The sequence below is a fragment of the Coregonus lavaretus genome, assembly GCF_964263955.1.
Source record: "Coregonus lavaretus genome assembly, chromosome: 19".
NCBI lineage: Eukaryota > Metazoa > Chordata > Actinopteri > Salmoniformes > Salmonidae > Coregonus > Coregonus lavaretus.
The window spans coordinates 8,292,674-8,581,031 of NC_140006.1; the positions used below are offsets into that span (position 1 = coordinate 8,292,674).

Genomic DNA, 288,358 nt, shown 5'->3' on the forward strand with positions numbered 1-288,358 from the left:
TGATCATAGTGATTCAAGTGTAGAACTGAAACAGGTTAATATGCCCAACCAACATTAGACAACTATACAGCAAGCCCTTAAATTGTTTAAGTAAGTTAATCAAATTAATGATGAGAGAATAGTCAAATTAACTAATAACTGACATTTACATTTACATTTAAGTCATTTAGCAGATGCTCTTATCCAGAGCGACTTACAAATTGGTGCATTCAACTTAGGATAGCCAGTGGGACAACCACCACTGGGGGAGGGGGGTGTAGAAGGATTACTGTTAGACTATTCCAGGTATTCCAGGTATTCCTGACTCCGCTGTCCTGGCGTCGTGGGGGAGCTTGTTCCACCATTGGGGTGCTAGCAGGAAGATCTGAATGCCGTGAACCAAGAGGTTGTGAGGTTAAATTCCAGGTGAGGACATGTTGACTAATAATTACTGTATCAATTAACATGCAAAATGTAATCAAGTGTGTCAAATATCTAAGTTGAGAATACTATGTTAAACCTCTAAAAGTCTAAGCCACTGGGTTCTTCTAACCTAAGATATGGATCATTTAGCTATTATATTTGGAATTTTCGGACCCCTTGAGGTATCCCCCAAAAATATACAAAAAATGATTTGATAAAATATTGAATTTGGCCTTTACTACTATAGCCCATAGAAATGCAGTGAATAACACATTCATAAATGGCAAAAAAGACAGTAAAAATGTTTTTTATAAGGAATAATGTTTTGAAGTGTCTGTCCTATATCTAGGAGAAATAAGAAAGCTCATGAAATATTTTTGTTTCTTTGTACACAGTATTTAACCCCTTATTTTTGTTGACACAAAACTACCTCCATACTTCCATTCAATAGACATGTATGGACTAACCCTCAGAAAACTGGACACGAATGTTCTTGCAATGTCCCATAAAACGTGTCTAGAACATGAACTTTATCAAAACATGCAACAACAACAAATATCAGAAGGTTTTTTGCTAACTTGGATAGAATGTCCCATAACTAATGGAAAACTGGACACTCAAACATAAGCTCATGTAACCCAATTTTCGGTAGCTGTTCAATAGACAACTTTCCAAGTCAAATCTGCTCTCATTCAATGCTGTATGGTCCTGCCTGACAAAAAGGCATCCAGTTACACTTTTTTTTATGTTGTGACTATTGTATTAAAATAAAATAAAATAAAAAATGCACCTTTATTTAACCAGGTAAGCCAGTTGAGAACAAGTTCTCATTTACAACTGCGACCTGGCCAAGATGAAGCAAAGCAGTGCGATTAAAAACAAGAACACAGAGTTACATATGGGGTAAACAAAACATAAAGTCAAAAATACAACAGAAAATATATATACAGAATGTAGTAAGTTATGGAGGTAAGGCAATAAATAGGTCATAGTGCAAAATAGTTACAATTTCGTATTAACACTGGAATGATAGATGTGCAAATGATGATGTGCAAATAGAGATACTGGGGTGCAAGCTCTAAGGCAAGTGGGCTCTGACACTGAAAACTGTCAAAGGTTCCTCTGTGGATTTTATATGTTTAGCCCCTACTCTTGCAATTAAGCTAGATCCTGTTTGGGTTGATCTGGCACATTGTTTCTTCCAGACAATCATGTCCACCATCCTGGCAGTTTGCCCTGGAGTTGACTTGGTGACACTAATGGTGTATGGGGAGGATGTAACCACATATGACAAGCGCATAAGGCAGGTGTTCACTACAATGAACCAGAACAGCCTGACACTCATTGACAAGAAATGCCATCAAGCTTAGTGGGCCTTCACATGTCATAGGAATTGCACCTCTCCAATGTCAATGCCATCCTGAATCTCCCAGAGCTGTCCTTGATAAGCCCACTCCACCATCAGTCCTCCCCTCTGGCAGTTATTAGAGACAGACACCATGGAACTGGACTGCCACGTCTGCCATGCCAAGAGGCCATTCAACAGCCAAAACTCAGTCTGGAAATTGCTGGTGTGCATTGCCCTCATATGTATAGCTGGGCAGCCCATGTGACACCTGAACTGGACTCACATGTGAAGAATGAGCTTTCATGCTGGGATGACTCATGCATTGCTCTGGGAAACTGTGCAGTAATCCCAACATCTCTTTAAGGACATATGCCATTTATGGAAAAACAATCCACATAAAACAATATTACAGTTTACTATAGAATACTACAATACTTACTATAGAATTCTGAAGTAAAATGTGGTATACTGTTCTACACACTGTAGTATCCCTTGATCATGTGTAGTACTTAATATAGGATTTTGTAGTATACTGTAGAATACTATAGTAAATACTACAGTATTATCCACACAAAAAACACTGTAGTAAATACTACAGCAATGTCTGCAAAAACATTTTTTTACTATAGTAAATACTACAGTATTTAATTTGCATATACCATGCCCATTCCTCTACCCCATATCCCAAAACACTACAGAAAATACTACAGTATACTACAGTCCTCAAAAACAGTACAGTAATTACTATAGTATATACTACTCTTTCGTTTACTACAGTATTTATACTATAGTAAACCGTAAACACTACAGTAAATTCTAAAGTATTCACTGTAGTTTCCACAAAAACACTACAGTGAATACTGTAGTATTCCTACCATATACACTATAGTATTTTTTCATGTGGGAAGAGCCACCTTAGGATGGAAAAACTTGCTGTATGTGATCGTTTATGGTGGCTGTGGATTGAATGTGAGATAGTGGTCTTTGTGCACCATGCTTGATCAGTTCCACCTCCTCTGCAACCCCTTTACTGTCCATCAAAGCCCAGAGATCATCTTCAAATGCATATCAAATCACATTTTATTGGTCACATACACATATTTAGCAGATGTTATTGCGGGTGTAGTGAAATGCTTGTGTTCTTAGGGCCAACAGTGCAGTAGTATCTAACAATCACAACAATACAAACAAATCAAAAAGTAAAAGAATGGAATTAGGAAATATATAAATATTAGGATGAGCAATGTCTGAGTGGCATTGACTAAAAAACTGTAGAATAGAATACGGTATATACATATGAAATGAGTAAAGCATTATGTAAACATTACTAAAGTGACTAGTGTTCCGTTATTAAAGTGACCAGTGATTCCATGTCTATGTATATAGGGCAGCAGCCTCTAAGGTGCAGGGTTGAGTAACCGGGTGAGCCGGCTAGTGATGGCTATTTAACAGTCTGATGGCCTTGAGATAGAAGCTGTTTTTCAGTCTCTCGGTCCCGGCTTTGATGCACCTGTACTGACCTCGCCTTCTGGATTGTAGCGGGGTGAACAGGTCGTGGCTTGGGTGGTTGATGTCCTTGATTATCTTTTTGGCCTTCCTGTGACATCGGGTGCTGTAGGTGTACTGGAGGGCAGGCAGTGTGCCCCCAGTGATGTGTTGGGCAGACCGCACCACCCTCTGGAGAGACATGCGGTTGCGGGCAGTGCAGTTGCCGTACCAGGCGGTGATACAGCCCAACAGGATGCTCTCAATTGTGCATCTGTAAAAGTTTGTGAGGGTCTTAGGGGCCAAGACAGATTTCTTCAGCCTGAGGTTGAAGAGGCGCTGTTGTGCCTTCTTCACCACACTGTCTGTCTGCAGGTAGGGCTAAACCCTACCTGTTTGCAGGTCTATATACAGTGGGGAAAAAAAGTATTTAGTCAGCCACCAATTGTGCAAGTTCTCCCACTTAAAAAGATGAGAGAGGCCTGTAATTTTCATCATAGGTACACGTCAACTATGACAGACAAATTGAGAAAAAAGAATCCAGAAAATCACATTGTAGGATTTTTTATGAATTTATTTGCAAATTATGGTGGAAAATAAGTATTTGGTCAATAACAAAAGTTTCTCAATACTTTGTTATATACCCTTTGTTGGCAATGACACAGGTCAAACGTTTTCTGTAAGTCTTCACAAGGTTTTCACACACTGTTGCTGGTATTTTGCCCCATTCCTCCATGCAGATCTCCTCTAGAGCAGTGATGTTTTGGGGCTGTCGCTGGGCAACACAGACTTTCAACTCCCTCCAAAGATTTTCTATGGGGTTGAGATCTGGAGACTGGCTAGGCCACTCCAGGACCTTGAAATGCTTCTGACGAAGCCACTCCTTCGTTGCCCGGGCGGTGTGTTTGGGATCATTGTCATGCTGAAAGACCCAGCCACGTTTCATCTTCAATGCCCTTGCTGATGGAAGGAGGTTTTCACTCAAAATCGTACGATACATGGCCCCATTCATTCTTTCCTTTACACGGATCAGTCGTCCTGGTCCCTTTGCAGAAAAACAGCCCCAAAGCATGATGTTTCCATCCCCATGCTTCACAGTAGGTATGGTGTTCTTTGGATGCAACTCAGCATTCTTTGTCCTCCAAACACGACGAGTTGAGTTTTTACCAAAAAGTTATATTTTGGTTTCATCTGACCATATGACATTCTCCCAATCCTCTTCTGGATCATCCAAATGCACTCTAGCAAACTTCAGACGGGCCTGGACATGTACTGGCTTAAGCAGGGGGACACGTCTTGCACTGCAGGATTTGAGTCCCTGGCGGCGTAGTGTGTTACTGATGGTAGGCTTTGTTACTTTGGTCCCAGCTCTCTGCAGGTCATTCACTAGGTCCCCCCGTGTGGTTCTGGGATTTTTGCTCACCGTTCTTGTGATCATTTTGACCCCACGGGGTGAGATCTTGCGTGGAGCCCCAGATCGAGGGAGATTATCAGTGGTCTTGTATGTCTTCCATTTCCTAATAATTGCTCCCACAGTTGATTTCTTCAAACCAAGCTGCTTACCTATTGCAGATTCAGTCTTCCCAGCCTGGTGCAGGTCTACAATTTTGTTTCTGGTGTCCTTTGACAGCTCTTTGGTCTTGGCCATAGTGGAGTTTGGAGTGTGACTGTTTGAGGTTGTGGACAGGTGTCTTTTATACTGATAACAAGTTCAAACAGGTGCCATTAATACAGGTAACGAGTGGAGGACAGAGGAGCCTCTTAAAGAAGAAGTTACAGGTCTGTGAGAGCCAGAAATCTTGCTTGTTTGTAGGTGACCAAATACTTATTTTCCACCATAATTTGCAAATAAATTCATTAAAAATCCTACAATGTGATTTTCGGGATTTTGTTTTCTCAATTTGTCTGTCATAGTTGACGTGTACCTATGATGAAAATTACAGGCCTCTCTCATCTTTTTAAGTGGGAAAACTTGCACAATTGGTGGCTGACTAAATACTTTTTTCCCCCACTGTATCTATTCATTTAACCACTTTTGCAGTAAAATAATTTTACACATTTTATATATGGGAGACCTTAGAGATATGGAAAAACATCCACTTGAACTACCTTCCAACTCGTAATTACTAGTGGGAAACTCGTCTATCATCCCTGAGCTCCAACTTCTCCCACATGCCGACCTCTGACGTCCGATACTAAGGAAATGACCTCGATACAGCATTTTCGGCAGTTAAATGGAACAAAACATTATTTATAAAAAGCTATCTATTAATATGGTTTTTGAACACTATAATTTGTTTACAAGCATGATACTGTACTTTTAGTTTATGATTGACGCAGAATCGGCGATTCTCAATGATTTCAAAGAGCGTGAATGCATCCAACTGGTATTTACAACTTCACAACTGGTAAGTACCACCTTCCCACTTGGTTATGAACGCAGCATTAGGTCGTGTTCCCCTTAGACATTGCTGACACATGCCAGATCTTACAATGCCTGGATTAGTATTTTAAGCATCAACTAACCACATGTTTTAGCATTCTGGTGCATGACTGCACAGTCGATGACGTGGCACGCAGCCATTGGTTTTGCATGTAACGTCTGAGCAGGGGAACACAACCTAAATCTGCAAAATAGTAATATGTCTCCGATCTCCATCCAGTGTTTGTTTACATAGTCATCAATCCACCATCTAAAGAACCCCTAAACTAGACATGTGAACGTGATAAGAGGAAGCTGATTAAACAGCAAGGTGTGTTCAAGATATCCATATGAAGCGAGCTGATGGAGGGTCACACCATAATAAGCAGGTACTGTTTTAACGGCTTTGCTATTCCTGATGGTACCCCCCTCCTACCAATGTTGTCTTTATTTCAAAGGTCATATCTCTAATATGCTGAACTGATTGACTTTGATGTGGTGATATTTTTCTTCTTTCTTATGATGGTTTCCTATTCAGTTTCACGGTAGACTTCTAGAGCCCACTGTTTGCCTGAGTATGTCTCTTTAAAGGCCATTGACTCAGTAGTGGTAATAAAACTAGGGCGGCAGGTAGCTTAGTGGGTAAGAGCGTTGTGCCAGTAACTGAAAGGTCGCTGGTTCTAATCCCCGAGCCGACTAGGTGAAAAATCTGTCGATGTGCCCTTAAGCAAGGCACTTAACCCTAATTGCTCCTGTAAGTCGCTCTGGATAAGAGCGTCTGCTAAATGACTAAAAATGTAAATGTAAACACAGAGATAGTGTGCGTTCCAAATAGCACCCCACCTATGGGATTGCCTACAGGCCTTGGTCAAAAGTAGTGCACTACGTAGGGAATAAGGTGCCATTTGGGTCGAACCCATAGGGCCAGGAAACAGAGAAGGCCCAGGTAGATTGCAACCGTGCCCATATACATAATAGTGAAGGCAACAAAAAATAGCAGTCCTTAAAAGGTTATCCACATGTCTAACAGTGTGTCCCCAGTGGTACCCTATTCCCTATATAGTGCACTACTTTTGACCAGGGACCATAGGGCCCTGGTCAAAGGTAGTGCACTATGTAGGGAATAGGGTGCCATTTCTGACGCACCCAGAGAATGTACTCATTACAGCTGCCAAAAAACAAGATCTTAACACCACCACACTGGAGTCACTTGCAAACAAAGTGAGGAAGAAAAAAAAGGAAAAGAGGGAATGCAGCCAGCGTTTTCTCAAAGACCCCACCACGCCTGAGTGAGAGTAAGTGAATTATTTATGAGAACAAAACAGAGGTGAACTGTACTAACAAATGGCTGTTTTGGAGAGGAGTGGAGTGCCTAAGGGGATTGGCTCGGTCGAGGTGTTGGTTACAGTGCACCCCTCTGACCCTGCTCCTGAGTACGGTTGCAAAATTCTGGTAACTTTCCCAGATTTTCCAGAAATTCTGGTTGGAAGTTTCACAACATTGGGACGGAGTAAGGGATGGATTGAAATGTACATAATGGGTACCTGGACGAAAATGGGGAAGGGTCATGCTTTTTCAATTTCAGTCAAGCGGAGGGTTTAGTATTTTTTAAATGTAGTCCAGGGGAGGGTCATGTAATTTGTAATTGATGAAATACCAATATTTCTCAGTGTTTTAGAATTAGTTGCTTATTTGGCTATATATCGATTTGTGCCTGTTGCCGTCCCTCATTTCTGATTCAAGTGCGCCTATAGGCTATTTAGTGTGGTCTCAATGAAATGATCCATAGCGTATAGACTATAGGCTATGAAGTGCATGCTCACAAGAAGCACAGAGCAATGTTATATTTTTAAAATAGCTGCTGGGATGGTGTGAATAAAACTAGTCTGCATTACACACCGCAAATGGTTATTTCAACCTTGAGCTGTCACGTTCGTTCATAGACGGGTCAGACCAAGGCGCAGCGTGATATGCATACATGTTTATTTGAACTGAATAAACAACGACAAAACAACAAACTGAACGAAACGTGAAGTCCAAGGTACACAAACAACATACCTAATACGGAACAAGATCCCACAACTCAATAGGCTGCCTAAGTATGGTCCCCAATCAGAGACAACGAGCGACAGCTGCCTCTGATTGGGAACCACACCGGCCAACATAGAAATATACATACTAGAATATAAACATAGATATACACCACATAGAAAATCACACCCTGACTCAACAAATAAGAGTCCCCTGAGTCAGGGCGTGACATGAGCCCTGGCCTGCTCCGCACTTGCTGTACAAAACCGTTTTTGTGTGCTGCCTAACCAATTATTTTTGATTAGGCCTAGTCCAAAAACTGCATGCGGACTAGCCTATAGCCCATGTTCGGTTCAGTTTGAGGAGAGCGTGAAGAGGAGGACCGGAGGTCAACTTTGATAACTTGCTACTACTATCATTGATTTGATCAAAAACAATATATTTCTTGCCCATGATGTAGGCCTATTTATAAGAGTTATTGACCTCACAATATGCCAGATTTTAGAAGCTTGGGAAGTAATCTAATTATGTCACTATCAATTGATTAAGCTATTAACTTTCTGTACAATAGAAGATGTTTAAACCCAGACAGCTTTTAGGGAAACACTTGTGACCTTCTCTCATTGGGTTAAGCCACAGAAGAAGAATAGCCAGCAGTTAAAGCTTACCTTTTTCTATGTTGGTAGGCCTACTCTGTCTTGGGTGGAAAGGTAGGGCTAACTTTTGAAAGTGCCACGCTCAGATTCCTAATGACGTCTCAGATTTAATTATTTGCAAACAGAGACAGTTTCGTTACAAACAAGACACAGATTTGGCATTGGAGAAATATGATAAGATGAACACATAGGCCTATCTCTCTGTCTATTCTTAGCCTGTAATTTTGGTAAATTTGTGTGGCATTAAAAAATATACTTATAATATGTCAAATGACGTAGAATTGCATGAAATATTTATAAAAGGCCATTTTTTCTATGACCTGCAAATACAGAGATTTTTCCACCCCTAAGCTTGTAAACGGTGGTCTGCGAACCCACAACCTTCTGGCCCGCAGCCCTGTGTGCTATCTAAATTCCTGCATTGCCATGTAATGCTTACAGGACCAACAAAAGTTTCTAAAACTGCATATCTAAGGCTCTGGTCTGTCCAAGAAGTGAGGGTAAACGGTAGACATGTTCTCTGCTATCCACTTTGTTTTAATTACAGTATTATTTTGGGTACAGGGGAGGGTCACTTGTTTTGTTTCAAGCGTTCAGGGAGGGTTTAGGTAAAAATCAATTTTACTGAAGGGAGGGCCATCCATTTTTCAGAGAGGTCCGGGAAAGTTACAGGAAATTTGGGACCCAGCTCCTGAGGTATGCTATTACCCTTCTGGGTAGACTGTGTTGAGATCCCAATAGGGATTTATTTTTTATTTATTTTTATTTCACCTTTATTTATACAGGTAAGTCAATTAATAACAAATTATTATTTACAATGACGACCTACAAGGGAGAGAGCGCAACACGTATAACACACAAATAGGTTAAACAATATCATACAAACAACAGTCAAAAATACACAATGCACATTCAGTAATAGGCAGCATTTAAGAGGCAGGGGGAAAACATGCAGTTATCAGTTAAAAGGTGTTTTTTAAAGTACCAATGAACACAAAAGAGCTGAGTTTCAGAATGTGTTCTCAATTAACATTCCTGTTTGAAATTAAGGCCAATAAGCACTTGTAATGTGGAATGTGATGTTGCAATCTTTCCATATACTGTAAGCTCACAGAAGAATCCCACTGGGCACAGACGTCAATTCAACGTCTATTCCACGTTGGTTCAACGTAATTTCATTGACATGACGTGGAAACAACGTTGATTCAACCACTGTGTGCCCAGTGGGATGTGTTCAACTTATTTTGGGGAAATTTGCAAGATACTGGTTCTTAATTACATTTTCTTATTAGTAAATTGTGTATTCCTCCCATATTTCTAAACATGTATTTAATGTAGGATACCTGGGGGAGTTGATTGATGAGCATAATGGCTTTCCATAACAAGCTATAATAAAGACATCAATAATCATCAGTCCTGTGACACCTGCCATATGCTCTTCTGTACAGAACCAAACATATCATCAATGTAGCTAGCCAATGCCAACATACTGCTTGTCTGGCTACTTTCTTGTATCTCTAATTGTCCTCTGATACAGTTCCCTTCTGGTTGATCACATGGCGTGCGTCCCAAATAGCACCCTATTCCCTATATACAATAGTATACTACGTTTGATGTTTCTCCTCCCTGTGAAATACACTGCACTACAGATCCTTAACTTCAGAAAGACCACACTGACGATGATTCATGAGAGAAAAAGGCTTGATGAATAGCTTCCCTCCTGCCTCCATGCTGGATGACACTGTAACTATAACGCTGGAGTTATTAACCCACATTTAGACTAGGTCCTTGAGATGTGGGGTCAGGCCTATAGGCTTACTATATAATTATCAGGCCTCTACTCCCTTGGTGGTCTATCAGCCTTATCCCCCTCTGGACGCATAATGATTGCCAGCACTAGTGTAAAATGGTCCCAAAATGACAGTATTTGTCTACGTGACAAGGAGTTATAGGAGTAGATTATTTAAGTGATAATGCCCGAGAAGACGGTTTTCTGAGGATATATTGGCATGGTTGTTGTTAGGCCCAAGACGAAGCAAACCGTGCCAATATATCCTCCAAACACCGGCTTCGAAGGCGTTATCACTTTTATACAACGGGTTACCAACATATTCAAATAATGATATACATATTTTCATTAACTTTATTTTGATGAATTTATTCGGACTATTTAATCCTTCCACAAGATATAGTCCCGACACATCTAGGGTTGCTACCCAAGCCGGCTGGTCGTTCGTTCTATTGGTTCGGTTGCCAGAGACGCGACCCAGTGGTTAAGTATTTTTGATCTGTATCTATGGACGCTACCCAGTCGTTCGTTCTAAATGTTCTATTGCCATACTAGCTGGCAACATTCTTATCCCTTGCTTGCTAGCTAGCCCACTACGGCTAACTTACAGTCATGTCAAACAGTGCAGCCAGAATAACAACAAAGTAGCTGCATTTGCATTAGCTGTTTTCTAGTGACATTTATTTGAATACATCCATAACAATGAGCTAATGATGCGCGATTTCACAATCCCTTCAGACTGAAGCTGGAAAGACTGCAAACTAGCTGCACTTTCATTTGACATGTTTTATATTAACATTTATTTATATAAATCTATAAAAATGATGCTGATTCATGATTTTGACTGGCTGAGAAAAGCTGCCTGCCTGTCTGTCTCATCCCGACTCCCGACCCCTACACGTTCAATTACTATGTGACAGCTGGAGATAGAATGTCAATACTGAAAGAATGTTGCAAATGTCAGAGAGACAGACAGCAAGGTTTATACAAATCTCCGCTATTGAAAACCAATTGCAGGTCTAAAAGAAATGGGAGATAATGCGTAGATGCTTTTTACAGTGGAGATCAAGTTTCTAAATTGTCTGGCTGGGCTGATGAGACAGTGGATTGCGCAGTGAGATTAAACAGAGTGAATAGGCATTTCAACGTAATAGCTTTAGCCGGTGGTAACTTGTGGAATAGACACAGGCTGGAATGCGGTTTAAACCAACCAGAGTCCAGGATTAGACTCACCCGTTGTATAATGTTCCATGACTGCTTCATAACTGTGATGCCCCTTTGCCACGGTGGAAATTAACCCTTCCCTAAAATACTATTTTGCGTAATTTTTCCACCATGATCCTTCATCTACCTTCCTAAGTATGGGTCTCAAACGTGTAAAACACATAATACAACAAATACATAATAATTTGACTAAGTACCGGAATAGTATTTGACCCGCAATCTGACATCTGTAATTTGACCATGACCTTGGTCTATATAATTTAGAAACAAGCTGCTTTCTGCACAGGAATTGTGTGACCATGCTGATCATATAGAGATACTGTATAAGTATGATTTTCCTATGATGCTCAGAGGCCGAGCAACACAGATCTGAAGTAAATTTGACCTGCAATTTGACCCCAGCAATTTGACCTTGACCTTAATCTATATAATTTTTGAACGGTGTGTCCTAGAAACAAGATGCTTCCTGCACAGGAATGGTGCAGCCATGATGATCATATATACACTGTATACAGTGGGGAGAACAAGTATTTGATACACTGCCGATTTTGCTGGTTTTCCTACTTACAGAGCATGTAGAGGTCTGTAATTTTTATCATAGGTACACTTCAACTGTGAGAGACGGAATCTAAAACAAAAATCCAGAAAATCACATTGTATGATTTTAAAGTAATTAATTTGCATTTTATTGCATGACATAAGTATTTGATACATCAGAAAAGCAGAACTTAATATTTGGTACAGAAACCTTTGCTTGCAATTACAGAGATCATACGTTTCCTGTAGGTCTTGACCAGGTTTGCACACACTGCAGCAGGGATTTTGGCCCACTCCTCCATACAGACCTTTTCCAGATCCTTCAGGTTTTGGGGCTGTCGCTGGGCAATACGGACTTTCAGCTCCCTCCAAAGATTTTCTATTGGGTTCAGGTCTGGAGACTGGCTAGGCCACTCCAGGACCTTGAGATGCTTCTTACGGAGTCACTCCTTAGTTGCCCTGGCTGTGTGTTTCGGATCGTTGTCATGCTGAAAGACCCAGCCACGACCCATCTTCAGTGCTCTTACTGAGGGAAGGAGGTTGTTGGCCAAGATCTCGCGATACATGGCCCCATCCATCCTCCCCTCAATACGGTGCAGTCGTCCGGTCCCCTTTGCAGAAAAGCATCCCCAAAGAATGATGTTTCCACCTCCATGCTTCACGGTTGGGATGGTGTTCTTGGGGTTGTACTCATCCTTCTTCTTCCTCCAAACACGGCGAGTGGAGTTTAGACCAAAAAGCTCTATTTATGTCTCATCAGACCACATGACCTTCTCCCATTCCTCCTCTGGATCATCCAGATGGTCATTGGCAAACTTCAGACGGGCTTGGACATGCGCTGGCTTGAGCAGGGGGACCTTGCGTGCACTGCAGGATTTTAATCCATGACGCCGTAGTGTGTTACTCATGGTTGTCTTTGAGACTGTGGTCCCAGCCCTCTTCAGGTCATTGACCAGGTCCTGCCGTGTAGTTCTGGGCTGATCCCTCACCTTCCTCATGATCATTGATGCCCCACGAGGTGAGATCTTGCATGGACAGGTGTCTTTTATACAGGTAACGAGTTCAAACAGGTGCAGTTAATACAGGTAATGAGTGGAGAACAGGAGGGCGTTTTAAAGAAAAACTAACAGGTCTGTGAGAGCCGGAATTCTTACTGGTTGGTAGGTGATCAAATACTTATGTCATGCAATTAAAATGCAAATGAATACTTAAAAATCATACAATGTGATTTTCTGGACTTTTTAGATTCCGTCTCTCACAGTTGAAGTGTACCTATGATAAAAATGACAGACCTCTACATGCTTTGTAAGTACGAAAACCTGCAAAATCGGCAGTGTATCAAATACTTGTTCTCCTCACTGATGTCCCTATGATGCTCAGAGGCTGAGCAACACTGATGTGAAGTACATTTTAAGTAAATTTGACCATGACCTTTGACCTTGACCTTCTGTGCAGTAAATATCTATCCATGACGATCAGTGATAATTCCCTCGAAGCCGGTGTTTGGAGGATATATTGGCACAGGTGTTTTTCAATATATCCTCCAAACACCGGCTTCAAGGGCATCATCACGGGTTACCAACAAATTCAAATAATCATTTGTTTAAGCTGTTTTCTAGTGACATTTATGTGGATACATCCATAACAATGAGCTAATGATATGCGAGTTCACCTAAGTTAGAACATTTGCTGTCTCGCCAGGACACTGTTCAGAGGAGCTAGCCAACTACACATCTAACACAATCACTTCAAACTGAAGCTGGAAAGACAGAAAACTAGCTGCATTTCATTTAGTTTGACCTATTGGCATTTCTTTGTATATATCCATACAAATTATGCTGATTCATGATTTTGACTGGCTGAGAAAAGCTGCCTGCCTGTCTGTCGTTCCGATTCCCCACACATTCATTACGATAGGATAGCTGGAGATCTAATTTCAATATTGAAACAATGTTGCAAATGTCGGAGAGACAGACAGTAAGATTTATACAAATCTCTGCTGTTGATAAAAAAATGTAAGTCCAAAAGAAAAGGGAGTTAATGTCTAGATGCTTTTTATGGAAGTCGAGAGATTTTTTTTTAAACATCGTTATGTCAAGATCATAACTTATTTATCTCATGATCACGACAAGACAAAAGTTTATATTGGACAAATTCAGGTAGATCTATCCCCATTTCGTTCCGTTTGCTTCCATTTAAGAAACATTTTTCAACAGAATAGGTGGAATGAATACACCCCTGACCACCTGCATACAAAGTTCACTTTCATAGCAGCCACATACAAACAGCACCATCACTTTGCTTGTTGTATATTTCCTTCTCGCATCTACGCACTCTCCTCCTCTCACCTTTTTCTCTTGGCTTGTGAACTTCAGTGCACAACACAACAGATGTCTGTAACCAGGCGAAAAAACCTCTCCAAGCCAAACCTTCAAACCATAACCGCTACACACGGCCTACATAGTTGTCACCATATTAGCGAACGTCATAGTCAACATAGTTACTAGAACTAATGCATTAGTAAACCTGCTACAATCACGCAGTAGAGTGTACAGCAAGCAGTTTAGCAGTTACACTGGTGGGCCCCGGTGGCAGTAAATTAATAAAAACGAAAGCTTACCTTGACTTGGAAGAGTTCCAGTGTTGGATAGCCTTAGCCAGCTAGCTAACATAAATAGCATTCCTCTCTGTTTGAGCCGGGTGTTTGAGTAGGCTAAATTAGCTAGATCAGATTCAGTAGCTCCCTGTTTCTAGCTCCTAGACAACTTTGCAGTATTTTTGTTGTTGTGTTATTTCTTACATTTTTTGCTCAGAACGTTTATTTTATAATTACTTTTGGATATTACATTTGACTTCCCTGACCTGGATCATTTGTTTGAACTTCCAGAGGCAGCTCTATTCATCCCGGGGGCTGCACCAAAACGCCGAGACCAGAGAAGAGGAAGAAGAAGTTGGGCCCTAGTCAGACTCAGGCGGCGGGGTTCTCCATCCATTATGCGAACAGAAAGAAAGAACTCGCAGAGAAAATGAAAGGTGGAGGGATTTGTTTCATGGTTAACAACTCACGGTGTGATTGTGGTAATGTACAGGCACTCAAGTCCTTTTGTTCTCCCAATCTGGAATACCTCACCATCAAATCCACTATCAAATCCATCCGTTCTGGAATACCTCACCACTTCCTGACGGACCGACCCCAAGTGGTGAAGGTAGGCAACAACACTTTCGCCACGCTGATCCTCAACACGGGGGGCCCACAGGGGTGCGTGCTCTGCCCCCTCCTGTACTCCCTGTTCACCTACGACTGCGTGGCCAAGCACGTCTCAGTCATCAAGTTTGCTGATGAAACAACAGTGATTACCAACAACAACGAGACAGCCTATAGGGAGGAGGTGAGAGCCCTGGCGGAGTGGTGCTAGGAAAATAACCTCTCCCTCAATATCAACAAAACGAAGGAGCTGATCGTGGACAACAGGAGACATTAGAGAGAGCAGGCCCCCATTGACATCGACGGGACCCCACACACCCCAGCCACGAGCTGTTCTCTATCGTCGGGCAGATGGTATCGGAGCAGGAGTCTCTGAGACAGTTTCTATCTACAGGCCATCAGACTGCTGAACACTTAAACTGGACTGACCACCTGCTCTGATTCTCCGCACCTTAGCACACATGCACACACACACATGTACAGTGTCTTATAAAAGTATTCATCCCCCTTGGCGCTTTTCCTATTTTGTTGTATTACAACCTGTAATTTAAGTGGATTTTTATTTCATGTAATGGATATACACAAAATAGTCTGTTTCAAAAGATTCTACAAAATAAATAACGGAAAAGTGGTGCGTGAACATGTATTCACCCCCTTTGCTATGAAGCCCCTAAATAAGATCTGGTGTAACCAAGTACCTTCAGAATCACATAATTAGTTAAAGAAAGTCCACGTGTGCAATCTCAGTGTCACATGATCTGTCACATGAGCTCAGTATATATACACCTGTTCTGCAACACCGCTAAGCAAGGGGCACCACCAAGCAAGCTACACCATGAAGACCAAGGAGCTCTCCAAACAGGTCAGGGACAAAGTTGTGGAGAAGTACAGATCAGGGTTGGGTTATAAAATATCTGAAACTTTGAACATCCCACGGACCACCATTGAATCCATTATTAAAATATTGAAAGAATATGGCACCACAACAAACCTGCCAAGAGAGGGCCGCCCACCAAAACCCACGGACCAGGCAAGGAGGGCATTAATCAGAGAGGCAACAAAGAGACCAAAGATGAGCCTGAAGGAGCTGCAAAGCTCCACAGCGGAGATTGGAGTATCTCTCCATCATAGGACCACTTTAAGCCGTACACTCCACAGAGCTGGGCTTTACGGAAGAGCGGCCAGAAAAAAGCCATTGCTTAAAGAAAAAAATAAGCACATCACATTTTGATGTTCGCCAAAAGGCATGTGGGAGACTCCCCAAACATATGGAAGAAGGTACTCTGGTCAAATGAGACTAAAATTGAGCTTTTTGGCCATCAAGGAAAACGCTATGTCTGGCGCAAACCAAACACCTCTCATCACCCCGAGAACACCATCACCATAGTGAAGCATGGTGGTGGCAGCATCATGCTGTGGGGATGTTTTTCATTGGCAGGACTCGGAAACTGGTCAAAATTGAAGGAATGATGAGACTGGGATGGAGGTTCACCTTCCAGCAGGACAATGACCCTAAGCATACTGCTAAGGCAACACTTGAGTGGTTTAAGGGGAAACATTTAAATGTCTTGGAATGGCCTAGTCAAAGCCCAGACCTCAATCCAATTGAGAATCTGTGGTATGACTTAAAGATTGCTGTACACCAGCGCAACCCATCCAACTTGAAGGAGCTGGTGCAGTTTTGCCTTGAAGAATGGGCAAAAATCCCAGTGACTAGATGTGCCAAGTTTATAGAGACATACCCCAAGAGACTTGCAGCTGTAATTGCTGCAAAAGGTGGCTCTACAAAGTATTGACTTTGGTGGGGTGAATAGTTATGCACGCTCAAGTTTTCAGTTTATTTCTCTTATTTCTTGTTTCACCCCAAAAAATATTTTGCATCTTCAAAGTGGTAGGCATGTTGTGTAAATCAAATGACACAAACCCCCCAAAATTCCATTTTAATTCCAGGTTGTAAAGCAAAAAAATGCCAAGGGGGGTGAATACCTTCGCAAGCCACTGTACATTCATGCTACACACTCATCACAACTGCTGCTACCAGACTCTTATTATACTGTTCAATACACATTAATATTGGACTATAAATTGTGCCTTCCTGTATTATACTTACTGTATGCTAAAATGTATTATGGTCAAGAAAGCGTAACAGAAATTCAGCTTGACCCCTAAGACCCTCACGAACTTCAACAGATGCACCATTGAGAGCATCCTGTCGGGCTGTATCACCGCCTGGTATGGCAATTGCACCATTCGCAACCATAGGGTTCTCTAGAGGGTGGTGTGGTCAGCCCAATGCATCACCGGGGCCACACTGCCTGCCCTCCAAGACATCTACAGCACCAGGCAGTGATCCCAACTTAGCAATTTTGTTGCTAGATTTAGCAACTTTTCAGACTACCCTGGCAACTTTTTTTTCAAACAGCACCTAGCAACACATTTAGCTACTTTTAAAAATGTATTTGGAACTTTTAGCAACTTTTGAAAAGTGACACAAACGCTAAAATGCAAGCATTTTCCCTCTAAATGACACAAACGTTTTTCTGTGTCACACACTTAGTCACAACACACGTGCCTGGCTGCAAAAGTGCATTGTGAGTGACGTCAGCAGCAGGCGCTCAGCTCGTTCACAGGCAGCAGCAGGCCAGAAGCAATTTCAGCAAATTGCAAATCATTGGTGGCTGACTGCTGCAGCCGTAGTATGCGTTCGACGAGACAAACTCCGTGAATATAGTTGGTCACGAATGTTTGATCTTGAACAGAACTTACAACATCAATCAATATGTCTCAATCAAAATTGTACAGCCAGAAGTACAGAAAAGAGTGGGAGTCTGTACCTGAATTTAAAGGGTGGCTGAAGCCAGTAATTGGGGATGATTGTCGGGTATAATGTGCGTACAGCAAATCAGATATGCTTGCAAAAATGTCTGACATCAAAAAACATTGTGCTACAGCAAAGCATATAATATATAGCTACCTGGATAGCTAACTAAACAATAGCTGGAACGACCTAGCTTTAACATTTGGAGACGCTTACTCTCCATTGGGACAGACGCGAACTGGCTGAATCGATTCAGTGGCTAGCTTTGCACTTAACTGGCTAACAGTAGCTACTAAGGGTAAGTTATAACCTTCATTTATTTTTGTTTTGTTTTTACATACTGGTAACCAGAGTCGTTCAAGGGAATTCGGGACATGGGTGACTAGTTAACGTTAGCTTGGCTCTCTGTGTGTTCGTGCCTTGGGAGGAGGGGTTAGTTCGTTGGCAGAGAGCAATGGCTAGCTAGTATGCTAACTATTCTAGCTAACTAACTGGCTGAATAAGTTGACGACGTACTCACTCAAACTGTCAAAACTAACCCAAAATGTTACACAACGTTGGACACAAATGATCTGCTTGGTGTGTTAACACACTGGTGGTTTGTTGTAACCGAGTATTGGTGCTAAACCTTGTTATTGGAGGCTGGCATGCTAGTTGGCTTTGGCATCATAGGATTCGGTGCGCTGGACGGTTTTCACTGAAGAATACTGTACCAAGTTAGCTAGCTGAATAAACTAAGTTAGAGTCTATTCCTAGAAAACATTGAACCTCTGTAGTTTACAACAATTATAATTTCTAAAGTGGAAGTTGGGAGAGTTATATTTGAGTGTTTCAGTGAAAGGTAAGTGAGGGAGGCCCGCTCTCTCGCTTTCCCAGATGTTTAGTTCATTTTATTCCGATCTCCTTTGCATTATTGTAGCCTTTTTCTGTAGCCTGTCAGCTATGTGTCTGTCTATCCCTGTTCTCTCCTCTCTGCACAGGCTATACAAACGCTTCACACCACGTGGTTGTTGCCACTCTAATATGGTGGTCCCTGCGCGCACGACCCACGTGGAGTTCCAGGTCTCTGGCAGCCTCTGGAACTGTCGTTCTGCGGCCAACAAGGCAGAGTTCATCTCAGCCTATGCTACCCTCCAGTCCCTCGACTTCTTGGCGCTGGCGGAAACATGGATTACCACAGAAAACACTGCTACTCCTACTGCTCTTTCCTTGTCTAACCATGTGTTCTCGCATACCCCGAGAGCATCTGGTCAGCGCGGCGGTGGCACAGGAATCCTCATCTCTTCCAAGTGGACATTCTCTCTTTTTCCCCTGACCCACATGTCTATCTCCTCATTTGAATTCCATGCTGTCACAGTCACTAGCCCATTCAAGCTTAACATCCTTGTCATTTATCGCCCTCCAGGTTCCCTTGGAGAGTTCATCAATGAGCTTGACGCCTTGATAAGTTCCTTTCCTGAGGATGGCTCACCCCTCACAGTTCTGGGTGACTTTAACCTCCCTACGTCTGCCTTTGACTCATTTCTCTCTGCCTCCTTCTTTCCACTCCTTTCCTCTTTTGACCTCACCCTCTCACCGTCCCCCCCTACTCACAAGGCAGGCAATACGCTTGACCTCATCTTTACTAGATGCTGTTCTTCTACTAATCTCACTGCAACTCCCCTCCAAGTCTCCGACCACTACTTTGTATCCTTTTCTCCCTCGGTCTCCTCCAACAATACTCACTCTGCCCCTACTCAGATGGTAATGTGCCGTCGCAACGTTCGCTCTCTCTCTCCCGCTACTCTCTCCTTTTCCATCCTATCATCTCTTCCCTCTGCTAAATCCATCTCCCTCCGATCTCCTGATTCTGCCTCCTCAACCCTCCTCTCCTCCCTTTCTGGATCTTTTCTCTCTATGTCCCCTATCCTCCCGGCCGGCTCGGTCCTCCCCTCCTGCTCCGTGGTTTGACGACTCATTGCGAGCTCACAGAAGAGGGCTCCGGGCAGCCGAGCGGAAATGGAGGAAAACTAGACTCCCTGCGGACCTGTCATCTTTTCACTCCCTCCTCTCTACATTCTCATCCTCTGTTTCCGATGCTAAATCCACTTTCTACCACTCTACATTTCAAGCCTCTGCCTCTAACCCTAGGAAGCCAAGTCAAATGACACCGCTGGTCCTGCTCACACTGCCCTACCCTATGCTTTGACTTCTTTCTCCCCTCTCTCTACAGATGAAATCTTGCAACTTGGGACGGCCGGCCGCCCAACAACCTGCCCGCTTGACCCTATCCCCTCCTCTCTTCTCCTGACCATTTCCGGAGACCTTCTCCCTTACCTCACCTCGCTCATCATCCTTGACCGCTGGCCACGTCCCTTCTGTCTTCAAGAGAGCGAGAGTTGCAACCCTCCTCAAAAAACCTACACTCGATCCCTCCGATGTCAACAACTACAGACCAGTATCCCTTCTTTCTTTTCTCTCCAAAACTCTTGAGCGTGCCGTCTCTAGCCAACTCTCCTGCTATCTCTCTCAGAATTACCTTCTTGATCCAAACCAGTCAGGTTTCAAGACTGGTCAATTCAACTGAGACTGCTCTTCTCTGTGTCGCGGAGGCTCTCCGCACTGCTAAAGCTAACTCTCTCTCCTCTGCTCTTATCCTTCTAGACCTATCTGCTGCCTTTGATACTGTGAGCCATCAGATCCTCCTCTCCATCCTCTCCGAGTTGGGCATCTCCGGCGCTGCTCAGTCTTGGATTGCGTCCTACCTGACAGGTCGCTCCTACCAGGTGGCGTGGCGAGAATCTGTCTCCGCACCACGTGCTCTCACCACTGGTGTCCCCCAGGGCTCAGTTCTAGGCCCTCTCCTATTCTCTCTATACACCAAGTCACTTGGCTCTGTCATATCCTCATGTGGTCTCTCCTATCATAGCTATGCAGACGACACACAATTAATTTTCTCCTTTCCCCCTTCTGATAACCAGGTGGCGAATCGCATCTCTGCATGTCTGGCAGACATATCAGTGTGGATGTCGGATCACCACCTCAAGCTGAACCTCGGCAAGACGGAGCTGCTCTTCCTCCCGGGGAAGGACTGCCCGCTCCATGATCTCGCCATCACGGTTGACAACTCCATTGTGTCCTCCTCCCAGAGTGCAAAAAACCTTGATGTGACCCTGGACAACTCCCTGTCGTTCTCCACTAACATCAAAGCGGTGACCCGATCCTGCAGGTTCATGCTCTACAACATTTGCAGAGTACAACCCTACCTTACACAGAAAGCGGCACAGGTCCTAATCCAGGCACTTGTCATCTCCCGTCTGGATTACTGCAACTCGCTGTTGGCTGGGCTCCCTGCCTGTGCCATTAAACCCCTACAACTTATCCAGAATGCCGCAGCCCGTCTAGTGTTCGACCTTCCCAAGTTCTCTCATGTCACCCCACTCCTCCGCACACTCCACTGGCTTCTAGTTGAGGCTCACATCTACTACAAGACCATGGTGCTTGCCTACGGAGCTGTGAGGGGAACGGCACCTCCTTACCTTCAGGCTCTGATCAGACCCTACACCCAAACGAGGGCACTACGTTCATCCACCTCTGGCCTGCTAGCTCCCCTACCTCTACGGAAGCACAGTTCCCGCTCAGCCCAGTCAAAGCTATTCGCTGCTCTGGCACCCCAATGGTGGAACAAGCTCCCCCAGGACAGCGGAGTTACTGACCACCTTCCGGAGACACTTGAAACCCTACCTCTTTAAGGAATACCTGGAATAGTATAAAGTAATCATTCTACCCCTCCCCCACCCCCCCAATAAAAAAAGTGCTTGTCCCACTGGCTATCATAAGTTGAATGCACTCTGGATAAGAGCGTCTGCTAAATGATGTAAATGTAAATAAATAAATCAAAACCGTACAACCCCTCAACGCAGTCTACATTACCACAGTTGGTTAAGAAAGTGGATAACTGCAAAAGTGCAGAAGCTACTATGGCAATGGCCATTGCAGAGCATTGTTCGCTGCTAGCATGCGACCATTTAGGTATGGCTTGCAAAGCTGCCTTTTCAGATTCTTTGGCAGCAACAAACTTCCAAATGCACCACACCAAGTGCACAGGAATGATTAGGGGAGTACTGGCTCCTTATTTTCTCAAAAGGGTAACATCAGATGTGGGGGATAAGAAGTTCAGTCTCCTTTTGGATTAGTCCACTGATGTCAGTGTCTTGAAATACCTGGGTGTGGTAATTCGGTATTTCAGTGAAAAAAAAAAAAAACTTTGTGTCCACATTTCTCGGGCTGGTTGAATTGGAGGGGGGCGATGCCAGATCAATAGCAAAGGCGGTAGTTGAGTTTCATGAGAAGTGTAACCTTAAAGAGAATCTTCAGGATATTGGCACTGATAATGTGTCCGTGATGACTGGGGTGCACAACGGGGTGCACAAGATTTTAAAGGAAGAATGTGCATTCCCCAATTTGGTACTCATCCGCTGTGTGTGCCATTCTTTACAGTTGGCTGTCAGTGCAGCATCCAAAGAAACCATCCCTAGGAGTGTTGAGTACTTAATCAGGGAAACCTACAATTGGTTTTCGATTTCCCAAAAACGGCACGAGGCATACAAAGCAGTGTATGCCACCATTCATTGTGGCCAGAAACCGCTGCATATCACCAAAGTGTGTGCCACACATTGGCTATCGATTGAGCCTGCGGTATCTCGTATATTGAGCCAGCGGGAAGAACTGAACCTCCACTTTGAGTTGACCAAGGCCAGTGAGCATTGCCACATGGCGGAATTGCTCCATGCCATGTACATGGACAAGACCAACTATGTCTACCTGACATTCTTGAAATCAATCCTGACCGACGTACAAGTTGCAGTGAAGTCATTTGAGGGCGAGCAAACAGATCCTGTCAAGCTTTTGGACAATCTGGTACACCTCTTAACATCAATTTGCAGCAGAGTAGTCAACCCTATGGCAAATATGGATGTCTTAAAGGATGCCATTGATGGGCATCTCAGTCCATCACCATACCTTGGGTACCTTTTCGAGAGCACGGTGTTACCAACTCAGTCTTGCGCTAAGGGACGAAAAGGTCATTCGGAGACAGTGCATCAACTACATTGTTGCTTTAAGCAAGGAGCTGCAAGCAAGGCTCCCAGACAACCTAGAAGCCTTGCGAAACATGGCCTTGTTCAGTGTTAAGGAAACACTAAAGCACAATAAAGGCACCACTGAAATGATTAAAGTAGCTGAGCTACTGTGGTACCAGCCCCAAACAACTGATACAATGTAGGTGGGACTCAAGTGAAAATACAGTCAAGTTTTGAAGTGAAGTGAATAACTACACGGACTCTTCCGGGTCAAATCCATTTGAAGAACTGTGCAAAGCTGCACTCGCTGCTCTCTCCTTGCCACACTCAAATGCGGAGGTTGAACGGCTGTTCAACCAAATTAGTGTGGTCAAGTCAAAGTTAAGAAATAGAATGTCACTGCATACTCTCAACTCCATACTCCTGGTGCGGTATGGACTGAAGCTGGCTGGTGATACCTGACACCAGCATAAACTACCAAGTGAAGTTCTGCAGCAGTTTGGCACCACAGCAGCATACAGCTTTAAGGCTACTCCATCCTCTTCTGCTGGTTCCAGCTCCGTGACAATGCAGTTGGACAGTGAAGATGAAGAGGATTTCCTGGCCAATCTATGATTCATCATATTTACAGTACGTATGCAAGGAGTGGACTTTCTGGAACTGGCGGAGACACAGCTGATGGTGGCAGTGTGCACTGCTGTGTGAGCGAGAACAGTGGCAATATCTGGAGGAAACCATTGAGCAGGTAGCCAGCCAAGCAGCACAACAACCTGGAGAGAGATGCCTAGCATATATACACCGTGTTATTAGCTTGTACCAATAATTGTTGATCAGTTAGGTAGCATGTTAACTAACTACCTATAGACTGCTTAAAACTATAATTGTTCAGAATGTGTAGGTTTACTAGTTAAAAATAAAATAAGTAAAATGTAATTGTTCAATAATGTGTAATTGTTCAATAATTCAATGTGTTGTGTTTATGTTACTTTTACAAATAAAAATATGTGATAATAAACAAACAAATCTAAACGAACAAATGTCAAATCATATTTTTCGCCGAGATAGCATGTCAATTTGAGTAACGTTATTGTGTATTCTACGTAATGATGCAGTTTTACGTTATTACGTAATGACGTCATCACGCAATGACATCACAACGTCATTTAATAACTTTTAGCAACAAATCGACCTACCTCTAGCAACTTCTCCTGGAAATTAGTTGGCAACACTGGCACCAGGTGTCACAGGAAGGCCAAGAAGATCATCAAGGACCTCAGCCACCTGAGACACAGCCTGTTCACCCCGCTACCATCTAGAAGGCGGAGACAATCCAGGTGCATCAAAGCTGGGAGGGACGAGGGACTGATAAACATTGTATATGTACAGTATCTCTGCCTGTGCTTAATTTGAGCCGGATTCTGCCGGAACCGGATCCAGCACAGACCCGTCGCCAGACCTCAGTCTTAAGGGGGGCATATGAAATGCATGGGAGGGCAGGGCACAATTATTATTAGCCTACAGTACGTATATTTAATAATAACATTCCCTCAAGTGGGGGGGCACAAGCATTTTTGGGGGCGGGCCCCCTATGGCCCGCCCATAGTGACGGGTGTGATCCAGCACCTCTCAGTTTTGGACTGTTTCGTTCCGGAACCTATTTGCCCGGATCCGGTACCTCTCATGGAATGAAACATAATGAGATTCACTTTCTATGATCTCTTTCCCTCTCTCTGCTCTGATAGATATGAGGCTGCAACTACCAGCTCTCCAGAGATGTACTTCATCATTTATTTCCTTATAGAATCATAACCATGGGAAGGGTGCTGGTGATGCTGCAGCACCCCTGATACATTGAAATACATTTGCCAGAATTACTGCCGTCTTTTCAGAAATAAATGAAATAATTCAGAATACTACACAAGGAGTAGGCCTATAATTTAGCCAGAGAGGATCAATAGCTTCTGCATAGATGTGGATTGTGGTAGCCTAATCCCAAGGTATTGCCTACAGTCGAGAACGCGTGGCTAATCTGTCAGTGAACAGCATGCAGCCTAAACAGGCCTTTCGCAATATTTCAAATACAATCCTGGGATAGCACAGGTTGGAAAGCAAATGGCTCCTGCTGAAAAAAAAATACTTATCTGTCTGTAGGCTATTTTATAAACTTCCAAGTAGGCTTATTGAACGAACAGCAATGTTTTTACAAACTAAAACGAGAGAGATAGGCTTTTGGCTTGAGCGCATCGACCATCGCCGGTGAGTCATTGAAACTGGAAAGCTGTTTTAGGACTATCATTTCCTCCTCATATTGTACAATGTGTGTCTCTCCTCCACCCACCTAGGCCTCGGCTATTGATGGATTCAATACGAGGTCGTTTTTAATGATCTCCCATTCTCAGTTTGTCAGTGTCAAAGTAGCCTGACATTTCAATCAGTTGTGCCGTATAAAAAAATTGTCATGTAAAATGACATAGAATTGCACGAAATGTATTTATAAAAAGGCCACATTTTTCCCGGAACCTAGGCTACAAACAAAAATCTGCAAGCACCTCTACTCTACTGCTCTAGTCTAGACCACTACTCAAATGCGATGATATGCATGCAATGCTTTATTATAAACAGGGGTGCACATAACTGGTACACAGGTACGCAAGCGCGACAAAAATCAGGAATGCGTAATGCCACTTGTGTTACTACGCGCCTTTGCGTACTTGACCGATCTTCTCATCTAACCTTACACATGACATGTTGCTTGTCAACTACTGTCAGGGATGTCCAAAAAGCAACAGACATTAAGCAACTTCTTTGGCGTTTCGCCACCTACAAAGAAACGCCAACTGGAGCCAGAGCCGAAGAAAATACTTTTTTCGGAAAAGTGGCTCCAAGATGTGCAGTGGCTTGAAGCTAACGATGAGCACACTGAAATGTGGTGCAAGATTTGCCACTCAAATCCACATCTAGCAGACAAAACAGGTGCATTTTATAAAGGCTCAAAGAATTATTTGACAAACATGAAAAGAGCAAGGAGCACACGAATGTAGCGCAAGCCATTGCTAAACAAGCTAGCCGAGAATAAATGTCCAGTCGCCCACTTGCCAGATGGCGAGACAAGCTGAATGAAGAACAGCGGCAAGCTCTTTTTAATATTTTTCTCCTCGCCTTCCATAAAGCTAAACACGCACGTCCCATGTCTTCCTATTCTGAGGATGTTCCTTTACTGAAGCGGCTAGAAGTAAATGTCGGAGGTGCATATCATTCACGTGAAGAGGGCACACGGATCATGCAGAGCATCGCTCACGCCATCAGCGGGGAGTTACGAGCCAAGTTGCAGTCTGGTGAATTTTGGGGGCTGCTTTTTGATGGATCTGAGGACATCACAAAAACTGAGCAGGAAATCGTTTACAGTGTGTCTGTGTCCAGCAACGGAGAGTTTACTTCGGACTTTATTGGACTGATTGAATTGGGTGCTGACCGAACCGCACAGGCCATAACAGACGGACTTGTGAGACTTTTCCAGGACACAGGCTTGGATGACTGGACAACAAAGTTGGTCGCTGTGTGCACAGACTGCTGCTGTCAACGTGGGTATCTACAACGGCGTTGTGCCAAAACTCCGGCAACTTGCTGCGGTTGGAGACTCCCTTGTGCACATTCTGTGCACCGCACACACACTGGAGAATTGCGCGAAATCAGCTGATCGCAACGTTCCTTACTGTGAGACATTTAATCGCTCTGTGGTCAAGCTGCTGCAGTTTTATTTACAAAAAGGTGGAGCAAAAAAAACTGCTGCACTGAATAAGCTATGTGAAGAAAATGGGATCTCCTTTGTGAAACTGGGTAAGTTTCATAATATCAGATGGTCTGCATGGAGGCATGAAACACTGTTAAAAATATCAAGACTATTGCCAGCCATTAAAATGCAACTGGTTACGAGTGATAACAGTGACTTGCAGCATATCTGCACAGAGCGTTTTCAGTGCTTTCTGTCAAACATGCTTGACATTTGCAACATTTTGAACACCACATCCATTAGATTTCAGAAGGAAAAGCTGACCATTGGAGAATGTAAGGATGAACTCATGGTGGCCATTGGACAGTTCACACTTCTGCTTGATGGTGAAAGCCATAGGGCACACACTGTTTCCAATGCTGATGCTGACGCTGACAGAGACAATACTCAGGGGGTTAATTGAAGAGTTTGAAATCAGATATGACTCCCTCAAGTCATGTGATCATTTCTTAGTATTTGATCCTTCAACATGGCCTCAGGAAATGCAAGACCTCCACAGTTTTGGAAACACAACAGTTTGCAGCATTCTCAAGAAATATGAGGCCACCTTGCAACTTGACAAAGATACCACTGTGACAGAATGGATGCGCTTAAAGCAGGCAGGAAAACGCCTGGGAGCCTCTTCTGTGTATGACTTGGTCCAAATAGTAAGTACAAGTAACCCAGATGCTTATTCCAACATCAACAAGGTGGTTAAGCTGTCTCTTACACTGCCTTTAAGCAGTGCAGCTTGTGAGAGGGGATTCTCACATCTCAACATTATAAAAACCAAGTACAGATCTTGTCTGTCACATGCTCGTCTCTCAGCACTGATGCACATTCACCTGTCAAAGCAGACCACAGAGACATTTGACCCAAAGCCTGCTGTTGACCTGTGGATGGAGACAGCGAATCGGAGGCTCAACCAAGGACAGGGAGGTGCATCTGCAGCATCTTCATCATCTACCATGCAGGAAGCTGAAGCAGAGGACAGTGGTGGTGGCACTGAGGAGGACAGTGGTGGTGGCACTGAGGAGGACAGTGGTGGTGGCACTGAGGAGGACAGTGGTGGTGGCACTGAGGAGGACAGTGGTGGCAGCACTGAGGAGGACAGTGATGGCAGCACTGAGGAGGACAGTGGTGGCGGCACTGAGGAGGACAGTGGTGGCAGCACTGAGGAGGACAGTGATGGCAGCACTGAGGTGGACAGTGGTGGCGGCACTGAGGAGGACAGTGAAGAAGACTGCACTTATTAAGACCACGCTACATATATGGTGAGTACCAAACACCATCTGCTGGTACTCACCTGAGTAACTCACTGAAAAAGTTATGTGCACCCCTGATTATAAAGGTGATTTTACGGTACCTCAGAGCTCCCCAGGTCACTTTGACTTTTCCTAGAGCTGGCCGCCCGGCCAAACTGAGCAATCTGGGGAGAAGCGCCTTGGACAGGGAAGTGACCAACAACCCGATGGTCACTCTGACAGAGCTCCATAGTTCCTCTTTGGAGATGGGAGAAACTTCCAGAACTTCCATCTCTGCAGCACTCCAACAATCAGGCCTGTTTGGGAGTGTGGCCAGATGGAAGCCACTCCTCAGTAAAACGCCCGCTTGGAGTTCGCCAAAAGGCACCTAAAGGACTCTCAGACCATGAGAAACAAGATTCTCTGTCCTGAATACTAAGCTTCACGCCTGGAGGAAACCTGGCACCATACCTACGGTGAAGCATGGTGATGGCAGCATCATGCTGTGGGGATGTTTTTCAGCAGCAGGGACTGGGAGACTGGTCAGGATTGAGGGAAAGATGAACAGAGCAAAGTACAGAGAGATCCTTGATGAAAACCTGCTCCAGAGCGCTCAGGACCTCAGACTGGGGTGAAGGTTCCCCTTCCAACAGGATAACGACCCTGAGCACACAGCCAAGACAACGCAGGGATAAGTATCTGAATGTCCTTGAGTGGCCCAGTAAGAGCCCGGATTTAAACCCGATCAAACATCTCTGGAGAGACCTGAAAATAGCTGTGCAGCGACACTCCCCATCCAACCTGACAGAGTTTGAGAGGATCTGCAAATAAGAATGGGAGGAACTCCCCAAATACAGGTGTGCCAAGCTTGTAGCATCATATCCAAGAAGACTCGAGGCTGTAATCGCTGCCAAAGGTGCTTCAACAAAGCACTGAGTAAAGGGTGGTTATATGACGAATCTCAAATACAAAATATATTTTGATTTGTTGAACACTTTTTTGGTTACTACATGATTCCACGTGTGTTATTTCATAGTTTTGATGTCTTCACTATTATTCTACAATGTAGTTTCATAGTTTTGATGTCTTCACTATTATTCTACAATGTAGAAAATAGTCAAAATAAAGAAAAACCCTTGAATGAGTAGGTGTTCTAAAACTATTGACCGGTAGTGTAAGTACTGCTGTACACACCAGCAGTAGTTTTCTATTCTTATACATTATATGTAAATACAGCGCCTACAGAAAGTATTCATACCCCTTGACTTATTCCACATTTTGTTGTGTTACAGCCTGAATAAAACATTTATTCAATAGATTTTGTTTCTCACCCATTTACACACAATACCCCATAATAACAAAGCGAAAACATGTTTTTAGAAAATGTTGCAAATGTATGGACAATGAAATACAGAAATATCTCATTTACATAAGTATTCACACCCCTGAATCAATGGCAGCGATTACAGCTGTGAGTCTTTCTGGGTATGTCTCTAAGAGCATTCTACACCTGGATTGTGCAACATGTGCCCATTATTATTTAAAACAATTATTCAAGCTCTGTCTTTTTGGTTGTCAACCCTTTTCAGTTCTTGCCATAGATTTATGTCAAAACTGTATCTCAGCCCCTCGGGAACATTCACCGTCTTCTTGGTAAGCAACTCCAGTGTAGATTTGGCCTTGTTCTAGGCTATTGTCCTGCTGAAAGTTGAATTAATCTCCCAGTGTCTGGTGGAAAGCAGACTGAACCAGCTTTCCTCTAAGATTCTGTTTATTTTTTATGCTGAAAAACTCCCCAGTCCTTAACGATTACATGCATACCCATAACATGATGCAGCCACCACTACGCTTGAAAATATGGAGAGTGGTATTCAGTAATGTGTTGTATTGGATTTGCCCCAAACATAACAGTTTGTATTCAGGACAAAAAGTTAATTGCTTTGCCACATTTTTTTTACAGTATTACTTTAGTGCCTTGTTGCAAATAGGATGCATGTTTTGGAATATTTTTATCCTTTACAGGCTTCCTTTTCACTCTGTCAATTAGGTTAGTATTTCGGAGTAACTACAATGTTGTCGATTCATCCTCAGCTTTCTCTTATCACAGCCATTAAACTCTGTAACTGTTTAAAAGTCACCACTGGCCTCATGGTGAAATCCCTGAGCGGTTTCCTTTCTTTCTGGCAACTGAGTTAGGAAGAACCCTGTATCTTTGTAGTGACTGGGTGCATTGATACACCATCCAAAGTGTAATTAATAACTTCACCATGCTCAAAGGGATATTGAATGTCTGCTTTTTTAAATTTTTACCCATCTACCAATAGGTGCCATTCTTTGCGAGGCATTGGAAAACATCCCTGGTCTTTGTGGTTGAATCTGTGTTTGAAACGTACTGCTCGACTGAGGGACCTTACAGATTATTGTATGTGTGGGGTACAGAGATGAGGTAGTCATTAAAATTCATTTTAAACACTATTATTGCACACAGAATGAGTCCATGCAACTTATTATGTGACTTGTTAAGCAAATATTTACTTCTGAACTTATTTAAGCTTGCCACAAGAAAGGGGTTGAATACTTATTGACCCAAGACATTTCAGCGTTTCATTTTTAATTTCTTTGTTAAAATAAAATAAAAAACATAATTCCACTTTGACACTATGGGGTATTGTGTGTAGGCCAGTGACAAAAAATCTCAGTTTAATCGATTTTTTTATTCAGGTTGCATTTCGCTGCACAGGCAATAACATCTGTGTACGCCACCAATAAACTTTGATTTGATAAATCAGGATGCTGCCTTCTAGGCTGTTTCATACGTAAGGCTCCTTGCAGACAGCCTACAAGGCAGAATCCTGACCTATTGAATCTGATCAGCCTGCCAGGAATGAAGCGCACCCACTCTTGATCATATACATAATGCACGGACTACTAATCTGCCTGCAAGGAGCTTTACCTATGAAACAGTTTACAAGACAGAATCGTGACTTATCAGCCTCTGAGGCTGATATTGAATCTGATCAGCCTGTTAGAAATGGAGCTCTCCCACTCTGTAAATGTAAATATTACCCATAAAACATGAAGTGTCCCTTACAATTATACACATACTGTATCAGTTATGCAAGCCAACAAACAGCATACGGTAGATAACAAGCTAGCTAACAAGACTACAATACAATTTTTTTTACTTAGCTAACTAGCTTGCTCACTCACAAGACTAGCCAAGTTAGCTGTGGTGTTGCTTGCACGTGATTGGCTGTGGTTTTGGAGGTGGCACACAGCCTGGGAGACAGTGCTGCCTGTCAGGCATCGTTCAGGTATGTGCAGATCCAGCATGGGCTCTGCTGCCTCAGCCATACTGTCAATCTATCATCAATCCGTCCGTTCCTATTTATAGAGTTTATCTCGTGATCTCGACAAAACAACTTTTGTTATGTCGTGATCATGAGATAAATAAGTTGTGATCGACATAACGAGGGAATAATAGCTTTTTATTCATATGTCCTCTCTGGACTTCCGTAGCTTTTTTACAGCGGAGATGAAGTTTATACATTGCCTGGTTGGGCTGATGAGACAATGGATTATGCAGTGAAATGGAACAGTAAATAGGCATTTCAACGTAATAGCCTTAGCCGGTGGTAACTTGTGGAATAGACACTGGCTGGAATGTGGTTTTAACCAATCAGCATCCAGGATTAAACCCACACTTTGTCTAAAAGGATATAGGTATCTTCTTCTTGTTATGTTCAGAGGCAGAGGAATAATGATCTGAAGTTTGGCAGAAATGTAGCAAAACATTTAAATGTGAGAACATTTAATAATTTGATGGATTTATGACTTTGATACAGTAATCAAACATTTGGCTCGAAATGTTTAACAGTTGGTCTATCAACTTAGGGGAAAAAATATAAACTACCGTTCAAAAGTTTGGGGTCACTTAGAAATGTCCTTGTTTTCGAAAGATTATTTTTTTGACCATTAAAATAACATCAAATGGATTATTAGAAAACCCTTTTGCAATTATGTTAGGAGTTGCTTACCAAGACGACATTGAATGTTCTGGAGTGGCTGAGTTACAGCTTTGACGTAAATCGGCTTGAAAGCTATGGCAAGACTTGAAAATGGCTGTCTAGCAATGATCAACAACCAACTTGACAGAGCTGGAAGAATTTAAAAAAGAATACAATTGTACAATCCAGGTGTGCAAAGCTCTTAGAGACTTACCAAATAAAATAACATCAAATTGATTATTAGAAAACCCTGTTGCAATTAAGTTAGCACAGCTGAAAACTGTTGCGCTGATTAAAGAAGCAATAAAAGGGTTAAACCTTTAATGGAAAAGGGGAAAGAGAGACATTGGGAATCCATGTCCTTACCTTGCAGCAACTGGATTTCACTCTGCTTGGTGGTTGTGGCTGGCTGGCATAAGGCCTACCTGGCTAAGTGTGTGTCCAGAATGCCTGATCAGGGTAAAGCGTAGGTATAGTTGGCATAAAGGCATCCAGGTGCCTGCATCAATGATGCCCTTATGGACAGTCTGTAAGTGTGTTCATGTTAGTGAACCTCTTCATGAAGATCCCTTTAAGCGTTTCTTAAAGATCCGAAAACAAGTATTTCTTATTGGACAAGTTCAGGTAGTCCCTTCGGCCCATTTGCTTCAGTTTAGTTTCTAGTGAATATGACCCTGCTGCTGTGCGGTCTGACAGGAACCATAAGCTGCACTGATCGAGGAGGAGAGAAGCCCTCAACCCAGCCTCAGGGGTACCTCACAATATTAGCACAGGGCATGTCGCTCGCTGGCCAAACACTGCACAGAAACATGGGGAAATTGTGCCACACACACAGAGACGCATACACACACACTTGCTCTGTCATCAAACAGCAGTACTGGGAGGGGACCCAGAGTGGACCAGATCAGAGATGGGATAAATGGACTGGTAATTGTACAGTGTCTAGAAGGAGCTTGAGCTGGGAGAGAGAAAAAATGGTGTTTAATTACAGTTCAGCCAGTCACTTACACAGGTCCACAGTGTAATTTCACCGTCAAGCCTGAGACGGAAATGGGGAATGGGGTGTAACACACTCTAAGAGAGCAGTAGCAGAAGAGAGAAAACATATGTGGTAATTACAGACTGTGTCCCAAATAGCACTGTATTTCCCTATAGTGCACTACTTTTGACCAGAGCCCTATGGGCCCTGTTCAAAAGTAGTGCTCTATGTAGGGATTAGGGTGCCATTTGGGACACACACATAGACCAAGATGTGAGTTGGGAAAGGAAAGGATGGCTTGGCTTCCTTCCTCATCCACCCCTTCATCTGCCTGTTCAATGCTTCAGTCTCCCACATACACCCATTTTGCATACTCTAAACTGCACCACTACAGGGGACTAAAAGCATAGTTTTTCGTAGACTCAGAATTCTGAAAATGCTTTATCACTATGTTTGTGTCCCAAATGACACGCTATTCCCCATGTAGTGCACTATATTGGGAATACAATGACGTTTGGAACGCAGATTAGATCTGGTTCAATACATTCTCTTAGCTCGATGTTATCATTTAGGCACACACATATTTAGGTAATGCTACCACACTGTTCCACGCTGTTGTTTCTCTTTGTGCTGTTTATCAGAGCACATTTTTGACATATCTGCTCTCTGTGTCTGTGATAGAAGGATCGTATTCGTTAGGCAGCAAACAGAAGAAAACTGACTGAAGCAAAACAGGGAGGGTCTACCATTTTCATTTTCGTTTTGAGCCCTAATGTCTCTGTCAATTGTTTGCCTGGGAGACACAGAGCTTTTAGGTCTCTATGGAGCACTAGATGACAGACAGGAACACCAGACCCCCCATACTCAACTACACACTAAGTTATCATTACAACATCACAGATAGAGTGGGAGGGAGAGAGAGAGAGATCATTTGAATGGTAAAATCCCCTTTATTGGACTGTACAGTACATGAACATTCAACCCTCAGAAGTCATGCACCAATGCGCTGTGTACCAGCCTGCAAGAAAAAACAGAGAGAGACTGACTTTTTGTCTTACTTTATTGAGACATCCTTATTATACTAACCCCCCCCCCCCCAATTTTTTTTATTTTTATAAACGTACCACCACAACTTCAACAAAATCACATTACACAACCCAGCACAATCCAATACACAATTCAGCACCACACCACAAAAATACATTGTCTGTCCTCTTCTGCCGTACAGACAGCCCCCCTAAACCCCCATACCTCCTGCAACATCTCCACATTATTCACCATTATATGAAACAAAAATTCAACACAAAGGCGCGCAGAGACCATCCCTTTAAATAATAACACAGGGTCAGTTGCCCCCCTACCTCTGATCCGGTTTCTTCTCCAACTTGGCCTGCCCAAACATTATTTTTTTACACAACACACTTGGCCCGTTCACTGTTAAAATACCTCTGGGCCAAAACAAACATCCCCACAGAAAATATCACCCCCATTCTTATACACAGGTGGTCCAACAGAGACAATACCGGCATCACCCTTGTACACACAGAAAAAAAAACATGCTTAACCGTCTCAGTTGATGCACAATACGGACACCCCTCCCAGACCCCCGTGTCAAACCGAGCCAACCAGCTATTTCTGGCCAGGGCCCCACGAACCACCCTCCACTGGAGGTCTCCTGTCCTTTGCAGCACTGGGAGCTTGTAGAGCTCCCAGTACCCCTTGCCTTTGATGCTCCCTCACTGCCTTTAGGTTTTTACGGTTCCTTACCTTGACACTGAGATCATACAGCGCCAGGGTCGGAGTGTTACAGTAAAAGTCAGTAAGTCTATCGGACCGTACTGCCAGTCCCCAGTCTCAGCTGTCAATTGTAGTGGTGGAAACGGTGGTGCCCCCCAAACCCCTCCTCATGGGCTCAGGCAGCGTCTCCTGGACCTCCCCCATGACCCTCAGTTAGCACTATCCGGAATCCTTGGGACATCCCTACCCTAAACCCTTAACCCTAACCTTAACCCTTACCATTACTCTAACCCTAAACATAACCCTTACCTAACCATAGCCCTAACCTTAAGAGATAGAGACAGAAAGGTTAACATTGAGAGAGAGTATGGGTGTTCTTCTTCTAATCACAATGTTGTCTTTGGTTATTGTTCTCTCACAGACAGCAATCCTGATATGTCAACATAATGGCCACTTTGAGACACCAGGACAGGCAGCTTGCTGCTCGTCTCATCTCTCTGCCGGCTGGGTGTCTTCAGCAGTCCTAACGTGTTATTGCAGGAGTGAAGTGGTCAGGTAAATAATGAATGGTCCACACTCACACATACACGCGCACGCATGTGTCATGCCCATACGGGGCACAGGGGCACGTACCCCCTCAGATTTCTCCTGATTAAAGTATTCACACCCCTTGACTTTTCCCACATTTTGTTGTGTTGCAGCCTGAATTTAAAATGGATTACATTTAGATTTTTTGTCACTTGCCTACACACAAAACCCCATAATGTCAAGGTGGAAATATACATTTTTACAAATGAATTCAAAATAAAAAGCTGAAATGTCTTGAGTCAAGTATTCAACCCCTTTGTTATGGCAAGCCTAAATAATTTCAGGAGTAAAAATTAGCTTAACAACTCACCTAATAAGTTGCATGGACTCACTCTGTGTGCAATAATAGTGTAACATGATTTTTGAAAGACTACCTGATCCCATACATACAATAATCTGTAAGGTCCCTCAGTCGAGCAGTGACTTTCAAACAGATTCAACCACAAAGACCAGGGAGGTTTTCCAATGCCTCGCAAAGAAGGCACCTATTGGTAGTTGGTTAAAAATAAAAAAGCAGATATTGAATATCCCTTTGAGCATGGTGAAGTTATTAACCTATTACTGCAATGGGCTAAATCGGGGTCACACAGAATGTTTCTCTGTAGTCTTAAACAAACGTACTTTGAAACTAAATTATACACCTCACACACATGGTTAAAGAAAATAAGACACCTGTACCATGTCAGATATAGAGTTGAAATGTAATACATACGAGTTTGCATCCCAATATCACACTTTATATACACATCACAGAAGACTGAAATATACAGTAACAAAACCGTTTGACAGAGAAACACTGGATTTCTGGCATTTTTTTAAAATATCATGTTTATTAATTATTGAATCATAAAAAATATTAACATTCCACCCATGAGGCCACTAGAGGGCGATTTGATCATTTGACTGCAGGAAAGGGTTTTAATTACACTTTGGATGGTGAATCAATACACTCAGTCACTACAAAGATACAAGCGTCCTTCCTAACGCAGTACCCGGAGAGGAAAGAAACCGCTCAGGGATTTCACCATAATGGCTGTGAAAGGAGAAAACTGAGGATGGATCAACAACATTGTAGTTACTCCACAATACTAACCTAAATGAAAGAGTGAAAAGAAGGACCCTGTACAGAATAAAAATATTCCAAAACATGAATCCTGTTTGCAATAAGGCACTAAAGTAAAACCACAAAAAATGTGGCAAAGAAATTTACTTTATGTCCTGAATACAAAGCGTTATGTTTGGGACAAATCAAACACAACACATCACTGAGTACCACTCTTCATATTTTCAAGCATGGTGGTGGCTGCATCATGTTCTGGGTATGCTTGTCATTGGCAAGGACTAGGGAGTTTTTTGGGATGAAAAGAAATGGAATAGAGCTAAGCAGAAGCAAAACCCTAGAAGAAAACCTGGTTCAGTCTGCTTTCCAACAGACACTGGGAGACAAATTCACCTTTCAGCTGGACAATAACCTAAAACGCAAAGCCAAATATACACTGGAGTTTCTTACCAAGACGACATTTAATGTTCCGGAGTGGCTGAGTTACAGCTTTGACGTAAATCGGCTTGAATGACTATGGCAAGACTTGAAAATGGCTGTCTAGCAATGATCAACAACCAACTTGAAAGAGCTTGAAGAATTAAAAAAAATTAATGAAATTGTACAATCCAGGTGTGCAAACCTCTTAGAGACGTACCAAGAAGGGGTGTGAATATTTATGTAAATGAGATGTTTCTGTATTCCATTTTCAATAAATGTGCAACATTTTCTAAAAACAAGTTTTCACTTTGTCATTATGGGTATTGTATGTAGATGGGTGAGGAAATTCAGGCTTTTGAATTCAGGCTGTATCACAACAAAATGTGGAGTAAGTCAAGGGGTATTAATACTTTCTGAAGGCACTTTTTGTTCAGCATACAGTACCAATCAAAAGTTTGGACACACCTACTCATTCAAGGGTTTTTCTCTATTTGTACTATTTTTTACATTATTGAATAATAGTGAAGACATCAAAACTATGAAATAACACATACAGTTGAAGTTGGAAGTTTACATACACTTAGGTTGGAGTCATTAAAACTCGTTTTTCAACCACTCCATGAGGAAGGAAAATTATGTGGAAGCAACATCTCAAGACATCAGTCAGGAAGTTAAAGCTTGGTCGCAAATAGGCCTTCCAAATGGACAATGACCCCAAGCATACTTCCAAAGTTGTGGCAAAATGGCTTAAGGACAACAAAGTCAAGGTATTGGAGTGGCCATCACAAAGCCCTGACCTCAATCCTATAGAACATTTGTGGGCAGAACTGAAAAAGCATGTGCGAGCAAGGAGGCCTACAAACCAGACTCAGTTACACCAGCTCTGTCAGGAGGAATGGGCCAAAATTCACCCAAGTTATTGTGGGAAGCTTGTGGAAGGCTACCCGAATCGTTTGACCCAAGTTAAACAATTTAAAGGCAATGCTACCAAATACTAATTGAGTGTATGTAAACTTCTGACCCACTGGGAATGTGATGAAATAAATAAAAGCGCAAATAAATCATTCTCTCTACCATTATTCTGACATTTCACTTTCTTAAAATAAAGTGGTGATCCTAACTGACCTAAAACAGGGAATTTTTACTAGGATTAAATGTCAGGAATTGTGAAAAACTGAGTTTAAATGTATTTGGCTAAGGTGTATGTAAACATCTGACTTCAACTGTACATACACACAGTGCATTCAGAAAGTATTCAGACCCCTTCCTTTTTTCCACATTTTGTTACGTTAGAGCCTTATTCTACTATCGATTCAATAATTGTTTTACTCATCAATCTACACACAATACCCCATAATGACAAAGAGAAAACACAAATACCTTATTTACATAAGTATTCAGACCCTTTGCTGTGAGACTCGAAATTGACCTCAGGTGCATCCTGTTTCCATTGATCATCCTTGAGATGTTTCTACAACTTGGTTGGAGTCCACCTGTGGTAAATTCAATTGATTGGACATTATTTGGAAGGGGGTTGTAACACAGTTTATATCCATTGCCAGTGATGTGTGTTTCATTAATAGCAATACAATGGTTTCATCAAGAATGGAAGTTAACGAAAAGCAACAGCAGGTCTACATCCACACAGTCAGAGTGATCACCTTGGCATCTGGCATACCCCCATCCCCTGCCTCACACGCAGAACACACACACACGTGTACTAATCACTGCGTCTCTAGCTAATCAACATCTCCCATTGGCTCCTGGGTTGTTCCATTTCAAAAAGCACAAGAAAGAGGATTTTGACACCCACCATCTCAAATTGTTCTGAAATAGTTTTTGTTAGAAACAGATAAGATTATCATTCCTGCAACATTATTTTGTTGAAATATAATTTGATCTCGGATGAACTGATGCAAATTGGCCAATTTCATTGATAGGATTCATATAATATTCAATAGAAATAGTACCTAACATTCGAGGATTTCAAAAGAAATGGTCAAAAGCCACCCATGAACCCCCCCCACACCTCACGTCAACCACACTTCAACAACGAGTATATAGTATCAGTTGTGACAAGTAGTATGGAGCTATGGCTCAGAGTATTGTTTCTTCGTCCTATGTAATGTATTTCCAGTGAATTTGGTGTTTTTTCCCCCCTGTTTAAAGAATCGTCATTGAAGTTGTTAGGTTTACGTCCCATCCTACAGGTTCTGACAACTAGATTAAAGAACATTTAAAAAATCCCCACCCCCTCAATGTTAAAGGGATAGTTCACTCAAATTAGAAAATGACACATTGGTTACCTTACCCTGTAAGCAGTCTATGGACAAGGTATGACAGCAATCCATGCTTTGGTTTTGTTGTCCACTGTTTCAAATGCTAACTTTTTGTCCAAATCATCCTAGAGTATCTAAAATCTGATTGTGTAACTCAATGATATTACTTGAAGATTATTTGGATATGAAGCGTGAAACTGCTAATATACGTACCATTGACTGTGTTGGATTTGTGCCACAAATGCTAAAAAGTTTGCATTTGCAAAATTGGCCAGGTAAACAAAACCAAAGCATGAGTTGCTGTCATATCGTGTCCACAAACTGCTTACAGGGCAAGGGAACCAATATGTAATTTGGGTGAACTTTCCCTTTATCACCTAATAGCAGGCTGATGCCGAAAAAGAAAGGAAACGATTGCCTACTAAACCAATATAGAATTTTTGTGTGTGTATAATTCCAGTTGTTAATTACACCATTAAATGGCAAAAAAGTAAAGAACTACTGAAAATACTACCTAGATTTGAATTTAGATCAACTACCACCAAGGTACTGCAAAATGTAATTAAATTACTAGTTAAATTACATGTAGTTCACTACTAACCAACACTGGTGTGTGTGTGTGTAGGGGCAGAATGCACCCAAATATTTGAGGGGTCACAATGGACATGAGGATGGCTGAGGAGTGGTCCGGAGGAGGGCTATGCCCCCCATCCTTAAGTTGGAGAGTTTTGCATTTTTCAAACACCTCAAACAGCTTTTTCCTGCAATCGAGAGCCATAATCATTATGCTTAATTCTATATCAAAAACATGTTGTTTATTTTTCTGCATACAGTGGGGGGGGGGGGGAGTATTTAGTCAGCCACCAATTGTGCATGTTCTCCCACTTAAAAAGATGAGAGAGGCCTGTCATTTTCATCATAGGTACACGACAACTATGACAGACAAAATGAGAAAAGAAAATCCAGAAAATCACATTGTAGGATTTTTAATGAATTTATTTGCAAATTATGGTGGAAAATAAGTATTTGGTCAATAACAAAAGTTTCTCAATACTTTGTTATATACCTTTTGTTGGCAATGACACAGGTCAAACGTTTTCTGTAAGTCTTCACAAGGTTTTCACACACTGTTGCTGGTATTTTGGCCCATTCCTCCATGCAGATCTCCTCTAGAGCAGTGATGTTTTGGGGCTGTCGCTGGGCAACACGGTCTTTCAACTCCCTCCAAAGATTTTCTATGGGGTTGAGATCTGGAGACTGGCTAGGCCACTCCAGGACCTTGAAATGCTTCTTACGAAGCCACTCCTTCGTTGCCCGGGCGGTGTGTTTGGGATCATTGTCATGCTGAAAGACCCAGCCACGTTTCATCTTCAATGCCCTTGCTGATGGAAGGAGGTTTTCACTCAAAATCTCACGATACATGGCCCCATTCATTCTTTCCTTTACACGGATCAGTCGTCATGGTCCCTTTGCAGAAAAACAGCCCCAAAGCATGATGTTTCCACCCCCATGCTTCACAGTAGGTATGGTGTTCTTTGGATGCAACTAGGCATTCTTTGTCCTCCAAACACGACAAGTTGAGTTTTTACCAAAAAGTTATATTTTGGTTTCATCTGACATTCTCCCAATCCTCTTCTGGATCATCCAAATGCACTCTAGCAAACTTCAGGGGTCTGGACATGTACTAGCTTAAGCAGGGGGACACGTCTGGCACTGCAGGATTTGAGTCGCTGGTGGCGTAGTGTGTTACTGATGGTAGGCTTTGTTACTTTGGTCCCAGCTCTCTGCAGGTCATTCACTAGGTCCCCCCGTGTGGTTCTGGGATTTTTGCTCACCGTTCTTGTGATCATTTTGACCCCACGGGGTGAGATCTTGCGTGGAGCCCCAGATCGAGGGAGATTATCAGTGGTCTTGTATGTCTTCCATTTCCTAATAATTGCTCCCACAGTTGATTTCTTCAAACCAAGTTGCTTACCTATTGCAGATTCAGTCTTCCCAGCCTGGTGCAGGTCTACAATTTTGTTTCTGGTGCTCTTTGGTCTTGGCCATAGTGGAGTTTGGAGTGTGACTGTTTGAGGTTGTGGACAGGTGTCTTTTATACTGATAACAAGTTCAAACAGGTGCCATTAATACAGGTAACGAGTGAAGGACAGAGGAGCCTCTTAAAGAAGAAGTTACAGGTCTGTGAGAGCCAGAAATCTTGCTTGTTTGTAGGTGACCAAATACATATTTTCCACCATAATTTGCAAATAAATTCATTAAAAACCCTACAATGTGATTTTCAGGATTTTTTTTCTCAATTTGTCTGTCATAGTTGACGTGTACCTATGATGAAAATTACAGGCCTCTCTCATCTTTTTAAGTGGGAGAACTTGCACAATTGGTGGCTGACTAAATACTTTTTTCCCCCACTGTATCTAAGCATATCTCTTGAGCTGTCTGTATCCTCGTGACTGGTGTTAAAAAATATATATATACACTGCTCAAAAAAATTAAGGGATCACTAAAATAACACATCCTAGATCATAATGAATTAAATAATATTTTTAAATACTTTTTTCTTTACATAGTTGAATGTGCTGACAACAAAATCACACAAAAATTATCAATGGAAATCAAATGTATCAACCCATGGAGGTCTGGATTTGGAGTCACCCTCAAAATTAAAGTGGAAAACCACACTACAGGCTGATCCAACTTTGATGTAATGTCCTTAAAACAAGTCAAAATGAGGCTCAGTAGTGTGTGTGGCCTCCATGTGCCTGTTTGACCTCCCTACAACGCCTGGGCATGCTCCTGATGAGGTGGCGGATGGTCTCCTGAGGGATCTCCTCCCAGACCTGGACTAAAGCATCCGCCAACTCCTGGACAGTCTGTGGTGCAACGTGGCGTTGGTGGATGGAGCGAGACATGATGTCCCAGATGTGCTCAATTGGATTCAGGTCTGGGGAACGGGCGGGCCAATCCATAGCATCAATGCCTTCCTCTTGCAGGAACTGCTGACACACTCCAGCCACATGAGGTCTAGCATTGTCTTGCGTTAGGAGGAACCTAGGGCCAACCGCACCAGCATATGGTCTCACAAGGGGTCTGAGGATCTCATCTAGGTACCTAATGGCAGTCAGGCTACCTCTGGCGATCACATGGAGGGCTATGCGGCCCCCAAAAGAAATGCCACCCCACACCATGACTGACCCACCGCCAAAACGGTCATGCTGGAGGATGTTGCAGGCAGCAGAACGTTCTTCACGGCATCTCCAGACTCTGTCACGTCCTCAGTGTGAACCTGCTTTCATAAGTGAAGAGCACAGGGCGCCAGTGGCGAATTTGCCAATCTTGGTGTTCTCTGGCAAATGCCAAACGTCCTGCACGGTGTTGGGCTGTAAGCACAACCCCCACCTGTGGACGTCGGGCCCTCATACCGCCCTCATGGAGTCTGTTTCTGACCGTTTGAGCAGACACATGCACATTTGGGGCCTGCTGGAGGTCATTTTGCAGGGCTCTGGCAGTGCTCCTCCTTGCACAAAGGCGGAGGTAGCAGTCCTGCTGCTGGGTTGTTGCCCTCCTACAGCCTCCTCCACGTCTCCTGGTAGCGCCTCCATGCTCTGGACACTACGCTGACAGACACAGCAAACCTTCTTGCCACAGCTCGCATTGATGTGCCATCCTGGATGAGCTGCACTACCTGAGCCACTTGTGTGGGTTGTAGACTCTGTCTCATGCACCGCCAGCATTCAAAAGTGACCAAAACATCAGCCAGGAAGCATAGGAACTGAGAAGTGGTCGGTGGTCACCACCTGCAAAACCAGTCCTTTATTGGGGGTGTCTTGCTAATTGCCTATAATTTCCACCTGTTGTCTATTCCATTTGCACAACAGCATGTGAAATGTATTGTCAATCAGTGTTGCTTCCTAAGTGGACAGTTTGATTTCACAGAAGTGTGATTGACTTGGAGTTACATTGTGTTGTTCAAGTGTTCCCTTTATTTTTTTGAGCAGTGTATATATATATGCTTCTCTGCTAAAATCTGGGTAAAAGATTGAAAGGAATGTGAGTCTTATTTAGTACATTTAGTAATTGCTTGCTTTTCTAAAGTCTACAAAACCTTGCCAACAAGCATGCCAGCTAAGATAGTTAGACAAGCTAGCTATTCTAACTTGATAGCCTGAAATGGCTTCTTGGCAGTTAGGTTCCCAATCTCCCAACATCATAACTATCTGGGCTAGCTAAAGCCAACTTCATAAAATTGCTTGGTAGCTAGTAGTATTACAGAGAAACAATAACAAAATAAACACACACACACACACACACACGTGTATATATACAGTGCGTTCGGAAATTACTTTAATACATGAAGGTCAGTCAATCCGGAAAATGTCAAGAACTTTGAAAGTTTCTTCAAGTACAGTCGCAAAAACCATCAAGCGCTATGATGAAACTGACTCTCATGAGGACCGCCACAGGACAAGAAGACCCAGAGTTACCTCTGCTGCAGAGGATAAGTTCATTAGAGTTAACTGCACCTCAGTTTGCAGCCCAAATAAATGATTCACGGAGTTCAAGTAACAGACACATTTTAACATCAACTGTTCAGAGGAGACCTTCATTATTTTTTTTTTACCTTTATTTAACTAGGCAAAATCAGTTAAGAACAAATTATTATTTACAATGACGGAAACCCCAGCCAAACATGGACAACGCTGGGCTAATTGTGCGCCGCCCTATGGGACTCCCAATCACGGCCGAATTGTGATACAGCCTGGAATCGAACCAGGGTCTGTAGTGACGCCTCTAGCACTGAGATGCAGTGCCTTAGATCGCTGCGCCACTCGGGATCGAAATGCTGCAAAGAAACCACTACTAAAGGACACCAATAATAATACGAGAATTGCTTGGGCCAAGAAACACGAGCAATGGACATTAGACCAGTGGAAATCTGTCCTTTGGTCTGATGATTCCAAATTTGAGATTTTTGGTTCTAACCGCCGTGTCTTTGTGACATGCAGAGTAGGTGAACGGATGATCTCTGCATGTGTGGTTCCCATCATGAAGCATGGAGGAGGTGGTGTGATGGTGCTTTGCTGGTGACACTGTCTGTGATTTATTAAGAATTCAAGGCACACTTAACCAGCAAGGCTACCACAGTATTCTGCAGCGATACGCCATCCCATCTGGTTTGGGCTTAGTCGGACTATCATTTGTTTTTCAACAGGACAATGACCCAAAACACACCTCCAGGCTGTGTAAGGGCTATTTGACCAAGAAGGAGAGTGATGGAGTGCTGCATCAGATGACCTGGCCTCCACAATCCCCCAACCTCAACCCAATTGAGATGGTTTGGGATGAGTTGGACGGCAGAGTGAAGGAAAAGCAGCCAACAAGTGCTCAGCATATGTGGGAACTCCTTCAAGACTGTTGGAAAAGCATTCCTCATGAAGCTGGTTGAGAGAATGCCGAGAGTGTGCAAAGCAAAGGGTGGCGACATTGAAGAATCTCAAATATAAAATATATTTTGATTTGTTTAACACTTTTTTGGTTACTACATGATTCAATATGTGTTATTTCATAGTTTTGATGTCTTCACTATTATTCCACAATGTAGAAAATAGTAAAAATAAAGAAAAACCCTTGAATGAGTAGGTTTGTCCAAACTTTTGACTGGTACTGATATATATACATACACACACACACACACACATACAGTGCCTTCAGAATGTATTCAGACCCCTTGACTTTTTCCACATTTTAGGTTACAGCCTTAATCTAAATTTGATTATTTTTTTATCCTCATCAATCTACACACAATACCCCATAATGACAAAGCAAAAACTGGTTTTTGTTAATTTATAAAAAACGGAAATATCACATTTACATAAGTATACAGACCCTTTACTCAGTACTTTGTTGAAACACCTTTGGCAGCGATTACAGCCTCGAGTCTTCTTGGGTATGATGCTACAAGCTTGGCACACCTGTATTTGGTGAGTTTCTCCCATTATTTTCTGCAGATCCTCTCAAGCTCTGTCAGGTTGGATGGGGAGAGTTGCTGCACAGCTATTTTCAGGTCTTTGCAGAGATGTTCCATCAGGTTCAAGTCCGGGCTCTGGCTGGGCCACTCAAGGACATTCAGAGACTTGTCCCGTAGCCACTCCTGCGTTTTCTTGGCTGTGTGCTTAGGGTCATTGTCCTGTTGGAAGGTGAACCGTCGCCCCAGTCTGAGGTCCTGTGTCAGGAGGCTGATGTGGATGTGGTGTAGGAATCAAGCGCAGGACACAGAAGCTTCGTCTAACCAGACTTTACTAGACAACAAAATAAACAAAACGGGCCTAAACAAACCCGGAGGCGAACGATTACGCAACAGTGCGTAAAACACCAAAATACTGAATGCGCACGAAAACAGTGCGACGGTCCTTAACAAGCAATAGGCAAAAGGACAGCACCAACAGACAGGCGGAACAATTACACACAACACACGACTAACAAACGAGAAACTTATAGGATACATAATTAACACTAACAGGGAACAGGTGTACAACGAAGACAAAACCAAACAAACATCGATAACATACAACGGTGGTAGCTAGTACTCCGGGGACGACGACCGCCGAAGCCTGCCCGAGCAAGGAGGAGGAGCAGCCTCGGCCGAAACCGTGACATCCTGAGAGCTCTGGAGCAGGTTTTCATCAAGGATCGCACTCTACATTGCTCCGTTCATCTTTCCCTCAATCCTGACTAGTCTCTCAGTCCCTGCCACCACGGTGCTTCACCGTAGGGATGGTGCCAGGTTTCCTCCAGACGTGACGCTTAGCATTCAGGCCAGAAGTAGTGCACTATATAGGGAAAAGGGTGCCATTTGCGACACAGCCTTCATGTCCAGATGTAATCCAGATGGCTGGTCACAGTAGAGCCCTGAACCTAGCCCTCCCTCACCCAGAGGTCAGAGGTCAACCGCAATGATCCCTCAATGATCCCTGGAGCATACTCTATCACCATTACAGCTCAGATGACATCACAGGATGCTAGCAAGGATGGAATCCATACTGTCCTAAATGGCACCCTATCCCCTATATTGAGCGCTGCTTTTGACTAAAACCTAATGGGAATAGGGAATACAGATGTTGAATCTTAATTTGATCACCCTGTTGCAGGATAACTTTCCTGCAACGCACAAAATCTAAAACGTGTAGTGTATTTGACGTTTCAAAAAGGCTTTTAAAGTTTGTAATTTCCACTTCGAAATTTCAGACTTGATTTTCCCTTACGGAAAATGTATCAACCCCTACAAAATATCCATGAATTATAATCCACATTTCCTATTGCTGCAGGATTATTTCCTGCTGTAGGAGACTGGCTCAAATTAAGATCCTACTTCTGTAGGGTACTATTTGGAATGCCCACCTTACTTTCCTAAGGTAGGCCCCTAGCTGCCACACTCCAATACACACAGATGCAGAAAACCTCCACCAGACCTAGAATCCTTCCTCTTCTGTTGGGCTCAACGTTACTTTGTGAATTTCTTTGAAGTTGTGAGGTATATGCAGTAGAACCTCGAACCAAAGTAGATCAACAAGTGTTCGTCTCAAATGGGACTCTAGTAGAGCTCTATGGGCCTTTGTCAAAAGTAGTGCACTATATAGGGAACAGGGTACCATTCAGGACGCAGACCAATGCTGAGAAACCTTCGTCTGTTGGGCTCAATGTTACTTAGTGAATCTCTTTGAAGTCACGTGAGGTGTATCGGAAGAGTATATGCAGAAGACAGTAGGCTGTGGTCTGTGTTCACTGAGCTAATTCAAAGACATAATGAGCTACAGTACATCAATCCATTGTGGAGGCATGTTAGATGTGCTGTCTAGTGTCTGTCTACCATGTGGTAAAATTACTTTAATACAAACCCAATTCAGATGGCTACTTTAATACTTTAACGGATATGTTGTCAGTGCACTCACAACAGCCAGCCAATCCCCATGCTGTGACTTATCACATTTCCTGGTTATTACGGTCTCCTTGACGACATAAGAAAGGAAGTGGAACCTTTGAAGGGATAATTGCTTGACTTTCTGTGACATCTTGAGGGATTAAGAAGTCTTAAGGCTGTGTTTAAAAAGCTGCTGTGTGTTGAATTAAAGCACATTTAGGGATTAGGACAGTTTAAAGCTCATGAATAATGTCGTAGCCAATTGAATACCATTTCACCTTCTCTCAATACCTGACAATAGCCTTGTACTTTGTTATTTCCTGGAAATCATATCAAATCCACTTTAAGCCTTCTTAGAGCATTGTTTGGTTATTTTCTTGAGTGAAATGTATGTTTTGAAGTTCAGCACAATTATCAGCAGTTCACTATTTCCAGTTATTTCAATTCTTCCATTGCCTCTCCACCAACCACTACACAAACTACTGTAGGTCTACAGGGACATGGAGAAAACACTAAGCAGAAGATATTGCTATATTCATCAGGAAGGTTGTCAGAGGAATTTGCGCCAAATGATTTTCTAGGCAACAATTAACACCTTATTAAAACATGATACTGTGCAAAGGTTACATTTCTCTTTACCAGGTAGTAGAACTGGAGAACTTCAAAACGTTAATACAATACAGCAGTTACATTGTGTGAGTGAGAGAAAGAGAGAGACAGAGAGAATCATTGCATTTTATCTACGTTCTCTCGCTTTCATTTCCATTCCTCTTTAGTGGTGGAATGAGCTGATCTCACAGGAGCACCTCCTCTTCACCTCCATTTAACTCATTCTGTCTGAAGCCCTTCGATCGCATTTCCCCATCACTTCCACACACACGCATGTAATGCAAAGACACACACAGGCCTATTCTCTGCCACCTTGGCTTCCAGTTCTCTGAGGCTGCCTGCAAATAGAATAAAGAGAATGATGAATGTGCTTTTGGGATTGCTTTTGGTCCCTCCTTCACAAACTCCTAGATGTCATACTGTATCTTCTGCCTTTAATAATCTGTGTCTATAAAGGTGTGTCATGGTGCATGCTTTCTCAGATAAGGAATGCGGTGAGTGACATGACCTCAATTTCTTACGGAGGATATCAAGTTTGAAAAGGCACAGTGAATGCGTCCCAAATGGCACCCTATTCACTATACAGTGCAGGGTGCCATTTGGGACGCAGGGTGTGTCATCGCTATGTACACTGAGCAAAAATATAAACACAACATGTAAAGTGTTGGTTGGGCTGAAATGAAAGATCCCAGAAATGTTCCTTGAGCACAAAAAGCTTATTTCTCTCAAATGTTGTGCATACATTTTTTCACATCCCTGTTAGTGAGCATTTCTCCTTTGCCAAGATAATCCATCCACCTGACAGGTGTGGAATATCAAGAAGCTGATTAAACAGCATGATCATTACACAGGTGCACCTTTTGATGGGGCAAATGTATCACGTTTCAGGAGAACACCCAGATGCAGACAGTGTCGAAGTAACAAAAGTTTATTACAAAAACGGGACAGGCAAAAGACAGGTCAAGGGCAGGCAGAGGTCAGTAATCCACATCAGAGTCCAAAAGGTACAGAACGGCAGGCAGGCTCAGGGTCAGGGCAAAACAGGAACTTGAGAAAGACAGGAGCAAGGGGAAAAACGCTGGTAGGCTTGACGAAACCAAACGAACTGGCAACAGACAGAGAACACAGGTATAAATACACTGGGGATAAATGGGGAAGATGGGCGACACCTGGAGGGGGGTAGAGACAAAGGGCTGTGAGACATGGGTTTAATAATAATAATAATAATAATAATAATATGCCATTTAGCAGACGCTTTTATCCAAAGCAACTTACAGTCAAGTGCACATACATTTGTACGTATGGGTGGTCCCGGGGATCGAACCCACTCCCCTGGCGTTACAAGCGCCATGCTCTACCAATTGAGCTACATAGGACCACATCCTAGACACATGAAAAGTGGGATGTATGCGGTACGGGGCAACAGAAGACGAACAGCAGAGGGGCTAATGATCTTGGAGATGGGGAAAGGGCCGACAAACCGGGGGGAAAGTTTGCGGAACTCCACCCGGAGGGGCAGATCACGGGTGGACAGCCATACCTTCTGCCCGAGATGATACGGGGGAGTTGGGGTCCGGTGGCAGTCCGCTTGTCGCCAATACCTGGAGGTGGTCTTGAGAAGAGCTGACCGGGCTCTCCTCCAGGTACGACGACAGTGGCGGACAAACATCTGGGCAGAGGGTATGCCGACCTCTTCCTCTTGCTCCGGGACCCGTGGCAGAGCAGGGAAGGGTGTTGCGGCGTATTCAACCCACACATGTTGCTGGCTCCAGGTGGTGGGGTTGGCAGAGACCAGGCAGCGCAGAGTCGTCTCCAGGTCTTGGTTGGCTTGCTCCGACTGGCCGTTGGACTGAGGGTGGAAACCGGAGGAGACCATGTCCACTGGGAGTCCATGGATCCGAAAGATGTGCTGCACCATGAGCTGGGCCGTCTCTTTGGCGGAGGGTAGCTTGGAGAGAGGATGTGGGTGGCTTTGGAAAACCGGTCCACAACTGTCAGGATGGCGGTGTTGCCATCAGATGGGGGAAGACCCGTGAAGTCCAGGGATATGTGAGACCAGGGACAGTGAGGAACAGGCAGAGGTTGGAGGAGACCAGCCGGAGCTTGCGAGGAGTCTTGTTCTGTGCACAGATCGTGCAGGCGGCGACGTCAGGTACCATGGTAGGCCACCAAAAGCGTTGTCGCACAAAGGCCAGGGTCCGATGGGAGCCCGGGTGGCAGGCAAGCCTGGAGGAGTGGGCCCACTCCAGGATTGAGGAGCGGACAGCGTCAGGAACAAACATACGGATATCTGCCCCCCACCCCATCGGCCTCCACCACGAACTGGCGGGACAGGTCAGGATGAACCAAGATGGGAGCAGTGGTGAAATGGTGTTTGAGGTCCCGGAATCCCCGGTCAGCAGCTGGGGACCATGTGAACGGAACCTTGGGAGAGGTGAGTGCAGACAGGGGGGAAGCCAGGTTGCTGTAACCCCGGATCATGCGGCGATAAAAGTTGGCAAATCCCAAGAAACGTTGCAGCTGCACTCTGGACGTAGGCTGGGGCCAATCCACCACCACTCTCACCTTCCCAGGATCCATCTGTACACTCCCTGCAGCAGTGATGTAGCCCAGGAAGGGGATGGTGGAGCGATAGAATTCGCATTTCTCCGCTTTCACAAAAAGCTGGTTCTCCAGCAGGCGTTGGAGGACCTGTCGGAGCACGTGTTCTTGGGCGGAGCGGGAGAAGACGAGGATGTCGTCGAGGTAGACGAAGACGAACCGGTTCAACATGTTGCGGAGAACATCATTAACCAGAGCCTGGAACACAGCTGGAGCATTGGTAAGGCCAAATGACCAGATACTCATGGTGACTGCTGGCCGTGTTGAAGGCATTCTTCCACTCGTCCCCCTTCCGTATCCGCACCAGGTGGTAGGCATTCCGTGGATCCAGTTTGGAAAACACGTTGGCTCGAAGGCCGAGGAGATGAGGCCCCGGTAGTCGATGCACAGGCACAGGGTTCTGTCCTTCTTCTCCACAAAGAAGAACCCTGCGCCGGCGGGGGAGGCAGAAGGACAGATGAACCCGGCAGCTAGGGAGTCCTCAATGTAGGTCTCCGGACCCGACAGCGAGTACAGTCGTCCCCGGTGCCTGGTAGAAGGTCAATTCCGCAGTCGTAGGGTCTTTGCAGCAGAAGCGAAGTGGCCTTACTGAACACCTGGTACTGGTACTCCGCGGGAATGGCGGAAAGGTCAGAGGCAACTTCCGAGCCCTTTGGAAGACGTCCCGGGGCAGGCTGCACTGACTTCAGGCAATGAGCATGGCAGAACGGGCTCCAGCCGATGATGGCACCAGTAGACCAGTCAATAAAGGGGTTGTGTCGCTGGAGCCAAGAGAAACCCAATACCACAGGAAACTGAGGAGAATTAATTAGCAGGAATTGGATAATCTCGCTGTGGTTCCCTGATACTCATATGTTGATGGGGGTGGTATTGTATGTGACCCGGCCAATAGAGCGCCCGTCCAACGCTCTAACGTCCATGGGAATGGAGAGGGGCTGAGTGGGGATGCCCAGCTTGGACGCCAGGGTAGTGTCCATAAAGCTCTCATTGGCCCCAGAGTCGATGAGTATCGGAGAGATTGACTGGTTCCCCCAAAGCAAAATGGCATCAAAGGAGGTGCGCATAAGGGGAGAGGAGCCTGGTCTTTTAGTAGACAGGTGGACACAAAATTAATAGTAGTCCCGCAATACAGGCAACTCTTCGTGTCAAGACAGCCTAGCTCTGCCTAGTTGCATCGGCTCGTGAAGAGGTGAATCGGCAGACTTTCGGAGACTCTCGGGGGAACTTGGGTAGCCTCGGGTTCTCTCGGCAACGGAGCCGTCGGGGACTTCCGGGAATGCCTCGGAGGCGATGTGGAATCCTTGGGCGGGCGAGTGGAATCGGACTTCCTCTCCTTCCTTCATTCCCGTAGTCGCCCATCGATCTGAATGGTCAAGGTGATGAGCGAGTCGATATCCGTCGGTAGTTCCCGGGATGCAAGCTCATCCTTTACTTCCTCCGATACTCGGTGCAGGAACGTGTCGAACAGCGCTTCCGGGTTCCAGGCACACTCAGCTGCCAACATGCGGAAATCCACTGCATAGTCTGCCACACTGCGGGATTCTTGCCGAAGCTGGAGTAACTTCCGGGCAGCCTCTCTCCCGGACAGTGGAGCATCGAAAACCTTCTTTACCTCCTGCATGAACTCCTCCAGACTCAAGCATACGGCCGACTGTTGTTCCCACACTGCCATAGCCCAGGCGAGAGCCCTCCCGGACATCAGCATGATGAGGTACGCTATCTTAGAGCGGTCCGAGGGGTAGGAGGAGGGCTGCAGCTCGATGATGAGCGAACACTGAGCGAGAAATGCCCGACAGGTTCCCGACTCTGCAGCGAAGCGTTCTGGGGGAGGTAAGCGGGGGTTCTCTGGAAACCGGGGAGGCCGCGCTGCTAACAGTCGGGTTACTGAGGGGCTTGGGGGGTTACCGTCGTGGTAGGCTGCCTAACAGACAACCCGCGGAATTGCTCCCGCAATGTGTTAAACGCTCGGTCTTAGCGTTTGGCCAAGGTCTGGAACCCTTCCATGAGACCACGAAGCAACTCCACGTGCCTTCCAATGGTGGCTCCTTGGGAAGAGATGGCGTTGCGGAGCTGGTCCGAGTCTGCTGGGTCAGTCATGGCAAGTTCGTACTATCACTTTTCAGGAGAAGACCCAGATGCAGACAGTGTCGAAGTAACAAAAGTTTATTACAAAAACAGGGGGCAGGCAAACGATAGATCAAGGGCAGGCAGAGGTCAGTAATCCAGATCAGAGTCTGAAAGGTACAGAACAGCAGGAAGGCTCAATGGTCAGGGCAGGCAGAATGGTCAAAACCGGGAAAACTAGAAAACAGGAACTTAAGACAGGAGCAAGGGGAAAAACGCTGGTAGGCTTTACGAAAACAAAACGAACTGGCAACAGACAAACAGAGAACACAGGTATAAATACACTGGGGTTAAATGGGGAAGATGGGCGACACCTGGAGGGGTTGGAGACAATCACAAAGACAGGTGAAAAAGATCAGGGTATGACAAAATGAGGTAAATAGTGGTCACACCAGATACTGACTGGTTTTCTGATCCACGCACCTACCTTCTTTTTAAGGTATCTGTGAACAACAGATGCATATCTGTATTTCCAGTCATGTGAGATCCATAGATTAGGGCCTAATGAATGTATTTCCATTGACTGATTTCCTTATATCAACTGTAACTCAGTAAAATCTTTGATATTGTTGCATGTTGCGTTTATATTTTTGTTCAGTATAAATGACCTTTTCCTCCATACTTTTGAATGTCTTTTGCAGTAATTTGTATGCTGTGTTTGCCGTTAGTCAGTATAGCAGGAGCAGAATTGTTGCATAGAGAAACTATAATCATGGTTGAAATGATGTGTCTGTATGCACACACACACACACACACACACACACACACACACACACAGACGGCTGCTGTCAATAGCTGATGAATCCCCCCAAGGTGCACTGTGTCACCTTTCTAAATTAAATCTGTGGCTCTCTGTTTATCCAACCTAATAAAACAAAGGAGGACTTGACCTTCAGGCAGGTTCACAGCAATACACACACATACTGCACACACAAACACACACTCATGTACGCACGTACACTCCCACAAACTCACACATGCATGCACAGTCCCATATACACTCATCAATCATCATCATCCCCTGCTCTTCATCATTTGTAACTATAAAGACTCAGCCCAGTGTGTGGCCAAGGCTCATTTCTCTTAGTCGTGAGAGGAGGATTGTGGGTCACGGAAACATCTTGTAACTCTCCTTAGGGTGCCGTTGAGCTGGACTGCATCTCAAACGGCACCCTATTCCTTATGTATTGCACTACTTTTGACCAGAGCCCTATGGGATTCCCTATGGGCCATGGTCAAATGTGCACTGTATAGGGAATAGGGTGTCATTTGGGACGCAGCCTGGAGCCAGCCGTCATAACGGAGACGGATGACAACGTCACATGGGGGAATGAGTCAGGGGAGTCAGGCGGTGGCACAAAGGACCCGTGGACAAGGACAGCTAGTCTGTCTGTGTCAACTGTCATGTCTCTGTCTGGATGATTTGTTCTGTTTGCTGACTTCCATGGTTCCTTACCAAGTAGCACCCCATTCCATATTTAGTGCCATTTTGGATGCAGCCCAGGATTGATCTGTTTTCTATCTTGATGATTAGATTATATGGCTGGACAGCACATACAGTGCCTTCAGAAAGTATACCCCTTGACTTATTCCACATTGTTGTTACAGCCTGAATTAAAAATGGATTAAATTTATATTTTTTCTCTCACCATTTACATACAATAACCCATAATGACAAAAGTAGAAACATATTTGTAGAAATTTTAGCAAATGTTTTGAAAATGAAATACAGAAATATCTAATTTACAGAAGTATTCACACCCCTGTGTCAATACTTTGTAGAAGCACCTTTGGCAGTGATTACAACTGTGAGTCTTTCTGGACAAGTCTAAGAGCTTTCCACACCTGGATTGTGCAACATTTGCCCATTATTCATTTTGAGATTCTTCAAGCTTTGTCTAACTGGTTGTTGATCATTGCTAGACAAACATTTTCAGGTCATGCCATAGATTTTCAGGTAAATTTAAGTCAAAACTGTAACTCAGTCACTCTGGAACATTCAGTGTCTTCTTGGTAAGTAACTCTAGTCTAGATTTTGCCTTGTATTTTAGGTAATTTTCCTGCTGAAAGGTGAATTCATCTCCCAGTCTCTGGTGGAAAGCAGACTGAACCAAGTTTTCCTCTAGGATTTTGCCTGTGCTTACAGTAGCTCCATTCTCCAGTCCTTAACGATGACAAGCATACCCATAACATGATGCAGCCACCACTATGCTTGAAAATATGGAGAGTGGTACCCAGTAATGTTTTGTATTTGCCCCAAACGTAACACTTTGTATTCAGGACAAAAAGTGAATTGCTTTGCCACATTTTTAGCAGTATAACTTTAATGCCTGGTTGCAAACAGGATGTATGTTTATTCTGTACATGCTTCCTTCTTTTCACTCTGTCAATTTGGTAAAAAAAATAACCTATCTACCAATGGGTATCCTTCTTTGTGAGGCATTGGAAAACCTCCCTGGTCTTTGTGGTTGAATATGTGTTAGAAATGCACTGCTCGACTGAGGGACCTTACAGATAATTGTATGTGTGCGGTACAGATATTAGGTAGTCATTCAAAAATCATGTTCATCACTATTATTGCACACAGAGTGAATCCATGCAACTTCTTATGTGACTTGTTAAGCAGATTTTAGGCTTGCCATAACAAAGGGGTTGAATACTTATTGACTCAAGACATTTCATCTTTTCATTCTTAGTTAATTTGTAAAAATTTCAAAAACATAATTCCACTTTGATGTTATGGAGTATTATGTGTAGGCCAGTGGAAAAAAATCTAAATGTAATCCGTTTTAAATTCAGACTGTAACACAACAAAATGTGGAAAAAGTCAAGGGTGTGAATACTTGTCTAGATGAGCAGCCCCACTCTAAACACGGCCTTCTGGTGGAGAAACTGGGCTCCCTGGACCATCACATCTGCCCTTAGGAATAAGGTCGCAAAATTCCTGTAATTTTCCCCAAATTCCCAGGTTTTCTGGAAGTCCTGGTTGGTGGATCCCAGGTTTCCTGCTTATTCACCCATGATTCAGGTTACATTCCAACCCGGATTTCTGGAAAACCTGAGAATTTGGGGGAAATTACCAGGATTTTGCAACCCTACATCTGCCTTCAGGAAGCATGCAAGAGAGAGCAGGTAGATACAGTATGTTATGTTGTTCGTGCATGACGTTGTTCTAAGTACTCTGACTCAGATTTTTCTGAAGGTACACAGAAACATAACGTCTCATACTTATTTGTAACGATGGATGGCTCACTCTAATAAAGCTCATCATCCAAACCCTTTTCTGTGCGTTTCACCTCATTACTACATTACTTCTCCACTGCTCACCTCGAAGGCCCACCTGAACTCTACACTCACTGGACTCTAACCACACACTCACACGCCGACGCGCGTGCACACACAAACAAACACACACACACACACACACACACACACACACACACATTCGCATTCCTTCACAAATGCTGCTGCTACTCTCTGTTTATTATCTATGCAGTCACTTTACCCCTACCTACAGTAATAATAATAATAATAATATGCCACTTGGCAGACGCTTTTATCCAAAGCGACTTAGTCATGCGTGCATACACTTTTTGTGTATGGGTGGTCCCGGGGATCGAACCCACTACCCTAGCGTTACAAGTGCCGTGCTCTACCAGCTGAGCTACAGAGGACCAGTACATGTATATATTACCTCAATTACCTCAACTAACCTTTACCCATGCACATTGACTCAGTACCGGTACCCCTTGTATATAGCCTCGTAATTGATTATTATATTGTGTTACTATTATTCCTTGAGTTTATTTAGCAAAGTTCTCTTACTTACTTTTTTAAAAACTCGCCATTGTTGGTTAAGGGCTCGTAAGTAAGCAAATTCACGGTAAGGTCTACACCGGTTGTATTCGGCGCATGTGACAAATACAATTTGATTTGAGAATTAATGAGGACGCTCTGCTCTCCTCCTCAGACAGACTCCTCATGTTAAATTTGTATCCTTCAGTCGGGGACTTTACAGCAGGGCTTTCTCTCTCCCTCTGATAGTCTGATTCATCCTCTACAGCAGACAGCCCCTGGTTGGCGTCTCATCTTCACTCAGAACAGCCAAACCACAACATCCCAGATCTTCTCCATTGAAGCAGAGGACGTTAGATGAAACAGCATGATGACAAAAAAAGTGCTACCTCTGTACCTAACAAGTGCTGTGTCTGTGAGTGCTTCCCAAATTGCACCCTATTCTCTATATAGTGCAATAGTTTTGACCAGAGTCTTACAAGACCTGGTCTAAAGTAGTGCACTAAATAGGGAATAGGTTGCCACTACATAGAGTGCCATTGCCACTACATAGGGAATAAAGTTGCCATTTGGGACACGCCCAGATAAAACAGCATGATGAGACAGAACGTGTTCTCTCTCTGTGCCTAACAAGCTGCTCTGTCTGTCGGTCTGTCTGTCTGTCTACATAATTACTGCGTTGTATTCTGCTGTAACACCTCTGCATGGTAGAGAGACAGAGACAAGGAAAACATCAGTGGATTAGTTAAGGCTTTGTTTTTCCACTAGATTTGAAAGGACAGTCGGGCAGGAGATCAGATCAGCAAAAAGGGAGGGTGTGAATGAAGTGTAGTTTTATGGTAGGATCAGTCAGGGGCAAACTTTTTAAATGCCATTGAGGGTATCTCCTACCCCCGAAAACAGATAGGAACATTGTACAGCTAGCTAGCTGTTTTCCAAATCAACTTTGAGAGGATAGAAGAATGGTATGAAGGGGTGTGGTGGTAAGTTCTCGTGTGGACTGTAACTGCTGATCTAATAATCCACCTGTTCCTGCTGACTGTATATTCATGGCATCTTAAAGTCTTAAGAGTCTCAAGTACCAAAAGAAGACTGGCATTTCTGGAAATAATTCCACAGGCCTAGATGGAAAAAGAAGGTATTGCCTGTCTCCTTTCCCCCTTAATAAAAGCCCATCATGAAATAAAGGTACACGATAATGCATTCATCATGCATATTTCAAGCCTCAGACATCCACTTCATAGTCATCATGCCAAATCACATCAGAGCCTCTCAGGCTATCTTCATCTGATAATGAAAATGAAAAACGACATCCATTCTTAAGGGTTGTATAGGTATTACAGCCTCAGGTAAAATCAAATATTTTTTTCTAATCAGTATAAATACTCTATTAAAAAAATATATAATAATCACACAATGTTCAAGTTTAAAACTGCTTCATGTTGGAATACGTTTACCCCTTTGTTTCTAACAGGTAAACATTTTTAGGTCAACCACACACTACCGGTCAAAAGTTTTAGAACACCTGCTCATTCAAGGGTTTATTTTTTATTTTTACTACTTTCTACATTGTAGAATAATAGTGAAGACATCAAAACTATGAAATAACACACATGGAATCATATAGTAACCAAAAAAGTGTTAAACAAATCAAAATATATTATATATATTTCAAATTCTTCAAATAGCCACTCTTTGCCTTGATGATCAACCAGCTTCATGAGGTAGTCATCTGGAATGCATTTCAATTAACAGGTGTGCCTTCTTAAAAGTTAATTTGTGGAATTTCTTTCCTTCTTAATGCGTTTGAGCCAATAAGTTGTATTGTGATAAGGTAGGGGGGGGGGGGGGGGGGGGGGTATACAGAAGATAGCCCTATTTGGTAAAAGACCAAGTACATATTATGGCAAGAACAGCTCAAATGAGCAAAGAGAAACATCATTACTTTAAAACATGAAGTTCAGTCAATACAAAACATTTCAAGAACTTTGAAGGTTTCTTCAAGTGCAGTCGCAAAAACCATCAAGCGCTATGATGAAACTAGCTCTCATGAGGACCACCACAGGAATGGAAGACCCAGAGTTACCTCTGCTGTAGAGGATAAGTTCATTAGAGTTACCAGCCTCAGAAATTGCAGCCCAGAGTTCAAGTAACAGACACATCTCAACATGAACTGTTCAGAGGAGACTGTGTGAATCAGGCCTTCATGGTCGAATTGCTGCAAAGAAACCACTACTAAAGGACACCAATAATAAGAAGAGACTTGCTTGGGCCAAGAAACACGAGCAATGGACATTAGACCAGTGGAAATGTGTCCTTTGGTCTGGCTTCCAAATTGGAGATTTTTGGTTCCAATCGCTGTGTCTTTGTGAGACGCGGTGTGGGTGAACGGATCTCTGCATGTTTATTTCCCAACGTAAAGCATGGAGGAGGTGGTGTAATGGTGTGGGGGTGCTTTGCTGGTGACACTGTCTGTGATTTATTTAGAATTCAAGGCACACTTAACCAGCATGGCTACCACAGCATTCTGCAGCGATACGCCATCCCATCTGGTTTGGGCTTAGTGGGACTATCATTTGTTTTTCAAGAGGACAATGACCCAACACACCTCCAGGTTGTGTAAGGGCTATTTGACCAAGAAGGAGAATGATGGAGTGCTGCATCAGATGACCTGGCCTCCACAATCCCCCGACCTCAACCCAATTGAGATGGTTTGGGATGAGTCGGACCGCAGAGTGAAGGAAAAGCAGCCAACAAGTGCTCAGCATATGTGGGAACTCCCTCAAGACTATTGGAAAAGCATTCCAGGTGAAACTGGATGAGAGAATGCCAAGAGTGTGCAAAGCTGTCATCAAGGCAAAGGGTGGATATTTGAAGAATCTCAAATATAAAATATATTTTGATTTGTTTAACACTTTTTTAGTTACTACATGATTCCATGTGTATTTTTTCATAGTTTTGATCTCTTCACTATTATTCTACAATGTAGAAAATAGTAAAAATAATGAAAATCCCTTGAATGAGTAGGTGTTCTAAAACTTTTGACTGGTAGAGTATTTTTGGGAATCCTGACCCGGGACGGGAGGGAGAGGGGCGTGAACATAGAGATCCTATTCCATTCTAATTCTATGGGTGTGATAACTATGCCATGTTCCCCATTACAGGTTGTGTGTTCAAGGTCTAAGAGCCGCCACCAGGGCTGGCCTGGACCACATTAAAGACATTATACCACTGTTTTTCTTTCCTCAGCATGGTTGCGTCATGGCGCCCTATTCCTTTATAGTGCACTACTTTTGACCAGGGCCCATAGCGTGCCAACATGGTGCCATTTGGGACCCAGTCCATGTCATACCTGGAGTAGCCCCTCTGCACTCTGGGGTGGTTTGTATTTATGCTTTGTGTTTCTTCAGTCTTTTTCCCCTTCTCTATGGCAGGAAGGGGTTACTTTGCTACATTTCCTGCTCTACTCCCTGTGCTCCTGGCTGTTTCTGGGACAGCCTGTGTGCCGTCATGATGATAAACATTCCCAGGCTCTCCTAACCTCCTGGCCTGCACCGGCCAACAGAGCTCCCAGGTGAGTGTGTGGGTGGATCTCCTGCTTTTCACGGGGGAAATAGTCTCTATTTTTTTTTACACTCTGTCAGTTTCTCTCTGTCTCTCTTTCTTTCCCTCCCTCTCCCTCTCTTTTCGCGCTCTACCTCTACCTCTCTCAGCAACCTTACTGGTCCCCCTCCTCTTCTCCACTATTGAAGACAAGGTAGAGAGCACTCGGTCTTTACGATGTGCCAGTTACGATGCCTTTGGGCACATGGTGTGCATGTTTATCCTTCAGATGGATACCAGAGAATGAGAGCATTCCCAATCCAATGTGTGCAATGCACACATTGGAATGGGATTTCTGTTGATGTGTTTAGTATTTTAACATACAGTATGTATATTGTTGACAATCAGTTCTATTATTCAGCGTCAGTCTGAATATATCCATAATGATATTGTGGAAATAAACCAAGCATCAGCACTTTCCTCCTGTCTTTCCCTTCACCCTCTTCTCGTCCTGCACCCCTTCTCTCCTGTATTTTCCTCCGCCCTCTTCTCTCATTCTGTTTTCCCATAGTCCTCTGCTCCACAGCTGTTCATGGACACATGCTGTATGGGTTTGTTTAGGTTGTGTCTACTCAGTCAAAACTGAGCAGCATCCGCTTTGCTTTAAGTCAAGTCCAAAAGATATGACAACAAGGAACAAACCTTTCCCCACATACCAACCCTGTCTAAAGGTAGACATGTGATGCACTGCCTGCCTGCCTGTCTGTCTGTCTGTTCGTCCTTCCCCCTCCCTACCGCTATGTCCCCTCCAGGGAGCTTATCTTAATCATTTCCAGACCTCTGTGTCCACACAGCTGAATAAGAAAAACAAAAATAGAGCAATCTTCAGTGTTTACAAGGTAGCACTGCCGATCTTGCTGTTACTGGCAGAGGTAGCTGGGATCGTGTGTGTATGGACGTGTTTAACTATACTTGTGGGGACCCACAAGAATAGTAAACAAACACAAATTTGACCAACTGGGGACATTTAGTTAGTCCCCACAAGGTCTAATGCTATTTCTAGTGGGTTTAAGGTTAGAATTAGGTTTAGGTTTAGGAGCTAGGGTTAGTTTTAGGGTTAGGAGCTAGGGTTAGGTTTAGGGTTCAGGTTAGGTTTGGGGGTTAGGGTTAGGTTTAGGGTAAGGGTTAGGGAAAATAAGGTTAGTTGTACAAGACTGTGTGTGTGTGTTTGTGTTGCTCCCATTGGGCTTATGTAAGTAATAAGAAGCTGTGAACAGAACAGAAAGGTTGCTGGAAGGTTGGCTGGGTGCTCCATTCCCAGTCAGTCCCAGCTGGGTGCTCCATTCCCAGTCAGTCCCAGCTGGGTGCTCCATTCCCAGTCAGTCCCAGCTGGGTGCTCCATTCCCAGTCAGTCCCAGCTGGGTGCTCCATTCCCAGTCAGTCCCAGCTGTGGCTCGTAGCCATTAGATTATGGCCATCCTAGTTAAGGTATTCCCTTCGGTCCCAGTGTGGTCTAATGACTGAGGTGTGATTACCATTTACCAGGCTTTACTGCAGAAGCTTTATGCTCTCGGAACCTGGGAAAGGCCTAGACATTTAGACATCTAGCTTAACCCCAGAAACCCAAAGGTGTTAGTGTTACAATGGAGTGATTTTTTGTGTGGATATTTTGTCAATATTTCAGGAACATTTCTGTCATGATATGTAGCTATATGGTTTCTTCGGATTTTGTGAAGTTATTTGTTTTCAAAATATTGGGGGTTGGGGAAAGTGTCATAGAGGATGAGTCATGTGGCAAGTCAGGAGTTCCCAGACTGTATTAAGTCTATCTATAAATATGGAGACTTACAGAACAAAGCTTGTCAAAACTAAAGATAAAATAACTCATTTTGATATCACCTTCAAAGTTACAAATATCTCGAGCAGCAAGTACTGTATATCTGCATGACTTTGAAGTTGGCTTTGCTGTTCTTAGCTCATTTCCTGATTTGAGAGAAGTTTAAAAAGAAAAAGTGACCTATTTTTAAGCACACCTAAATAAAGTGTGTGTGGTTAAAAACCACAGTGTTTGTCCAGCTACCTGCTCACAATCAACAGGACGCCACCCACCGTACTCTCCATGGCTTTTGATGTACTTTATTTAGATTAGTCTATTCGCTGTGCTGCATATACTGTCTGTACTGTTATGTTGCTCTCCCAGGGAGATATGGGCTTTACTTCCTCATTCCCTCCCTCTCTCCAGCCGTGCACTGGCATCCTAGTGTTGCTTGGCTACCCAGACTCCTCGTTTCGGCCAAACGCTACGCCACGCCCACGGATGTTAGTTTCTTCTCTGCAATGATAAAGTTCATGGTCAATGGTCACCAATAGTGGGTTTGGCCTTCGAAAGAACAATGCATATGCCTCATACCAAATAACACGTACCAAAATACCTCATACCATGGTGGATTTTATGTTATGGGGCTGTTTTGCTTCCACTGGTCCTGGGGCCCTTGTTAAGGTCAATGGCATCTTCCAGCAAGACAACCCAAAACACACGTCAAAATCCACAAAGAAATGGTTAAATGACCACAAAATCAACATTTTGCAATGGCCATCTCGGTCTCTGAATTTGAACCCCATTGAAAACCTGGGGTTTGAATTGTGTTCTCCAATCTCATAAAACATTTTGGAAAAAGGCTCAGTGTCGTTATCCTCGCAATGAGAGGGTGCTGGAGTATTGAAAATGGGGCATCCAATCATTTTTTTTATTTTTTATTTTTTATATGCCATTTAGCAGACGCTTTTATTTTGACCCCTATCTGAGATTTTGTTAAATAATCTCTTTCTCTGAGCAATTGTATTAGTATAAAATAATATGTACTTTAAAATAAATGTGAGCATACAATATAGCTCCATATTTGTATTATTTCATACAGTCTTTTTTGCTAATCTTAATCAAGGGATCCAATAATTCCGGACCCCACTGTAGGTACTAGGTTGCTATTTGGGACAAGCCAATACGGTACTCTGGTTAAAGTGTATCTATAGGACTTTGGTCCCGTCTCAAATGACACCTTATTGCCCATATACTGTTTAGTGCACTACTTTTGATCACAGTACTTTTGACCACAGCAACATATGACCAAAGTAGTGTCGTAGGGAATAAAAGGATGTCATTTGACATTTGCTTTTTATTTACTTTTTAATTAAGAGCCCTGTGTTTTGAGATATGAGCATGCCCATCTTGTGAAGTATTCCATCAAGGGTTGACTTGATGGTGATGTCCCCTTATTCAAACGCAAACACAGACTACACACACACACAACACATTCAAAGCATCATACCATTTACAACTAAAACCCTCACAATGTTAATACATATGTGAACAATACTTCACCCAAACCCTGTGAGAGGAACCCAATCCTTGTTAAAACATCTGTTCATTGTCAGTTACGATAATACAACACAAAACTATCTGTTCTAGAAGCCTTTATCCCCATACAAAAAAATTATACATTTAAAATATATTTTTAGATGCATTTTTTAGGATACATGTGAAATATTCAAAATTGGCCAAATAATGTATTTAAAAAATAAGATAATAATAATAATACATTTTCAATACATTCCAACATATAAAAGGAATGTATTTACAATGCATATATACATTTATGTAAAATGTGCAGGTTAGTGTTTTTCATCATGAATCTTGTTCTGGAGGCAGCTCTGCAGAGTGGTCAGTAGCTGGCACAGCCACAAAGTCATAACATCTCATTTTAAACCTAACCTTAATCTTAACCCTAGCCTTAACCACACTGCTAACCCTAATGCCTAACCCTCGCCTTAAGACCAAAAAGCAAATTTTGGTTTTCATGAATGTTTACAATAATACAATAATTTTGACTTTGCAGCTGGCCATATGTGCGTCTTTTTACTTTCAGTTTTGTACACCAGCTTCAAACATAATATTTTTGGATATAAAAAAAATATTTCACAGCAGTTTAGATACAGTTTAGATAGGTACAATGACTCCCTACACTATACTTGCTTGTTTTGTCACAAACTGAAATTAGGCAAACTATTATAATTTTTGCAACCAGGAAATGGCGAAAATATTTCTGCATAGCGCATCTTTAAAATGTATTTGGAAATGTTTTGTGAAATATATTCCAACATGCATTTAAATATATTTATAAGAAATATTTTTAATGTAAAATGTATGGAAAATAAAACACATTAGCCGCATCATATTGTAATGGAATGGTGACCGTCTTAACAATGGAACTTCAGTAGTGTCTTTGGTATCACTTACACTTATAGTATGTCAGTCTAAGACTGAAGAATTTGCAGTGCACAAACTAAATTTTTGATCACAGAACACAACATAACAAAGTAACTGGCATGACAATCTGTCTCATGGGAGGCCAAAAAGCACTAAGACAAAGCCACACATTTTGTCAAAATGCATTTTTATTGTCCTTGAGACATACCAAAATCATACCAAAAGCACTAACATGCATTTACAGTGCCTTTAGAAAGTATTCATACCCCTCGACTTGAATTCAAAATTGATTAAAACAATTTCTCTCACATCTACACAGAATACCCCATAATGACAAAGTGAAAACATGTTTTTCGAAAATGTTGCAAATTTTTTGAAAATGAAATGGAGAAATCTCTAATTTACATACTGTAAGTATTCACACCGCTGAGTCCATACATGTTAGAATCACCTTTGGCAGCAATAACAGCTGTGAGTCTTTCTGGGTAAATCTCTAAGAGCTTTGCACACCTCGATTATACAATATTTGCCCATTTATTATTTTCAAAATTCTTCAAGCTCTGTCAAATTGGTTGTTGATCATTGCTAGACAACCATTTAAGTCTTACCATAGATTTTCAAGCAGATTTAAGTCAATACTGTAACTGCCACTCAGGAACATTTAGTGTCTTCTTGGTAAACCAGTGTAGATTAGGCCTTGCGTTTTAGGTTATTGTCCTGCTGAAAGGTGAATGAATCTCCCAGTGTCTGGTGGAAAGCAGACTGCACCAGGTTTTCCTCTAGGTTTTTGCCTGTGCTTAGCTCCATTCGGTTTCTTTTTTATTCTGAAAAACTCTCCAGTCCTTAACAATTACAAGCATACCCATAACATGATGCAGCCACCACTATGTTTGAAATTCACTGCTCGACAGAGGGACCTTTCAGATAATTGTATGTGTGGGGTACAGAGATGAGGTAGTCATTCAAAAATCATGTTAAACACTTATTGCACACAGAGTGAGTCCATGCAACTTGTCTTGTTAAGCACATGTTTACTACTGAACTTATTTAGGCTTGCCATAACAAAGGGGTTGAATACTTATTGACTCAAGACATTTCAGCTTGTCATTGTTTATAAAAAATAAAATAAAATGTCGCAAAACACAATTCTCCTTTGACAGTATGGGGTATTGTGTGAAGGCCAGTGACAATAAATCTCAATTTAATCTATTTTTAATTCAGGCTGTAACACAACAAAATGTGGAAAAAGTCAAGGGGTGTGAATACTTTCTGAAGGAACTGTAAATGCATTTAAAATTACTACAAAAAGGACTACAAACATGATACATTATCGGTCATGTAGTGACTGCATGTCTTTCATGTGCATATGACAAATAAACAAACTTGACGAGAGCATTACAAACAAAATCCAGAATTTAATGCATACTGGGTCGTTCCACAAAATGAGTGCCTTTGATATGTTAAGTAGAAATCGGGCACCAATATTGAATTTTATAATCCTGCTATATGAAAAAAGTGCCCTTTAATATAGACAACATAGAGATTATTTATTTTATTATGAATAAAGACTTGCTAAAGTGCCAAAATTCTGCATTTTGATATGTCCTTCTGTGCACACTGACTTCTAGGAAGATTTTAACCCACTAACCCCCACATTTTTCCACGTTTTCACCATCATTGTAAAACCCTAGTTATTTTGTTGCTTTGACAAAGTTATTTCTTAGGATTATTACTAATTTCATGTGACTAGTGATTAATTTACATCTGTCACTTTTAATATGGTGAAAGTATTCCTTTAAAGATATATATTTCAAAACAAACATTGAACAGTAGTAGTCTACTAGTCAAATAGTGTAAAAGCAGGTGAGCTGGTTCTACTCTTTTTGGCCATTTACTGCTGTTTTGTGGTGAAAAAGTGAGTGGGTTGAACAATACACAGGCTAGACATTTTTTTAATAATTGTTTTTATCTTGAATTCAATTGCTCCTCCCTATTGCACATAATACACTTCCATTCCCCCTGTCACAAGGGGATTCATGGCTGTTTTACTTTACTTGGCTCTTAAAACCTTGAGCTGACAGTCTTGGAGAAATGTTTGCGTATATTTGCTATGCGCAGATAAAAGAAAATAGAGAGGGCCATGAAGAATAATCTAGTAAAACCTTATATCTACAGAAAGCTGAAGAATTGTTAATTACAGTTGACTGGTCCATATTTGTGTTAGACTTCATTTGTACAGCACAGTCAGTCTTTTGGAGATTGACATACAATGAGCCGATGAAAAGTGAGCATGAGAAGGCTTAGGTCCACCTACACAATCCTGGGTATTAAACCGCTAACCATCCATTGTCGAGCTTATAGAGACAATAATATCATTAATTGGAAGCAGAAGACCTAGACTTGGACATACCGTGGAGCGTTGTATGATGTATAGTTTTGGATTAAAATCGATAAACACGAAACTAACAAACAAATACAGCCTAGTGCCTGATCTCTAGATTTTACTGAGTTACAGTTCATAAGGAAATCAGTCAATTAGGCCCTAATCTATTGATTTCACGACTGGAAATAGATATATGCATCTGTTGGTCACAGATACCTTAAAAAGTAAAGGTAGGGGTGTGGATCAGAAAACCAGTCAGTATCTGGTGTGACCACCATTTGCCTCATGCAGCACGACATCTCCTTTGCATAGACTTGATCAGGCTGTTGATTGTGGCCTGTGGAATGTTGTCCCACTCCTCTTCAATGGCTGTGTGAAGTTGCTGGATATTGGCGGGAAATGGAACGCGCTGTCGTACAAGTCGATCCAGAGCATCCCAAACATGCTCAATGGGTGACATGTCTGGTGAGACGGTTTTTGACAGTTTGAGCAGAAATGTATCGGTTGTGCAAACCCACAGTTTCATCAGCTTCCCGGGTGGCTGGTCTCAGACGATCCCGCAGGTGAAGAAGCTGGATGTGGAGGTCCTGGGCTGGCATGGTTACACTTGGTCTGCGGTTGTGAGGCCGGTTGGACGTACTGCCAAATTCTCTAGAATGACATTGGAGCCGGCTTATGGTAGAGAAATGAACATTAAATTCTCTGTCAATAGCTTTGGTGAACATTCCTGCAGTCAGCATGCCAATTGCACGCTCCCTTAAAACTTGACACATCTGTACTGCCAAATTCTCTGTGTTGTGTGACAAAACTGCACATTTGAGTGGCCTTTTAATGTCCCCAGCACAAGGTGCACCTGTGTAATCATCATGCTGTTTAATCAGCTTCTTGATATTCCACACCTGTCAGGTGGATGGATTATCTTGACAAATGAGAAATGCTCACTAACAGGGATGTTAACAAATTTGTGCACAAAAGGAGAGAAATAAGATTTTGGCTGTATGGAACATTTCTGGGATCTTTTATTTCAGCTCATGAAACCAACACACTTTACATGTTGCGTTTTGTATTTTTGTTCAGTTTATATTGAAATGTATTTTCTCCCGTATGGGTCCTTATTATACCACCCACCCTGCTATCCTCTTTCATTCCTCCCTTCTTTCTTTCCTCTCACATGCGCTGCAGTATCTATCCGTCAATTGCCCATTCCCTTTGTGGTGTGTGTGTGTGTCTCTGCGCTGTCAAAGGCTCTTAGCACTCAGGCTTAGTACTCAGGTTCTCTGAATAACAGATTGATTGTGCATCTCTCTGCTAATTCTAATGAGGAGCCCAATCCCCTCCAGTCGGTTAGCAATGGAGACAGAGCCTGCGTCCCAAATGGCACCCTATACATGTATAGAGCACTAATTGTACCCATATATGGATCTGGTCAAAAGTAGTGCACTATATAGGGAATAGGGTGCCATTTGGATAGCAGCCAGACACCTTTTCTCTCTCTCTCTCCTGTGATGAGTCTGTTCTTGGAGACAATCAATTTGTCATCATAAGGCCTCTGTAAAAAGGGCCAACTCTAGCTAATTGTGACTCACAGACATGCAGCCACACACCTCGGCCCTCCGGTCACTCTGAATTAAGCACACTACCCTAAAGGCTTCATCACATCAAGAGGGGACAGATACGGGACATGAGGACCAGAAATGGCATACTGTAGTCTCTCCTATTCCTAGCACATCTCTGACTGTCATTGATATGGAGAACCACCTTCAATGTAACTCAAAGCTAAGGGTCTAGCGTCATGAGGATTGATTGGGTTGAAGCCTAGCAGAAAAATACTGGTTATGAGCCTGTTTTTTTATTTATTAAAATGAGCATCCATTTACCTGGCTGCCTCATAGAAACTCTAGCAACACCTAGGGAATGTCTTAACATAACAATGAAAGTCGGCTTTTGTATGTGCACGTGTGTCTAGGGCAATTGTGTTTATGTTTGTGTCCCAAATAGCACCAAAAACCTATATATTGCACTACCTTTGACCAGAGCCCTATGTAGTGCACTATGAAGGAAATAGGGTGCCATTTGGGACACAGCCTATATCTGATGATGACATCCTTTTCTTCAACCATACCACAGACGAGTCATCCCCCTCCCCTCACGTACACACACCCATATAGATCAGATTGCCTCACCCCTCTCCATGAATCATTGAGAGTCTCACTGGGATCAATGTAATGTGCTGGCCCCTGGAGAGCTTCAATTTGATCCATTTGCCAGAAATATGGCCCCCAACACAGCACTCTCTCTACTTATACTGATTTATTTGTTCCCTGGAAACCAGACTCACAGACTAAAAGGGGGCTGTAGGTACGTCGCCCCCAAAACATAAAAGCTTAAAAGATACATGCAAGAGATTATAGCTCAGCATTTCCTTTTACAAATGTTTTACAACACTCTCATATCTTGGTATTTTATTTTTCTCTCTGAACACAAACATGAGGTTCTCCATATATAGGGCACTCCTTCCCACTGGGCACACCACGTAATTTCAACGTATTTCAACCTTTATTCACCCACTCAAAAAGACAGCCAACAGTAATTGTTTTATTTTGGTACTATTGAGTTTGAAAACTACACTCAACTAATAATCAACTACATTTAAATATTGGAGTGAGGTTGAGCACACATTGTGATCTGATTGGACAAAAACACCATGAGTTCAACAGGGATGATCACCAATCCATGAAGTGTGTTGATTAGATGTTTAGAAGTAGTTGCCATTTTGTGATGTAGGCTTCCTTACATTAAAGAAGGATAAGAGCCTGAGTTAAGAATAGGAAAACATGCTGTAACAACCAGGACCTTTCTGATGTTGCACAGTCTTGAAAAGCATGTCAGGGCTTTCTCCTATAGATCTCCATTTCTATGGAACAGTCTGCCTACCCATGTGAGAGACGCAGACTCGGTCTCAACCTTTAAGTCTTTACTGAAGACTTATCTCTTCAGTAGGTCATATGATTGAGTGTAGTCTGGCCCAGGAGTGTGAAGGTGAACGGAAAGGCTGGAGCAACGAACAGCCCTTGCTGTCTCTGCCGGGCCGGTTCCCCTCTCCACTGGGGTTCTCTGCCTCTAACCCTGTTGCAGGGGCTGAGTCACTGGCCTGCTGGTGCTCTTTCATGCCGTCCCTGGGAGGGGTGCGTCACTTGAGTGGGTTGAGTTACTGACGTGATCTTCCTGTCTGGGTTGGCGCCCCCCCCCCCTTGGTTTGTGCTGTGGTGGAGACCTCTGTGGGCTATACTCGGCCTTGTCTCAGGATTGTAAGTTGGTGGTTGGGGATATCCCTCTAGTGGTGCGGGGGCTGTGCTTTGGCGGAGTGGGTGGGGTTATATCCTTCCTGTTTGGCCCTGTCCGGGGGTTTCTTCGGATGGGGCCACAGTGTCTCCGGACCGCTCCTGTCTCAGCCTCCAGTATTTATGCTGCAGTAGTTTATGTGTCGGGGGGCTGGGGTTAGTTGGTTATACCTGGAGTACTTCTCCTGTCTTATCCAGTGTCCTGTGTGAATTTAAGTATGCTCTCTCTAATTCTCTCGTTCTCTCTTTCTCTCTGAGAACCTGAGCCCTAGGACCATACGTCAGGACTACCGGGCATGATGACACCCTGCTGCCCCCAGTCCGCCTGGCCTTGCTGCTATTCCAGTTTCAACTGTTCTGCCTGCGGCTACGAAACCCCTACCTGTCCCAGACCTGCTGTTTTCAACTCTAAATGATCGGCTATGAAAAGCCAACTGAGAGACCTGAGCCCTAGGACCATACGTCGGGACTACCGGCCGTGGTGACTCCTTGCTATCCCCAGTCCGCCTGGCCTTGCTGCTATTCCAGTTTAAACTGTTCTGCCTGCGGTTATGGAACCCCTACCTGTCCCAGACCTGCTGTTTTAAACTCTAATGATCGGCTATGAAAAGCCAACTGAGATTTATTCCTGATTATTATTTGACCATGCTTGTCACTTATGAACATTTTTGAACATCTTGGCATGGTTCTGTTATAATCTCCACCCGGCACAGCCAGAAGAGGACTGGCCACCCCTCATAGCCTGGTTCCTCTCTAGGTTTCTTCCTAGGTTTTGCCTTTCTAGGGAGTTTTTCCTAGCCACCGTGCTTCTACACCTGCATTACTAGCTGTTTGGGGTTTTAGGCTGGGTTTCTGTACAGCACTTCGAGATATTAGCTGATGTAAGAAGGGCTATATAAAATAAAATTGATTGATTGATTGATGTCAATATGTATAATACAATTCTACACATGGTGCAAAATCTATCTTCCAGATTTAGGGTCTATACTACTGTTGGCTTATCATTCTGTGTAACACCATTAGAGCAGTAGCTCAGAAGAGCATTGTGTAAGCCTTTGTCCATGTAAAAAAGTGTGTGAAAGAAAATGTTGGTCAAAGTCAAGAACGTTTTAAATGAAAATGTATTGCGGCAAAAAATAGATGTACAAGCCAAATATACAAACAAAAAATGCCCAAAAAAGGCTTTTCTGGGACAGGCTTCTGGAAACACAAATTAGATGTACAATATTTTTAAAAATGTAAAGGCCCTGTTGGAACAGGCTTTGAAGCTTTTAACTTCTTAAGAACTCTCATCCTGTCACGAACGTTGAGAGACGGGTCGGACCAAGGTGCAGCGTGAAAAGCGTACATGTTTATTAACTAAATAAACATCCAACAAAACAAGAAACAACGTAACGTGAAGTCCAAAGGGCTATACACATACCAGCCTAACAGGAACAAGATCCTACAATACACAGCAGGCAATGGGCTACCTAAGTATGTGGCAGCTGCCTCTGATTGGGAATCATACCCGGCCAGACATAGAAATAGAAAAACTAGAACCTAAACATAGAATATCTAACAGATTTCCACACCCTGACTCAACAAACAAGCGTTCTACAGGTCAGGGCGTGACACATCCCCTTACTCATTGGCCCTCCCACTGCCCCCCTTGCGGTCAGGTGCATATTTCAGGCAGGTTGACATAGTCTTTAGTATTTCTGCCTCTGTAGCCTTTGATTAGCCAAGACTCACACCCGCTATAAAGGGGCAAAACACATTTTTGCTAGAGAAGTTATTCAAATGGCATGTAAAATTTCATGATTTGGACTGCAAAGGTTGGAGTCGTCAAAGGCCCTCTTCCCTTTGTTTCCTTTCATATTCATCATCGACATGAGGCCATTTGTCATGGTTCTGACACAATTTAAAAGTGAAACAAATATGGTAATAGTTTACCGGTGCATTGCTCTCTTCACCCTTTGCAGATATTTGAGATACTTGCGATGTTGAAGTCTTTCGAGAAACATGGAAGATTGAAGAAGTTGGCAGTTTGAATATGGTGAATGACATCACAGACAAGGTTTCCATTGTCTCTTATTTCTTTGACAAATGCATATTTGTCCTGGAGGAGGAAGCTGAAAACGTATCACTATAGACACTCTTGCTCATCTCAACAAAGTGCATCAGCAGATGTTTGGCATAATCAAGGTAATGCCGCCTTCTGTCATTATCTGAATCTAGTAAAATTGACATGGCTACACTGAGGGACGTAAAGTGGTGATAGACCTTTTCGGAAACATCCTTCTATACTATGGGACCCGTGTAGAGCAAAAACTGCCTATACTCAGTGGTCTTCCATCGGTCAAGTTTTGCCAGTGACCGAGGATGTTGGGCAAATTCTTTTGGCAATAAGCCTAGAAAGGAGATCAGAGCCTAAGAAAATTTGGTTTTCTGAGAGGAAGACAGTCTGCATGTTCTAGGGCAGGGTTCTTCAATTCCGGTCCTGGAGGGCCGAAACACCTCTGTTTTTCATCCTCTCCTTCTAATCAGGGGCTGATTCAGACCTGGGACACCAGGTGAGTGCAATTAACTACCAGGTAGAAATAAAAAACAAAGTGTTTCAGCCCTCCAGGACCGGAATTGAAGAACCCTGTTTTAGGGCCTCGTTTAAGGAAAATAAACATCCTCTTCATGACACCCAAGCACCCTATATACATATAGGGTGAGGTTGTTTTCATTAGCCCAAGATGCCATCTTCACACATATTCACCATTTGTTGCAGTTTGAGAAGATCCTGCTTCACACACATTCAGACAACCTCTCAATCTCATCACTATCAAACCTTTTAGCACGATCACTTGTTGTAATACTGGCGGTGTCACTCAAGTTACCATCTACACTAGTATCAGTAGAAATGTCAATGTTCCATTATCGCTATACTCTGCCAGAGCTAAAACATCTGCATGGAATTTACACCACCGTTTAGCAATAGCTAAATTACAGTAGTCCAACAAACAAAGTACCATTTGCATATATAGGTGACATGAAGTCAGTTAGAACTCATAGCCACTGAACAGCCAGCCATACTGAATCACAGATAAGATGAGGGCACTGCCTGAGGAAGACTCTAAAAGTCTAAATGAGTTGCAGTTGTGCATCCTGATGTACAAGGCTGGTCCTATGTCTTTTTTTGTAAATATTTTCTGTTAATAGTTCATTGAAATGTACTGGCCCGTCTACTCTTCTTCTTTCTCATATACAGGTGACAAAATGATTGTGTCTTACCGCTTCATCGATTATCTTCTCCACAGGGCTTGATTAGCTTGAAAATGGTTGCGTTCTGTCGTTAATTATCGTTGGCTACCCATACTAATAAGGCAATCAGGTCAATCGGGTGCAGCTGTCAGACGATGAGGCGAACAGGTTTACAAGACACCTTTTTCACTAGTGCGGCAACAATTCATGCAATGTAAATCACAAAACATCATATGGCAACTTAGCCCTATAAATAGAACGTCAAATTCATTATATTAATATAACAAACATTTATATTTGGATATTGTCTTATCCATACACAGTACCAGTCAAAAGTTTGGACACATCTACTCATTCAAGGGTTTTTCTTTATTTTTACTATGTAGAATAATAGTGAAGACATCAAAACTATGAAATAACAAATATGGAATCATGTAGTAACCAAAAAAGTGTTAAACAAATTAAAATATTTTATATTTGAGATTCTTCAAATAGCCATCCTTTGCCTTGATGACAGCTTTGCACACTCTTGGCATTCTCTCAACCAGCTTCATGAGGTAGTCACCAGGAATGCATTTCAATTAACAGGTGTGCCTTCTTAAAAGTTAATTTGTGGAATGTATTTCCTTCTTAATGCGTTTGAGCCAATCAGTTGTGTTGTGACAAGGTAGGGGGGTATACAGAAGATAGCTTTATTTGGTAAAAGACCAAGTCCATATTATGGCAAGAACAGGTCAAATAAGCAAAGAGAAACGACAGTCCATCATTACTTTAAGACATGAAGGTCAATCAATACGGAACATTTCAAGAACTTTGAAAGTTTCTTCAAGTGCAGTCACAAAAACCATCATCCGCTATGATGAAACTGGCTCTCATGAGGACCGCCACAGGAGTGGAAGACCCAGAGTTACCTCTGCTGCAGAGGATAAGTTCATCAGAGTTACCAGCCTCAGAAATTGCAGCCCAAATAAAGTAACAGACAGTTCAAGTAACAGACACATCTCAACATTAACTGTTTAGAGGAGACTGTATGAATCAGGCCTTCATGGTCGAATTTCTGCAAAGGAACCACTACTAAAGGACACCAATAAGAAGAACAGACTTGATTGGGCCAAGAAACATGAGCAATTGACATTAGACTGGTGGAAATGTGTCTTTTGGTCTGGAGTCCAAATTTGAGATTTTTGGTTCCAACCGCCGTGTCTTTGTGAGACGTGGTGTGGGTGAACGGATGATCTCCGCATGTGTATTGGAGGAGGAGTTGTTATGGTGTGGGGGTGCTTTGCTGGTGACACTGTCTGTGATTTATTTAGAATTCAAGGCACACTTAACCAGCATGGCTACCACAGCATTCTGCAGCGATATGCCATCACATCTGGTTTGGGCTTAGTGGGACTATCATTTGCTTTTCAACAGGACAATGACCCAACACACCTCAAGGCTGTGTAAGGGCTATTTGACCAAGAAGGAGAGTGATGGAGTGCTGCATCAGATGACCTGGCCTCCACAATCCCCAGACCTCAACCAAATTGAGATGGTTTGGGATGAGTTGGACCGCAGAGTGAAGGAAAAGCAGCCAACAAGTGCTCAGCATTGTGGGAACTCCTTCAAGACTGTTGGAAAAGCATTCCAGGAGAAGCTGGTTGAGAGAATGCCAAGAGTGTGCAAAGCTGTCATCAAGGCAAAGGGTGGCTATTTGAAGAATCTCAAATATAGATTCTATAGAATATGTTTAACACTTTTTTGGTTACTACATGATTCCATATGTGTTATTTCATAGTTTTGATGTCTTCACTATTATTCTACAATGTAGAAAATAGTAAAAATAAAGAAAAACTCTGGAATGAGTAGGTGTGTCCAAACTTTTGACTGGTACTGTAAATCTTGGTGGGAATAAACTAACCAAAAATGTTGGGGATGCATGCCAGCAAAGCCACTACACAACAGCAGTCTCAACAGCAGTCCCAACACCTTACCATTGCTACACCTGGCTATCAGCTGAGCCTTGTCTGGCAGTGAAACAGTTCATTCAGCCTCACTTACTGCCTTTAAAAAAAACATAGCTGATATGGCTGACTTGCTTAAACAAATGTGGTTTCTACTGACAATTGAGATGTACAAACTATGGCATAAGGGGACGACAAGCGGATAAGAGGCAATCCGTAATTTCGATTAAGACATTAATGAGCGAGCTAGGATGGACGTAGTCAATATAACTTATATAATTTTTGGACTCACCTTGTTGTGCTGTGCTCCCTTAAACAGGAAGGTGCCGCGGCAGTCCTTCGTGGGCAAATTTTGTCATCACATTTTTGTCATCAAAGTCTGGCATTCTCTGGATTTATGGTGCCTTCAAGACAACTGGGAACTCTGAAAAAAACAAGGTTGAATCATGATGACGTCAGTGATCTTCAGGCCGTAGCTCTAGAAAGAGGCCCGAGTTCCCAACTTACTATTCAGAGTTGGATAACCGTTCAAAATGTATTTTCCCAGTCAGAGCTAGTTTTTTCCAGAGTTCTCAGTTGTCTTGAAGTCATTGAAATCAGATTTCCCAGTTCTGAGTTAACAGTTGTTTTGAGCCCGGCAGAAATCCTGCTGGATTGACAGCATGGCCAATGTTGAATGTTTATCATTTTCAGCTTGGAAAAGAGACCCTTAAACATAGAATTGGGACCACATACCCACTCCAATGAATAGCAGGCTAGTGATTGCTTTGCAATGCTTGCAGTTAGCCGCTGTTTCCTTCCAAACCACTCATTGTTGAATTTGCAATTTCCAACATGTTTATGTCCAATGGTCAATTAGCACCGATACGTTTTATCTATAATTTCTCTTCATTATTTCTCTTCATATTTTACATTTAAGTCATTTAGCAGACGCTCTTATCCAGAGCGACTTACAGGAGCAATTAGGGTTAAGTGCCTTGCTCAACGGCACATCGACAGATTTTTCACCTAGTCGGCTCTGGGATTAGAACCAGCGACCTTTCAGTTACTGGCACAACGCTCTTAACCACTAAGCTACCTGCCAGTAGATTGTCGACTTGATTCGTCATGATGACTGCTAGCTAAGATTTTGAAAGTATGATGTTGATATGATCAGTCCAATCAAAGCTACTGTAGATATAACGTGATTTGACGTCATTCTATCTGTGGCCAATGACCTTGAGCCTTCTTGGAATGGCACTTCTAATGTAAATGTATGGCAGCACCCAAGGGGCTTGAATTTCCGAGCTCTACCCTTAGATTTGGCAGTGACGTAGTGTCCCCGTGAGTGACAGAACACTGAGAAAATTACGGCGCAACTACAGAACATTACCAACCCCTACGCTCCGTATTTTCCACTGGCTGCCCCACCACCACAGAAAGCACTGAGCCAGGATAAAACACCTGCATTTTGGAGCTGCCTTACTCAAGAAAGCAAAAAAGAGACCATGTTTGTTGCGACTTTATGAACTCAATGATTTGTTTTACATTGTTTGCAAACTGATATGTGACACTTATTAATACCAAAATAACATGCAAAACAGGCAACCACCCCCCAAAAAAACACAAAAAAAACATGTGGGGCTCAATGTGCCCCACCTGCCCTGAATGACGGGTCGCCACTGCTAAAGATTAATCAATCATGAATGATAGTATACCTAGCTACACATTAAAATGATGGTGTCCTTTTGGCAAATCAGATGTCAATGTACTACATTGAATGTAGCCTACATAAACCCAACCTCACTCCGAATTTACTTTCACATAGCTTGTGTAAAACAGGTTAGAGGAGTTACTTTCAACTATTCAATGTTATTTGCGTAGCATAACTACGCAAATGAGCATGGAAGCGGATCAGTATCCATGTGTTGACATGATGGCTCAGCAGAAACAAAGACAGTTTCTTTCCTCAATTAAGCAGTGTACCTGGAGGTAGGCATCTGGATAGTTGACTCATTCTCACTGAAGTACATTACCCCTCATATACTAGTAGAAGAAGTCACTGTTCAGGCAGAAATTGTTCGATTGTGGCTTCATATTTTATCTCAATATACAGTTGAAGTCGGAAGTTTACATACACTTAGGTTGGAGTCATTAAAACTCGTTTTTCAACCACTCCACAAATGTCTTGTTAACAAACTATAGTTTTGGCAAGTCGGTTAGGACATCTACTTTGTGCAAGAAACAAGTAATTTTTCCAACAATTGTTTACAGACAGGTTATTTCACTTATAATTCACTGTATCACAATTCCAGTGGGGCAGAGGTTTAAGTTGACTGTGCCTTTAAACAGCTTGGAAAATTCCAGAAAATGATGTCATGGCTTTAGAAGCTTCTGATAGGCTAATTTACATCATTTGAGTCAATTGGAGGTGTACCTGTAGATGTATTTCAAGGCCAACCTTCAAACTCAGTGCCTCTTTGCTTGATATCATGGGAAAATCAAAAGAAATCATCCAAGACCTCAGAAAAAAAATGGTAGACCTCCACAAGTCTGGTTCATCCTTGGGAGCAATTTCCAAACGCCTGAAGGTACCACGTTCATCTGTACAAACAATAGTACGCAAATATAAAAACCATGGGACCACGCAGCCGTCATACCGCTCAGGAAGGAGATGCGTTCTGTCTCCTAGAGATGAACCTACTTTGGTGCGAAAAGTGCAAATCAATCCCAGAACAACAGCAAAGGACCTTGTGAAGATGCTGGAGGAAACAGGTACAAAATATGTTGATTAAACAGTAATAATATGCAAATATGATAAAATGTGACATGGATCTGATGTTACATGTTCAATGTATTAACAACACCACATTACATGAATTGTGTTGCAATTTCCACATAGATTCTATGTGAGATTTTTAACCATTCAACGTATACATAGTTTTGATGATTACGTTGGAATTAGATTGATGTAACAACTTGTTAGTCAGGTTAAGTCATTGTATTTAAGTTGAAGTTCCACACTAATTTCAATGTTTGCAGTGCTAGTTGAAATTATAGGAAAACAGTTGATTACTTTTTGCAAATCCAAATGAGTTTCAAGCAAAGATTCAATGTCACAATACGTTGACAAATTATGTTAAAACAACATTGATTCAACCAGTTTGTGCCCTGTGGGTTTTGGCCATGGTCCATCTGTGTCCCAAATGGCCAGTGTTAATTTTGGCATTATTTTTTAGATTTAGTCTAGTCTTAGTCACATTTTTGTCATTTGAATAATGATTTAGTCTAGGTATTGACAAAATTACGAAAACAGTGGGCCATTTTAGTAAACTAAATGCCCTTTCATTTTAGTCATGTCACATTTGTATTGCCTCATGAACCTATAGTAAACATAAATCACTGACTTCCATGTGCACAAACATACATAGCCTTGTCCTACCAACATATTTTTTCTACATAACATCCTATTCTCTTCCCAACAGGAGAAATATGACAAACATATATAACAATTATATATGAGAGAGAGAGAGAATGTTATCAACGTTCCTTTTACGCCGCAGCCACCACATTGTATACTGAACAAAAATATACAGTAATCGCAACATGCGTCAATTGAAATATATTCATTAGGCCCTAATCTATGGAGGGGCGCAGCCATGGGAGGGCATAGGCCCACCCACTTGAGAGCCAGGTCGACCCACTGGGAGCCAGGTCCAGCCAATCATAATGAGTTTTTCCCCACAAAAGGGCTTTATTACAGACAGAAATACTCCTCATGATGTTTAATCAGCTTCTTGATATGCCACACCTGTCAGGTGCCTGGATTATCTTGACAAAGGATGAAATGCTCGCTAACAGGGATGTAAACAACATTTGAGAGAAATACACTTTTTGTGCATATAGAAAATATCTGGGATCTTTAATTTCAGCTCATGAAACATGGGACCAGCACTTTACATGTTGCGTTTATTTTTTGGTTCACTGTAGAACGGGGGCTAATGACTTTGAACGGGAGCTAATGACTGTTTTGCCCAGTGATGTAGTCGAGTCACTAAACCTTGAGTCTGAATCGAGTCCCAAGTCCCCTGTGCTCGAGTCTAAGTCTGAGTCACCTAATGGTCAAGTCACGATGTCACGTCTCCTCCCGTTGCTCCCTTCCGGCGCTCTGATTCGCTGGCCTACTGATCCACCGTCTGAGCGCACTACCTCGGCAACACCGGAATGGAAATCCAACGCACCCTAATCACCTCCAGCGCACCTGCACCCCATCATCTCATCACCACTCCTATAGGCTGTGTTCGAGTATGCCCTGAGCTTTTGCACGGTGGCGCCGTCTTCCGGCTGGAATGAGCGTGCTCTGCGCACGGCCTTCAGGAGAGGCTTACGGAAGGACATCACGACGGAAGTCACATGTTGTGACGAAGAGATGGACCTTGATACCCTCATCACCACATCCATTCGTCTTGACGACATGTTGAGAGACCGACGTCGTTCCCAACACCTCCCGGAGCCTCGAAGCTCACCCCATCTGAGCTATGGAAGCCGCCCTGCCTCCGAGTCCTCACCCATGGAGGTGGGCAGCACCCCCTACACCACCACGGACCACAAATCTCCTGGCGGCTCCCTATCTAGGCGGTATGACTCCCGTCACCGCTCCGTGAGTGTTACGTCATCACCTGTCACCAAACCATTGTTTTTAGTTCCCCTAACGGTGAATGGTTCTTCCTTCTCTTCACTTTCCACGGCAATGATAGATTCCGGATCAGCAGGGAACCTAATAGATAGGTGGTCCTCTGTAGCTCAGCTGGTAGAGCACGGCGCTTGTAACGCCAAGGTAGTGGGTTCGATCCCCGGGACCACCCATACACAAAAAATGTATGCACGCATGACTGTAAGTCGCTTTGGATAAAAGCGTCTGCTAAATGGCATATTATTATTATTATTATATTATAGATAGGGAGCTGGTGTCTGAATGGGGGTTTCCCACCGTGCCACTGACTTCTCCGTTACACATCACCTCGCTGGACAATAAACCACTTGGATCAGGCACCATTACGCACGTCACTCTCCCCATCACCATTCCCACACTACTGGAGCACAACGAGGAGCTGTCCTTCCACATCGTCATGCCGGAGGACCTGCCTGCTGGTGGTTTGTTGTTCCACGTCAGTGGAGAGTCCGGAGTCCGCCCTCCAGTCAACATTCCATGTGAGTACTCAGATCTCTCCGATGTCTTCTCTGCCTCCAAGGCTAAGTGTCTCCCTCCTCACAGGCCCTGGGACTGCACCATTGACCTGCTGGAGGGCCAACACCTCCCGAAGAGTCGCATTTACTCCCTCTCCATAGCGGAGACTGAGGCCATGGAGAAGTATATGGCGGAGACCCTGAAACAGGGGTTCATCAAACACTCTACCTCTCCTGCCTCCGCCAGCTTCTTCTTCATGGCCAAAAAAGACAGAGGACTGAGGCCGTGCATTGACTACTGGGGGCTGAATGCAGTCACCACCAAGTACCGGTACCCCCTCCCTCTGGTTCCGTCGGCCATCGAGCAGCTGCGAGGAGCCCGGTACTTTACCAAGTTGGACCTGAGGAGTAACTACAACCTGATCCAAATCAGTGAAGGAGCTGAGTGGAAGACTGCATTCAGCACTACCTCAGGCCACTATGAATACTGCGTCATGCACTATGGCCTCGCCAACGCACCTTCCGTGTTCCAGTCCTTTGTCAATGACGTGTTCCGAGACATGCTGAGTAGGCAGGTGGTGGTGTACATCGACGATATCCTGATCTACTCAGCTACGTTCGAGGAGCACGTCAGGGACATCAGAGCGGTCCTGTTCCGCTGTTGGTGAAGGGGGAGAAATGCGAATTCCACCAACAGGCCATCTCCTTCCTGGGATACAGCATCAGTCTCAGGGGGTGTTCATAGAAAGAGCGAAGACGGACGCCGTCAGATCATGCCCAGTCCCCACCACCATCAAGGGCCTACAGAGCTTCCTGGGATTTGCACATTTCTACCGGCGTTTCATCAGGTCCTTCAGCTCCATATCCGCCACGCTCACCTCTCTCCTTAAGGGGGGGCCTCAGAAGCTGGCCTGGAACCCTGAGGCTGACGCTGCCTTCAAGAGGCTGAAGGAGAGGTTCACCACAACGCCCCTCCTAAAACACCCAGATCCAGCTCGTCCTTTCATCCTGGAGGTGGACGCATCTGAGGAGGGTGTGGGTGGGGTCCTTGGGTGGGATCCTCGCCCAGCAGCAAGGTAAGCCAGAGAAAATGTATCCATGTGCCTTTTTCTCGAAAAAGCTTACCCCCGCAGAGAGGAACTATGGATTTGGAGACCGGGCGCTGTTGGCGGTGGTCCTCGCTCTGGAGGAATGGAGACACTGGCTGGACGACGCAGTCCATCCATTCTGGATTCTCACTGACCACTGGAATTTGGAGCAGATACGGGCAGCGACACGTATGAACTCTCATCAAGCCAGGTGGGCCCAAATTCTTACTCGCTTTCAGTTTATTACGTCCTACCGCCCAGGATCCCAGAATGTGAAAGCCAACACACTCTCCAGGCTGCACCATACCGGAGAAAGGAAGAATCTGGGGGGTCCTATCCTGCCTCCGTCTCTCATCGTGGCACCTGTCGTTTGGGATGTGGACGAAGACATCCGCCTGGTGGCTCAGGAGGACCCAGCGCCTGCCAACGCCCCTCCGGGGCGTGTGTATGTACCCACAAGGGTCCGTGACCGCCTGCTGATCTGGGCGCACACCACCCTTACTCCGGTATGACGCAAGCCCTACATTCTCTCTCACAAAAATACTGGTGGCCCACCTTGGCTACTGATGTCTCCCGCTATGTCAACTCCTGTTCCATATGTGCCCTCTGTAGCTCAGCTGGTAGAGCACGGCGCTTGTAACGCCAAGGTAGTGGGTTCGATCCCCGGGACCACCCATACACAAAAAAATGTATGCACGCATGACTGTAAGTCGCTTTGGATAAAAGCGTCTGCTAAATGGCTTATTATTATTATTATTATTATTATTATTATTATTATTATTACCTCGGAACGCCCCAGCAGGCAAACTAGTTCCTCTCCCAGTGCCTCAGCGACCTTGGTCACACCTGTCCATAGACTTTGTCACCGACCTCCCACGTTCTGACGGCTTCACCACAGTCCTGGTGGTCATAGATCGGTTCTCCAAATCATGCCGTTTTTTGCCACTAACTGTTCTTCCTTCTGCTCTCCAGGTCGCTGCGGTCCTGTTCCAACAGGTCTTCTGGCATTATGGACTTCCGGAGGACTTCGTCTCGGACTGTAGCCCCCAATTCACCTCCCGAGTGTGGAAGGCTTTCCTGGAGAAGATCGGGGCCACGGCTAGCCTCACTTCCGGGTATAGGCCTCCGTTGAATGGGCAGGTGGAGCACATGAACCAGGAGCTGGGGAGGTTTCTTCATTGCCACTGTCAGGACCGGCAGGGTGAGTGGGTGAGGTTTCTACCCTGGGCAGAATATGCCCAGAACTCCCTTGTTCACTCCTCCATGGGGCTCACTCCCTTCCAGTGCGTCCTGGGGTACCAGCCGGCCCTGGCCCCTTGGACACCCATCCAGACCGATGCGCCCGCTGTCGACGAGTGGTTCCGCAGGGCTGGACAGGTCTGGGACGCCGCCCATGTCCATCTCCAGAGGGCCATTCGTCGGCAGAAGGATCAAGCCAACCGCCACCACAGTGAGGCCCCCGTATTCCAGCCTGGTGATCGTGTCTGGCTGTCCACTAAAAACCTCCCTCTCCGCCTGCCCTGCAAGAAACTGAGCCCCCTGTTTGTGGGGCCATTTAAGGTCCTCCGGCGGATAAATGAAGTATCTTACCAGCTGCTCCTTCCCCCTCGCTACCGTGTCTCACCCACTTTTCATGTGTCTCTCCTCAGGCCGGTGGTTCCTGGTCCTCTGGTGGATGCCGTCGCCCGGGGTACGCCCCCTCTGCCCCTGTACATTGACGGGAGTCCGGCCTATGCGGTGAGGGACTTGCTGGACTCCAGGACGGCTTCGTTACCTGGTGGACTGGGAGGGGTTTGGTCCTGAGGAGAGGAGCTGGGTTCCGGCTGGGGACATTCTGGACCCCAACCAATCTATTTAGTTAGTTATAGTCTCCTCAATTGGCACAAAAAATTGGTGTTTGACAAATATTTTATTCACAATTTTTGTTGATTTAAATTAACACTTCAAATGGCACCCTATTCAGCACTAGTTTTGATCAGAGCCCTGTGGACCAATTGGGATGCAGACATGGCCATGATAGAGGATGTAGTATATATTGTTAAAAGACATTGAAGTTGACTTCCTCCAGCTCAATAACATCTCATTGAGATCTCAGAGCTCCTCAATAATGGAGAAACCAACACATGCAGCACCTCCAGAGAGCTGTGAGCCTCAAACACATTTTAACAAGCCCAGACACTTATGAAAATGGAGCTGAAGTGTGATGCATTATTCAATAAAGTGGATGTGACTCTTATGAGGAGGAGATAAAATATGTCTCTGGTTTTTAAGTCGAAGCTTTTGTGCATTACAGCAGGAAGTGTTGGAGACTTGCAAAACTTCTTACAGTATCTTACAGTTTCCCCATGTGATGGTACTGTAAGTGGTACTCAGACAGACAAGAGACAGATGTCTAATACTATTGATACCACATAATTAAATACAACTATTACAGGAATGATAGCATCTCTATGATTGATACCATCCAGATAGCACATTTGGTTTCTTGGAAGTTGTGGGAACGTATATTCTTGGTTTCACATTGGTTGTGGGAACAAAGCCATACGTTTCCTGACCCGTAAAACTGAATGGTTTTTTTTTATGTTCTGAGAACAGAAGTGAAAATGTTGCCTGTTCTGCGAAAGTACATTTTTAGGTTGCTGGGAGGTTCTGAGAACATTTTACTCTGGTTCCCTGAATGTTTTCATGGAAGATTTTATTAAGTCACACCATGTTTTTGAACATTCCCAGAATGTAGTAAAAATATGACATTAATTAGAACCATGTGTGAAATGTAGAAACTTGTGTGAAATGTTTTGTGTAAGTACTGTAATTCCCACAGAGGAACGTTGTTTCTTAACGTTCTTCGAACAATTTGAGAACATCACTTTAAAAGTCAACTGCACTTCCTGATTTGTCTTCGTTTTTCATCAATATTCATTGCCAATGTTGCCAATTTAGTGACTTTGTCGCTATATTTAGCAGGTTTTCAGACTCCTCCAGCGACCTTTACTGGTAAAAGAGGCTAGCGACAATTGAACTACTTTTCAGGCTGCCTTTGGGGAGTTTTGCCACCGAGAGTTTCTATGGTTTTAATAGCATTTAGACCTTTCCCACACAATTATGCCGCATACGAGAGTGGGAGTCTGTGCAACAGAAGTCACAGCAACGGCGCACACACAGGCAGAGAAGCACAAAGGGAGGGGGTGTGCGGCGGGAGAAGGGGCGAAGTCAAATTGGTGCTATGATGTCGTGGCGGCAATGGCAAAACGTAATCTAGCAAATTCTAGGGACAAATCAAGGAGCCAATAGCGATTCTCACTGAAATGCTTTTGGCAACACTGATGCTCATTTAAGAAATGCTAGCAGCCATGACAGAAGGCAAACAAGAGTTGTCTTGGGGGTGTGGTTTGATGTGGGTGTTTCTTGGGTGTGTCTTTGCCATTCAAGCACAACAAACAAGTGCAGTAGTGAGTACAGCGAGGTAAGCTCAGCTAGCTTTGCTATGGAGAGAACAAAGATTTGAAGTTGAGGACTTCTCCCCTCCTGACTGATTCGCCATCTCAAGATGGTCAGCTAATTCAGTTTTATGTGTAGGCTAAAGCCTGCACTGGCCTTGTGTTTAGCCAAGCTGACAACAGCTAGCTAGCATAGCTTGGTGATAGCTGAAGCTGGCTATCCAATCTAGCTGATATTTCTCTGTCAAATCAGTTATGGCAAGACAGCAAGAGCCAGTATCTGGAATGTGTTTCATAAAAAACTTGTTCTACAATGCCTTGCTACGAAAGTAGCTTGTAACTTAGGTTCAACGATTCATCACATCATGTAAATACATGTTACCATGGTAACTATATCAACTATGAATGCCTGCGGTCTTCAGGCAGCTCAGCTGTCCTACAATACAATACTCTATAACTGGCTAGTTTTGTCTCGTCTCTCCTTACGTCTGCTGTTAGATCTTTCCCGGGAGACAAATCCCAGAACTAATATCCCAACAGGTGTAGGCTACATGTGAACATTGCACAAATATCGGCCAGCTTGAGTGTAGATAGATCTGCTAAAGATCTATGGATGTGTTCGTGTTACAAATAAAAAACGTTTTCTAATGTAAATATCATATTGATGTGCTTATAAAGACAGTATGCCTACACTTTATCTAACAAATCTAAATCAGTTGTGTGTCGAGTACAACTTCAGCTGTCTATCCGGTACTAAAAAGGCATTTCTATGGTCTATTTGCCCAAATCAAAGGATTTGGTTGTCTAACACACTGCCATGCACAGCTCTCTGGGTGAGGTTCTGTCTTCAAGTCTCCAGTGGGTGATTAAGTCCTTTCCATTTATGTAATTTATTACAGGTCAGGTGGCAGGAGGGGTGGAGTGCATGACACTGCATCCTGGATATGACAGAGTTTGCCTCATGGGCCCAGCAGGCAGAGTTAAATAACTCCAGGCAGATGTGCGATGCAGGAGGATGGCTCTCTTCTCGTAGTGAGTAGCCTACAGAGTAATATGAGAAGAATGCAATTGCTGAACTTATGTACAGTGCATTCAGAAAGTTCAGACCCCTTGACCTTTTCCAAATTTACATTACAGCCTTATTCTAAAATGGAAAAATTAATCTACACACAATAACCCATAATGACACAGCAAAAACAGGATTATAATTTTTTGCAATTTAATTTAATGTAAAAAACTTAAATATCACATTTACATAAGTATTCAGACCCTTTACTCAGTACTTTGTTGAAGCACGTTTGGCAATGATTACAGCCTCAAGTCTTTTTAGGTATGACACTACAAGCTTGGCACACCTGTATTTGGGGTTGGATGGGGAGCATCGCTGCACAGCTATTTTCAGGTCTCTCCAGCGATGTTCGATTGGGTTCACTCAAGGACATTCAGAGACTTGCGTTGCGTTGTCTTGGCTATGGGCTTAGCACTCTGGAGTAGGTTTTCATCAAAGATCTCTCTGTACTTTGTTCCGTTCATCTTTCCCTCGATCCTAACTAGTCTCTCAATCCCTGCCGCTGAAAAACATCCCCACAGCATGATGCTGCCACCACCATGCCACCACCATGCTGTAAGTCGCTCTGGATAAGAGCGTCTGCTAAATGAATAAAAAATTTTTTTTTTTAAATTTACAAAAAAATTTACAAAAAAAAAATGCTTCACCGTTGGGATGGTGCCAAGTTTCCTCCAGTTGTGACGCTTCGCATTCAGTCCGAAGAGTTCAATCTTGGTGTCATCAGACCAGAGAATTTTATCCTTTAGGTCCTTTTGGCAAATTCCAAGCGGGCTGTCATGTGCCTTTTACTGAGGAGTGGCTTACGTCTGGCCACTCTACCATAAAGGCCAAATTGGTGGAGTGCTGCGGAGATAGTTGTCCTTCTGGAAGGTTCTCCCATCTCCACAGAGGAACTCTGGAGCTCTGTCAGAGTGACCATCGGGTTGTTGGTAACCTTCCTGACCAAGGCCCTTCTCCCCCGATTGCTCAGTTTGGCCGGGCGGCCAGCTCTAGGAAGAGTCTTGGTGGTTCCAAACTTCTTCCATTTAAGAATGATGGAGAACACTGTGTTCTTGGGGACCTTCAACGCTGCAGAAATGTTTTGGTACCCTTCCCCAGATCTGTGCCTCGACATAATCCTGTCTCTGAGCTCTAAGGACAATTCCTTCGACCTCATGGCTTAGTTTTTGCTCTGACATACACTGTCAACTGTGGGACCTTATATAGACAGGTGTGTGCCTTTCCAAATCATGTCCAATCAATTGAATTTACCACAGGTGGACTACAATCAAGTTGTAGAAACATCTCAAGGATGATCAATGGAAACAGGATGCACCTGAGCTCAATGTCGAGTCTCATAGCAAAGGGTCTGAATACTTACAGTTGAAGTCGGAAGTTTACATACACTGTAGCCAAATACATTAAAACTCAGTTTTTCACAATTCCTGACATTTAATCCTAGTAAAAATTCCCTGTCTTAGGTCAGTTAGGATCACAACTTTATTTTAAGAATGTGAAATGTCAGAATAATAGTAGAGTGATTTATTTCAGCTTTTATTTCTTTCATCACATTCCCAGTGGGTTTCAATTAGTATTTGGTAGCATTGCCTTTGTTTAACTTGGGTCAAACGTTTTGGGTAGTGTTCCACAAGCTTCCCACAATAAGTTTGGTGAATTTTGGCCCAATCTTCCTGACAGAGCTGGTGTAACTGAGTCAGGTTTGTAGGCCTCCTTGCTCGCACACGCTTTTTCAGTTCTGCCCACACATTTTCTATAGGATTGAGGTCAGGGCTTTGTGATGGCCACTCAAATACCTTGACTTTGCTGTCCTTAAGCCATTTTGCCACAACTTTGGAAGTATGCTTGGGATCATTGTCCATTTGGAAGACCCATTTGCGACCAAGCTTTAACTTCCTGACTGATGTCTTGAGATGTTGCTTCAATATATCCACATATGTTTCCTTCCTCATGATGCCATCTATTTTGTGAAGTGCACCAGTCCCTCCTGCAGCAAAGCACCCCCACAGCATTATGCTACCACCCCCGTGCTTCACGGTTGGGATGGTGTTCTTCGGCTTGCAAGCAACCCGCTTTTTCCTCCAAACATAACGATGGTCATTATGGCCAAACAGTTCTATTGTTGTTTCATCAGACCAGAGGACATTTCTCCAAAAAGTACGATCTTTGTCCCAATATGCAGTTGAAAACCGTAGTCTGGCTTTTTCATGGCGGTTTTGGACCAGTGGCTTCTTCCTTGCTGAGCGGCCTTTCAGGTTATGTCGATATAGGACTCGTTTTACTGTGGATATACAGTGAGGGAAAAACTTATTTGATCCCCTGCTGATTTTGTAAGTTTTTCCACTGACAAAGAAATTATCAGTCTAATTTTAATGGTAGGTTTATTTGAACAGTGAGAGACAGAATAACAACAAACAAATCCAGAGAAATGCATGTCAAAAATATTATAAATTGATTTGCATTTTAATGAGGGAAATAAGTATTTGACCCCTCTGCAAAACATGACTTATAATTGTAAAGTGGTTATCCCACTGGCTATAGGGTGAATGCACCAATTTGTAGTCGCTCTGGATAAGAGCGTCTGCTAAATGACGTAAATGTGCCCTTGAGCAAGGCACTTAACCCTAATTGCTCCTGTAAGTCGCTCTGGATAAGAGCGTCTGCTAAATGACTAAAATGTAAATGTAAATGTTAGTACTTGGTGGCAAAACCCTTATTGGCAATCACAGAGGTCAGACATTTCTTGTAGTTGGCCACCAGGTTTGCACACATCTCAGGAGGGATTTTGTCCCAATCTTCTCCAAGTCATTAAGGTTTCGAGGCTGACGTTTGGCAACTCCACAGATTTTCTATGGGATTAAGGTCTAGAGACTGGCTAGGCCACTCCAGGACCTTAATGTGCTTCTTCTTGAGCACTCCTTTGTTGCCTTGGCCGTGTGTTTACGGTCATTGTCATGCTGGAATACCCATCCACGACCCATTTTCAATGCCCTGGCTGAGGGAAGGAGGTTCTCACCCAAGATTTGACGGTACATTGCCCCATCCATCGTCCCTTTGATGCGGTGAAGTTGTCCTGTCCCATTAGCAGAAAAACACCCCCAAAGCATAATGTTTCCACCTCCATGTTTGATGGTGGGGATGGTGTTCTTGGGGTCATAGGCAGCATTCCTCCTCCTCCAAACACGGCGAATTGAGTTATTGCCAAAGAGCTCCATTTTGGTCTCATCTGACCACTACACTTTCACCCAGTTCTCCTCTGAATCATTCAGATGTTCATTGGCAAACTTCAGACGGGCATGTATATGTGCTTTCTTGAGCAGGATGACCTTGCAGGCGCTGCAGGATTTCAGTCCTTCACGGCGTAGTGTGTTACCAATTGTTTTCTTGGTGACTATGGTCCCAGCTGCCTTGAGATCATTGACAAGATCCTCCCGTGTAGTTCTGGGCTGATTCCAAACCGTTCTCATGATCATTGCAACTCCACGAGGTGAGATCTTGCATGGAGCCCCAGGCCGAGGGAGATTGACAGTTATTTTGTGTTTCTTCCATTTATGAATAATCACACCAACTGTTGTCACCTTCTCACCAAGCTGCTTGGTGATGGTCTTGTAGCCCATTCCAGCCTTGTGTAGGTCTACAATCCTGTCCCTGACATCCTTGGAGTGCTCTTTGGAATCTGATTGATTGATTGCTTCTGTGGACAGGTGTATTTTATACAGGTAACAAGCTGAGATTAGGAGCACTCCCTTTAAGAGTGTGCTCCTAATCTCAGCTCGTTACCTGTATAAAAGACACCTGGGAGCCAGAAACCTTTCTGATTGAGAGGGGGTCAAATACTTATTTCCCTCATTAAAATGCAAATCAATTTATAACATTTTTGACATGCGTTTTTCTTGATTTTGTTGTTGTTATTCTGTCTCTCACTGTACAAATAAACCTACCATTTAAAATTATAGACTGATCATTTCTTTGTCAGTGGGCAAACGTACAAAATCAGCAGGGGATCAAATACTTTTTTCTCTCACTGTAGATACTTTTGTACCTGTTTCCTCCAGCATCTTCACAAGGTCCTTTGCTGTTGTTCTGGGATTGATTTGCACTTTTCGCACCAAAGTACGTTCATCTCTAGGAAACAGAACGCGTCTCCTTCCTGAGCGGTATGACGGCTGCGTGGTCCCATGGTGTTTATACTTGCGTACTATTGTTTGTACAGATGAACGTGGTACCTTCAGGCATTTGGAAATTGCTCCCAAGGATGAACCATACTTGTGGATGTCTACACATTTTTTTCTGAGTTCTTGGCTGATTTCTTTTGATTTCCCCATGATGTCAAGCAAAGAGGCACTGAGTTTGAAGGTAGGCCTTGAAATACCTCCACAGGTACACCTCCAATTGACTCAAATGATGTCAATTAGCCTATCAGAAGCTTCTAAAGCCATGACATCATTTTCTGGAATTTTCCAAGCTGTTTAAAGGCACAGTCAATTTAGTGTATGTAAACTTCTGACCCACTGGAATTGTGATACAGTGAATTATTAGTGAAATAATGTGTTTGTAAACAATTGTTGGAAACATTACTTGTATCATGCACAAAGTAGATGTCCTAACCGACTTGCCAAAACTATAGTTTGTTAACAAGAAATGTGTGGAGTGGTTGAAAAACGAGTTTTAATGACTCCAACCTAAGTGTATGTAAACTTCCGACTTAAACTGTATGTAGATAAGGTATTTCTGTTTTTTATTTGTAATACATTTGCAAACATTTTTAAAACCTGTTTTCGCTTTGTCATTATGGGGTATTGTGTGTAGATTGATGAGGATTTCTATTTATTTAATCTATTTTAGAGTAAGGCTGTAAAGTAACAAAATGTGGAAAAAGTCAACGGGTCTGAATACTTTCCGAATGCATTGTAGATATTCTAAACAAAGTGTTTTGATAACTTTCAAGTGTAACAGTTCCATCTATAATAAACCATCCTTCACATAATATTGTAGAAGCAGTGTTCTGCTAATCTTTCATCTTTTATTGTCATTCACAGCTGATACAGATACCGTACCTATCAACATTTTGATGCATCAGCATCAAGCCCATCTGTCAGTCTGGACTCCATCACAACCACACTCTCACCAAGCTCTTAAGAACGTGCTAGCTGGGCATGTATTGCTGGTAACCTATAATATAACCAAGGAATCATCCACTTCTGTGAAAGTTCATTTTAAACTGTATCAATTGATCAACTGATGTCTATAGCCAGTAAATCATGAAGGGCACTCAACTCAACAGTCCCTTCGTAAAGGTCGTGGGTTAAAGCAGCTGGTCCAATCTTCAACAACAAACACAGCCATGTGTTAGTCTGCCCTGTGGAGCTGAGCCAAGGACCAAGACCTAATACAAGAGCCAGGAAGTTTGTGTGTGTGTGCTATCCCAGCACACCTTGGGGGAATCAGCTGCTCCACAGAACCTCCCTAATTTCTTCTGTATGTGTCACATAGGGCACCCTATTCCCTACTGTTTATTGTGCACTACTTTGACCAGGGCCCATAGGACTCTGGTAAAACGTAGTGCGCTTTATAGGGAATAGAATAGAGTGCCATTTGAGACAAAGCCTCTCATTGTTGTTCTACCTGTAGCATGGCCCCTCTTCTAACTAATTCTGTCTCTTCTGCAAAGGAGCCTTTCTGCCTTGTTGAACTCTAATTACAGCATAGCGGTAAGTCCCTGGCAGAAATGTGACGGCTGGCTGGGGAATAGGCTGCCTGCCTCACACACACACACACACACACATACACCGGGGTGTACCATCACCAACTAAATCCACACCAGATGAAGAGCTGTAACCCTGGTAGCCTTCAGCCCATGACTCCGTCCCAAATGGCACCCTATTCCCCATTTAGCCCTAGTCAAAAGTAGTGCACTATGAATAGAGTGCCATTTGGGACTCAACCCATAACATCAGCATGGTGAGCTAATTGCAGGTCTAATACCAGATAGGAGTGGTACAGAGCGCGGTAATTTACCTCCCCCACCTTAAAATAGGGCTGATGGCTCTCTCTCTCTCCATGTAGCTGACTCCAGGGCCCCAACACAGCTGTGTTCCTTAACACACCCCTCCGCTACTCTCCTCTTCTCAACAAACACAGTCCACTTTGTTTTCTATCATGATTCAGGATGAGACCCAGATGCAGACATGTGAGGCAGATGGTTAAAGTCTCAGAGATGTATTGAATATAAAGGGGCAGGCAAAAGGCAGGTCGAGGACAGGCAGGCTCAGGGTCAGGACAGGCAAAACAGGTCGTAACCGGGGAGACTAGAACAAAAACCAGAAAGAGGAAAAAACACGGAGAAAGACGCTGGCACGACTTGACAGGAAAAGACGAACTGGCAACAAACAAACGGAAAACGCAGGTATAAATACACATGGGATAATGGGGGAAGAAACAGAAGACAAAGGACAGTGAGACACAGGTTTTATCTTGGACACATGAAACGTAGGATGGATAAGGAGGGTGCGGGGCAACAGAAGATGAACAGCAGAGGGGCCAAGGACTTTAGAGATAGGGAAAGGGAAGATGAAATGGAGGGAAAGTTTGCGGGACTCCACTAGGAGGGGCAGATCCCGAGTAGACAGCCATACCCTCTGCCGAGACGATAGCTGGGAACCGGGGTTCGGTGGCGGTCCGCTTGTCAACGATACCTGGAGGTGTTCTTAAGAAGAGCGGACCGGGGTCTCTTCCAGGTACGCCGACAGCGGCGGACGAACATCTGGGTATGTTGACCTCTTCCTCTTGCTCAGGGAAGAGCGGGGGCTGATCACCCACAGAGCACTCGAAGGGCGAGAGACCAGTGGCCGAGCAGGGAAGGGTGTTCTGGCGTACTCCACCCACAGAAGTTGCTGTCTCCAGGTGGTGGGGTTGGCCGAGACGAGGCACCGAAGTGTCATCTCCAGGTCCTGATTGGCACGCTCCGACTGGCCGTTAGATTGAGGATGAAACCCGGAGGACAGGCTAGCTGACGACCCAATGAGGGTGCAGAACGCCTTCCAGAATCGGAATGAGAATCACGATCGGAGACTATGTCGACCGGAAGTCCATGGATTCGGAAGACGTGCTGTACCATAAGTTGGGCCAATCACTTGGGAAGTGTGATGAAATGGGTGGCTTTGGAAAACCTATCCACCACCGTAAGGATGGTGGTTTTGCCATCAGACGGAGGGAGACCAGTGACAAAGTCCAGGGATATATGGGACCAGGGGCGATGAGGAACAGAGAGTGGTTGAAGGAGGCCGGCCGGAGCTTGCCGTGGAGTCTTATTCTGAGCACACACCGTGCATGCGGCGACGAATGCGGAGATGTCAGACTAGGTTCTCGATATCCCAGACGAGTGTCGCTGCTAGACAGGAGGTAGGGAGGATCGTCTCTGGGTCAGACGGTGTAGCTGCGGAGCTATGCAAGCGAGAGAGGGCGTCAGGCTTCACATTCTTGGACCCAGGGTGGTAGGAGATGGTGAAATTGAAATGAGTGAACAACAGAGCCCAATGAGCCTGACTTGAGTTGAGGCGCTTGGTGGTGCGGAGATATTCCAGATTCTTATGGTCGGCCCACACTAGGAATGGATGTTCTGCCCCTTCTAGCCAGTGTCTCCATTCCTCCAGTGCCATCTTGACCACAAGAAGTTCCCGGTTACCAACATCATAGATCCTCTCCGCGAGATTAAGACGAAGGGAAAGGAAACGCAGGTATGCAGCTTTTGGTCCTGGGCAGAATGCTGGGACAGGACGGCCCCCACTCCAACGTCCGAGACGTCGACCTCCACCACGAACTGACGGGATGACCCGGGTGGATTAAGATGGGGGCTGTAGTGAACCGATGCTTGAGATCCGAAAACGACCGGTCAACAGCTGTGGACCACGTGAACAGAACCTTTGGTGAGGTGAGTGCAGAGAGGGGGGAGCCAGGGAGCTGTAGCCCCGGATGAAGCGGCGGTAGAAATGAACAAATCCCAGGAAATGTTGCAGCTGCACTCTGGATGTGGGTTGGGGCCGCTCTCACCTTGTCCGGATCCATCTAAATGTTCCCGGCAGCGATGACGTATCCCAGAAAGGAGATAGTGGAGCGATGAAATTCACACTTCTCAGCCTTGATAAACAACTGGTTCTCCAGGAAGCACTGGAGGACTTGTTAGACGTGGAGAACATGCTCCTGAACCGAACGGGAAAAGACAAGGATGTCGTCAAGGTAGACAAACACGAACCGGTTCAACATGTCACGGAGCACATCATTGACCAGAGCCTGGAACATTGCGGGAGCATTGGTCAGTCTGAATGGCATAACTAGATACTCGTAGTGCCCGCTAGTTGTGTTAAAGGTTGTCTTCCAGTCGTCTCCTTCCCGTATCCGAACCAGATAGTAGGCTTTCCGAAGGTCCAACTTCGAGAATACAAGTGGACAGGGGGATATGTGTAATGTCCTGAAGTTCCACAATACAGACGGCTTTTAGAGCTCAGTCTGCGTAAATTTTCCTCAGGGGACAATTTAGCCCTGCCCAGTTGCATGGGCGTCGCAGGAGGCGAGTCGACAGTCCTCGATGATTTCTGAGGGAACTCGGGTGACAACGGATTCTCTCGGGAATGCAGGCGTCGGGGATTTACCGGGTTCTTTGGAGGCGAGGGGAAAACCGTGGACGGGCGCATGTGCCCGGGAACAGACCTCCTCTCCCTACTGCGTTCCCGTAGTCGCCCATCGATCCTTATGGTCACGGCTAAGAGAGAGTCGAGGTCCAAGGGCAGCTCCAGGGCTGCAAGCTCATCTTTAATTCACTCCGATAATCCATGAAGGAACGTGTCGAACATGGATTCCGGATTCCAGGCACTCTCGGCGGCTAAAGTGTGAAAATCTACCGCATAGTCTGCCACACTACGGGAGTCTTGACACAGTTGAAGTACCTTCCAAGCCACCTCTCTCCCAGACAACGGAGAATCAAACACCTTCCTTACTTCTGCCACAAAATCCTCCAGACTGAGGCAAATGGTGGATTGTTGCTCCCACACCACCGTAGCCCAGGCGGGTGCCCTCCCGGACATCAGCGTTATAAGATACACTATCTTTGAACGCTCCGACGGAAACTAAGAGGGCTGCAGCTCGAAAATGAGGGAGCACTGGGAGAGAAACCCCCGGCAGGTTCCTGGATCCCCAGCGTAGGGCTCCGGAGGAGGTAAGCAGGGTTCTCGGGAAGCCGGGGTAGGCTGGGGAGAAGCACCGCTGGTAGCGGAGTTACTGAGAGTCTGGGAGGTTTCCGTTGTGGCTTGCTGCCTAATAGATAATCTGCGGAATTGTTCCAACAATGCACTAATGGCATGGTCATGGTGTTCTGCCAAGGTGTGGACTCCTTCCATAAGGTTATGTAGTAACTCCTTGTGTCTTCCAATGAGACCCAGATGCAGACACGTGAGGCAGATGGTTCAAGTCTCAGAGATTTATTGAATATACAGGGGCAGGCAAAAGGCAGGTCGAGGACAGGCAGGGGTTCGTAATCCTGGTAATAGTTGGCATACGTAGACAGCAGGCAGGGTCAGGACAGGCAAAACAGGTCGTAACCGGGGAGACTAGAACAAAAACCAGAAAGAGGAAAAAACACGGAGAAAGATGCTGTCACGACTTGACGGGACAAGTCGAACTGGCAACAGACAAACAGAAAACGCAGGTATAAATACACAGAGGATAACGGGGGGGAAATGGGAGACATCTGGTGGGGGTTAGAGACAAGCACAAGACAGGTGAAACAGATCAGGGTGTGACAGTTTTCTAATCCTTGCCTGTTTGGCTGGCTGCAGTCAGGCGCTCTGTGAGGTCATAGAGACTACGTTCCAAATGGCACCCTATTCCTTTTGTAGTGCACAACCTTTGACCCAGAGCCCTATGGGCCCTGGTAAATAGTAGTGAGCTACATAGGGAATAGAATGCCATTTGAGACATAGACTGAGAGTGGGTGGACGGGTCACGTTTCACCTGTGAGGTTGAAGTCAGTGAGGTAATTGGGAATGTTGGATGTCGTACAAAAATATGAGTGAAAGGGATTTTTTTTTTTTACGTTATAAAACTCAGCCAATGAAAGAGTACAAGTCACTGCCTTGACATGTGACCCCTGTAAAGTCCTGAAAAGAGGACAAGATTTTAAAATAGATCCACATTTCCGGATTAGATGGCTCTGCTCTCCTGAGGCTGACCTTCAGTAAAATGGCTTTCTCATCTTCTTTTCGTCTTCTCAGTTTAGAGGACTATCACAGAGAGACATCAAAGACTCATGACAGTAAGTCCCAATATGGTTAGTCTGTGATTTTATTTCACTTTCTCTAAGCAGCCTGTATCCTGATCTCCTCCTCTCGTTTCTCATAACAAATATTCCATTTATATGATCTGGCATCCATCCACACTGACTGACTGCCTTGAGACAGATCTAAAACCACCATAAGGCAATGATGATGATGATGAGCAGCCTGTCAGAGGGAGACTGACTTTTGTTCTTAATTAAAAGGCTATACAGCCAAGTCTTGTAATGTACAAAAAGGTATATTGTACATCTGAAGTCTAAAGCACGATAACATTTCTGTGCTAGTATACAGTGATGCTGGTGCCCTGCTGTGCACCAGTAGTACAGTCAGTGCATTATATTAAATCAGTAGGTCTGCTCAGGCTGTTTGAAGAGGAAGGCTGAAGCCACAAGTGCATCATCTTTACAGCTAAGTGTTTACAGCTAAATAAGAAGCTTCTGTCTGTGTCTGTCTGTCTGTCTGTCTGTCTGTCTTACACTACAGAATGACTCCTCCCATCTAATAACTCTCCGTCTTCATCATCATCATTAATGACCTCACAGTGTTTGGTTGGCAGTTCGCAGCGTGTGAGAGAGCCAGGCTATGTCCCAAATGGCACCCTATTCCATATATAGTGCACTACTTTGACCATAGCCCATAGGATGTCATTTGGGATGCAACCTGCTAGGCCCTGCTCATTACCATTGAATGCCCTGCAGTTCTCAGACATTCTCTTTGTAAAGGAGACGCTACCTTACTACTGGAAACAGGAAAAGCTCATTTGTCAATGTTTAGCATGTTTCACATAAATTACTGTATGCTCTAGCATTTCATCCTACAACCTTTGTTTCAAAGCATAAACCTTATGAAGCATCTGTGGATTTAGAGAGGCAGTCAGTTGGATCTCTTATATATCGCCAACACAGTGATGGGCGGAATCACATATTATCTGCTTTAAAAAATACATTAAAGGCACAGTGCAGTCAAAAATGTGATTTTCCTGTGTTTTATCTATATTTCCACACTGAGGTTGGAATAATACTGTGAAATTGTGAAAAGTATGATAATGCCATTTTAGTGTAAGAGCTATTTGAAAAGGCAGCCTGAAACTTCAGCCTGTTTTGGTGGGATGGAGTTTTGGCCTGCCTGGTGACATCACCAGGTGGTAAATTAGCTAATAGACCAATAAAAAAAGAGAGTTCCACTTCCAAACCTCTCTGTCAATAACAGCTAGTTTTCAGTTTTCCTCTCTGCACTCAGACCACTCCCAGACAGTCTTAGCTAAATTATTGCTTGAGAAATTGCATCTTTTTGACAATTTTAACTGAAAGCAATCACAATAGCTAGGTTTCCATCCAATTGGCGACAGATTTTCATGCAAATATTCTAGAATCTGCATAAAGAAAATATGCTCATTTTCCCACCAGTGGTGTGTTTCCACCAAACAGACTTGTTGCGGATAAAAATCAGTGCGTGCTGACACAAAATGTACTTTTTCATGTACCGAATAAAAATCTGAAGTTCAATGTGTTTCCATTACATTTTCAACTGCACCGATAGTTTTGTCACAAAAACTGTTGCATTAAATAGCAAATGTGCCTACTCTGGTCTTGGCACGTGCGCTCTAGCCAACAGCTTGGAGATACAGTGCGGGTAGGCTGTGCGGGTAGGCTAGTCTACATTATGAGATTATTGTGGAAATGTGTCAAACGGCAGTCAAGCATCGATCATCAAGTCACCAGAATAAGACCCTCAATATTTATTGGAAAGGAGAATCAAGATCAGCGTTCACTTTCACCACGCTGTGAAGTTCATCATAACTTATTTCATCTGTAACCTAATAAACTGCATGGTTTCCCAAATCGTAGTGGGAGGACCACACACCATTTCAGCACGTGACTCCAAGTTTACTTCGATATGATGGTTATTATATCAATATTTGCGCATAAATGCATTTCCACCGCCATTTCTCTCATAATTAATTTTACCGACACAAAAAGATCCCACCATCGAATGAACAAATTATCTGTTGGCATTTTAAAAAATGTACCTAAACTTCCTGTTTCCATTATAGCTGTAGTGATTTTTATTTATACGGTATGACTTTACTCGCATAAAAACTGTGGATGGAAACGTGGTTAGTAAGGTACTTAATTGTTTTCCAGAAATTATTTGATATTGAGATAAAAATGGCTGCATTGGGCCATTAAGACACTTATCACACATTATAAATGAGCTGCTGACATGGTCTGATTCCTAAATGGCACCCTAATCCCTAAATAGCACACTTGACCAGACCCCTCACTTTTGACCAGACCCCTCACTAGCCGGCTACCACCCGGTTACTCAACCCTGCACCTTAGAGGCTGCTGCCCTATATACATAGACATGGAATCACTGGTCACTTTAATAATGGAACACTAGTCACTTGAATAATGTTTACATACTGCTTTACTCATTTCATATGCATATACTATATTCTATTCTACCGTATTTTAGTCAATGCCACTCCGAAATTGCTCATCCTAATATTTATATATTACTTCATTCCATTATTTTACTTTTAGATTTGTGTGTATTGTTGTGAATTGTTAGATACTACTGCACTGTTTGAGTTATGAACACAAGCATTTAGCTACACCTGCAATAAAATCTGTTAAATATGTGTATGTGACCAATAACATTTGATTGGTCCTGGTCAAACGCAGTGCCAGTATATAGAGAATAGGGTGCCATTTGGGACGCACACCTGAATGGTGCATGGCAACCATTTCCTTGGTCAGGGTCAGGATGCACCAGGGCTGTGTCGGGTTGCTAATGATGGAGGGAGGCAGGCAGGTACAGAAACACAAAGGAGAAAAGGGGAGGAGAGGAAGGAGAGGAGGAGAGAAGGGGTGAGGAGAGCTTTTCCAAAATGCTGCAGTTCCTTTTTTCAATAATTCAAAGAGCGCTAGCTCGCTAGATCATGGGTGATTCCACTATCTGCCTGTGCTATAAAGAGAGAGCCATGTCGGAACAATAGAGGTGCCAGGGTACGTTATCTCCCCCACCGCACTGCCTCACAATTCAAAGAGCCTGTAGCTAGATGGGAGAGATAGTTACCATAAACAGATGGAGGCTTCTGCTTTTCATTTCTCTCACCTCTTATTTCCCTTTTCAATCTCATTCAGACAGAGGCTTGCAAGGTACTCTAACAAGGTTCTGTTCTGAGAGGGAGTGTTAAATGAATAATTTACACAAGGTTATTTTTACATAACATAAAATGTAGCTACTTTAACTAAGCAGACAAGTGAAGAGTTTCGTTCCGCCAATATTTCAATTATTTAAAAAAGATAATCATCAGAAAGGATTGCTTATGGGTACCTTCATGTGTGTGTAAAATATTACTATTCTCAGATTTTTTATTCATAGATTTTATATGTGTATTAAAATGGGTTTTGTTGCAAAACGCTATACACTGAGTGTACAAAACATTAGGAACACCTGCTCTTGCCATGACATAGACTGACCAGGTGAATCCAGGTGAAAGCTATCATCCCTTATTGATGTCTCCTGTTAAATCCACTTCAATCAGTGTAGATGAAAGGGTGGAAACAGGTTAAGGAAGGATTTTTAAGCCTTGGGACAATTGAGACATTGATTGTGTATGTGTGTCATTCAGAGGATGAATGGGCAAGACAAAAGATTTAAGTGCCTTTGAACAGGGTATGGTAGTAGGTGGAAGGCGCACAAGTTTGAGTGTGTCAAGAACTGCAATGCTGTTGTGTTTCTCACACTCAACAGTTTCCTGTGTGTATCAAGAATGGTCCACCACCCAAAGGACATCCAGCCAACTTGACACAACCGTGGGAAGCATTGGAGTCAACATGGGCCAGCATCCCTGTGGAACGCTTTCGATCTTGCATGGAGCCCCAGACCAAGGGTGATTGACCGTCATCTTGAACTTCTTCCATTTTCTAATAATTGCGCCAACAGTTGTTGCCTTCTCACTAAGCTGCTTGCCTATTGTCCTGTAGCCCATCCCAGCCTTGTGCAGGTCTACAATTGTATCCCTGATGTCCTTACACAGCTCTCTGGTCTTGGCCATTGTGGAGAGGTTGGAGTCTGTTTGATTGAGTGTGTGGACAGGTGTCTTTTATACAGGTAACGAGTTCAAACAGGTGCAGTTAATACAGGTAATGAGTGGAGAACAGGAGGGCTTCTTAAAGAAAAACTAACAGGTCTGTGAGAGACTGAATTCTTACTGGTTGGTAGGTGATCAAATACTTATGTCATGCAATAAAATGCACATGAATTACTTACAAATCATACAATGTGATTTTCTGGATTTTTGTTTTAGATTCCGTCTCTCACAGTTGAAGTGTACCTATGATAAAAATGACAGACCTCTACATGCTTTGTAAGTAGGAAAACCTGCAAAATCGGCAGTGTATCAAATACTTGTTCTCCCCACTGTATATAAAAATAAAAATAAATGTTATTACAGCATTCAACCCACGTAATGCATAGATCATTTAATGTTTAAAAAGCTATTCGAAACAGAAATCAAAAGCTGTGATAAAAAATGACTTATTGTACCAAAACCGATCCGACCTCAAAAAACACTAATCGCTCTGCACTAGTCATTGAGCAACCCCATGCCATGATTAGATGGTGGAAAAAACACACCAATCTCTTTCATAAGTTCTTTAAACAATAAAAGCTAGTTTCCCAGCATTTCTGAAAATGAATATATAGCATTTTGGAATGAAACTCTTCATGTCTTTGCTAGTAACTTATATTGTCCAAATGTGTAGGGAGACTATAGGTCACAAAGTAAGAAGATACAATAAGTTGAGAGGTGTTGATTTAAAAATAAATATATATAATTAAACATTGAAACCAAAGTTATCATATACAAAGCAAAGGCTACCCAAATAAGGACAGGTCTGGGATAACTATTTAGGCATTGTTTTTGTAAAAGGACACAGGATGTCCCAGATGACGGTCTATTTTCTGGTCAAAGTAGTGCCCTATATAGGAAATAGGGGTGCCATTTAGGACATATGCAGCCTAAATCTGATATCTTTTCCACTAATTGGTATTTTGATCAATCACACCAGATCTTTTCTCATCAGCTCTTTTTTAGAGCTGATCTGACTGGTCAAAAGACCATTTAGTGAAAAAAAGGCTTCCTGTCTAAACGCAGCCAAAATATATGATCTGAGAGCTGCCTCTGTTTAATGTCCAAGGTGCTCCTATGAAGAGGCTGGTAGGATGTCGGTGTGTGAACAGACTTTTCTGAGTCAGCTGCCAAGCCAATAGCGATGACATCATTTCCTGTTTGACTGACATGACCGAGATTTGACCCGACCATTCTTAGGGGGCCTGAGGTCGACTCATGTAAGATGTACACACACACACTAACACACAAAAACACTCACACATAGGTACGCACACACGCACACACACACACACACACACATCAGACCTGGGATAACTATAGTTGTAACTATGCTTTGTGGAAAGTAACTACACTGCTCAAAAAAATAAAGGGAACACTTAAACAACACAATGTAACTCCAAGTCAATCACACTTCTGTGAAATCAAACTGTCCACTTAGGAAGCAAAACACTGATTGACAATACATTTCACATGCTGTTGTGCAAATGGAATAGACAACAGGTGGAAATTATAGGCAATTAGCAAGACACCCCCCAATAAAGGACTGGTTTTGCAGGTGGTGACCACAGACCACTTCTCAGTTCCTATGCTTCCTGGCTGATGTTTTGGTCACTTTTGAATGCTGGCAGTGCTTTCACTCTAGTGGTAGCATGAGACGGAGTCTACAACCCACACAAGTGGCTCAGGTAGTGCAGCTCATCCAGGATGGCACATCAATGCGAGCTGTGGCAAGAAGGTTTGCTTCCACATTTTGTTACGTTACAGCCTTATTCTAAATTGTATGAAATTGTTTTTTTTTTCTCATCAATGTACACACACTACCCCATAATGAGAAAGCAAATACAGGGTTTTTTATTTTAAAAAATTGCAACAACAAAACAAGAATAATACGGAAATATCACATTTAAATAAGTATGCAGAACTTTTACTCAGTACTTTGTTGAAGCATCTTTGGCAGCAATTACAGACTCAAGTCTTCTTGGGTATGACGCTACAAGCTTGGCACACCTGTATTTGGGGAGTTTCTCCCATTCCTCTCTGCAGATCCTCTCAAGCTCTATCAGGTTGGATGGGGAGCGTTGCTAAACAGCTATTTTCAGGTCTCTCCAGAGATGTTCGATCGGGTTCAAGTATGGGCTCTGGCTGGGCCACTCCAGGACATTCAGATATTTGTCCCGAAGCCACTCCTGCGTTGTCTTGGCTGTGTGCTTAGGGTTGTTGTCCTGTTGGAAGGTGAACCTTCGCCGCAGTCTGACTAGTCTCCCGGTCCCTGCTGCTGAAAAACATCCCCACAGCATGATGCTGCCACCACCATGCTTCACTGTAGGGATGGTGCCAGGTTTCCTCCAGACGTGACGCTTGGCATTCAGGCCAAAGAGTTCAATCTTGGTTTCATCAGACCAGAGAATCCTGTTTCTTATGGTCTGAGAGTCTTTAGGTGCCTTTTGGCAAACTCCAAGCGGGCTGTCATGTGCCTTTTACTGAGGAGTGGCTTCCGTCTGGCCATTCTACCATAAAGGCCTGATTGGTGGAGTCCTGCAGAGATGGTTGTCCTTCTGGAAGGTTCTTCCATCTCCACGGAGGAACTCTAGAGCTCAGAGTGACTATCGGGTTCTTGGTCACTTCCCTGACCAAGGCCCTTCTCCCCCGTTCGCTCAGTTTGGCCGAGCGGCCAGCTCTAGGAAGAGTCTTGGTGGTTCGAAACTTCTTCCATTTAAGAATGATGGAGGCCACTGTGTTCTCGGGGACCTTCCATGCTGCAGAATTTATTTGGTACCCTTCTGTAGATCTGTGCCTCGACACAATCCTGTCTCGGAGCTCTACGGACAATTCCTTCGACCTCATGGCTTGGTTTTTGCTCTGACATGCACTGTCAACTGTGGGACCATATGTAGACAGGTGTGTGCCTTTCCAAATCATGTCCAATCAATTGAATTTACCACAGGTGGACTCCAATCAAGTTGTAGAAACATCAAAAGGATGATTAATGGAATCAGGATGCACCTGAGCTACATTTCGAGTCTCATAGCAAAGGGTCTGAATACTTATGTTGTGACGCGTACACGAAGAGGCAGGACGCAGACGCAGGAATTAACAAGGTCAAGGTTTACTTCATAATGAAAAAGAGAATAACAAAGAGAGAGTAAACGACACGACGCTTAACAATCACACACAACATCATCCAGAACAGTCCAGGGCTAAATAGGGGTGGTGATGAGATGATGACGTGCAGGTGCGCTGGAGGTGATTAGGGTGCATTGGGTTTCCATTCCGGTGTTGCTGAGGTGGTGCGCTCAGACCGGTGGCTCAGTAGACCGGCAAATCAGAGCGCCGGAGGGGAGCAACGGGAGGAGACGTGACATATGTAAATAAGGTATTTCTGTTTTTTATTTTTAATACATTTGCAAACATTTCTAAAAACCTGTTTTCGCTTTGTCATTATGGGGTATTGTGTGTAGATTGCACACACACACACACACACACACACAAAGAACATTGTCTCTAGCTCTACTGAAACCAGAGGTCTTATGTAAGATAACAACAAATTTGATTCCTCTTCAGGTGAATGTATTTTAGCAGAAACAGTAACAGCAGAGGGGAACCTGACTGACGGCTTCATCTGATCTGCATTCCTTTAGAACGTCCTCCTCTTGAGACTTGTTTTACAAACTTTCAGACAAACGTGTTACATACAAACACACAAACAAACCCAACCTTTATGCTGACCTCAACATATACCTCCAACAGTATAACTAACCCACTAATTTAAACAACAATGTAGCACTCAGGAGTAATGTATGTGTTGCGGAATACTTTAAACACTTTAGACCTTGTGGAAGACGAGGCATTCCTGAACTGTCTTTAATTAGCATGAGAGAGCAGAGCATATTGTCTGTGTGTGCGTGTGTGAGCATATTCAAATGTGGTGTGTGTGTGTGTGTGTGTGTTAGTGATGGTCCTGTCAAGTGTAGTCAGGGAGAGAGGGCGAGAGGGAGAGAAGGAGAGAGGGAGAGAGGGAGAGAGGGAGAGAAGGAGAGCAGCCAAGGCAAGACAACAACATCCAACACAATATTGGCTCAAATTAGATGAGTGACAGACTCTGCTGTCTGTTGCATTGAGGAGAATGACCACATCATCGTCCACTTAAACAACACTGAGGTGGCTACACTGCATTGTGCATTGTACAGCTGGACCTTCCTCACTAGATGTCATTGTCTGTGTTCCAAATGGCACCCTATTTCCTATATGGTGCACTATATAAGGAATAGGGTGCCATTTGGAATAGGGTGCCATTTGGGACGCAACCATTTTCTAAACACAAGGATAAGGTGTATTGTCCTGTACAGACAAGGGCACCACAAACAGTAACATAGACACTGATCGTCACATCCATAGATTCATTGGGGACAAACATCCTGGCAGATTGATTATTTCCAGGACATGCCTCTCTCTGTGTCATTTGCCAGGACATGCCTCTTATCACCCTCTGTTTGTCTGTTGTCTGTCCAGTGTCTGCTCAGTTCCAGACCTGGGTTTAAATACTATTTGAAATAATTTCAAATAGGTTATTTGGGCTTGTTTGAGCTTGCCTGGTGCAATAGAACCAATATAATTGTTCTGGAGAAGCACAATAATCTTGAACTGGCTACCAGGCTGTACTCAACCCTCTCCTCATGCATTGGTGCTGTTCTGCCTGTAGTAGTGAATATGCTGTCTTGTTATAGTAATTGGTCAATTGAATCCTTTTTGGGTGAATGTCCAAATATTCAATTTAAAATATAACCTGTGTGTTGACAACCTAGCTAATGTCCTTATTTCATGGTTTATGGGCATGAAATTACGTGAAATTGCAATTCCCATTGTATGGTTTAATTAAGTAATCTAATGTAATGTAAATTGTTCCTCTCATTAGCATACCACAATGAGCATTATAATCTGAATCAGGTTTAGTTGATGTGCGTTCTTTGTCTTTATTATAAAACCTGTTATCTACATACAGTACATCTACTATTGGGCTACTACTTAGCACCAATACAGAGGGGTGGCCAGAGGAGTGGGTTGTGGGCCCTGGTCAAAAGTAGTGCACAGTACAGGGAATAGGTTGTGGCACGCAGACCATGTCTGTCCTTCACCCCCTGTCTGTCTGCTCAGAGGGAGAAAGTTGTTGTCATGTTTAGTGTGTGACCCTGGAAGGCTTTAGCAGCCAGCTGTTTAGATCCATCAGCCATCTGTTGAGTCAGATGTTAGTAAGGCTGGTGCCACTGCATGCCAGATGTTTCAAGCTGCCCTGTAGACAGCTCAGTTGGTAGAGCATGGCGCTTGCAATGCCAGGATAATGTGCTCGATTCCCCGGACCACCCGTATGTAAGATATATAAACGCATGACTGTAAGTCGCATTGAATAAAAGCGTCTGCTAAATGGCATATATTATATTATGAGGCATGATGTTAACATGCACACATATGCCCATTTCACGCACACACACACGCACGCACAGACACACACACACACACTCACTCCCCGGTCTACTGTCTGCAGTGGGTCCCCTGAGGCCCCCACCCCTCCTTCAGTCCTCCTCAACTCATTTCCAGAGTCCATTTACTATCACAGTGGTCAGAAAAAGTCACTTTTTTTTTTCATTCTCTGTCTGCAGAAATCAACCACAATAGAAAATCAAAGGCACCAAAATTACCTTTTGAAATAAAAGCAGAATTCAGAGTCCATGCCATTCAGACTGCTGTAATGCATTACTTGGCCAGTGGTTTTTAGAGAGGAAAGCTGGTGAGATTCTTCCATGTAACTGTCAGTACTAAATTATTGCTTATTTCCTGTGGAGCTGGAGATAGGCTAATAGCCTACAGCTGGAGAGAGAGACCCTTACCTTCCATTTCCACTGTTCTCTATAGCAGCCCATATTAGCATATACAGTGCATTCGGAAAGTATTCAGACCCCTTGACTTTTTCCACATTTTGTTACGTTACAGCCTTTTTCTAAAATTGATTAAATACATTTTTTCCTCATCAATCTACACACAATACCCCATAATGACAAAGCGAAAACAGTTTTTTTGAAATCTTTGCAAATGTATTAAAAATTAAAAACAGAAATACCTTATTTAAATAAGTATTCAGACCCTTTGCTATGGGACTCGAAATTGAGCTCAAGTGCATCCTGTTTCCATTGATCCTCCTTGAGATGTTTTTACAACTTGATTGGAGTCCACCTGTGGTAAATTCAATTGATTGGACATGATTTGGAAAGGCACACACCTGTCTATATAAGGTCCCACAGTTGACAGTGCATGTCAGAGCAAAAACCAAGCCATGAGGTCGAGGGAATTGTCCGTAGTGTTCCGAGACAGGATTGTGTCGAGGCAGAGATCTGGGGAAGAGTACCAAACAATTTCTGCAGCACTGAAGGTCCCCAAGAACACAGTTGCCTCCATCATTCTTAAATGGAAGAAGTTTGGAACTACCAAGACTCTTCCTAGAGCTGGCCGCCCGGCCAAACTGAGCAATCGGGGAGGTGACCAAAAACCAGATGGTCACTCTGACAGAGCTCCGGAGTTTCTCTGTGGAGATGGGAGAGCCTTCCAGAAGGACAACCATCTCTGCAGCACCCTACCAATCAGGCCTTTATGGTAGAGTGGCCAGACTGAAGCCACTTAGTGACGGAAGCAACTAAAAGGCACATGACAGCCCGCTTGGAGTTTGCCGAAGGGCACCTAAAGGACTCTCAGACGATGAGAAACAAGATTCTCTGGTCTGATGAAACCAAGATTGAACTCTTTGGCCTGAATGCCAAGCGTCACGTCTGGAGGAAACCTGGCACCATCCCTACGGTGAAGTAGGGTGGTGGCAGCATCATGCTGTGGGGATGTTTTTCAGCGGCAGGGACTGTGAGACTAGTCAGGGAAAACGCTACAGTATACATACATTTTCAGAAATGTTGGTAAATTAGCTTTTATTGTTTAAAGAAATTATGAAAGAGATTGGTGTATTCTTTCACTTTCTGATCATGGGGTTGTTCAATGACAGACATGTATTTGTTTAAAATCTATCCCATGATGGTTTCATTTCAGAGAGACAAATAATCATGTTTTTTTTGTAAAATGCTATACAGTGAAGGAAAAAACTATTTGATCCCCTGCTGATTTTGTGTTTGCCCACTGACAAAGAAATGATCAGTCTATAATTTTAATGGTAGGTTTATTTGAACAGTGAGAGACAGAATGACAAGAAAAAAATCCAGAAAAACGCATGTCAAAAATGTTATAAATTGATTTGCATTTTAATGAGGGAAATAAGTATTTCACCCCTCTGCAAAACATGACTTAGTACTTGGTGGCAAAACCCTTGTTGGCAATCACAGAGGTTAGACGTTTCTTGTCGTTGGCCACCAGGTTTGCACACATCTCAGGAGGGATTTTGTTCCACTCCTCTTTGTAGATCTTCTCCAAGTCATTAAGGTTTCGAGGCTGACGTTTGGCAACTCGAACCTTCAGCTCCCTCCACAGATTTTCTATGGGATTAAGGTCTGGAGACTGGCTAGGCCACTCCAGGACCTTAATGTGCTTCTTCTTGAGCCACTCCTTTGTTGCCTTGGCCGTGTGTTTTGGGTCATTGTCATGCTGGAATACCCATCCACGACCCATTTTCAATGCCCTGGCTGAGGGAAGGAGGTTCTCATCCAAGATTTGACGGTACATGGCCCCGTCCATCGTCCCTTTGATGCGGTGAAGTTGTCCTGTCCCCTTAGCAGAAAAACACCCCCAAAGCATAATGTTTCCACCTCCATGTTTGACGGTGGGGATGGTGTTCTTGGGGTCATAGGCAGCATTCCTCCTCCAAACACGGCGAGTTAAGTTGATGCCAAAGAGCTCGATTTTGGTCTCATCTGACCACAACACTTTCACCCAGTTCTCCTCTGAATCATTCAGATGTTCATTGGCAAACTTCAGACGGCCCTGTATATGTGCTTTCTTGAGCAGGGGGACCTTGCGGGCACTGCAGGATTTCAGTCCTTCACGGCGTAGTGTGTTACCAATTGTTTTCTTGGTGACTATGGTCCCAGCTGCCTTGAGATCATTGACAAGATCCTCCCGTGTAGTTCTGGGCTGATTCCTCACCGTTCTCATGATCATTGCAACTCCTCGAGGTGAGATCTTGCATGGAGCCCCAGGCCGAGGGAGATTGACAGTTCTTTTGTTTCTTCCATTTGCGAATAATCACACCAACTGTTGTCACCTTCTCACCAAGCTGCTTGGCGATGGTCTTGTAGCCCATTCCAGCCTTGTGTAGGTCTACAATCTTGTCCCTGACGTCCTTGGAGACCTCTTTGGTCTTGGCCATGGTGGAGAGTTTGGAATCTGATTGATTGATTGCTTCTGTGGACAGGTGTCTTTTATACAGGTAACAAACTGAGATTAGGAGCACTCCCTTTAAGAGTGTGCTCCTAATCTCAGCTCGTTACCTGTATAAAAGACACCTGGGAGCCAGAAATCTTTCTGATTGAGAGGGGGTCAAATACTTATTTCCCTCATTAAAATGTTATTCTGTCTCTCACTGTTCAAATAAACCTACCATTAAAATTATAGACTGATCATTTCTTTGTCAGTGGGCAAACTTACAAAATCAGCAGGGGATCAAATACTTTTTTTCCCTCACTGTATATCCATCTCACTCTCAGTGAAATTAGTAGTTCTTTAAACATGGTAATATGGGATCTGTATGTAACATTTGACATTTTTGTCACTTAGCAGATGCTTTTATCCAGAGCGATTTACAGTAAGTGCACTCATCTTAAGATAGTTAGGTGAGACAACCGCATATCACAATCAAATATAAACAGGATTCTAAAACGTATGAATATTTTACACATATATAGATTGTGTGTAGGCCTGTCTCACACTTGAATCTTCTATTTGTGCCAGACTGGTTATTTGTATTTATTTGTATTATTTTTACTGCTCTAGGGTTATAATTATTGCTTGGATAACCTTATTTACATTTGTGTATTGATGTATTTTTCACTCTTTATGCGGTGCACACTGCACAGAACACCGGAAGAATTATCACTGAATTATCACAGTTAATTATTGTAATGTTTGTTTATGTGTCAATTAATGCCGTAAGGAATGGATTGCCAACTGGCGATTTGACATGAAAATAACATGTCATTCATTCATGTCATTCATTCGTTAACACATTGTAAAAAAAGCCATGCCTGTGCACGTGACTTTCCCCACTGTGATTTCTCCCCTTCTCAGCTGTCTGTCACAGCCTCCTGGTTTTCACCAATCAGCATGCCTAAATGCACGTTTGGACTGCTTCCCACTCCAGGTCAGTGTTTTTAGTCGACGAAAGAAGAAGATGCAAGTTTGGCTGCCGACCAAGCTATCAGAGTGTTTATTCTAGAAGTGTTTGTGCGTGCACCTGCAATATCACTTCTTCTCTGTGTGTGTGTGTGTGTGTGTGTGTGTGTGTGCTAATGTGTGCTAATGTGTGGTGGTGACCTATAGAATAAAACTCTGGATATGGACACATCTGCCTGGTTCTTGCCGGACCGCCTGTAGTGGGTCAGACCAAAGTAGAGTCAGCTTAAGTCACTAGTGGGTAAGGGCATCTACAGCCAACAACTCAGACGGCTCCAGGTAGCCACACATGAAGCTACCCATAGGCAATCATTTCTGATGAAAAAACACAAATATAGCATTTTGGAAATAAACTCTTCATTTCTCCCTGATGTATTGACACTCATCATTCTGCCATCACCCACCTTGAATGAGACCCACCCAACCAAAGGAGGGTATGGCAATTTAACATTGAGATGGGGCTTGAGGAAGAGTGAGGGAGTGAGAAGGTATGAATATTACATCTGATCTTTATCATTCTGGCAGCTAGACGTGGTATGATGCCTCGGTCGGATAGAGGCCTCCTCTCTGTGCATCCCAAACGGCACCCTATTCCCTATATAGTGCACTACTTTTGACCAGAACCCTATAGGCCCTGGTTAAAAGCAGTGCACTATATATGAAATAGGGTGCAATTTGGGACATATCCTGTCTCTCTCTCTGCCTGTCAAACGTCAGAGGGAATTCTGGGATATACGAAAACGCAGCCGCGTGCCAGCTTGATCTTGACAAAGTGCAATTAGTTTCAAAACGCAGTAGACAGAGAGAAGACTCTAGTCTAGTCTACATTATAGTCTGGAGGAGAGAGCCAGGGTTCAGGGGACGGGGGGGGTGGGTGGTAGAGCCTATCTTACATGGGTTACGTCCCAAATTCCACCCTATTTCCTTTATAGTGCACTACTTTTGACTACGCACCATAGGGCTCTGGTCAAAAAGTGGTGCACTATAAATGGAATGGGGTGCCATTTGGGATGCAATCAAGGGTTAACCCAGAGGTAAGAGAGACTCTGTGGGAGAAAACATTTTAAATTCCCTGCGTCCCCAGTTGTGTGTTGTTGTCCCCTCTCCCTCTCTCTCTCTCTCTCTCTCTCTCTCTCTCTCTTACTCCCTCTCTCTCTCTTACTCCCTCTCTCGCTCCCTCCCTCTCTTTCTTTCTCTCTCCTCTGTTCTGTCTCTGCTCTGTCTCCCTTTCACACTCTCTCTTTCTGCCTCTCCCTCTCTCTCTGCCAGTCATAAGCATAAAATATGATTCAACCAAATACAGGACCCTCCATGAATCTTCAGTAACAGACAGGTATGCAAATTGTGTTTGTGCGCGGGAGTGTGTTTGTGTGAGTGTAATATCCCAGACTTGACCTACAATGTTGGAGACTATTCTCTATTGAGAGAGCTTTTCTAAAATATGACATGCTGACTTTATAGTGCAACCACTCATCCAACAGTTCAGTTCAGATCCTTGGATCAAACCTGGATCATGTGCCTTTTATGAATGGATTTTTTTATTCAGACAATATGTATTAGTTAACCTTCTTATAATTCAATTCAACAATGCAGTATGGTGATTTTCATGCATTGACACTTAGACCTATAGCGGTTTGAGAATTCTTATTCAGACAAGAATATTTACAGTTGAATGATTTACTAAGTCAAATGAATACTCTATTTACCATTAAGATGTGTCGTTTTAAACACACAATATTTAAATTAGGGTTGATGGTGTTTCAAACTTTTTAGGCCTATTTGTCTTCAATACAGTTTATTTGCATTGCCTAATGATCCAACATACAAACCTGCACGTACAGTACATGATATCAAGGCTATATAAATCACTGTTTAGGCTTGATCAATGTTTAAGAGTCACACACACACACATACACATACACACACACACACATACACACACACACACATACACATACACACACACACACTGTACATGGTTACAGCATCAGTGTGGCAGTAAGATGATATGTCCCATTAGTGGACATGATGCTCTCCTCTCTGCATCAGTAATGAGCTAATTGCATTTCCTGCTCAGACGGATTCGGCTTGATGAGCCTCAGGCTGAGTCCCAAATGGCCCCCAATTCCCTACATCAGAGCCCCTATGTAGTGCACTATGTAGGGAATAGGGTGCCATTTGGGACGTAGCCTTAGTCAGGGAGGGAGTCCTACTTAACAACAGACAACCCATTGTCATGCTACTGGAGAACCCAGAGAGGATGCTATTGGATGCTATTATCAACATTAACATTGTAATTTAAAGTGAAGCTAAGCCATCCTTTCTCCAGTGAAGTCATTCACAGGTTTATTGAATGTTCTTCTGTGTAAAAATAGGCCAATGGGGATTGCCTGCATGCTGCCTTTGAGAAGGAATCATCTCTACAGACCAAAAACCCACATGACCTCTTCCTTAGTGCTGTGTATTGTGATGCTGGAGAATAACTACTGTAGGTGTTCTACCTTTGAGGGAGCTGGCACTGTGAATGAGGGGCAAATGAATGTGCCTGTACCCGTGGATAGGTTTAACACTGCTTTTTTGTTGACAGAGTTCCTTCCTTTGTTACAGTTTGCATGAATAAATTAACGTAGTGGCTACGGTTCTGGATTTTCTGCAACCCGGAAGTTTTGGACTAAAGATACGGACAATTCGGGGCATATGCATGTGCGCTTCCCCCTTCGAGTTCTTTCAGCTGCTGCTCAGTGCTCACTCACTCCGTTGGAGAATCTCAATTGCATACTCCTCATGTCCTCTTTCCTCTCTCTTCGCCTCCTTCTCAACACCCATTGGAGGAGAAGGTCAGGGGGCGGGACCTCTGGCTTTCTCATCCAATGGGTTTTGAGAAAAAGGCGAGAAGAGAGGACACAAGGAGTATACAATTGAGATTTTCCCTATAACTCCGCTGCCGCTTGTTAGAACAAACTTAGTTCTTTGTCTGTTGTAACAGTAATCAAAGCAAACATAAGCACGACACAACAGGTAGCCTAGCGATTTCATGTTCTCTTTTCAGGAGGGGTTAACCTACATGCAGCTACAGTATTTAGGCAAGCTACTGTATACGTACACAGCATATCAACAAGCAAGCATATGACAGGCAGTCAATAGTGATTTAATGTGCAAACATTGGCTATTGGGAGGCAGAGTTATTTTTTCAGCAACTCTGCCTATATGGCAGCCAAAGGAGGTTGGTGGCACCTTAATTGGGGAGGACGGGCTCATGGTAATGACTGGAGTGGAATAAGTGGAATGGTTTCAAATACATCAAACACATGGTTTGATGCCATTCCATTTGCTCCTTTTCAGCCATTATTATGAGCCGTCCTCCCCTCAGCAGCCTCCACTGATGGCAGCCTAACTATAAAGATTTCATCATCACACAAAATGCTGATCGTTTTGCCCCAGTGCAATGTGTAGACTGCGTCTTGCTTTTGCTACGGCAATATCCGTTACAACAGACAGATGGCCTTCATATATGTATTTTTGGAATGTTCATTCAAATTGACACCGAGTTTTTATGTCAGCTGTTCAGAAAAATGAAGCAGAGACATACGCTACATCATCACATTCATCAAATTGGTTGAGGGTTCAGAAGAGGGTGAGTATAGAGAGAAACGTGAATGTGTGTGTAAAATATAAATTGCACAGAATGTGATTCGGATCCTTAGTTTTGAGAAAGAAGTTTCCAGAGGGACAGGACGGGGGCGGGGTGAAAACTCTGTATTCGTAGCTTCGGCCATCAATTAATACTCTGTTGGCTACTTTATGTAGTTCTATATCACATACAGACAGTAAAAGAGGATTATCAACAAACAAATGAATAATGTAAAATGCTGTCAGACACATAAATCATATGTGTCTGAATGAGCGGCTGGGGAGTTTAGTAATGTAGTCTCCTCATGTTGGGACTGAGGCTGCCTCCCAAAAGCCACCCTATTCCCTTTATAGTGCACTACTTTTGACCAGAGCCCTATGGGCCTTGGTGTCACTATATAAGGAATAGGGTGCCATTTGGGACACAGCCTAAGAGAGGAAGGGGAGAGAACAAGGCTCCAGAGAGAGCTGTGATCTAGCCTAACTCAGTACTCACTGATATGCAATCCTCATGTGTCCACTGCTGCCGCAACAATGAGGTTAGCATCCAGGTATGGGCCTTAGCACTGAGCCGCGGTCCCACAGGAGTAGCACTGACTCCAGCCCTCCAACACACACACACACACACACACACACACACACACACACACACACACACACAGGGTGAGCAGCGGTCCCATAGGAAAAGCACTTCCAGCCCTGCAACACACACAAACGCACACACACACAGGGTGAGCAGCGGTCCACTAGGAGAAGCCTCCCACACACACAGTCCCCAGTGGGAATGAAGTGATGCTCAGTGACATCAGACCCTGACCTCATTTTCTCCTCACATACTGTTTGAGACTCATTACGTAATTTAGAGAAGCCTACTTCAAATCACAGCTTTTCAGCTGAGAAAAACACAGGACAGGAGAGACATTTGTCAATCAGAGAGAGAGAGAGAGAGAGAGAGAGAGAGAGAGAGAGAGAGAGAGAGAGAGAGAGAGAGAGAGAGAGAGAGAGAGAGAGAGAGAGAGAGAGAGAGAGAGAGAGAGAGAGAGAGAGAGAGAGAGAGAGAGAGAGAGAGAGAGAGAGAGAGAGAGAGAGAGAGAGAGAGAGAGAGAGAGAGAGAGAGAGAGAGAGAGAGAGAGAGAGAGAGAGAGAGAGAGAGAGAGGAGAGAGAGAGAGAGAGAGAGAGAGAGAGAGAGTTACTGTACTGTGGTAAATATATTTTTGTATTGTATTGAGGGGGTGAGGGGGTACATCCCTATGTGATTATGTGGAGCAGGTCCTGTCTGTCGGCTAACTCACCTATCACCTGTTTTCTGCTACTGTGTGTTTTTGTTGTGTGTGTGTGTGTCAGGGCCAGCTCCAGGCATAAGCAACATAAGCGGTCGCTTAGGACTCCCGGCCACTAGGGGACACTCAACTCAGTCGGGTCTCAACTTACTGTTGAGAGTTAGAATAGTAGAATACACCAGGTGCAAGTTCAAAATTTGGTTGTGCATCAGTAATTTTTCTCTTGTTATAATAATAATAATATAATATGCCATTTAGCAGACGCTTTTATCCAAAGCGACTTACAGTCATGCGTGCATACATTTTTACGTATGGGTGGTCCTGGGGATCGAACCCACTACCCTGCCGTTACAAGCGCCATGCTCTACCAATTGAGCTACAGAGAACCACACAGTTATGTCAGTCACTGACAGTCACTCAATTAGCCACGTCAGCTAACAAATTTTAGATTGGTAAGTTAGTCTAGCCAGCTATCTAAACTTGTAGTAATCATGGCCAAATACCGACCAGGCATGCAGGGCACAATTCCAGGGGCCCTGACATCCAGAGGGGCCCCCATTGATTTTGTTAGTCACTCTCACTCAGATATCATTAACATGGCATAAGTCATAGCAAAATGTCTACAATTGTAGGAAATTAGCTTTAAAACTGAAAACATTTCTCTCCTCCCCATGACAAAATCGGTAGAATTGCAAGAACTTAGCTGTAAAACTGATTTTTCTTTTCTCCTCCCCATGACAAAATCGGTAGAATTGCAAGAACTTAGCTTTAAAACTGATTTTTCTTTTCACTGCCCCATGGCAAAATGAGTAGAATTGCATGAAATGTGTTATAAAATTGCAAAATTCTCTCACCGCCCCATGGCAAAATGTGTAAAACTGCAGAAAACTTGCTTTAAAACTGCAAAAAATTAAATTGATTGGTAAATTAGTCTAGCCAGCTCTCTAAACTTGTAGTAATCGTGGCCGAATACCGACCCTGACCTTTGTTTTGTTAGTCACTCACTCAGATACAGTATCATTAACATGGCAAAATGTGTAGAATTGCAGGAAATTTGCTCTAAAACTGAAAAGTTGTCTCTCCACCCCATGACAAAATTGGTAAAATTGCAGGAAATGAGCTGTAAAACTAAATACAAAATTGCTACGCCCCATGGCAAAATGTGTAGAATTGCAGGAAATTCACTGTGAAGCGTAAATGTCTCTCCGCTGTCAAGAGGGGGGGTCACTAAAATGTTTTGCCCGCGAGGTGGGGGGAGGGGGGCCCAACCAAATCTCGCTTAGGGCCCCCAAAAGGCTAGAGCCGGCCCTGGTGTGTGTTGTGCGTTTGTGTTGTTGTTAATGCACACCTGTTGGAGGAAATAAACCGGACAGCCAGTTGACCCCAGGTTCACCTGTCTGTCTGTCTGTCTGCCCAATCAAAATATCCTCCTCACAGACTTTGATCCCCCAAATATGTATTACAACCTGGAAGTTACTAGGTCACCTTTTAATCACAAACACTTCTGACAGTATTGTGTGATTCCGTTGTAATAATCAATGAAATCACTTCAACTTCAACACCACTTTACTTCTTATAATAAGGCCAGGCACCACAGGCTGAAATTACATTTTCACTACTTATCCATTTATCCATTTATCAATTTTGATACTTTCAAAAAGTTAACATAAACACGTCAAACACTTTATGTGAATGTGCGTTTTCATCAACATTTCATGAATTTTAACCACTTTTAAATGGACATTCATCCATAATTTCAAAGCTCATATAATTTTTAAGCCCATTTCAACGTTACAAACTGGACTATATGTTGTAACTTACTTTGAATAGATTGTGATTGGTCAAAATAGGCATTTGGCGATTGGTAGGCTAAATTCAGTGTAACTGCCATTTCCCGAAAGTCAGACTGTTCCCACAAGCCAACACATTTTTCTCAGCTTCAGAAGCATCTATGTTCACCAAGGTTGGTGTGGTTATCCTTAGATAGATTCTCCAGACTTTGTCAGAGAGAATTGTTGATATGTCAAATATTTTTTTTTTGTCATATCATATCCAGCTATAAAATAACGGAATATATGTCAGAACAGGTGTAAATATATGCGTCATGACAGTGTTATGACCATATTATGACAGGTTATGACAAGTTATGTCAGCTGTTGTGACATATAATGACATGGTTATGACCGTGTCATAACGTGTTATGACGCTGGGTGTCAAGTAAAGCGTTGCCAAAATGTTTTTTTTTTTTTTTTTTTTATTAAACCAAAATATTTAGGCAGACTTCATCAAGTGTCATTGATTTGCGGTATATATAACCTAATTTGCATATGTTATACAATATTACAGAAAAACATTCAATTGGTAAAAGCTCTGAAATCACATTGACTTAAACACCTCAAGTTCTATTGACTCGGTCTCATCGCACCTAACACAGCCAAGCCAACCAACACTGACGATGTTTGTTGTCTTCAGTTGTTGTGCATATTTCATAGACAGTGCAACTTTTATTTCCTCTATGAGCAGGGAGAGAGCCCAGTTTGGTTCCTCTGGTACCCACATAAAGTCTATGTCCTAAATGGCACCCTATTCCCTATATAGTGTACAAACTTTGGCCAGGGCCCTAGTCAAAAGTAGTGCACTATATAAGGAATAGCGTGCCATTTTGGATGCAACCGTATGATTAATCCTCCTTCCCAGACCAACAGCAGCATAATGGCTCCCAAACAGTTTAATGTCACTGCAGTCAATTGGCCTTGTGACACATGCATATTACTTCAAGGGAGGAATCCTATTTCAAGTCGTATTGTATTTATTTCGACATTTAAAATACTACGTGCCTCTGCTACCCCTCTGTGCAGAACACAGGCAGAGAAGAGAGGGCCTGCTGAGGAGACATTAATTACAGTATATGCCGTGCTTTTCTTTTTATTAACTTTATTTATTCAGGGGAGACAAATTGAGACCAGGGTCTTATTTTCAATGGTGCCATTAAGACATAAGAGAAAATATAAAACTACAAGATACAATAACGAGATACAATAACAAGTACATTAGAACATCACAAACATCCCAGCCATCATAAACAAGTAATTAAAGTCAAATTTAGCTGCTGATGTTCAGGGAATATATGTATTATTCAATTAATACAAGCAACCTGTGTGTGAGAAGAAATATGTATTGTGTTGTTGACATGAGAATTGCAGCTGTATTGCATAATTCCACCACTGTAGCCAAATGTATGTATGCACATGGTATTTATATGCATACATGAGTGTTAGGTTATATGACAGCATGCAAAACAAGTAGAGGAAATATTGGGTACAGTATACGCCTGATTGTGACATTTCATAGCTGATATGATGTAAATAGCTCACCATAGCCACCTGTATTGGTAGATGTCTAGATTAATCTCATTTTCTCAGTCGATTTCTCAGTCAATGTTATTGATGTCTTCCACTGCAGTGTGTGTGTGTGCGTGTGTGTGTGTGTGCGTGCGTGCGTGTTTGTGTGTGTGTATGTACAGTTCCTATGTATTGATTTAGGTCAGATCTCCATGTCTTCTGTGGGTTCAGTAGGACTGAATGTAAATGTCTGTCTGCTCAACCCCATCCACATCTCACCCTCAGACGACCTCACTTCACCTCAATGATGAACTCACTCATGTCCTGATTCCCATGGCACGATAGGATAGAGAGCAGAGCCAGTCTCTGTCCCAAATGGCATCCTATTCCCTATATAGTATACTACTACTACTATACCCTACGGGCCCTGGTCAAAAGTAGAGCACTAGGGTGCCATTTTAGAATGCAGCCCCAGAGTTATGCTTTTGTCTGCACATTGGCTGATTAAGCTCTCTGGAAACATGAGTCATTTTATTTGACATTATTCGAGATGAAAGTCAAAGTCACTGTGACTGGGAATTGCTCATGTCATGCTTTCCTTAACAGACACCCACAGTCAGTCAAGGATGCTCAGTCTAACACAGTACAGCATTACTCCTACTCAGGTATTAGAAAGCGTGTCTACTGCTTCAATCGTAACTCATGACTGATGTGTAATGAAGAAAAATATAAAGCATTGGTCCCATGTTTCATCAGCCGAAATTAAAGATCCCAGAAATGTTCCATATGCACAAAAAAACTGATTTCTCTAAAATTGTGTGCACAAATTTGTTTACATCCCTGTTAGTGAGCATTTCTCCTTTGCCAATATAATCCATCCACCTGATAGGTATGGCATATCAAGAGCTGATTAAACAGCAAGATCATTACTGCTAAATGATGTAAATGTAATGTAATTACACAGGTGCACCTTGTGCGGGGGAAAATAAAAGGCAACTCTAAATTGTGCAGTTTTGTCACACAACACAATGCCACAGATGTCTCATGTTTTGAGGGAGCGTGCAACTGGCATGCTGATTGCAGGAATGTCCACCAGAGCTGTTGACAGAGCATTTAATGTTCATTTCTCTACCATAAGCGGCCTACAGCGTCGTTTTAGATAATTTGGCAGTATGTCCAACCGGCCTCAAAACCGCAAACCACGTGTAACCACGCCAGCCCAGGATCTCCACATCCGGCTTCTTCACCTGCGGGATCGTCTGAGACTAACCACCCGGAGAGCTGATGAAACTGTGGGTTTGCCCCATGGTGACGGTGGGGTTATGGTAGGGCAGGCATAAGCTACGGACAATGAACACAACTGCATTTTATCAATGGCAATTTGAATGCACAGAGATAGTGTGACGAGATCCTGAGGCCCATTGTCGTGCCATTCATCCGCAGCCATCACCTCATGTTTCAGCATGATAATGCACGGCCACATGTTGCAAGGATCTGTACACAATTGTCCCTGTACACAAATGTCCCAGTTCTTCCATGGCCTGCATACTCACCAGACATGTCACCCATTGGAGCATGTTTGGGATGCTCTGGATCGACGTGTATATCAGCGTGTTCCAGTACCCACCAATATCCAGCAATTTCACACAGCCATTGAAGAGGAGTGGGACAACATTCCACTGGCCATAATCAACAGAAATGTTCCCTCCATTTTTTTGGGACACTGAGCAATTTGTAGGTCTTGTGAACAGAAACGTTTCAACATTTACAGTGAACATTGAGGCTGTACCTTTACAGTTTTACACAGTAGCCAATAGGCTATTGTGGCTATTTGAGCATAATGTAGGCCTACCAACAAAACCAATGGAGCAAATCCCATAACATTTCCACATGGAAATAGCTTTTAATTTCTTTGATATAGCCTACAGTAGCCTATGTGTGGTGTTCAATGCAGGCCTACATCGCAGGAGACTTTTAAAAACGTTTTTACATTATGAAGGGCTTTACATTAATTAAAGATTATTTGTACAATTTATTTTACTATTTTGTAACACAAATAGGTGACTGTAAATTGCATTGTATTGTGTTGTATGATGCAAGAAACCACTTTAATTATTATTACCATACAGAGAATTAGACAATTTAGGCTACCCCTCTAGCCTGTCTCAAAATACAACACTGCCCCTTTAATTAAGACATAAGCTTTTTACCTGACTGCTTGAAATGTAGCCTACACGTTTTATGCTCTTGTAGGAAGCAGTAACTCCCAATTGCTGACCTATACGTATCTATAACTGGGCTAATAACTCGCTAACTAGCAAAGAATGGCAACACATGTGTACACACGCGACTCTGTGCTCTGATCTGAAAAGCGCATCGATTGCAGCGATTGAAAGACTGCTCGTGGGCTACACCCACCAATATAATTATACTTCCTTGCGCTCGGGCTCTGCCTACAACAGAATCACAGACTCAATGTTGCAAAGTTAGATTTGTTTTGGTTTGTTGCATTGAAAAGGGAATGATATAATGTTGATTCGATCACAGAAAAATATTTCATCTATATAGTGTATAATGTTGATTCGATCACAGAAAAATATTGTATCTATATAGTGTAAACTAATGGGGCGAACTCAGTGAAGGTCATTTTCTTGCATCTCTGCACAGCCTGGCATTTCTTCTGCTCTGCAGTCTTGGAGGAGCACGTGCAGCTTAGAAGGAACATTGATCAACAGCCTGATCAACTATGAGAAGGAGATGTGTCACGCTGCATGAGTCAAATGGTGTTCACACCAGATACTGACTGGTTTTCTGATCCACTCCCCTACTTTTTTTTAAAGGTACCTGTAACCAACAGATGCGTATCTGTATTCCCAGTCATGTGAAATCCATAGATTAGAGCCTAATTTATTTATTTCAATTGACTGATTTCCTTATATGAACTGTAACTCAGTAAAATCTTCGAAATTGTTGCATGTTGCGTTTATATTTTAGTTCAGTGTAGTTTAATGGCATTGTTAAGTATGAATCCAGGCCCTGTTGGAGCCGGCCGCGACCGGGAGACCCATTGGGCGGCGCACAATTGGCCCATCGTCCAGGGTAGGGGAGGGAATGTAGCTCAGTTGGTAGAGCATGGCGTTTGCAACGCCAGGGTTGTGGGTTCGATTCCCACGGGGGGCCAGTATGAAAAAAATATATATATATAATAATGTATGCACTCACTAACTATAAGTCGCTCTGGATAAGAGCGTCTGCTAAATGACTAAAATGTAAATAAAATGTATGTCATGGGTAGAATTTCCTGTAAAACAAAACGTGTGGTATATTTCCTGATGTGGCTATTATTGTGTTGGAAAGTCTAAGAGAAAATTGAAAGAGCAACATCAGAACTGGTGCCAGAAGCTTTAATGTGGTCGGTTATGTTGTGTGCCAACTTGAAAATGTATCCACGTATGACTGTAAGTCGCTTTGGATAAAAGCGTCTGCTAAATGGCTTATTATTATTATTATTATTATTATTATTATTATTATTATTAATATAAATCATTGACGACTTCACAGCGACACTTGTCATACAAATCCTTCAGTTAAAGATACAATATGTAACTTTTCATTCTCATTGAAAGCAAGTATAAGAAGCAGTAGATCTGTTCTATGTGCGCTATTTCTATGCTTCCCGTTCTGAAGTTTCGTTTTTGCGTCTTTTACTTTCGGTTTTGTACACCAGCTTCAAACAGCTGAAAATACAATATTTTTGGTTAATGAAAATATATTTCACAGTGGTTTAGATGGTACACTACTGGTCAAAAGTTTTAGAACACCTACTCATTCAAGGGTTTTTCTTTATTTTTACTATTTTCTACATTGTAGAATAATAGTGAAGTCATCAAAACTATGAAATAACACATATGGAATCATGTAGTAACCAAAAAAGTGTTTAAAAAATCAAAAAATATTTTATATTTGAGATTCTTCAAATAGCCACCCTTTGCCTTAATGACAGCTTTGCACACTCTTGGCATTCTCTCAACCAGCTTCATGAGGAAGTCACCTGGAATGCATTTCAATTAACAGGTGTGCCTTCTTAAAAGTTCATTTGTGGAATTTATTTCCTTCTTAATGTGTTTGAGCCAATCAACAGTGTTGTGACAAGGTAAGGGGGGTATAGTCCCCTGTAGCTCAGTTGGTAGAGCATGGCGCTTGCAACACCAGGGTTGTGGGTTCGTTTCCCACGGGGGGCCAGTATGAAAATATATGCACTCACTAACTGTAAGTCGCTCTGGATAAGAGCGTCTGCTAAATGACTAAAATGTAAATGTATACACAAGATAGCCCTATTTGGTAAAAGACCAAGTCTATATTATGGCAACAACAGCTCAAATAAGCAAAGAGAAATGACAGTCCATCATTACTTTAAAACATGAAGGTCAGTCAATGCCGAACATTTCAAGTACTTTGAAAGTTTCTTCAAGTGCAGTCGCAAAAACCATCAAGTGCTATGATGAAACTGGCTCTCATGAGGACAGCCACAATGGAAGACCCAGGGTTACTTCTGCTGCAGAGGATAAGCTCATTAGAGTTACCAGCCTCAGAAATTGCAGCCCAAATAAATGCTTCACAGAGTTCAAGTAACAGACACATCTCAACATCAACTGTTCAGAGAAGACTGTGTGAATCAGGCCTTCATGGTTGAATTGCTGCAAAGAAACCACTACTAAAGGACACCAATAAGAAGAAGAGACTTGCTTGGGCCAAGAAACACGAGCAATGGACATTTCACCAGTGGAAATGTGTCCTTTGGTCTGGAGTCCAAATTTGAGATTTTTGGTTCGAACTGCCGTGTCTTTGTGAGACGTGGTGTGGGTTAACGGATGATTTCCGCATGTGTAGTTCCCACCGTAAAGCATGGAGGAGGAGGTGTTATGGTGTGGGGGTGCTTTGCTGGTGACACTGTTTGTGATTTATTTAGAATTCAAGGCACACTTAACCAGCATGGCTACCACAGCATTCTGCAGCGATATGCCATCCCATCTGGTTTAGGCTTAGTGGGACTATCATTTGTTTTTCAACAGGACAATGACCCAACACACCTCCAGGCTGTGTAAGGGCTATTTTACCAAGAAGGAGAGTGATGGAGTGCTGCATCAGATGACCTGGCCTCCACAATCCCCCGATCTCAACCAAATTGAGATGGTTTGGGATGAGTCGGACCTCAGAGTGAAGGAAAAGCAGCCAACAAGTGCTCAGCATATGTGGGAACTCCTTCAAGACTGTTGGAAAAGCAATCCAGGTGAAGCTGGTTGAGAGAATGCCAAGAGTGTACAAAGCTGTCATCAAGGCAAAGGGTGGTTATTTGAATAATCTCAAATATAAAATATATTTTGATTTGTTTAACACTTTTTTTGGTTAATACATGATTCCATATGTGTTATTTCATAGTGTTGATGTCTTCACTATTATTCTACAATGTAGAAAATAGTAACAACAAAGAAAAACCCTTGAATGAGTAGGAGTTTTAAAACTTTTGACCGGTAGTGTACAATGATACTCTACACAATGACTGCTTGTTTTGTCACTTAAACTGAAATTAGGCGAACTATTAGAATTTTAGCAACCAGGAAATGGCACAGCGATTTTGGCATAGTGCACCTTTAAACACTGAGGATATCATACAGTATATTTAAATGGTCTTTACTTTTATCTCTATTTATCTCTGTTGAAGTATCTCTGTAAAGGCTGCGCTAGGACATCCTTCCAATTGTTCCTTAATTGCTGGTCATTAAGGGTGGTAAGGGTAGGTAACAACACATCTGCCAAGCTGATCCTCAACATGGGGGCCCCTCAGGGGTGCGTGCTTAGTCCCCTCCTGTACTCCCTGTTCACCCACGACTGTGTGGCCAAGCACGACTCCAACACCATCATTAAGTTTGCTGACGACACAACAGTGGTAGGCCTGATCACAGACAACGATGAGACAGCCTATAGGGAGGAGGTCAGAGTCCTGGCAGTGTGGTGCCAGGACAACAACCTCTCCCTCAACGTGAGCAAGACAAAAGGAGCTGATCGTTGACTACAGGAAAAGGAGGGCCGAACATGTCCCCATTCACATCGAAGGGGCTGTTGAGAGTTTCAAGTTCCTTGGTGTCCACATCACCAACAAACTATAATGATCCAAACACACCAAGACAGTCGTGAAGAGGGCACGACAACGTATTTTCCCCCCCAGGAGACTGAAAAGATTTGGCATGGGTCCCCAGATCCTCAAAAAGTTATACAGCTGCACCATCGAGGGCATCCTGACCGATTGCATCACAATCTGGTATGGCAACTGCTCGGTATCCGACCATATGGCGCTACAGAGGGTAGTGCGTATGGCCCAGTACATCACTGGGGCCAAGCTTCCTGCCATCCAGGACCTATTTACTAGGCAGTGTCAGAGGAAGGCCCAAATAATGGTCAAAGACTCCAGTCACCCAAGTCATAGACTGTTCTCTCTGCTACTGCACGGCATGCGGTACCGGATTGCCAAGTCTACGTCCAAAAGGCTCCTTAACAGCTTCTACACCCAAGCCATAAGACTGCTGAACAATTAATCAAATGGCCACCCGTGTCACACCCTGATCTGTTTCACCTATCTTTGTGATTGTCTCCACCCCCCTCCAGGTGTCGCCCATCTTCCCCAGTATCCCCAGTGTATTTATACCTGTGTTCTCTGTTTGTCTGTTGCCAGTTCATTTTGTTTCGTCAAGCCTACCAGCGGTTTTCCCCTTGCTCCTGTCTTTCTTAAGTTCCTGTTTTCTAGTTTTCCAGGTTTTGACCATTCTGCCTGCCCTGACCCTGAGCCTGCCTGCCGTTCTGTACCTTGTCACACCACCCTGGATTATTGACCTCTGCCTGCCCTGACCCTGAGACTGCCTGCCGTTCTGTACCTTTTGGACTCTGATCTGGATTACTGACCTCTGCCTGACCTTGACCTGTCATTTGCCTGCTCCCTGTTTTTTAAATAAAATGTTGTTACTTCGACACTGTTTGCATCTGGATCTTCTCCTGAAACGTGATAACCCGTATTATTTACATTGACACCCCTCCCCCCTTTGTTTTTACACAGCTGCTACTCGCTGTTTATTATCTATGCATAGTCACTTTACCCCTACCTACATGTACAAATTACCTTAACTAACCTGTCCCCCCCCCACACATTGACTCGGTACCGGTACCCCCTGTATATAACCTCGTTTTTGTTATTTTATTGTGTTACTTTTTATTATATTTTTTACTTTAGTTTATTTAGTAAATATTTTCTTAACTCTTTCTTTAACTGCATTGTTGGTTAAGGGCTTGTAAGTAAGCATTTCACGGTAAGGTCTACATCAAATAAAATTGTATTTGATTTGATGTATTCAATACTACTCTATAACAAGAGCTGCCTGCAGTTGCCTATGGACCGGACCATGCATTGTCACTAGGGCCGTGCACAGACCTTTCAGGTGGCAGGCGCTCAAAATTAAAAAAGGGCACCCCTCCCCCTTAAATGTTTTTTATATCATAATTCATGCTAGTTAGCTAGCTCAATTTATTTTACTGATTGGGATTTACCTCATGTCTTTCTGCCTCTCTCTGCTGCGTGTATCAGCCAACTAGACAGAATATTGATGATGATTTAAGCTAAATCATGTGTTATCAAGTGTTAATCAAATGTTATGCTGCTATGGCAGTACTGTTGATATTCAAACAAGGTAGCTAGCTACACACACTCGACTGGTGAACGCATCTCTCAAGCCATGCATGTTTGGATACAGGGCACCATTCGGGGCAGACTGGGAATAAGGTACAGAGAGAGACCCAGGAGCGCTGTTATGGCTCTGCGTGAGAACAGGAGGACCAGGCGTGACAGATGTGCTCTGATTTAGACAATAGCTCCCTGCTCATTCAATGCTGTTTTCCTCCCCTTGTAGTTTAGATTGCAGCCAAATTGTGTATTAATATTAAATATTTTGGATGATGTAATCTAGCACCTGGCAGTTAAACCTGGGTTACATTCAATACTTATTTGATTCGTTGAACATAAACAAAAGTTTTCACGCAAGAAGATACCTCCAGAGATGGTCTCCTGGGGGTGGGGGTGGTAAAGCCTCATGGGGGAGACTGGTGAGTGGTTTGTTGCTGTCATCAGCGGGTAGGAAGTGACTTCATCTTGACCTGTGAACTAGAAATGTTGTTAAAGTTCGTTTCCCAAGGGGGGGGCAGTATGAAAATGTATGCACTCACTAACTGTAAGTCGCTCTGGATAAGAGCGTCTGCTAAATGACTAAAATGTAAAAAATGTATAAAGTTAATAGATATTTTCGGTTACTAGACTGTTTAAAGGGGCACTCTGCAGTTGAGTTGGTACATCAATTGTTTTACTTATAAATTAATGATATGTACCCATTGATTCTTGAAGAATGTAACTTATAAATGCCTCATGAGCTTAGTTCAACTGGCGTACCCCATCAGAACCCAATGTTTGTAAACAAAGTAAATGTAAACATCCATTAGCACTGTCTTTGAATTAGAGAGTGGTTACATTTCTCCAGCCCTATCACTCAGCTTTTTACTAAAATAGGGGCGGGGACCTGCTTTGTTATTGTTTCAACTGCTGATTGCTGCTTTAAAACAGATTTGCTCAAAATGAAAAATAAGACAACTTGAATCATGTCATCATACCGGGTTCAGTGCTGTGAAAAATGAAACCTTAGATGCATGCCAAAAATGTAAAGTGAAGATGGATATAAAATGCATATAGGCCTAAAAGCTGAAATAGAATGAAACATTCTGTAAAGTGTATATGTCATGCACTGTCCTGGAACTGACATAGGCCTATCTAAGGGGCATGATGAACAGTCTAGATCAGGGTTTCCCAAACTCGGTCCTCAGGACCCCAAGCGGAGCACGTTTTGGTTTTTGCCCTAGCACTACACAGCTGATTCAAATAATAAACTAATCATTAAGCTTTGATCATTTGAATCAGCTGTGTAGTGTTAAGGCAAAAACCAAAACGTGCAGCCCTTTGGGTCCCGAGGACTGAGTTTGGGAAACGCTGGTCTAGATGAACATTCTAGACTAGCTGACTTTGAAAGGAAAGGCATGTAACATATACAGCACCTGGCAAGTCCAGGTTCAGTCCGAAACCTGATAGTCGTCAGGTACAAGAATAGCTTGATGGGCCTGCAGTCTGGAAGCTGCTCTTGTGACCGGTAACAAACTGTCATTGAACTTATGGCTGCTTGTCCCTGTTGAGGAAAGGAGTGTAGCCTTCCTGTGTACTCTTGTTTGAAGAGACAAACCTTGATCGCTGCACATGACTGTGTCTCTTGTTGCCTCTATCTTACCTCTCTCAGGTTGGCCATCATAAGAATGTAGGCCTAAATCAGAATTTGTTCTTAATTGACTTGTCTGGTTAAATTAATGGTTAAAAAAAATATATATATATCTATCTATCTGGGTTAGGCTTATGCAAGACATGTGATACAGTGATAGCAGTCTGAATCTGGACAGTTGAAGAGAGAGAAAAAAAAGTATGTCTATAAAGCCAGGAATCCTGCATATGTCATATTTCCTCATGCTTAGTGAGAACAGCAGGTCTATTCTCTGTGTACAGCATCACATCTCAGAGGATGCATCCCAAATGGCACTATATTCCCTATATAGTGCACTAGTTTTGACCAGAGCCCTATGGAGCCCTTGTGAAAAGTGCACTATAAGAAATAGTGTGCCATTTGAGGCGCCTCCAGCTACTCAACCCATGACTGTCCACATATCACATAACATCCTGGTTTCTCACTTTCACTGGAAGTAAAGACACAAGCCAAAGACATAGGTCCCAAAAGTGCTGTCTGTGTTAAAAAACTACATTATTATCATATTATTTTATATTCATAATAATAATTGTGTTATTATCATTATTATAATCAGGCTATCATACTTTTCATAATTGTTATTATCAATTTCATCATGATCATAATAATGTATAAATAGTGCATTTGGTGCCATCAAACGTGTTACGAAACTGTGTGTGTGTGTTACAAAACGGTTATAGAGCAGCCTACTTGAAGCGTGGTCGTGTGGCAGCAACAGTCCGGCATTTAAGGGGTTAATGCTCTGTCACGTGAACTGTTCCCTGTCGCTGGAAGTATTTCCAAAATAAGAGTTTATAATTGTAGCAGCCTAATGATGGACTGTCTGTTACCTGTCAAAATGTTACCTGTTTTCAAAACACCTTGCCATATCCATGTTCTAATTTTGACCATGCATCTTATATTTTCGGCAACAGGAGCAAACGATCAAGAGTCCGGCGAAAGCAAAAGCTCGGGGTGGACAATGTGCTGCCAGTAGGAAAATGGGCCATGCGCTATGGTGTTATCAGTGGGGGAAACACTCTTTTCACGCAACTCCGATACGGAAGTGACTTCTTCGTAGCATGTTAGAACTTACGCTGCAGGTTAGGAGACTGGAGAAGGTGATGTCGTAAAGCAGAGAGTGTCGTAAACCAGGTGCAGCGGAGGGAGGGAGGTGGAGTGGAGAGAGGAGTGGGGTACGGGGGGAGGTGGCGAGAGAGGAGGTGACTCGCTCCGGCAGGCAGTATTCAGACAGAGCGAAAGGATCATGGCGGATGGCCCCAGGTGTAAGCGCAGAAAACAGGCGAACCCGAAGAGGAATAACGGTAAGTCAAACTCCGTAAACCGACGGGAAACGATTCAGTGAGATGGACTACGTACTTTTGTGTTCATTCAACTGTGTTCGCCGACTTTGGGACTTTTCTGAACCACGTTTTATGGAGTTGAAGTGCTGGAAAGTAGTACGTATATTCCAATGTGGTGTATACCGTTATACCTGGCTCGCTTCTCTCTCCTCCTAGCGCAGCGGCACTGCTCGAGCGTACCGTTATACGCAACTCTCATCCGGTGGATTTGAGTGAGCGCCTGATTTTGTTCCTCAATCCAATTTTCTTTTAGGTTCACTTTTCACCTTGTTTTTCTAAGAGACAAGATGCAATGTGTTATATTTGTAAACAGAAATCCTGTCGTTTGCTACGCTTTTGCTAAAAAAAAACTTCTAAGCTAACAGGCTAGCAGTTTGCTAACTTGCTGTCCCAGCCATGCAGCCACCTGATATTTTACTAAAAAATTACGAGATAACGGTAAGAGCTAGTCGGTCTTATTTTGCTACCGGTAGCAGAGTTATTTGAATGCATAGTATATTCCGCCATTTGCCTTTGTAGACTAACTAGTTGCATGTCAATCTGGACTTGCATTAGGCCTATATTTTAGCTAAATAAAATACATTTAATCGGGATTGTGTTGTGACTTGGGCAGCAACCCCTTCCATTAGCTGCACGCAACACTGTTTGATGCATTGTTGTCGAGGGGTTTGCTAAGGTAGGAGAGCTGTGTTGTACAAAGTATTGTCTTATTATTCCACTTTTGTTAATTTAGATTTGAATACATCACACTCAGGCTTCTCGTGGTCTCCTTTTTAGGTAGCATAACATTGTTTTGGTCAGAGCTGATCCATTTTTTACTCTACATTTTACTCCTCAAATGTAGTTTGTTGAATAGCTTGTGATGATTTTAATTTGTGGAAGAGAAGCTGATATATTGTCTAGGCTAGTATTTACCTGTTATGCTGGGTGGTGCAAGCAATGCAGGAAAGAAATGGGCGTTACACAGCCCATAGCCTTCCTATGTGTGTGAGCAACTGCTGCAGTCTATATAAGGAATCTAGTTATGCAGCAACAACGGCGCAGCCTGGACATTCTGTCTAACGACCCAAACTTCACGTGAATGAAAGGTAACAGAACATAATATACTGCACGAGAGGAATTTTAAATGTAATAGTTCAATTGCTGCAGGAACATAAACAGGCTAATGATGCTCAGTTTGCTAAATTAACAAAAAAACACCATATAAAATACACAACATTATACCTACAAGAGCATAGAACGGCCATTTATATTTTCAATGTAGCCTAATTATTCACTTGATTTTATGAAATTTGTCTTCAGATTATTGTAGGTTGGATTCCACTTTAGATTTGATCAGCAAAGAGTAGCTCCCTCTCATTGGAGGGCGTCTTACCTGTGTTCTACCTACCCTCCTCACTTTCACTCTACCTACCGGCCAATACAATCTTATAGGGAGTACCGTTATACGAGTAGTGAGATGAGGGCTGGAAACGGAAAGCACCTTTTCCTGTGGCCGCTGACGACACGAGATATGACACAGAGCTGAGCGCCGTGCCGCCCAGGCAGCGTCCGTGCGCAGGCAGGAGCCATCAACATGTTCACCTGAACAGGGAAAACGGGGCTCGCAAATGTCCTCCTATAAAACCCTACCTGCGGCATTTATCTTTACAGTATTATAGGCACAGCTTGCGGAAAAGTATTTGTTTATTTTAAACCTATCTTCATTCTAGAGCAGACGAGGGAAAAGACTCCAATATACGCTGCAGCAAATGGCAACTTGTGCAGGTAGAAAAACATTATGGTTGTTTAGTTTACCCGTGTATATCAGCGATAGTAGATTCGTGGTTTCTCACTGTTGGTTTTGTTCTCGCGGGTTTTTTTCACCCACGAACATGCATGATGATGTCCAATTTGTTGATGTTTGATTATGAGGGTTTCTGTTCCGTTATTTTTCTTTTGTCGAAACAAGGGATGTATAATCTACTCTAGTGTAGCCTACCGCCCTGTGTGTGTCGCCGTGCAGGCAAGGGAAGAATAGGTTGTGACGGAAAAGGAAAGTGGTGCATAAGGTGGTTGAGAATTCGAATGACTCCGCTATTTCCAGTAATAGATAGCAATACTGTGAAACAGATAGCACACCCCTAAATGTTTTCCATCTATTGTTTTCAATTATATTGTTATGCAATTTCCGAGTGGGTCGATGGAATGGAATGGCGGTGTGTACCGTTACTGCAGTGAAGGCGGGGCTGCTGCTTTTTATGTTATGAGACGGCCAGGTATGCAAGGTGATGCAACACCTATAAAGGTGCCTCGAACTATATCGTTTTTAAATTACTGGGTCATTTTTATTGTTTTAATATATATCCAGTCTATTCGATCACGTGTCATTTATGATAGCAAGGCATGTTTAGTGTTATTCTATAACGGGCAAGGCTCATTTGACGGTTGACCGCGGGCCATAGGGTTGGGGTGCAAGTCTTCATGGTATTTTATTTTAGCCTACACCTTATGTTTTAAACCCTTTAGTGTTATTTTTGTCATTCTGTAATTTTATATGGTTAGAAAAATAAACATTGTCCTGCTTTTATTAATAATATGCGTTAGGCCTACATTTGAAATAATTAATTACATATTTTACTGATGTGATATGTTTACGTTATTGATGTGTAATAATGGAAAATAACAGTGTTATTTCATGAAGCTCTCCCTCTCAAAATATGTTAGAGCAGGCAGGGTGTCACGTGGTGTCTCTCCTCCATACATGGGGGGGTGGGGGGGGATGTTTTCATCACCTTGATGCTGTTTCTTCTCGGGTACTTGAATCTTGTAGTTAAGCTGCTATTTCCATCTTGTAGCCAATTATGGTATCATAGCCTACTTCAGATTTTGGGATTTATTCTACCAGTTGTTGGAGAGACTAGTATGCAAGCACATTGATGTGTGTGTGTGCATGTGTGAGCAAGACCTCCTGCTAAGTTACAGTTGATAGGATCCAAGGCTGCTCAGTGCCCTGCCTTGACAGATGAAGGTCTGGGCTGCATCCCAAATGGCACCTTATTCCCTATATAGTGCACTATATAGGGAATAGGGTGCCATTTGAGACACAGTCCTGATATTACGCCCCATGCAGCTGTAAACATCAGGGCGTCAGGTTCAGCAACTGGCAGCAAGGAGGACGGTGTGTGTGTGTGTGTCCTGGCCGGGTTAAACAGGTGCTGGTCATCCCTAAGTGTGCTGCTTTTGTCACGCCTCTCTGTGAGGCTGTAAATTTAACACTACAATTTGGGAATAGAGGAATGTGGGCTCGTGTTAACATATCTCACTGTATAAACACAGTCTTCTCAGCCCTGGCTCTGTAGCTGCTTAGGATTTCACTGTCTACGTCCCAAATGGCACCATAGTATTCCCTATGTAGTGCACTACTTTTGATGGAGTGAGTTTACAAAACAATGTCTAGATATTAATTATTTAACAGTATGTTTTGAGTATTTAAATGAAAGCCATTCTACTTTGACTTTGATGTAACGGCAACTGGCAGCTGGCTAAATGGGCCTAGTAGATTATAAAAGGGGCTAATTCACACTTTCAGTGGCAGTGATTTGCCACAGTAGCCCTGACAGTGTTGATTGACCTGTGACCAGACCCATAAAATGTCACTTTCCACTTATCCTAGACCCTAAGGGTGTGTGTGTGTATAAATATGTGTGTATATATGTGTGCGTGCGTATGTGTCCCTTTAATGAAATGGTCCTGAGGAATGACAAAGCACTACAGGATGTCCTAGGCCTAAACCCCACATCTCCACTTTTATGGTAAAGGGGTGGGGCATCTAGACTGGGGGAAGGGGCTGCTGTGACTAATGCGTGTGTGTGTGTGTGTGTGTGTTTAGAAAGGTGGGAAATGGCTCCTTTCCCCTGGGCTTTGCTTAACAACATGGCCTCCTCTTGTTCAGATTTACATGAATTAATGTGTAAAGGAGCAAGGCTTAAAGGAAAACTCCACCCCAAAAAACGATATTTTGGTATTTGTTTCATTTTGGGACTATATCAATAATGGACTAACGAAACAAATACCAAAATATAGTTTTTTGGGGTGGAGTTTTCCTTTAAGCACGTGTTCCCTATTGTGAGTATTTTGTGTTGTAATGAAATGACCTAGCCACCAGCCAGATAACACTTATGTTATTACCGTGCAGCTTGTTTGTGAGAGATGACTTAATTATTCAGATGAAATAGGCTAATGTAGGCTATTATTGTGTATCAGGTTTACAGGAACATTTATATCCATGTTAACAATCCTAAATACTCAAGTGATACAAAATATGGAACTGCAGCGTCGTATTCATCAGTGCACACTGTAACAAAATGTTTTGCAACAGAAAAACGAAAACAAGGGTTCCTTATTGGACACATTCAGATAGCCTAGTAGTCCCTCCCTGTTTCGGTTTTGGTTTAGTTCCTAGTGAATAAACATAGGCTAATTCTGAACCCTCTGAAAGAGATCTCATCCAGGTGTGGGCCTAGTTCTAATGTCCCGTCAGCTAGGCTGTGATCAGTGTTTTACGCTGTTACCAGAACAGTATAGGCCTAGGTAGGCCTTTATAATGTCAAACTATAGGCTTATCTTAACTCAGAGGAAGTACAGTTGGAATGATTTGAGAGCGGGTTGGACTGATTTCTTACAGAGGCCACCACGTTATTGTTTGAGAAACTTCATTCCAGAAATAACATGTTTTTCTTCTCTCTCTCTCACACACTAGCTTCATTCAGTCACCTGAATACCAGCAATAGCCTATAGGTGCATTAATGGATCTTGTGATGACTGTTGCTTAGGTAAGCTATTGTGTGCTGAGGCTTTAGAGTGAAAGAAGGCCCAAGTGTAAGCTATGTCCCAAATGACACTTTATTCCCTTTATAGTGGGAATATATTGGGCCCTGGTCAAAAGTAGTGCACAATATAGGGAATAGGGTGCCAGTTTGGACTCATCCCTAGTTACCTTTGCCATTGACTGGCCTCCCTCCTACCTCTAAAGTGTGAGGCAGAAGAAAGAGTCCATTCACAGGCACTACTGAGAAGGGGGAACTCTCTTTCTTTCACACTCGGCAGGTGGGAAACCCTCTCCTTATTTTCACCAGCTCATTTGCATATCCTCCCATTCTCTTTATTATGGAAGCCTCTGCAAATAATACAGAGTTAGAGAGGCACTCTACTCCAGGAAGTTATGAAATCATTTGAAATCTCACCAGCTAAGCCTAGGCCCTTAGCCCCTCTGGGCATATGTCTTTTGTAGCCTACGGGCTACTGCTGGCGTGTGGTGGGTCTGACGGATTTCAAATCCTCTCTGGTGGTGGTCATTGAAATACAGTAGTTTCTGTTGTGATATCTGTTATAAATAGACAGGTCATTTGTCTTCACTAACAGGGTTCACTAACATTATCGCAAAACCATAATACAGTACAGTAATAAGGAGAGGCTAGGACTCAGTGTTTGAGTGGGATGGCTGGGGAGTTGACAGTACAGAGGAGCTGTAATGTAGTCTAATGAGGGATCATTATCTAGTGCTAACAGCAGCTATGGTGGTTTTGGTGCTGCTATCTGCTGAGTTATGAGCATGAGAGAAAGGTGGAGGGAGGGAAACTAAAGGAGAGGTGGGGGAGAGAGAGACAGAAGGAGAGAGAGAAAGGTGGGTGGGCGGAGGGAGAGAGAGAGACCTCCCAGCAGCAGGCACCTTTGCCTCAGCCCAGCCGCTTTCTGTTGTGTCCAAAATGGCACCCAATTCCCTATATAGTGCACTACTTTTGCATGGGCCCTGGTCAAAAGTAGTGCACTACATAGGGAATAGGGTACCATTTTGGACGAAGATCTTGTCTCTGAGGAGGACATTAATCAGGGCCAGACAGGTGGCTGAGGGGTACTGTACTCTACAAAGAGGCCCCTGGGAGTGTGTGTGTGTGTGTGTGTGTGTGTGTGTGTGTGCGTGTGTGCGTGCGTGTACGTCAGTATTAAGAATACTAGAAAGGTTTGTTGTTTTGGAGCAGATTGATGATCGAAAGACATGGCCTAATATGGGTTAATGTTGCAGTGTGTGCGTGCAGAGTATACTATCTGTGTGTGTGTGCACGCAATTCAGAGGTGATGTGAGCAGAGGGTGTGTCAGGGGAGGCTGTGTTGATGGTGGGTGGGTGTGTGTGTGTGTCAGGGTAGGCTGTGTTGATGGTGGGTGTGTGTGTGTCAGGGGAGGCTGTGTTGATGGTGGGTGGGTGTGTGTGTGTGTGTCAGGGGAGGCTGTGTTGATGAGGCTGTTAGGAGAAAGCTTTGAGACGCTGGTCCCTGTGTATGTCTACTGTGTGTGTCTTCTTTGTCTGAAAGAAACCCACAATGGGTGAACAGTGGGCTAATGACTAAGGGGCCCTGGACCCGGTTTCATAAAAAATCTTGTCTCACTTAGGTGATTGGGCCTGGGTACGGAGTTTCCCCTATATATATATCTCTCTCAGTCTCCACACAATATTGTGGTTGTTGTTTTTGTTGTTGTTTTGGTTTACCTTCCTGCTGAGTGGATAAGATCTGGAACACTTGCTCTCTCTCCTGTATCCTGGAGAATACCATACGCTCTGTGCCAGCAGCTCTCCTTAGTTCCTGAAGTGTATGTGCGCCCCAAATGCCACCCTATTTTCTATGTAGTGCACAATTTTTTTACCAGGGCCCAGGGTGCCATTTGCGATTTATCCGATGTTTGCCCTGAGCTCACTCACAGTCTAATTTCACAGTCAAGGGCCAAGTAATTGCCAAAGACTCCAGCCACGCAAGCCATAAAATGTTCACTCTGCTACCGTCCAGCAAACGGTACTGGAGCATCGGCTCTCGGACCAACAGGCTCCGAGACAGCTTCTACACCCAAGCCATAAGACTGCTAAATAGCCAGACTGCTAAATGGTCAGTAAAGGGTACCTAAACTATCTGACTCTGTCTTGCACTGACCCTACGCACACTCACTAGACTATATATACACACCATATACACACTCACACACACTACATTGACACTCCCTCACAAAACCCACAAACATTCACATACACTACATACACACACACATACATAACACACACACGCAGACCGACACAACATAAACACACATACATACACACTTTTACACTCATCATTTGCTGCTGCTGCTCTGTTCTTTATTTTACTCTTATTATTATCTATCCTGGTGCCTAGTCACTTTACCCTGCCTTCTTGTACATATCTACCTCACAAACTGTACCTCGTACCTCTGCACATTGATCTGGTACTGGCACTCCCTGAATATAGCTCCAGTCTTGTGTACTTTCTTGTGTTACTATTTTTCAACTCTGCATTGTTGGGCTCGTAAGCAAGCATTTCACGGTAAAGTCTACACCACATTGTATTCGGTGCATGTGACAAATACAATTTTATTTTATTTTTATGTCCTTGTAGTTAAATCAAATCACATCACACAACCATCAAGCGCTATGATGAAACTGGATCTCATGAGGACCGCCACAGGAATGGAAGACCCAGATTTACCTCTGCTGCAGAGGATAAGTTCATTAGAGTTACCAGCCTCAGAAATTGCAGCCCAAATAAATGCTTCACAGAGTTCAAGTAACAGACACATCTCAACATCAACTGTTCGGAGGAGACTGTGTGAATCAGGATTTCATGGTCGAATTTCTGCAAAGAAACACGAATAAGAAGAAGAGACTTGCTTGGGCCAAGAAACACGAGCAATGGACATTTCACCAGTGGAAATGTGTCCTTTGGTCTGGAGTTCAAATTTGAGATTTTTGGTTCGAACTGCCGTGTCTTTGTGAGACGTGGTGTGGGTTAACGGATGATTTCCGCATGTGTAGTTCCCACCGTAAAGCATGGAGGAGGAGGTGTTATGGTGTGGGGGTGCTTTGCTGGTGACACTGTTTGTGATTTATTTAGAATTCAAGGCACACTTAACCAGCATGGCTACCACAGCATTCTGCAGCGATATGCCATCCCATCTGGTTTGGGCTTAGTGGGACTATCATTTGTTTTTCAACAGGACAATGACCCAACACACCTCCAGGCTGTGTAAGGGCTATTTTACCAAGAAGGAGAGTGATGGAGTGCTGCATCAGATGACCTGGCCTCCACAATCCCCTGACCTCAACCAAATTGAGATGGTTTGGGATGAGTTGGACCGCAGAGTGAAGGAAAAGCAGCCAACAAGTGCTCAGCATATGTGGGAACTCCATCAAGACTGTTGGAAAAGCATTCCAGGTGAAGCTGGCTGAGAGAATGCCAAGAGTGTGGAAAGCTGTCGTCAAGGCAAGGGGTGGCTATTTGAAGAATCTCAAATATTAAATATATTTTGATTTGTTTAACACTTATTTTGTTACTACATGATTCCATATGTGTTATTTCATAGTTTTGATGTCTTCACTATTCTTTTACAATGTAGAAAATAGTAAAAATAAAGAAAAACCCTTGAATGAGTAGGTGTGTCCAAACTTTTGACTGGTACTGTATGTGACGAGTAAAAAAAGTTTGTGCAAAAAGGGTCAATGCAGATAGTCCGGGTAGCTATTTGGTTAACTATTTCACTAACTATTTAGCAGTCTTATGGCTTGGGGGTAGAATCTGTTCAGGCTCCTATTGGTTCCAGACTTGTGCATCGGTACCGCTTGCCGTGCGGTAGCAGAGACAACAGTCTATGACTTGGGTGGCTGGAGTCTTTGACAATTGTCAGGGCCTTCCTCTGACACCGCCTGGTATAGAGGTCCTGGATGGCAGGGAGCTCAGCCCCAGTGATGTACTGGGCCATCCGCACTATCCTCTGTAGCGCCTTGCGGTCGGATCCCAAGCAGTTACCATACCAAGCGGTGATGCAGCCAGTCAAGATTGTCTCAATGGTGCAGCTGTATAACGTTTTGAGTATCTGAGGGCCCATGCCACATTTTTTCAGCCTCCTGAGGGGGAAGAAGCGTTGTCGTGCCCTCTTCACGACTGTGTTGGTGTGTTTGGATCATGATAGATCTTTAGTGATGTGGACACCGAGGAACTTGAAATGCTCGACCCGCTCCACTCCAGCCCAGCATGAATTTGGCTCCCCTATCACTAGTGAGAGCCCAGTCCACCTCCACACCTCCCTACAGCTCCCTACTTAGGCCTAACTATACACCTGGCAGTTTGTGCCTGTGTGCGTGTGTGTGTGCTCACAGGTTTGCGTGTGTGTGTGTGATGTCAGGGAGGGAGGAGGTGGGTCTGTCATGGCAGGATGTGAATGGCTGGTTGGTTTCCCTGGGTTTCTCTTAACTTTTCACGTGGTTAGGTAAACTGTCAGCTTTACTCTCTGCTGTCAAAGCAACAGGCAGACGAATAGACATGATCAGCCATCAGGCTCTGTGAAGCAAGGGTACTTGCTACTAGTGTGGCTACTAGTATTAGCAGGAAGCCCTGGCATAGTCTACATGCAATGCCTTAAATGTAAGGTCTGTGTTCCAAATGGCACCCTATTCCCCACGTAGGCTAGTGCACTACTTTTGATCAGAGCTCTTTAGCTGAGCTTTGGCTAGATCCCAATGTCCATTCACCTTTTGGTTAGGTATTCAGCTAGGCTAAGTTCTACTATACACAAACCAAGGGGGGAATGAACCTCATGTGTCCAGGTTATTCTGCTAAATGGCATTTGAAAGGGGTATCACTTTTCCCTTGCAACATGTTAACATAATTGTCCTGAAGGCCTTACTGCACGCTCACGCCATGGAGGAAACTGTTATAAAATCCTCCTGACCAAACTCTGTCAGGTGTTATTTATGAGACGTTTAATGGGACTGGAGCCCAGAGGCATCTCCCTGCTCTGCTGGAATAGATGGGGCGAGGGGAGGCAGGAGGGAGGTGGGGGAAGACAGGCGAAGAGGAGAGGGAGGCAGGAGGAGGCATGGAATATCCACTCCACATACAAATCAAATCAAATTGTATTTGCCACATGCGCCAAATACAACAGGTGTAAACATTACCGTGAAATGCTTACTTACAGCCCTTAATCAACAATGCATTTATTTTTTATAAAAAAGTAAAATAAAACAACAACAACAAAAAAGTGTTGAGAAAAAAAGAGCAGAAGTAAAATAAAATAACAGTAGGGAGGCTATATACAGGGGGGTACCGGTGCAGAGTCAATGTGCGGGGGCACCGGCTAGTTGAGGTAATATGTACATGTGGGTAGAGTTAAAATGACTATGCATAAATATGCATAAATAATTAACAGAGTAGTAGCAGCAGCGTAAAAATATGGGGTGTGGGTGGGGGGGCAGTGCAAGTAGTCCGGGTAGCAAGTAGTCCATGATTAGCTGTTCAGGAGTCTTATGGCTTGGGGGTAGAAGCTGTTGAGAAGCCTTTTGGACCTAGACTTGGCGCTCCGGTACCACTTGCCGTGCGCTAGCAGAGAGAACAGTCTATGACTAGGGTGGCTGGAGTCTTTGACAATTTTGAGGGCCTTCCTCTGACACCGCCTGGTTTAGAGGTCCTGGATGGCAGGAAGCTTGGCCCCAGTGATGTACTGGGCCGTACGCACTACCCTCTGTAGTGCCTTGCGGTCGGAGGCCGAGCAGTTCCCATACCAGGCGTTGATGCAACCAGTCAGGATGCTCTCGATGGTGCAGCTGTATAGCATTTTGAGAATCTGAGGACCCATGCCAAATCTTTTCAGTCTCCTGAGGGGGAATAGGCTTTGTCGTGCCCTCTTCACGACTGTCTTGGTGTGTTCTGACCATGATAGTTCGTTGGTGATGTGGACACCAAGGAACTTGAAGCTCTCAACCTGTTCCACTACAGCCCCGTCGATGAGAATGGGGGCGTGCTCAGTCCTCTTTTTTTCCCTGTAGTCCACAATCATCTCCTTTGTCTTGGTCACGTTGAGGGAGAGGTTGTTATCCTGGCACCACACGGCCAGGTCTCTGACCTCCTCCCTATAGGCTGTCTCATCGTTGTCGGTGATCAGGCCCAACACTGTTGTGTCGTCGGCAAACTTAATGATGGTGTTGGAGTCGTGCCTGGCCATGCAGTCATGGATGATAATGGGTTTCTGGGATAATGGGTTTCTGGGATAATGGTGTTGATGTGAGCCATGACCAGCCTTTCAAAGCAGTTCATGGCTACAGACGTCAGTGCTACGGGTCGGTAGTCATTTAATAATAATAATAATAATAATATGCCATTTAGCAGACGCTTTTATCCAAAGCGACTTACAGTCATGCGTGCATACATTTTTGTGTATGGGTGGTCCCGGGGATCGAACCCACTACCTTAGCGTTACAAGCGCCGTGCTCTACCAGCTGAGCTACAGAGGACCACAAAGGGCAGGTTATCTTAGTGTCCTTGGGCACGGGGACGATGGTGGTCTGCTTGAAACATGTTGGTATTACAGACTCAGTCAGGGACATGTTGAAAATGTCAGTGAAGACACTTCACTGACAGTTGGTCAGCACATGCTCGGAGTACACGTCCTGGTAATCCGTCTGGCCCTGCGGCCTTGTGAATGTTGACCTGCTTAAAAGTCTTACTCACATCGGCTACGGAGAGCGTGATCACATAGTCATCCGGAACAGTGGTGCTCTCATGCATGCTTCAGTGTTGCTTGCCTCGAAGCGAGTATAGAAGTGGTTTAGCTCGTCTGGTAGGCTTGTGTCACTGGGCAGCTCTTGGCTGTGCTTCCCTTTGTGGTCTGTAATAGTTTTCAAGCCCTGCCACATCCGACGAGCGTCAGAGCCGGTGTAGTACGATTCAATCTTAGTCCTGTATTGACTCTTTGCCTGTTTGATGGTTCATCGGAGGCTGTGGCAGGGCTTGAAAACTATTACAGACCACAAAGGGAAGCACAGGCTTTAGCACAGGCTTTAGCTCAGTGTGGATGTTGCCTGTAATCCATGGCTTCTGGTTGGGGTATGTACGTACAGTCATTGTGGGGACGACGTCATCGATGCACCTATTGATGAAGCCAGTGACTGATGTGGTGTACTCCTCAATGCTATCTGAAGAATCCCGGAACATGTTCCAGTCTGTGCTAGCAAAAGAGTCCTGTAGCTTAGCATCTGCGTCATCTGACCACTTTTTTATTAACCGAGTCACTGGTGCTTCCTGCTTTAGTTTTTGCTTATAAGCAGGAATCAGGAGGATAGAGTTATGGTCAGATTTGCCAAATGGAGTGCGAGGGAGAGCTTTGTATACGTCTCTGTGTGTGGAGTAAAGGTGGTCTAGAGTTTTTTTTCCTCTGGTTGCACATTTAACATGCTGGTAGAAATGAGGTAGAATGGATTTAAGTTTCCCTGCATTAAAGTCCCCGGCCACTAGGAGCGCTGCCTCTGGATGAGCGTTTTCCTGTTTAGTTATGGCCTTATACAGCTTATACAATCTTAATGCCAGCATTGGTTTGTGGTGGTAAATAGACAGCTATGAAAAATATAGATGAAAACTCTCTTGGTAAATAGTGTGGTCTACATCTTATCATAAGATACTCCAATATGAGGTGAGTAATCGCTGTACTGAAATCCAGAAGCTCTTTTTGGTTATAAGAGACGATGGCAGAAACATCATGTTCAGAATAAATTACAAATAACGCGAGAAAAAACACACATAATAGTACAATTGGTTAGAGGGCTGTAAAATGTACAATGTTCCATCCTTAGTGTCATCCAGGCATGAAAACGGTTGAATCTCAAATGGCACCCTATTCCTTATGTAGTGCAGTACTTGACCAGGGCCCATAGACAATGTTGAGAATTTGCTAATAGGTTGAAAGACATTGACATTCTCTTCTGAAGACATTGACATTCTCTTCTGAGTGTTCAATGACCCTCAGAAGCTTTCAAACGTATCTGAAATATCTGGTTAACATGCTTCCCAGAAACAAACAAAGACTTTCAGGTATCTTATTTCTGTCTCAAATTGGTTACCATATTGTTTGTGTTTTGTTATGTTTGTTTGTCATTGTGAGTCGGTTTGCCTTTGTGAATGTTAGTTCACAGTGTGTGTGTACTGTAAATGTAAGACGAGTTCTCATACGTTCAATGCAGCTATCTGCATGGTTTTTGTATTTTCATTGCTTTTATGTATGTGTGTAGCACCTCCGTATCTTCCCCCTCAGCTTCACCTCTCTCCTGCCTCCTCATCTGGGTGACATTTTAGAAGACGGCTCTCTGAATGCGTCTGACATTTGCTAAACTGCGTTCGGAGGGTCCTGCTTGTCCTTGCGTTTCCTTCCTTCTCCTCCACTCTGCACTGCATTGTGTAACTAGGGTGCGCATCACAAATGGTACCCTATTCCCTATATAGCGCATTGGGCTCAGGTCAAAAGTAGTGCACTATATAGGGAATAGGGTGCCATTTGAGATGCAGTCAGGTTAAACGTGCAGTGAAAACACAGACTGCATGCCCCTTGGGGATAACAGTGCAGCAGTACTTGTACAGCTAGGCTGAGGATTATTGTTTTGTTCCTGCATACATACAGTTGAAGTCGGAAGTTTACATACACTTTGGTTGGAGTCGTTAAAACTAGTTTTTCAACCACTCCACAAATGTCTTGTTAACAAACTATAGTTTTGGCAAGTCGGTTAGGACATCTACTTTGTGCACGACACAAGTAATTCTTCCAACAATTGTTTACAGACAGATTATTTCACTTATAATTCACTGTATCACAATTCCAGTGGGGCAGAGGTTTACATACACTAAATTGACTGTGCCTTTAAACAGCTTGGAAAATTCCAGAAAATGATGCCATGGCTTTAGAAGCTTCTGATAGGCTAATTCACATTATTTGAGTCAATTGGAGGTGTACCTGTGGATGTATTTCAAGGCCTACCTTCAAACTCAGTGCCTCTTTGCTTGACATCATGGGAAAATCAAAAGAAATCAGCCAAGACCTCAGAAAAAGAATTGTAGACCTCCACAAGTCTGGTTCTTCCTTGGGAGCAATTTCCAAACGCCTGAAGGTACAACTTTCATCTGTACAAACAATAATACGCAAGTATAAACACGATGGGACCACGCAGCCATCATACCGCTCAGGAAGGAGACGCGTTCTGTCTCCTAGAGATGAACGTACTTTGGTGCAAAAAGTGCAAATCAATCCCAGAACAACAGCAAAAGACCTTGTGAAGATGCTGGAGGAAACAGGTACAAGAGTATCTAGATCCACAGTAAAACGAGTCCTATATCGACATAACCTGAAAGGTCGCTCAGCAAGGAAGAAGCCACTGCTCCAAAACTGCCATAAAAAAGCCAGACTACGGTTTGCAACTGCACATGGGGACAAAGATCTTACTTTTTGGAGAAATGTCCTCTGGTCTGATGAAACAAAATTATAACTGTTTGGCCATAATGACCATCGTTATGTTTGGAGGAAAAAGGGGAACGCTTGCAAGCCGAAAAACACCATCCCAACCGTGAAGCACGGGGGTGGCAGCATCATGCTGTGGGGGTGCTTTGCTGCAGGAGGGACTGGTGCCCTTCACAAAATAGATGGCATCATGAGGAAGGAAAATTATGTGGATATATTGAAGCAACATCTCAAGACATCAGTCAGGAAGTTAAAACTTGGTCGCAAATGGGTCTTCCAAATGGACAATGACCCCAAGCATACTTCCAAAGTTCTGGCAAAATGGCTTAAGGACAACAAAGTCAAGGTATTGGAGTGGTCATCACAAAGCCCTGACCTCAATCCTATAGAATATTTGTGGGCAGAACTGAAAAGGTGTGTGCGAGCAAGGAGGCCTACAAACCTGACTCAGTTACACCAGCTCTGTCAGGAGGAATGGGCCAAAATTCACCCAACTTATTGTGGGAAGCTTGTGGAAGGCTACCCGAAACGTTTGACCCAAATTAAACAATTTAAAGGCAATGCTACCAAATACTAATTGAGTGTATGTAAACTTCTGATCCACTGGGAATGTGATGAAAGAAATAAAAGCTTAAATAAATCATTCTCTCTACTATTATTCTGACATTTCACTTTCTTAAAATAAAGTGGTGATCCTAACTGACCCAAGACAGGGAATTTTTACTCGGATTAAATGTCAGGAATTGTGAAAAACTGAGTTTGAATGTATTTGGCTAAGGTGTATGTAAACTTCCGACTTCAACTGTACATACATACATACATTTACATTTTAGTCATTTAGCAGACACTCTTATCCAGAGCGACTTACAGTTAGTGAGTGCATACATTTTTCATACTGGCCCTCCATGGGAATCGAACCCACAACCCTGGCGTTGCAAGTGCCATGCTCTACCAACTGAGCTACAGGAGGCTACATAGAATGTACATACAGTAATACATACAGTAATACAGTAATACATACAGTAATACAAACATACATACATACCCTCTTTTTATTATTCTCCCATGTAGTACAATACAAAGGCTTCAAACACAAAAATGTAAATTTCATCCTCCCACCAAATGAGCATTATATTTAGGTACTGTAGTCATCAGAGTATATTTAATTACCAAATTCACACTCGTAATTTAATTATGTTGTAAGGGGAATCACTTTTAACCTGCACTGTGTGCAGTGCACTGTGAGGTAAAACTGACTGAAGAATGATCGTGATCACCTCTCCATCGTGCCTAGGCTATCCTGAACACAACTCCTCCCCAGCCCAGTCAGTCCCCACCCCAGTGGTTCAGTCAAGCTTCTAATCTAACCGCCCTAGCAAAGCTTTCTCCTCTCTGGGTCTGTGCCAAAGGGCACCCTGTTCCCTTTATAGAACACTACTTTATAGTGCATTACTTTTGACAAAGGCCCATAGGTCTCTGGTCAAAAGTAGTGCACTATATAGGGGATAGGGTGCCATTTGGGACGGATCCTGGGTCTGTGCCACTCAAATATCAACTCAACTGACTCGCTGCCAGCTTCTAGTGTCCTAGCAGTCCCATCCCACAGCTTGATGCTGGGCTCATTGACAGCCATTCAAACTGTAGCTAGCCTTGCCCAGCGCTAACCTAGACCTAATCTCGTTCCCAGACACTTCCGCCCAAATGCACGAAGATTCTGGTGGACCAATGTGTCAAAATTGGCATTCATTAGCCAAATCAGAAAGACCGGGAGAAACATCTGGCGCATAGGCATTGGCTTAATCGGCTTAACCCTTTGACGAATACCATCACATATTTGTGATCAATGTTGAGTGGGCCCTGCAGCGTATCATCGCAAATATGTGATTGGAACAGTAGCAACAGAACGTATGATGCAACAAACGCGTCTAAAGCATCTAAACAATGTTTTGGACTGATGGGAAATAAAGGTCTTCACAACTTTATTCCTCAATTTCACCTTTTATTGTAAAAGATAAATGCGAACTTCATCATCCAAACATCACACGGAACACATCCAAAGCCAAACTCATTCCATAAACCAGCTGACAAAAAAAACACATAAGTTAGCAACCTAGCAGCTAGACTTGTTTACAATGTACCACATCTCTGGTGAGAACAAGGGAGAAATGTAATATTGTTTAGAAAAGAGATGCGTGTCAACTAAACTAACAGCAGCTAAATTCTTTATGATGGCAGCGATGTTTGTTCATGTTTGACAAGCGAAAACTCCCTAATCCCAGAATGCCATTCACTATAAGACACAAATAAACAAAGTCAAAGTCAAAGATGGCTGCGCCCATTGCCTGAAAAATATGAACTTAGTTTGGCCACTTTTCAGCATATAACAAATCTTCAATGTACTAGTTACAGTGTATACAAGAGCCGGAGCACATGATTTGACAAGTCGTTTACAGTTTTTGACAAATTACAAAGCAAATAAAATATTATCACCTCACAGATCACCACACCAAATACAAGCCTACTGCCTAGCCTAACCTTGGGCGCGAAAGCTAAACAGGGATGAAACCATTTTAGTGGGGTTTGTGGGGGGGTTCATTTCCTTTGTGGGGGGTTTTCAAGTCCATGGGGGGTAGAAATGGGGGAAGGTATCGTGGGGGATATGATGTAGGAAATATTACTATGATGGGGGATTTATCAATAAATGGGGGGCAAACACAGGAGAAGTTTATACGCTAAATATAAATAAAACCCCTGGAAAGGGGGGTCTAAGCTGGCAACCCTGAGTTACCATAGTTACAATCTGATGCCGCGTTTAAAACAACTGGGAATTGGGAACTCGGAAATCTCCAACTTCCGACTTCAGTGCGTTCAAGACAACTGGGAACCCGGAAAAAACCGTTCTCCGACTGGGAAAAATCTATTTGAACGGTCATCCAACTTGGAATTACAACTCGGGAACTCTGGCCTCTTTCTAGAGCTCCAACTTTCCGACCTGAAGATCACTGACGTCATGATTTGACCTCATATTTCTCAGAGTTCCCAGTTATCTTGAATGCACCATAAGTCAGTCGAGTGAACTATCCCTTCACCTCATTTTCTATAACATAATTGTTCTGACAGATGCTTACGTGACAACCAGAATGCATTGTATGATGTCAACAAACATGGCGCCACACATAGCTGGCAAATAGCTTAGCATTAGCTCATCATAATCAGTACAACCTTCAAAAAAGTATTTTACGCACGTGTCCATTACGATCTATGCAAGAATTGGAATGCATGATATGTCACCAGTACTTGAAAACGTGAATAAAACAGTAAATACATTATGCCCCATACATACATACGGTATGCTACAGGTAGAAACGACAACACAATATACAGAAAATAAGGCACTTACTTTAATAGAAACGCACACATGTCCAAAGTTATTATTTGTATGGAAAACACTAATGAAGGCAATGATGGCGCCAGCCAGAAAATGTGCCAGGAGGAAGAAGTTTGTGCAAGGCCTGTTCTGACTAGAGATGTGCAATGCCTTCATACCTGATCTGGGGAAACAATGGGGAAGTGCCTGGGCTTTCGTCGAAGATAGAAATTTGTCCGGCACAGTAAAGCCTCAAACATAAATTGTCTGCAACAGTGAAATGGCCTATTTCTTATGTGAATTAATGAAGAGGCGGAACACACCTCAATTCAAACTGTTGTTAGAAAATCTAACTTGTTAGAAAATCATTTGAAATTGACAAGTTGAAACATAGCCTATAGATAATTAGCAGGCAGCGTACCTTTGTTTGAGGTCAGCGCGTAACAATCACATTTTGGAACAGTGAGTGCATTCTGACATCAATCACATATAAAAAAGCAGTCTTTAGCATCTCCTGACTTCCACACATAGCCTACAAGCCACTGATGCAGACCTTTGGAACATCACAATAAATCCATTATTTATTTTAGACAGGTCTAAAGAAAGATGATATGAAGAAAATGTAGTCTTTCAGAAGAACAAAATAGCATACTCTGAGTTGTCCTTATGTTAGGTCCTGATCTGGCTATGCCATATGGTTGTGGGCTACACTAGTTCATTTAGCAGACAAGATTCGCTTCGAATTCTGTGGCATTATTTTATATAATTTTTTAGTATGAAGAATACAAAGCTGAATAAAATAGAAAGGATATTTTATCCAAACGATTTGAGGGAGTGCGTACACGAGCTATTCTGTGTTGAGTGGTTAACAAAGAAACAGGTACTCCTATATGCTTAATTTAGAGTTATTTATGTGACTTTAGTTGTGATACAAACGTTGGGCTATATGTTTAGATTTTTAATACATTCTAAGGCGGCATGATGCGACTCTAATGATGATTAGAAAAAAGTTGATTGAAAGGCATGAGCTCTGCTTTGTTTTTTGTGCAGACTGTACACACTTCATCAGTCTCTCATTCACAATTTGACAAGCACTTGATAATGCTTTGAATTTTCCGGCGGCATCCCCTTTGTGTGGCCGTAATGCCCCCTGAAAAATCCATGCCTTTTGCGGCCAGTGGCCGTTGTGCCCTTTGGCTGAATATAATAATTATAATTCCCTCTCCCAGCTGCTTGCTGCATGCTCTGTGCTCTGAAGCACCTCTCACTTACATGGCTCTCCAGTTTTCTCACAGGCTACAAGTGATGACAGACACATTGGGGACGCAACTGCGCGAGTCCTTATCCAATTCCGAGGCGCATAATGAAGATATTGGAAGAACTGTCCACATTTACTTTTTGTCAACCAACAAGATGATTAGGCCTTACGAACAGCAAAAACACTAGCCTATGTCAATCTGCTATCCCCCATAGTACAAAAGTTTACCTATTCTATTCTGTGCGAGAATTAAATATTCCAAACATAGTCTGGGACAGTTGTGGGATGCGATAGATCCCAAATTAGTACAACCACTAGTATCAAAAACCTTTTTTATGCAATGAGGCTGACGCAACAGATCAGAACGTTTAGCTTAAAATGTTGTAAATGTAAACTATTAGGCGCATGCAGGCTGACTTCAGTCACCAGCTGTATGGTGTTTCCTCCAACACATTGGTGCGGCTGGCTTCCGGGTTAAGCAAGCAGTGTGGCTTGGCAGGGTCGTGTTTGCATGGCTCTCTCCCGAGTTGCAGCAATGGGACAAGACTGTAACTACCAATTGGGGAGAAAAAGGGATACAACAACAAATAGGCCTATGGGCTACGTGTGCGACTATGATTTGAAAAAGTGATAATATATCATTCACAAGTGATAGGCTAATATTTGTATTTATTTTTTATTTGTATTGTTTTTTTCTTAGGGGGTAGATCAGCTTTAATTTTGCAGATAGATTGTATCTTCCATCAATGTAATTGTCTGCGTCACTTCCAATCCCCCATATGTTATTCTTTTCTCACAAATATATATATATATATACAGTGGGGAGAACGTATTTGATACACTGCCGATTTTGCAGGTTTTCCTACTTACAAAGCATGTAGAGGTCTGTAATTTTTATCATAGGTACACTTCAACTGTGAGAGATGGAATCTAAAACAAAAATCCAGAAAATCACATTGTATGATTTTTAAGTAATTAATTTGCATTTTATTGCATGACATAAGTATTTGATACATCAGAAAAGCAGAACTTAATATTTGGTACAGAAACCTTTGTTTGCAATTACAGAGATCATACGTTTCCTGTAGGTCTTGACCAGGTTTGCACACACTGCAGCAGGGATTTTGGCCCACTCCTCCATACAGACCTTCTCCAGATACTTCAGGTTTCGGGGCTGTCGCTGGGCAATACGGACTTTCAGCTCCCTCCAAATATTTTCTATTGGGTTCAGGTCTGGAGACTGGCTAGGCCACTCCAGGACCTTGAGATGCTTCTTACGGAGCCACTCCTTAGTTGCCCTGGCTGTGTGTTTCGGGTCGTTGTCATGCTGGAAGACCCAGCCACGACCCATCTTCAATGCTCTTACTGAGGGAAGGAGGTTGTTGGCCAAGATCTTGCGATACATGGCCCCATCCATCCTCCCCTCAATACGGTGCAGTCGTCCTGTCCCCTTTGCAGAAAAGCATCTCCAAAGAATGATGTTTCCACCTCCATGCTTCATGGTTGGGATGGTGTTCTTGGGGTTGTACTCATCCTTCTTCTTCCTCCAAACACGGCGAGTGGAGTTTAGACCAAAAAGCTCTATTTTTGTCTCATCAGACCACATGACCTTCTCCCATTCCTCCTCTGGATCATCCAGATGGTCATTGACAAACTTCAGACGGGCCTGGACATGCGCTGGCTTGAGCAGGGGGACCTTGCGTGCGCTGCAGGATTTTAATCCATGACGGCAGGATTTTAATCCATGACGGCAGGTCAACTAACAGGTCTGTGAGAGCCGGAATTCTTACTGGTTGGTAGGTGATCAAATACTTATGTCATGCAATAAAATGCAAATTAATTACCTAAAAATCATACAATGTGATTTTCTGGATTTTTGTTTTAGATTCCGTCTCTCACATTTGAAGTGTACCTATGATAAAAATTACAGACCTCTACATGCTTTGTAAGTAGGAAAACCTGCAAAATCGGCAGTGTATCAAATACTTGTTCTCCCCACTGTATATATATGTAGTCCCTTGTAGCTCAGTTGGTAGAGCATGGCGCTTGCAACGTCAGGGTTGTGGGTTCGTTTCCCACGGGGGGCCAGTATGAAAATGTATGCACTCACTAACTGTAAGTCGCTCTGGATAAGAGCGTCTGCTAAATGACTAAAATGTAAATATATATACATCTATATATATATATACATATCCTTTAAAAAAATATATTTCCCTTTATTACTTTCCAACCCCACCCCTTCCCTAATTGGAGTAAACTAGTGAAAAACAATGCTTAGGCCTCTACTTCCAGTTTATACATTCTATATATATTTTATTTGTTTTTACTCCTGAACTTCCTCTACCCTCAACCTCTCCGATCATTTTCATGATGTCCATCCAGTTTGCTTCTATATGCCATATCTCTCTAACTGTGCTCTTTCACAAAAGCTCTCAACCTATAACCTATATACTTATTATGGACACAGTATTCTTTACATTAGTTATCTTGTTGTTATTAGTTGTTGTTAGTTGTTATTAGTCCCATCCTTCAACTCCATTCAACACCACCCATCTATCTCTTAACACCATCCATATTGGATTTCTATTTGCCATATATTTTTCAACTGTACTGTGATGTTTTACAAAAGTTCGGAACCCTTCTATTCTCATTGTTTCTACAGATTGTAAATTGAAAATAAACATTTTTGCTAAAAGTATTATTAAATTATTGATCGATTGACTATGACTTTTCAGATCACCCAGTAGTGCTATCTGCAGGGTTACCTCCAGGTAAATATTGCAAGCTACAAATGGACAGTACCAAAACAAATGATCTAATGATTCTGTCTCTTCGCAGCAAAATCTGCAGAGCTGGGAAGATTGTATCCCCCATATAAATAACATTCTATTGGTAGCAAGAATTTTGTATAATAATTTAAATTGAAAATGTTTTGAATCTGGCGTCATTTTGCGTATCAGTTCATAAACACTATGCCATGGAATCGGTACGTCAAAAATCTCTTCCCAACTATTTTGCAATCTATATGGGACGGCTGTCAATCCTTTGGTCCTGAAATGAAACTGGTATACTTTTTTATTTATCACAATTTTCTTTAACCAATTATGTTCTTTTGTCACGATGTCAGTGTATGCGGTAGACTGAAGTCAGGCGCAGGACACAGAACTCAAGTAAAAAACGTATCTTTACTTAACCACGTAAAGTAACAAGAGGCCTCCACGCAGGGAGGAATAAACCCGCTCACTCACGACATCCGCGAACAAACAACAAAATGATACGTGAAGTCCTCGGTCAATAACACAAACCTACACGGAACAAGATCCCAGAAAACACAAGTGCACAACAGGCTGCCTAAGTATGGTTCCCAATCAGAGACAACAAGCAACAGCTGATTCTCGTTGCCTCTGATTGAGAACCACCCCGGCCAACCTAGAAAACACATGAACTAGAAACAGAACATAGAACACAAAACATAGACCCTACACACCCTGGCTCAACATATAAGAGTCCCCAGAGCCAGGGCGTGACAGTACCCCCCCCCCCCAAAGGCGCGGACTGCGACCGCGCCAACATAAACCCAACAGGGGAGGGGCCGGGTGGGCATTCCGCCTCGGAGGCGGATCCGGCTCCGGGCGTGACCACCACCCTCTAACAACCCCCCCGTAGCGCCCCTGGTCTGGTCCCGCTGGCTGGAGCTGGAACGGGCCGGACCGGGCTGATGAAGCGCACCACTGGCTTGGTGCGGGGAGCAGGAACAGGCCGGGCCAGGCTGACGACGCGCACCATAGGCTTGGTGCGGGGAGCAGGAACAGGCCCGGGCCGGGCTGGCGACGCGCACCATAGGCTTGGTGCGGGGAGCAGGAACAGGCCGGGCCGGGCTGGCGACGCGCACCATTGGCTTGGTGCGAGGGGCAGGAACAGGCCGGACCGGGCTGGCGACGCGCACCATTGGCTTGGTGCGAGGAGCAGGAACAGGCCGGGCCGGGCTGGCGACGCGCACCATTGGCTTGGTGCGAGGGGCAGGAACAGGCCGGACCGGGCTGGCGACGCGCACCATTGGCTTGGTGCGAGGGGAAGGAACAGGCCGGGCCGGGCTGGCGACGCGCACCACAGCCTTGGTGCGAGGGGCAGGAACAGGCCGGGCCGGGCTGGCGACGCGCATCACAGGCTTGGTGCGAGGGACAGGAACAGGCCGGACCGTACTGGGAACACACACCACTGGCTTTGTGTGGGGATCAGGAACGGGCCGGACCGGACTGGTAACACACCTCAGTACCTCTCGCCGTGCCTCTACACTCTCCTTCCCTCTACTGACCAATAGCCCCCGTAACCTGGTGGCCTTCTCTCCTCGTCCACAAACTCGCCCTTTATCTGCCTCCAGCAGCCCCATCGTCCATGCCGTGTGCCCCCCCAAAAACATTTATTGGGGGTGCCTCTCGCCTGTCCGACGACGGCCCGGTTGGCGCCGCTTCTCCTCTCCTGCCTGGGTCTCCCCTTCATCGCCCTCCGGTAACGGACGGCCTCCTCCTCCGTTATCTGCCCCCAACCGAGGAGGACATCCACTAACGCTACCTCCGGCGTTTGCTCCTGGACACGCTGCTTGGTCCTGTTTTGGTGGGATCTTCTGTCATGATGTCAGTGTATGCGGTAGACTGAAGTCAGGCGCAGGACACAGAACTCAAGGAAAAAACGTATTTTTACTTAACCACGTAAAGTAACAAGAGGCCTCCACGCAGGGAGGAATAAACCCACTCACTCACGACATCCGCGAACAAACAACAAAACGATACGTGAAGTCCTCGGTCAATAACACAAACCTACACGGAACAAGATCCCACAAAACACAAGTGCACAACAGGCTGCCTAAGTATGGTTCCCAATCAGAGACAACAAGCAACAGCTGATTCTCGTTGCCTCTGATTGAGAACCCCCCCGGCCAACCTAGAAAACACATGAACTAGAAACAGAACATAGAACACAAAACATAGACCCTACACACCCTGGCTCAACATATAAGAGTCCCCAGAGCCAGGGCGTGACATCTTTAATGCAGGGCCGACAGGCAAGTTCCTTACTTTTTCCCCCTTCCACTTTCCTCTTCAATTTTTGCGGTAATACTGCAATTATTTGGTTGTAATTTTGGATAGAGCAGACATTTCCATATGTTTTTATTAGCTGCATGTGCAACATAACTCCACCAGTCCTACCCATGATATAATTTACAAAGATTATACCTTTTTTAAACATTTTTTCAAAAAATGATGTTTTTTTATCAATTAGTATATTTGAGTTTAACCACAATATTTGTTGCATTATTTGTTCTGTCGTTTTTGGAGGATTAAATTGATATAGGTGTAAAGCAGGATTTCCGTTGCCGGTAATTGTTGGGTTTTGGCCAATAAAATTAATTAAAAGCGATAAATAAAAGGGTATCCTTGGCTGCCTATCATACTCCCCGATTTCGCGCTTCAGCGTCATTCTCTCATTCCTTGCGCGCTGCCTTATGTGCATGTGCCTGCCACTGAGGAGAGAGAGAGCATGAGAGAGGAGCCTTGGCCTAGGCTACTGTTAATTGCGAAGATGGAAGCCTTTTTCATTGAAGTAAAATGAAAGTTAGAACGTATGCCTATAGTGAAAAGCCTACAAGGGGAATGTCCTTCGTATGGACAAGTTTTAATATTGTAGTGGACAAAGATGAGAAGAACGTTGGCGCTGCCAAATGCAGGCTACTGTGCAACCCGCTATTCAGGTAGGATGCAATTTTGGAACTTAGTTTTTCTATTTTTTCCCATATTTATAAAAATTAGTTTTATCTTTGTTATTATTGTATATCATTGTTATTATTGTAGGCCTATTTATGAATCTAAACCAGTTCTTTCATTATGCAAAACGTGTTTTGTTTCATTCTGTTGAGACATTTGAATTGGCTAAATTAAGTTCAATCTGTCTTTTTAATTGTGTGCTCTGTACAGCATTTAGTTTAAGATGTTATAAGTAGGCCTGTTGTAAAATAAAGATCATTAGCCTATTGCTGTCATTTGTTGGGTACGGTAGGTACTAGCCTTACTTGGTAATTTCTGCAATATAGCCTGTTCAAAAACTTTGTGAAGGTTTAAACCAGTTCGTAAGTCTTTTATTTAATTCTGTTGAGCCATTTTCTTTTGCCAAATGAAGTTCCAACTGTAATGTTGTGTTTGCCACAATATAATACAGTATCTTGCTCGTATTTTCCCTATAAACAATGGCTTGACTTAGGCCTACTTTTGATATTATCCTAATAAAGTTTACAAACTTTTGTGAAGGTTTAGTGTGGTATGGCTATTAGCCTATTATACTGCAGGCCTATGATGTGAAGGCATTGCGCACCGGCACTCTAACTGACTGTACTGAACTTGAGATTTTGCCATAGGGTGGAGACAAATGTTTGCAGTTTTTATTAGCTGGCCGGTGGACTAACTAAAACATTTTAGCTGACATGGGCTAATTGAATGACTGTCAGTGACTGACACACTGTAACAAGAGATAAACTGCTGATGCACAACCACATTTCGATATTGCACCTTGTGTATTCTACTATTCTAGCGCTCAACAGTAAGTTGAGACCCCGACTGAGTTCCTAGTTGCCCATCCCTGGTCTAAAGAATCCATATGTTCTTCTGAAATATGAACACGGAAATACTGGACATTTTGAATTCTTATTTGACACAATTACAATCATGGTCTTGAATTGGCCTCGCATTTTATTGGTCTCTGTCTTGGATCCCTCACACCCCTCCCGGTATCAGTCTTGACTCGGACTCAATTTTGGCCGGTCTTGGTCTTGAATCGGTCTTGCTTTAGGTGGTCTCGAACACAACCCTAAACACAACCCATTTAGCAGACGCTCTTATCCAGAGCGACTTACAGTTAGTGAGTCCATACATTTTTCATACTGGCCCTCCGTGGGAAATGAACCCACAACCCTGGCGTTGCAAGCGCCATGCTCTACCAACTGAGCTACGGGGGGGGGCTTAAAATAGCCTTTTTCCTTGTGGGGACCGGCGAAATGTCCCCACTTGTTTTACTACACTTGTTTTACAATCTTTACGAGGACTTCTGGTCCCCACAAGGATAGTAAAATCAAACCACATACACACACACACTACACAAAAAGAGTCATGGAATGGACTATCCACCTCCGGCCTACGACTGTTCCACCATCACCACATCCCACCCCTGGCAGATTTGTCATGATGTGCTTGCTTTTCTCCATCACACAATGGAAAGCTCTTCTCATGCAAAGTGTGTGTGTGTGTGTGTGTATGTGAAGTGGATGTTGAGAGTCAGTAGAGAAAATAAAGGGTTCAGAGCTAAGCAGCAGTACAATATTATCAAATCAACATCAGCGTGCCGTGCTTAGCCCTACTGTCTGTGTGCCTGTATGATGTACTATCAGACCCACAGATTATTTTGATTGATAAGCTAGTGGAGTGGTTTCTTGTTGTACAGGGTAGGATTTAGTTGCTAGAAAATAGATATTACGTCTTCGGCAATGAATTTCCGTATAAGAGACTTTGTAACAGTTATCTTCATTGATATAGGCCTACGCCTACAAACTTTGCATCGGCCATACAGTATAACGCACACACACACCAACGGAGAGAATATGTAGAGAGTATATGTTTTATAATCATATAGGGGCTTTCCAACAAGTCAGTTCATAAAATGTCTGCCCTGCTAGAGCTTCCCTGGTCAACTGTAAGTGCTGTTATTGTGAAGTGGAAACGTCTAGGAACAACAACGGCTCAGTCGCGAAGTGGTAGGCCACACAAGCTTACAGAACGGGACCGTTGAGTGCTGAAGCGCAACGTCAGCACAAGAACTGTTCGTCGGGAGCTTCATGAAATGGGTTTCCATGGCTGAGCAGCCACACACAAGGCTAAGATCACCATGCGCAATGCCAGTCGTCAGCTGGAGTGGTGTAAAGCTCGCCGCCATTGGACTCTGGAGCAGTTGAAACGCGTTCTATGGGGTGATGAATCACGCTTCACCATCTGGCAGTCCGACTGACAAATCTGGGTTTGGCGGATGCCAGGAGAACGCTACCTGCCCCAATGCATAGTGCAAACTGTAATGTTTGGTGGGGAGAAATAATGGTTTTTCATGGTTCGGTCTAGGCCCCTTAGTTACAGTTACAAATCTTAACGCTAAAGCATGCAATGACATTCTAGACGATTCTGTGCTTCCAACTTTGTGGCAACAGTTTGGGGAAGGCCCTTTCCTGTTTCAGCATGACAATGCCCCCGTGCACAAAGCAAGGTCCGTACAGAAATGGTTTATCGACATCGGTGTGGAAGAACTTGACTGGCCTCCACAGAGCCCTGACCTCAACCCCATCGAACACCTATGGGATGAATTGGAACGCAGACTGCGAGCCATGACTTATCACCCAACATTAGTGCCCAACCTCACCAATGCTCTTGTGGCTGAATGGAAGCAAGTCCCCACAGCAATGTTCCAACATCTAGTGGAAAGCCTTCCCAGAAGAGTGGAGGCTGTTATAGCAGCAATAGGGGGACCAACTCCATATTAATGCCCATGATACGAGGCACAAAACTCCCAGTACCTCAGCTGTTTTATAAAAGTGTCAGCCCTGCATGTTTGTCTGTTTGTTTGTTTGTTTGATTGTACTTCAGAAGTACTGTACAGTACTGTATGTGTGGGATGTGGAAAGAGAGGCGTAGGCTCTTTCTGGGGGAGTCTGGGGTGGGATGTTGCTTTACTCTAATGAGCTGGTTCAGGGGCTGGGCTGTGTTCTCCAGATGTGCCCAAAGCTGACACACACGGCAGGGGAGAACAAGGAGAGTCACATGGCTGCTGATGGCAAAGTCTAGTGGAGTTTCCAGGCTGTTTTTGTTGCTATCGTAACACAATTCTCAATTCTCACGTGAAGTGTTTATGGTCGTGTTGCTGCGTGGCATAATGTCCATCCTCAAGGTTTAGTTGATGGCTTTTGATTCGCTTTTCATTGGATATGTCTTCTTGAGTGTCATACAAACATGTCATTTTGAATCAAGGTAGGATTTAAACACATGTATATTACATCACAATCTGTTTTGGTGTATTACCATTGTTTTTAGACAATGACCAATAATGAGCTGCCTCAGTCTGACACACTGGTTGGTTGTCTGATGCGCTAAAACAGGGTCAGTGTGGCAGGTGCATTAAACAAGGGGCACCAATCACCTCATCATCATTGTCTTACGTCAGATAGCTCATCGATTCCGCCTGCACTGATCTGTCTCGTAACTCGCAAAGGGTAATGGGATAGCATGAAAGTAGTTTGGCTACAATGTGCTGTCTAACGAAAAAAAAAAATATTACCTAGGTGACTTCGCCTAATGAACCCCATTTCAACCTCAAAACAGGCTGAATTAATCAAAGCTAAAACAATAGATCTGTAAATAATGTTGATGTGTTTTGGTTAGGAAAGTCATAGTCGAACCATTTCACATCTATTTAATAACCTCTTAAATGTAACTACATCTAATCTAAAATGTAATCTACATAATCCCCTAAAGTAATTATTTATCATGAGAGGACCATAAACAATAACTAGTAATGCTGCATACTCCAAGGATAAAATCTCACCTTTCTGATAATTTGTTTTATACATTGCTGAGGTGTAGTCACTTTTAAGGACAAGCTCAAGTACACAGTACAAATATGATGCAATATGAAAATATGAAATATTTTATATGATGTATTTCCAATTCAACAAAACTGTATGAATAAGGCTTGAAATGACTTATATGCTTTCTAAGTATAGTATAATCAAATTATAAAACCACTAACTATAAGATTTCACCTTCCTTATAACTGTAAAATACATATTTGTATGTTTAGTGTTAGAGAAAATGTGCATATTTTCAAAAAATCTCTCTTGATCAAAACATCTGCCCCCACCATTGTGAACGTCACACAGAGCCCAGTTTGGCTTCCTGAACTCGTTAGGAACTCACCTTTCATCTCATATTAATATTTTCCATCTATGACAAACAGGAAGTGTTTTTTCTGTTTAAAATCTATGAATTATTTTAGATGAATGGCTATAAATCTCAATGTGCTATTGTGATGAAACCACTCTCTCCCGCTGTACTACGATGTAAGGATAGCAGCCATGTGCTTTGTCAATGGCTGTGACATAGGGTTCAGCCAGGAGTTGATGGACAGTCGGAAGAGCGAATGAAATGGTAGGAGGGACATCCCAGCTTCAAGTGGTTTCAGATTTCACATCCTACGTGACATAGGCGCAAGCATTATACTACTGTGTCCGTGGGAACCAGGGCTATCGCTCAATGCAAGCCATTTCGATCTACGGTGTCCCCAGATCGAAAATGTCAGTCGGAACCGGTACCAGAACCACGCAGGTCCCCTAAACAGGGGACTTTACATCTAAGAGGTTTTAAGGAGTTGTGTGCTTCAATGAGCAGTATTTCTGAAGTTTGAAAATGGGCACGAAAACTAGCATACATTTGTCCAACATTAGCTTGCCACCGAGCCAGTCACTGAAACGATTCTGCTAACCAACCAGCCACCTACTTAGTGCTGCACACACAATGTTGAATGCTTCCAACAAAAGCTAGCTAGACAGCTTCTCCCACTCTCGTTTGCAGCAGAATTGAGTGAGAAAAGTCGCTAAATGCTATCAAATCCATAGAAAAAAGTTGCTAAGTTAGCAACACTACATACAAGAGCACAGTGATATCATAAATAAGGAACTATGTTTTGATTTTTGAATGGCGAATGCTCGGGAATATTATGTTTTTTATATGAGTTTCGCGTCCTACAAAACAGGTCTATTGAGGGACGAGCGTTGCATAGGAGTGACGGCATCTAACATAAGACAATGCCTCATCCTAGGAAGCAGGAAGCAGTCAGGGGTTGTCATGGCAACATGATCATTGTCTATTACATGACCTGCTTCAGGTAGGTGTCTGAACAATGTGATGACAATTATATAGGTCTAGTTTAGTGCATGCTTAAATTAGCCACAGTATATATAGCCACAGTGTAGGCCTATATTCACGCTCTACAGAGGCCGCACCTGCACGGTTTAGAATAGGTCCAAATGGAATGTGAAGGGTTCTTAGAATGGAATCAGGAACAACCCTGGATATGAGCTAGATGTAAGAATCGTATGTGCCAACGTGCTTTCTTCTACCTCTAGTGTAGAGGTAGTGCATTTCTAATGAGGTTGCTAGCATAGAAATAGAATCACTAAAATGGCATCCCCATTCAAGTCAGTGGGTCTGTAATGATGAATCTATTTCTATGGTCACAAGGCATCAGAGGAGACTGTGACTTTGTCTCTATTCCCTATATAGTGCACTACTTTTTACCAGGGCCCATAGGGCACTACTTTTGACGAGTGCCCATAGGGTTCTGGTCAAAAGTAGTGCACTATATAGGGAATAGGTTGCCAGTTGGGAGGCAGACTGCAGCTCCTCCTTCAGGCTCCCCACTCCGCCCACAGTGGCCTCTCTCTTTCCACGGTTTATGGCTGTTCCCAGTCACTGGGCGCCCAAACGCCTCTCTGGTGACCTTTACGACCTCTTTAGGAGTGATTAGTGTAGCCTGCTCTCTGCTAGGCTGCCTCTGTCTACTAGCTCCTGGTTTTACACGACTAGGCCTACACAATGCCTGGCTGCACTCTACAACTGTTCACTTACAGCTAGGCTGTGTTTCAAATGGCACCCTTTTCCCTATGTCGGACACTACTTTTGACCAGAATCCTAGGTCCTACTTTACACTTCACTCTGCCTGGCTGCACCCTAATGACTTAGAAGTGGACCAAGATTATAACTGTGCACATAAGTGTAGGCAGAATGAGTGTACCATTAGCATTATTTTCAGTTGCTGTTGAATAGAAGGGCATTTCTGACATTCATAATATGTTATAAAAACCCACTTAGCAGACTAGTTTACACTTTAAACCTATGTTTGCCTTCACATAGCATAATGCTGTAATCTCTATCACAGATTGACATGATTTTGTTTATTGCACTTCCTCCCAAGGTTATAATATAGAATTTATTCGAAAGATGCGTTCTCTTTTAAGACATGGGATTGGAATGAAGAATGTGCTCACCAATTTAATTAAAATGACCAGTTCCTGAGACTGTAACTAAATGTAACATGACTCTGTTATTGAATAAACCCGATATTACCTTTGGCCCTTTGAGTTAAATTGAGTTAGGTTTTTAGTAGAGTGCATCGGGGAGACAACCTGAAACATGCACAAGGTCTTTTGCTTGCTGGAGAATATATTTTGGACTAACCTTCTCATAGGGTGTCTCCCAAATGGCACCATATTCCTTATGTAGTGCACTACTTTTGACCAGGGCCCATAAGGCTCTGGTCAAATGTAGTGTACTATATAGGGATTAGAGTGCCATTTGGGACAAATTCATACACGATGTTATCCATTTCATCTGCTTTCAGGTATATTTCAGTCAATTAGCCTGAGAAGAAAATTATGTGTGGTTCCTTTCAGTGCTAGTTGGCTATAGGAGAGAGAGAGCGGTTCATGTGTACAGGATAGGTTCACATTAGGACAGTAGCAAGCAGAAGCAGTGTGTGTGTGTGTGTGTGTGTGTGTGTGTGTGTGTGTGTGTGTGTGTGTGTGTGTGTGTGTGTGTGTGTGTGTGTGTGTGTGTGTGTGTGTGCGTGTGTTTGCGTGTGCGTGTGTGTGTGACTGGGCTCCCAGCATGGATGTGGAGCAGCCTTCTCCTCAGGGAATAGTAGAGCTTGTCATGTGACTAGGGTCTGCTAGGGAGTTTGTGTGTTAAGGTTAGTCCTGCTTCCTTTATGTTTTGGGCAATAGGATTGTGAGTGTGTGTGTGTGCGTTTGTGCATTTGTGCGTATGTGCGTGAGAGACAGAGAAAGAGCGTGTGTGTTTGAAAGGGATAGAACGCTGCCGGCACCCGCCCACCCGACTAGAATCACTACTCTCGGCGGGTCTGACCTAGAGTATGTGGAGAACTACAAATACCTAGGTGTGTGGTTAGACTGTAAACTCTCCTTCCAGACTCACATTAAGCATCTCCAATCAAAAGTTAGATCTAGAATCGGCTTCCTATTTCGCAACAAAGCCTCCTTCACTCATGCTGCCAAACATGCCCTCGTAAAATTGACTATCCTACCGATCCTTGACTTTGGCGATGTCATTTACAAAATAGCCTCCAACACTCTACTCAGCAAATTGGATGTAGTCTATCACAGTGCCATCCGTTTTGTCACCAAAGCCCCATATACTACCCACCATTGTGACCTGTACGCTCTTGTTGCCTGGCCCTCACTACATATTCGTCGCCAAACCCACTGTCTCCAGGTCATCTATAAATCACTGCTAGGCAAATCCCCATCTTATTTTAGCTCACTGGTCACCAACACCCACCCGTATTCTGCGCTCCAGCAGGTATATCTCACTGGTCATCCCCAAAGCCAACACCTCCTTTGGCCGCCATTCCTTCCAGTTCTCTGCTGCCAATGACTGGAACGAACTGCAAAAATCTCTGAAGCTGGAGACTCTTATCTCCCTCACTAACTTTAGGCGTCAGTTGTCAGAGCAGCTTACCGATCACTGCACCTGTACACAGCCCATCTGAAATTAGCCCATCCAACTACCTCATCCCCATATTGTTATTTATTTTGCTAATTTGCACCCCAGTATCTCTATTTACACATCATCTTTTGCACATCTATCATTCCAGTGTTAATATGAAATTGTAACTATTTTGCACTATGGCCTATTTATTGCCTTACCTCCATAATTTACTACATTCGCACACACTGTATATATATTTTCTGTTGTATTTTTGACTTTATGTTTTGTTTACCCCATATGTAACTCTGTGTTGTTGTTTTTATCGCACTGCTTTGCTTTATCTTGGCCAGGTCGCAGTTGTAAATGAGAACTTGTTCTCAACTGGCTTACCTGGTTAAATAAAGGTGAAATAAAAAATTAATTAAAAAAATAACATCTGTGTTTGTGCGCGTGTGCACGCTCGTGTTTGCCCATTTTTGGAGGATTGCTGAGTCCCCTGAGGTGAGTCAACTCCTGGGGAATGTAAACAGGGGACAGTGGTAAAACTGAGGAGAGGAGAGGAGAAGAGAGCTCAGGGACTCTGGAGAGGAAACTAGAGCCTGGGGACTGACAGCACTCTGGGGATCAGTCCACTGAGAGAACGCTAGACAGAAATAGAGAAAAATGAAATGTCAGACAGTTCGAGAGTAAAGTAAACACCGAAGAAACAGTGAGGCAGTTGTGTGGTGGATATGGCCTAGTCACTCACAGTGTGGTAGTGTGGTAGGTTTAAGAGCTTTTCTGCTCTGCATGTGCCTCATTCTGTTCCCAGACACAACAGGATTTTACAGGAACTATAGACTGTGAGGGTGGCTGCCTACACCTAGAGAGAGAGAGAGAGAGAGAGAGAGAGAGAGAGAGAGAGAGAGAGAGAGAGAGAGAGAGAGAGAGAGAGAGAGAGAGAGAGAGAGAGAGAGAGAGAGAGAGAGAGAGAGAGAGAGAGAGAGAGAGAGAGAGAGAGAGAGAGAGAGAGAGAGAGAGAGAGAGAGAGAGAGAGAGAGAGAGAGAGAGAGAGAGAGAGAGAGAGAGAGAGAGAGAGAGATGTGGAGCTCATTTATAGGGGAAACCTCCCCCCTCAACCTTTCCATTCCTCTTTCCTTATCTCGTGCGCTCTCTGTACTTCTTCTCCGTACCATATAGAGTCAATGTTGGTTGGATCAGCTGTAATACTGCTGCACTGTGAGGTAGTAAAAGGCTTGAAAGTATTTATATCTCCACAGGTCCCCCAGCTCAGAGTAGAGAAGGGGAGGCCACAACAAACTAGATTGAACCGGTTTCAATCCCACCTAGGTGGAGCTGCTTCTGGGGGGCTCAGCTGCTGCATTGTGGGAACAGGTGACTGACTGGAGCCCGTCTGGGCATTCCAGAGTAAGATTCTAGAGTGTTATTCTTGTTACGGAAGTTGTTACGTGGGGGAGACCTGGTGGTGTGGTGGAGAGAGTTCAGTAGAGAGAGTGCACAAGAAAGAGAGAGAATGAAAGCAAGGTAGAAAGGGAGGAGAAAAAGAAAGGGATAAAAAATGGGGAGGGGTATCCGTCCCCTACACTGTTAGAAAAATAGTGCTACGTAGAAACCGAATGTAAATGGTTCTACCTGAGACTAGCGATGTTACGTTTGATACCGGAGCTCCGAAGCTTGTGTCGAAATCGCTAAGCAGTTTACTTTGCCGATGCCTGTATCACTTTATCAGAAGCGTGTAATCAATGACGTCCGAAGGTTCGTTTCGTAGGTTCGTTGGTATTGGTTTTGGTAGAAGACAAAAAAGCTACTCTGCGCACCCTCTACAGTGTGTGGGACGTCATCTATAATAATCTGTCTTTTGAACACAGCAACGCAGAGTAAAAATGACACAATCACACTCAACTCTGGTTATTAAGAACACTAGGCTTATTTTACACGACTGAGTGTTAAGTTAATTTAACTCCTGAATCAACAATAGAAAAGTTACACTGAAAAATCTACACTAGGTAAAACTGGCCAATTTGCTATGTACCATACAGTACAATACACTGCTGGTTCACTCATACTCCATTCTATTCTCCTACTCTCTACTCAATAAAATCACAGAAAATTCTAACTTGAAAGACAGAAATCCTGGCAAAGATTTCAACTATTTCAGCACTATACATGTAAAATTATGAAGGGAATATCAGATACATGCACAAATATTCCCTTATAGGTACGGTTTTAAATGATTCTCACACCTATCTTTTTAAATTTATGAGATTATTCAAACTCCTGGGGTGGGTTGCACCAACATGGATTAACTCTTAAACTAGGTTAAATCAAGGTTTATCTATTAATCTTGTTGCACCACATTTTTTACTAAAATAATCATAGTTAAATTAAATCCTTTCTCTTATCTAAGTTTAGTTTTCACTTTAAACCTAGATTAAGTTTAAGCCTGTTGCTCAAAAAATTAATATTTAGATTGGAGATTAATTCTAAACTGCCACTTGGGGTGGTTTAACTGATAAAATGGCAGCATATCTACTGTGGAGAGACAAAAACGACAGAGTTCCTCAGAGAATAATTAGAGACAGGTTAAATCCTGTTGAATTTTATGATAATTATGAGTTTTCAAGGCGATACCGCTTTTCCAAGGACTCTGTAATGCAACTGTAAAGAAAGGTTGGACCAACCATTAAGCATTATTATTATTATTATTATTATTATGGGAGTGATAGGAACGCGGCTGTACCCCCACTACTTCAGCTCTTGGTGACCCTACGGTTCTACGCAACTGGATGTTTCCAGATGGTGGATGGGGACCTTTTTGGACTCCACAAGTCAAGGTGAGAATGGAGAACTATTCCGTAATCGGAAAGGTTACTGCTCCATCAACGTGCAGGCTGTCTGTGATGACAAAGGTCAGTTCACCAACATCGTAGCTAGACGGCCAGGATCCACCCATGACAGCAGAATCTTTGACAATAGTCGTCTGTGTGCAATGCTGGAAAGGGGGGCATATGAAGGCCACTTACTAGGTGACAATGGATATGCCTGTCCTGGGTACCTTACGACTCCTCTTTTAAACCCCCAGACACCTGAAGAGAGAGAATACAACACCTCTCATATCCTGGCAAGAGGTCTCATAGAGAGAGTTTTTGGAGTGTGGAAAAAAAGATTCCCGTGCCTAAAGGAGGGGCTCTGCACGAAGATGGACACTACACTGACAATCATTATTGCAGTGTCAGTTCTGTATAACTTTGGCAAGTGACAAGGAGAAGAGCTACCTGAGGAGAATGCAGAAGATGGCCAGGTGCAACATGCTGCCAATGCAAATGGAAATGCTGTGAGGAGAACCTTGATTGAGAAACATTTTGCAGCCTAAGGTGTATATAATGTAACATTGGTAACATGTAAAAAGCAATATTATATTTTGATCGACACATACAATTCCTAATTAGGCTATCTGTATTCAAATGTATTATTTAGACTTTGTTATTCTCAATACCATACAGGGTGGAACTGGAAGCACCAGAACACACGAGTGGGGACAAGACTGGAGGACACCAAATTGCTTGGGAAAGCATTGTTTTAATAAATAATTGCTTAAATAAATACAAAGATCAGCATGCTTTACACAGTGGGCATTTGTTTCCCTGAAGGAGTTTCTGTTTCTGAATTTGCAGTAGCTCTTTTTATAAATTCAGGATCTCAATCTGCAGTAGATTTTTCTCTCTCTCCAGCTCCAAAACATCAAATTTGAGCTTGGTTCATGTCAGTTCTGGGGCGTTTGCTTGGCCTGTCTGGTGTTTTTGCTGCTGGTGCAAGATCCAGGCACTGCTGTTTCTCCACAGGGTGTCAGCTCAAATATAGGAAAGGAAAGAAAATTAACTTATTATTAGTAGGCTATTTACGTACAACAATTGAATTGGGGCTTTTGCTATGCCCATCCTTGGTACAAATGATGATGTTATGCAACATGCTGTAATGGGCCTGATAACGGTAACATTGTAGTGAAGTAGCATTAACGTTAGTTTTAACATGCATTATAGTCATTGATATTTACCAGTTATTTATGCTTACTAAATATTGGTGGGTCGAGTTGTCCGTCGTCATCATAGGGGTTAAGGAGAGGGGCAAACTGCTGGGGAATCATCTCGTATATCTTCTGGGAGAGAGGATCAGTTCCCTTGGACGGAGGCCCCCCTCCGGTCTGAAATAGCCCCCGCCTCTCCTCTGCCGCATCCTTTTTGACTTTCGCTTTTAAGTTTTTCCAGCACGCCTTCATCCGACTTGGATCCCTCTATTCTTTAATCCGTGTCGATCCATTAAATCTGTCGCGTAAAATGGCTCAGGTTTCTTCCTTCTTTTTGACAGTCCAGTCTGTCTTTTTATCCTCCAGTACGTTACTAAATTCCTCCATCAGCTCCGACAAGAGGTTTTTTTCATAAGCGGAGAAATTTGAACTTCTTTGACGTGCCATGATCAGGTGGCTAGCGGACAAATAATAAATGACTAAATAACGTTAAGTAATGACAATAATAAATTATATTTTATGCTAGCTAGCTTGGTTTATAAACTAGCTAGCTACAGTAGCTAACGTTAGCTAACGAATGAGTTTTCTGTCTAGTACTGGTAAATAACATATTTTATTTCAAATCCCATGAGAACCTTTCACGATGGAGTTGCAGTAGTTCTAACGTTACATTGTTATTATTTTATCAAGGAACAGCAACTTTGTGGCCTCTTTTGTCAAGTAGGCTAGCTACTTCGTTTCAATTCACGAAATACCTCATATATTGGTGTAACATGTCACTAATCATAGTTTAAAACCGTTAGTCATAGATTTACTGATCCAGATTTAAAATTAAGTGGTGCAACACATCTTTGATTAATTATAAACCTAGATTTACAAAACCTAGATTAGCTCTAATGTTAAAGTTTAAACACTGAAGTGAACACTAATGCTCAGGCACTATTTAAAATAAAGAAGAAAAAAAAGACAAGAAAAAAGCTATGCAGAACCCTTCCAAAGAATCATCAAAGAACCCTTTCTTCCAAAAACAGTTCTTCAGATGCAAACGATTGTTGGTAGAACCCTATCCCTCAGAACCCTTTTTTTTAAGAGTGTAGAAATGTGCCCGACCTCTCTCTCTCTCTCCCTCTCTCTCTCTCTCTCTCTCTTCTACTGTCACTCGTCACATAACCTAACCAACACAGGCTCAGTATCGGCGCTATTTTGGTCCTGGTGTGGTTGTTACTTGTTGCTTATGAGATAAGGTGAAGTGCATGCAGACCCACCCAGCCAGTCACACTCTATGTAATATGGCTGACTGCATATTATAGTTTTTCTCAATTGCTAAAACACAATTTCTGAAACCTTGCTCCATTTCCTGAAAACATTAAACACAAAACCTCATCTTCAAGCACTATTTACAAAACTTCTGACTCCTCTCGCAAAATGAAACATTAGCCTCTAAACAGTTTTACCTGTATATAAAATCAAACACTGCTCTCAAATCATAAACAAAGTGATCAAAATGATATACACTCTCAAGCAGTCAGTAAACAATAGACCGAAAAATAGAAAACACATTGTTCAAAACATACAGTTCTCAGGGAGAAGTACATTTTTAATCTCAAAACAAATTTCATATTTTTCCGTCATTGTCTTTTGATGAACGAAAACATGTTCTATCATAGTAGCTCAAAATTGATCAGAAATCACTACTCTGCTTTGCTCTTTGCAATTTTGTTTTTTGTTCTTCCTCCTCCTTGTACCCCTATTTTTACAGTACTGTACCCTGCATCTCACAAACTTGTCCTTTGTCTCTGTGATACTGTAATTCTTGTTCTTTGTCGATATGAACCTGCAACCAGTCAAAATCTATTGAGCAGTCAGTACTGTTAACAAATGGAAAGCACAATGTTCAGGGCCATACAATTTGTCCATTGTCCAGTATACAGCCTACAATGAACTGTACTACAGTATACAATACTAAAAGGGACAAACATCTAAGGAGTAAACATGTGATCAATGTGCTTCTTCTTGTCTTTGGGCTGGGTCAGGCCGGAGCACTTAGTCGACATCACAAGCAATATTGTCCATCCTGAGGCAACGGGGGAAGAAGCCGTATGTGTGCCATATCCAGCCCTGACATTATTCCTCACCTATATCACCACAGGCTAAATCCATGGCTTGCAGCAGATTTACTCTTGTGTAGGGTTGTCTATCATACGCTTTCCATCTCCAAGAGGAGAAAAACTCCTCAATCGGATTCAGGAAAGGCGAGTATGGAGGGAGGTATAAGTTCATAAACTGCCCATTGATGTTAAACCATTCCCTTACCTGAGCAGCTCAGTGGAAACTGACATTGTCCCACACTATCACATACAGTGGGGAGAACAAGTATTTGATACACTGCCGATTTTGCAGGTTTTCCTACTTACAAAGCATGTAGAGGTCTGTAATTTTTATCATAGGTACACTTCAACTGTGAGAGACGGAATCTAAAACAAAAATCCAGAAAATCATATTGTATGATTTTTAAGTAATTACTTTGCATTTTATTGCATGACATAAGTATTTGATACATCAGAAAAGCAGAACTTAATATTTGGTACAGAAACCTTTGTTTGCAATTACAGAGATCATACGTTTCCTGTAGGTCTTGACCAGGTTTGCACACACTGCAGCAGGGATTTTGGCCCACTCCTCCATACAGACCTTCTCCAGATCCTTCAGGTTTCGGGGCTGTCGCTGGGCAATACGGACTTTCGGCTCCCTCCAAAGATTTTCTATTGGGTTCAGGTCTGGAGACTGGCTAGGCCACTCCAGGACCTTGAGATGCTTCTTACGGAGCCACTCCTTAGTTGCCCTGGCTGTGTGTTTCGGGTCGTTGTCATGCTGGAAGACCCAGCCACGACCCATCTTCAATGCTCTTACTGAGGGAAGGAGGATGTTGGCCAAGATCTCGCGAAACATGGCCCCATCCATCCTCCCCTCAATACGGTGCAGTCGTCCTGTCCCCTTTGCAGAAAAGCATCCCCAAAGAATGATGTTTCCACCTCCATGCTTCACGGTTGGGATGGTGTTCTTGGGGTTGTACTCATCCTTCTTCTTCCTCCAAACACGGCGAGTGGAGTTTAGACCAAAAAGCTCTATTTTTGTCTCATCAGACCACATGACCTTCTCCCATTCCTCCTCTGGATCATCCAGATGGTCATTGGCAAACTTCAGACGGGCCTGGACATGCGCTGGCTTGAGCAGGGGGACCTTGCGTGCGCTGCAGGATTTTAATCGATGACGGCGTAGTGTGTTTCTAATGGTTTTCTTTGAGACTGTGGTCCCAGCTCTCTTCAGGTCATTGACCAGGTCCTGCCGTGTAGTTCTGGGCTGATCACTCACCTTCCTCATGATCATTGATGCCCCATGAGGTGAGATCTTGCATGGAGCCCCAGACCGAGGGTGATTGACCGTCATCTTGAACTTCTTCCATTTTCTAATAATTGCGCCAACAGTTGTTGCCTTCTCACCAAGCTGCTTGCCTATTGTCCTGTAGCCCATCCCAACCTTGTGCAGGTCTACAATTTTATCCCTGATGTCCTTACACAGCTCTCTGGTCTTGGCCATTGTGGAGAGGTTGGAGTCTGTTTGATTGAGTGTGTGAACAGGTGTCTTTTATACAGGTAACAGGTTCAAACAGATGCAGTTAATACAGGTAATGAGTGGAGAACAGGAGGGATTCTTAAAGAAAAACTAACAGGTCTGTGAGAGCCAGAATTCTTACTGGTTGGTAGGTGATCAAATACTTATGTCATGCAATAAAATGCAAATTAATTACTTAAAAATCATACAATGTGATTATCTGGATTTTTGTTTTAGATTCCGTCTCTCAGAGTTGAAGTGTACCTATGATAAAAAATTACAGACCTCTACATGCTTTGTAAGTAGGAAAACCTGCAAAGTCGGCAGTGTATCAAATACTTGTTCTCCCCATTGTAGGTGGGAATGGGATTCTCATTTAGCTCTTGACCCTGCTGCTCTTGAACCTGCCACTCATATAAAATATCTCTTAGATTGGCAATAAATCTTAGAAGGTGCTGGGTGTTATATGGCCCGAGTGTAACATGGTGATGTAGAACACCATGGTTGCTGATAGCAGCACAGATTGTGACATTGCCACCTCGTTGACCAGGGACTTCAACAATGGCCAGCTGTCCAATCATAATAATAATAATATGCCATTTAGCAGACGCTTTTATCCAAAGCGACTTACAGTCATGCGTGCATACATTTTTTGTGTATGGGTGGTCATGTTTCGGCCTCTCCTTCTCCTCTTTGTTAGATTGAAGCCTGCTTCATCGACAAAGATGAACTCATGGGGTCTGTCCAAGGATTCCAAGTCAAATATTGTCTGTGTAGAAATACAATATACTGTATGTAGGATTTTGTAAGTTGTACAGAGACAGGGCTATACTGTAGAGTACAATTAGGCCTACTGTATGCACTTCTGATTCACATACATTGTATGTACTGAAGAGTAATGTCATTCACATAGTATGTGTTAGTACTGTAGACAATCTGGATTACAGGAAATGTTTCTGAATGTACACTTACTTGCACATACTGAGCTCGCAGTTCTTTCACCCTTGGTGAGTTGCACTCAAAAGGTACTCTGAATACTTGTTTCATTCGCATCCTGTTACGATGGAGGACACGGTCAATTGTGGAAATGCTCACACTGTCGATTCCCTGGAAGTGTGTGTTGTCTTGTATCACTCATTCCTGGATTTCTCTGAGTCGTATTGCATTATCTTGAAGGACCATGCCAACTATAATGGCCTCTTGCTCCCGAGTGAAGATAGCTGTCCTTCCACCTGCATGTGGCAGCCTTGCAATTCTACAAAAAGTAGTTGTGCAGTTACAAAACATATTCATGCAGTACAATACATACAGTGATTAACTTTACAAATGTCTATTGAAACAGCTGCATATAGTGTAGTACAGTAAATTTGCAATTACAAAAATACAGTAGTATACTGTACCTGTTCTCTTCTCTGAATGTCCTTACTATGGTGGACACAGAAAATCGGCTCAAATTGGGTTGCACTCTAAGTCCTGCTTCCCTCATTGTTAGTCCATGGACAAGAACATGGTCTATGACTGTTGCTCGAATTTCATCAGATATTTCCACTCTTTGTCTTCCTCTTCCTCTTCGTCCTCCTCTTCCTCTTTCTTGCCCTCCTCCTCCTCTTCCTCCTCGTCGCCCACCTCGCATACGCACTCGTCCTCGTCCTCTCACATTGTTTCTTCTATCCATTCTCAGACTTTCTCCTTCCCACCTTCAACAACCTGTTTGCTCTCTGAACTGGCTTATATTGGTTGTGTCGCATCATTTGAAACAGGTTAAATCAATTTTGAGCGGTTGTGTTCAATCAATGACATGTGTTCTCTATTTGTATTTGATTGTTGCCACTTGTGTTTACCAGTATGGATGACATGTGCATTAGAGTGCAGAATGTGTTTGGAGAATGAGAATGTGTTTAGAGTTTTGCTGAAAAGTCTAAGTGAGATCTGCAAATTGTGTTTTACCATGTGAAATGGTTTCAGGTATTGACAACAGACTGCATAATTAGCTAAATGAGTCCAGGCAACTGAGAACTTTGTTCAGCCAATGGGTTTGAGTGTTTTAGCAATTGAGAAAAGCTGTAACACTGCCTTCACCTGAAACCATATGGCTCTGATAAAGCTTCTCTATGAACACATATAGCCTAATAACATATTACATGTTAGCAAGGGTAACAGAAACAAAAGATGCAACATAGACAATGTATAAGAGCTTTGAGTCTAACAATACAGGGGAGAAATAGATGTCTAGCCAGAACTGCTGACTCTGGCAATTTACAGTGGTTCACAAATGACCAATCAGGCCATCTAGGGAGTTGTTCCTGATCAGGGTCATGTGGTAAAAAACTAACTCCGGACCCTAGTGAGTGTAAGCCTGATTAGAGCGGTGAATATTAGTGGTAAACTACTTTGTGAATGCCCCACAGTGGTGAGGCCTGTCTCTGCCCCTCTGGGTGCATCTCAAATGGCACCCCATTTCCCTACATAGTGTACTACTATGTCCTATGGGGAATAGGGTGTAATTTGGGTCGCAGACTCGCACACTCTGTCTCTCTGCCAGGCTGTTCAGCCAGAGGGAGTTCTGTTCTGTTCTGCCAGTGGCTGTTCCCCTCAGCCCCCTCTTCCCTCCACCCCCAGCTGCCAGGGTCAATGCTGCTGGGCGCCAGGTGTGAAGTCAGTCGTCTCAGCCAGGCGGAACACTTCGCCTTTAACCCCTCCTGCTCTACCCTGCTTTACCCCCAAGCCCCTGGGAGAAACCTCTCCTGGGCCCTCCTCTCCTGAGTCCTCCTCTCCTGCTGCCCCTGGCTTAGTCACACACATCTTACTGCTAAAACAGGAACTCAACAACTGCCTGTAATAGCCTACTTGAAAACAAGAGTCATCTGAATCAGGCTTTCTACAGTGAGGTGAAGTGAGGACCCCATTTTTAGCTTGCTCTGTCTGGTGAGTGATAGAAGAGAAGCAGAGCGAGAGAGAGAGAGAGAGAGAGAGAGAGAGAGAGGGAGAGGACTGAGATGGAAGAGAAACTGCTAATGACTCAAAAACACAAAAGATGGCTTGTCAGTCCTCGGTGCTCATTTGTGCATGGAGCCGGCCTGGGGGGGTGGGGGGGGGGGGAGTGTGTCACAGTGGCCCGCCCAATAGAGTTAGACCAGGATGTGGAAGAATAGAGAGCGTGAAGAGACAGGAGAGAGAGTTGAGACAGAGAGAGTGAAGAGCTGGGGGCGTAGAGGGAGAAGAGCGAGATAGGGGGAAAATTAGAGTGAGAAGAGTGAGAAAGTGTCAAAGGAAGGGAAGGGCAGAGGTGAGCTAAGGTGGGATACTCTACAGCATTGCGCTCCTTTTCTCTGTCAGTGTTAAAGGTAAGACATTGACGATGCAGCACTTGAGCTGCTCTGACAGACAGTTTAGTGACGAGGCCCAGAGAGAGAGGGTAGATAGAGAGAACCACAGAGAGATAGCGACAGACAAAGAGAGAGACAGACAAAAAGAGAGAGAAAGGGAAGAGAACTGTGAGAAGAGAGGCCCTGCTAGTAAACTGACTATAAGGCTAGAGAAAGAGAGAGAGCGATAGAGAGGCCTAATGCTGCATTTCTATAAAAGAATAGCCCCTAACAGTTGAATTCAGGTGTCGTTGCAATTTGTCACGCCTCTGATGATGGTGAATCGCTGGTCAATTGATGGCATTCCCTCCATTGTTTTTGCCAGGTGGTGATGAATGACGGTGCAGATTGACACTGACAAACAATACTGAGCATGGATCTTTTTACTAGCTCGTTCACTTAAGCACTGACAATCACATGAATACCGCAACAAATAACCCACATACTGTATGAATATAACCATGATAAATGGCAACAGAGAGAGATGAGAGATGACTATGAACATTTATGTGGTTTAGGACATCATTGGAATGAATCCAGTATTGTAGTTACGATGCAGGTTAAAAGCAGAACTCTTTCCTTGTGTCAAATAGCTACACGGCGTGTCTGGTAAAATTCTGAATCATGAAGTAAGACTCAGGAGTCGTCATTTCCATGGAGATGACGGGTAGCCAGTAATTCCCGGGCACACTACGAGTGTTTCCATACCCACTCTCAGCAAACACCAAACATACCCCAACACACAGAGGAAAGCCCCTCTAGAGGTAGCCAGTGCTGTAAGCCAGGGACTTCCCCCAAAACCTTTGAGTACATATGGTTGTGTGTTTGTAGGTGTGCGCTGTGTGTGTGTTCGTGTCACATATGTGTGTGTGTGTGTGACATAGTGGAACGTAGTGAGAGAGACCCCAGTAGGGAGGGAAGTGTGTTGGAGTCATCAGGGTTAGCAGTAATCGGGCCTCTCCAGCTGCTTCCTGTATGGGGAGACCCAGGTGCTCAGGCCCTTTCTCCCCCCAGAGACACAGCTTGCGCCAGAGTCACAAATGGCACCCTATTACCTATAGAGTGCACTACTTTTGACCAAAGCCCTATGGGCCCTGGCCAAAAGTAGTGCACTATATAGGGAATTGGGTGCCATTTGGGACGCAGACAGAGCCAGTGCTGGTCCCCAGAATGGCAGGAACTTGGAACGGGAGAGGAGTTAACCTCTGTGCCTCCACACACACACAAATACAGATACATAAGACAGAAATACATAAGCACACATAGACATACACAGAAACAAACACACATGTGACACACACGCACACTCACTCACACATTTGTTTTTCTATCCTTGTGGGGACCAAACAATTGATTCCCATTCAAAATCTTATTTTCCCTAACCCTTAACCCTAAACCTTTCATCTAACCTTAATCCTAACCTTAACCCCAAACCCCTAACCTTACCCCTATCTCCTAACTCTCAACCTAACCCCTAACCCCTAACCCTAACTATAACCCTCATTGTAACCCTAAACCTAACCCCTAAGCCTAAAATAGCCTTTTTCCTTGTGGGGACCGGTGAAATGTCCCCACTTGTCCGACTTGTACCCCATAAGGATAGTAAAACCCCCCCAAAAAACACACACACACACATATATCAGTGGAAGCTGCTGAGGGGAGGACGGCTCATAATAATGTCTGGAACGGAGCAAATGGAATGACATCAAACTCAAGGAAACCATGTGTTTGATGTATTTGATACCATTCCACCTATTCCGCTCCAGCCATTACCACAATTAAGGTGCCACCAACCTCCTGTGACACATACACATACAAACACACTACTCACACAAGCAGTCTGCTTAATAGCTCCCCCTTCCCTCTTTAGTGTTTGAACACAAACAAACAAAAGGCCAAACTAAGGGTCATGAACTCACTACCTCAGCTGTTCTCTGGCCACAATCATTCAGCTGATGGATGACATGACGCTCTTAAGGGATCTGACCCCAGATCTGTAACCATTGGTTACCACAAGGTAAAGTCAGTCTCTTAACAGTAATACACTGAGTAACGGTTACACTGAGAACCCCCAGGGGTAAATATTGGGCAAAGTCCAATTTGACCCAGTCACTCTTCATGAGATTAGCTTTCCTCTGTTTACAGAGTCTTTCATAGTGCATGTCTGAGTCTAATCAATGCTGGAGGAGCTCCAGTGTAAACCTCTAGGATTTTAGACTAGAGCACAGGGCAGAACAGGGCAGGTGGCCTTTATGGTGGATCAGAATGGATCAGATGAGACTCTACCTGGCAAACCTAGTGATGTAGTGAAATCAGTCTGCTGTGTTCATGTGTGTGCGGGTGCTACCTGGCAAATCCAATGATCCAATGAGTTAGTGATGCAGTCGGAGGGGAAATTTGATGACTCCGTTCTCACTCAGCGCAGATGCTCAGAGGGAAGTGTGAGGGAGATTTTGAGGTGTGTGTGTGTGTGTGTGTATGTGTGAGGGAACCATCCAACATTTTATAGTAGTAATATCTTAACTGCTGATAAGCTATTGGTCAGAAATACACTTTTGTTATGAACTCCTTAAATGTCCTTTCAGCCTTTCTCCTGTACTGTAATGGAAAACTGTAATTGATATGGTAATTTGAGGTATTATCAACAGTAAAAAAAAACTCTGAAACGTTTTACTGCATCATACTGTGAATTATGGTGCATTGTGGGAAAATTGCTGTATTTCGAATGGTACTCTAATTCCACCCCACAGAATACAGTACTCTACCATATCTTTGGAGCGCCAAATACCTTTGGCAGCTAGTCTTAAAACTTAAATGGTTGAGCATTTTGCCATGTCCTTTTTGTCTGTTTTGCCCTGTAGTCGCTGCCAGTTTGGTAGCCTTTGTTAAGGCCTCTAGAAGTGCAAGTGATATAAAACACCAAACATTCATTAATATGCTGTAATGTTTGTAAACACTTTACCTAGCAACCAACCAGCTTGCACCAAATCCCTTGTAATTACAGTAAAATACAGTGAAATACAAACTCCTCCCCTCAAATAATTTAATTAATCCATTCATTCATACCGATTACAGTAGCATTTACTTTTTTACAGTATAATACAGTACATTTTACGGTATTGTACTGTGTGTCATTACACAGTGCTTGCTTTGATACCATATTTATATTACAGTAGGTCTACTGTAATATGAAATACAGAATTCATGGTAACCCCTTTACAGTGTGGAGTGTTAGCTTAATCATGTGATTCCCCATACAGACAACACTTTAGGATGTGACATTTACCTGCCAGAGAGAGTTACTGTACTGCTCTACTGGAGACAAGGTAACAAGTCAACACAATCACACAGAGTCCATCAGCGAGAGAGAAAGAGAGAGAGAATTTGTGTGTGTGTGTTTGTCTGTGTTTGTGCGTGTGTGCGTGCATGTGTGTACTGTGTACCTTCAGCAGTACCTAACACACTCTTCCACCTTTTTTGACCAGTCACTAATGAAGGGTTGCTAACAAGACTTCACACATCAACACTGTCAGCAGCATCCTCAGTGAGCACACTACAATACCGTCACCACCACCATCATAATAATAATTATCAGCACCACCATCATCACACATTTATGTGTGTGGTATGTCTTTATCCACAGAGTGTTTTCCGTGGTTCTAAAACCAGTATGACAGTGCTAGCAGAGCAGATCCGCAACCATAGACTGTGATTTGACAAAGTAGTGTTCCTGAGAGCTGTCTGTCAGTCAGTCAACCAATCAGAGGCTTCATTCAGAGGGGCTATTTATCCAGGAGAGCAGGCAGGGCAGTGTAACCTGGCAGACTGGAGACACACACACATACACACCATGCTGTCTGCTCTTCCTGCTATCTGTCCAGAGAGGTGTGATTGGAAGCAGCCAAGCGTGACAACAGCCATTTAAAATACCCACCGGCTCCCTGACCAGATAACTGTAGCAATACAGTCATGATCACACAGGCACAACCTAGTACACACACATATACACACACATATACACACACATATACACACACACGCAAAAGCCCTTGAGTTAATATGTGGGTAAATCTAGCAAAATGTCTGAATTGTCTTCTCTGAACCCACAGAGACCAAGATAGATGATCTAATCAGTAGAATGCACAATGAGGATGTGATGTATAGCTACAGAGAAGAGGGTGGAGTCCTCATCTTCTTCTCAAAATCCATTGGAGGAGAAGGTCAGAGGGGAGACACCTCTTGCTTTCTCATCCAATGGGTTTTGAGAAGGAGGAGAGGAGAGAGGACTGGAGGAGTATGCAATTGAGATTCTCTCTCTGTCTCCTCCCCATTTACTCTCAGTTCTCCACTTAGCTTCTTCGAATAACTTTCGGATCACTCAGGGGATCATCTGTTAGATAGCAGACAGACACTGGTGTGTGTGTGTGTGTGTGTGTGTGTGTGTGTGTGTGTGTGTGTGTGTGTGTGTGTGTGTGTGTGTGTGTGTGTGTGTGTGTGAGTGCGTGCGTGCGTGCATATGTGTGTGTTACATTATGCATGGTGGCACATGGTCTTTAAATACTTCAGTGATCAAAACAAGCAGCCAACACGCCTGCCCGCTTACAGCTATCACGTTAAAGAGGAGGGGGTATCTGATTGCCAAGTGATATCTGTCTGCTTTGTGTGTGTGTGTGTGTTTGTGTGTGTGAGTATGTGTGTGTGTGTTAGGGCTGAGAATTGCCATGGATGTCAAGAAATGATATTATCACGAAACTTTAGTGCCGATATATGTTCTGCGATTCTCACGATTCTGTATGTATTGAGATTCGACACTGTGATTTTATTGCGATTCGCTATTTCAAACCTATTGCTCACCAGAGGGACAAGAGAGAACCATGATATAACACATTTTGATCAATCATGAAAATAAAAGTGCTGAAAACAAATCGGTTCCCTATTTAAAAAGATGGAGAACAAGCTATGAAGGAAAAATACTGGAGTTTTGGTGCAGGTACAGCCAACTAGCGCAAAAATAATACTGCGATATTGTCAAAAACGATATATCGTCAGAAATAATATCCCGATATGTAACTGTATAGATTTTTTCCTGTGCGTGTGTGTCGCACTCCGAGGGGCCTGGTGCATGTAACATGATCGACCTCCCGCCTCCCAAATCCCTCACACACACAGGGCGTGGCCCCTCTTCCTCTCCAAACAACCTGCAGATAGATGATCAGAGCTGATATACTGAAGATAACAAGGACAGTACTAATCTACCGTGACAACAGGCCAAACACAACCAGCCTCCTAATCTCATGTGACACTGTGTTGTTGATACCCGCTCTCTCCTGGATTACAGGGATTTATAATCTATGATTAATGAATGAATCTGCATCATGCTCTTTGCTCTGTTGTTTATACAGTGTGTGTAACACTTATGTTGCCTTCCTGTGTTTATACACCGGGCTCAGATAAATACTGATGTAGCCTTCCTGTGTTTATACACCGGGCTCAGATAAATACTGATGTAGCCTTCCTGTGTTTATACACCGGGCTCAGAGAAATACTAATGTAGCCTTCCTGTGTTTATACACCGGGCTCAGAGAAATACTGATGTAGCCTTCCTGTGTTTATACACCGGGCTCAGAGAAATACTGATGTAGCCTAAATCAATTCTTTGGTATTAAGTAAACATGTTTGTGAGGTGATTAGAGAGGGAGTGATCAGGCCACAACTGTATGTGTCTAGCTCTGGGTCATATTCATTAGAACACAGTACAAAACTATTTGCAACGGAAAACAAAAACAAGCATTAATGTAGTCCCTCCCTGATTCAGTTCTTGCGTTTGGTGCCTAGTGAATACAGCCAAGATTGTCCATGAGTTTCCTCCTGGATCATTGTTTGACTGGAATATTAGAGGATGACTTAGGCTGCGTCCCAAATGGCATCCTGTTTCCTATGGGCCCTGGTCAAAAGTAGTACGATATATAAGGAATAGGGTGCCATTTGGGTCACAGACATGGCCTTCCTCCTCCCTGTGGCCGTGGCATGTCTGTGTTTGGTAAGAGCCTCCCCCTGGGCTGGTGCAGGGCTGAGGGCAGGGACTGGAGCAGGCAGAAATAGCACAGGTGTGTGTGTGTATGTGTGTCTCACAGCTAAAGCTGCTCTGCCAAGAATAAGAGATTAGGAGAAACTGTGCTGACCCCCTTTCCTTCCTTCTTTGAAACTGACCCAGAGGATAATGACGTGAAGTACGTTACACAATTTATCACGGGAATTACACATTTACCACACACACACACACACTTGAACAAGCCACACACACACTAAGGTGGGAGGAGAAGGAAAGTGGTCTGTACTGTGTGTTTGATGTCACCTATGATGCTTCTCCACAGAGCAGAAGACCCAGAGGGCTTACAGTTCTGCTGCATCCATTCAGTCACTCTGTCTCTCTCAGAAACCACTCAGCTAGCACACAAATGCCAGAAAAGAGAGTGGAGAATAATGAACATCTATGTGATAGAGTTTCAAGCCAGGGGCGACACAGGTCCAACTCCAAGCTGTGAGAGGAACTGATTCAATGTACCTAAGGACCCCAGCTGTCACAGTGTGTGAGTGTGTGTGTTTTCAAGTGTGTGTGTGTGTGTGTGTGTGTGTGTGTGTGTGTGTGTGTGTGTGTGTGTGTGTGCAAATCTTTATACTGAGTGCATTGAAACATGGCAACCTGTATATTCTTCACATATTTCCAATGTGATTCCACTGTTGACCTTTTTCTTGCTGTTTGCTTCGCCAGTTTATGTCAGGTGGAAAGTTTGTCTAACAGCTGATTCTGCTGTGACATGGCTACAGAGGACTCCCTGTTGTATATTAACAGCTCAATCAAACAGACAGGCTGTGACCGTGTGAAGGCAGGAATGTACATGTCTCTTGCTGCATCCCAAATGGCACTATATTCCCTATGTAGTGTACTACTTTTAGTATATACTACAACTTGCTAGTGTTCCCGTCCTTTCTTCAGAGCATTCAGACACACATGCACGCACATGCACAGACACACACACACACACACACACACACACACACACACACACACACACACACACACACACACACACACACACACACACACACAAACACAGACAATACCAGGGGAAGCTGCTGCTCTATAAATAACTAAGCAGTGTGTGTGTGTTGCAGCTTTTGTATTGTTTGTCTGTTGCTAAACCTGCTCTGTGCTGCCCTCTATCTGTACTGATTGCTATGACCACTCAGTAAAGGCGGTGTTAGCACTATCTGGAGATGTCTCAAATGGCACCCTATTCCCTACATAGTGCACTAATTAGGGCTCTGGTCACTAGCACCTCCGCAATAGGCCTAGCTACTATTTCTTCCCATAAATGGACACGCTCTTTTTAAATTGGCCCACATTTGTTTCAGGTGTGTTTCAAATTAGTTTAATTGTCTAATTTTACCTCCTGATGCATGCTCATTTGCCAAAGATAGAGTAATAGACTTAAATTGGTTGCACAGGTTGATAGGCATACTGGGTGCATCCCAAATGGCACCCTATTCCCTATATAGTGCACTACCTTTGACCTGGGCCCCATAGGGCTCTGGTCAACAGTAGTGCACTATATAGGGAATAGGTTGACATTTGTGACGGAGATGTGTATGGGGACTGGTAGGGCAGTGACTCTGTGAGTTGTCACACAACAAGCCCATAAATAAGGACATACAGCCTCTGCCACATACAGTTTATGTGCTGCTAGCCTATTTCATAAGCCTGAGCGCCTGTAGAGCCACGCCGGGGAATCAGGAAGTACAGTATGGTTTTCAGAAGACTAGGAATGTCACTTTAAACCAGGATGAAGCCCTTAGGGCCTTGGTCAAAAGTAGTGCACTACATAGGGAATACGGTGCTATTTTGGACGCAGTTTAAAAAAGAGGCTCATAATGTTACTAAGCAGTCATTGGTAGATTTATAGTATTCTGCCCGGTTTCACAGAAGTCGTCAGAAAATGAGCTACATTTAATAGGTAGGGTATGTCTTAAAAAAGATGAAAGGCGACCCAGGTAAGGATAATTAGCTTTCTAACTTTGAATTCATGATTCATGCTCTTTCAGGTCGTCACACACAAAGTGGTGTCTCATCTTTTCTGTAAAGAGCTGCTATGCTGAGCTGGTGATGTGTTGGCAGCTTATTCCTGTAGTGATCTACTTTGGCCAGAGTCCTATAGAGGGGTTGGCTGACAACGTCACGAAAATGATGAGCGCGCATCGATGGGGCCAGATGCCGTGCTTTGTTATGATTCTGAACTGTCAGATCACTAGCAACAATTTGGGGAATCATAGGTGGCTCATGTCAGCTAGTTTTATCTTGTCTTGATACCTTGTCTTGTTTTGAGGTGTTTTGACTGATTTCCTGTCAATGCTAATATGGCTCAAATTCGCTAGCTAGCTAACCAACAACTGTAACAATGTATTTGAGAGATAAGTGCTCATTGTGCAAATGTATTTATGTTTTCAATAAACATTTGGAGACAAAATATAGTTGACATGATGTCAACAATCTAAGCCAGGGTGTCAAACTCATTCCATGGAGGGCATAGTGTCTGCAGGTTTTTGTTTTTTTCCTTTCAATTAAGACCTAGACAACCAGGTGAGGGGAGTTATTTACTAATTAGTGACCTTAATTCATCAATCAAGTACAAGGGAGGAGCGAAACCCCATAGACACTTGGCCCTCCGTGGAATGAGTTTGACACGTAATCTAAGCCAACCCCAGCTGTTTCGCCCCATAGTTGTGCACACGTCGGTATTGTTGCTAAACAACCAACCCGTCTATGGGTTGTGACAATACGGTTGATTGAAAAGGGTCTACAGTTTTTCACACTTGCTATTGTAATGATAATGAAGTCACCTCAATTTGACCAGCAGCACATTACTGAAATACACCACCAGCTGAGGCAGTGCTCTCCATCTTGACCACTGGCCCACTACTCAAGCTTCTCTTCTCCCCTCTGCTATCATATCTGCCAGCGTCCACACAAAGACAAGGGAATGATGCCACACCCTGCCTCACATCATCAGCAGCAGGCTGTGCCTCTGTCATAGGAGCCTCTAGTATGAGCTAATTGAATTAGAGCACCGGGCTGCTCTCAGCCTGTCTCTCTGTGTTGCTACATCCCCCCACCAGCCCCCCAGCTGCGGCTGCACCCATGATTGTCTATGTCCACCCCAGCCCACCCCACCCCAATTCACCCTACCCCACACCATCCCACCAGCTGCACCCAGTCATACCCACCCTGTGTATGGCTGTTTCAGCCAGGTGTGTATGCAGGTCTAATTACACACAGCCATAGGAGGAGATGGGATATTGATTTAGCGGCACGCTGTGACGACCGGCTGTTATCTAAACACTGACTGTGAGTGTAGCATGGTGCTAACATGCAGATAAGACTGAGATGCTCCGGGGCTGCCATCTGTTTTGTCTTACTACTGCATCTCTTAAGAACAAAGCAGACTGCGCAGATGAATGGTTAAAAACAGCAGAACGCCGTGTTATCACCTCTGGCCACAGAACATCGACCGTCATTTTCGGTTAATTTCAGAACAATTGAATCCGTCTTTTCAGATGTACTGATGGTGTATCAGTATGGCACTTCTCAGCACTCATTTCAGGTTGGAAACAGACATTATTGTTTCCGCCCGGCCGTCCGACACATCATATCATCCCAGAGCTATTTCTCCTGGAGAGTACATCTGAAAAGGACAAACTGCAGCCATGAGGGAAAATAATCACTTGCTTATCACCCTGGAGAGAGCAAATTTATTTCACATGGCTGCAGTCACTGATTTTATCTGTAGGCACTTTGTTTTAATGGGGGACCGTGTGAAAAATGGCCGTCCATACTGCTTGAATGAACCGCTCCTGTACGGGTGCACAGGGAGGCGGGAGGGAGGCGGGGGAAGAAGGCTACGGGGAGGAGGGGGGCGGGAGGGAGGAAAGATGTTTGCATGGAGTGAGGAACGAGACCTATTTGAAAATGCAGGAGGGAGTGTGTGTGTGTATGTGTGTGTTGGGAGCGATGAGGAGGTTGTTTAGTGAGGGCTAAGCAGCGGTTGTTTGTTCACAGGTGATAGGTGCTGCAGTCACAGTGCTTCTTCATTACTCTGTGGTTAGGTGCATGTACCGTAACTCTACACACACACACACACACACACACAAGGTCACCAACACACCCACCCTCCACATCGATCCAGATTGTCATCGACCCCGACCTGCTCTTGTCTGGTCATGATGGCATGATCGTCTGCCCGCCCGGCAGAAAACACTGAATCAGCCCAGCAGGAAATATGACTGGACTTAAGGGGAGGAGGAGGCATAGGCTGTGTCCCACATGGTACCCCATTCCATATATAGTGCCCTACTTTTGACCAGGGCCCATAGGGCTCTGGACAAAAGTAGTACACTATGTAGGGAATAGTGTGCCATTTGGGATGCACCATTAGCACACACGTATTCTTAGCCTAGCTTAATTAAAGGTGCTGCTGCTCTGCATCAAATCGACCCGTTCTTCTCCTCTCTTATCTGTCAGTGGGTCTCTATCTCTCTCTCCCTCTCTCCCTCCCTCCCTCTCTATTTCTCTCTCTCTCTTTTATCTGTCAATGGGGCTGTGTAAACACTGGAACACAGGTCTCAGGGTTCACCACTTGAGAAAATTACATTCAAGATAGCTAGCAGTGTTATTATGGATCATTTAAACTTTAAACATGTTGTAGAGAGCAAAGGTTAGAGGGCAAAGGTTTCATTCTTTTTTTGTTGTATTTGGAATGATTGTAGCATTTTCCATTACGTTTTCCCTCTTAACAATTCCAACGCACCTACATGTAGGCCTAGTAATTCTCTTATCTTTCTACTAAGCAGTTATAATAGTACTTTAGATATCTGCAACAACAATGCAACAGTGACCCACTAAACTGTCTATCAGATGATTTCCTCGATCTCTCATTGACTTAGCGTCCTGTCCAGGGGGTGTACTTGTACATCAAGCTACCTTACTACAGAAACAGGAGATAGGCTCCTGCTCTATGCGTGGCTCTGGCTCAGACGAGGCTTACCTATGTACTTACTTATTCATTGACCATCCTCTTTCTCTTCTCTCTGTGTCTCCACAGTAACAAATTACAACAATGTTGTGGAGGGCCAGTCAGACTCGGATGACGAGGACAAGCTACACATAGTGGAGGAGGACCCTGATGGAGACAGCACGGTGCCAGAAGACGCCTCAGTAGTATTAACCCAGAACGGGACAGAGACGCACCAAGACACCTGGGATGGAGGTGAGACTCTAGGCTAGAACATAGGATACGAGAACTGTGTGTGTGTGTGTGTGTGTGTGTGTGTGTGTGTGTGTGTGTGTGTGTGTGTGTGTGTGTGTGTGTGTGTGTGTGTGTGTGTGTGGTTAGACTATGCATACAGAACAATTACTTTTCAATGTTATTAATTTATCTGACACTCTAATCTAGAGCGATTTACAGTCAGTCAGTGCATCAACTAAGTTTAGTAGGGAAAAAATATTGCATATGACAGTCATTGCAAGTCATTGCCCTTCTTCAAAATAGCTGCTATCAGCAGAATCCGTGCCAGGAAGAAAAAACAATTGCAAGTGTGAGTGCAAAAAACAGAACATACAACCACATTGCTGTTTCGTTTTTTTTGTTAACTGATAATGACACATCAGGCATATTCAAGAGGTAGGACAACTACATTTACATGATGTTGCTTGTCAAAAACCATGGGTATTTGGCCTTAGCTTCAACTAAGACATCACTTTTCTCCTGAACCGGGAATGTTCTTACATGGTGTCCGTGATGTCTGTTTCACGTGGTCTGTCTTAATGCAGTGAATTTCAGTCTTCCTTCAGACTAAGGCTGATTCCCAAATGGCACCCTATTCCCTACGTAGTGCACTACTTCCGACCAGAGCCTTATGGGCCCTGGTCAAAAATTAGTGCAGTGTAAAGAGAATAGGTGTGTTTTTAGGTATGGTCTGTTTGAGGACATGCTGTAGTATTGAAGATTGCACCCATGACTGGACACCTACATGACTACTGGCAATGTAAGCACCATTTATGATGTTGTCTGTGTGTACACACAAAAAAATGCTGGGTTAAAACAACCCAATGTGGGTAAATATTGAACAGCACATTGGTTTATTTTGGCCCAGCCAGTTGGGTCACAAACAACCCATTGTTTTCTTTAAGCTGGGTTGTTGATGCTGGCTTTTTCAGCTATGATCCATTGGGTCAGATCAGAAGACTGGAGGCGTGATTTAGTAGGGGCGTGGGTTTCAGATAGTTATATTTGGCCATCCGTAAGCATATGTAATGCCAGTTAATCTGTTCTGATGCGTTATCAACACATGCTAAGGTTGAGCACTGACACTTTTGTAGCTTTAATAAGGCTTACACAAGAGTAGGAGTTCCTTAAATGCCTATGCATATCCCAATGCTGGGATAGTTACCACTTTGTTATAATATTTAAATAATTATAAAGTGTATATGAAAATATCTCATGTGCAAAAATATTGAAGGAACATTGACATTTGCAGTGTACAAAATCACAGCAGGGCAAAATAACTATCTGAAAGAAACGCCCCCAATAGGCCACACCTTTGGATTACCCAAACATGGGTTAATATTCACTTTCATGCTGGGTTGACCCAGCAGATGGGTCTTTTTTAATGTAATCCATAGGTTATTTTCAGGAGGTGTGGCCTATTGGGGCATGGTATTTTTGGCCACACATGAGAGTAAATGTTGTTCCTGTTCATCATGTTATGTTCACCCTGAAGAAGCCACAGTGATGCCGAAACGTTGGTGTTTTACCCAATACATTACTGGGAGTTTATACATATGGAGTGTGCGACTCTCTTTGTTTTTATAGCTTACAGTTTATTTGCCATTAGTCAGCACCTCTACACAAAATAATTTTATCTGGGTGTGCGCCAGCTCATGCTTTTTTGTTTGTACACTGCAAAATTCAATTTCCCTTCAATATTCTTGCACTTTAATTTTTTTTATATAAAATTAATAACATTATTATTTAAATATTATAACAAAGTGGTAACTATCCCAACATTGGGATACGCATAGGCACTTGAGGAACTAAATTGTGTAAGCCTCATTAAGCTACAAAAGTGTCAGTGCTCAACATGTGTTGACAATACATTGCATACAGTGGGGGGGAAAAGTATTTAGTCAGCCACCAATTATGCAAGTTCTCCCACTTAAAAAGATGAGAGAGGCCTGTAATTTTCATCATAGGTACACGTCAACTATGACAGATAAATTACATTGTAGGATTTTTTATGAATTTATTTGTAAATTATGGTGGAAAATAAGTATTTGGTCACCTACAAACAAGCAAGATTTCTGGCTCTCACAGACCTGTAACTTCTTTAAGAGGCTCCTCTGTCCTCCACTCGTTACCTGTATTAATGGCACCTGTTTGAACTTGTTATCAGTATAAAAGACACCTGTCCACAACCTCAAACAGTCACACTCCAAACTCCACTATGGCCAAGACCAAAGAGCTGTCAAAGGACACCAGAAACAACATTGTAGACCTGCACCAGGCTGGGAAGACTGAATCTGCAATAGGTAAGCAGCTTGGTTTGAAGAAATCAACTGTGGGAGCAATTATTAGGAAATGGAAGACATAAAATACCACTGATAATCTCCCTCGATCTGGGGCTCCACGCAAGATCTCACCCCGTGGGGTCAAAATGATCACAAGAGCGGTGAGCAAAAATCCTAGAACCACACAGGGGGACCTAGTGAATGACCTGCAGAGAGCTGGGACCAAAGTAACAAAGCCTACCATCAGTAACACACTACGCCGCCAGGGACTCAAATCCTGCATTGCCAGACGTGTCCCCCTGCTTAAGCCAGTACATGTCCAGGCCCATCTGAAGTTTGCTAGAGTGCATTTGGATGATCCAGAAGAGGATTGGGAGAATGTCATATGGTCAGATGAAACCAAAACTCAACTCGTCGTGTTTGGAGGACAAAGAATGCTGAGTTGCATCCAAAGAACACCATACCTACTGTGAAGCATGGGGGTGGAAACATCATGCTTTTGGGCTGTTTTTCTGCAAAGGGACCAGGTCGACTGATCCGTGTAAAGGAAAGAATGAATGGGGCCATGTATCGTGAGATTTTGAGTGAAAACCTCCTTCCATCAGCAAGGGCATTGAAGATGAAACGTGGCTGGGTCTTTCAGCATGACAATGATCCCAAACACACCGCCCGGGCAACGAAGGAGTGGCTTCGTAAGAAGCATTTCAAGGTCCTGGAGTAGCCTAGCCAGTCTCCAGATCTCAACCCCATAGAAAATCTTTGGAGGGAGTTGAAAGTCCGTGTTGCCCAGCGACAGCCCCAAAACATCACTGCTCTAGAGGAGATCTGCATGGAGGAATGGGCCAAAATCAAATCAAATCAAATTTTATTGGTCACATGCGCCGAATACAACAGGTGCAGACATTACAGTGAAATGCTTACTTTCAGCCCTTAACCAACAGTGCATTTATTTTAAACAAAAAAGTAAAAATAAAACAACAACAACAAAAAAAGTGTTGAGAAAAAAAAGAGCAGAAGTAAAATAAAGTGACAGTAGGGAGGCTATATATACATGGGGGTACCGTTGCAGAGTCAATGGCTAGTTGAGGTAGTTGAGGTAATATGTACATGTGGGTAGAGTTAAAGTGACTATGCATAAATACTTAACAGAGTAGCAGCAGCGTAAAAAGGATGGGGTGGGGGGGCAGTGCAAATAGTCCGGGTAGCCATGATTAGCTGTTCAGGAGTCTTATGGCTTGGGGGTAGAAGCTGTTGAGAAGTCTTTTGGACCTAGACTTGGCACTCCGGTACCGCTTGCCGTGCGGTAGCAGAGAGAACAGTATATGACTAGGGTGGCTGGAGTCTTTGACAATTTTGAGGGCCTTCCTCTGACACCGCCTGGTATAGAGGTCCTGGATGGCAGGAAGCTTTGCCCCAGTGATGTACTGGGCCGTACGCACTACCCTCTGTAGTGCCTTGCGGTCGGAGGCCAAGCAGTTGCCATACCAGGCGGTGATGCAACCAGTCAGGATGCTCTCGATGGTGCAGCTGTATAATTTTTTGAGGATCTGAGGACCCATGCCAAATCTTTTTAGTCTCCTGAGGGGGAATAGCTTTGTCGTGCCCTCTTCAAGACTGTCTTGGTGTGTTTGGACCATGATAGTTCGTTGGTGATGTGGACACCAAGGAACTTGAAGCTCTCAACCTGTTCCACTACAGCCCCGTCGATGAGAATGGGGGCGTGCTCAGTCCTCTTTTTTTTCCTGTAGTCCACAATCATCTCCTTTGTCTTGGTCACGTTGAGGGAGAGGTTGTTGTCCTGGCACCACACGGCCAGATCTCTGACCTCCTCCCTATAGGCTGTCTCATCGTTGTCGGTGATCAGGCCTACCACTGTTGTGTCGTCGGCAAACTTAATGATGGTGTTGGAGTCGTGCCTGGCCATGCAGTCATGGGTGAACAGAGAGTACAGGAGGTGACAGAGCACACACCCCTGAGGGGCCCCCGTGTTGAGGATCAGTGTGGCAGATGTGTTGTTACCTACCCTTACCACCTGGGGGCGGCCCGTCAGGAAGTCCAGGATCCAGTTGCAGAGGGAGGTGTTTAATCCCAGGATCCTTATTTTAGTGATGAGCTTAGAGGGCACTATGGTGTTGAATGCTGAGCTGTAGTCAATGAATAGCATTCTCAAGTAGGTGTTCCTCTTGTCCAGGTGGGAAAGGGCAGTGTGGAGTGCAATAGAGATTGCATCATCTGTGGATCTGTTGGGGCGGTATGCAAATTGGAGTGGGTCTAGGGTTTCTGGGATAATGCTGTTGATGTGAGCCATGACCAGCCTTTCAAAGCAGTTCATGGCTACAGACGTCAGTGCTACGGGTCGGTAGTCATTTAGGCAGGTTATCTTAGTGTCCTTGGGCACGGGGACGATGGTGGTCTGCTTGAAACATGTTTGTATTACAGACTCAGTCAGGGACATGTTGAAAATGTCAGTGAAGACACTTCACTGACAGTTGGTCAGCACATGCTCGGAGTACACGTCCTGGTAATCCGTCTGGCCCTGCGGCCTTGTGAATGTTGACCTGCTTAAAAGTCTTACTCACATCGGCTACGGAGAGCGTGATCACATAGTCATCCGGAACAGCTGGTGCTCTCATGCATGCTTCAGTGTTGCTTGCCTCGAAGCGAGCATAGAAGTGGTTTAGCTCGTCTGGTAGGCTTGTGTCACTGGGCAGCTCGCGGCTGTGCTTCCCTTTGTAGTCTGTAATAGTTTTCAAGCCCTGCCACATCCGACGAGCGTCAGAGCCAGTGTAGTACGATTCAATCTTAGACCTGTATTGACTCTTTGCCTGTTTGATGGTTCGTCGGAGGTCATAGCGGGATTTCTTATAAGCGTCCGGGTTAGAGTCCCGTTCCTTGAAAGCGGCAGCTCTACCCTTTAGCTCAGTGCGGATGTTTCCTGTAATCCATGGCTTCTGGTTGGGGTATGTACGTACGGTCACTGTGGGGACGACATCATCGATGCACTTATTGATGAAGCCCGTGACTGATGTGGTGTACTCCTCAATGCTGTCTGAAGAATCCCGGAACATGTTCCAGTCGGTGCTAGCAAAACAGTCCTGTAGCTTAGCATCTGCGTCATCTGACCACTTTTTTATTAACCGAGTCACTGGTGCTTCCTGCTTTAGTTTTTGCTTATAAGCAGGAATCAGGAGGATAGAGTTATGGTCAGATTTGCCAAATGGAGGGCGACGGAGAGCTTTGTATGCGTCTCTGTGTGTGGAGTAAAGGTGGTCTAGAGTTTTTTTCCCTCTGGTTGCACATTTAACATGCTGGTAGAAATTAGGTAGAACGGATTTAAGTTTCCCTGCATTAAAGTCCCCGGCCACTAGGAGCGCTGCATCTGGATGAGCGTTTTCCTGTTGATTAATGGCCTTGTACAACTCATTCAGTGCAATCTTAATGCCAGCATTGGTTTGTGGTGGTAAATAGACAGCTATGAAAAATGTAGATGAAAACTCTCTTGGTAAATAGTGTGGTCTACAGCTTATCATAAGATACTCTACCTCAGGCGAGCAAAACCTTGAGACTTCCTTAGTATTTGATTTTGTGCACCAGCTGTTGTTTACAAATATACACAGACCGCCACCCCTTGTCTTACCGGAGTCAGCCGTTCTGTCCTGCCGATGTAGCGTATAGCCTGCTAGCTGAATGTTATCATTGTCGTCGTTCAGCCACGACTCGGTGAAACATAATATATTACAGTTTTTAATGTCCCGTTGGTAGGATAACCGTAATCTTAAGTCGTCCACTTTATTTTCAAAAGATTGAACGTTGGCTAATAGGATTGATGGAAGAGGCAGTTTACTCGCTCGCCGTCGGATCCTTACAAGGCACCCCGATCTCCGTCCCCGATATCTCCGTCTCTTCCTCACGCGAATGACGGGGATTTGGGCCTTGTCGGGTTTCTGTATGATATCCTTCGCGGCTGCCTCGTTGAAGAAAAAATCTTCGTCCAATACGAGGTGAGTAATCGCTGTCCTGATATCCAGAAGCTCTTTTTGGTTATAAGAGACTATGGCAGAAACATTATGTACAAAATAAATTACAAATAACGCGGAAAAACACACATAATAGTACAATTGGTTAGAGGGCTGTAAAACGGCAGCCATCTTCTCCGGCGCTGTTCAATTTAACACATACCAGCAACAGTGTGTGAAAACCTTGTGAAGACTTACAGAAAACGTTTGACCTGTCTCATTGCCAACAAAGGGTATATAACAAAGTATTGAGAAACTTTTGTTATTGACCAAATACTTATTTTCCACCATAATTTGCAAATAAATTCATTAAAAATCCTACAATGTGATTTTCTGGAGAAAAAAAATCTCATTTTGTCTGTCATAGTTGACGTGTTCCTATGATGAAAATTACAGGCCTCTCTCATCTTTTTAAGTGGGAGAACTTGCACAATTGGTGGCTTACTAAATACTTTTTTTCCTCACTGTATGTAAAAATGTATGCACACATGACTGTAAGTCGCTTTGGATAAAAGCGTCTGCTAAATGGCATATTATTATTATTAATACAACAGAACAGATTAACCGGAATGACATTTACTCTCACAGGTGGCCAAAAAGAACTATCTGAAAGCCACAATCCTACCAAGCCATGCCTCCAGTTTTCTGATCTGACCCGGTGGATCATAGCTCAATAACCCAACTAAGTGACACAACTGGCTGGGACAAAAATAACTAAATGCGTGTTCTGTCCACTATTTACCCAGCGTTGAGGGGCAGCCTCTCTCTCTCTCTCTCGTCTCTCTCTCTCTCTCCTCACTCTCATCTCTCTCTCTCTCTCTCTCTCCTCTCATCTCATCTCTCTCTCTCTCTCCTCACTCTCCCTCTCCCTTCCTCCCTCTCTCTCTCTCTCTCTCTCTCTCTCTCTCTCTCTCTCTCTCCCTCTCTTCAGTTAGACTAGGCAGACTCTTTCTGCCATCTTATTTACATACATTCATACTGAAAACAAAATGCTTATCTAGTGCTGCGTGCCGCTCAAATCAGTACTGCAGGACTCCACTTTCCCCTGATACGGCAAATCTTCCTCACATAGACCCACAGAGGACCATGTTATATTTGATAGGCAGCGTCCTGTTCAAAAGTAGTGCACTATATTGGCCAAGGTTTCCCAAACTCGGTCCTGGGGCCTCCCAGGAGTGCACGTTTTGGTTTTTGCCCTAGCACTACACAGCTGATTCAAATTATCAACCCTTTTAGGTTTCAATGTAGAACCTTCTGTGGAAAGGGTTCAAGATGGAACCTAAAAGGGTTCTACCTGGAACCATAAAGGGTTCTTCAAAGGGTTCTCCTATGGGGAAAGCCAAAGAACCCCTTTAGGTTCTAGATAGCACCTTTTTTTTATTCTAAGAGTGTACAGTAATCCAGTGCCTGTGCCAACACTGTGGACAGGTGTAAGCATAAGCGCTAGCCTAACTAAGTCTGTCCATTTGGAAACAGTTGTGTCCCCTAATCCCTCCACCTGCTCCAATACGTCTCACACAGTACGAGTGCCAAAAACATGCCTCACTCACCAAATCCCTCTTGCACCAGGGTTGGTTCATCGTGAGAATATCTTTGGTGAATAGGGATTTAGTAGCAGAGAATGCAACCAAAACAGTAACACTTTTTTCGTCTTCAATCTGTAGGAATATGAGTCTTTGTGAAAATGGTTGAATAAAATGTATGTTAAGGGAATATAAGGGCATTTCTCCTGTAAAAAACACCTTTCTAGGAAATAGTGAAGGTGAACACGATATCCTTTGTAAGTGTCCATTCTGTGTGCTGTGGGAAAGAAGAGAGATGGGGAGCTTGATGGGAGGTTGCTCCATTACGCTCTTGATTTCATATAGCCCCTGTTGGCTGGCGCCACCCAGCTTCCTGTGTGGTACTGTGTTTTAGTGTGGGCTGGGAGCTGCCTGTGTTATCACTGTGCTTCATCTAATAGCACATCCAAATGACCTGGATTGCACTAACCGAAAGTTTGCTGTTTCAAATACCCGAGCCGACAAGGTAAAACCTTTGCCCTTGAACAAGGCACTTAACCCTAATTTGCTGTTCGAGATTTTGTGCAGATTATTAAAGCAGTTGTGAAGATCTCCACAGACCTACAACCTTTGCATGCTATCTTGAACATGCACGCTTTCTATGATTACGTAAGGTGACATTTAGTAACAGTAACCTCAAATTGTGGCCATGGATGTGTTACTCATTTTAAGGTTGAATAAATACTGTTACATTAGTTTGTAAGATAGCCTTAACTTAAGCCTATTTACTGTATTACAAAAGTAATATTAAATTGTGTTTGGTTGAAAACGCAACCAAATATCAACATTCAAAGGAGATGTACTGTATCTAATACTTGGACAGTGGCGGCCGCTGATTGGCTGAATACTGGGGGTGCGAGGTGGTCGGAGTTGTCAACAAAGCAGACAGAAATATGATGGCAAGTTTTCGAACTACCGGTAGTTTCTTTGAGAAGATATATAAAGCGATCTGTGCATTTGAACAACAGCATAAATACACCTATTTCACTTTTGCATGTCAAAAACCAAATGACCACTGCTGCACATGCTGCCACTGTTTTGAACAGATTCGATTATACTATTTAGAACGAGTAGTAACTCATCTATTTAGTTATTAAGAAATGTCTCAATAGTAATTCTCATGATAGCACATTAGTAGTACTCAGTGACAAATATCAAAGCTAAGCTGGGCATGGTTAAAACCTTGGATGGGAGAGCAAATGGATAGCTTTAGATGGAGCAACTCTCCAGTAGGAGGTGCTGCCCAGCCTATTGTTTTGTTTTTTAGATATAACGTTGTTTCAAAGGTACAGATTCAACATATTTTATACAAGCTTTGTCTATGTTGAGAATTGGTTACCATAGCGCGCAACAGAACAGTGTACTGCCTACACTCGGTTTGTTGTTTTTATGAAATAGTTTTCATTTAATAATTTGTAATCATAGCTAAAGTTTGTATTGCTACTGATTCCGCGACGCAGACAGCCTTTACAGCTGAGACCGCAAGTTTGTGTCCCGGTTCCTGTTAAGTAGCAGTTAGCTGCTAGCCATCATGAAAATGGATCAGGCTAACGCTAGCAGTGCTAGCCCACCGGTGTTTCTATCCACAGCTGGGCACAAATGCTTCAGGTGTGAGATGATTTCTACACAATCACAAGATAAAGATAAGGTGGAACTGGACAATGGACAGGGATTTGTCTGCCCTAAATGCACCACCATCAGGCATCTTAAGGAAGAGATCCTCTGGCTGTTAGCTCGGCTCCGAGAAAAGGAAAACCTGCTTAACACGATGAACATGAATGACATGTACACTGACCTTGCTGTAACCCAGGCAAACCGAATCTCCGTTTTAAATGCCTCCTATAGCAAAGCTGTAGGTTTTAACAACCTTCATTTTAAGTGATCTGAGGAACTGAGGGAAGACTACAATTTTTTTTAAAGACCCTCGCTAGCACAAGGAAGATAATAATTATCTCAGGCCCCCTCACCGTGCTACCGAAGAGATTCGGAATGTTTCAGCCGACTCTTTGCCCTAAACGAGTACCTGAAAAAACTTTGCAACAACATGAATGTCTCTTTTTGTGACAACTTTGATTTGCTGTGGGAGCAATCAGCACTTTTTAAAAGAGACGAGATTCACCCTAACCGCAAAGGTTCCACGATTTTTTCCAGCAACATCACAAACTGTTTTAGAGACTGACAGACAGGGTCTGGTAGTACTCCAGTTCTCCCTGTCAGAATAAGCAACAGATAACTTGGAAACCATATCAACTCCTATAGAAATGGCACTATGGTTATTGTGAGTAACCTAATATGTGTTCCTTTAACTCCGTCTTCTAGTGAGTTTATACAAACTGTCATCTCCTACCATTCTGATAGATTGGAGACTGTCAGAAAACGTGGTTGTAACGTTAATAATTTGGTTGTTATTCCATTGGTTACCTCTAGGCAGAAAAAATACAGAAAAACGCATGTCAAAAATGTTATAAATTGATTTGCATTTTAATGAGGGAAATAAGTATTTGACCCCCTCTCAATCAGAAAGATTTCTGGCTCCCAGGTGTCTTTTATACAGGTAACGAGCTGAGATTAGGAGCACACTCTTAAAGGGAGTGCTCCTAATCTCAGTTTGTTACCTGTATAAAAGACACCTGTCCACAGAAGCAATCAATCAATCAGATTCCAAACTCTCCACCATGGCCAAGACCAAAGAGCTCTCCAAGGATGTCAGGGACAAGATTGTAGACCTACACAAGGCTGGAATGGGCTACAAGACCATCGCCAAGCAGCTTGGTGAGAAGGTGACAACGGTTGGTGCGATTATTCGCAAATGGAAGAAACACAAAAGAACTGTCAATCTCCCTCGGCCTGGGGCTCCATGCAAGATCTCACCTCGTGGAGTTGCATTGATCATGAGAACGGTGAGGAATCAGCCCAGAACTACACGGGAGGATATTGTCAATGATCTCAAGGCAGCTGGGACCATAGTCACCAAGAAAACAATTGGTAACACACTACGCCGTGAAGGACTGAAATCCAGCAGTGCCCGCAAGGTCCCCCTGCTCAAGAAAGCACATATACAGGCCCATCTGAAGTTTGCCAATGAACATCTGAATGATTCAGAGGAGAACTGGGTGAAAGTGTTGTGGTCAGATGAGACCAAAATGGAGCTCTTTGGCATCAACTCAACTCGCCGTGTTTGGAGGAGGAGGAATGCTGCCTATGACCCCAAGAACACCATCCCCACCATCAAACATGGAGGTGGAAACATTATGCTTTGGGGTTGTTTTTCTGCTAAGGGGACAGGACAACTTCACCGCATCAAAGGGACGATGGACGGGGCCATGTACCGTCAAATCTTGGGTGAGAACCTCCTTCCCTCAGCCAGGGCATTGAAAATGGGTCGTGGATGGGTATTCTAGCATGACAATGACCCAAAACACACGGCCAAGGCAACAAAGGAGTGGCTCAAGAAGAAGCACATTAAGGTCCTGGAGTGGCCTAGCCAGTCTCCAGACCTTAATCCCATAGAAAATCTGTGGAGGGAGCTGAAGGTTCGAGTTGCCAAACGTTAGCCTCGAAACCTTAATGACTTGGAGAAGATCTGCAAAGAGGAGTGGGACAAAATCCCTCCTGAGATGTGTACAAACCTGGTGGCCAACTACAAGAAACGTCTGACCTCTGTGATTGCCAACAAGGGTTTTGCCACCAAGTACTAAGTCATGTTTTGCAGAGGGGTCAAATACTTATTTCCCTCATTAAAATGCAAATCAATTTATAACATTTTTGACATGCATTTTTCTGGATTTTGTTGTTGTTATTCTGTCTCTCACTGTTCAAATAAACCTACCATTAAAATGATAGACTGATCATGTCTTTGTCAGTGGGCAAACGTACAAAATCAGCAGGGGATCAAATAGTTTTTTCCCTCACTGTATAACAAGGCAATTAGAAATGCCAGACGGGCTTATTTTTCTAACTTTATCACTAATAATCAGAATAATTTGAGAGTGCTCTTCTCGAGCATTGATGGCCCGATAAATCCTACCCCCACAAACCTATGTGAACTTTCCTCCACATGTGATGAGTTTGCGACATATTTCAGAGATAAGATAACAAACATTAGGCTGGGTATCAGTCGAGCAAGACCTGATGAGAAGTTTGATGATATGTGTCCTAGCTTACCACGCAAAGGCACTATGGATTTATTTTCCCTGGTTGACACAGACATGCACAGGAAGGTGATATCACAACTTAAGCCTTCTACCTGCCTTCTCGATCCTATCCCCAACACCTTCTTCAAAACAGTTTTTATTGCATATCTGAAGAAGTGCAAGCTATTGTTAATCCCTCCCTGTTCACAGGCACTTTCCCCACTGCACTAAAAACTGCTATGGTGAAACCCCTTTTGAAGAAAAGTAATCTCGATTCTTCAGCTCTTAGCAATTTTGATGGCAATCTCCAACCATCCATTCTTAAGCAAAATTCTGGATAAATTGGTTTTCAAACAGCAAAATTATTTTTTTATATGCCAACTGTTTAAAAAAAACAATCCAATCTGGTTTTCGGGGCCACCACAGCCTTAGTTAAAGTGGTAAATTATCTTAGAGCCAATACAGATGCCAAACAGCTCTCTGTCCTTGTACTCTTGGATTTAAGTGCTGCATTCGACACTGTTGACCATGATGTCCTTCTGGACAGACTGGAGAGGTGGGTTGGCCTCTCCGGTCCAGTTCTTAATTGGGTTAGGACCTATTTAAACGGTCGAGAGTTTTTTGTCACCCTTGGTGAATATAACTCAAAGAAAATACAAGGTTACACAAGATTCGATTTAGGGTCCGGTACTGTTCAGTTTATATATGTTACCCTTTGGCAGCGTTATTATCAGAAAGCACAGCATTGATTTTCAAAGCTATGCAGACGATTCACAACTTTACATTTCTGTGTCACCAGAGGATTTTAGCTCCACGGATAAATTATTAAACTGTATTAGTGATTTAAATACTTGGATGGCTCACAACTTTCTAAGCTAAATAAAGACAAAAATGAGGTACTTATTGTTGGAGCCAAAGCACAGAGAGAGAATCTGTCCGCACATTTTAATTCCCCGGCAATAAAGATAAAACACCAGAGCTGTGTTCGAATACCCATACTAACATACTGTATACTACATACTTAATGAGTATATACTACATACTATTAGTTCATTTTAGTATACTGTAAACAAACGTTATCCTTTCAGTTGAGCGTACTAGCGCTTCGCCTGTCTACCGGAAGTTGATGCTGTTGATATGCAACTTCTTGCTAGCTTGTTAGCATAGCTAACAAATTACTAGCTAGACATTTTACGACTTCATTATTAATGTCCATTGAGAACGCACAACAACTATACCACTTAGCTTAGCTAAGAATGATGTGAATAATCAAGTCTTTAAACGTTGGGTAGTTAGTTAGATAGCATATACAGTTGAAGTCGGAAGTTTACATACACCTTAGCCAAATACATTTAAACTCAGTTTTTAATAATTCCTGACATTTAATCCTAGTAAGAAATCCCTGCCTTAGGTCAGTTAGGATCACCACTTTATTTTAAGAATTTGAAATGTAAGAATAATAGTAGAGAATGATTTATTTCAGTTTTTATTTCTTTCATCACATTCCAAGTGCGTCAGAAGTTTACATACACTCAATTAGTATTTGGTAGCATTGCCTTTAAATTGTTTAACTTGGGTCAAACGTTTCGGGTAGCCTTCCATAAGCTTCCCACAATAAGTTGGGTGAATTTTGGCCCATTCTTCCTGACAGAGCTGGTGTAACTGAGTCAGGTTTGAAGGCCTCCTTGCTCTCACACGCTTTTTCAGTTCTGCCTACAAATCTTCTATAGGATTGAGGTCAGGGCTTTGTGATGGCCACTCCAATACCTTGACTTTGTTGTCCTTACACCATTTTGGCACAACTTTGGAAGTATGCTTGGGGTCATTGTCCATTTGGAAGACCCATTTTCGACCAAGCTTTAACTTTCTGACTGACTGTCTTGAGATGTTGCTTCAATATAGCCACATCATTTTCCTTCCTAATGATACCATCTATTTTGTGAAGTGCATCAGTCCCTCTTGCAGCAAAGCACCCCCACAGCATGATGCTGCCACCCCTGTGCTTCACGGTTGGGATGGTGTTCTTCGGTTTGCAAGCAACCCCCTTTTCCTCCAAACATAACAATGGTCATTATGGCCAAACAGTTCTATTTTTGTTTCATCAGACCAGAGGACATTTCTCAAAAAAGTACGATCTTTGTCCCCATGTGCAGTTGCAAACCGTAGTCTGGCTTTTTTATGGCGGTTTTGGAGCAGTGGCTTCTTCCTTGCTGAGCGGCCTTTCAGGTTATGTCGATATAGGAGTCGTTTTACTGTGGATATAGATACTTTTGTACCTGTGTCCTCCAGCATCTTCAAAAGGCCCTTTGCTGTTGTTCTGGGATTGATTTGCACTTGTCGCACCAAAGTACGTTCATCTCTAGGAGACAGAACGCGTCTCCTTCCTGAGCGGTATGATGGCTGCGTGGTCCCATGGTGTTTATACTTCCATACTATTGTTTGTACAGATGAACGTGGTACCTTCAGGCGTTTGGATATTGCTCCCAAGGATGAACCAGACTTGTGGAGGTCTACAATTGTTTTTCTGAGGTCTTGGCTAATTTATTTAGATTTTCCCATGATGTCAAGCAAAGAAGCACTGAGTTTGAAGGTAGGCCTTGAAATACATCCAGTGGTACACCTCCAATTGACTCAAATTATGTCAATTAGCCTATCAGAATCTTCTAAAGCCATGACATCATTTTCTGGAATTTTCCAAGCTGTTTAAAGGCACCGTCAACTTAGTGTATGTAAACATCTGACCCACTGGAATTGTGATATAGTGAATTATAAGTGAAATAATCTGTTAACAATTGTTGGAAAAATTACTTGTGTCATGCACAAACTAGATATCCTAACCGACTTGCTAAAACTATAGTTTGTTAACAAGAAATTTGTGGAGTGGTTGAAAAACGAGTTTTAATGACTCCAACCTAAGTGTATGTAAACTTCCGACTTCAACTGTATACTACTCCACTTTGTTACTGACTGTTCACGTTGTGCTCTAATGCACAGCAATAGCTTCCTCTGACACCTTGTTACAGCTGCTTACTATGTCCCACATGAAAAAATACTACACTTTACTATAGAGTACTACAGTACTTACTATACTACACACAGTAGTATCCCTCGATCATGTGTAGAACTTACTATAGAATTTTGTAGAATACTATAGTAAATAATACAGTATTGTTCACACAAAAAAAATGTACAGTAATGTCTGCTGAAATATCCGTTCATACCCAAGTCATACCTACCTACAGGTAAATATACTATACTGAACAAAAATATAAGCACAACATGCAACAATTTCAACGATTTTACTGAGTTACAGTTCATATCAGGAAATCAGTCAATTTAAAATAATTCCTTAGGCCCCAATCTATGGATTTCACATGACTGGGCAGGGGCGCAGCCATGGGTGGGCCTGGAAGGGCATAGGCCCACCCACTTGGGAGCCAGGCCCAGCCAATCAGAATAATTTTTTCCCCACAAAAGGGTTTTATTACAGACAGAAATACTCCTCAGTTTCACCAGCTGTCCGGGTGGCTGATCTCAGACGAGATCCCGCAGGTGAAGAAGCCGGATGTGGCGGTCCTGGGCTGGCATGGTGACACATGGTCTGCGGTTGTGAGGCCGTTTGGATGTACTGCCAAATTCTCTAAAACGACATTGGAGGCGGCTTATGGTAGAGCATTTAACATTAAATTATCTGGCAGCAGCTCTGGTGGACATTCATGCAGTCAGCATGCCAATTGCACGCTCCCTCAAAACTTCAGACATCTGTGGCATTGTGTTGTGTGACAAAACTGCACAATTTAGAGTGGCCTTTTATTGTCCCCAGCACAAGTTGCACCTGTGTAATGATCATGCTGTTTAATCAGCTTTTTGATATGCCACACCTGTCAGGTGGATGGATTATCTTGGCAAAGTAGAAATGCTCCCTAACAGGGACGTAAACAAATTTGTGCACAACATTTGAGAGAAATAAGCTTTTTGTGCATATGGAACATTTCTAAGATCTTTTATTTCAGCTCATGAAACATGGGACCAACACTTTACATGTTGCATTTATATTTTTGTTCAGTATACAATCCACAAAACACTACATTTATTACTAAACTAAGCAAAAAAAGAAACGTCCTCTCACTGTCAACTGCATTTATTTTCAGTAAACTTAACATGTGTAAATATTTGTATGAACATAACAAGATTCAACAACTGAGACATAAACTGAACAGGTTCCACAGACATGTGACTAACAGAAATTGAATAATGTGTCCCTGAACAAAGGGGGGGTCAAAATCATAAGTAACAGTCAGTATCTGGTGTGGCCAACAGCTGCATTAAGTACTGCAGGGCATATTCTCCTCATGGACTGCACCAGATTTGACAGTTCTTGCTGTGAGATGTTACTCCACTCTTCCACCAAGGCACCTGCAAGTTCCTGAACATTTCTGGGGGGAATGGCCGTAGCCCTCACCCTCCGATCCAACAGGTCCCAGACGTGCTCAATGCGATTGAGATCCGGGCTCTTCGCTGGCCATGGCAGAACACTGACATTCCTGTTTTGCAGGAAATCACGCACAGAACAAGCAGTATGGCTGGTGGCATTGTCATGCTGGAGGGTCATGTCAGGATGAGCCTGCAGGAAGGGTACCACATGAGGGAGGAGGATGTCTTCCCTGTAACGCACAGCATTGAGATTGCCTGTAATGACAACAAGCTCAGTCCGATGATGCTGTGACACACCGCCCCAGACCATGACGGACCCTCTACCGCCAAATCGATCCCGCTTCAGAGTACATGCCTCGGTGTAACACTCATTCTTTAGACGATAAACTTGAATCCGACCATCACCCCTGGTGAGATAAAAACGTGACTTGTCAGTGAAGAGCATTTTTTTCCAGTCCTGTCTGGTCCAGCGACGGTGGGTTTGTGCCCATAGGCGACGTTGTTGCCGGTGATGTCTGGTGAGGACCTGCCTTACAACAGGCCTACAAGCCCTCAGTCCAGCCTCTCTCAGCCTATTGCGGACAGTCTGAGCACTGATGGAGGGATTGTGCGTTCCTGGTGTAACTCGGGCAGTTGTTGTTGCCATCCTGTACCTGTCCCGCAGGTGTGATGATCGGATGTACTGATCCTGTGCAGGTGTTGTTACACGTGGTCTGCCACTGCGAGGACGATCAGCTGTCCGTCCTGTCTCCCTGTAGCGCTGTCTTAGGCGTCTCACAGTACGGACATCGCAATTTATTGCCCTGGTCACATCTGCAGTCCTCATGCCTCCTTGCAGCATGCCTAAGGCACGTTCACGCAGATGAGGAGGGACCCTGGGCAACTTTCTTTTGGTGTTTTTCAGAGTCAGTAGAAAGGCCTCTTTTTTGTCCTATTGCCTACTGTCTGTAAGCTGTTAGTGTCTTAACCACCGTTCCACAGGTGCATGTTCATTAATTGTTTATGGTTCATTGAACAAGCATGGGAAACAGTGTTTAAACCCTTTACAATGAAGATCTGTGAAGTTATTTGGATTTTTACGAATTATCTTTGAAAGATCCTGAAAAGGGGACGTTTCTTTTTTTGCTGAGTTTATAGTTAACACTACAGTTTTATTTTACTACAGGATTTATACTATAGTTAACTGTAAATACTAGAGTATACTACAGTAAATACTACAGTAAAGTTCGCAAAAACACTACAGTGAATACTATAGTATTTAAACCATAGTATATTATAGAAATGTTTTATGTGGGGGTGTATATACAGTATATATTTTCCATTGCAGTTAGACCCATGTTGCCTCCCGAGTGGCGCAGTGGTCTAAGGCACTGCATCGCAGTGCTAGCTGTGCCACTAGAGATCCTGGTTCGAATCCAGGCTCTGTCGTAGCCGGCCGTGAGTAGGGGAGGGAATGGCCGGCAGGGGATGTTGGTAGAGCATGGCGTTTGCAACGCCAGGGTTGTGGGTTTGATTCCCACGGGGGGGGGGCCAGTATGAAAAAAATATATAATGTATGCACTCACTAACTGTAAGTCGCTCTGGATAAGAGCATCTGCTAATTGACTAAAATTTAAATGTAATGTTGGGTTGTAAATTCAGTTGGGTCTGTGTGAAATGTTGTAGCGCGGTGTGGGAAAGCCTGAACAGTGTGGCACCATACGATGTCTATACCTGGCGGGTTGAAATATTATTTGAAATCGATCAAATACTTTGAGTGTTTGTTCTAGCCTGCCTGGGGTGCCAGATGGGTGGGGTTTTCACCTTCTCAACAATTCTATTGGTGCCATTGTACCAGGCAAGCTCAATCAAATAGTATTTGAACCGAGGTCTGATAATTTTATGTTTTCTTCTCCTCACTGATATTGAACATCTCTGCCTTTTCTATTCAGGCTTTGACTACTGCCGTTCATTTTAGTATTTTAATGGAAATTATTCAAGTCTGATGATGCACAGAGAGATCAAACCACATAAATACAGAAAATACTCCAAGAGGACTCTGAAGAATGAGCTCAGAGAGTGTGAGAGAGAGAGAGAGAGAGAGAGAGAGAGAGAGAGAGAGAGAGAGAGAGAGAGAGAGAGAGAGAGAGAGAGAGAGAGAGAGAGAGAGAGAGAGAGAGAGAGAGAGAGAGAGAGAGAGAGAGAGAGAGAGAGAGAGAGAGGAGAGAGAGAGAGAGAGAGAGAGAGAGAAATGGAAAGAAAGAGAAAGAGAGCAAAATAGAGAAAGGAAGATAGTGAGAGAGTAAGAGAAAGGGGGAGAGGCAGAGAGAGAGAGGTAGAGAGAGAGAGCAGGATTGTTTTGGAGTGCTGGTAAAGCATGAGGTCATGGGAAGTGAAAGGGTTGAGGGTTAGCAGGAGTGCTGTAGCCTAGGCTCCTCCCCCTCCTTTTATGAGAGGGCCTTTAGCAGCAGAGCCCATAGAATTAGAATGAGTAGAACGGGCGCAGAAGCTCTGACCATGGCAATTGTGACTGGTGAATGGGGATGCCCGTTCTACTCTATTATAATTCTATGGCAGCGTCTGCTCTCTCAAGCTGCACCTGTCCCTCTCTTGGCTGCTCTCAGCAGGAAGGGCCAGGGCCTGCTGGCACAGGTCCTGGCACCGTTTAAAAATGCTTAATCCCCATGGCAACGCTATAGCTACCTGCAGAAGTGTTCAGTCGTATTAAGCGATGGCTCGGATCCACTGAATGGTGGAACCAGTAAGAGCTCTTTTCAGTGGAGGAGACTGAGACTTTGAACTGTAGCTCTGACTGTCAGTCATACTAGAATCAAGTGTCTTCTTATCGTATCCCTGCTTCCTAACATATAACCCATCCATGGGAATTCAGTTTCTCTCTCAGGTTGGATTCTATCCAATCAACTTTATATAACATTTCAGAGAATTCCCAAGGAACAGTATGCAGGAAGAAAAGCTCCCTCTCGTTACTCATCATAACCAAGTTATGTGTGCGGTCGTGTGTGTGAGCGTGTGTGTGTGCCCTGTGGCCAGTTTGAGTAGAGTATGTTGTGTTAATTAGAGGAAGTGGAGGGAGGGTGGTGAAGGGGGTAGAACAGAGCTGTGTATCATTACATCCTCAGGTCACACACACAAACACACACACACAGGTCACATTCCTCTCTAGTGTCACATTTTAATCAACCTTAATGACCTCGTTATTGTCTCTAAGGCCTAGATTCAATCAGATCAAGCGTTAACCGGCGATAGCCGACACCCGCATAGCTGATGTTTTGGCGTGTCGGAGGTGTAACTGTGTTGGAGCTGTCAAATTGGTGAGCGGCCTCCCGAGTGGCGCAGCGGTCTAAGGCACTGCATTGCATTGCAGTGCTAGAGGCGTTACTACAGACCCGGGTTCATTCCCCGGGCTGTGCCACAACCGGCCGTGGCCAGGAGTCCCATAGGACAGCGCACAATTGGCCCAGCGTCGTCCGGGTTAGGGGAGGGTTTGGCCTTTGGGGCTTTACTTGGCTCATTGTGCTCTAGCGACTCCTTGTGGCCAGGCCAGGTGCCTGCAGGCTGACTCCAGTCGCCAGTTGAACAGTGTTTCCTCTGACACGTTGGTGCAGCTGGCTTCCAGGTTAAGGAGCGCGGTTAGGCGGGTCATGTTTTGGAGGACGCATGACTCCACCTTCGCCTCTCCCGAGCCCGTTGGGGAGTTGCAGTGATGAGACAAGATCGAAAAAGGGGGTAAAAATAATAATAATATTGGTGAGCAACTGCTCTTGATCATTGTCATGAAGCCACACCTGCCCCACTCGCGTTAGAAGTTCTCTCTGTCTGTCTTAAACTCAAACACACAGTTTTGTCAAGCTGGTTAAGGCTTGCAAGTAGGTGAGTGTATCATAAGTGTGGTGTGAGTCCAAGATTCAGACAGGAGGTGTCGAACAGAATAACAATACCTTGTGAACACTACAATACCTGTGCTCAAGTTTCTCTTTTATCCTTAGCCTTTCAATGAACCAATGTCTGTAGTGCAGTAGAACTAAGGTCCTGAAAGAATTGACTGCATCCTTTCATGTGGATGGCTAAGGGATTGCCTGTTGGTTGTTGTAATCATCTGTGATCTGCATCTGTTACTATGCGGTTACTAAGAAGAAATACGGTAGAGCTATACGGTAGAGCTATGTTACGACAGCTCATACACAGCCTACATGCGAGTTGTAGCCTACACACTAACCTTTATTCCCTGCCTCGTGGGGAGTACAGGTCTACAGGGGAAATGTTACAGTTGTGTAATATTCTCCACAACACAAATGTTACAGTTGTGTCCGCAGTAGAGGGTGAGTAGGTGGTTAGAGAGGTGGAGAGGTGGAGAGGTGGGGCTGGGAAGGAAGGTTTAGTGGGGTGTTAGTGGGGCTGGGAAGGAAGGTTTAGTGGGGTGTTAGTGTGGCTGGGAAGGAAGGTTTAGTGGGGTGTTAGTGGGGCTGGGAAGGAAGGTTTAGTGGGGTGTTAGTGGGGCTGGGAAGGAAGGTTTAGTTGGGTGTTAGTGGGGCTGTGGCCCTTCACAGGTCATGTACTGTATAAATAGCTATTTAGGTCCTCAGAATGCTAAATGGTCACATACGGTGGAGCGGCTAGAGCCCTGTGTGATACTGTAGACTGTGGAGGCTGTTCTCCTGTTGGAGTGGCATGAGAAGGAGAGGAGGAGGGGATACAGGAGAGGAGGAGGAGAGAAGGAAGGACAGGAGGAGAGGAGGAGATGAAGAAGTGATCCAGAATGAGGGGAGGAGGGGAGGGAGGGGTGCAGCTGGTGAGATCTCAGTGCGGATGTCCAGTAGGCAGTCCTACTAACTCTAATGGCAGGCAGACATTCCTGACCTGGGCCAGAGAAAAGGAAGTCCTGCACTCACTGAAATAGTATGTTATGTTGTTCAGCAGTAGCAGTGGTCAAACTGACATGTTTCGATGACAGCCTTCGTCAGCTTGTTGGGCTGCAACCTTATTCGATGGAAAGAGTCAGGCATTGTGAAGGCTTGGAGCAGTTTTATATGGTTATGGTTAACCTCTCACACTTTCACTTTGTTGAATATTAGTAAGGCATAGGCCTACATCAACTTGGTTTATGCATGTTTTCATTTTATCCTTACATTATATTCAGGTCATGGTTGGGATTGTTACGCTTTTAGGCACTGTTTTCGGGTGTATTGAAATCCAACGTGCTGTGTGCGAGAGAGTGAGGAGAGAGAGAGAGAGAGATGAGAGAGGAGAGAGAGAGAGATAGAGAGAGAGACAGAAAGAGACAGAGCGATAGAGAGAGAGAGAGGAGAGAGAGAGAGAGAGAGAGAGATGAGAGAGAGGGAGACAGAGAGAGAGACAGAGAGACAGAGAGACAGAGACAGAGAGAGAGAGAGAGAGAGAGAGAGAGAGAGAGAGAGAGAGAGAGAGAGAGAGAGAGAGAGAGAGAGAGAGAGAGAGAGAGAGAGAGAGAGACAGAGAGACAGAGAGACAGAGAGAGAGAGAGAGAGAGAGAGATCTTGGCTCAGGGTCTTGTACTGTACTGTATTCATGGCTGTACTGTGTGAAGGGAGAGCTGGTTGAAGGCTGGTTGAGGTCACAGAGGCCCTGCGGCGTCACACTGCGCACAGTCTGGAAGACTGGTCACACAGTACTGTTATTATCTGAGAGACTAGTGACACAGAGGGAGGAGGGAGGACTGTTTCATGGAATTCATGTCTCCACAAGCCTAAACAGAATCACAATCTACAGACCAGATCTGAAATGATTTTAAAGCGTACATGGCTTTGGGGGACAAGTTAAGAAGGAACTCTAATATTTTGCAGTGACATTTTAGTCCACATTAACCTGTTAACAGATAATGGTTTTATGCAAAGAGTTCCTTGTAGATACAAAGATTTGAGAGAGTAACTAGACATACAAAACAGTCTGAACCTGCAATAGCTTCATGATATAATAAACCATGTATTCCTGTGTTCCTGTGTTGCAGTGAAGGAGGACTGTGGCTCTGAACAGGAGGATGAGGAGGAGGAGGAAGGGGAAGAGGGGGAGGAGGAGGAGGAGGGGGGTAAGGATGCCCTGGTAGAGGAGATGCTACAGCAGGGGGACACAGCGGTCATCTACCCTGAGGCTCCAGAGGACGAGCAGAAGAGCATGCCTGAGAGAAGGGTCCCAGACGAGAATGGTACATCACTGCACCGCAACCCTCGTAATTGAGACCCTCATGATAGAGCTTTTGAGTGATTAGGCACCAAAAACATCTTCTTTGTTTCGTAGGCTATATCTTTCTCCCTCTCTCTGTCAATATATCCATAGCTGCACCTTTTAGAACTCGTACCTTATTGATCTACTCATAATGAAGCTATCTTCAGAGAGATAGCTGAGCTTTTGAGTGATTTGGCACATAAAACGTGTCTCTGTGTTTAATGTTTTTTTTTAAATATATATATACAGTGGGGGAAAAAAGTATTTAGTCAGCAACCAATTGTGCAAGTTCTCCCACTTAAAAAGATGAGAGAGGCCTGTAATTTTCATCATAGGTACACGGCAACTATGACAGACAAATTGAGGAAAAAAAATCCAGAAAATCACATTGTAGTATTTTTTATGAATTTATTTGCAAATTATGGTGGAAAATAAGTATTTGGTCAATAACAAAAGTTTCTCAATACTTTGTTATATACCCTTTGTTGGCAATGACACAGGTCAAACGTTTTCTGTAAGTTTTCACAAGGTTTTCACACACTGTTGCTGGTATTTTGGCCCATTCCTCCATGCAGATCTCCTCTAGAGCAGTGATGTTTTGGGGCTGTCGCTGGGCAACACGGACTTTAAACTCCCTCCAAAGATTTTCTATGGGGTTGAGATCTGGAGACTGGCTAGGCCACTCCAGGACCTTGAAATGCTTCTTACGAAGCCACTCCTTCGTTGCCCGGGCGGTGTGTTTGGGATCATTGTCATGCTGAAAGACCCAGCCACGTTTCATCTTCAATGCCCTTGCTTATGGAAGGAGGTTTTCACTCAAAATCTCACGATACATGGCCCCATTCATTCTTTCCTTTACACGGATCAGTCGTCCTGGTCCCTTTGCAGAAAAACAGCCCCAAAGCATGATGTTTCCACCCCCATGCTTCACAGTAGGTATGGTGTTCTTTGGATGCAACTCAGCATTCTTTGTCCTCCAAACACGACGAGTTGAGTTTTTACCAAAAAGTTCTATTTTGGTTTCATCTGACCATATGACATTCTCCCAATCCTCTTCTGGATCATCCATATGCACTCTAGCAAACTTCAGACGGGCCTGGACATGTACTGGCTTAAGCAGGGGGACACGTCTTGCACTGCAGGATTTGAGTCCCTGGCGGCGTAGTGTGTTACTGATGGTAGGCTTTGTTACTTTGGTCCCAGCTCTCTGCAGGTCATTCACTAGGTCCCCCCGTGTGGTTCTGGGATTTTTGCTCACCGTTCTTGTGATCATTTTGACCCCACGGGGTGAGATCTTGCGTGGAGCCCCAGATCGAGGGAGATTATCAGTGGTCTTGTATGTCTTCCATTTCCTAATAATTGCTCCCACAGTTGATTTCTTCAAACCAAGCTGCTTACCTATTGCAGATTCAGTCTTCCCAGCCTGGTGCAGGTTTACAATTTTGTTTCTGGTGTCCTTTGACAGCTCTTTGGTCTTGGCCATAGTGGAGTTTGGAGTGTGACTGTTTGAGGTTGTGGAAAGGTGTCTTTTATACTGATAACAAGTTCAAACAGGTGCCATTAATACAGGTAACGAGTGGAGGACAGAGGAGCCTCTTAAAGAAGAAGTTACAGATCTGTGAGAGCCAGAATTCTTGCTTGTTTGTAGGTGACCAAATACTTATTTTCCACCATAATTTGCAAATCAATTCATTAAAAATCCTACAATGTGATTTTCTGGAATTTTTTTCCTCAATTTGTCTGTCATAGTTGCCGTGTACCTATGATGAAAATTACAGGCCTCTCTCATCTTTTTAAGTGGGAGAACCTGCACAATTGGTGGCTGACTAAATATTTTTTTCCCCCACTGTACAGGGACGCCAGACGCTCTTTCCCAGCTCCTGACTTGTCCGTACTGCTCGCGGGGCTACAAGCGCTGCACTGCCCTGAAGGAGCACATCAAGCTACGCCACGAGAAGAGTGAGGACAACTTCAGCTGCTCCCAGTGCAGCTACACCTTCGCCTACCGCACACAGCTGGACCGTCATATGACCCAACACAAGACTCAACACAAGGAACCTGTACAGGTAGCACAACCAACATGTTGCTCTGTGTGTGTGTGTGTGTGTGTGTGTGTGTGTGTGTGCCTGTCTCTGTCCCTGTGATTGGAGGATTCCCAGTTGGAGGATTCTGGATTTCCTACCTATTCCCTCCTGATTCCAGGGATCTCCCAACTGGGATTTCTACAAAACCTGTGGGTTTTGGGACAGTTACCAGACTTTTGCAACACTAATGCTGTCATTGCTGGAGCTCACTCCCCCTCACAGACTGCCTGTCATTAATATATCATAGAGTGGGCAGTCCTCCCAATTGATATATATCATATAAATTCCTGGATGTTTATCTGCTCCTGTTGAATAAATTCACTTGATGGATTTCTGTTTTGCATTACGATTCATAATTCTGTCATAACTCAACGCTAGCTTTATCACTGTCTGCTGACACAGGCACAAACTAAGACTGCGTCTCAAATAGCACCCTATTCCCTATATAGTGTTTTTTTTTTACCATGGTTCATAGGGCTCTGGTACAAAAATAGTGCACTGTTTAGGGAATAGGGTGCCATTTGGCATTTTATTAGAATCTCCATTAGCTGTTGCAAAAGCAGCAGCTACTCTTCCTGGGGTCCACACAAAACATGAAACATGACATAATACAGAACATTAATAGACAAGAACAGCTCAAGGACAGAACTACATACATTTTTTTTTAAAGGCACACGTAGCCTACATATCAATACATACACACAAACTATCTAGGTCAAATAGGGGAGAGGCGTTGTGCCGTGAGGTGTTGCTTTATCTGTTTTTTTAAACCAGGTTTGCTGTTTATTTGAGCAATATGAGAGGGAACAGAGTTCCATGCAATAATGGCTCTATATAATACTGTACACTTTCTTGAATTTGTTCTGGATTTGGGGACTGTGAAAAGACCCCTGGTGGTATGTCTGGTGGGGTAAGTGTGTGTGTCAGAGCTGTGTGTAAGTTGACTATGCAAACAATTTGGGATTTTCAACACATTAATGTTTCTTATAAAATGAAGAAGTGATGCAGTCAGTCTCTCCTCAACTCTTAGCCAAGAGAGACTGGCATGCATAGGATTTATATCAGAGCAAGACGTGCCGCTCTGTTTTGGGCCAGCTGCAGCTTAACCAGGTCTTCCCTTGCAGCACTGGACCACACGACTGGACAATAATCAAGATTAGACAAAACTAGAGCCTGCAGAAGTTGCTTTTTGGATTGTGGTGTCAAAAAAGCAGAGCATCTCTTTATTACGGACAGACCTCTCCCCATCTTTACAACCATTGAATCTATATGTTTTGACCATGATAGTTTACAATCTAAGGGAACGCCTAGTAATTTAGTCTCCTCAAGTTGTTCAACAGCCACACCATTCATTACCAGATTCAGCTGAGTTCTAGAACTTAGGGAATGATTTGTACCAAATACAATGCTCTTAGTTTTAGAGATGTTCAGGAGCAGTTTATTAGTGGCCACCCATTCCAAAACCGACTGCAACTCTTTGTTAAGGGTTTCGGTGACTTCATTAGTTGTGGTTGCTGATGCGTATATGGTTGAATCATCAGCATACATGGACACACATGCTTTGTTTAATGCCAGTGGCAGGTCATTGGTAAAAATAGAAAAGAGTAGAGGGCCTAGAGAGCTGCCCTGTGGTACACCACACTTTACATGTTTGACATTAGAGAAGCTTCCATTAAAGAAAACGATTTGAGTTCTATTAGATAGATAGCTCTGAATCCGCCATATGACAGAGGTTAAAAAACCATAACACATACGTTTTTTTAACAACAGGTTATGGTCAATAATATCAAAGGCTGCATTGAAATCTAACAGTACAGCTCCCACAATCTTCTTATTATCCATTTCTTTCAACCAATCATCAGTCATTTGTGTCAGTGCAGTACATGTTGAGTGTCCTTCCCTATAAGCATGATGAAAGTCTGTTGTTAATTTGTTTACAGAGAAATAGCATTGTATTTGGTCAAACACCATTTTTTCCAAAAGTTTGCTAAGAGCTGGCAGCAAGCTTATAGGAAAGGGCACTCAACATTAAAGATATGACAGATAGGAATGGCTATAGAGTCAGCTACCATCCTCAGTAGCTTTCCATCTAAGTTGTCAATGCCAGGAGGTTTGTCATTATTGATCGATAACAATAATTTTTCCACCTCTCCCACACTAACTTTACAAAATTAAAACTTGCAATGCTTTTCTTTCATTATTTGTTTTTTTTATGCATGAATACGATGGCTCACTGTTCATTGTTGGCATTTCCTGCCTAAGTTTGCCCACTTTGCCAATGAAGTAATCATTAAAATAACTGCCAACATCAAATGGTTTTGTGATGAATAAGCCATCTGATTCGATGAAAGATGGAGTTGAATTTGTCTTTCTACCCATAATTTCATTTAATTCTTTATATCATTGATTTTGGCTTCATAATACAGTTTCTTCCTCTTTTTGTTGAGTTTAGTCACATAATTTCTCAATTTGCAGTAAGTCAACCAGTCAGATGTGCAGCCAGACTTACAGTGGCTTGCGAAAGTATTCACTCCCCTTGGCATTTTTCCTATTTTGTTGCCTTACAACCTGGAATTAAAATTGATTTTTTGGGGGTTTGTATCATTTGATTTACACAACATGCCTACCACTTTGAAGATGCAAAATTATTTTTATTGTGAAACAAACAAGAAATAAGACAAAAAAACAGAAAGCTTAAGCGTGCATAACTATTCACCCCCCAAAGTCAATACTTTGTAAAGCCACCTTTTGCAGCAATTACAGCTGCAAGTCTCTTGGGGTACGTCTCTATAAGCTTGGCACATCTAGCCACTTGGATTTCTGCCGATTCTTCAAGGCAAAACTGCTCCAGATCCTTCAAGTTGGATGGGTTTCACTGGTGTACAGAAATCTTTAAGTCATACCACAGATTCTTAATTGGATTGAGGTCTGGGCTTTGACTAGGCCATTCCAATACATTGAAATGTTTCCCCTTAAACCACTCAAGTGTTTATTTAGCAGTATGCAAAGGGTCATTGTCCTGCTGGAAGGTGAACCTCCGTCCCAGTCTCAAATCTCTGGAAGACTGAAACAGGTTTCCCTCTAGAATTTCCCTGTATTTAGCACCATCCATCATTCCTTCAATTCTGACCAGTTTCCCAGTCCCTGCCGATGAAAAACATCCCCACAGCATGATGCTGCCACCACCATGCTTCACTGTGGGGATGGTGTTTTCGGGGTGATGAGAGGTGTTGGGTTTGCACCATACATAGCGTTTTCCTTGATGGCCAAAAGCTCAATATCGGTCTCATCTGACCAGAGTAACTTCTTCCATATGTTTGGGGAGTCTCCCACATGCCTTTTGGCGAACACCAAACGTGTTTGCTTATTTTTTTCTTTAAGCAATGGCTTTTTTTCTGGCCACTCTTCTGTAAAGCCCAGCTCTGTGGAGTGTATGGCTTAAAGTGGTCCTATGGATAGATACTCCAATCTCCACTGTGGAGCTTTACAGCTCCTTCAGGGTTATCTTTGGTCTCTTTGTTGCCTCTCTGATTAATGCCCTCCTTGCCTGGTCCGTGAGTTTTGGTGGGCGGCCCTCTCTTGGCAGGTTTGTTGTGGTGCCATTAATCACATCAGACCAACAAATATTTTTTACATCATCCACAGCAAAAACTTTTGTATGATCTCTTATACACTATTTTAGGCCCAGCTGTTGGAACTTTGGCTTTCCTCGATATAGCCACTATATTGTGATCACTGCATCCAATTGGTACGGATACAGCTTTAGAACAAAGTTCTACAGTATTAGTAAAAATGTGATTAATAACCTGAACCAGATTACAGGCACTGGTTACAGTAAGAAGCTTCCTCTTGAGTGGACAGCTTGATGAAAACCAGTCAATATTCAGGTCCCCTAGACCAGTCTGTTTACATCACATACACTATCAAGCATGTCACACATATTATTTAAATACTGACTGTTCGCACTTGGTGGCCTATAGCAACACCCCAAAAGAAAAGGCTTTAGATGTGGCAAGTGAACCTGCAACCACAACACTTCAATAACACTTGACATAAGATCTTCTCTAAGCATTACAGGGATATGGCTCTGAATATATACAGCAACACCTCCCCCATAAGCATTTCTGTTTCTTCTATAGATGTTATATTCTTGTATTGCTACTGCTGTATCATCAAAGGAATTATCTAAGTGAGTCTCAGAAATGGCTAATATATGAATGTTATCTGATGTTAGCAAGTTATTGATTTCATGAGCCTTATTTCTAAGGCAACATATATTAATATGGGCTATTTTCAGCCCTTTCCTGGGTAGCTTATCAGAGATAGACATAATACTGGAAAGAGCAAACAAAGCAAGAGAAAAAAATATACATTCAGCAGTCCATTAATCAATTATTGTGTGTGTGTGTGTGCTGCGGGGTTGAAGCTACGAACCCATAGGCTTGGCTCTCACATCCCTTCCAGGCTCCTGGGAGGGAGGGTGGTCAATGAGCCTGTCATAGCAGATGTAAGCTATGTCCCCACGCACTCTGGCAGCTTTCATGGCTGTGATAAGTTCTTTCCTCTTCTGGCGCACAGCTTCAGGATAGTCCTCGTTGAGAAAGATATAAGTTATTCTCAAGTTCTTGGCTCTTTCCAGAACAGCTACCTTGTCCTTGAACCTCAGGAACTTGACCACTGTCGGCCTGGGCCTGTCACCTGGGCCGGTGGTGGGTTTTCCAGTCCTGTGGGCGCGCTCCACCTCAATCTTCATGTGGTCCATCTTCAATTTCTCAGAGATCATTTCCCTCACTTTGTCCTCAGACTCCGTCCAGATGTGGAGATTCTGCAATTCCGTCCACAACCATGTTGTTACGCCTTGATTGTCCCTCGAGATTATCATTGATATCATGGATTCACAGACAGAACTGATGTCCTCTCTCAATGACTTAAAGATTGCTGTAATCTTGCCGTTCTCCTGTTTCAACTCATCGAGCTGACCCTAGGAGAACTGCAAACTGTTCTTTAGGTCCTGGACCGCTCTGGTCAGGTCGTCCATTATTTTATTAGTCGAATCCACCAGTATTTGGACAAAGCACTTGAAGCTATTTTCTTGTTGTTGTAATAACTGCTTGTAGAACTCTTTTTGTTTGTTTAAAAGATCCTTCACGTGTGATAGAGAGACACCACTGTCCTTGACAACGGTACTCCCGCCGGCTTTGCTCTTTGTCATGGTAGCAACGTAGGCTACGCTGTTACTCCTCGCAGTTCCAGACAGGGCAGGTCACAGGGAAGATTGAAAACAACAAACAGCAGGGATCTAGACATCCACAAACCCGGGACAATCCGCAGTCCCAGCCACAATGGCTAACCCTGCTAGCTTGATATGCTGCTAGCTAGCAGCTAGGCTAGCTGCAACACCAAATAGCTCCTCAGACCCGTCGTTTGTCGGCAGGATCACTGGACAGAGACTAGCAATCCCAGCAACTGATGCCAACTGTGTCGCGAGATCAGGAAGTGATGTACGTGTGGGACTAAGGTCCTCAGGCTTTTAGTGAAGTGTATGGTCAGCCATTTGGGATGCACACAACATTTTAGCTGACCCGTTAAATGTTTAAGTGGTACTGTAAAGAATTCTCCCTTTATTCTTTGACAGAGCAATTTTAAGAATGTATCTGTATCACATGATGTCCTTATCCAGAGCAACTGCATACCTTTGTTTTTACCCTTTTTTCTCCCCAATTGATAGTTACAGTCTTGTGCCATCACTGCAACTCCCGTACGGACTCGGGAGAGAGCCATGCATCCTCCGAAACACAACCCTGCCAAGCCGCACTGCTTCTTGACACACTGCTCACTTAACCCGGAAGCCAGCCGCACCAATGTGTCAGAGGAAACACTGTACAACTGGCAACCGTGTCAGCGTGCATGCACCTGGCCCGCCACAGGAGTCACTAGAGTGTGATGGGACAAGGACATCCCAGCCAGCCAAACCCTCCCCTAACCCAGACTACGCTGGGCCAATCGTGCTTCACCTCATGGGTCACCAGGTCGCGGCCGGCTGCGACACAGCCCGGTATCAAACCCAGATCTGTAGTGACGCCTCAAGCGCTGCGCCACTCGGGAGGCGCCTGCATACGTTTTCATACTATTTTGTATTGGTCCCCTGTGGGAATTGAACCCACAACCCTGGCGTCACAAGCGCCATGCTCTACCAACTGAGCCACACAGGACTACTGTTGACTGGGAATGCATTGCACATCCTTCAGACAGCAACAAGAGCATGCTCTGACTTTAGACAGAGTACTGTTGTGACATTCTAGGACAATGTAATATAAGCACTCAGACCAAAACATCCCCATGCACAACGAACACATTAACTACACTGTACACATTGACTGAAGAGTCTTCTCACCATGCACAACAAACAAATAGTCTGTGTCCCAAATGGCATGATATTCCCTATATACCGCACTACTCTGCACTACTTTTGACCAGAGCCCTATGGACCCTGGTCAAAAGTAGTGTACTGCATAGGGAATAGGGTGCCATTTGGGAAGCAAACATGAACTACGCTGTACCCGTTGATTGGAGAGTGTCCTCACACCGCTGTCTGCCCTTCTGTCTGTCTGCTAGCGCCACGTGCCCCAAACCACGACAACAACAGGGGGGAATAGGAAGTTCATGTGCACAGAGTGTTCCAAGGCTTTTAAATACAAGCACCACCTGAAGGAGCACCTGCGCATTCACAGCGGTGAGTAATACTGGCATCACCTTGGTCACCGTGGCAACACACACATGGGATGACTCACATGGGCTGAGTCCCAAATGCTATCCTATTCTCGAATATAGTGCACTATTTTTGACCAGAGCCCTATCGGCCATTTGGGACGCAGCCCTGGTCAAAGGTAGTGCACCATAGGCTATAGGGAATAGGGTGCCATTTGGGACAGAACCCTAGTGACTCAGCCATATTCACAGCACTGTTGGTCCAGATGTACCTAACTAAACATTTCCTTTAATATGTTTATAATATGCAGCTCTATAATTTCAGATTCTTGATTACGATAATTATTGAATCTGTGCTTCTCGCCAATGTGTCATAATTCTGATGCTATTGGCTTCAGGGACATGACTCCATTACCTCAGCCTGTTTGTTAATATGCATCCCAAATGGCACCCTATTCCCCATGTAGTGCACTACTTCTGACCAGGGCCCATAGGTGTCGAAAGTAGTGCACTATATAGGGAATAGGGTGCCATTTGGGACACAAACCTTATGTTTCCTGGAAGTAGCTTTATTCGATTACTCTATTCTTATTATTCTACTAATTTCTCGCAGGAGAGAAGCCATACGAGTGCCCCAACTGTAAGAAGCGGTTTTCCCACTCAGGGTCCTACAGCTCCCACATTAGCAGTAAGAAGTGTGTTGGCATGGTGCCTGTCAACGGTACCCCCCGACCAGTCATCAAGGCCTCCCAGAGCCCCACCACCCAGACCCAGCTTTCCGGCACTGCTGCCGTAGCCCCTGCCCGACTGCTCCTCCGGGGGGAGAAGACAGATGGCAAGCCCCTTCAGGAGCAGCTCCCCCTCAACCAGATCAAATCAGAGCCGGTGGAATATGAGTACAAGCCGGTGGCGGTGGGGCCTAACGGGGCAGCGGGGACTAACGGGACAGTGTTTACCGGTGGCGTGGCGGTACCCCAGGGCACGACGCTGCCCCAGGGCGTGGTCCAGACGGTGGTACTGCCCACCGTTGGTTTGATGTCTCCTATCAGTATTAATCTCAGCGACCTGCAGAACGTACTCAAGGTTTGATTTGTATTTATTTGGTGATTTAAAAACAGAATTCAACCATGCATTTAAAATAATCCAAAATAACACAAAAAGGTTTAAAGGGCCCCTTGTGGTCAGAAATGACTAAATCTAGCTATTGTATGGTGCCCCTTGATGTTGTGGTCATTTGTTAACCTTGCTGTATCTATCATCCAAGTGACTTTTACACATTTTAACAATAAGCTTTAGTACCACTACTCATCAAGGATAACACAAAAAAAGCTTTCTTATTTCCATTGTGGACCTTTTTATTTACAAGGTGGCCATGGATGGGAACGTGTTGCGCCAGGTGCTGGGGACGTCCAAGCAGGGGGTGGTGGGGCAAGCTGGGCAACAGGTCATCTCAGCCATCAGCCTGCCTGGCTTCGTAGACCAGGACGGAACCACCAAGATCATTATTAACTACACCCTGGAGCCCAAACTGGCCCAACAGCCCAGCGCACCTCAGCTCCTCAAGAAGGAGCCTCCCCCTGCCCCCACCACCACCACCCCCACAAACACACAGCCAGCCTCCAAAGTAACAGAGAAACTCTCCCAGGACCTCAGCATCGTCAAGACCGAGCAGCCCGACTCTGAGCCTGAGTCTGAGAAGGAGATGGAGACAGAGGAGGCTCAGACCGAGGCAGAGGCAGAGCAGAGTAAGGAGGGTGAGACACCAAAGGCCCAGACAGGCAAGACAACATGTCTGCTGTGTGATGACTGTCCTGGTGGTTTGGATGCACTACACATGCTCCAGCACTGTAAACCTACCAATGGGGAGGGGGGCGACGGCAGCCCCCTGGATCCCTCTATCGCCGCCCTGCTGGCAGAATCAGGGATAACACCAGGCCAGCCCCCTCTGAAGAACCTGCTCTCCCTCCTCAAGGCCTACTTCGCCTTAAACGCAGAGCCCTCAGAGGAAGAGCTGGCCAAGATCTCCGACAACGTCAGCTTGCCCGTGGTCATAGTCAAGAAATGGTTTGAGAAGATGCGGTCCGGTCAGATTACCGTCGAGCCTCCTGGTTCCTCTTCCCCTCAACTTTCAGCAGAACCCAGCACAGAGACCCAGGTAGCCCAAGAGAAGAGTGGAGAGCAGATAGAGGAGCAACTTGCCTCGGCCCAAACCCAGGAGACATCATTTTCCCAACCTCCCAACAGTTCCCCTGCCTCGACCTCCGCCTCCCCCTTGGTCTCAGCCTCGGGTCCCTCACCACTAAACCTCTCCTCCAGCGGCCTGGTCATCGTGAAAACGGAGGACTCGGAGGGCGAGTCTCAAGATCTTCCCCTGGACCTGTCCCTTCCCAAGCAGCCCCAATCAGAGCCCCAGGTCCCCCATGTCCCCCAGGAGCAACCCCTCAACCTCACCTGTTTGAAGAAGGAGACGCTCCATCCCCAGCTCCATCCCCAGCTCCATCCCCAGCTCCAGGCCCAGCTCCAGGCTCAGGGAACCACCAACACCATCTACGTCACCTCCCCCCCCCAGATGGCCACCTCCAGCCCGGTTAACATCATGACCACCCAGCTGGTAGCCATCACCAACCAGGGCAGCGGCATGTCCTGCCTCAGGGCCATCTCCACTGGCACCACCAAACGGACTATCCTCATCCCCCAGCTCACCTACACATACACCACTACAGCAGGCAACAACGCCACTGGGGCCGACGGAGCCCAGAAGACCGTCATACTCAACGGCTTCCAGGTTGGTTTGTGAGCAAGCTATTCAGAATGTTGGAAATGTGTGAGATGAGACAATATGAAGAGATACACAAGACAGTTATTCATTACTATTAGGGGGAAATCAATCAGTGAAGGAGAGGGATACCACACACACACACACACACACACACACACACACACACACTGTACAGACACCAACAGAGGAGTCTGTTATGTCTAACAGCACACATTGATTCAGTAGAAGAGCAGAGCAGAAGAACACTGTGGAAGGAATGCGCTGTGAGTTTCCATTAGTTTCCTGCAGCTTTACTGACTATCCTGAATAACCCAGCCGCAAGGAGTCAGTCTGCGTCTCAAATGGTACTCTATTCCCTATATGATGTAGTACTTTTGACCAGGGCCCATAGTGCTCTGCAATTTGGAACGCATTCTCACTGTCTGTGGAAAAATGAAAGCAGTCCTGGCTGAATGGTTTGGGTTCCCTCCAGGCTTCCCTGGCCTGGATGATGTATGTACCAGGTGAAGTTACCTAATACTCCATGCGTGCATGACAGCAGACAGAATTATCTGCCGCAGCCTGGAGTTGAGTTGGATTCTTCCTGTAGGAGTCAGGGGATTGTGTGTGTGTGTGTGTGTGTGTGTGTGTGTGTGTGTGTGTGTGTGTGTGTGTGTGTGTGTGTGTGTGTGTGCGTGCGTGCGTGCGTGCATACTAGTGTGTGTGAAAAAGAAGACTAGCAGAATGAATCCTCGTATGTTTATACGCGTGAGCGGCTCACAGCACAGTCTGTCTGAAAACCCACATCTGTCAGTGTCTGGCAGACAGGTCTGGCAGAGAGATCTCTCTAAGTACTCCTGCTGGCTCACTACAACTGACAGAAAGGCCTTTGACAGTGGAAACACTGTGTTTTACATACTGCTGCTTTTATGGTCTAGTCTCGCATGATTATACAGTAATAGCAATGTCAGATTTGTACAGATTTGCAATTTTGCCTTATCATTATTTTGCTTTTTAAGCACTGGGAAATTATAAGTTAAATAATGAATAATAATAATTAATTATTAAAGCATCTGTCTTTTACTTTGACAGGAGGAGAAGGCTGACACCAGCTCAGAGGGCGTGTCGGCGGTAGAGGAGCAGAACGACTCGGACTCGGCCCCTCCGCAGAAGAAGATGCGTCGGCTGGAGAGTGGCATGTACGCCTGTGACCTGTGTGACAAGATCTTCCAGAAGAGCAGCTCCCTGCTCAGGCATAAATACGAACACACAGGTAAATGATATGCCCGGTGGTTGCGGGTCCATTGGGTCAGGGGCCGTATGTATAAAGCATCTCATAGTAGGAGTGAGGATTTAGGATCAGCTTTGCCTTTTAGAGCACGATGAACAAGATTATATGGACAGGTGGGAACCTGATCTTAGATCATCACTTCAACTCTGATAATTCTTTCCTCTTGAATGAGAGCTGCCTGGCCTATGTCAGTCCTTCTCGTCTGTGCTATGAGATATTACTTCACTTCTTGCATGATATACAGAATGGGGATAGCATTGACAGGCATTTAAAAGACTATGGTCTTTACTTTACCTGCTACTTTCATATGGTAAACCAATGCTTCTTCCCTGAAGCTGGTATAACAGCCTAATATAGTCCTCTTAAACCGCATAGCTAATGTTCTCTTAATGCTACAATATGTAACTTTTTGTGTGACCCGACCAACTTCACGTAGAAATGTGAGTTATAGATCTGTAATTTGCATTGAAAGCATGTCTAAGAAGCGGTCGATCTGTTCTATGTGCACTATTTCTATGCTTCCCATTCTTATGTTTAATTATTGCGTCTTTTACTTTCGGTTTGGTACACCAGCTTCAAACAGCTGAAAATACAATATTTTTGGTTATGGAAAATATATTTCACAGTGGTTAAGATGGTACAGATTCTACACAATAACTGCTTGTTTTGTCACATAAACTGAAATTAGGCGAACTATTCGAATTTTTGCAATCAGGAAATGACGGAGCGATTTTTCTGCATAGTGCATCTTTAAACCAACTAATGTCCTCCTAAAACACACATTAATTATTTCCTATGGGATGCATGCGTAACCAATGGCTCCAGCACTTTGATGAGATTTGGATTTGGCGTTAAAGGCTCTGTGTGCATCACAAATGGCACCCTAGTAGTGCACTACTTTTGACCAGGGCCCATAGGAGAATAGGGTGCCATTTGGGACACAAAGTCTGTTTACAATTAGCAGTGCTCTATTCTATTCTGAGAGGGCAGGTGGGTGTTGGTCTGGTCCAGCTATGACTACTGTGATGAGGTGATTTGGAAGGAGTCAGGCGCAGGAGGGTAAATCACAGAATAACAGGATTTATTCTGAAGCACAAAGTTACGCAGTAATGCATCAGAACACTCAAGTGCGCAAAAAAGGCGCACTGGAAAATACAAGGCACAAGGGGAAATATCCCAGCATACAAAATACACAGAGCTCCACCGAGCTACTCTATCCTCCACAATAAACAATCACACACAAAGACAAGGGGGCAGTTATACAGGTACTGATGAGGGGATATGAACCAGGTGGGTGTAATAAACAAGACAAAACAAATGGAATGATGAGATGAGGAGCGGCAGTGGCTAGAAGGCCGGTGACGATGAACGCCGAAGCCTGCCCAAACAAGGAGAGGAGGCAGCCTCGGAGGAAGTCGTGACAGTACCAGCAGCGGGCCGACACCGGCCTCGGGGACGACCAGGAGGACGCGGAGCAGGGCGAGCCGGATGGCGACGGTGGAAATCCCGCAACAGGGAGGGATCGAGGATATCCCTCACCGGGACCCAGCACCGCTCCTCCGGACCGTACCCCTCCCACTCCACGAGGTACTGAAGGCCCCCCAGGATGGAACGGATGGAGTACTCCGGGGCCCCCTCGATGTCATGGTGCGGACCAACAACCACCGGCCTGAGGAGAGACACATGGAACGAGGGGTTAATGCGGTAATCTGGAGGGTGTAGTAACCTATAAGTAACCTCGTTTATTCTCCTCAGGACTTTGAACGGCCCCACAAACCGCGGGCTCAGCTTCCGGCAGGGCAGGCGGAGGGGCAGATTCCGGGTCGAGAGCCAGACCCGATCACCCGGTACAAAGACCGGGGCCTCACTGCAGTGGCGGTCAGCGTTGGCCTTCTGGCGACGCACGGCGTGTTGGAGGTGGACGTGAGCAGCGTTCCACGTCTCCTCCGCGCGCCGAAACCAGTCATCCACCGCAGGAGCCTCGGTCTGGCTCTGATGCCATGGTGCCAGAACCGGCTGATAACCTAAAACACATTGAAATGGTGTTAGGTTAGTGGAGGAGTGGCGGAGAGAGTTCTGGGCAAATTCGGCCCATGGCAAGAACACCGACCACTCCCCCGGCCGGTCCTGGCAGTAAGACCGCAGGAACCTACCCACATCCTGATTCACCCGTTCCACCTGCCCATTAGACTCGGGGTGAAAACCAGAGGTCTCGGCTGACCGAGACCCCCAGACGTTCCATGAACGCCTTCCAGACCCTGGATGTGAAATGGGGACGCCGGTCAGACACTATGTCCTCTTGCACCCCGTAGTGCCGGAAGACGTGCGTAAACAGGGCCTCCGCAGTCTGCAGGGCCGTGGGGAGACCGGGCAGAGATGGAGGCAGTAGGCTTTGGAAAAGCGGTCCACAACGACCAGGATGGTGGTGTTACCTTGAGAGAGGGAAGATCAGTAAGGAAGTCAATACACAAGTGGAACCATGGCCATTGTGAAACTGGTAAAGGCCTAGGGTGCCTAGGTGCCTTACTCTGGGCGCACACCGAGCAGTCCTTAGCCAAGGTAGGCCACCAGTACTTTCCGGTCAGGCAGCACACTGTACGACCGATACCTGGGTAACCAGAGGAGTGGGACGTGTGTGCACAATAGATCAGACGGTCAAGGACAAGAGAAGGCACGTACTGCAGCCCAGCTGGACACTGAGGTGGAGATGGCTCTGTGCGTAACGCCCGCTTATCGAAAGACAACGTGGTGTCCCGGCAGGCTAGCTCCCTTCGGACATCCTCTCGTAGATGTCCGAAAGAATACTGTACCAAGTTAGCTAGCTGAATAAACTAAGTTAGAGTCTATTCCTAGAAAACATTGAACCGCTGTAGTTTACAACAATTATAATTTTTAACCCTCCCGTTGTCCTAGGGTCAAAATGACCCGCCACTGTGTTGAACCAACTTTATTTAATTTTTTATATTTTTGGGATCATTTGTGAGAAGGAGGCAGTGAGACTTTAAAGAAAGTATCACTGCCTCCTTCTCACAAATGATCCCAAAAATATAAAATTAAATAAAGTTCTTTCAACACAGTGGCGGGTCATTTTGACCCTAGGACAACGGGAGGGAGTGAAGTTGGGAGAGTTTTATTTGAGTGTTTTCCTTGAAACGTAAGTGAGGGAGGCCCCGCTCTCTCGCTTTCCCAGATGTTCAGTTAATTTCATTCCGATCTCCTTTGCATTATTGTAGCCTTTTTCTGTAGCCTGTCAGCTATGTGTCTGTCTATCCCTGTTCTCTCCTCTCTGCACAGGCCATACAAACACTTCACAACACGTGGCTGTTGCCACTCTAATCTGGTGGTCCCTGCGCGCACGAACCACGTGGAGTTCCAGGTCTCTGGCAGCCTCTGGACCTGCCGTTCTGCGGCCAACAAGGCAGAGTTCATCTCAGCCTATGCTACCCTCCAGTCCCTCGACTTCTTGGCACTGACGGAAACATGGATTACCACAGAAAACACTGCTACTCCTACTGCTCTTTCCTCGTCTAACCATGTGTTCTCGCATACCCCGAGAGCATCTGGTCAGCGCGGCGGTGGCACAGGAATCCTCATCTCTCCCAAGTGGACATTCTCTCTTTTTCCCCTGACCCATCTGTCTATCTCCTCATTTGAATTCCATGCTGTCACAGTCACTAGCCCATTCAAGCTTAACATCCTTGTCATTTATCGCCCTCCAGGTTCCCTTGGAGAGTTTATCAATGAGCTTGACGCCTTGATAAGTTCCTTTCCTGAGGATGGCTCACCCCTCACAGTTCTGGGTGAATTTAACCTCCCTACGTCTGCCTTTGACTCATTTCTCTCTGCCTCCTTCTTTCCACTCCTTTCCTCTTTTGAGCTCACCCTCTCACCGTCCCCCCCTACTCACAAGGCAGGCAATACGCTTGACCTCATCTTTACTAGATGCTGTTCTACTACTAATCTCACTGCAATTCCCCTCCAAGTCTCCGACCACTACTTTGTATCCTTTTCTCTCTCGCTCTCCTCCAACACTACTCACTCTGCCCCTACTCAGATGGTAATGTGCCGTCGCAACCTTCACTCTCTCTCTCTCGCTACTCTCTTCTCTTCCATCCTATCATCTCTTCCCTGTGCTAAATCCTTCTCCCTCCGATCTCCTGATTCTGCCTCCTCAACCCTCCTCTCCTCCCTTTCTGCATCTTTTGACTCTCTATGTCCCCTATCCTCCCGGCCGGCTCGGTCCTCCCCTCCGTGGCTTGACGACTCATTGCGAGCTCACAGAAGAGGGCTCCGGGCAGCCGAGCGGAAATGGAGGAAAACTAGACTCCCTGCGGACCTGTCATCTTTTCACTCCCTCCTCTCTACATTCTCTTCCTCTGTTTCCGCTGCTAAAGCCACTTTCTACCACTCTAAATGTCAAGCCTCTGCCTCTAACCCTAGAAAGCCACCTTCTCCTCCCTGCTGAATCCTCCTCCTCCTCCCCCTCCCTCCTCCCTCTCTGTGGATGACTTTGTCAACCATTTTGAAAAGAAGGTTGACGACATCCGATCCTCATTTATTAAGTCAAATGACACCGCTGGTCCTGCTCACACTGCCCTACCCTATGCTTTGACTTCTTTCTCCCCTCTCTCTCCAGATGAAATCTTGCGACTTGTGACGGCCGGCCGCCCAACAACCTGCCCGCTTGACCCTATCCCCTTCTCTCTTCTCCAGACCATTTCCAGAGACCTTCTCCCTTACCTCACCTCGCTCATCAACTCATCCTTGACCGCTGGCCATGTCCCTTCCGTCTTCAAGAGAGCGAGAGTTGCACCCCTCCTCAAAAAAACCTACACTCGATCCCTCCGATGTCAACAACTACAGACCAGTATCCCTTCTTTATTTTCTCTCCAAAACTCTTGAGCGTGCCGTCTCTAGCCAACTCTCCTGCTATCTCTCTCAGAATGACCTTCTTGATCCAAACCAGTCAGGTTTCAAGACTGGTCATTCAACTGAGACTGCTCTTCTCTGTGTCACGGAGGCTCTCCACACTGCTAAAGCTATCTCGCTCTCCTCTGCTCTTATCCTTCTAGACCTATCCGCTGCCTTTGATACTGTGAACCATCAGATCCTCCTCTCCACCCTCTCCGAGTTGGGCATCTCCGGCGCTGCTCACTCTTGGATTGCGTCCTACCTGACAGGTCGCTCCTACCAGGTGGCGTGGCGAGAATCTGTCTCCGCACCACGTGCTATCACCACTGGTGTCCCCCAGGGCTCAGTTCTAGGCCCTCTCCTATTCTCTCTATACACCAAGTCACTTGGCTCTGTCATATCCTCACATGGTCTCTCCTATCATTGCTACGCAGATGACACACAATGAATTTTCTCCTTTCCCCCTTCTGATAACCAGGTGGCGAATCGCATCTCTGCATGTCTGGCAGACATATCAGTGTGGATGTCGGATCACCACCTCAAGCTGAACCTCGGCAAGACGGAGCTGCTCTTCCTCCCGGGGAAGGACTGCCCGCTCCATGATTTCGCCATCACGGTTGACAACTCCATTGTGTCCTCCTCCCAGAGTGCAAAGAACCTTGGTGTGACCCTGGACAACACCCTGTCGTTCTCTGCTAACATCAAAGCGTGACCCGATCCTGCAGGTTCATGCTCTACAACATTCGCAGAGTACGACCCTAATTTACACAGAAAACGGCACAGGTCCTAATCCAGGCACTTGTCATCTCCCGTCTGGATTACAGCAACTCGCTGTTGGCTGGGCTCCCTGCCTGTGCCATTAAACCCTTACAACTTATCCATAATGCTGCAGCCCGTCTGGTGTTCGACCTTCCCAAGTTCTCTCATGTCACCCCGCTCCTCCGCACACTCCACTGGCTTCCAGTTGAGGCTTGCATCTACTACAAGACCATGGTGCTTGCCTACGGAGCTGTGAGGGGAACGGCAACTCCTTACCTTCAGGCTCTGATCAGACCCTACACCCAAACGAGGGCACTACGTTCATCCACCTCTGGCCTGCTAGCTCCCCTACCTCTACAGAAGCACAGTTCCCGCTCAGCCCAGTCAAAGCTATTTGCTGCTCTGGCACCCCAATGGTGGAACAAGCTCCCCCACGACGCCAGGACAGAGGAGTCACTGACCACCTTCCGGAGACACTTGAAACCCTACCTCTTTAAGGAATACCTGGAATAGTATAAAGTAATCCTTCTACCCCCCCCCCCCCCCTCTCCATTAAAAAAATAAAATAAAAATATGGTTGTCCCACTGGCTATCATAAGTTGAATGCACCAATTTGTAAGTCGCTCTGGATAAGAGCGTCTGCTAAATGATGTAAATGTAAATGTAGATGGCACCGGAAGTGGTCGATGAGGGCCCGCTCGTTGCATTTATATTTTTGTTCAGTATATATAATTGTGAGGGTTTGTGTTATGATATTGTTTCCATAACAAATGCTGTTGGTTTCACAGTTAGTAAGTCTACAGGCAGGTCAGTGTAATGTAGACAGTGACAGAACTAATGTAATGGTAAAAGCAGTGCACACACACACACACACACACACACACACAGCAAATCAAGAGTAATGGGTTACGGATTGATTTCTCACCCCCGAAAAAAACTTTTACACAGGTTTAAGCAGACACCTATGTTGTGTGTTTAATGGAGAAGTTTCTCTCTCCAACTTTTCCAACCCAAACTCGGTATGTGTCTGTGTGTCTTTCAGAGGGGTTTAAATAAAGCAGAAGTTTCTGTTAAACATCCATGTACATTGGGCACTAAAGTAATCTATTCTTCTCTCTTCTTCTCTTCTGTTTTCAGGAAAACGGCCACACGAGTGCGGCATCTGCAACAAAGCCTTCAAACACAAGCACCACTTGATAGAACACACGCGTCTGCACTCCGGAGAGAAACCCTACCGGTGTGACAAGTGTGGCAAGTGTTTCTCCCACTCGGGCTCCTACTCCCAGCACATGAACCACCGATACTCATACTGCAAGAAGGAGCCCCAGGGAGATCGTCAGGTGGGGCGTCGGCTCGGAATGAGCCCCGAAATGAGCCCCCAAACAGAGGAGCAGCAGTCAGACAGCCGGCCCACCTCCCCTCCCTCCCAACTGGACTCAGACGAGAGGGAGAGTGAGGAGGAGCTGGAGGAAGAGGAGGGAGAGAAGGAGGGCATGGAAGCCATGAGCATGGACGACATACGGGTGGTGCAGGTGGGCGAGGATGATGAAGAGAGTGAGATCTACGAGGTGGAGGAGTTTGGGGAGGAGAGACAAGAGGATGAGGAAGAAGGGAGCAGAGAGGAGGAGGCACAGGAGGAAGAGGAGGAAGGACAGCAGGAAAAAAAGGAGGAAGGGAGCAGAGAGGAAGAGAAGTCTGTACAGCAGGAGCAGGTGTGTGAGGAAGAGGAGGAAGGGAGGAGAGAGGAGGAGGAAGAAGGGCGGAGAGAGGAGGAGGAAGAAGGGCAGAGAGAGGAGGAGGCACACCAGGAGGAGGTGGAGGAAGAGGAATGGAGGAGAGAGGAAGAAGAGGAGGAAGAGAGCAGAGAGGAGTCTGTACAGCAGGAGGATGTGTATGAGGAAGAGGAGGGGGAGGGGATGGAGGTACAGGTGATGGGAGATGTAGAAGGGGAGGAGGAGGAAGGAGTGGCAGAGAAGGAAACTTTGGCAACAGTGTAAGCTATGGAAACAGAGGACAAAGATCCGCATGTGGACAAGGAGAACATTACAGATGCTTAGAAAATGGACAGAAAGAAACAGAGGAAAACAAGATGAACCGTGAATGAAAAATACATTTTGTGTTGAAAATGGAAATCAAAAGGTGTCAAATATCAAGACAGGAAAATCTTGTCTTGTCTTGTTGTCAAAAGAAGAAACAAAACAAACATGGCTGCCATGTTGATGCTGTGTTGTCGGTCCACTGTGTTCAATCCCAGGTGTGCCTGAACTAGACAATAAATCAGTGACTTTTATTTGTGGAAAAAAAACAGTGTTACTTAGACCTTGTTTATAGAAGTATTATACATTTTAAAAGAAAGAAAACAAACACCCATGGACTTTTGTTACTGAGAGTGAGACATTCGATCCCAGGTAATTTCTGTTTGTCAATGTTATTACTAATTTTGCCGCTCATGTTTTAACCTTTTAACCTGTACAGTTGAAGAAAGATTTCTATACCTTTTTATTGCCCAATGACGGTGTTTGCTAAAATCTGTATTTTATTGAGTTCTAAAAAAAAAAAAAAATCTGCACTACAGTATTCCTGGTTTACCTATGGATAAAACATGCCTCATGATGTGTTGTTCACCCTTTAGTATGATTATGTACACACTAGCTATAGATCTTCTTTATGTTAGCTAACCTTAGCATAGCATTTTGTTTTCAGTTGGATTGTTAGCCTTAAGAAGAAAAGAGGATTCTGGGGTATGGGTGGGAGGGGGTTAGCCTGAGTGCCAGTCTGTTCGTACTATCATGTTAACTCCTTGTCACTCATTGTCATGCCATGTTTGGCTTGTCAAGGACAGCAATGGAATTGGCAAGAGCACAAACAGATCTGGGACCAGGCTAGGGAGGGGTGAGATGGTGGGGATGATGATGTGGCATCTGACGCCATAACCAAACTGTCCTATCAGGGAAGGTGTCACAACCTCAAATCCAGCATTCTTATCACGTTTCTCCTTGGTCGCGTCCCAATAATCTCTCCTTCTTCCTGAAGTCTGCACTTGTTTACTACTCCCCACAAATGTAAAAGCATTGGATTGGTGTAGGCATGGGCTAAACTAGAGGGAGTTTCCACAATATTTTGTATACCAGTCCTTTGCTTTCAAATCCATGAAGGGAAGAGAACAAGTGCACACGTTTGGAGAAAGGCGAGATTATTGGGACGTACCCCTTGTGGGACGTACCCCTTGTTTTTGGTTTGGTTAGTTGTTAATCAACGATCATCAGTGTTATAGGGTCATATGAAGCAGGAGGGGGGCAGTTCTGCGCTGTACCCCGCCCCAATGCCTCCAGCCTTATGCAAGAACAGTGTTATTTTTACTTCACGGATGTAGCCAGTACGTCTTTCAATCTGCGCAAGGCCCATTTTGAATAATGTTTGTTTACTTGCTTGGACTCATTTTTAGTTAACTTGTGCTTCGTCCCAAATGGCATCATATTACCTATTGGTGCGCTATAGGGGTCTGGTCCAAAGTACTACACTATGTAGGGATAAAGTGGCCATTTGGGACTAGGACAATAGCATGAATGTGTGTGTGAACAAAAAGGAACAATGAGAGAATAAGATGGATAGGAAAGGTTTTTACAGTATTTAAGGGGATTTTGCTGTGTTGGAGTGTCAGCCATTATTAGTTGAGTGCACTTGTTTTAAAAAATGGTGGCAAACTAACCCTCACTTCAGGTAACAAATGTTAGTGAATACGATCCCTGTGTTTTATGAAGTGTTTCAGTTGATTTTACCTAACAGTGTTACATAATTATTTTTCAGTTTGGCTTTAGTTTTTTTTAAATGTGTGTGCATTTTCAACAATGGCAGTATTAGAACCCTTTTCACTGATAAAAGTGTACCTATTTAGGTTTTATAGGACTTTTTATATTTATGTGTCTTATTTTTATATTTCTTTATGATTATTTATTACACACATTGTAGTGTACAATACTGTAGTTTGAATTGATACAATAATATATTTTAGTATGAAAAATGATTTGAAGGTCAAGGAATCCAGAGCGGTCTGAAGTACAGCTCTGGAAGTCATGAAGTTTGTTTAAAAAAAAAAAACCTGAAGTATTACATTAACATGATGTCTGTTTAAGCTGAAGAAAAAGAACTAGAAATGAAGACACAAATGAAGAGAGAAATGGGAAGTGTTTCATGTTCATCCATCATCAGGCTAGTTGGTTAGACTGACCTGTCCTTCATTTGATATGAAGCTACTGAAAACTAACTGTGTGACTAAATGCATGAGTCCTCGCTGTTGTAATGAAGGATTGATCTTGTTATGAAGATATACGTAACTCCCTTTTTTTGTCAAAGCCAAAATTAGATTGTCAACATACTCTTTTTCTTTCCGTTTTGTGCCAATTTGTTACATTGTACTGTTATATGTCAGAGGCTACAATTTGTTTTATACATTTCCTGTTTAATCCACTGTTTGTTTTTATAGTTGTTGTTTTTTTGCTCCATTTTTTATGACCCCGCCATCATAATTAAATAAAATAAAGCATTTCTGAGATTGGGTGATCTTTATTTTTATGTAACAATAATAACGTTTAATTCATCTGTAATATATTGTATACTTGCTCTTTAGTTCTTAGTGGGAGTCAGGAGACAATGGTTGATGTAGTGATGCTTGTAGGGGCCCCAGGACCAGTGGAAGCAAAATAGCCCAATAACATCAAAGATCCCCAACCATATTTTACATTAGGTATGGGGTTATTTTCTGCTTATGCATCCTTATTTTGACACCAAATAAATCAATTTTCATGTCATCCAACAAATGTAACAAACGTCAACAAAATTCTTTATGGAGGAATGGTCTAAGATCCATCCCAATGTTTTTTTCCAATATCATAAAACATTTTAGGAAAAGGTTCAGTGCCGTTATCCTCGCAAGGTGAAGTATTGAAAGGTATTGAAAACAGGGGTGCCAAAAATGTTGACCCCTGTCTTTTTGGGAGAAAAAAGTATTACTTGTTAAACAAAATCTCTTTCTCTATGCAATTGTATTAGTATAAAATAATATCATTTTCAAAAAAGAAAAGGCATATAATATAGCTCAGTATTTGTATTATTTATTTTATACATTTTTTTTTGCTCATCTTTATCAAGGGTGCCAATAATCTTGGACCTGACTGTATGTTTGTATCAGATAAACATATCTAGAGATTCAGGTCTGGATTCATTCAAAGGCACTATCTACAATGCGCCTTTTAAAGGTAATTTACACTTGAGCCGTCTTCCGCAGCGTTTACCATGAAAGCGAACGTCAGGGAAATAGCCTTTCAAATTAAATACCTGACTGTATTTCCTGAACATTATTATCTGTTCTGCCAGTAATATTCCCGGACCAAAGGTAATCTACAGTTTAAAGAAGATTACAGTTCTGACACTGAGCCAACTTGTGGAGTCCAATGCCTATAGAGAAAGCTAATTTTCATTCATAGGAATAACACACACCAGCAGTATAGAATCAAACTGAATTAAACACACATACTATAATCACATAATTACTTTACACATGCAGTTGAGGAACATCATCAAGTGTTGACATGATACCAAAAAGATTATTTTCCAACTAATCAAAAATGTACTCTATAGTAATGTCACGATCGTTTACGAACGAGAAGGACCAAGGCGCAGCGTGATATGCATTCATATTTATTTACGGCTAAACACACGACAAAACAACAACCGAAACGTGATGTCCAAGGTAGCATACAAACAACATACCTTACACGGAACAAGATCCCACAACTAACAGGTGCCAAACGGTTGCCTAAGTATGGTCCCCAATCAGAGACAACGAGCTACATCTGCCTCTGATTGGGAACCACCCCGGCCAACATAGATCTACACATTCTAGATCTAAAACATAGAAAACAAACTAGCAAACCCAACACAGAAGATACACACCCTGACTCAACAAATACAAGTCCTCAGAGTCAGGGCGTGACAAGTAAGTTACTATAGGGCAGTCCTTCTCAAATAGTGGGGCGCGCCCCCCTGGGGTGGCTCAGAGCGATGCCAGTGGGGGCGCGTGTGACCCCGGGGAACATGCTTTTTATATATATATGTGTGCAAATATGACGAAGCGTATGTAGCGCTTGGCTTCACTGTGACTACGGTGGGAGACGAGGAAAGACCGGTATGTTTACTGTTTCTACAAATGTTGGCAGCGGACAGCATGAAGCCAAATAAATTAAGGCGTCACTTAAAGACATTACACCCCAATCACGCTGATAAGCCGCTTGAGTTTTTTCAGCGAAAACGTGCCGAATATTGCCAACAATCGTCCCGCTTTGTGAATGCTACTTCAGTAAACCAGCGAGCACTGTTAGCATCATATAAGGTGGCGTACCAAATTGCTCAGTGCAAAAAAAAACACTCCATAGCAGAGGAGCTGATACTGCCTGCAGCATTAGACATGGTGCTGCAAAAATAAAAACGATCCCTCTGTCCAATGACACTGTCGCCAGACGTATAAATGACATTGCTAACGATCTTCGTTATTCCAAGATGGCGTAGCAGTGCGGTCGCTTTATTTTTCGTCCTGTGTAAATATCCAGCTTCTTGTTTTTGTCTATATTTCTCAATTTTTTACTTTCATTCTTTAACTAAATATACTTTCCTGCAACCCGCCTCACCCAACGTGGAAAGGATTCTATTATTTCTTTATAACTTTCATCAAGAACCGTAAGCTGAAAATAGTGGCTACCTGTTATTAGTCACCGTTAGCGTCTTCACCATTGTCCGTGGCCTACACTATCCACCAGCCAGCTCTAGCTCTAGCCTGGACAATTCGTCGGCCAGTCTGCACAGCGTGCTATCGACCCAGCGTGTTATCGACCCAGAGCTTATTGGACTTTCTGCCGGAATCACTGGACCCTAGCGCCGGATCATCACAACCAGCTAGCTAGCTAGCTTCAACCTGTTGTTGGCTGATTACCATTACCATTGCCCTATAGCAAGCACCAGTTAGCCTTGAGCTAGCCTCAGGCCCATCTCCCGGCTATCTACCTATCTGTCAACCGGACGGGACCTCCTAGTGTTGACACTGAGCCCCGCCGATCCAACACGACTGGTTTGCCGACGAAATAGTCTGATGTGGTTTCAACAGGCTTCCCGTTGCGACGACCACGAAGATCCATCTGCCACCCCCGGCCCGCTAGCACACGCAAACCACAACTGTGCTCCCTGCTAGCTGTGCCGAAGCACCAATTTGAACTGCTCTCGGACTCACATATTGCTGTTCACTGGACCTTATGATCACTCAGCTGCACAGCTGATGCCTGCTGGACTGTTCCTTTACACGGTACCCTGTCCTGTTTATTCTGTTTAGTCTTAGCCCAAACGTTATTGCTATTTCCAGTTGTGTCTTAGCTCTCTCTAATAACACATGTGACTGCTTTATGCCTCTCTCCCATGTCAATTATGCCTTGCCTATTGCTGTTTGGGTTAGTTCTTATTATACAATTTCAATGTAGAACCCCTAGTCCCTCTCAAACTGCCTCATACAGTTCCTTTGTTCCCCCCCCCATACACGCCGAGACCGGCTCAATCGATGCCTCCAATGACGCTATCTCTTTCATTGTTACACAACGCTTAGGGTTACCTGAACTGTACTCATATCCTTCCATATCCTTTTCTGTACATAATGCCCTGAATCTTTTCTACAACGCCCGGAGAACTGCCCCCTTTATTCTATGTACCCAACGCACTAGAAGACCAGTTCTTAAAGCCTTTAGTCGTATCCTTATTCTAGTCCTCCTCTGTTCCTCTGGTGATGTAGAGGCTAACCCAGGCCCTGCAGCCCCCAGTATCACTCCTACTCCCCAGGAGCTATCATTTGTTGACTTCTGTAACCGTAAAAGTCTTGGTTTTCTGCACATAAATATCAGAAGCCTCCTTCCTAAGTTTGAGTTATTCACTGCGTTAGCACACTCCGCCAACCCTGATGTTCTAGCAGTGTCTGAATCCTGGCTTAGGAAGGCCACCAAAAATTCTGAAATTTCCATCCCCAACTATAACATTTTCCGTCTAGATAGAACTGCCAAAGGGGGTGGAGTTGCAATCTACTGTAGAGATAGCCTGCAGAGCTCCATCATACTATCCAGGTCTGTGCCCAAACAGTTTGAGCTTCTACTTCTAAAAATCCACCTTTCCAGAAATAAATCTCTCACTGTTGCCGCTTGCTACAGACCCCCCTCAGCCCCCAGCTGTGCCCTGGACACCATATGTGAATTGATCGCCCCCCATCTATCCTCAGAGTTCGTACTGCTTGGTGACCTAAATTGGGATATGCTTAACACCCCGGCCATCCTACAATCTAAACTAGATGCCCTCAATCTCACACAAATTATCAACGAACCTACCAGGTACAACCCTAAATCCGTAAACATGGGTACCCTCATAGATATCATCCTGACTAACTTACCCTCTAAATACACCTCCGCTGTCTTCAACCAGGATCTCAGCGATCACTGCCTTATTGCCTGCGTCCGTAACGGGTCCGCGGTCAAACGACCACCCCTTATCACTGTCAAACGCTCCCAAAAAACACTTCAGCGAGCAGGCCTTCCTAATTGACCTGGCCCAGGTATCCTGGATGGATATAGATCTCATTCCGTCAGTAGAGGATGCCTGGTTGTTCTTTAAAAGTAAGTTCCTCTCAATCTTAAATAGACATGCCCCATTCAAGAAATACAGAACTAAGAACAGATATAGCCCCTGGTTCTCCTCAGACTTGACTGCCCTTGACCAGCACAAAAACATCCTGTGGCGTACTGCATTAGCATCAAATAGCCCCCGCGATATGCAACTTTTCAGGGAAGTTAGGAACCGATATACACAAGCAGTTAGGAAAGCAAAGGCTAACTTTTTCAAACAGAAATTTGCATCCTGTAGCACTAACTCCAAAAAGTTTTGGGACACTGTAAAGTCCATGGAAAATAAGAGCACTTCCTCCCAGCTGCCCACTGCACTGAGGCTAGGAAACACTATCACCACCGATAAATCTACAATAATCGAGAATTTCAACAAGCATTTTGCTACGGCTGGCCATGCTTTCCACCTGGCTACCACTACCCCGGCCACCAGCTCTGCACCCTCCGCTGCAACTTACCCATGCCCCCCCCGCTTCTCCTTCACACAAATCCAGACAGCTGATGTTCTAAAAGAGCTGCAAAATCTGGACCCCTACAAATCATCTGGGCTAGACAATCTGGACCCTTTCTTTCTAAAACTAGCTGCCGAAATTGTCGCAACCCCTATTACTAGCCTGTTCAACCTCTCTTTCGTAACGTCTGAGATCCCCAGAGATTGGAAAGCTGCCGCGGTCATCCCCCTCTTCAAAGGGGGTGACACTCTAGATCCAAACTGTTACAGACCCATATCCATCCTGCCCTGCCTTTCAAAAGTTTTTGAAAGCCAAGTCAACAAACAGATCACTGACCATTTCGAATCCCACCGTACCTTCTCCGCTATGCAATCCGGTTTCCGAGCTGGTCATGGGTGCACCTCAGCCACGCTCAAGGTCCTAAACGATATTATAACCGCGATCGATAATAGACAGTACTGTGCAGCCGTTTTCATTGACCTGGCCAAGGCTTTCGACTCTGTCAACCACCGCATTCTTATTGGCAGACTAAATAGCCTTGGTTTCTCAAATGACTGCCTCGCCTGGTTCACCAACTACTTCTCAGATAGAGTTCAATGTGTCAAATCGGAGGGCCTGTTGTCTGGACCTATGGCAGTCTCTATGGGGGTGCCACAGGGTTCAATTCTTGGGCCAACTCTTTTCTCTGTGTATATCAATGACGTCGCTCTTGCTGCTGGTGACTCTCAGATCCACCTCTACGCAGACGACACCATTTTGTATACATCTGGCCCTTCATTGGACACTGTGTTAACAAACCTCCAAACGAGCTTCAATTCCATACAACACTCCTTCAGTAGCCTCCAACTGCTCTTAAACACTAGTAAAACTAAATGCATGCTCTTCAACCGAACGCTGCTTGCACCCGCCCACCCGACTAGAATCACTACTCTAGACGGGTCTGACCTAGAGTATGGGGACAACTACAAATATCTAGGTGTCTGGTTAGACTGTAAACTCTCCTTCCAGACTCACATTAAGAATCTCCAATCCAAAGTTAAATCTAGAATCGGTTTCCTATTTCGCAACAAAGCCTCCTTCACTCATGCTGCCAAACATGCCCTCGTAAAACTGACTATCCTACCGATCCTTGACTTCGGCGATGTCATTTACAAAATAGCCTCCAACACTCTACTCAGCAAATTGGATGTTGTCTATCACAGTGCCATCCGTTTTGTCTCCAAAGCCCCATATAATACCCACCACTGTGACCTGTACGCTCTTGTTGGCTGGTCCTCACTACATATTCGTCGCCAAACCCACTGGCTCCAGGCCATCTATAAATCACTGCTAGGCAAATCCCCGCCTTATCTTAGCTCATTGGTCACCATAGCAACACCCACCCGTAGTCTGCGCTCCAGCGGGTATATCTCACTGGTCATCCCCAAAGCCAACACCTCCTTTGGCCGAAATTCCTTCCAGTTCTCTGCTGCCAATGACTGGAACAAATTGCAAAAATCTCTGAAGCTGGAGACACTTATCTCCCTCACTAACTTTAAGCATCAGTTGTCAGAGCACCTTACCGATCACTGCACCTGTACACAGCCCATCTGAAATTAGCCCGCCCAACTACCTCATCCCTATATTGTTATTTATTTTGCTCATTTGTACCCCAGTATCTCTATTTGCACATCATCTCTTGCACATCATTCCAGTGTTAATACTAAATTGTAATTATTTTGCACTATAGCCTATTTTATTGCCTTACCTCCATAACTTGCTAAATTTGCACACACTGTATATATATGTATTTCTGTTTCTGTATTTTTGATTTTTGACTTTGTTTTGTTTTACCCCATATGTAACTCTGTGTTGTTGTTTTTTATCGCACTGCTTTGCTTTATCTTGGCCAGGTCGCAGTTGTAAATGAGAACTTGTTCTCAACTGGTTTACCTGGTTAAATAAAGGTGAAATAAAAAAATAAAAAAAATAATTAAAGAACAGCTGGTAGATAAACTCAAAGACAAACGTTTTGCCTTACAGTTCGATGAAGCAACTGACTGCAACAAAGACTGTTTGTTTATCGCTTATGTACGTTTTGACATGACAATTTTTTATAAATATGTCAGAGACAGAGCCACAGCTGAAGAGATATTCAAAATGCTGGACTGCTTCCTGACTGAGAATGGGCTAAAGTGGGAGAACTGCATTGGTGTTTGCAGTGATGGTGCACAGACCATGGCAGGGATGAGAAAAGGACTTCGGGCACTCATTAAGAAGGCCTCACCTAATGCTGAGTGGACACACTGTGTTATACACAGAGAAGCACTGGCATCAAGGCACCTATCCTCTGAATTAAGTGAGGTTATGACTGACATTGTAGGTGTAGTCAATTTTATAAAGACCAGACCACTAAAAACAAGAGTCTTCTCTGCTATCTGTGAGGAGATGGGAACTGAACATCAAGCTGTGCTGTTTCACAGTGAAGCAAGGTGGCTGTTGAGCTCAGATAGTATGACCTCGCAGAAAAATTTAGTGATGAGAACTTCCTGGCAAAACTGGCCTACCTGAGTGACATATTTGGAAAGCTAAATGAACTAAATCTACAGCTTCAAGGGAAAGATAAACACCTCCCTCAGGTCACAGACAAGATCAGCTCTTTCACTCGAAAGCTTGCAATGTGGGGCAGGCGACTTGATGAAGGAAATACTGATTCATTCGAGAACCTGCATGAATTTGTTGACACTACTGACTATGATGCCACCTCAGTGATTCCATATATTAAGGAGCATATTTCATCACTGATGGGATTCTTTAAAAAGTACTTCCCTGAAAACAGTTCCCAATATGACTGGGTGAGAGATCCTTTCAATGCACCAGCTCCAACTGGTTTCAGCTCTGCAGAGGAGGACCAGTTCATTGATATGACGTCTGACTCCACATTGAGACTGAGGTTCACATCACAGACACTGAGTGAATTCTGGCCGAGTGTAGAGAGGCAGTATCCACTCTTAGGGCAGAGGGCCATGGGCATTCTTCTTCCTTTTGCAACATCTTATCTTTGTGAGACTGGCTTCTCTGCTGTTGCTGCACTGAAGACCAAGTACAGGTCCCAGCTAAACATTGAGCAGGAGCTGAGAGTTGCAGTATCATGCTTCAAAACCCGGCTTCGAAAAGCTGTGCACTGCAAAACGTGCTCATTGTAGCCATTAATACTGACTTCCTCATTTTGCTAAAAAAAAATCAGCACATATTGTTTTATTCATTTTGGTTTTTTTACGTCAAAGTGTTTCATATATTGTATTCCTAAGTTAATGTTGCTGATCAATTTGAATGTATTATTATTTATTGATTATATTTAATTTAATTTTTCAGTATCAAATGGTCAAATGGGGCGTAACAGAAAATAATTGAGAAGCACTGCTATAGGGTGATGTATGCATGTGTAGCGGAGGTGAGTCGGATTCATACTCGCGTGATGAGGTAGCCCTGCCGGTGAAATCAGTGTCATCCTTGGCCTAAGGGGGAATTGCCTCTTGGCCTAATGGTTTAGACATTGGCTTCTTGAGTGGGAGAGCGTGGTTCAGATCCCAACAGATACACATGTAGAATGTGGCCGAAACGCTATGCATAAGGTGTACATGCTGTAATCGTTCATATGTGCTGTTATCTAAACAGACTGCAGTAACTCACACACATTAAAGCATATGTGTAGTTAGCATGATTCAAGCTTTATTGAGCAAACAGTATATAGGGTACTGGTATGTGTTATCAACCAGTTAATTGCCATAACATTTCTTTTGATACATTGGTGTTGGTTTGGTAAGACCTTTCCTTGTCATCATCAAATGTCTCAAGTATATAATACAGAATAGTGCACTTTACAGAAACCACAGTGTGTATGAGAGTACCATCACAAGCATGCACACACACGTGAGCACTGATACCAGAAACGTGCACACATCCATGCACACAAGGCAAAGGTCTTTCAGGTGGGGCTTGATTATATTGTATATCATGATAGGACTTGTTGCTAAAAGAGCACATTTCTTACTTGACCTTTATGATGAAAAATATTATTATAAATAATTTATACACTTCTATACCAAATAGTTAGTATTAGGGCTGTCAGAGTTAATCAGTTAACTCTAACTTTTTGTAATTTTAGTGCACAAATATTTGAAATCATGATTAATTGCATTGTCTGAAAGCGTTGAAAATACACTGAAAACATCCAAAATACATAATCTATATGCCTAAAATCTACAATTCCATGTAAAAACAAGTTGACATTGAAGTTAAAGAAAGTGTGCTTTCTCAATTTACCTAATTTTGCTAACCGTCACTTCAGACAAAATCAAGACATCAATATTCTTGTAATGTTTTTTTGTATGGAAAATCGTAAATTACAGCTCAGTTTTGAAGGGTCCTTTTTTTGGCATTTTCAAAACACAGTATAAGTGGAAGGATAAATGGTAGACCCCCCAAACCCAATTTTAAAGCTAATTTCCTGCAATACTACACATTTTGCCATGGGGTAAAGAGAAAATGTTGCAGTTTTAAAGTAACTGTCCAGTGAAATTCTCCCTTTTAAAAGATTATATTCTGTTAACTCATACCCAAATAATGTTGTTAATTCATCCTATATTTGTATTTGTGGTCAAAGCATAAATTGGACAAAAATAACATATATCTCAAACAGACCGTTTAAAAAATGCTTGCCATTTCCTCAAAGAGGATAATGTCATCCTCCTGAGGAGAATGAGCTGATCAATCAGCGGTCTACTTGCGTGAATATATTTTTAATTACCGGTATACGCCCACATCATGCTGTTGTTGGAGTACGCCCACACCATTCCAACACAGAAAGGATGCTTTTTAACATACTTAAACATTTTGGAAGGAAAACTATTTCACTCATATTGTAATTAATTATAGGTCATATTTCATAGAAATCTGGAAACACTCGACAGTTACTTTAAAGGTCGACTTTGGGCAAAAACGCTAAAATAACGGCTTTAAACTGTTTAAACTGCACCATCACACCAGGTCATTTAATGCTTAAAAAAGAAATGGATGAATAAGATATTTGGCTAAAGAAGTGCCATTTCTTACCACTGCCAACATCAGCACTGATACAGTACCTTCAATCAAGGTACACATTCACACCATCCATGCACACAAGGGAAAGGTCCTTCAGGTGATGTTATTGATACTGTACAGTAAACCATATCATAATATGACTTCTTGCTGAGAGAGAACATTTCTACTTGACCTTAGTGATGGAAAATATTATTATAAATCATTCAATAACTAATGATTATAATACAATATATTGAAGTAATAACAAACAAAGCCAACCTACATGTGCATTCTTGTTTAAGAATGAACAACAAATGGCTTGTACTTATGATCACCAAGGTAGTGGCCATGTTGTTAATTCCTCCAATGGAGTGTCACTGCTGCTGGAGGTGGGAGATGTGGTCTACATGCATCTCGGGACTGGGAATCAGATACGTGATCATGTAAATTGCCACAGCACTTTCAGTGGTCACCTGTTTTTCACCATGTACTGTAAGAGGATAATTGAAGGACTCTTTTACACAGTTTGAAACAGTTAATACGTATTTCATCTAAAAAAACAAATTGATTCATTTCTGACAATATGGATGAAAAAAACATCATCTTTATGGCATATAAACAATAAACACATTTTTGTTTTTGGAATGAACTGAAACATTATTATTCATTGATTGTGAGTGTGTGTGTGTATGGATGTGTGCTTAGTGCTTTATTACTAATACTGTCATACCTGTACATGCCCTTATACTGTGTGTGTGTTTCAACATCTGATACAGCGTTTGTGTGTGTGTGTGTGTGTGTGTGTGTGTGTGTGTGTGTGTGTGTGTGTGTGTGTGTGTGTGTGTGTGTGTGTGTGTGTGTGTGTGTGTGTGTGTGTGTGTGTGTGTATGTGTGTGTGTGTGTGTGTGTGTGTGTGTGTGTGCGCGCGCATGTCCCTTCTCTTCACATTAACTAACATGCCAGATGGCCCTGGTAGCATGTTTGTTACAGTAGATTGACTCCTAATGCCTGGGGGGAGTTCTGCCAGAACAGACCAGACCCCTCTCCTCTCCTCTCCCAGCCTCTATGAAAACCCCTCCTCCTCTTGTTTCTGGGCCTGTATTCATAAAGCATCTCAGAGTAGGAGCGCTGATCTAAGATCAGTTTAGCTTTTAGGATCATAATGAATCATATTTTATTCCGACGGAGGGGACCGGATCCTAGATCAGCACTCCTACTCTGAGACGCTTTATGACTACGTGCCACGGTCATTATCAATACAAGATGGCTTAAGAATAGCCTGGTCCCAGATCTGTTTCTGCTATCATTCCAACTCCTTGTCATGCCAATCATGGCATGTTTGGCACGACAAGGAGCGGCAAGGAGTCGAATGATAGCATGAACAGACTGGTATCCAGGAATGGTAATACACAGAAGAGCCTGAATTAAGCACAGACAGGAGGGTAAGCAGAAACACTTCTGCTGCTGAGAAGGACTACACTCTTAGAAAACAGGGTTACAAAAGGGTTCTTCGGCTGTCCCCATAGGAGAACCCTTTTTGGTTCCAGGTAGAACTCTGTGTAGAAAGGGTTCTACCTGCAACCAAAAGGGTTCGACTTGCAACCAAAAAGGGTTCTTCTAAGGGTTCTCAATGGGGACAGCCAACGAACCCTTTAAGGTTCTAGATAGCACCTTTTTTATTTTAGTGACAGAAGGGTAACCCTGACAGTAAAGTGAAGAAATGCTTCTTATCATCAGAGATGTTCATGAAGAGATTCCACTCTGCCATCTGCTGCACAGATTAAGACATTTCAGCTGACATGTTAGTTGCTGTCTGATGTCATTGTTTGAGGAAAGTATTCAGACCCCTTGGCTTTTTCCATTACAGCCTTATTCTAAAATTGATTAAATATAATTTTTTCATCAGCAATCTAAACACAATACCCCATAATGACAAAGCGAAAACAGAAATACCTTATTTACATAAGTATTCAGACCGTTTGCTATGAGACTCAAAATGGAGCTCAGGTGCATCCTGTTTCCATTGGTCATCCTTGAGATGTTTCTACAACTTGATTGGAGTCCACCTGTGGTATATTCAATTGATTGGACATGATTTGGAAATGCACACACCTGTCTATATAAGGTCCCACAGTTGACAGTGCATGTCAGAGCAAAAACCAAGCCATGAGGTCGAAGGAATTGTCCGTAGAGCTCGAAGACAGGATTGTGTCAAGGCACAGATCTGGGGAAGGGTAAAAAAAATGTCTGCAGCATTGAAGGTCCCAAAGAACACAGTGGCCTCCATCATTCTTAAATGGAAGAAGTTTGGAATCACGAAGACTCTTCCTAGAGCTGGACGCCCGGCAAAACTGAGGGAGGTGACTAAGAACCCGATGATCACTCTGACAGAGCTCTAGAGTTCCTCTGTGGAGATGGGAGAATCTTCCATCTCTGCAGTACCCCACCAATCAGGCCTTTATGGTAGAGTGGCCAGACGGAAGCCACTCCTCAGTAAAAGGCACATGACAGCCCGCTTGGAGTTTGCCAAAAGGCACCTAAACACTCTCAGACCATGAGAAACAACATTCTCTAGTCTGATGAAACCAAGATCCTGAATGCCAAGCGTCACGTCTGGAGGAAACCTGGCACCATCCATACGGTGAAGCATGGTGGTGGCAGCATCATGATGTGAGGCAAAGATGAACAGAGCAGAGAGGTCCTTAATGGAAACCTGCTCCAGAGCGCTCAGGACCTCAGACTGGGGCAAAGGTTCACCTTCCAACAGAACAACGACCCTAAGCACACAGCCAAGACAACGCAGAAGTGGCTTCGGGACAAGTCTCTGAATGTCCTTGAGTGGTCCAGCCAGAGCCCGGACTTGATCCCGATCAAACATCTCTGGAGAGACCTGAAAATAGCTGTGCAGCAACGCTCCCCATCCAACATGACAGAGCTTGAGAGGAGCTGCAGAGAGAAATGGGAGAAACTCCCCAAATACAGGTGTGCCAAGCTTGTAGCGTCATACCCAAGAAGACCCGAGGCTGTAATCGCTGCCAAAGGTGCTTCAACAAAGTACTGAGTAAAGGGTCTGAATACTTACGTAAATGTGATATTTCAGTTTTGTATTTTTAATACATTTGCAAAATGTTCTAAAAACCTGTATTTGCTTTGTCATTATGGGGTATTGTGTGTAGATTGATGAGGGGAAAAAAATCAATTTAATCAATTTTAGAATAAGGCTGTAACGTAACAAAATGTGGAAAATGTCAAGGAGTCTGAATACTTTCCGAATGCACTGTCCATATATAATAGTAATATTCTTATTCCATTTCCATGCCTGCGGCTGCATCTCTACCTTTCCACCTCAGTTCTATGCAATGTGTCCACATTCTAACCGCATCCACCTTACAGCATGAAGTTTTACCCAATATAATGCTGTACATAGTATAAGTAATATATTAGTGTGCATCTCGTTGACAGTGCAGCTTTGAAGGAGTGATCAAGCATTTATCCATGAGACTATAATAACACCTCTGCAATGGCAAAGTGTATCCCCATAAACCACATTAGAGCTCTGTCACAAATGGCACCCTATTCCCTATATAGTGCACTAATCTTGACCAGAGCTCTATGGGCCCTGGTCAGGTTGCACTATATACAGTCATGGCCAAAATTATTGGCACCCTTGCACTTTTTTCAAGCAACTCACAATTTTCCCTAAAAGTTGAAAGTATTTGGTCTCCACAATTCTTTATTTCACTGTTAATATTACAGAACCTTTGTTTTTTATTCAGAACTTAATATATCAATTTAAATCAGAAAATAAACAGAAATGTCATTGACAAAATTATTGACACCCTAGACTTAATATTTGGTAGGACAGCCTTTGGTCTAAATAACTGCAATCAAGTGCTTCCTATAGCCATCGATGAGCTCCCGGCACCTCTGTACTGGCAGTTTGGCCCACTACTCTTGCGCAAACTGCTCCAGTTCTTGAAGGGTGCCTTCTCCCAACTGCTGTTTTCAGATCTCTCCACAAGTTTTCAATGGGATTTAGATTTGGACTCATTGCTGGCCACTTCAGAACAGTCCAGCGTTTTGTTTTGAACCATTCCTGGGTGCTTTTTGAAGTGTGTTTGGGGTCATTGTCCTGCTGGAAGACCCATGACCTTCGACAGAGACTCAGCTTTCTGACACTGGGTCCGACACTGCGCTCTAAAATGCCTTGGTATTCTCCTGATTTCATAATGCCATGCACACACTCAAGGCCCCCAGTGCCCGAGGCAGCAAAGCAACCCGAAAACATCACTGAACCTGTTCGAACAATTCGAACAATCCTTCGCTGCAATCAAGTTATCTTGCAGCCACGTCCAGGGAGGTTGGCTACAGTGGCATGGGCCCTAAACTTATTTATAACATTACGTACGGTGGAAACAGGAACATCAAGGTCTCTGGAGATGGACTTGTAGCCTTGTGATTGTCCATGCTTGGCTAAAATCTTGTGTCTGACCTACTCAGATAATTCTCTAGTTTTCTTTCTTTTCTCCATGCTCATTGCGGTACACACAGTGACACAAAACAGGAGAATGAGTCCTTTTCTCTACTCAAACTGGTTTAATGAGTGATTTTTATATTGCAGGCACCTGCACCTCACCACAGGTGAGTTCCATTCCAAAGTAAAGGAGAATCACCTGCTTGAAATCTAATTATTTCTAACTACTTCTAGAAGGTGCCAATAATATTGCCCGGGCCATTTTAGTATTTCTTTGTGGAATAAGCTAACACTTAGTAAATTATTCCGATTTTTTTGTTTTGTTCAACTGCAAACCAAAGACATACATATGTGGATGCCAAAATATATTTTTGCGACAGGCTTAAGGCGGCGCTAGTGTCAAACGCACACTCTTTGACAATTTTGAATTGTAAAAGCCAGCGCTCTACTACCCTGCTGCCAGGGTTGGTAATTTACCTGTCTTATATCAGCTCGCTTGCGCTGAGGTGGGAGGGGTGGAAATATTTGAGGTGTGTCCTTAAAAACATGCACCAATGTGCTAATTTCAACCAGCTCTACTGGTGATATTTAAGACTCACCAAAAGCTGGTCTTAGCGGTAACGCAATTGGTCAAGGCATCGATTTTGCCAGCGGCGGTGCACAGTAGCCTAATCAGTAGCCTATAACCAATGCTTTATTGAAATATCATAAGCAGCAAAACAGTCAACAGACATTCCTGTTTTTTGTCCATGCAGCTTCTGTAAAAAGTTTGGACTCATTATAGGCCTATGTGCGATACCCATTGAATGAAAGGTGTCAGTGACTATTTAACGCTGTTTAGGAACATAAAGTTATTACAATGGACTACTTATTGTTTTTCTTGTATCATTTTGTAAAAAATTGCATCTTCCACTTTCATCTGTTGGACCTAACTGTCAAATCACGGGAATTCCGATCGCTATCCTTGGTGCTGAATCCACTTGTATTTAGGCCTTATCAATAGCCTAGTGAATTGTATCTTGTTTATTGACTACATTTGGCATGTCCATGTCCAGACTGGAATTTAGAGTATCCTTAGCCCCTATATCAATTTGAATGCTATAGTCTATGTTTAACAATCTATTTCCATATTAAAGCAATGCAATTAGAACAATGTGGACTGCAAACATGTTGAACATATTAAGCAAATATGTGGCAGGCTACTTAAAGAGCTAGGCTATAACAGACTAACATTCAAATTTGAGTTGATGACAACACAATACATAAAAGTAAATACACAACTGGAAGCAACCACATATTTAGCCATGGCACACATTCAGATTGGCCAGTGAGGGGTCAAGCCTTGACACACCTACAACTTGTTTATTCATCAAAACCCAGCCCTTTTGCGACCACCACCAGCTACTGTGTCCATAATTCCAGTTCTGAAAATAGCAAAAAACATTTCTGACACAATCCCCTAACATATAGCGCTACTACCAGTGATAAGATTTACCATTGCGTTAGGTTTGTTCAAATAGAGCCCCACATCTCCCACCACCAGCAGCAGTGACACTCCATTGGAGGAATTAACACTACCACCAGCTTGCCGAATATCTACCAAGCATTGTAATTTTGAATTCCGTAAAGTGAGTGTGGAAGAGGTGAAAAAATGATTGTTCAACAATGACAAGCCACCAGGGTCTGACAACTTCGATGGAAAATTACTGAGGATAATAGCGGACGATATTGCCACTCCTATTTGCCATATTTTCAATTTAAGCCTACTAGAATGTGTTTGCCCCCAGGCTTGGAGGGAAGCAAAAGTCATTCCGCTACCTAAAAATAGTAAAGCCCCCTTTACTGGCTCAAATAGCCGACCAATTAGCCTGTTACCAACCCTTAGTAAACTATTGGAAAAAATGGTGTTTGACCAGATACAATGCTATTTTACAGTAAACAAATTTTCAGCATGCTTATAGAGAAGGACATTCAACAAGCACATCACTTACACAAATGACTGATGATTGGCTGAGAGAAATTGATAATAAAAAGATTGTGGGGGCTGTTTTGTTAGACTTCAATGCGGCTTTCGACATTATCGATCATAGTCTGCTGCTAGAAAAACGGATGTGTTATGGCTTTACTCCACCTGCTATATTGTAGGTTCAGAGTTACCTGTCTAACAGAACACAGAGGGTGTTCTTTAATGGAAGCCTCTCCAACATAATCCAGGTAGAATCAGGAATTCCCCAGGGCAGCTGTCTAGCCCATTACTTTTTAAAATTTTTACTAATGACATGCCACTGGCTTTGAGTAAAGCCAGAGTGTCTATGTATGCGGATGACTCAACACTATACATGTCAGCTACTACAGCGACTGAAATGACTGCAAGACTTAACAAAGAGCTGCAGTTAGTTTCAGAGTGGGTGGCAAGGAATAAGCTAGTCCTAAATATTTCTAAAACTAAAAGCATTGTATTTGGGACAAATCATTCACTAAACCCTAAAACTCAACTAAATATTGTAATAAATAATGTGGAAATTGAGCAAGTTGAGGTGACTAAACTGCTTGGAGTAACCCTGGATTGTAAACTGTCATGGTCAAAACATATTGATACAACAGTAGCTAAGATGGGGAGAAGTATGTCCATAATAAAGCGCTGCTCTACCTTCTTAACAGCACTATCAACAAGGCAGGTCCTACAGGCCCTAGTTTTGTCACACCTGGACTACTGTTCAGTCGTGTGGTCAGGTGCCACAAAAATTGCAATTGGCTCAGAACAGGGCAGCACGGCTGGCCCTTGGATGTACACAGAGAGCTAATATTAATAATATGCATGTTGATCTCTCCTGGTTCAAAGTGGAGGAGAGATTGCCGTCATCACTACTCATGTTTATGAGAGGTGTTGACATGTTGGGTGCACCGAGCTGTCTGTTTGAGCTACTGGTGCACAGCTCGTTCACCCATGCATACCCCACAAGACATGCTACCAGAGGTCTCTTCACAGTCCCCAAGTCCAGAACAGACTATGGGAGGTGCACAGTACTACATAGAGCCATGACTACATGGAACTCTATTCCACATCAAGTAACTGATGCAAGTAGTAAAATTAGATTAAAAAAACAGATTAAAAAACACTTTATGGAACAGCGGGGACTGTGAAGCAACACAAACATAGGCGCAGACACATGCATACACACACACGATAACATACGCACTATACACACACGTACACATGGATTTTTGTACTGTAGATATGTGGTAGTGGTGGAGTAGGCGCCTGAGGGCACACAGTGTTGTGAAATCTGTGAATGTATTGTAATGTTTTTAAAATTGTATGAACTGCCTTCATTTTAGAAACAGACATCAGAGATGATGCGATCACAGATTATCATGACTAACTATGTTTTCACACAGGCTTTAAAATGTGAATATACTGTACCGGGAAGGGGATACCTAGTCAGTTGCACAACTGAAATGTGTCTTCTCCATTTAAGACAACTCCTCTAAATCAAAGAGGTACATGGGGGTGCCTTAATCGACATAATCGGCGCCCAGGGATTTGAACTAGCAACCTTTCGGTTAATGGCCCAACACTCTTAACCGCTAGCCTACCTGCCTTAGCAATATTTGTGAAGACATTTCTGTAGACCAGGGAGGTTAAACTTGTCCACTAAAAGCAGGTCTTCCAAGTGAGGCTGAGAAAGCTACCTTCCTGTCTGTGAGATAGAGATGAGTCAACTATATCTGAATAATCAAATGAAATCAAAATGTATTTGTCACATGCGCCGAATACAACAGGTGTAGACCTTACAGTGAAATGCTTACTTACAAGCCCTTAACCAACAATGCAGTTTTAAGAAAGAATACCTTACAAAAAAATAAGAAATAAAAGTAACAAATAATTAAAGAGCAGCAGTAAAATAACAATAGTAAAATAACAATAGCGAGGCTATATACAGGGGTTACCGGGGGGGGGGGGGGGGGGGGAATGCAAATAGTCTGGGTAGCCATTTGATTAGATGTTCAGGAGTCTTATGGCTTGGGGGTAGAAGCTGTTTAGAAGCCTCTTGGACCTAGACTTGGCGCTCCGGTACCGCTTGCCGTGCAGTAGCAGAGAGAACAGTCTATGAGTAGGGTGGCTGGAGTCTTTGACAATTTTAAGGGCCTTCCTCTGACACTGCCTGGTATAGAGGTCCTGGATGGCAGGAAGCTTGTCCCCAGTGACGTAATGGGCCGTACGCACTACCCTCTGTAGTGCCTTGCGGTCGGAGGCCGAGCAGTTGCCATACCAGGCAGTGACACAACCAGTCAGGATGCTCTCGATGGTGCAGCTGTAGAACCTTTTGAGGATCTGAGGACCCATGCCAAATCTTTTCAGTCTCCTGAGGGGGAATAGGTTTTGTCGTGCCCTCTTCACGACTGCCTTGGTGTGCTTGGACCATGTTAGTTTGTTGGTGATGTGGACACCAAGGTACTTGAAGCTCTCAACCTGCTCCATTACAGCCCCGTCGATGAGAATGGGGGCGTGCTCGGTCCTCTTCATTTTCCTGTAGTCCACAATCATGTCCTTTGTCTTGATCACTATGAGGGAGAGGTTGTTGTCCTGGCACCACATGGCCAGGTCTCTGACCTCCTCCCTATAGGCTGTCTCGTCGTTGTCGGTGATCAGGCCTACCACTGTTGTGTCATCGGCAAACTTATTGATGGTGTTGGAGTCGTGCCTGGCCATGCAGTCATGAGTGAACAGGGAGTACAGGAGGGTGACTGAGCACACACCCGAGGGGCCCCCGTGTTGAGCATCAGCATGGCGGATGTGTTGTTACCTACCCTTACCACCTGGGGGCGACCCGTCAGGAAGTCCAGGATCCAGTTGCAGAGGGAGGTGTTTAGTCCCAGGGCCCTTAGCTTGGTGATGAGCTTTGAGGGCGCTATGGTGTTGAATGCTGAGCTGTAGTCAATTAATAGCATTCTCACATAAGTATTCCTTTTGTCCAGGTGTGAAAGGGCAGTGTGGAGTGCAATAGAGATTGCATCATCTGTGGATCTGTTGGGGCGGTATGCAAATTGGAGTGGGGCTAGGGTTTCTGGGATAATGGTGTTGATGTGAGCCATGACCAGCATTTCCAAGCACCTCATGGCTCAGACGTGAGTGCTACGGGTCGGTAGTCATTTAGGCAGGTTACCTTAGTGTTCTTGGTCACAGGGACTATGGTGGTCTGCTTGAAACATATTGGTATTACAGACTCAGACAGGGAGAGGTTGAAAATGTCAGTGAAGAGACTTTCCAGTTGGTCAGTGCATGCTCGGAGTACACATCCTGGTAATCCGTCTGGCCCTGCGGCCTTGTGAATGTTGACCTGTTTAAAGGTCTTACTCACATCGGCTATGGAGAGTGTGATCACACAGTCGTCCAGAACAGCTGATGCTCTCATGCATGTTTCAGTGTTACTTGCCTCGAAGCGCGCATAGAAGTCATTTAGCTTGTCTGGTAGGCTTGTGTCACTGGGCAGCTCGCGGCTGTGCTTCCCTTTGCAGTATGTAATAGTTTGCAATCCCTGCCACATCCGACGAGTGTCGGAGCCAGTGTGGTACGATTCGATCTTAGTCCTGTATTGACCCTTTGCCTGTTTGATGGTTCGTCGGAGGGCATAGCGGGATTTCTTATAAGCTTCTTGAAAGTGGCAGCTCTACCTTAGCTCAGTGCGGATATTGCCTGTAATCCATGGCTTCTGGTTGGGGTATGTACGTACAGTCACTGTGGGGATGACATCATCGATGCACTTATTGATGAAGCCAGTGACTGATGTGGTGTACTCCTTAATGCCATCGGAAGAATCCCGGAACATATTCCAGTCTGTGCTAGCAAAACAGTCCTGTAGCTTAGCATCTGCTTCATCTGACCACTGTTTTATTGACCGAGTCACTGGTGCTTCCTGCTTTAGTTTTTGCTTGTAAGCAGGAATCAGAAGGATATAGTTATGGTCAGATTTGCCAAATGGAGGGCAAGGGAGGGCTTTGTACGCATCTCTGTGTGTGGAGTAAAGGTTGTCTAGAGTTTTTTTCCCCTCTTACCAGAGGCTGCTGTTCTATCCTGCCGATTCAGTGTATAACCCACCATTAAAAAAAATATGTTGATACCTCTGGGTTAAATCAGACATGTCATCAACAGTAAGGTCAGTCATTCAGAGTATCATAATAAAACCATCCTGTCCGTAGTTTACAGTGCTGGGCTGTGTATTAGCTACAAATTGTAACGGTGATATGTGAACGCTTCCTTAGCTAGTGGAAAGCCCCGGCAGCAATTTATCTATTTTTTATTTGTTTTATTTTACCCTCTTTTTCTCCCCAATTTCGATCTTGTCTCATCGCTGCAACTCCCCAACGGGCTCAGGAGGCGAAGGCCGGCAACAATTTTTCAACTAACCTTTTCTTGGCGACACTTCCTTCCTTTTCTGTTCGGAAGAAACTTGTCTCATAAACGTTTGTGTCCAGTTGTAGGTGGAACTCCAAAAACCAGAGAATATTCCTAAAAATATTAAATTCACTTTTTGTATCGAGTGAGAAATGCCTCTTGCATGTATAGTATGTAGATCTATGTTTTGGTCGCACTGTGTGACGCGCTGTCATCTACTTCTACACGTGGCCGCGTGGCATAGAAACAACTTGTTCCTGCAAAGATGTTGGGAAATGCAAGATATCTGGCAGCTAAGATTGCGAGGGAACTCCTCACTCTGTGCAAAAAAGTGGATTTAATATCTTTCTGTATATTCTCTGTTTTTTGGAGTACCACCTGCAACTGGACACGGATGTTTATAAGAGACGAGTTTCTTCCGAATCTAGAACAAAAAAAGTATTGGCAAGAAAAGGTTAGTTAAAATATTGCTGTCAGGGTTTCCACTAGCTAAGGTGTAACGGCTGTATAGAAGCATTCACATATCACCGTTACAATGTGTAGCTAGGCTGTGTATCTAAACTTAGAAGACATACAGTATAAGATACTATAAGTAGTCAAAGCTACAGTATATTCATAATAATCAACTTTATTCCAAATGATGACAAATCTAATACTTCATTTTCATCACATTACCTTTACTGTTTTTCTTCAGAACTTCAATGTGGCTTTCAGTGATGTTAGAACAAGTCTCCATGGAGCTTAGTGCCACTGCTTGTGCTGAAATCTAGTTCATGAACAGCAAACAAGTCAGTGAGATTTAGGGCTGGATTCAATCCGAATCTCCGAAGTGTCGCGGAAGTTTTGCATTATAGCTGATTGAAATTTAAAGGCAATGTTCCCGCGTTCACGAAGACTGCATTCACGGTAAACGGTGCATATCTCAGCTCAATCGGAAATTACATTTTAATTAGGTTCTTCCACGATACTTCCGCGATATGGATTGAATCCAGCCCTTAGTATAAATGACTCATGACTCGTGATGTAATGTAAATAGTATAAACTGCACCACCGGGTGGCCATTTCATTAATTGGTCAGCAGCCTTATGGCTTTGGGGTAGAAGCTGTTAAGGAGCCTTTTGGACCTAGACTTGGCGCTCCGTTACCGCTTGCCGAGCGGTAGCAGAGAGAACAGTCTATGGCTTGGGTGACTGGAGTCTTTGACAATTTTGACGAAGAGGGCAGTCTACCTGGACTATGTGGGTGTTAGTGTAATAACAACAGCTATGAAATATATTAGATGTGCTTGCTGAAAGCAAAGCACAACTTCAGAAACTGTCCATACTTATTATAATTTGCCTTCTGCTGCCACCTGTAGCGCCAAAATCATAAAAGCTAACAACACCAAAACAACTTTAAAAAGACTGACCATCCCCAGTGTCACGTTCGCTTACAGACGGGAAGGACCAAGGCGCAGCGTGATATGCGTACATGTTTATTCAATATCAAACACAACGACAAAATAACAAACAAACTACCTTAACACGGAACAAGATCCCACAACCCACTAGTGCCAATAGGCTGCCTAAGTATGGTCCCCAATCAGAGACAACGAGCGACAGCTGCCTCTGATTGGGAACCACACAGGCCAACATAGATCTATACAAACTAGACTGTACAACATGGACAAACACAGCAAGGAAAATCCACACCCTGACTCAACATACAAGTGTCCTCTGAGTCAGGGCGTGACACCCAGTGTGCTTGAAAATTTTTTTGTAATACTACTTAGACTTTTCACACTACAAACATATTTGCTTAAATCCCAATGCATTTCAGGGGCTATAGAATTAAATGGGAAAAATTCAGGTCGCTACTAGTATTCAACCATTTAAGCTAGAGACGCCATTCAAACCCAAAAACGTGCAGACCGGACTGAAATAGTGTGCTTTAATACAGCTTTTTGATACCATTGATACTCTATAGGCTTGAATAGGAAATATTTTGATTCACCACTGCTCTTAAACCGTTAAATCTACAAACACCAAACCAACTTTACATGTACAGACTGACTCAACTTAGATTGCTCGTCAAAAGATTGTTGATGCTATTTGTTATTGGCACCCCTGTTTTCAATAAGTTGTGCACCCTCCCCTTGCAAGGATAAAGGCACTGAGCCTTTTTCTATAATGAGATTGGAGAACATTGCGAAGGAACTTAGACCATTCCTCCATACAGAATGTTTCCAGATACTTGATATAATTTGGTCTGCGCTTATGGACTGCCCTCTTCGATTCAAACCACAGGTTTTCAGTTGGGTTCAAGTCCGGAGACTGAGATGGCCATTGTAAAATGTTGATTTTGTGGTCAATTGAAAATGTCTTTGTGGATTTTGCAACAAGCTTTCACAGTCTCACGTCAGAATTAGACGTTCATCCATGTTTCTCAAATGTCAAATTTAGAAGTTATTCCAAACGTCAAATTCCGAAGTTTAAGGCTAACTTTAGGCATTAACTCTGATTTTTTTAGGTTAGGGTTAAGTTTAGGCATAACTCAGAATTCTTAAGGTTAGGCATTAACTCCAAATGGTTATGGTAAGCTTTAAGGTTAGGGATAGGCTTAAAACCAGAGGCAAATACTTATGCCCATCCGCCATCCCCCTCACCCTAGCAAAACCGAAACCTACTTGAAGGTAACAGTGCTCACTGTTGCCCCTATTGGCCGGTTTCCACATCATCTCCCGACGTCCTCAGACATACAGTGGGGAGAACAAGTATTTGATACACTGCCGATTTTGCAGGTTTTCCTACTTACAAAGCATGTAGAGGTCTGTCATTTTTTATCATAGGTACACTTCAACTGTGAGAGACAGAATCTAAAACAAAAATCCAGAAAATCACATTGTATGATTTTTAAGTAATTAATTTGCATTTTATTGCATGACATAAATATTTGATCACCTACCAACCAGTAAGAATTCCGGCTCTCACAGACCTGTTAGTTTTTCTTTAAGAAGCCCTCCTGTTCTCCACTCATTACCTGTATTAACTGCACCTGTTTGAACTCGTTACCTGTATAAAAGACACCTGTCCACACACTCAATCAAACAGACTCCAACCTCTCCACAATGGCCAAGACCAGAGAGCTGTGTAAGGACATCAGGGATACAATTGTAGACCTGCACAGGGCTGGGATGGGCTACAGGACAATAGGCAAGCAGCTTGGTGAGAAGGCAACAACTGTTGGTGCAATTTTTAGAAAATGGAAGAAGTTCAAGATGACGGTCAATCACCCTCGGTCTGGGGCTCCATGCAAGATCTCACCTCGTGGGGCATCAATGATCATGAGGAAGGTGAGGGATCAGCCCAGAACTACACGGCAGGACCTGGTCAATGACCTGAAGAGAGCTGGGACCACAGTCTCAAAGAAAACCATTAGTAACACACTACGCCGTCATGGAATAAAATCCTGCAGCGCACGCAAGGTCCCCCTGCTCAAGCCAGCGCATGTCCAGGCCCGTCTGAAGTTTGCCAATGACCATCTGGATGATCCAGAGGAGGAATGGGAGAAGGTCATGTGGTCTGATGAGACAAAATAGAGCGTTTTGGTCTAAACTCCACTCGCCGTGTTTGGAGGAAGAAGAAGAATGAGTACAACCCCAAGAACACCATCCCAACCGTGAAGCATGGAGGTGGAAACATCATTCTTTGGGGATGCTTTTCTGCAAAGGGGACAGGACGACTGCACCGTATTGAAGGGAGGATGGATTGGGCCATATATCGCGAGATCTTGGCCAACAACCTCCTTCCCTCGGTAACAGCATTGAAGATGGGTCGTGGCTGGGTCTTCCAGCATGACAACGACCCGAAACACACAGCCAGGGCAACTAAGGAGTGGCTCCGTAAGAAGCATCTCAAGGTCCTGGAGTGGCCTAGGCAGTCTCCAGACCTGAACCCAATAGAACATCTTTGGAGGGAGCTGAAAGTCTGTATTGCCCAGCGACAGCCCCGAAACCTGAAGGATCTGGAGGAGGTCTGTATGGAGGAGTGGGCCAAAATCTGCTGCAGGAAACGTATGATCTCTGTAATTGCAAACAGGTTTCTGTACCAAATATTAAGTTCTGCTTTTCTGATGTATCAAATACTTCTGTGTTGTTAGAGGGTGGCGTGACCACCACCCTCTAACAACCCCCCCGTAGCACCCCTGGTCTGGTCCCGCTGGCTGGAGCTGGACTGGACACCGGTGAAACAGGCACGGGCCGTGCCGGACTGATGACGCGCACCACAGGTTTGGTGCGGGGAGCAGGGACGGGCCGGACCGGGCTGGCAACGCGCACCACAGCCTTGGTGCGGGGAGCAGGGACGGGCCGTACCGGGCTGACGTCGCGCACCACTGGCTTGGTGCGGGGAGCAGGAACGGGCCGGACCGGGCTGACGTCGCGCACCACTGGCTTGGTGCGGGGAGCAGGAACGGGCCGGACCGGGCTGACGACGCGCACCACAGGCTTGGTGCGGGGAGCAGGAACAGGTCGGGCTGGCGACGCGCACCATAGGCTTGGTGCGGGGTGCAGGAACAGGCCGGGCCGGGCTGGCGACGCGCACCATAGGCTTGGTGCGGGGAGCAGGAACAGGCCGGGCCGGGCTGGCGACGCGCACCATAGGCTTGGTGCGGGGAGCAGGAACGGGCCGGGCCGGGCTGGCGACGCGCACAACAGGCTTGGTGCGGGGAGCAGGAACAGGCCGGGCCGGGCTGGCGACGCGCACCATTGGCTTGGTGCGAGGGGCAGGAACAGGCCGGACCGGGCTGGCGACGCGCACCATTGGCTTGGTGCGAGGGGCAGGAACAGACCGGACCGGGCTGGCGACGCGCACCACAGGCTTGGTGCGAGGGGCAGGAACAGGCCGGGCCGGGCTGGCGACGCGCATCACAGGCTTGGTGCGGGGAGCAGGAACGGGCCGGACCGGGCTGTGGAGACGGACTGGAGGTCTGGAGCGAAGAGCTGACACAACCCGTCCTGGCTGAATGCCTATTTTTACACACTCTGTGTGAGGCATCAGCACAGGACGTACAGGGCTGTGTACTCGTACTGGCACTACAGCACGTGACACTGGCGCAGGATATCCGGGACCGAGGAGGGGTACTGGAGGCCACGAGCGTTGAACCGGCACACTCCGTCCTGGCTGCATGCCCACCTTAGCACGACACGTGCGTGGTGCTCGCACAGGACGTACCGGACTGTGCCGGACCACTCGCGGCACAGTACGCAGCTCCGCATACCTCGGAACCTGCCCAGTCTCACGCTGCCTAGCCTGAGTACGGGGAGTTGGCTCTGCTCTACCTCTAGGCTCCGCCAACCTCCCTTCCAGCCCCCCAAACCCGGTGGCCTCCTCTCCTAATCCACAAACTCACCCAGTAGCTGCCTCCAGCAGCCCCGTCGTCCATGCCATGTGCCCCCCCCAAAAAAATGTATTGGGGTTGCCTCTTGCATGTCCGACGTCGGCCCGGTTGGCGCCGCTGCTCCTCTCTATGGCGCGCCTCCACCGTCTCCTCCCACGGACGGCGATCCATACCGGCCTGGATTTCCTCCCAAGTCCAGGACCCCTGCCCGTCCAAGATCTCCTCCCAAGTCCAGGCTGTCTGCTCCTGGACACGCTGCTTGGTCCTGTTTTGGTGGGATCTTCTGTCACGGTCGTCATAATGATTGGACCAAGGCGCAGCGTGATATGTGTACATCTTTTTAATAGTGTACTGGCAACACGATACAAAATACAAAACAACCAAACGAAACGTGAAGTCCTCGGTTAACAACACAAACCAACACGGAACAAGATCCCACAAAACACAAGTGCACAACAGGCTGCCTAAGTATGGTTCCCAATCAGAGACAACAAGCAACAGCTGATTCTCGTTGCCTCTGATTGAGAACCACCCCGGCCAACCTAGAAAACACATGAACTAGAAACTGAACATAGAACACAAAACATAGACCCTACACACCCTGGCTCAACATATAAGAGTCCCCAGAGCCAGGGCGTGACTCCAAGTTCTATAATTCTCCAACTATGGCCCGTGGATTTCCCTTTGCCTCCCGAACCATCTTCCTCACTGTGCGTGGGGACCAGATACACTTGTGTCCTTTTCCAGCAAGTGTTCCAGTGGTAATATACTTTTTAATTATTGCCCTAATATTTGTAAGTGGTATATGTTTTTTTGTACCCATTGCCTTATTTATGAAGGTCAACCACCATTTGTTTCTTTTTGTTTGTGAGCTCTTTATCTTTCCCAATGGTGATGGATGACAAATGGATTTTACATGTTACCTCATTTTTATACCCCAGTGAAAAAGAAAGCCATGGAAGGGCACACTACAGTTCCTTAAGCTCTGATGAATTTAAAAAAGTAGAATGTTAAAGCAGATTATTTGTTTTATATGATTTTTTACGTTCGTTAGGGATTTTGACACATATCTTTTTGAGATTTTTTTCTAAATGTTCATTTTTTGTGTGCATACAACATAGCTCAGGATTTGTATTATTTATTTTATACATTATCTTTTGCTCATAATAATTTTGGAGATGACTGTTTAGTTATTACACATGGTCGCCAAACTAGCTATGCTGTTAATGCCACTGTCACGCCCTGACTTATGGGACTCTTGTATGTTGAGTCAGGGTGTGGAGATCTATGTTATTATTTCTATGTTCTCATTCTAGGTTTTGTGTTTCTATGTTTGGCCGGGTGTGATTCCCAATCAGAGGCAGCTGTCGCTCGTTGTCTCTGATTGGGGATCATACTTTAGTAGCCTGTTTGTTATCATTAGTTGGGGGATCTTGTTCCGTGTATAGGCTTGTATTGTGTTTAACCTGAGGACTTCACGTTACGTTGTTCGTGTGTTTATTTTGATTAAATAAACATGTATGCATTTCACGCTGCGCCTTGGTCTGACCCGTCCTTCAACGTCCGGGACAGAAGATCCCACCAAACACGGACCAAGCAGCGAGCCCAGGAGCAAACACCCTGGACACAGGTGGGGAAGATTTGGTCTTGGGAGGAGATATTTGCGGGGAAAGGACCCTGGGCGAAGGAGGAAGCCCAGGCAGGAGAGGAGCAACGGCAACACAGAAGGCACCGGCCGAGGAGGAAGCCCGAGAGGCAGCCCCAATATTTTTTTTAGGGGGGGGCTAAAGGGGTGGTCGGGGAGCGAGAGAGAAGAGCCCCGACCACTGCACCCGGTGGGTTTCCAGGTTGAGTCCCTACGACCATGGGAACAAGAGTGGGAACAGTTTTATACTGAGGAGTCGGAGGATGACGACGACGATTAGTTTCTGTTCGCTAACTCGTGGGGGCTTCCGGAGGAGTCCTCACTGGAGGAGGATTGCCGAGAGAGAGAGAAGGATCGGATCTGCAGGGTAAGAGAGGAGGCCACCACATTACGGGGGCTGATAGCGAGAATAGAGCAGGAGAGCTCCATTCAAGAGGAGGCACTGCAGGAGGCTCGTAGGGAGAAGGAGGAAGTAGATGCACGGAGAGAGGAGCTGGTCAGGCAACATAAGGAGCGTGGGTTAATTGAGGAACCCATATATGCGGAGATACGCACTGTATCGCCAGTGCACATGCACAGCCCAGTGCGTTCTGTGCCAGCGCCCCACACGTGTCTTGCGAAAGTGGGCATCCAGCCAGGACGGGTTGTGCCGGCTCAACGCTCCTGGTCTCCAGTGCGCCTCCACGGTCCAGTATATCCTGCTCCGGTTCTACGCACTGTGTCACCAGTGCGCCTCACCAGCCCGGTAAGCCCCGTACCTGCTCCCCGCACCAAACCAGTGGTGCGTGTTCCCAGTCCGGCCCGGCCCGTTCCTGTTCCTCACACCAAGCCAGTGGTGCATGTCGCCAGCCCGGTACGCCCCGTACCTGCTCCCCGCACCAAACCAGTGGTGTGTGTCCCCAGTCCGGCCCGGCCTGTTCCTGCTCCTCGCACCAGACCAGTGGTGCGTGTTCCCAGTCCAGCTCCGGTCAGCGGATCCACTCCGGAACCAGAGCAGTCCGTTCCACCGGGGTCTAGTCCAGCTCCGGTCAGCAGCTCCACTCCAGAGCCAGAGCAGTCCGCTCCACCGGTGCACAGTCCAGCTCCGGTCAGCGGATCCACTCCGGAACCAGAGCAGTCCGCTCCACTGGGGTCTAGTCCAGCTCCGGTCAGCAGCTCCACTCCGGAGCCAGAGCAGTCCGCTCCACCGGTGCCCAGTCCAGCTCCGGTCAGCGGCTCCAGTCCAGACCCAGACGTCAGCCCCTCTCCAGGTTCGGGGTCTCCCACACCAGGGCCCAGACAGGGCTTGGTGCATCGCGGGAGGATTGCCGATCCAGGCCCAGACGTCAGCCCCTCTCCAGGTTTGGGATCTCCCACACCAGGGTCCAGACAGGGCTGGGTGCATCGTGGGAGGAAGGAGAGGGGAAGTAGCGCGCCGAGGTCCAGACCAGACCAGGGGCGCAACGGGGAGGCTGAGAGAATGTGGTCGTCACGTCCGGAGCGGAATGCCCACCCAGACCCTACCCTGTTATGTCAGGTTTGTGCGGTCGGAGTCCGCACCTTTGGGGGGGGGACTCCGCCAAACTTATGGAACTCTTGTATGTTGAGTCAGGGTGTGGAGATCTATGTTATTATTTAGATGTTTACATTCTAGGTTTTGTGTTTCTATGTTTGGCCGGGTGTGATTCCCAATCAGAGGCAGCTGTCGCTCGTTGTCTCTGATTGGGGATCATACTTAAGTAGCCTGTTGGCAATCAGTTGTTGTGGGATCTTGTTCCGTGTATAGGCTTGTATTGTGTTTAGCCTGAGGACTTCACGTTACGTTGTTTTGTTCGTGTGTTTATTTTGATTAAATAAACATGTATGCATTTCACGCTGCGCCTTGGTCTGACCCGTCCTTCAACGACCGTGACAGCCACAAATGGAGTGTCACTGTTGCTGTAGGTGGGAGATGTGGTCTACATGCATCTCTGGTCTACATGCATCTCTGGTCTGGAAGAAAGCTATATGATGATGAATATCGCCATAGCACATTCAATGGTCACCTGCTCTTCACTATGTAAGAGGATTAAAATACTATCTCATGGTGTGTATGTTGTCTTTGTCATGTAAATATCATACTGTAGCTACAAAATATGTTGAATAAATGCTGATTTTCTCTCAATCCTGTGATGAAATTCCTCCTGCTGTATATGTAAGACTAGTGAACACTGCGTACTATAATAAAGTATCAAAAGGCAGGAAAGATTACTTATCATGTCATAAACATGTGCACTCTCTCTCTCTCTCTCTCTCTCAAACACACACACACACATGCACGTGCACACATATTTGTGCTCACACGAACTCTGATACTTTTAATGCGGACCAGAGCTAGACCAACGCTACTAGCTACGACCTGGACCAGAGCTAGTGTAGACCAGAGCTAGAGCAGACCAGAGCTGGCTACTAGCTACGCCCTTAACCAGAGCTGGACAAAAGCTAGCTAGTTACTAGCTACACCCTGGTCCAGAGCTAGTGCTAGTGAAGTATTCATGGTGAAGTAGTGGTAGTGACGGCAGTAGTAATGGTAGTATTGGTAATAGGGTTGTCATACGCTATGGACTAGTTCTTGGGGTGGTTTGTAGGTGTGGAGTTACTGTAATGTACTGTAACTTTAAGCTCTGAAAATGTTTTTAGTTTGAACATTCTGAAAGTTTTGTGGCAGGGATTTCAGTTTAAAATGTTGAAGCCTGCATTCTGCCATTGAAATGAATGGGGATACAACAAGCTTTGTAGTTTATCATGAAAAATGGGACCAACACTTTACATGTTGCATTTATATTTTTGTTATATTATTTTAAAAAATACACAATCAGTCTATGTTATGGAATGGATCCTAAATATACATGTTTGTTTCACCAAGTTTCTAATGGTCACCATATAAAGTCATACATACTTTAATTACTATCAGACTTCTGTACAACATATTTCCTGTCCATCAGTCCCCCGTCCATACACACACATTCACACAGGGTACGTCCCAAATGGCACCCTATTCCCTTTATGGTGCACTACTTTTGACAAGGCCTCTGGTCAATAGTAGTGCACTATAATGGGAAAAAGTCCCATTTGGAACGCATCCAAACACTACAGCTTTACACATATTTTCAATAGAACTTACATACATTTTATTAAAGGTTGCTTGCCTTATTATCATACATTTACCACCAGTCAAAGATATACACATCTGAGTAACATTTCTGTGTTTTTAAGTTCTCTCACTGATAGGAGAGGATTTGTTCTAAAAACCAGAGAAGCAGAGTAGTTTTGGTATGAATGGCTGAAGTAAAAACATGAGTCAGTGGCTGCATCCTGATATTCCCTAATATAGTGCACTACCTTTGAGTAGTGTACAACGGACTGCTTCCAGTATCTCCAGAGGGGTAGAGGAGCTGAGGGCAACCCAACAGACAGCGAGACCAAGCAAGAGACAGACAGACCTCTCTATACAGTATGGTCTGTCTGTCCTTAACAGATAAATATACGGTAGAGTGTAGGCTACATACTATAAGTAGTGCAGCCAGAATAGTGGATAGATAAACCCTCCCCCTGCAATACTGATGCCACTGTGGGGAGACTGAGGCTACTGAGGCCTGTCTGACAGACCCACGTCTCCGGAACATTTGTTTGTTACTCCAACCTACCCGTGGACAGAAGTGGATTTTTGTCTTTTTGTCTTTGGCAGAAAGTCCCACAAATCCAGCCATGGTGAGATGAGGAGGAGGGGGGAAGCATACATGTTTGCATCTAAGTGTATGGTCATGGTGGTGGTGGTGTTCAGAGAGTAGGACTGGGTTATATTCATTACCATAGACTGTAACAAAATGTTTTGCAACAGAAAACGAAAAATCAAACGTTTTTTATTGGATAAGTTCAGGTAGGGAGTTTCGGCTTTCCATGGTGACATCACCACGCAGTAAATTGGTTAATAGACCAATAACAAAGAGAGTTACAAACCTCTGCCAATAAAAGCTAGTTTTTAGTTTTCTCCTCTCCACTCAGATCATTCACAGTCCTAGCAAAATTCTTGCTTGAGAAACAGTTTTCTGCTAAAAAGCTATTTTTACCCATTTTAATTTAAATCTATCACAGTAAGGTACATCATTGTCACCCAGAAATTATATGATATTGATTTAAAATGACTGCAATGGGCCTTTAACAATCCTCTTACATAGTGAAAAGCAGGTGACCACTGAAGGTGCTGAGGCGATTTTCATTGTCAAATATCTGCCGCCCAGCCCAGAGATGCATGTAGACCACATCTCCCACCTCCAGCAGGAGTGACACTCCATTGGAGGAATTAACACTACCAGCAGCTTGGCGAGCGTATGCCATAGCTATTTGATGTCCATTCTTAAACAAGGCCGTGGTAGTAGGAACTGAATCATCACCCCACGCAAAGACGTAAAACCTGAACAGGTAGAGTCCTCTCACTGGTGCTGTGAAGATCCCTGTATCAGAACACAACATTTAGGCTTTTTTTGTAGATGTTTAAACAGATTAACATAAAGCATGACACTATACATAATTTGGTTGCAAAGTGCCTGTGACAACAGGTGATGTGTATTGTGTCCTGTACCTGTAGTGGGGTTATAAGCATTGCCAATATTTGTGTAGACTTGTCTGTAGACCAGGGTGGTTCCAGTGTTGAAGGGTCCAACTTGTCCACTAAAAGCAGGTCCTCCAAGTGAGGCTGAGAAAGCCACCTTTCTGTCTGTGAAATGTAGATGAGTCGATATTACTTTATCAAACTGGTCACTGCAAACTGAATAATATTGATACCTCTGGGTCATATCAGACATGTCATCAACAATAAGGTCAGTCATTCAGATGATCATAATGAAACCATCTTGTCAGTGGTTAACAGTGGCGCAGCGGTCTAAGGCACTGCATCTCAGTGCTTGAGGCGTCACTACAGACCCCCTGGTTCGATTCCAGGCTGTATCACAACCGGCCGTGATTGGGAGTCCCATAGGGCGGCGCACAGTTGGCCCAGCGTCGTCCAGGTTTGGCCGGTGTAGGCCGTCATTGTAAATAAGAATTTGTTCTGAACTGACTTGCCTGGTTAAAAAATAAAAATACAAAAATAGCTAGGCTTTATGCACATAGGAAAGATTACTGCTCTGCTGTTTCACTACTGGTGACAAACGTTATGCTAAAATGTTTTTCAAACATTACTCTAAATATTACCTTCAATATGTCTCTTCAGAACTTCAACGTGGCTCTCAGTTATGTTAGAACGAGTCTCCATTGAGCTTAGTTCCACTGCTTGTGCTGAAATAAGATGCACAAAACAATGTGTGAGATAAACAGTCACATACTTATGAAATAATCTATATGTAGTATTATTAACTACAGTATTATTGTGCTAACCTTCATTCCTTCTAGTCTGTTCCTCCACTTTGGACTTCAGTTCCTCCACCTGGCTCTCACTGGCTCTCAGTCGGGCCTCCATGGCTCCCAGTTCAGTCTTTGTGTGTCTCAGCTCAACTCTCTGCTCCACCATCATTGTGTTCATCTCTCTCAGCACAGTGTGGATGTCAGGCTGGCAGGTTTGCTGGCTGTGTGTTGAGGCTGCAGCTTCCGCTCTTTGCTTGTCAACCTGAATGTCACTCCCTCTGCTTTCTCCATCCTCATAGTCAAACTGCTGGATCTCATTCACGCTGACTCCGTCTCTGTGGACCTGGGCTCCAGACAGACAGCAGAGCAGCAACAGCAGCAGAGCTACAACACTCTCCATTCTCCTTCCTTGATGATGATTTCCTCTTCTTGTGGTTATTTCCGCTGTTATTTTGGAGTCTCAGTTGTCGCCTTTATATCCTGTCCTCTTAAACCATAACCTGGTGATAACTGGGACACGTGCAGATATGAAGCCAAACAATAAGGTGTTAAATCAAACTGATTCACCACAAGATTATTATTAACTTATATCATGATATCAACAAGACCCATCTGAATTAACTTTGCCTTGTGTGCATGGATGGTGGAAACGTGTGCACGTTTTTGGTTGAAGGTATCAGTGCTCACGTGTGCAGAAATGTGTGTGTGTATCAGATGAGAACATATGATAAAACAAGACTGCCACAGGTTTTTACAGGGTCTCAATGGAGGCCTTTATTCCAATTAAACAAAGAAGTCATGAACAGCAGTTAGTTTGGAAAATAATTACATTCAAAATGTGCCATTTACCGAAAATACAGGTAAACTTTTAAAACCCCAGTTAATATAATAGTTTGTCAAATTCCAGTAATTCAGGCTTTCCAACAATCCTGGTTTGAATGTTCCCGGAATCAGGAGGAAATCGCTGAATATCCGGAGAATCCTCCCAACAGTGATTTCTGAAAAACCTGGGAATTTTAGGAAGGTTACTGGAATTTTCAACCCTAAACAGTTCATATAATTTTTGTGGAATGGATCTTAAATATACATGTTTGTTTCCCCAAGTTTCTAATGGTCACCATATAAAGTCATACATACTTTAATTACTATCAGACTTCTGTACAACATATTTCCCGTCCATCAGTCCCCCGTCCATACACACACATTCACACAGGTTACGTCCCAAATGGCACCCTATTCCCTTTATGGTGCACTACTTTTGACAAGGCCTCTGGTCAAAAGTAGTGCACTATAAAGGGAAAAAGTCAAATTTGGAACGCATCCAAACACTACAGCTTTACACATATTTTCAATAGAACTTACATACATTTTATTAAAGGTTGCTTGCCTTATTATCATACATTTACCACCAGTCAAAGATATACACATCTGAGTAACATTTATGTGTTTTTAAGTTATCTCGCTGATAGGAGAGGATTTGTTCTAAAAACCAGAGAAGCAGAGTAGTTTTGGTATGAATGGCTGAAGTAAAAACATGAGTCAGTGGCTGCATTCTGAATGGCACCAATATTCCCTAATATAGTGCACTACCTTTGAGTAGTGAACAACGGACTGCTTCCAGTATCTCCAGAGGAGAGAGAGAGAGAGAGCGAGAGAGAGAGAGAGAAAATAAGTCTGTATTTTAGAGGTGCTGTGGCCTTTACACAGGCACGCAAGCACACACACAAATGCACGCACACACAGGGCTGTATTAGGAGGTAAGAGTCTACCACATAGCTCATTACATGACATACAGGTACATACAGGTACATACAGGCTGCGCATCTAATGGCACCCTATACCCTATAAAGTGCACTACTTTTGATAATGCACTATATAGAGAATAGAGTACCATTTGGGACTCACAAACACTCTCCCAGCTCTGTACTTTAGAAACAGTAGAGGGAGACAAAGCCACTTTATTTACAGCCATTCATTCATTCTCTAGCTCACTACTTTTAGTTTTGACCAAGGCCCATAGGGCTCTGTTCAGTCGTTTTGGGACGCAGACATTGTGTTGGTAGAGGAGCTGAGGGTGTCCCAGTAGACAGAGAGACCAAGCAAGAGACAGACAGACAGACCTCTCTATACAGTATGGTCTGTATGTCCTTAACAGATAAATATCCTGTACAGTGTAGGCTAAATACTGTCTGTAGTGCAGCCAGAATAGTGGATAGATAAACCCTCCCCCTGCAATACTGATGCCACTGTGGGGAGACTGAGGCTACTGAGGCCTGCCTGACAGACCCACCTATCCTGAACATATCCAGTTTGCTACTCCACCCTAACCATAATATATTGTCTGTCCTCTCTTCAACGCTCCATCCGGCCAGTATCCTCCATTCGGCCAGTCTATCCAGGCGAGAGGCTAACTCAGATACTGGCCATGGAAATCCAGTGTATGGACAGAAGTGGATTTTTGTATTTTGCAGAAAGTCCCACAAATCCAGCCATTGTGAGAAGAGGAGGGGGGAAGCATACAAGTTTGCAGCTAAGTGCAAAGAGTCTCAACTTAGTTGGTTTATTGGTTGTGGATAATAAGTCCACCTTTGTCTTTACCATGTATTCATACAGGTTTGGTCTGTGGGAGATGGAATCTGAGGTGTGCTGTGAATGACCACGTGTTAGAGGAAGGTGAGGCTTGGGTTTGGTCTGGTTGGGCTGGGCTGGGCTGGGTTGAGAGCTCTGTATGGTGATGGTGGTGGTGTTCAGAGAGTAGGCCTGGGTTGTATTCATTACCATAGACCGTAACAAAATGTTTTGCAACAGAAAACGATAAACAAGGGTGAAGTTGCTGATCCTGGGTCAGTTTTGCATTTTCCCCACCAATGGTTAAGGTTAGGATTGGGGGAGGGGAAACTGATACTAGATCTGTACATCGGGAAAAGTCACCCCTCTGGTCTCTACCTAAAGATGCCCTCATACTCCAGAAGGATGAGCTCTACTATTTGGTTCTGATAGACCATGTGTACAGCCATGTTCCAGGTCTCTGTCTCAGGTCTGAGCAGGGTGGGGCCAAACACTATGGCCACACTCTGGGTCGTCATACGGTTCTCCTCGCCATGGTGAATCACCCTGCAGACAGAGAGAGAGAGAGATCACATTTTTATTTGTATTTAACCTTCATTTAACCAGGCAGGTCAATTAAACAAAACTTCTTCTTCACATTGACGGCCTGGCAAGAGGCGATGAAAGTAAGTCAAATTAAAAGCACAGTATGAGACCGAGAGAGTGTGAGAGAGAGTGAGAGAGAGAGAGAGAGAGAGAGAGTGTGAGAGAGAGAGAGAGTGTGAGAGAGAGAGAGAGAGAGAGACAGAGAGAGACAGAGAGAGAGAGAGAGAGAGAGAGAGAGAGAGAGAGAGAGAGAGAGAGAGAGAGAGAGAGAGCAAGAGAGAGGAGTGTGGGTTATTAGAGCCAAAGCTGTAGCATTATAGAATTGTACAGAACATTTATATTTCTAGAAAACCTAGGAATTTTGCAACCCTACTCCTGTTAAACCGTGGATCAACATGAATGAGGCTAACACAATCAGATCATATTGTAATTTTTTAACTGTTGAAGTGTGACTTACTTCCTGAGGTGTTTGAAGAGGGCCTGCATGGTGTCCTGGTTAGGTTTTGGCAACTGTTTGACCAGCTCCTTGATAGACTGGACACGCTGCATGTAGTCTGGCATCTCTGTTTAGCAGGAAGATAGGACAAACATTACAGAAGAAAATTGTCTTAGACACAGTAAAAACAAAACAAAAAAGCCTTTCATGAACTAACAGCCGCACTTCACTCCCCTCTAAATGTTTCATGAGATTAAATAAAATAACCCAGAAATGCACCGTTAGTGAGCATTTCTCCTTTGCCAAGATAATGCATCCACCTGACAGGTGTGGCATATCAAGAAGCTGATTAAACAGCATGATCATTACAAAGGTGCACCTTGTGCTGGGACAATAAAAGGCCACTAAAATGTGCAGTTTTGTCACACAACACAATGCCACAGATGTCTCAAGTTTTGAGGGAGGGTGCAATTGGTATGCTGACTGCAGGAATGTCCACCAGAGCTGCTGCCAGAGAATTGAATGTTCATTTCTCTACCATAAGCCGCCTCCAACGTCATTCTAGAGAATTTGGCAGCACGTCCAACCGACCTCACATCCGCAGACCACGTGTAACCACGCCAGCCCAGGACCTCCACATCCGGTTTCTTCACCTGCGGGATCGTCTGAGACCAGCCAATCGGACAGCTGATGAAACTGTGGGTTTGCACAACCGAATAATTTCTGGACAAACTGTCAGAAACCGTCTCAGGGAAGCTCATCTGCGTGCTCGTCGTCCTCACCAGGATTTTGACCTGACTGGAGTTTGGCGTCGTAACTGACTACGGTTGGCAAATGCTTACCTTCTAACTATACCAGGCAGATGGAAGACAGTGTGCATGGCGTCGTGTGGGCGAGCAGTTTGCTGATGTCAACATTGTGAACAGAGTGCCTCATGGTGGCCGTGGGGTTTGGTATGGGCTGGCATAAGCTATGGACAATGAACACATTTGCATTTTATTGATGGCAATTTGAATGCACAGAGACACCGTGACGAGATCCTGAGGCCCATTGTCGTGCTATTCATCCGCCGCCTTCACATCATGTTTCAGCATGATAATGCACAGCCCCATGTCGCAAGAATTTGTACACAATTCCTGGAAGCTGAAAATGTCCCAGGTCTTCCATTGCCTGCATACTCACCAGACATGTCACCCATTGAGCATGTTTGGGATGCTCTGGATCTACGTGTAAGACAGCATGTTCCAGTTATATCCAGCAATATCCAGCAACTTTGCACAAGCATTGAAGAGGAGTGGGACAAGATTTCACAGACCACAATCAACAGCCTGATCAACTCTATGTTCAGTGTAGCTCTGACCTGTACTTACTATGACTGTGATACAGTGTGTGGTTGTCCCACCTAGCTATCTTAAGACGAATGCAGTTGCTCTGGATAAGAGCGTCTGCTAAATGACTAAAATGTTAAATGTAAAAATGTACAGCCGCATACAAAATAAAAATAATGCATACTCACAATACATACTGTACATTGCACATTACCCATGTCATATATACTGTACAAGTCTCACACAGCCACATACATAACAACATGCTTCACGTTCAGAAACAACACACTGGATGGATCTAATACAGGGAATGGGCAACTTTGATGGGGGGCCCCCAGCCGGTAATTCGACCATGATAACAAGTTTAAATAGCTGGCACCTAAACTAATTTAGCAATCTAAAAAATGTTAGCTGACATGGTCAAATTGACTGACTATCAGTGACTGACATAACAAGACAAAAACTGCTGATGCACAAGCAAATTTCGAAATTTGCACCTTGTGTATTGGGGGGGGAATTGATCCGAGGGCCAGTTGCCCATCCCAGATCGAATAACTGAATGACATGTACGCCATGTATTTACAGTAGTAACAACCTTCCTTCATCAACATTAAGTAATAGCACACTTGTAATGTCACTAATGATGATAAATTAAGAAACATTTCTATTAATGGTACAGTGTACTCACTGATGGCGTTGACAAAGTCATGGAATAAGTTGTAAGTGAAGAGCGGTTCAGGTAGCTCTCTAAAGAACATCTTCAACGCTCCCGTAGTCACGTGGATATCTTCCCATTTTCCCTCCTCAAGGTCCACCTTCTCATCTACACACACACACAGATAAAGACACAGGGTTATTCAGTGTCCTATGTAGAGTGTACGCTATAGGTACAAGTATACAGGCTTGCAGTTAGAGTTGCACAGTTCTGGTAACTTTCCTAAAATCTCCAGAAGTCCTGGTTGGAGGGAATAAGCAGGAAATCCTGAATACTCTAACCGGGAAATCTGCAAAGCCAGGGGATTTTGTGGTAAAGTTACCAGAACTTTGCAAGCCTAGTTGCAGTATACAGAGAGAGAGAGAGAGAGTGAGAGAGGAGGGCAGTAGCAATAGTACCTACCATGATTGACGGCGAAGCGTAGTTTCTGGATGACCGCCAGGTTCCCACTCACTCTGTATAGCCCGTCCACATTCAGAGCTGCAGACAGAGGAACACAGAGGAGCACCACCATCACACAACCGTTGGCAGTAGCCCAATTGTTTGCATTGTTTTAACGTTCCTTCATGGATATGCAAACTCAACAAAGGCTGTTTAGAGTGCCTGGTAAGCCTTTATTTTTCCTGCTAATATCATCACACCATCAGAATGAGAGACAACCAACAGACAGACACAGTCAGACACAGGAGCACACGGTAACACTACTTGACACCTAGCGTCATAACACGTAATGACACGTTCATAACCATGTCATAATCTGTCATAACAGCTGACATAACCTGTCATAATATGGTCATAACACTGCCATGACCCATATATTTACACCTGTTGTGACATATATTGCGTTATTTTATGGCTGGTTATGACACCTACATAAGAGCGTCAACTAATAGTCTTGGAAGGATCCTGCTTGATTCTGTAAGTAGAATTGTTTGAACTTGTAAACTGTGTTGGTTCTGTCTGTCTGTCATAGTTAGTAAGCTACCCAGTCTGCTTAAGAAGCGATTGCTACCCGTTCACACTGGAAGCAGGTCCAGCCACTTCTTTTGTTCTCTGCAGATTACAACTCAATAGGAGGGGGAGTGGCTACACTTGTGCTAGGCAATTAGCTTAGTGTTATTAGCACAAACTCTTTGTTCAGTGGCAGCTGTCTGCGGCAGCTGTCCCCAAAACGAAGACTGTCCCTGAAACAAAGACAGTTCTGCCAAGTTGTTCTGCGGGAGTTAGTCGAGGGACGCTCTCTCGCTTCCCCAGATGTTTAGTTAATTTCATTCCAATCTCTTTTGCATTATTGTAGCCTTTTCTCTAGCCTGTCAACTATGTGTCTGTCTATCCCTGTTCTCTCCTCTCTGCACAAGCCATACAAACGCTTCACACCGCGTGGCTGCTACCACTCTAATCTGGTGGTCCCTGCGCGCACAAACCACGTGGAGTTCCAGGTCTCCGGCAGCTTCTGGAACTGCTGTTCTGCGGCCAACAAGGCAGAGTTAATCTCAGCCTATGCTACCCTCCAGTCTCTCGACTTCTTGGCGCTGACGGAAACATGGATTGCCACAGAAAACACTGCTTCTCCTACTGCTCTTTCCTCGTCTGATCATGTGTTCTCGCATACCCCGAGAGCATCTGGTCAGCGCGGCGGTGGCACAGGAATCCTCATCTCTCCCAAGTGGACATTATCTATTTTCCCCCTGACCCATCTGTCTATCTCCTCATTTGAATTCCATGCTGTCACAGTCACTAGCCCATTCAAGCTTAACATCCTTGTCATTTATCGCCCTCCAGGTTCCCTTGGAGAGTTCATCAATGAGCTTGACGCCTTGATAAGTTCCTTTCCTGAGGATGGCTCACCCCTCACAGTTCTGGGTGACTTTAACCTGCCGACGTCTGCCTTTCCTCTTTTGACCTCACCCTCTCACCGTCCCCCCCTACTCACAAGACAGGCAATACGCTTGACCTCATCTTTACTAGATGCTGTTCTTCTACTAATCTCACTGCACCTCCCCTCCAAGTCTCCGATCACTACTTTGTATCCTTTTCTCTCTTACTTTCCTCCAACACTACTCACTCCGCTCCTACTCAGATGGTAATGTGCCGTCGCAACCTTCGCTCTCTCTCTCCCGCTACTCTCTCCTCTTCCATCCTATCATCTCTTCCCTCTGCTAAATCCTTCTCCCTCCGGTCTCCTGATTCTGTCTCCTCAACCCTCCTCTCCTCCCTTTCTGCCTCTTTTGACTCTCTATGTCCCCTATCCTCCCGGCCGGCTCGGTCCTCCCCTCCTGCTCCGTGGCTTGACGACTCATTGCGAGCTCACAGAACAGGGCTCCGGGCAGCCGAGCGGAAATGGAGGAAAACTAGACTCCCTGCGGACCTGTCATCTTTTCACTCCCTCCTCTCTACTTTTTCTTCCTCTGTTTCTGCTGCAAAGCCACTTTCTACCACTCAAAATTTCAAGCCTCTGCCTCTAACCCTAGGAAGCTCTTTGCCACCTTCTCCTCCCTGCTGAATCCTCCTCCTCCTCCCCCTCCCTCCTCCCTCTCTGTGGATGACTTCATCAACCATTTTGAAAAGAAGGTTGACGACATTCGATCCTCATTTATTAAGTCAAATGACACCACTGGTCCTGCTCACACTGCCCTACCCTATGCTTTGACTTCTTTCTCCCCTCTCTTTCCAGATGAAATCTTGCGACTTGTGACGGCCGGCCGCCCAACAACCTGCCCGCTTGACCCTATCTCCTCCTCTCTTCTCCAGACCATTTCCGGAGACCTTCTCCCTTACCTCACCTCGCTCATCAACTCATCCTTGACCGCTGGCTATGTCCCTTCCGTCTTCAAGAGGGCGAGAGTTGCACCCCTCCTCAAAAAACCTACACTCGATCCCTCCGATGTCAACAACTACAGACCAGTATCCCTTCTTTATTTTCTCTCCAAAACTCTTGAGCGTGACGTCTCTAGCCAACTCTCCTGCTATCTCTCTCAGAATGACCTTCTTGATCCTAACCAGTCAGGTTTCAAGACTGGTCATTCAACTGAGACTGCTCTTCTCTGTGTCACGGAGGCTCTCCGCACTGCCAAAGCTAACTCTCTCTCCTCTGCTCTTATCCTTCTAGACCTATCTGCTGCCTTTGATACTGTGAACCATCAGATCCTCCTCTCCACCCTCTCCGTGTTGGGCATCTCCGGCGCTGTTCACTCTTGGATTGCATCCTCCCTGACAGGTCACTCCTACTTGGTGGCGTGGCGAGAATCTGTCTCCGCACCACGTGCTCTCACCACTGGTGTCCCCCCAGGGCTCAGTTCTAGGCCCTCTCCTATTCTCTCTATACACCAAGTCACTTGGCTCTGTCATATCCTCACATGGTCTCTCCTATCATTGCTACGCAGACGACACTCAATTAATTTTCTCCTTTCCCCCTTCTGATAACCAGGTGGCGAATCACATCTCTGCATGTCTGGCAGACATATCAATGTGGATGGCGGACCACCACCTCAAGCTGAACCTCGGCAAGACGGAGCTGCTCTTCCTCCCGGGGAAGGACTGCCCGCTCCATGATCTCGCCATCACGGTTGACAACTCCATTGTGTCCTCCTCCCAAAGTGCAAAGAACCTTGGCGTGACCCTGGACAACACCCTGTCGTTCTCTGCTAACATCAAAGCGGTGACCCGATCCTGCAGGTTCATGCTCTACAACATTCGCAGAGTACGACCCTACCTTACACAGAAAGCGGCACAGGTCCTAATCCAGGCACTTGTCATCTCCCGTCTGGAATACTGCAACTCGCTGTTGGCTGGGCTCCCTGCCTGTGCCATTAAACCCCTGCAAATTATCCAGAACGCTGCAGCCCGTCTGGTGTTCAACCTTCCCAAGTTCTCTCACGTCACCCCGCTCCTCCGCACAATCCACTGGCTTCCAGTTGAAGCTTGCATCTACTACAAAACCATGGTGCTTGCCTACGGAGCTGTGAGGGGAACGGCACCTCCTTACCTTCAGGCTCTGATCAGACCCTACACCTAAACGAGGGCACTACGTTCATCCACCTCTGGCCTGCTAGCCCCCCTACCTCTACGGAAGCACAGTTCCTGCTCAGCCCAGTCAAAGCTATTTGCTGCTCTGGCACCCCAATAGTGGAACAAGCTCCCCCACGACGCCAGGACAGCGGAGTCACTGACCACCTTCCGGAGACACTTGAAACCCTACCTCTTTAAGGAATACCTGGAATAGTATAATAGTAATCCTTCTACCCCCCCCTTTACTACCACTGTCTTTTGTCTAAACTAACACCTGACTTATTTCACCTGCTAGCACTGACATGTTTAAAGAAATGTACTTATTGTGATCGAGATGTAGTTGTCCCTGATTGCACTGACTTTGCTCACAGCTGCTTGTTTGAAGAAGTGTACTTACTGTGATCAAGATGTGGTTGTCCCACTGGCTATCCTAAGTTGAATGCACCAATTTGTAAGTCGCTCTGGATAAGAGCGTCTGCTAAATGACTTAAATGTAAATGTAAAACACACATTTATTCAAATGTGTTTTTTCCCTGCCAAGTGGTTTCCTTTCGTTTCAAAGTTTGTTTCTTAAATACTTTGTCGTTGTTGAAATGAATTCTTTACAGTCATGTTTTTTTAATCATATTTTTAGAAAATACACTTTATGACACTGTCATGAAGAATTATGACCATCCTGTGTCACTTTACTTAGACTAAGAAAATGCACTTTATGAGACTGTCAAGAAGCATTATGACCATCCTGTGTCACTTTACCTGGACTAAGAAAATACACTTTATGACACTGTCATAAAGCATTATGACTATCATAATCATATAAGCCTGATAGGCCTATCACGTACATGCCCTTATGTCAGACATCAGTCATAAAGAGGGTGTCTTGTCCTGATCCTGAAATCTGATCTTGCATTCATTCCAGTCATCAGCAACAGAGCATTGGGGTAGGTACATGTCTGACATCAATGTGTGCGTAATTACAATGGTAATTTCATATGGTCAATTTCAGAAATAAAATACTATTGACAAGTAGGCTGTAGTGTAATGGAATGTATTACCCTGTGTGGTAGGATTTATGGGTTTTGACACAATTTATGTCACAGCAGGTCTAAATATATGTTACATGACAGTGTTATGACCATATTATGACAGGTTATGACAACTTAGGCCAGCTGTTATGACATATTATGATAACGTGTCATAACGTGCTATGACGTTAGGTGTCAAGTAAAGTGTTACCGAGCACACATACCATTGTTTTCCACGTGGTCGATGCACATTGTGACGAAACTTGGCACGGACGCGTTCTCTCTCCGACAGAGGTCACTCAGACTGCAGCCAAACACCTGGTCTGAGACAAACAGACAGGGACAGGGTTATTTTTATAGAGGTCCAAAGTACTCCGCTACTGGAAAACAAAGGCTATTCTATCTTTAACACAACGGCACGGATTTAGTTTGCCATTGCCAAAATGGAGTCCTAATTGTGCACGTGTGGTAAAGTTCTCTGCATAGAAATAGAATCACTAGAATGGACATCACCATGTCAGCTATACTGAGTGTACCAGGGTTGGGGTCAATTTGGAATTCCTGAATTTAATTCAATTCGACCCATGAAATGAAATTCTAATTTGAATTGGCCACAGTCCACAGGAAGCAGAATTTGAATCAAATTTAAATTAAAATAAGTAGAATTTAATTCAAACCAATACAAATAAATGTAACTGAGACATGAAACATATGACTCTCATTCCTTTGACAAATATTTTGCCAAACGCATCTGCCACCTCTTAATAAAGAAAATATTAGTTTGATTCTAACTCAAAGATGTCAAACAAGTGGTCACGTGTAGCTCAGTTGGTAGAGCAATGCGTTTGCAACGCCAGGGTTGTGGGTTCGTTTCCCACGGGGGACCAGTATGAAAAAAAAATTTATGCACTCACTAACTGTAAGTCACTCTGGATAAGTGTGTCTGCTAAATGATTAAAATGTAAACAGTATTTTGTTTGTATTTTTTTCATTCGATGTTAGGTTGATACTTTCCAGTCTGGAGTGTTTGTTAATGCATCCTGGGAAATATATATATATTTTTTATAATAACATGCAAGTGAATAATGAATTATTATAAACAACCTACAAAATGATCTTAGAATATTTCCAGACCACTGTAATTATAAAAATGTTTAGGAGGATGATTGAATTAAATTCATATTCTGCTTCCTGTGGGGTGTGGCCAGTTCAAATTAAATAATTACAATTGAAAGACCAATTCTCAACTCAATTCAGAATTGACCCCAACCCTGGAGTGTACCCATAAGGATGAAGTCCATTTGCTGTGGTCTGAGAGGCTATCCCCATTCTAGTGTTTTTATTTATATGGTTCAGTGCTGTCTCTCTGTAATACCTTTGATGTAGCCCTTGTCTCTGACCGCTTGCAGAGTGGGTCTGCGTGTGAGGAACTTCATAAGCTTGTGTCTGGTCTTCTTGTCATCTGACGTGTCCATACTGGTGGGACCCTTCATGGCTACAGACCAATGACAACAGACGTTCAGATGACACATTTTCTACTAACTCTAGAAACACTGACAGGTTTCATGGCTATAGACTAATAACAAATGGGATTTTACCGTATTATTAACAACTTAACACAATAAATGATCATCAACATCTTCTGTAGACAAATGGCAATGGGAGATGATTTAACACACTGACACACATGATGATCAACAATAGCATCCTTGGTTAACAAAGATGAACGATCTCAAACACACATGTGAGGGTTTGGTTTAGGGTAACAGACAGACAGAGACAGACAGAGACAGACAGAGACAGACAGAGACAGGGACAGACAGGGACAGACAGGGACAGACAGAGACAGACAGAGACAGACAGAGACAGACAGGCTGCACTAACCTCTGCTCATAGAGTCTCTGTGGTCTTTCTCTTTGTCTTGTTTCTCAGCTCCAGGAGACTCTGGCATGTCCACCTCTATGGCCTCATCTGACTCCCAGGCCTACAGTATGGTAGGTAACACACAAACAGGGAAACAGGAAGGGGACAGTCAGAAACAGGTAGGCTACCTTTGGGCTGGCAATACCATCAAGGCCCAATGACAAAACATGCCAGCTCTGCCACTTAGTGGATATTGTGACAAACATTACGATGAATCAGATTTGTGTTGTGTGTGTGTGTGTATGTGTCGTGTGTGTGTTTGTGTAGACTCACGTGTGTGCTGACGGTGTCCATTAGTGCTCTGTACCAGTCGTTGATGATGCTGTCATTCTCTGACTGGATCAGCAGCTCTGTGCCCTGATGGGTTTTCAGCTGCAGGAGGAGACAAAGTTGTTGAGTTTTTTAACACTAAGACATTACTCCAACATGAAATAATCCTCCCTGTCATGTGGTGCTACCATTGTATATGTCTGAGGCAATGCTATAGCCTTAACAGAATTGTCCAAGGGGACATATTCAAGCTGTTTGAATTGTGTGTAGGAGCTCACTCACCTCTATGACATGCTTCTTGCTGGACTTGTCCTTGGAAGCCCACTCTATAGATCCTCCTCTCAGGTCCACAGTAAACTCTGGCTTGGACTGACTGCCTCCAAACTACAGGGAGAAACAAGTACACTACATGACCAAAAAGTATGTGGACACCTGCTCGTCGAACATCTCATTCCAAAATCATGGATATGGAGTTGGTCCCCACTTTGCTGCTATAACAGCCTCCACTCTTCTGGGAAGGCTTTTCACTAGATGTTGGAATATTGCTGCGGGGACTTGCTTACATTCAGCCACAAGAGAATAAGTGAGGTCGGGCACTGATGTTGGGCGATTTGGCCTGGCTCGCAGTCGGCGTTCCAATTCAGGTCAGGGCTCTGTGCAGGCCAGTCAAGTTCTTCCACACCGATCTCGACAAACCATTTCTGTATGGACCTCGCTTTGTGCACGGGGGCATTGTCATGCTGAAACAGGAAAGGGCCTTCCCCAAACTGTTGCCACAAAGTTGGAAGCACAGAATCTTCTAGAATGTCATTGTATGCTGTATCGTTAAGATTTCCCTTCACTGGAACTAAGGGGCCTACACGAACCATGAATAACAGCCCTAGACCATTATTCCTCCTCCACCAAACTTTAGAGTTGGTACCATGCATTCGGGCAGGTAGCGTTCTCCTGGCATCAGCCAAACCCAGATTTGTCCGTCGGACTGCCAGATGGTGAAGCGTGATTCATCACTCGAGAGAACGTGTTTCCACTGCTCCAGAGTCCAATGGCGGCAAGCTTTACACCACTCCAGCCGACGCTTGGCATTGCGCATGTTGATCTTAGGCTTGTGTGTGCCTGCTCGGCCATGGAAACCGACGAACAGTTATTGTGCTGACATTGCTTCCAGAGGCAGTTTGGAACTCGGCAGTGAGCTTCAGCACTCAGCGGTCCCGTTCTGTGAGCTTGTGTGGCCTACCACTTCGCGGCTGAGCTGTTGTTGCTCCTAGACGTTTCCACTTCACAATAACAGCACGTACAGTTGACCGGGAAGCTCTAGCAGGGCAGTAATCTGATGAACTGACTTGTTGGAAAGGTGGCATCCTATGACGGTGCAACGTTGAAAGTCACTGAGCTCTTCAGTAAGGCCATTTTACTGCCAATGTTTGTCTATGGAGATGGCATGGCTGTGTGCTCAATTTTATACACCTGTCAGCAATGGGTGTGGCTGAAATAGCCAAATCGATTAATTTGAAGGGGTGTCCACATACTTTGTATATATAGTGTAGAAACACACCACACCACAGTGTGGTGTCAATGGAGCTTGTCAATCCCACTGTCAATCCAGTGTTGTTGGTGAGATATTACTTAGGATAATGTTGTATCTAAGTTAGAGAGAGTGTCATCTACTACTAAACAACAGGTGCATCATTGAGTTTAGTCTACATTTACATTTACATTTTAGTCATTTAGCAGACGCTCTTATCCAGAGCGACTTACAGTTAGTGAATACATATTTTTGTATACTGGCCCCCTGTGGGAATCGAACCCACAACCCTGGCGTTACAAACGCCATGCTCTATCAACTGAGCTACATCCCTGCCGGCCATTCCCTCCCCTACCCTGGACGACGCTGGGCCAATTGTGCGCCGCCCATGAGTCTCCCGGTCGCGGCCGGCTGCGACAGAGCCTGGATTCGAACCAGGATCTCTAGTGGCACAGTTAGCACTGTCTATGTCTAGTCTATGTCTATGTCCCAAATGGTGCCCTATTTCCTATATATATTTTGTTGTTGTTGTTGTTGTTATTATATTAGGATCTCTTTAAGTCCTCATTGGAGTCCATAAACATTAAAATACAATTTATAATACAATCACATTTTCACATATAACACACTATTACAAACAGACATACAGTAATACACTGACATATTGACCAGATAAATACTCTAACAGTCTGAAAAGATAGATTGATTCCTTCACCTACCATAGTCATGCACAACCTTCCAATTTATTATATTTAAATGGTTCTAAAGTATTGTTTGCATTTATATATTGAAAGGTTTCTGGTTTGCTCAGATAAATTATTCAATTTCTTTATTACTCTGAATCGAAATATTATTTTGCGTATTTCTCTTTTCTGCCTATATAGTACACTACTTTAGACCAGAGCCCTATGAACCTCCCTTCCTACATGGAACCCCTTCGACTTGATTGTCTGACCTACCCCTCCTTTTACAAGCATGCCAACCTACATGAAAGAAACATCACAGCCACCCCCAGCCCATAAACCACTCCACCATGCAACACTCTTCCAATCCTATGGGCCCTGGTCAAAAGTAGTGCACTATAAAGGGAAAAGGGTGCCATTTGGGATGGAGACTACACCCTACACCTTACTGAATCTAGCCTTAGAGCACCATGGGTACTGGAGGAGAGAGAGGCCATCCTCTAGCTAGCCTGACCCCATGAAGGAGGAGTCCACTCCACTCCCTTTACGGCTCGCCCCCAAGTCTGGGATTGACCAATAACAGGCAGAGGAGTCAGAGCAGCAGCCAGCATGACAGACAGTCTCGGGTTGCATAATTCCAGTAACTTTCCCCAAAATCCTGGTTGAAGGATTCTGGATTTCCTGAATTTTGGGAATGATACTGGAATTTTACAGCTCTAGACAAATGGGAGGAGGCATGTGAGGACGAGCGGCAGCATGGGATAGGAGGAGGAGACGACAGGGTGGGGCTTGACCACCGAGGAGCGCCTCCAGTTGCCTAGCAGCGAGAGTAGCAGCTCAGCGAAGGAGGAGCCACCAAGGTAATATGGCTTGATGTAGAGAGGGACGGGGGAAATTGCCATGGTCAGAGGTTCTATTCCTGTTCTACTCTATTTCTATGGTTTGAACACTCTAGTGTAGAGTACAGTAGCAGATTGACACTACTCACCCAGCTGGTCCCGCCCCCCTGGCCTTTAGCGAATAGTAGCGAGGAGCCCTGGAGGACTGTCCAGGACGACGTCCAATTCTTCCTGTAAACACACACACACACACACACACATACATAAGACATCCTACATCATTCAGGCTGAGGCCACACAGAGACGTATAAAGAAAACATATGAATTCATCATTGTCAGTTTTTGTCTGTCAAAGGTTAAATTTAAGTCAACGTTTTTCTTTTTACAGACAATTATCTCAGTTGTCCATCATCCGTCAACGGATGACCCCCATTGAAAAACGATTGTCTCAAGCCGCAATTTTGGACACAAAATCTATTTTTGCCCCCAAGTCATCTTACATCATTCATACATATTGTTTCAACTCAACAAACACTCCATGTTGTGTTGCTTTGACCAGCAGTTTATCAGTATGTGTAGGATATTCCTGTCCCAAAGCCAGTACCACTCACCGTACTTTTTTGCCATGCTCAGTGATCTTGGTCACATTGAGAACACCACACTTCTCTGAAGGCTGCAGAGAAACAAAGGGAGACACATCATCATCACATGTAGACAGGGCTAGACACAACTGACAGGGAAAAAAGCTATACACATTCTCTGTCCCAAATGACACCCTATTTCCTATATAGTGCACCACTTTTGACCAAAAGGGACACAAACATACAAAAAGCAGCCCAAACAAACAACCCAAACCAGAGAGACTGAAGGAAAGAGTAGACAAGAAAGTAGAAGCTTTAGTATGACTGACATCAGGCAGAGAAACCACAGCAGGACAACACTTAATAGTTCCCCCACAGTCTAGTCTGTGATAGAGGGTTACAGTCACCACCACCACCACTATTTGGTTCCAATACAGGTCGAATATTTACAGAGTCACCAGCAGAGCAAAACGTCATTTGACAATTCAGGCAAGACAAGAGACAAGAGTTTCTACTGATTTTCTACAATTTTCTATGAAAATGGACATCAGGGGACCATAACAGTAGAACAGGAGAAGACAGAAGAGGAGCACACAGAGAACAGAGGGAAGGCCACACTACGGGAGAGGAGAGAGAGCGAGGGGGATACTAACAGAGGTTGGGGGCTTGGGGGACGAGGGGTCTGAGCAGTTGGAGTCAGGAGAGCCGGGGACCTTGGGGCCCAACTCAGCGTCCTAGTGATGAGAATGACAACACCGTCTAAGAACTACAGAGTACTACAGAGGGATGTTCCAGAAAGCAGAGTTGTTGAATGTTATCAAGTATTCTTTCAAAATAGCATAATTAAACCATGCAATTAATACATTTAGATTGTAGCTCAAATCAAACTACTAACTGAGGGAAAGGAAAGGTCGATATTGCCATGCTTACATCACTACTACGTAGATTATTGTAGATTATAGAAGTGATTATAGATTATATTATTATAATGATAGATTATAGAAGTGATCAATGGGTCATCATTAAATTTGTTTTTCAGATCAATGGGAATTAACAAGAGGAAGTGGCAGCAAGCTCGGAACGTGATAGGCCTGATTGGATGAAGGTATCATTTGATTAGATGAAGGATGTGATCATTCTCGCTCTCTAAGATTATCAAGCAAGGTGATTGGCTGCTGGGATTGGAGGGTGTAGGGGCACCGTGGGGGAGGGGCACTGACTTTTGTCTGTCTGTAAGGGTGGGGGCGGCCAGAGCTTGTACGGAAACGCCTGTTGTTTTTGATGAGTCACTGCAGAACAGAATCATGAGTCTACAACTACCCCTCACATTCACATCATGATCGTGTTCCAAATGGCAACCTATTCCTATGTAGTGCATTACTTTTGACCAGGGCCCTGTTGCCATTTGGGACTCAAGACTACAACTACATCTCATATTCACATAATAAACACACTCACTAGACAAGATACCTCAGAGACTAGAAATTGGACCTATAAAGAAACTTTAATTATTTGGGGCATCTCACCTTGTCGTTGGTGTCCAGTACGTAGGTGCTGTGTCTCCACTTGGTCAGGACGATGGGCTCTACATGCTTCCTGTCCAGACTGCGGCTCTTAGGGGTGTCTCCTCCGCCCGGCAGGGGAGAAGGGGAATGGTTGTACTGCAGAGAGAGAGAGAGAGAGAGAGAGAGAGAGAGAGAGAGAGAGAGAGAGAGAGAGAGAGAGAGAGAGAGAGAGAGAGAGAGAGAGAGAGAGAGAGAGAGAGAGAGAGAGAGAGAGAGAGAGAGAGAGAGAGAGAGAGAGAGAGAGAGAGAGAGAGAGAGAGAGAGAGAGAGAGAGAGAGAGAGAGAGAGAGAGAGAGAGATGGGGACAAACATCATACAGAGGTACTAATAAACATCAACACTTTCAACGAGAAAGACAAACCTAGCACTAACTTATATGAAACAAATAAGCCTAAATATGTTTGGGGACAAGCAATCAGTCCAAACTATTCAACCAATGCTGTGTTCATAACCAACTGGGAAGGTGGAAATTACTAGCTGTGAAGTTGTAAATACCAGTTGGATGCATTCACGTGCTTTGAACTCATTGAGAAACGCAGATTGGATCCCGGGCTGTGTCGCAGCCGGCCGCGACCGGGAGACCCATGAGGCGGCGCACAATTGGCCCAGTGTCGTCCGGGATAGGGGAGGGTTTAGCCGGCCGGGATGTCCTTGTCCCATCGCGCTCTAGCGACTCCTGTGGCGGATCGGGCGCATGCACGCTGACACGGTCGCCAGTTGTATGTGTTTCCTCCGACACATTGGTGCGGCTGGCTTCCGGGTTAAGAAAGCATTGTGTCAAGAAGCAGTGCGGCTTGGCAGGGTCGTGTTTCGGAGGATGCATGGCTCTCGACCTTCGCCTCTCCCGAGTCTGTACGGGAGTTACAGCGATGGGACAAGACTAACTACCAATTGGATATCACGAAATTGGGGAGAAAAACTGGCAAAAAGTACACGTAAAAATTAAAAATATATTGGCTAATGGCCAAGAAGCTGCATAAACCATAAGCTAAAAGTACAGCTACCATACTTGTAAACAAATGACAGTGTTTAAAAAACATATGAATAGATTGCTTTTTATAAATAATGTTTTGCATTTAACTGCAGAAAATGCTGTTATGGAGGTCATTTCCTTGGTAGGTGACATCAGAGGTCAGCATGTGGGAGAAGTCGGAGCTCAGGGATGATAGACGAGTTTCCCACTTGTAATATACCAGTTGGAGGGGCGGTCAAGTAGAATTTTCCCACTTGATTACGAACGCAGGGTAAATTGGAGGTAGTGTACTGGGGCTGGGCCATACCTTGGGAAGCTCCCACTCAGATCTTGAGCCGTCAGCACTGTAGTAGTAGGGTCGGCCCTGTTCATCCACATGCTTTATCCACTGGACGGACACGGACACACACACACACACACACACACACACACACACACACACACAGGAGACTAGATGAGCATCACTGACTTCACTGAAAATTCACCTATTGTGGTGCAGTGGTCCGGTCTATGTGTAATATAGAGCAGAACTAAGAGGCCAACTCAGAGGCCATGACAGTGAAGACAGACACAGAGAGAGAGTCCCCAGTACCTTCTCATTAGTATAGTCACTAACATACAGAGTGTGTCCATGCTCATCCAGCTCTTCTGACCAACCCCGGGGCGGGGAACCATACTGGCTGTCTGATTGGCTAGAATACGTGCTGTGGCAGTTGTCCTCCAACGACTGAGGCTGGAAGCGTCCAATGGAGAGCGAGAGGAGTGGAAGGAAGGACGGGGAGAAAGAGAGAGGTGGAGTTGTCTATGATAAGGGGGAAACGGAAGAGGAAGAGGGAGGCAGAGAGAAAGAAATAGAGAGAAAAGGGGAGAGAGAGAAGGACCAATCACCATTGAGTTATGTATGCATAGAGAATAGAAAGCACCAATCACCAGTCATGATTAATCATAGTCAGAGCTACAGTATAGAGGTCACCGTCACCCACAATGTACAGCCAAGAACACTGCAGTCACTTACAGCACAGCATAGCACCAATCCTGGGGTCAAATACTATTTGAAATCTTTCAAATACTTTAAGCGTTTGCTGTAGCCTGCCTGGAGTGTGCAAATGAGAGGGGTTTACAGTTTTGGGACTATTCTATAGGTCCATTAAATCCCCCTAGAGTCAAAGTGCCCGAGGCTGGGTTTCTACTAAGCTAAAATATGGAATTGTTTTAAGAGGGTCATACCAAGGATCATTTAGCCATTTGATTTTGAATTTTAGGACCAAAAACGATTTTTTCCCCTCTGGTTGCACATTTAACATTCTGGTAGAAATTAGGTAAAACAGATTTAAGTTTCCCTGCATTAAAGCCCCCGGCCACTAGGAGCGCCGCCTCTGGATCAGCGTTATCCTGTTTGCTTATGGCCTTATACAGCTCATTGAGTGTTGTCTTAGTGCCAGTATCGGTTTGTGGTGGTAAATAGACAGCCACGAAAAATATAGATGAAAACTCTCTTGGTAAATAGTGTGGTCTACAGCGTATCATGAAATGCTCTACCTCAGGCGAGCAAAACATCGAGACTTCCTTAATATTAGATTTCGTGCACCAGCTGCCGTTTACAAATATACACAGACCGCCACCCCTTGGCTTACCGGAGGCAGCTGTTCTATCTTGCAGATGCAGCGTACATCCCACCAGCTACAGTGAGGGAAAAAAGTATTTGATCCCCTGCTGATTTTGTACGTTTGCCCACTGACAAAGAAATGATCAGTCTATAATTTTAATGGTAGGTTTATTTGAACAGTGAGAGACAGAATAACAACAAAAAAATCAGGAAAAACACATGTCAAAAATGTTATACAGTACATTGATTTGCATTTTAATGAGGGAAATAAGTATTTGACCCCTCTGCAAAACATGACTTAGTACTTGGTGGCAAAACCCTTGTTGGCAATCACAGAGGTCAGACGTTTCTTGTAGTTGGCCACCAGGTTTGCATACATCTCAGGAGGGATTTTGTCCCACTCCTCTTTGCAGATCTTCTCCAAGTCATTAAAGTTTTGAGGCTGACGTTTGGCAACTCAAACCTTCAGCTCCCTCCACAGATTTTCTATGGGATTAAGGTCTGGAGACTGGCTAGGCCACTCCAGGACCTTAATGTGCTTCTTCTTGAGCCACTCCTTTGTTGCCTTGGCCGTGTGTTTTGGGTCATTGTCATGCTGGAATACCCATCCACGACCCATTTTCAATGACCTGGCTGAGGGAAGGAGGTTCTTACCCAAGATTTGATGCGGTGAAGTTGTCCTGTCCCCTTAGCAGAAAAACACCCCCAAAGCATCATGTTTCACCTCCATGTTTGACGGTGGGGATGGTGTTCTTGTGGTCATAGGCAACATTCCTCCTCCTCCAAACACGGCGAGTTGAGTTGATGCCAAAGAGCTCGATTTTGGTCTGATCTGACCACAACACTTTCACCCAGTTCTCCTCTGAATCATTCAGATGTTCATTGGCAAACTTCAGACAGGCATGTATATGTGCTTTCTTGAGCAGGGGGACCTTGCGGGCGCTGCAGGATTTCAGTCCTTCACGGCGTAGTGTGTTACCAATTGTTTTCTTGGTGACTATGGTCCCAGCTGCCTTGAGATCATTGACAAGATCCTCCCGTGTAGTTCTGGGCTGATTCCTCACCATTCTCATGATCATTGCAACTCCACAAGGTGAGATCATGCATGGAGCCCCAGGCCGAGGGAGATTGACAGGTTTTTTGTGTTTCTTCCATTTGCGAATAATCGCACCAACTGTTGTCACCTTCTCACCAAGCTGCTTGGCGATGGTCTTGTAGCCCATTCCAGCCTTGTGTAGGTCTACAATCTTGTCCCTGACATCCTTGGAGAGCTCTTTGGTCTTGGCCATGGTGTTGAGTTTGGAATCTGATTGATTGATTGCTTCTGTGGACAGGTGTCTTTTATACAAGTAACAAACTGAGATTAGGAGCACTCCCTTTAAGAGTGTGTTCCTAATCTCAGTTGTTACCTGTATAAAAGACACCTGGGAGCCAGAAATCTTTCTGATTGAGAGGTGGTGAAATCCTTATTTCTCTCTTTAAAATGCAAATCAATTTATAACATTTTTGACATGCGTTTTTCTGGATTTTTTTGTTGTTATTCTGTCTCTCACTGTTCAAATAAACCTACCATTAAAATTATAGACTGATTATTTCTTTGTCAGTGTGCAAATGTACAAAATCAGCAGGGGATCAAATACTTTTTTCCCTCACTGTATATGTTATCCATGTGGTCGTTTATCCATGTCATCTATATGAGAGATTGTTCGTGAGGAGATTCCCTCTGCCCTCGACTTTATTATAACCGGTAAATGAATCATTGGGGGAGCTCACTGCTAAAGTGGATACCTATTCAATTAAAGTGGAAAGTCTGGAAAAGACAGCCAATGCGACAGAGGTGCGACTCTATGACCTGGAAACAGCACGAGCTAAATTGGAAGGGAAAATCAAACTCCTAAAAGAGAAAACGGAATCACTCGAAAATCATTCCTGTAAATTCAATGTGCGGATCACAGGACTTGAAACTGGTGTTGAAGCGGGAAAGCCAACTTCCTTTATGAGCAATATTTTCTATAAACTGTTCGGGCAGGAGAAGCTGGGTCCCATGCCGCTGATTAACTTTGTGCACCGCATGGGTCCTCTCCGGAACAGATCAGGTCTATGATTGTACGGATCCACAGCTTTGAAGTCAAGCTGCGAATTGTTCGCCTTGCAGCGGAATCTGGGAGTCTGACCTATGCAGGGAATAGGATCAGCATCTACCCGGACCTGATTGCCTAACTCAGCCTTTCTTAAAGTATGGGTCGCGGACCTGTTAATGGTGGGTTGCGACGTGTCAGAGTAAAAGTATAATTATTTCATTAATTACTGGAATTGAAGTGCAACTGCGCTCTCTGCTTAGCAGCAGTCTCTGCTCAGTTTGGCAGCTGCGCGAGTGGGAGATGCCCATGTGCTTAGCGGTTTACCTGATCTTTTTCCAGCAGTTTTCTTTAAGATCACTCCGCGACCCACACGCTGCAGCACTGTCGTTCAGCAACAGATGATGCGCTGTCTGCCACTGACTTGTCACCACCCGCCGTCACTTACCGCTGTCATCAAATGGACACATGCTAGCCACAAGTTCTGACTGACTCAATCATTATGAAGAGCAAATACAGCGCAGAGTTTCTCTATCTTTAATACATACTTTGTGAAATAACAAGGAATGCCCACAATATGTTTTGTGCGGGGAAGTGCTTAGTAATGAGTCTCTCAAAACGAACAAATTAATAAAACAACACGTCCTGCACAAACATCCACAGCATGACGGTAAACCCAGGGAGTTCTTTCAGAACAGGGCAGAATGCTTCAGGAAACAGTGCTTCGACAGTGGAAAAGTAAGTCAGCTAGCAAGGCATTGTTGTCATTTTATAACAGGTGTTGATAAGCAGAGTACTATCTCATAGTAGATGTGAGTTTCTCTTTCAAACATTCCCCTGGCCTTTTACACATCTAATAGCTAACGTTAGCAAAAGCAAGCTAGCTAGCTACTGATAGTGCAACCCTAAGTACCAGTACATATGAAGATTAAAAGTGGTCCTCTGTAGCTCAGCTGGAGTGCAACCCTAAGTACCAGTACATATGAAGATTAAAAGTGGTCCTCTGTAGCTCAGCTGGTAGAGCACGGCGCTTGTAACGCCAAGGTAGTGGGTTCGATCCCCGGGACCACCCATACACAAAAAAAAAATGTATGCACGCATGACTGTAAGTCGCTTTGGATAAAAGCGTCTGCTAAATGGCGTATTATTATTATTATCACACCTACTGTACATCTTACTGTAGAAATTATTGTTGAAAACAAGTCTAGATTGGAACTGTTGCTGTTAAAATACAAGTAATAATTTGTATTCTGAACTGGAATAAACTGATTGAAGCAAGATGCTTTTTGAGGCAAACACACTCACACAGTTCTAGGTGGCTCATCTACAGCAGGAAGCGGTCTCCTGCCTGCCCGAGAAAGCAGTAGATGTTCTGATCCAGTTTGGCACCACATACCTATGCGAATCAGGGTTCTCAACTCTGGCATACTTAAAAAACAAGTACAGAAACAGTCTCAATGCTGAGCATGCCTCAGTGTTGCACGGTCAAAAACAGTCCAGAATAGACATGCTTGTTGAAAACTTCAACCAGCCACACACCTCTCATTAGGACTGTGTGTGTTCTATTATACATCTGTGTGACGTGATTAATCAGTTTATTCCAGTTCAGATTGAATTTATTTTATCAGCAACAGTTCCAACCTAGACAGATATGTAAGAGTGTTTTTAATGGGGAAAAATAAACATGAATAGATATTTATATGGGTATTTCATTTCATTGTTATTTGTCTATATTGCATTTGTTTTAGGCTGGCATAATTGCAATGAAATGCACCGATATTTAAGTATAGTTGCATGTTTTCATAAGCTTGGGTCCCAGGAATACACAGAATTTCTCATTTGGGTCCCAGGCTGAAAATGTATAAGAACCCCTGGCCTAAGTGCTAAAAAAGAGGGAGAGCTACAACGAGGTGAGATCCCAGCTACGCAAGCTGAACCTGAGATGCGGTTTCATCCACCTGACAAAACTAATCTTGACCATCTAGAACACAACACGCACGTTTTCCAATGCCAAGGAAGCTCAAGACTTCTTTGAGAAGCACATCAAACCCAACACACAAGGGGACAAGCCGATAGATGGAACCCCATGACTGGCTCATTATTCAGGTATGCTATCCATGCACAATCATGCAGCCTAGCCCATGGCTATGATGCTGCCCTCAGCATAAGACAATGGATACCTTGTATGTTTGGGTACAAGGAACAATATTACTATTATTGCTGAGCATTGAACTTGTTATAATTACACTGACTGTACAAAACATTAGGAACACCTGCTCTTTCCATGACATAGACCGACCAGGTGAAAGCTATGATCCCTTATTGATGTAAATTCTTAAATAATCTTCAAATCAGTGTAGATGAAGGGGAGGACACAGGTTAAATTAGGATTTTTAAGCCTTGAGACATGGATTGTGTATGTGTGCCATTTAGAGGGTGAATGGGCAAGACACATTATTTAAGCACCTTTGAACGGGCTATGGTAATAGGTGCCAGGTGCACCTACTACCATGGCAACACTAGCTATTCTCTCATGGAGTTTGAAAGGCCTTGATATTCCTATCAAGCATTCCAGCTGTCTTGATATTCTAGCAAGAAACCATATTGATATAGCAATTCTCCAAGAAACACACCTGCTCTAAAAGGACACATAGAATAGAGAACCATTTGAACAAACTGGATGCTTTTTCCATCGGCCCCAAACAAAACTAAGGGAGCAATCATAATGATACATAAGAAACTCTAAATTACCCTCCTTGGTAAAGGCGAAGACCAAGAAGGCAGAATCACTTTACTTATGGAAAGAAAATTGCCTCAATTAATGTGTATGCTCCAAATTCATATGATCTTACGTTTTTGGATTCTCTGAACAGCATATATTATTACAATATTATTGGGACAGACATGAATGCCATTCTGGACATGCGGGACAAATCTAATAAGACCAACTACAATCCACAGGCAACCAAGGCTGTCCAACATATATTCTCTGATTACAACCTCATTGATGCTCATAACACTAAAGCAAAAGAGTACACTTTCTATTCAAACAGGCACAAATCATTCTCCCGAATCGATTTCGTACTATTATGTACTCTATTTCCTTTAATCAAGAAAATAGAAATGTAACATATGGGGCGGCAGGTAGCTTAGTGGGTAAGAGCGTTGTGCCAGTAACCGAAAGGTCGCTGACTAGGTGAAAAATCTGTCGATGTGCCCTTAAGCAAGGCACTTAACCCTAATTGCTCCTGTAAGTCGCTCTGGATAAGAGCGTCTGCTAAATGACTAAAATGTAAATGTAAATATGAGCCTATCTGATCATCATGCTTATTACTGCCAGATACACATTTCCGAATCTCCTAAAAAGAGCCACAAGATGGTGCTCTAAATGTTTCCTTACTACAAAACCCTACTCCCTGTGAACAATTTGAAACTGAATTGAGTGAATTCATATTGATTAACAAAAAATCAGTCGATGATCCTCATATTTTATGGGACACCATTAAAGGTTTTATTAAAAACAATGCAACTGCATCTTGGCTGAATAAATCACAATTAAAGAAGATATCAGAATGGGAAAAGTTGTTAATGACGTTAGAGTGTTCTCAACACACTTTTTTCAGACCAGGTAGCGACTACTCTCTTCAAAGTCAAGACAGAACAAAATCTATTGATAAGACGGGGAGAAGAATTTGCCATCCATTGAGTTAGACTCAACCATTACTTCCATGGCAATCGACCCAGTCACCTACAGGCTAAC

The 288,358-nt window shown here is 44.0% G+C and overlaps 2 protein-coding genes across 3 annotated transcripts in view; one reads left to right on the forward strand and one right to left on the reverse strand.

Annotated features, from left to right (window-relative positions):
* Positions 1-128,297: 128,297 nt before the first annotated feature.
* LOC311147039 (zinc finger E-box-binding homeobox 1-like) lies at positions 128,298-227,148 on the forward strand. Its single transcript, XM_084183646.1, has 9 exons — positions 128,298-128,376; positions 183,104-183,268; positions 205,697-205,891; positions 207,766-207,977; positions 214,611-214,728; positions 215,317-215,786; positions 216,070-217,488; positions 218,554-218,734; positions 225,560-227,148. Exons 1-9 carry the CDS (start codon positions 128,319-128,321, stop codon positions 226,417-226,419), a joined length of 3,678 nt encoding a protein of 1,225 aa, XP_084039772.1. The 5' UTR covers positions 128,298-128,318; the 3' UTR covers positions 226,420-227,148.
* A 35,488-nt stretch (positions 227,149-262,636) lies between these two features.
* The window catches only part of LOC311146498 (rho GTPase-activating protein 12-like), a 79,411-nt gene continuing 53,689 nt past the window's right edge, over positions 262,637-288,358 (reverse strand). The window contains exons 4-18 of one of the 2 annotated variants that reach the window (XM_084183000.1): positions 281,507-281,716; positions 281,222-281,302; positions 279,903-280,037; positions 279,030-279,110; positions 278,407-278,468; positions 277,945-278,026; positions 275,031-275,132; positions 274,752-274,850; positions 274,440-274,539; positions 273,931-274,050; positions 272,780-272,878; positions 267,925-268,002; positions 267,496-267,630; positions 265,501-265,606; positions 262,637-265,004 (exon numbers count right to left, since the gene is read on the reverse strand). In XM_084183000.1, coding sequence (XP_084039126.1) covers positions 264,833-265,004; positions 265,501-265,606; positions 267,496-267,630; positions 267,925-268,002; positions 272,780-272,878; positions 273,931-274,050; positions 274,440-274,539; positions 274,752-274,850; positions 275,031-275,132; positions 277,945-278,026; positions 278,407-278,468; positions 279,030-279,110; positions 279,903-280,037; positions 281,222-281,302; positions 281,507-281,716 — 1,662 coding nt within the window. In that variant the 3' untranslated portion in view covers positions 262,637-264,832. The remainder of the gene's footprint in view (positions 265,005-265,500; positions 265,607-267,495; positions 267,631-267,924; positions 268,003-272,779; positions 272,879-273,930; positions 274,051-274,439; positions 274,540-274,751; positions 274,851-275,030; positions 275,133-277,944; positions 278,027-278,406; positions 278,469-279,029; positions 279,111-279,902; positions 280,038-281,221; positions 281,303-281,506; positions 281,717-288,358) is intronic. The other variant, XM_084183001.1, reaches the window with a different exon arrangement.

Excerpts from the sequence above, each read along its gene's own strand:
- LOC311147039 (XM_084183646.1), top strand. The coding sequence starts at position 128,319 with ATGGCGGATGGCCCCAGGTGTAAGCGCAGAAAACAGGCGAACCCGAAG. Across the intron at positions 214,729-215,316 it reads GCACCTGCGCATTCACAGCG|GAGAGAAGCCATACGAGTGC; the intron begins GTGAGTAATACT and ends AATTTCTCGCAG. Across the intron at positions 217,489-218,553 it reads TCATACTCAACGGCTTCCAG|GAGGAGAAGGCTGACACCAG; the intron begins GTTGGTTTGTGA and ends TTACTTTGACAG.